The sequence below is a fragment of the Balaenoptera physalus genome (genome assembly GCF_965194825.1).
Source record: "Balaenoptera physalus genome assembly, chromosome: 2".
Lineage (NCBI taxonomy): Eukaryota > Metazoa > Chordata > Mammalia > Artiodactyla > Balaenopteridae > Balaenoptera > Balaenoptera physalus.
Window position 1 is genome coordinate 121,638,601 of NC_138883.1, and position 243,793 is coordinate 121,882,393.

General features: G+C 48.3%; 7 protein-coding genes, 6 long non-coding RNA genes and 1 pseudogene across 23 annotated transcripts; 7 read left to right on the forward strand and 7 right to left on the reverse strand.

Annotated features, from left to right (window-relative positions):
• Positions 1 to 7,665: 7,665 nt before the first annotated feature.
• Positions 7,666 to 14,446, reverse strand: CRABP1 (cellular retinoic acid binding protein 1). The gene is made up of 4 exons (XM_082450865.1): positions 14,267 to 14,446; positions 13,534 to 13,712; positions 11,395 to 11,508; positions 7,666 to 7,952 (listed from the first exon to the last, which is right to left on the reverse strand). The coding sequence occupies exons 1-4, from the start codon at positions 14,334 to 14,336 to the stop codon at positions 7,902 to 7,904; spliced, it is 414 nt and encodes a 137-aa protein (XP_082306991.1). The 5' UTR covers positions 14,337 to 14,446; the 3' UTR covers positions 7,666 to 7,901.
• Positions 14,447 to 47,643: 33,197 nt separating this feature from the next.
• SKIC8 (SKI8 subunit of superkiller complex) lies at positions 47,644 to 65,485 on the forward strand. Of its 2 annotated transcripts, none has more exons than XM_082452691.1 (11): positions 47,644 to 47,749; positions 51,483 to 51,533; positions 52,243 to 52,270; positions 54,059 to 54,164; positions 54,541 to 54,713; positions 59,031 to 59,179; positions 59,401 to 59,494; positions 60,337 to 60,430; positions 62,248 to 62,340; positions 63,070 to 63,148; positions 64,889 to 65,485. In XM_082452691.1, exons 2-11 carry the CDS (start codon positions 51,522 to 51,524, stop codon positions 64,976 to 64,978), a joined length of 918 nt encoding a protein of 305 aa, XP_082308817.1. In that variant the 5' UTR covers positions 47,644 to 47,749; positions 51,483 to 51,521; the 3' UTR covers positions 64,979 to 65,485. The 2 variants fall into 2 exon arrangements, with proteins under 2 accessions (XP_082308817.1, XP_082308818.1); XM_082452692.1 differs by lacking the exon at positions 47,644 to 47,749 and adding an exon at positions 47,795 to 47,948.
• A 667-nt stretch (positions 65,486 to 66,152) lies between these two features.
• DNAJA4 (DnaJ heat shock protein family (Hsp40) member A4) lies at positions 66,153 to 82,116 on the reverse strand (the record flags this gene model as incomplete). Of its 3 annotated transcripts, XM_082452669.1 has the most annotated exons (8): positions 66,153 to 68,122; positions 68,219 to 68,319; positions 71,625 to 71,855; positions 72,862 to 73,089; positions 73,992 to 74,096; positions 76,022 to 76,202; positions 81,252 to 81,390; positions 81,732 to 81,894. In XM_082452669.1, the coding sequence occupies 8 exons, from the start codon at positions 81,800 to 81,802 to the stop codon at positions 67,907 to 67,909; spliced, it is 1,272 nt and encodes a 423-aa protein (XP_082308795.1). In that variant the 3' UTR covers positions 66,153 to 67,906. The 3 variants fall into 3 exon arrangements, with proteins under 3 accessions (XP_082308795.1, XP_082308797.1, XP_082308796.1); XM_082452671.1 differs by lacking the exon at positions 71,625 to 71,855 and having other exon boundaries at positions 81,732 to 81,945; XM_082452670.1 differs by lacking the exons at positions 76,022 to 76,202; positions 81,252 to 81,390 and having other exon boundaries at positions 81,732 to 82,116.
• LOC309656365 lies at positions 82,036 to 84,623 on the forward strand. Its single transcript, XR_014261299.1, has 2 exons — positions 82,036 to 82,173; positions 83,753 to 84,623. It is a non-coding gene; the product is annotated as an uncharacterized lncRNA (long non-coding RNA).
• Positions 84,624 to 115,660: 31,037 nt separating this feature from the next.
• On the forward strand, positions 115,661 to 164,689 carry ACSBG1 (acyl-CoA synthetase bubblegum family member 1). Of its 3 annotated transcripts, XM_082452623.1 has the most exons (16): positions 133,121 to 133,209; positions 133,935 to 134,111; positions 137,109 to 137,207; positions 138,232 to 138,332; positions 150,536 to 150,756; positions 151,217 to 151,305; positions 151,605 to 151,725; positions 157,194 to 157,274; positions 157,366 to 157,515; positions 157,868 to 158,044; positions 158,824 to 159,005; positions 160,004 to 160,234; positions 160,926 to 161,143; positions 161,842 to 161,981; positions 162,558 to 162,804; positions 164,043 to 164,689. In XM_082452623.1, exons 2-16 carry the CDS (start codon positions 134,062 to 134,064, stop codon positions 164,126 to 164,128), a joined length of 2,193 nt encoding a protein of 730 aa, XP_082308749.1. In that variant the 5' UTR covers positions 133,121 to 133,209; positions 133,935 to 134,061; the 3' UTR covers positions 164,129 to 164,689. The 3 variants fall into 3 exon arrangements, with proteins under 3 accessions (XP_082308751.1, XP_082308750.1, XP_082308749.1); XM_082452625.1 differs by lacking the exons at positions 133,121 to 133,209; positions 133,935 to 134,111 and adding an exon at positions 115,661 to 115,863; XM_082452624.1 differs by lacking the exons at positions 133,121 to 133,209; positions 133,935 to 134,111; positions 137,109 to 137,207 and adding an exon at positions 115,679 to 115,863.
• Positions 127,559 to 132,993, reverse strand: LOC309656373. The gene is made up of 2 exons (XR_014261308.1): positions 132,234 to 132,993; positions 127,559 to 131,907 (listed from the first exon to the last, which is right to left on the reverse strand). It is a non-coding gene; the product is annotated as an uncharacterized lncRNA (long non-coding RNA).
• Positions 164,690 to 165,093: 404 nt separating the features above from the next.
• On the reverse strand, positions 165,094 to 183,613 carry IDH3A (isocitrate dehydrogenase (NAD(+)) 3 catalytic subunit alpha). Its single transcript, XM_082452684.1, has 11 exons — positions 183,499 to 183,613; positions 178,654 to 178,716; positions 176,455 to 176,538; positions 174,660 to 174,774; positions 172,143 to 172,330; positions 171,517 to 171,650; positions 170,545 to 170,647; positions 170,378 to 170,442; positions 169,303 to 169,387; positions 168,713 to 168,865; positions 165,094 to 166,656 (listed from the first exon to the last, which is right to left on the reverse strand). Exons 1-11 carry the CDS (start codon positions 183,523 to 183,525, stop codon positions 166,573 to 166,575), a joined length of 1,101 nt encoding a protein of 366 aa, XP_082308810.1. The 5' UTR covers positions 183,526 to 183,613; the 3' UTR covers positions 165,094 to 166,572.
• On the reverse strand, positions 172,622 to 174,653 carry LOC309656349 (annotated as a pseudogene). Its single transcript has one exon. The product of its transcript is annotated as an uncharacterized misc_RNA (transcript).
• Positions 183,614 to 183,656: 43 nt separating the features above from the next.
• Positions 183,657 to 187,182, forward strand: LOC309656374. Its single transcript, XR_014261309.1, has 2 exons — positions 183,657 to 183,770; positions 184,426 to 187,182. It is a non-coding gene; the product is annotated as an uncharacterized lncRNA (long non-coding RNA).
• A 3,835-nt stretch (positions 187,183 to 191,017) lies between these two features.
• LOC309655517 lies at positions 191,018 to 201,072 on the reverse strand. The gene is made up of 2 exons (XR_014260876.1): positions 200,904 to 201,072; positions 191,018 to 191,341 (listed from the first exon to the last, which is right to left on the reverse strand). It is a non-coding gene; the product is annotated as an uncharacterized lncRNA (long non-coding RNA).
• A 176-nt stretch (positions 201,073 to 201,248) lies between these two features.
• CIB2 (calcium and integrin binding family member 2) lies at positions 201,249 to 222,353 on the forward strand. Of its 5 annotated transcripts, XM_082450794.1 has the most exons (6): positions 201,258 to 201,466; positions 208,739 to 208,773; positions 216,676 to 216,787; positions 218,803 to 218,950; positions 221,075 to 221,270; positions 221,704 to 222,353. In XM_082450794.1, exons 1-6 carry the CDS (start codon positions 201,416 to 201,418, stop codon positions 221,723 to 221,725), a joined length of 564 nt encoding a protein of 187 aa, XP_082306920.1. In that variant the 5' UTR covers positions 201,258 to 201,415; the 3' UTR covers positions 221,726 to 222,353. The 5 variants fall into 5 exon arrangements, with proteins under 5 accessions (XP_082306919.1, XP_082306920.1, XP_082306922.1 ...); XM_082450793.1 differs by having other exon boundaries at positions 201,249 to 201,466; positions 221,075 to 222,353; XM_082450796.1 differs by lacking the exons at positions 201,258 to 201,466; positions 208,739 to 208,773 and adding an exon at positions 211,519 to 211,539.
• On the forward strand, positions 202,384 to 208,720 carry LOC309655520. The gene is made up of 3 exons (XR_014260879.1): positions 202,384 to 206,898; positions 207,560 to 207,954; positions 208,210 to 208,720. It is a non-coding gene; the product is annotated as an uncharacterized lncRNA (long non-coding RNA).
• A 705-nt stretch (positions 222,354 to 223,058) lies between the features above and the next one.
• On the reverse strand, positions 223,059 to 232,982 carry SH2D7 (SH2 domain containing 7). Its single transcript, XM_082450802.1, has 6 exons — positions 232,761 to 232,982; positions 231,310 to 231,399; positions 228,099 to 228,264; positions 227,597 to 227,809; positions 225,568 to 226,227; positions 223,059 to 224,108 (listed from the first exon to the last, which is right to left on the reverse strand). Exons 1-6 carry the CDS (start codon positions 232,934 to 232,936, stop codon positions 224,058 to 224,060), a joined length of 1,356 nt encoding a protein of 451 aa, XP_082306928.1. The 5' UTR covers positions 232,937 to 232,982; the 3' UTR covers positions 223,059 to 224,057.
• A 4,581-nt stretch (positions 232,983 to 237,563) lies between these two features.
• LOC309655518 lies at positions 237,564 to 238,185 on the forward strand. Its single transcript, XR_014260877.1, has 2 exons — positions 237,564 to 237,632; positions 237,937 to 238,185. It is a non-coding gene; the product is annotated as an uncharacterized lncRNA (long non-coding RNA).
• Positions 238,186 to 243,793: the final 5,608 nt, after the last annotated feature.

Here is a 243,793-nt window from a genome sequence, read left to right on the forward strand (position 1 = left end):
ATTTTCTGTTTGGATGATCTGTCCATTGGTGTAAGTGGGGTGTTTAAGTCCCCCACTACAATTGTGTTACTGTTGATTTCTCCTTTTAAGGCTGTTTGCATTTGCCTTATGTATTGAGGTGTTCCTATGTTGGGTGCATAGATATTTACAATTGTTATATTCTTGGATTAATCCTTTGATCATTATGTAGTGTCCTTCCTTGTCTCTTGTAATAGTCTTTATTTTAAAGTCTATCTTGTCTGATATGAGTATTGCTACTCCAGCTTTCTTTTGTAGAATCTCTTACTTTTTAAATGAAAATTTGTTTTAAATTACAAAAGTAATACATGCTCATTCTAAATGAGTTCCAGCAATACAGAAATAATAAGAGTAAAAATGGTCAATCCTCAGAGGTAACTGCTATCAACAGTTTGGTGTGTGTCCTTGAGGGTTTTGTGTTTTTCCTGGAAAGAGCTGACCTTTTTTTTTTTCACCACTAAACAAGGTCATCACTCATTTTTAAAAAAATGTAGTATAGCTTGGACATCTTTCCACAGCAGTACACATATGTCTGCCTCATTCTGCTTGACAGCTGTAGAGAATTCCATGATGTTGCTTATTGTGGTTGATTTAACCACTTCCTTGTTGGTAGACATTTTGGATTCTCCCTGGTGATTCATATGCAGCCAATCCAGCCTCTGTCCACATTTGGCAACCTTTGTTTTGCAGACATGGGGAGTCAGAGGCCCAGGGAGGGGATGCAAGCAGGCCAGTGTCACAGAGCAAGTTAGTGGCAGAGACAGGCTTACAATTCTGGTCTCCTGATGTGCTCTTTGCATTGAACTATATCATTACAATTATTTTTTTAATGGTCAAGGGAAATTAACTTTTTTCTGAACATACTCCTGATAGGAAGAGAAAAAACCTCAGCATTAATTTCATCTTGTGTATTTCTGAGAATTGGATTTTCCCCCAAACTTTCTCGGAGTTTTCATTTTTCATTATGTTCTTTGTAAGAGTTCATGATCCAATATTTTTTTCCTGCACATTGTTTCTGAAGCCAACGTTTTTAATGCTAGAATCCCCAAATCCCACTTCCCCTGAGTATGACTATTCTTGGAGACCCTGATCAAATTCCACTTTAGGGACCCAAACCCTTCCCCATCATTCACCATAACTGATGAGTTTTCCTCTCATGGAAACAAATGGAATTATAAAATTGTGACTGTGATCTATGTTCTTATTAAGTTAATTTCTCCAAGTCCTGTAGCTAACTTTCTGAGAAAGATAAATTACCCAATTGTAACAAGTATGACATGTAATGTTTGCAGAACCCTTGTGAGAATTTGCTCTTTGCCCAGAAATTATGCTTAGTTTTCCTACTAAAGGAAGGAACATTAAGCCCGCTTCCCATGGGGTAAGAGAAGTTTGATTGGAAGTGACCACTGCCCATCAAGTCACGTCCTCTTTAAAGCAGATGCCCTCAGAGCTTGGTGCTGAGTTGCAGACAAATGTTTCCAAGTCTACTGCCTCTACCACAAAGGGGTTGGTCAGAAACTGCTCAGATTTGTGAGTAAAAAGGAAGAGATTTGTGAGTAAAAAGGTCATTCTCAGAAAACTGACCACAGTGTTGGCAACATCTGAATGTTGTTTAGCATTGTCTTGGGCAAAAGATAAAGGGAACGCAGGACTACAGAGTAACTCTTTTGTCTGATACCTTCTTCTTGGGCCAGATAGAACTCTGGCTTCTATCTTAGAATCAGAAGTAGACCCCTCTCCTGGCTTCTAGATTGTGGCTTCTAAATATCATTGCCTCCTATAAGGACTGGACTCCTTGGAGAAATGGCTGATTCCAGGTCTGGAGCAGGAAATGTACAAAATGAACCTGGAGCATCTTGTCATACCAGATGGCAAGGAATTTAAAGATGACTAGGATCCTACTGAAAGACTCAAGAGGGAAATTGAAGGTGCTCCCACTGGCCAAAGACAGGACATTTTTAGCATCTATAAGGATAGCAACTGCAGTGAATTAAAACACATCAAATATGTTTCGATCCACAAATTCATAGTGACTTTCAAAAAGAAAACAAAAACAAAAATACAATGGTCATCTTTAAAGGATGCCAGGAGGACCAATTCAGTAGTTTGAAAACTAGTAAATACATGGAAAGACTCATTCATTCTGCTTTTCCTATATAAACTATACCTCATGATAACCACATAGTAGATGAGAGAAATTATTTTAAATGGAAATATTCCAGTTCATAAGTGAAGAAAGAGTGATAGAATTAGAATAGGTCCATGTTTCAACCTCTAGTGAAACCACGGATCTAGGCAATGATCACCAATGGCTGCTAAGATCACAGAAGGAGAGGCAAACAGACATCACGAGTCCTCTAAGAGAAGTACAGCAGACCCACCACTGCTGCAGTATTCTTGCCAGGAAAATCAAACCTGAATGTGAATGAGCTTTTAGATCAAACTACCAATTTGCAAGGAGACAGAAAACATATTAAACAACACCCTGGAAATGTAATCATCAAAATTCAGACTATGGGAAACTTTACAAGACAAACAAACTGTTCCTCCAACAAATATACTATAAAAAAATAAAATGAGGTAGTGGGGAACTTATAGATTCAAAGAGACTTAAGAGATGTATCAACCAGTCACAAAGTATGGATATTTCAATCCTGATTTGATCAAATAGGAAAAAAAAGTTATGAGACAGTCAGGAAAATTTGAACACTCACAGGATATTTGATGATATTAGGAATTATTTTTAAATTTCCTTGAAATTCTCTATAATAAAGAGTTAAAAAAAAAACCAAACAAAACAAACCTCAATCCAGAGAAGGAAGTCTCTCTGATCTTGATGAGCACCTAAAGTGATAACCCTGGGCAAATCATTTCCCCTCTCTGAGTTCCATCTCTTCACGGTTGAGAATGCTTACAAGTGATGGGGCTCTGATGGGCTGGGATAAGCACAACTGTCCATCCAATTTAAGGGTGTTCAGTCAGAGAAGATTTCAAATCTACTCTAACCTACATTTATCTGACCCTCGTGGAACTTTGTGAAGATTAATTTTTCACCCAGCGACATACTGCATTTCTTTTATCTTAGTGCAGAGTGTTTGCTGGACATTGGGGAGGGCAGATATAGAGGCAAGGGATATTTTTGACAAGATCCGAGGACTTTCCTGACACAAATGGGCAGTTACAGTAAAGGAGGGAAGAGCCCTGGAGTGTATTCCTAGAGGACAGATATCTCTGAAAGCGGTGGGTGGTGTTAGGTTGGTGGTGCGAAGGTTGCATCTGTAGGTTGGCTGCCCTACATTTTCTCTGATAACATCCGCTGTTTACTTGGAAATGTTGGCTGTCATGAGGAGGAGAAGGGGCTGAAGTAAAAGGGAATTGAGAAGGATGTTATAATATGCATGGGGTCTTAACTTCCATAGAATTTTTTTTTAATTTATTTATATTTTGGCTGCGTTGGGTCTTCGTTGCTGCGTGGGCTTTCTCTAGTTGCGGTGAGTGGGGGCCACTCTTTGTCGCGGTGCACGGGCTTCTCATTGTGGTGGCTTCTCTTGTTGCAGAGCACGGGCTCTAGGCGCTCGGGCTTCAGTAGTTGTAGCGCGCGGGCTCAGTAGTTGTGGCTCGTGGGCTCTAGAGTGCAAACTCAGTGGTTGTGGCGCACGGGCTTAGTTGCTCCGCGGCATGTGGGATCTTCCTGGACCAAGGCTCCAACCTGTGTCCTCTGCATTGGCAGGCGGATTCTTAACCACTGAGCCACCAGGGAAGCCCCCATAGAATATTTTGACATTATTTATTCCTTTGAGCAAGATGGCACATTGTCTAGTTCCACAGCACTGGTGGTCATCATCAAAACAAGGCTTCCTAGAAATCTGCAAGTCACACAGGCCCCTGTCCTTCTTTCCATGTATCAGTTAGCAATGCTTTTACTTGCAAGTATGGAAGCCACTGAATAACAGGCTTAAGCAAACAGGGGCTTTTTTCTTTTTTTTAATCACATAGCAATACATCCAAAGTAGGGGCTGTATTATCTCAGTGACTCTGAGCTGGCATCTCCTTTCCTCATGGTTATAAAGTAGTTGCACCAGCTCCAGGCATCACAATCTCACACCATATTAGAGGCAGTAAGGAGAAGTTACCTTCTCAGTCTCTCCTCTCTTATCAGGAAGAAAAAGTCTTTCCCAGAAGCCCCCTAGAAGACTTCCATTTATGTTTCATTGGCCAGAACTGGGTCACATACTCAACTCTAGTTACAATGCAAGCTGGGAGAATAAGCATTGACTTTCCCAGTCTATACTGTGGGAGGTGGGCAAGGGAGAGAGGGGTTTGGGACAGCTGTTGGGACAGGCAGTCAGTAAGTTTGCTTCTTCCAAGTTTTCCTGCTCCTGAGCAGGGTTTCCTGCACTATTCACCCTTTTCTTTTAAATGGGTCTTGCAATCTCTGCCCCCTTGCCTCTGAGATATAATATGGTATGTGTATTATACTATCTACATGAGGGGTTACTCTTGCTGTTGGATGGTGTTTGAGTTGAGCACTGCTGTTTACTCCCTACGTCTGCCTTTCCTTGTGAACATCCATTCAGGAAGGCTTGGATCTTGTAAAAAAAATGTTGGGCCTCCATCAGTCAGATAATCAGCACATGTTTACAGAATAATCTCCATTTGCCAAGCCCTGTGGTGGGCTGGGGTAGAGTCGGGGGTGGGGGTGGGGGAGCAGAGATGTTTAAGCAGCCATTCCTGGACTCCGGGACCACACAGGCTGGTTGGCGGAAAATGTCAGAAACCAAGGAGATGTGGAATGACAACACAGGACCACAATAGAAGCCCTGCCTGCACAAGGCAGTCTGTAATTGTGAGCCTAATGTAGGGGCAAGAGACAGGGAGAGAAGATGCCCTAAAGGAGGTGGGTGCTGGCCTTCAAAATAGAAAAGATTTGAGAGGCTCAGAGGAGTGGGATCAGGGTCTGGACCCATGTGGCTGGATGGCAAGGATTATGTAGGACTCTATAAAGCTCTTGGTACTTTACAAACCTTAACTCCTTTAATCTCCACACCAACCAGGCCAAGTGGGTTTTATTGTCTTCATTTTACAGTAGCAAGGGGCCAAGGCTTAAAGTGGATAAATAATTTACCCAAGGTTTGCTAGCCAGCATGGAGGATAGCTTAATCACCGTTCCTGCCTACCAGTTCATTTTCCCCTATTCTCCCTTTTCTAACAGTTTTGCCCACTAGCCCAGGAGAGGTCATATGACTCAGGCCTGGCCAATCATTGTACCCTATTCCCCTCAATTGTGATTGGTCCAGGGTTGGTCATGTGACCTGAACCAGTTCTGTACGGAAATCAAAATGGAGTAAGAGATGGAGGGAGAGGTATGGAAGGGGCTCTGCCTCAGATTCTAGGCTCTAAGGCCCAGCTCCTGCAGCTTTTGCTTGAGTCCTGAGAGCTTCCCTAGCATTCCTCACAACCAGGGAGGTCAGCACATTCCTTAAAAAAAAATAAAAAGCTTTATTAAGATATAATTCACATGACACATAATTCATCTATTTAAAATGTATAATTCAGTGGTTTTTAGTGTATTTGTACAGTTGTGCAACTATTACCACGTCATCAATTTTAGAACATTTTCATCACCCCCCAAAGAAACTCTTTACTCCCTTTTTCCCCCAACACCCCCAGCCTTAGGCAACCACCAATCTACTTTCTGTCTCTATGGATTTATCTGTTCTGGACATTTCATATAAATGGAATCATACACTATGTGGTCCTTTGTGACTGGCTTCTTACACTTAGCACAATATTTTCAAGGTTCGGCCGAGTTGTAGCAGCGTACAGTCCTCTTTGCTGGGGCTGGTTGGGGTTGGGTTTCTAGCACTTGCAAACTAAAGGTGTGGCCAGGAGTTGAAGCCAGGTCTGACAGACTCCAAAGCCCTCATTCTTTCTGTTTTACCTGGTGAGGCCAAGTACTGGAGGGCTTGAAGTCCAGGCCAGAGTTTGACCTTTCTGTTGCAGACCATGGGGATTACTGAGCAGGGGAGTGACATGTTTAGAGCAGCATTTTAGTGAGATTATTCTGATGATAGTGATATTTTGTGTAGGTGTTCATCCTACATGTATGTGTATATTATATATCATATGCAATGTGTGTACACACAAATATTTTAAGGTTGAAGGTTATAGCAGCGATTCCCATACTGGGTTCCATGGAACGTGAATGTCCCGTGAGCAGTGTTCCAAGAGGGAATGAGAAACACTGCCTTTTCCTCTGGAAAATGAAGAAGAAACAGGATTCAAGAGAAACAGGCTACGGACTATGTTCTGAGTCTAAGTGAACCAGTGGTGCTGCATAGCAGCCCAGGTCCTCCCCTTCCTTAGGGGTCCCACTCCAGTCCCTTTCCTCCAAGAAGCCATCAGACAACTCCTCTTTGATGTAAGTAATAGAGTCTTTGAGAGGAGGCTGAGGTCCCCCATGAGCAAAGTAGGGTTCTGGGCTGCAGAGGTGTGAGAAGTCAGGTAAAGGTGTCCTCATTTACACTCAGGTGGTGGCACCTGGGCCTTAGGTGTCTGCTCCATCAGCTTAGGTGTGAGCTCTTTAAGGGTCACTGTCTTCTGGCTTCATCCATGCCCAAACACTGTTGATCAGCCAACTCTGGCCTGGCTTTGCCAAGAACCCTTGTGCCTAGGATGGCGAGGAGAAATGCCCAAGAAGCCGGGCCTTGGGCATGGGGAGGCAGAGGGTGTAAGTTCCACGTAAAAAGGGGGAAGCTGCCAAGCCACCTGTGGCCCTATGAGAGGTGCCAGATTTTCCCAATTTTTCTCCTAAGGAAAGAGAAGTCCAGATTTTCATGTAAAATCTAATTTTCAAATGTTAAATTTGGCGACTGTGGATTATTGTCCTGTTGCATGTTGGGATCCATTCTTCTCCTGGCTATGTCCTGCGAGGGTGACTCTTGTGGGCAACACCCTCCCCCTCCCTCCTCCTCCCCACTCTCTTGCCCTCTAGATTCCAGATGGGTTTGGCCAGTGGGCAGAATAGATAGATCAGAGATTGAAAATTGGGAGGTCAGGATACTTAACGCCCTTGTTGCAAGCCAAAGAGACTCTCCCCCCACCCTCTGAACCTCCATCTACCCACATACTGGGGCCATTGTTTTGGCAGTGATCACATTCCTCTGCGTACTGCCACAGCTCCTACACGGTGGTGGCCTCTCTCCCAGGCTATAGCTCTTGTGGTCTGGTGACCCCTCTGTCCCTCTGTCTAGGGGAGTACTGGGTCCCTGCTGCTTGTCTCTGAGTATCTCACCATCCTTTGTTGGTTCTCTTCATCCCGTCCACGTAAATGCCTGTGTAAATAGTCCCTTCATTCTGAGCTCTCCTCAGTTAACCCTTTTGAATATGCCCTCCCTTTCCTGCTGGGAACCACCAATATATCAGCTAATTCAATTAAAAAACAACACTGTGAGGTCCAGACACACCTGGATCTGCAGTGTGAATCCTGTCAGAGGAAGCCCAGCTCACAACCCCTGCCGTATGCTCCAAGCACTGCACCTGGGCAGCAGGCAGAAGCAGAAATCACTACGCAGACCAATGCAGTGCTGTGGGTACACCATGACCTTGTGTGGAAACCGAAGAGTCAGTCCAAAGAAGGAGAAAGCCTTGAGGTGTGTACAACCAGTTTAATGACTGATGAAACCATAGAGACGCCAAACTATGGAGCACCAGGGACACAGAGGCACGAAGCCTTGGGGGGAAACACTACAGCATTATCGTGGGGAAAACGGGATCATCTAATGTTGATACTGGGGAAGAGGAGGTCCACTGGCAGCTCAGAACTATGACATTCCTCGGAGGAACATGAATCCACCCCCAAAGCAGGAGCAAGCCAGCCGCCTTCACTCCCGAACATAAATCCTGGTGCAGACCACATCATCGGCGCCGAAGGTCTGCAGAGAAGGAAAACCAATCAGTGCAGATGTCTGTACAAAAATGTTTAAAGCAGATCGCTAATAAGGCCACTTACTGCCCTGTTAAAAACTCTGTAGCAGACATTCAATTTCCTGTGCGGTGTGCTCATGCTCAGCCCTAAGGGTTTTTTTTTCCCCTTTCTTTCTTTTTTTTTTTTTTTTTCTCCCTTACACTCTGTATTGGCAGAGAGGCAACAGGGGTATAGAATTATGGTGTATGCAATTTTCCACTGCTTCTGGAACTTGGGAATGCTGACATAAAAAAAGTGCAAGTTTCCTGGCTTTGGTTTTTTAAATTAAACTGAAGTGGGTGGTGGGGAGTATGCCATATTGGACATTTCTGAAGTGGTTCTGTCTCTTTTCAAGTGACTTCAAGAGAGCAAGGGGCTTGGGCAGCTGGAGCCCTGGGGTTCAGCACTGACCAGCCAGGTGGGATAGCTTCAGAGAGGGTGTAGAAGTACCTTCCAGGAAGCAACTGTCCAGCCTGGGAGACACCTGAGATGTTGTATAAGTAATACTCAGGTTACCTGCAAGCTAGAAACATGGTCTCAACTGCAAAAGCACAGTGTCATCGGCATCCAGACCCCGCTCTGCAACTCACAGCTGGGTGAGCTGGGGCACTGCTCTGGTCTCTTGGACAGTTTGGGGGTGGAGGGGGGAGGGAGTTGAGGGGAGGGGTGCAATTGAACAAGATCCCACAGTTCTTTCCAGCTACTATTCTGTGACTGTTTGTTTGTGTGCTGTGGGGAGGACACAAATCATTCCACGAATGGAAGAGCACGGTTTTCTTCTGGCCTCTGAAATGATATCACTGTAAGTAAGCTGTCTCAACTCTTCCAAAAACTAGAAATTACTCATAGGCCTGCTCTCCTAGGTCTCTCACAGGCAATTGGAACAGAGAAAGCAATATGTATGTTAAAAAAACACAAAAATTTTAAAAAAACAATTTCCTCACTCTGTAGACTGACGTAGATATGTTTGTTTGCAGACGTACATTTTTCTGTGGGAGGGTCCCTATCTTTCAGATTGTCAAAGGGGCCTGAGGTTAAAAGCCCTGAACTAAGAGCTTGAATACACTTGGATCTTCCCCTGGGTCCCTCAGTTGACCATGAGATGCTCTCAGAGAACATGAGCTGGGACGTTATTGAAACATGTGTGTTTCAGGGAAATACTAGTCATTATTGATTATGAAGGAAGCAAATGCTCATCACCAGCCTCTTTTCTAAGTAGGGAACTTCTCATCATACCGGCACAGCTGTACCTGCTCTGGACACCTTCTCTGTCCTATTCCCTTTCCTCATTAGTGAGGAATGCAGACAATGCCGGGTGCTGGGGCAGGGTGAAGCGGGGGTTCCCATGGAAATTCACCTCTCAGATGTCCAGACCGCTCAGAACTTTGTCAGTTTTCCAAAACTCTTCCAGCTCTGTGGCCATGGAGTGTTACGTGGAAGGCCAGAGTTTGGGGATTGGACTCTATACCTGTGCTGGAATGACCGACACCTCCCCCAGGCCAACAAATGGCTTCACGAAACAAGAAGAAATCGCTACATTTCCAATCACATTTGAAATGTCCTTCTCAGCCTGCAAACTATGCTCAGAGGTTCCTGAAAGAAAATCTCTGTATAATGTGCCCGAGTGGTTTAAGGGACTACACTCAATTTTCAAAAGAAGGCAATTTACAGCCTGGGGGTGCTGGGAGAGCTTATTTAAGTTAACTAGAATAAATTTCCTCTTGTTATACAGAGACAGCATCTCATCTCCCTACATTTGGATTTATTAATGATAATAACCCTTGGAACAAAAGCCCACATTTTAGATCCCAAATGCCAAGAATTAGTCCTCCCTTTGAGGCTCGTATGTACGTCTGCCGAGCCAGGGAAGGATGCACGGGTGGAGCTGTAGTGGGCAATTTGGAAGTGGTGGAGTTCTCCTAGCAGAATTGGGCCCATGCGCTGGCTGCTCAGATACTACTGAGATTAATAAAATCACACTTTCTCACAGACCACACGGAGCCTACTTAACCCTTAGCTACACTCAAGAACTCTAAAATCATCTCCCTATTTTCTATCCCTGGTACCAATGAACAATACGTGCCTTTTCCTCCTAAATTTCCATGTCTCAGCCTCAAATTGCTCCCCCAACCCCATCAACTATTCCTGCCCTTGAAACAACATTAACCAGATTGCAAATGAAGCCAGTCCTTTCTCATGAAAGAAAGTATGTGAAATCATCTCAGGGAAGGACAAGAGGAGACAGCGAGTGAGATCAAGCAGCCTCCGTTAAAGTAATAGAGACAGCTCAATTTAGGGTCTTCTTGCAGAATAAACATGTAATTTCAGGGCTGAGAGAGACCTCAGGGATCAAACTTTAGCCCAACCCCTCATTTTACAGCTCGGGGAGGGAAGGGCCATGCCCAGGTCACACGGCGAGTCCTGTCCTAGCATTCCTTGCCACCTCCTTTCCCGACATTTCAGGGTGACACTTGCTAGGCTGGGGCAGGCAGGCAGTCTTTGAGTGGAAATGTTAACAGGCCTGATGGAGAACAAAGGATATCATTTCCTGGTTACCCACAACAGCGTTCCCCTTTTCTAGTGGGGGCGTTGTGGGGACGGGGAAGGGTATTACAAGGAAAGCTTGGTCTGTTCTGAAACACAAAGAGAGAGTGGCAGGGAGGTGTTCTTTCCTCTGTCTTCTTTGCCCCCGTACCTAAATAAAGGGGGAGGAGGTGTGTGATTAAACTACAGGGGTTTCTAACTTGGCCTCACCAGGTATATTTTGTGTGGCCAGGGATGTTTAAAATGTTTCAATCTGATTACCTTTAAGGTAGAGCCCACCCTCTTCAGTTCCAAAGGCCCCACCCTCCACATTGTGTTAACACTGTGACCGCCCCAAATTAGCATCACTGTACTTGTCTGGCTCCGGAAGGCCATTGGAGTTTATAGATCCAGGGGTAAAAATGTTCTTTAAGGCTCTCAGTGCAGGCATACTAAAATTTCTGAAATCTTTCCCAGGCAGCAAAATGGGGAATGAGGTGGGGCGGGGGGGGGTGGGGGGAATCCCTTCTGCAGAGTGAACCCTGGGACCTCCCAGAGCCCAAGCATTCTGAGCCCGGCTGGAGGGGAGGCCGGCTTAAGCAAGTCAGCAAGTCATCACAGGGATGCATGGGTTTGTATAGAGGCCGGCAAGGCAGCCCGTCTCTGGCCCCTGCTCTGCCCTCTGAGCCACTCCTCTCTCCTGCCAACCATCTAACAATGATTTCCTCTGACCTAAACTGTCATCTCAAGCTTTCTGCTCACATTTTAACCCAGGGCAAAGAGTGTCTCTCCCTGATTGGATGAGTGAAGGTGATGATCGTGGGGCCCGCCACAGGCAACATCTGGAGAACTGCAGGCTTGTTTCAGGGTCAAGGGGCCTCACTCACCAGGATGAGCTCGTCGTTGGCCAGCTCGCGGGTCCAGTAGGTTTTGGGGCCGTCCCCCTCAAGGAGAGTTTGTGTGCAGTGGATCTTGTTCTCATTCTCCCAAGTGGCTAAACTCTGCGGGCAGGAAGACCATTAGTGACATTAATTACACTCTTGGCAGCGGGAGCAGAGACAACAATGAGCATGGGAGAATAATTGCTGTGCAGAGAAGCAACACATGGTCCCTGTCAGCAGGGCACAGAACCTTCTGTGCTGTGCCGTATCAAGCCCAAATTCAGAGGGCTGACCGCGGATTTTATGGGGTATAAATATACCTTGTATTACACAAGTACACACACACACTCACTGAAGCAGCAAAGCCTCAGGCACACTTTACATCTCCAGGAATAAAATTGAGGGCACGCAATGATTCATTTATGTCAAAATGGACGACCCCTTCAAGCAATTTTGCTATTCAAGGCAAGAAGCTTCTCATATCAGAAGTATAAAATTTTAGAATGGTAAAGACACCGTATTTGTAACCACATCTGTAGTCAGCAGATCAGGAGCTCTGCTCCTTGCATGGATTTGGGGATAATGCCTTCCTTTCTGTTTGCACTCATCAGACGCAGCACACAGCCTGCTCTGATAAACCTGAGTGTCTCTGGCTCTGAGGATAAAAACACAGCCACTTTCCAGGTTACATGTCTCTAGAAAAAAATTTTTTTAAGTCTGAAGGGTCTCCATGCTGTTGTAGGTGGGAGGCAAAAGGAGGGATTCCCTGCAGTTTTCCCCAGCGTCTGCACAAAGCAAAATGCTGTACAGCTGGGTTCCAAGGCTGTACTGAATGTGCACATACTTGCTTTTTAACTAACACATGGGACACATTCACTAGGCAGGGCAGGGATAAAGCCCCACTCTCCAGGCTGTCGTGTGAACCTTTGATTTTTCTTTTTTAACCAGAATTACTGTCTCTGGCAGTAGTCACCATTGGATGTCCCCAAATTGAGTCCTGCCTATCGCCAGGGCTTCTACCTTAGACCCCCAGACCTTCCCTCTAAGCTGTCCTGCTCTTTTGTTTTTACAAACGGTGCAGTGGCTGGGGCTCCAATCCTGCCAGCTCCAAGCCCGGACATCATTTTCAGGCTGTGCTAACTCTGGGGGCTAAATATTGCTTTGTGGGACAGTGTGCTCCTGGGGGCCTGTGACTCTGTGTCCTCCCAAACCCCATGCCCAGAGAGTCCCACTCTAGATCAGACAGGCACAACTCAGGAAAGGTGAAAAACAATGTCTCACTCTCTCGAATGTTATTCGTTCTTTTTTTAAACCTTGGGGAGAGGAGGGAGACATTTTGTCACTTTTTAACTAAGTGGTAGCAGCAGCGAATTGTTTTTCCTTCTGTCCTCAAAATCCACGAGGAGCCAGCCCTCCATTCTAGTCCAGAGACCAACCAAATGCAATTTTTGCCCATCTAAAAAAGGAATTTACAACCCCTTGCTTCAGTCCACCCGTTCATCCACCCTGGGACCGATATACGAAGAAATACAGAATTCTTGCCCTTGAGGACTAAGAGAGAGACCTTAGTCCATTTTCCAGGCAGAATCTGCCTTGCTTTTGGAAAGATTCCGTCGTTTCCTTTAAGAAACCAAACTGAGGGCGGGCGGGAGAGGTCCCGGGGCCATCGAGACTGCTGAAACTGGATCCAGAGCATTCTCAGGGCGCCCAGAGACCCGGGAGGGCGGGACGCGAGAGCTACCGCTCCACCTGCGGCAGGAAACGTGGCAGCCTCGCGGCCAGGGAACCTAGCGGCCCTGAAACCTCCTCCTCCCCCGCCTCCTGCGCTCGCGCTGAGGATCGCAGCAAAACGCTGCGGAAGGCCCTGCAAGGAACGCGGTGCAACCCAGAGCCCGCGCTTTAGGCACGGCTGTTAGCACCTCGGGAGGCGACTTAGGGATGAGGTTGGGGAGGGGTTGGGGTAGGCCTTTCTCTTGAGCCCAGGGGAACGCGGCGCACAGATCCTCTCTTCAAACAGCCGGTGCACACGCCCCGCAAGGAAAGGGCGCCACAGGCTGCAAAAGGAGCCGGGGGTTCGTCTGGCTGCAGCGGTTCACGGGTAGGGAGCGGGGACGCGGGAACGCTGCCCAGACTCTGGGGCCTCACCCTGCACTTGCGTCCGTCCACTGTCTCCTCCTCAAAGCCTTCTCCGACCTTGAAGTTGATCTCAGTCGTGCGCACCGTGGTGGATGTCTTGATGTAGAACTGATCCCCGTCCTGGCGGATCTCCACGTGCGGCTTGGACGCAGCCGCCACGGCCACTTTCCTCAGCATGGCGTTCACACCTGCGCAGGGAAGAATGGGCGCGACTCACGGGGCCTCGCCACCCGCCAGTCGTCCCAGGACTGGCCGGGCAGTTCTCAAACCCTCTGACTATATATAGATGGGAGCCTTAAAACTGATTCATTCCTCCCCCTGCCCTCGCCCTGATTTTTTTTTTTTTTCCGAGTGAGCAACTGAGGCTCAGAGAGGGTAAGCGGCCTCCCCTGAGTAGCACAGTGTATTTCGTGGTAGGGCCTGGTCTCAAACTGAGTCCTCAATTTTAAAGTCCCTGACCCACCTAGGACTTCAGTAATAACCTCTCCTCGAGATTATCTAGCACGAGATAAAGGCCGAACCGTCGGGGAAAGCGCCAAGCATCCAGCAAACGCTCTCTGGATGCGCGGATCCCGGGCTCTACTCGCCACTTCTAGATGGGGTGCGCCTTGGAATTCGCCCCCATCTATCGCACCGGGGACTCCCTCTTGCCTGGTGTTGGTCCCTAAAGCCCACCCTCTGCGGGTCGGGGGCGCCGCCGGCTGCTGCTCCCCGTCGGGGCACGCCGTCCGCGCCAGCTTACCCAGCGCCTTGAGCAGCTCGTCGAAATTCTCGCTGCTGCGCATCTTCCAGGTGCCGGCGAAATTGGGCATCTTGGCAGTGGTGGCGGCGGCGGGAAGGTGGCGGCAGGCACGGACAGCTGCGGCGCAGCGGGCACACTCCAAGCTGCAAGGCGGAGACTGCGGCTCTGCGCCCAGCCCCACGCGCCTTGAGTCTCCGGGAGAGCGCCCCCAACCCCCGCGCTGCTCCAAGCACCGCCCCGCCAGCCCCGCCCCCGCCCCCCGCGGCCCCTACCCAGCGTGAGCCCAGCTCCCAGCCCTACCGTGACCCCACTCTGCCCCTTGGCGTTCCAGTCTCCAGTGGTGCAGGCTTGGCACCAGCTCTCCTACAACTCTGGGTGGGGGGCGCCTCTGCCACCCCCAGGCTACTCACATCCTTCTTTAAAGTGGGTGGTGGGAGAGGGTTAGCTGAAACAAGGTTGGCCAAGAGGGGGAAATTGTTGAAGCTAGGCGGTGGGGACTTGGGAAAATCATTATACCATTCTCTCTACTTTTGCATTTGTTTGAGAATATACATAATATAAAGTTAAAATAAGTGGGGAGTGGGTCCATCAGGGGATGAGAGCCTTTCCCCACTCCCAGTCGCCTCCACTCCCAGTCCGGGATCCTATTCCGCACCCCTCCCACCCCCCCAACCCCCCCAACCTCCATAACACCACCAACACCACCAACACCACAAACAGGACCATGGGAGCAAGTGGCGGAAAAACCTCAAACCACTCCAGCACCGTCTGGGCGCTGCCGCGCAGAACCCAGGATCGCGCGAGATTGTGGGTCCTCCACGTTGGTAGGGCGGGAGGGAGCCCAGGCTGCTGTACCCTTGTGGGTAGCTCAGACATACTGCGGTTCGAGACGGGTGGAGTGAGTAAGCTCCAGAACCCTGGGTAGGAGCGGCCTGTTTTGCAGAAAAGTGAGGCTTTGTACTCGCAGGCAGGCTGGGAGGGCCAAGTGGAGGAAGTCTTCTCTCTTCTCCCTTTGATCCCAAATATGCACCATACCTAAAGCCCCCTCAGTGTCTCCTCTACGGAAGTACAGGAGTACGGACACTTCACCGCAGCTCTTAGAGCTGTCCACAGCAGACCCTAAAATTCCCTTCCAGTCTCTTTCCACTATTCGGCCATCAGTACGCCTTGGCAAGCTACATAACTCAGGATTCTAGAAGCTGCCATGCATCTTCCCACCTCTAAGCCTTTGCCCCTGCTATGCCCTCTCCCTGGAATGCCCTTTTCCTCCTCGGGTTAATAAAATCTTGCCCATTCATCAAAGTCCATCTTTATGCTGTCTCTTTTGAAATTTCGTTTCCTAATCAAATATGATTATTTTTCTCTGAACCCACAGAATCCATGTTTGGTCCTGCTCTTTTTTCAGTTTTAATCCTGCTATAAACTGAACTCCTGGAGGGCAGGGATTGAGTGTTTATCAACTTGTCCTCTCTTCCACAGGCTTAGCCAGGTGGGGCTCAATCAATAAGCACTGATTTGAGAAGGGTGTATGTGTCCTGCAGCCCAGAGGTAGTGCAGGGGTGAAGATTTCCGGAGGGACTGTGGGAATCTGTACTGAGTGCCTGCTGAACAGGACTCTGGACCTTTGGAGGTGTCTGGGGCTGGGCTCCTGCCCTGAGGCCCCGAGGAGCTGTCCTAGAAAGCAGCTGAGGACAGGAGAAGGGAGAGGAGCCATCACCAGCTGGAAAGGGGTGTGGGCAGAGCCAGCTTTATGGATGTGAGACCTATGTAGTCACACGGGGCCATGCACTTGGCAGGGCCCAGTGGTTGGTTCAATGATCTGCTACTGCCATCTTGAAATTCTTAATCATTTTTGAGCAAGGGGTCCTGTATTTTCATTTTGCACCGGATCCACAGATTATGCACCTGATCCTGAGTGTGGGAGGCAGAGGATAGGGCTGCCACAGAATCAAACCCACTTTACAGAGGGTCTGGTATCTGAACAGTGAGGAGGAAAAACAGGGGTGCCATCTATCTAACACAAGCCTCTGCCCCCATCCAATTCTCCCCCGCAACATGGCCTCCACCATCTTCAGACCAGGCTGGGGAGGGGCTGGAGCAGGACAGTGGAGGGCAGCAAAGCTGGGAGTCAAGACCATAGGGAAAGCTGTAAAGGTGACTGGCAGGTCTTGCAGTGGGTGTGCAAAGGGGGAAAGAGGAAAAGAGGCAGGAGGGGGAAGTCATGGTAAAGGAATAGAGAGGATGGGGCCAGAGGGGTCAAATGAAGAGGCTCACGCCCAGGTTGGGGCTGGTATGATGGAGGACATTGGTGCATTGTCCAGGCACTGAGCAAGGGTGGGAGAAGGATCCAGGAAGGGGAGGGCACAGCCAGATCAGAGTGTGAGATCGTCCTGGGGTCCTGTGAACCCACTGTCCTTGTTAATGAAGTTCAGAGCTGGCCAGGGCAGACAGCCCTGGGGCTAAGACTTCTCAGATGCCCCAAACGTTATGAAGGGTCACATGGAGGTGGGGAGGGCAGCTCCCATCACCAGCCTGGCTACTGGGGAACCCCAGAGCCAAAGGGCAGCACAAACCCTACCACTGTGTTATTTCTGTGGACCCAGCCTGAGGATCCAGAGCAGGGCTCCTGCCGGGGGGAAGAGCTAACTCTTGGCCTAGGCCTCAGGACAGATCGGCAGAATCACCCCAACTCCTCCGCGCCTCCCTGCCCTCTCTCATTCCTTCTCTTGTTTCACCCTTCCATTCACTAATTTTGCCAGCCACCTCTCTGAGCTGGGAACTGGGTTGGGCTCTGGGAATAGTGACCAATCAAAATCCAGGTCCTGTCTTGAGGGTCCATCATTTAACTGGGGGAAAAAACCTAGAAAATCTGCAATCTCCATGTGGGCTAATAGTGCCTATGAGGCAGGCTTTTAGCCCAGCCTGTTCTGAGCCTTAAGAGTCTATCAAGGGAATTCCCTGGCCGTCCAGTGGTTAGGATTCCACGCTTCCACTGCAGGGGACCTGGGTTTGATCCCTGGTAGGGAAACTAAGATCCCACAAACTGCACATGCAGCTAAAAAAAAAAAAAAAGAAGATTCTATCCAGAGAGGTTAAGGGAGTGAGGGGGTATGTTCAGAAAGAACATGTGCAAAGCCAGGAGTTGTAGAACAGGGCTGCGTGTTTGGGGACCACGTGTCCTTTGGCGTGGCTGGAGTGCATTGTCTGAGGGGCGTGAGGCCGGAGGTGACACAGGAGGTGAGCAGAAGTCACTCCACTAAGTGCACACGGCCACGAAGCAGTGCTCCTGGGGGGCACATAGAAGGGTTTTAGCGGAGGTGAGCCATGATCCTATGGCATTTTGGGGAAGTAAATTTGCCACTGCCTCAGTGTGGAGGATGGATCAGATGGGGCAAACATTGCCGGAGGCCCAGGGAGGAAGCTGTGCCCTGCATGGGCAGGCAGAAGTGCTATTGGCGGTGGAGCCTGGAAGGGGACGGGTTAGAGAATGGTGGTTCCTGAACGCCAGTCTGTGACTTGAGGCAGGCATCCCAGCAACCTGGAGGTGCTTTCTAGGAATCAGATTCTCAGGCCTGGCCCTGGAGCTTTGGATTCAGTAAGTCAGGGAAGGGCCCAGGGAGCTCTGTTTGACAAGTCTTCCGGGTGATTCTCCTTGTACAGCCAGGTTGGCCTTACCATATTGTATGACCAGCTACGCCTGGCAGGGAAGGGGAAGTTGAAGGAAGGGACCAGGGTGACTCCCTGGTGTCTGGATTGTACACTTGGTGGTCTGATTTGCTGCTAAGGGAGCACACGGGCAGGAGATCAGTCCTGTTTGGGATGTGTTGGGTGTGAGTTGTCTGGGGCATCCAGAACCCAGCGGGCAGCGGGCAGTGTGGTCCTAGAGTTCTGGAGAGAGATCTGAGATGAGACAGTGGTGTGGGTGTTGCATGCGGGGGGCAGTTGAAGCCACGAGTGTGGGTGAGATGTCCAGGGACAGGGCACAGATAGGGAAGAGCAGATGGCTGAGGCGGAGCTTGGAAACTCTCAGCGTGTAGGGGGCAGGTGAGCAGGGGAGAGCCAAAGGAAGCAGGAGGAAAAGCAGAGGGTGATGTCTTACCAGCTAGGAGCACAGTGCTGTACAAAAGGAGGGAAGGGCCAACAGTACCAGCTGCTCCAGGGAGGTTCATGGAGGCAGGGGAGTGAACAGGTGACTCAGGTGACTCAGGTGACTGCAACCAGAGCAGTTTCAGAAGGTGGTGGAGTCTGAAAGTAGGCTGCAACGGGTTGAGTTTGGAATGGAAAGAGTGAAATGGAAGCAGAGAATGTAGACTCTTCTTTAGAAAAGCAAGGCTATATGGGGGAGAGGAGAGAGAGAGAGATTAGCAGTTATGAGAGGAGGTGGCATCTGCATTTTGGATGGAGGAGATCTGATATTTATAGGCTGAAGGCAGAAACTAAAGGAAAGGTAGAAGATGCAGGAGAAAGAAGATGGATACAGGTGGTAAAGAGGAGAGAAGATGAGACCCAGAGCGTAGGTGCAGGTGTGTACCTTCAGGGGGAGGCAGGAGGAAAGGGAGCTAGAAGTGAAAGGAGCTCCTCAGTTCTCTCCTTTCCCCATTAAGTAGGAGATGGGCTTCTGTAAAGAGTGAGAGGAAGGTTGCAAGGTTGGGCTCTTGGCCTTGGAAGAGACCCTTCTGGAAATGGGAGAGGTGAGTCAGGCTGCACAGAAGGGATGCTGGGCACCAGGCAGGCTCCCGTGAGGTCTGACAGGACTGGGGCGGGGAGAAAATGGAGGGGCTCGAGTTCTGGATGTCCCGTGAAGTTGAAGAACGTGTATCCTGGGGGCTGGAAGGAAGGTGGGCGTGGTTAGAGAGCAAGATGCTGGAGTTTAGGATGATGAAGCCATCTTTTTTTTTTTTTTTTTTTTTAAGTAATTATTTATTTATTTATTTATTTATTTTGGCTGTGTTGGGTCTTCGTTTCTGTGCGAGGGCTTTCTCCAGTTGCGGCAAGTGGAGGCCACTCTTTATCGCGGTGCGCGGGCCTCTCACTATCGCGGCCTCTCCTGTTGCGGAGCACAGGCTCCAGACGCGCAGGCTCAGTAGTCATGGCGCACGGGCTTAGTTGCTCTGCAGCATGTGGGATCCTCCCAGACCAGGGCTCGAACCCGTGTCCCCTGCATCGGCAGGCAGATTCCCAACCACTGCGCCACCAGGGAAGCCCCGAAGCCATCTTTAAGATGCTGATGTATGTTATGAATCTTAAAGAAAGGCATTTGGTATGCAGCATTTCCTGAATCTCATATCTGTGAAATATCCTGCAAGACTGGTGTGGCACCAAACCCACTTTGATCAATTCCACTAAAAGACAATGGGAGCCGTGGAAGATTTTTAAGGAGAAAAGTGACTTCGTCAGATTGCATTTTAAACAGATCCCTCTGGTGACCTGTATGGAGGATGAATTGAAGGAGATTGAGAGCTAATGCATGGAAACCAATGAGGAGTTTACTGCAACAGTCCAGGCAGGAGATAAAGAGGGCTCAAGACTGAGAAGGGAGCAGATTGAGAAATATTTAGAAAGTAAAATCAGTAGGGCAAGGGGGCTGAAGGAGAAAACTATATATGTGTGTGTTGGGGGGTCCTAGCTTAGAGGTGACATGGAAGGTGAGAGCCCCAACCCAGATAGATAATTTCATGAGAAGAATGTTGAGGTCCACCTTGGATGATATAATAGCTTTCAGGTTCATGGGGACATACAGATGGAACTATTAGGAGGTGAAATTCCATAAAACAACAGGAGGGAGCATTCGGGAAGGCCTCTGCGATGAGGAATTCAGTCTGCCATAGTGTGGGGCTCTGGGGGTAGAGAAACAGCCTGGTCTGGGATGAAGAAGGTCTGGGTTAATATGGATCACAACATTTGAATTTCAGGCTTCAGAGTGGGTCTCTGCTGGGACAGTGGGAGGCCGGGTGACAGGGGCTTATAGTTCCAAATGGAATTCTGGTGACAAACGGTCTGGGAGCTGGGCAGTGCCCTGCCTGGGCAGCCAAGAAAGGGTGTCAAACTCTGGCCCCTGACTCCTTAGTCGAAGGAGATTCAACTGGCACTGGCAGGTGGGCAAAGGTGACTTCTTGGCTGAGCACAGCTACACACTGTCAATCAATTCTACATCTACGGGATTCTAGCACATTCCCAGGGTGCCCTGTGTATTTGCTGCATGCTCACACACACACGTGCTTACTGTCAGGATCCGCTTTTTGTTTTGATCTTTGAATCTCTAGAGCAAAAAGACTCTTTTGGAACATAAAATGCATGGGTAGATTCATCCACTCAGCATTTGTGGAGGGGGTACTGTGGGCCAGACATGGGGTTAAGAGGTGAAGGGACATGGTTCCAGAACTCACAGCCTGGTGGGGAAGATAGATGCACCAAATAAAGTTTGAGACAATGTGGTGAGTGCTATGAAGGGGGAAGGGGAGGCACTTTGGGAGCCCAGGGGAGGGCGTCTCACTTCCAGGGCATCTGAACTTCCCGGAGAAGGTGACATTAAGCTTCAGCAGGGCTGTGAAGGGTGACTAGGATTTCAACAGGCAGACAAAGGGGAAAGGACAGAGGAAACAGCAGAGGCAAAGGGCTGGAGCCAAGCGGGGCTCTGAGGCCCCTTACAGCTCCAATAGGGAACAGGTCTCTCTCTCTCAGAATCAGATGGCCTCACTTTAGGGTCCAAGGATCCCAGAATCCAGGCCAAAAGTGGGTGTCATCAGCTGCCTGCAGTTGCCTATGGGATGTGGCCAATTCCTGGCATTTCCTCCCTGATGTAGATCTCTCAGGGGCCTGGGCCTTCTCTCCAAGACCCCTTTGTTCTCTGGCTGGCAGCCCTTGCCTACGCAGACCCCACGTTGCCAGCTCCTCCCAGGCCACTGACCTGCATCCCTGTCGGGGTATTTCTGCTGAGCTTTGCGACTTTTGCCTGGAGGCGCGCCAGGGCCTCAGCCTCCCAGGGGCCCTGCTGGCCTGGCCCCATGCCCTTAGGCAGGCCGAATTCATGCTGGAAGAATGGAGGTCAGAGTTCAGTCCGAAAGCTGGGGGCTATGAGAGTCCCAGTGGGGGTCTTCAGGACAGCTCTCCATAGTGGGGGCTGGGGACACTGAGCCGGGACAATCTGGAAGTCAGCAGAACAGGACAAAGAAGAACTGGATTCCCGGGGAAGGCTGGGGATGGGGCTGCACTTGCCCTGCTGGGTGGGTTTCTTCTAGGTTAGTGGAGTGGAAGGAGCCCTGGACTGGGAGTCAAGGAGAGGCAGCGCCAGCGCTGAAGGGGTCCTGGGGATCACGGAGACCCTCAATAGAATTAAGGCAAGTAGCTAACATTTATTGAGCTTTTACTTTGTGCCAGGCACTGTAGTAAGTGCTTCACGAGTATTCATTCATTTTTTACCACTGTCCTGTGAGTGGTCCTCATTTATAGATGAGGGAACTGAAGCACAGGAGATGAAGTACCAGTTCAATGTCACTCAGCTAGCTAAGACAGATCTGAGAGGTGAACCCAGGTGGGCTGGCCCCAGACTCATGCTCTTACCACCCCACTCCACTGGTTTATTGTACAGATGGGGACCTAGAAGCCCAGAGACGGGTGCCTGGCCCCAGGTCAAACAGTGGAGCAGGGTGGAGCCCTCATCCTTGCCCGCCAGCCCCAGCGATCTTGGGCTTGTGGAGGTGTCTGGGGCCTGGGATGTCTGATCACATGAATGCTAATGAGGACAACTCTGCCTAAAACCAGGACCAGGAGAAAGAGGTGTGGCAGGTCCATGTCTCTGTGGACCAGGACTTTAGTCCTGGATCGCCACTGAGTGAAGAGGTGTGGCAGGTCCATGTCTCTGTGGACAAGGACTTTAGTCCTGGATCGCCACTTAGTGAAGAGGTGTGGCAGGTCCATGTCTCTGTGGACCAGGACTTTAGTCCTGGATCGCCACTGAGTGGCCGTACAGCATGGAGCAACACAGCTGCTGTGAACCTCCTTCCTCCTCTGTAAGGTAAAAATGAGGATACCAACCATGCCTGCTCTAAAACGTAAAATGAATTAATACATGTGAAAACAAAGGATCGAACGGTTGTCAGCCATTAGAATCTGTACTCAACTCACTCCTAGCCTGTTCACCAACCCAACTGGGAGCTCTGGCTTCTCCTTTGAGTGATCGTTTCACTCATTCATCAGATATTTATTAAGCACCTATTATGTACCAGGCTCTGAAATTCTCAAAATAACTCTGTGGCTTTTGTTATACCCATTTTATAGATTTTAAAACTGAGGTGAGAGGTTGGGTGACTTGTTCAAGGTCACAGAAGTCAGACAGAGCAAGGAATTGAATCCGTGATTGTCCGAGCCTCCTAGGAGCTGATGAGTGAGGCTGGTTCCCAACTCCCATGGTGCCACAGAATAACGGGGAAGAGGGAAGACAGAGCAGCAAGCAAGCCTAATAACTGCCCTGTAGCAGGTACAATGACAGAAGGGGGTTTTAAGAGATTTAGGAGCAGGAAGAAAGGATGGTGCCAAGGGCAGTCCCGGAAGGCTTCAGAGAAACGACGACCCTTGAGCTGAAGCTTAAAACTTCGTGTGCCAGGTGAACCTTTCAGACAGAGGGAACAGCAAGAGCACAAATCTGGTGGCTTGAAAGGCAGGGAAACGAAGGTAAGGAAATGAAGGAAAGGAAGAGAGGAAGGTAAGCGGAGGAGGGAGGAGGGAATCTCGCAGGTGTGGTGGGGGAGCGGGTGGAGCTGAGAGCTGGGAGACAGACTGTGAGGGCAGCAGGGAGGTGCTGGGGGAGGCTGCCACACCTGCTGGAGGCTGCTGCAGCCTGTCCTGGGGCATTGCTGCTACGGGACAGGGAAGGTGAGCAGCCCAGGTAGAGGTTGCATGCAGATGTATAGCATGAGGTCCCCACAGTGTTACTCTAAAACGGAAGACATTGCCAACATTAAAAATCAGAAGATTTCACACGTAAATCCAGGTTTCTGGCTCCTCTTGAAAACTCAAATGATTGAGTAACTTGGGGCTGACTTCCTGTACAACAAGCTGTTATGGGTTACATTGTGTCCCCCCAAAATCATATGTTGAAGTCCAAAATGAGGTCATGAGGGTGGACCCTGATCCGATATGACTGGTGTTCTTATAAAAGGGGAAAATGTGGACACAGACACACATAGAGGGAAGATGATGTGAGGAGACACTGGGGGAGGACGGCCATCTACCAGCCAAGGAGAGAGGCCTGGAACAGATTCTCCCGCACAGCCCTCAGAGGGAACCAGCCCTGCCAACACCTGATTCTGGACCCCTGCAGAACCGTGGACAGCAAATTCCTGTTGTCGAACCCCGTCGGTTGTAGTACATTGTTACAGCAGCTGGAGAGTGAAGGCTAGCTGAGCCTCCCCTTGGCCCTGCCCCCATTCCCCGCCCCTGCCTGGTCTCTGCAGTGGTGAAGATGGAGACTCTGCCATTTCACCCCATGTATCTGCCCCACTGTGATGCAGCGGCTCTGAGGACACCCCAGCATAACCTGCTTCACTGAGGAGCAGCGGAAGGGACGGAAGAACTTGGTGGGCCTGGTCGGTGGGCTAGCAGCCCATCTTGTCTGTGAGGTTTGAACTCAAGAGAACCACAGTCAGTACTTGGAAGGAAGGGAACAATCTCTTTAGATCATCTGAGCTTGAAGGGACTTCCTGATTGACTGGCTCTGTGGTCAAGCATCAGAGTCACCTGGGAGCTTTTGGGAAATGCAGAATCCCAGGCCCCAGCATAACCCGCTGAATCAGATCCTGCATTTGAACAAGATCCCCAGGTATCATATTCAAATTTGACAAGCCCTAGTTCTTAAACTTGGCTGTGCATTGGAAACTGGGGACTCCAGGTGAACGCTAATGCCTGGGTACCTCCCCAAGAGATGCTGATATAATTGTTTTAGGATGTGGTTTGGACATCAGATTTTAATATTTTCATATATTTGTTTGTTTGTTTATTGCCTGCAAGTAAAGGCATGCAAATATTACTAGTGCATATAACAGAAGTTCTGAGAACTGAGTACAAATATTGAGTTCTCACTGTTAGCTCTTTATTCACCAAACTCACCGGCATCACAAATAAACTTCTTCCATCCTCATTATTGCCCAACATCCAGAGGATGCTCTTCCTAGTACGGATGCCTTCCCTTCCACTGTCATAGCTGTCCTGGGATTCTATTTAAGTGCTAACTTTAGTGCCCTCCTGGACATATTCTGGGGATATTTCATCATGTGTTTGTCTAGTGCCATTTTTAAAGTACTGTAAATAAACTAGCTCAGCTAGGGTAAAAAAGATTAAGTAACAATAGAAAATTGAAAGACAAGAAAAACACTATCGATCAGAGGGCCTCTCACATGCAAAACAAATTAAAAAGGACCTGTAAATATGAGAATGATTTCTACACCTATAATGGAAGAGAAATGGGGAAAGAATCAGTTGTACCACATACAGTTTGTAAGAATTAAATGAATATTTATTAAGTGAATGAATAAAACTTGGCTGCGTGTTGCAGTCACTGGGGTCTCCAAGTGACCACAGATGCCTGAGTGCCTCCCGCAGAGGCTCTGATGTAATCGTTCTAGGGTGTGGCTTGACATCAGATTTTTAATAGCTTCCCAGGTTATTATAATGTGCAGCCAAATTAGGGAACTGCTGGTCTATTGTAGGTATTTTTTAAAATATTTATTTTATTTATTTATTTTATTTATTTTTTTGGCTGCGTCGGATCTTAGTTGCGGCATGCGGGATCTTCGCTGAGGCATTTGGGATCTTTCATTGCGGCACAGGCTCTTCGTTGTGATGCGCTGGCTTCTCTCTAACTGTGGTGTGCGGATTTTCTTTCTCTCGTTGTGGCACGCGGGCTCCAGGGTGCATGGGCTCTGCAGTTTGCAGCACGTGGGCTCTTGTTGAGCCGCGTGAGCTCAGTAGTTGTGGCACGCGGGCTTAGTTGCCCTGTGGTATGTGGGATCTTAGTTCCCCAACCAGGGATCGAACCCGTGTCCCCTGCATTGGATGGTGGATTCTTTACCACTGGACCACCAGGGAAGTCCCTATTGTAGGTATTTACACCAACTCCCCTTCCCATCAAAAAACATTTATAGCAAGTAACAAAACTAGAGCTGGGAGGTCCGGCTAGAGAACCCCAAGATGACCCTGGCTGTCTGGGGAGGGGTCCCTGCAGATGACCACCGACCAGTGAAAGGCCTGGTCAGGGCACCGTTCGGGTGAGTTGAGAAGGCTCTAGTCCTTGGACTGTAGCGTTTAAGTCCTGGGAGGGACTTGGAAATATTGTCTAAAGCCCAAAGATGTTAAGTGATTTACCCAAGATCCCATGACTATTCTTGGTAGAGCTGGGACCTGCGGGTGGGTGTCTTGAGTCCCTGTTGGAAAACTTTGTTTCTCAAACTCAGTGGTATAGTCTCTCCCCTGGGGCCTGGAAACCACTGTCATGTGTGCTGTCATAAAACGGTCATGGCCTGAAGCACTGGGTCAACTCTGGGCCCCTGCTGTGAAATCCAAGATACGTCCAACTCTGATGAACTTCAGGAAAGGCAAACAGGCTGCAGCTGACTCCGAAGACCAGATGGTTCTAATGAAGGTAGAAGGGAAACCATTTCTTCTTGGAAACCATCTAGGGACCAGCAGAGGCAGTGGAGGCAGGACCCTGCTCCCAAATTTGCAGGGGGTCCCGGTCCACCCCCTGCACTGTGGACATTAGTCAGTGTGATAGGCAGCTGGGGCTTTCAGGGTGCGAATATTGGACTTGAGGTAGAAATTACTTTTCATTTGCTTCCATTGATGCCCATCAATGGTTTTCACTAAGTAGCTGAGACAGTTGGGGGTAAGGGAGTATAAGGGAAAGAACACGGGCTCTGGAGTCCTGAGGACCAAGGTTTGAGACCCGTGCCTCTTTAACTAGCTGTGTGAACTTGGGCCAGTCACTCAACTTCTCTGAGGTTGGTTCGTGTCTGTGAACTGCAGGTATAATAATGCTGATACTCGTAGACCTCCCCTGGTTCTGGGAGGATCACATGAGATAATGTATGTGAACATACACTGTTAAGGGCAATGCCTGTTAGACAGAAGCCTGTGCTTTGTACACTGCTAAGGGTTTTGACTATGTTAGGCAGTGCATGCATGCACACGTAATGACAAACCATCTGTCTGAATTCGAATGTGTACATATATGCACAGGTCCAAGATCCCTTATTTGAATCCCTTGGGAACGGATGGGTTTCAGATGCTGAACTATGCAGATTTTCAAAATTAATATGATTCCCCATAATCAAGCACCTTAAAATTACCACAGAGAAACATGCATAGTCACACGAAATTGGATAAAGAATAAATGACCTCATGTTAGTTTGGATCTGGTTATGCCTCCTAGTAAGTTAGGAAGAAATGTTCTGTTTTCAGAATGTTTGGGGTTTCAGAATTTTGAAAAAGGGATCGCAGACCTGTGTCACAACAGCTGTGATGTATTGAGCATAATGTCTTGTGTGCCTGGCACTATGCCTGGTGCTTCACACACTTTTGCTCACTTAATCCTGCCCATGTCCTGTGAGGATGGAAGGTGTTGTCAGCTTCATGGGGTGAGCTGTGTGCAGGACACTCCCCTATGGGCTTGGCCGTGAATGGCCTCATTGGCCAGCTGAGTCAGGTTGGAGAAGATGCCCTCGCTCGGAAGACATCCTGGCATGGGGCCCTGCCATGGTCCACTCACTCCTATTCCTCCGTTCCCTGAAGCATATCTTTAACACTAAAGCAAGGCCCATGTCCTATTAGCCCACTGATTCAATGGTTGCTTTTGTTCTTTCTTAAATTTGCTTGGCCTTTGCTTCAGTGGTTTAAGTTTTGGCATTTCATTTGTTCTGTAGGGGTGTGTGTGTGTGTGTGTGTGTGTGTGTGTGTGCGTGCACACATGCACCGGCCCTTGTGTGTTTGTATCTGGGTGTGTGTTTGTGTGCACTTGGTCTCTGGGGTGGGCTGGGGCGTGTCTGCCTGCCTTGTGTCTCTCTGCTCTGTGTGTGACTTGGTGTGCCTGCCCAGGTGTGTCTATGTTTCCGTGTGTGCAGACACCTGTGTGTCTTGCTTGTCTCCGTGTTAGGGTGACAAACTGTCCCGGTTTGCCTTGGACTGAGAGGGTTTCCAGGACATAGGACTTTGAGTGGTAAAATGGGAAAGTCTTGCACAAGCCGGGACGAGTTGGTCACCCTATTTCCAGCGGAGTGCTGACTATCTGGATATTCATGCTCCGTGATTGTGCTAATGTGTACGCTTCCTCTGCGAGTCTGCAGACTGTGTGTCTGCAAACAGATACATCTCTGTGTGTCCATTTCTGTGTGTTCAGTCTCTACACGTTTGTATCTGCATGCTCTGGGAGGTTCTCTCTGGGTGGGTTGTCTCTGTATATGTCTGTGAATCTCCCTGCCTGGGAGCCTGTGTCTGAGGGGCATGTGTTCTCAGGAGTGGAGACTGGGCCCTCTCTGGGGGGCCCTGTCCAGTCATGTGTGTCCCTGCTGTGGGATTGTTGCCAAGATGGCCCCTCCTGTGGCTAAGCTGCCCTCTCTTCTCATCCGCCCTCTCTTCTCATCCCCACTTCCCAATGATGCTCTCTTTCAGTCCAGCCCCTCTCCATCCTCAGGCCTGGGCCCAACCCAGAACCATCACAACAGACGATTCACTCTCCCGTTCCATCCTGCATGCTGCCGGTGCAAATCCGAGGTTCCGCTGTGACTCTGCCAGTCTCTCAGGCACCTCTCAGTCTTCTGCCTACTTCCCAGCTCTTCCCAGCACCCTCTGTCCTGCATGAGATCTTTCCTGGTATCCCTGTCTCTCCTTCATGCCCCATGTCCCTACACCTTCCACTTTCCCCTAATCCCTCTTCTTGAAGTCTTACCTCAATGTCCTCCTGCTCTGTGAATACTTCCCTGTCCATACCAGGCAGAGTCAAGCATTCCTTCCTCTGCCCTCCTACAGGCAGAGGAAGGAAGCTGGGTCAGTTTCCCACAGGTGGAGGGAGCAGAGGAGAAAGGAAGGGAACTCACCATTTATTGAGCACCCCCAGGTGCCAGGGACCAGGCTAGGCCCCTGCCACATTGTCATTTCATTCTTACAACCATCCTGTGAGGTAGGTGTCCTCATGGCTGCTTTTCATGTCAAACAACCAAAGCTCAGAGAGGCTGAGGTACTGGCCCAAAGCCACACAGCTAGGAGGTGGTGGAGCTGGTCCCAAAGTCCAGACTCCTTCCACCAGGCCACCTTGTCGATGACTTTTGTAAATGCACGTGTACATCTGCCTGCCCCATTGGCCCGTGGGCCTTTTGTAGGCTGAGACCAAGTCCAATTTGTCTCCATGGCCCCAGTGTGCAGTGCAGGCGCGGGCACTCAGCGGGCACTCCATAAGCGTTTACTGAATGAATGCCTGCTCTCGAAGATGACAACCTCAGTTTTCATTAGTCTGATTTATACAAGTGCTGGGATCCTCTGGGCTGCAAGGCTGGGGAAAAGTTGTCTACAATTTATCAGAAAACACAGCAACTGTCCCAGCTTCCCTTTCAGTGCAAAGAGAAGGTAAATTGATGGCTAACAGCCCTGCACCGGGAAGGGTCCCCATCCTGGCTAACAGTGCGCAGCAGGTGATCGAGCTGGTCCCCAACCATCCCCCACGTGGGCCCATCCACCTGCTGCCTGGAGGTAGCCACAGGGGGGTCAGCTGCCTCTCATCGATCGCCCTGCTCAGGATGCCAAATGGTGCCTTTGAAAGTCCATAAAGGGAGAGACACCCGTTCATCCCTGATCAATCACCGCTTGCCGCCCCTTGCGCGGCACGTGCAGGCGCAGCACAAAGCCTGCTCGTCACGGGTGCTCAATCACCGTGGCGGGATTAATGGTTTTTCAGATGAGAGCAACACCCACCTCCTTCTCCCTCATCCCCCAGCCAGGCGTCTCCAGGACAATGCCGCAGTGGCCGGAGCAGCCCCCAGCTCCCTGCGGCCCTCCTTGATTGAGATTGACGGACGTGGGGTGTGTGGGTCTATAGAAGCCCCCAGGCTCCTGCAGGAGCCTGAGTCAGCTCCTCCTGGGGACCGGGGTCGGTGCTGGGGGGGGGGGCGCAGGACAGCTGCCTCTGCCTTCCCAGATGTCCAGGAGAATCCATTCTCTTCTCCCCAACAATGAGGCAGCTGGGTGAGCCCTGGGAACCCCACCTGAGGGGCCTTGGGCCTCAGGCCTCCACTGGACCGAGGGATCAGACCACATGGCCCCTCTCAGGAAGGCCTTTGAGCCTGAGAGCTGGGGCACTGTCTTGCTTCTCTCTCTTCACCCGGGTGACAAGCTCAGTGCCCCCCGTCTGCCTCCCAAGTCTGCCCCAGCCTGGGCTTTGAGTGATGAAGAGGGTTTTCCTGGCATATGAGGGTGATTGCATTACTGCTGATAACTTGAAAATTAATCATCATAATAAGACCTGCTGGGCTGCTGAAGGAGACTGATGGCCGCCCGCATTCCGGCAGCACCGCACTTCCTGTCCTCATCCTCAGGGCTCCCCCAGGCCCTGCAGGATGTGAATATTTAATTAATGTCCCTCTCCTGCTCACTGGAGCGTTTGTAAATATGATTCATGGCCTCATTGTTACCTCAGCTGAATCCCCCCTCTGCCTGCAGCATTTCTCGGGCAAAGCCAGGCGCCTGGCAGCTTAACTTCTCCCATGTCCCCCCGGGGGCTGCCCACGCCCTGTGCCCCTGCAGGATTCAGCAGCACCTGGGGGCCCCAGGGCTGAATGCAGCCGGCCTTCCCTTCCACAGAACCCAGGGTGGAAATCAGAGGCCACGATTCACGTTGGGTTTGGACCACAGTTAGTTAATGGGTTTTTGAGGAGTGCCACCCGGGAACAGAGGCCTGACTCAGGCCAGTTATTCTAGGGAGCAGGGGATGACCCCAAGAGAAGGCATGCCTCCTCCCCAGCCCCACCCAGAAACAAACACACACAAGAAAACTGGACGACAGTTACCAAGCATCTTCCCACCAGTGTGAACAAGGCAGATGGCATTGCTTTGAGGGGAAGGCGTCAGATGGGGGAGCAGGAGACCAGGGTTCTTTTGTGGGCTCTGCCACCATGTGCTTCCTGACTTTGGGTAGGTCATCAGGCCTCAGTTTTAACATATACATTGTGCGTACATTAATACCTATTCTATTAAACTCACCGGATAATGGGATGCTGGGGAAACCGTAAAGTTCTATGTGCATTTGAGGAACGCAACACAGTCAGGGCTGGGAGAGCTCACTTTCTCACCATACAGATGAGGAAATTCAGGCCCCGAGAGGGAAAGGGACTTGCCTAGAACACAGTCAAAGCTGGGACTAACTGTGGATCTGCTGACTCTCAGCTAGACGGTTTTTTTGGAACAGAGTTTAGAAATGAACAATTTCATTCTTTCACCTCAGTTCCCAGATTTGCTCAGTAGTTATCACCCTAGGGGACCAAGGAAGGGCACTTCTCTTAAGACACAATGCAGGCCAGGAAACGTCACTGGGTTTGCCCGGGGTAGGGGTGGGGCGTTGCAGCCTGGGGGTTGGTGGTCACATGGTGGGGACCAAAGGCAGCTGGCTGTCTGGGCACATCCTCAGTTTTGGGGTCTATCGTGGAGGACTGTCTCAAGCTGCCCCTGCACCTCACTTAGAACCCAGACAGGGCTGACCTTGTGGGGTATCCATCCAACACATGGGAACATGCCCTGGGGACACTGCTGTGGACAGGCCTGCCCTGTCCTCACACCTCCCTGTGTGCCCTCAGCCGCTGCCCCTGCCGGGCCTGGTCCTCGTTCTCTAGGGGCAGTCTCCAGCATCTCCCAGTTTCAAGTCAGTCTTCACTCAGCAGCTCACAGATTTGACTGTGGCCTCCCCTGCCTGAAACCCTTCTGCAGTAGTCCCCAGCTTCCAAATCGAGTCCTCGGCCTGGCCTCAATGGCCTTTGTGATCCGGGTCCCCCCATCCCACTTTGCCTCATTTCCCCTGTGGCCTCCCCCTTTTCACTTCTTTTGCTTTGCACTGCTCTCCCTTCTATCTGCCTGGCAAGACTCCCTTCTCACAATTCAAAACGCAGCTCACATCTCCCCAACTCTGGAAGCTTCCCAGACCCTTGCCTCTGGAATCGGCAGCCCCCATCATACCACTCTCAGAGCACTGTCCTATATATTTATACATCTGTCTTCCCCCCAAGTCTGAGAGCAGCTCCGGTCCAGTGCCCAGCCCAGGGCACGGTACAGAGTGGACTTTGGTGATCCCAATGAGTAGATAAGATGATGATTGAAGGAGAGGATTTTTCTAGCTTGGTTCTCAGCTGACTCCACAAGTATACATGTCATGTGCATATAGCAGCTGTTCTGGGGGCTGCATACTTCCCTCCCTTCCCAGGCCTTTGTCTGCCCTGCTCCTCAGGGCCAGGAGCCAAGAGGCCCTGGAGAAGGGACTGGACAGGACAGAGGAGGAGAAGAGAGAGGGGGAGGCTGGAACCCCATGCATCTGGGGCCCGGTTCCAATCAATGCCACTTCTCGGGCATCCGGTGGGAGGCCCTGGGATCTGAAGAGCTTATCAGGCTCCTAATCTATGTCCCTCCCCTGGGAGGTGGGGCAGGTGGTAGTGGTGGTCAGGGGCTTTTGTCTGAGGCCTCTGATCAGTCTCTGTGTCCTACTTTCCCCATGGTAGAGAGAAGCAAAAATATTGATACGATCCCAGGAAGCAGGGCAGCACCTGGCTTTACGAGGTGAGTGAGACCCTTAGGCTGGAGCTCCTGCCTTCACCCAAACTGGATGTTCTTCTGGGCCCAGGTGACCTGGTACCTAGGCTGAGGAGGTCTTTACCTGCCTCCTGCCCTTCCCCCTCCTTGAAATGCTGCCATTGTTGATTCTGCTTTTGGCTTGTTCCTGACAAACCTCAGATACCTCTGTTCCTATTTGGCATGGATGCCTCAGAGATGGGGAGAGTGGATCTTACAAGAGGTGGGGGTTCCCTGCCACAGGCATTTTGGGGGGCACAGATGAAGGATAGCAGTGATTAGGCTACTGGTCTTCAGAGAGGCCAGGCCCAGCAGTCATTAGAGCCATCCGTCCAGTCCATGAAGGGAGTATCAGACTCACTAACTCATTAACAATGGCCCATACATCTTCTTTCTCTGCCCTGACACATCCATCGCCCCTGACAGCTGACACGGCTGTCCTGGAGGCATCACTCTCTGTGTGGGGATGGGGGGCGGGGTCGTTGAGTGGGAGAATAAAAAGTCTGCTTGGGAAATTTATTGTTTCAACCACTTCAAAACCATAGAATGCTGTGGGGTCAGCGGGAAGCCTGTGGGTGGACGCGTGCGGCAGACTCGGGTTTGATGTAGGCTGTATCCCTCTCCTGCCATGGGGTTTGGGGCAAGTCACTTCCCCTCTCAAGGGACCTCAGCATCCTCCTCTATACAATTTGGAGACCAACCCCTCCCTCGATGGGTTGTTTGTAAAGTTAGGTAAGACAATGGATGGGAACACTGCCCACTTTTTAGACACCTGGACTGTTAACCTGAAAATGACAACACCGTCCTGCTGTTCACATGCCGGGCTCACTTTGAAAAGCAGGTCAGGCTAGCCTGCTCTGACAGGTTCACATCCTGGGAAGCAAGTCCTTGTGCATAACTTATGAAGAGCCTTTGGAAACGACATCTAGGCATTGCCACCTTTTTGGAGGGCGACAGAAGAGATCAGTAATTGATGGGCTGTTTCATGTTGCCCAGTTGTCTTGTGGTTCAGTCACTGGGATGGGATTCTGCTGGCCCCTGTGTAGATGTGGCTTTGGGTTGTTGAGCTGTTTTCTGAGTTTACTTGCCCTGGACCTCTTCTCCCCAACCCACAGCAGCCCTTAGCACTGTTCACCAGAGACCCTCCAATGGGCAAGTCCACTCCCAGGTATTAAGTGGCGTGGGCACAGAGGGGCTTCGCAGCTCCATGTCTGGAGCCTCACAGATCCCCAGGCTGGACTAGGCCTCAGGCACCTAGGGCAGATCCTCCCCATCACATGTGCATTTTGCCTGCATCCCTTGGGGTGCCCCGCAAGGCAGCCCAAGCCACTGAGGGTCAATGGCACAGCCTGTGAGATGCCCTTGTTCATCCACCTTTCCCTGTTCAGCTGGCTCTGCCTTTGGTGGCCTTGGGCCTCAGCCCATGGCAGCAATGCAGAAATTTCAGCCAGAGGCTTTGACTGGACCATGCCATCTCCTCCCCAAGATTTCTGTCCCCAGCACCTGCAACATCTTCTGATGGGATGCATTTGAGTTCCTTCCTCATCCTGGTCTTCCTTTGGGGGATATGTTCTACTTTGTCAACATCCTTCTTTTTAAAAATATGTGCACATATTTTAAAAATTAAAATATTTTATAGAAAAATTAGAAAATGGAGAAAAGAACAAAATGCCTGCTGTTTGCATTTTTGTACTTCCTTCCAGTTTCCCCCTCACATCTGTTATGGTGTGATCACATAGTACATACAATTATGAACCATATTTGTTTTCTTACTTGTATAGCATAAACAGTTTCCATGTTGCAGTATGGTGTTTGCTTCACTTTGTTTTTAATTTTCAAAAATAATACAATGGGATGACTCAATATTGTAAAAATTTCTATCCCAAGATATTCTATAAATTCAAGTCTAATCAAAATACTAATAGGATTTTTTATATTTGGCAGGCTGGCTCTAAAATTTATGTGAAAGAATAAATATATGAGGATCACCAAAACAGCTTTGAAAAGGAAGAGCAAAGAGGAGGAACTTATCTCACCAGACATAAAATATTATCTTAAAGCTTTAGTATTTTAAAACCCTGGGAATTGGCATGGGAGTAAACAAACAGATCAGTAGAACAGAACTGATAATCCAGAAAAGTATCCTCCATGCATATGTAGAAAAGCAGTAGATTAAAAGGTGGCACTTCAAACATAATGCACTTCTACAATATTCAAATGTTCCAGAATTAAATACCTGTCTCCTCCTCCCTTTTCCTCCCAGCTTCAGAATCTCCAGTGTGGATAATTCCATCATATGAACTTAACGCTAATTTACTTAACAAACAAGTACCCTTCTATTGGACAATTAGGACTTGCCCATTTTTTAACACCATGAGGAGCACTGCCATGAGCATCTGTGTCCCTGAAGGTTTTTTCCCTTCTGTTTTCAGATTATTTCCTTAAGAAACTGTTCCAGGAGTGGGATTGCTGAGACAGAGGTAGGGCCATGCAAAGGCTCTTGGCAAGTATCCCTGAAATGCTTTTCCGAAGGGTTGGGCCTTTGGTCGCTTCATTCATTCCTCATTCATTGAGCTCCTACGCTGATGTTGGGACTGGGGACCCAGGCCAGGCACAGAACATATATAATTCAGTTGAAGGAGAGGCATGGAAACGATCTTCAAAACCAGGCAGTATGTCAGCGCTTGCAGCAGTGCACTGTGAGTCTAGAGGAAGGTTCTTCAGGGCCAGTGGCATTGAGACTGGATGCCTTCTTGAGATGGGCACAGGAGGTGGGCAGAGGTAGATCACAGAGGGCCTTCGGTGCCAGGCTAAGGAGTTAGGACTGTGCCCTGGGTCCACGGGGAGCCATGGGAGATGGATAAGTTGGAGCATGCTGACAGAGGCAGCCTGGAAGCAGCTCCCCCGGCTTCAGGTCCTCCATTCTCGTCTCTGCTGGGCTGCTGGCCCTGCCTAAACCTCTGAAACAAGACAGCCTCCTACATCCAGAGGCCAGCCCAGCCTCAGGCTCAACCCCTAAAAGCCCAAAAATGCACAAAAGCTCCATTCTGCCCTCTGTTGCCCTTGGGAACATGAACTTGTCTCAGGGTCATCAAGGGTGTGTTGAGCTGGATCTGTGCCGAATGGGGTGGGGGTATCTATGCAAGTTCATCACAGTAGTTCTTGTCTTGGCCCTGCTGCTGATTCCTGAAATGACCCTGGGCAAGTCCCTGGCTTTCTCAGGCCTCAGTTCCCCCACCATAGAGTGGGGAGTTCCAATCAGCTGGTCTGAGAACTTTGTCAGCCTGGACTTAACATGATGCCAATGGAACCCCAGCTCCATCAGCTCGAGCATCAGCTGTAATGGAGGAAGCACTGGCATAGGTCAAGCAGAAACCCCACCTGACTCGGATGGCTTTTCTGGGGCCCCTCTTCACTATTGCCTCCTTCCAGCTGTCTCTGTTCAAGCCTGAATGATCTTGTTCTGTCCGCGGAGGTGAGCACAGGCCACTTTCCCCTTAGTACCCAGCCCAAGGTCTGTCCCAGGTCCCTGATGTCCCCCAGGCAGCAGAGGCTTAGCGACAGGCCTCATTCATCTTCCCCACCACATCCAGAGACAAAGGGCCTAATGTGTGTGCAGATGGGCCTGCCCTCCATCATCCCTCACATCCAACGGCCGATAATGGGCCTCCAACGAGGCCCCTGTGGCCACCAGCTGACCAAAGTGTGGCTGGGCAATGATGCATGCAAATGCAGGGACTGGATGACAAAGCAAGCCTGTTGGGGGAGGGGATGCAGCGGGGAGGAGTGATCGTGGCCCCATGGTAAGTCCCATAGCTCATTTTGACACGGATACATTATGCCTCTCAAAGACCACTTGCTCCTGGACGGTGAGCTGCCAAATTAATTGACAAGGGGTCTGCGGAGGCAGCCACTGCAGAGCAGGAGCCCCATCCCCAGAGGCCTGGCCCAAGGAGCCATCGCTTTCTGTGAGGACAGAATTATCCCCTGCCAGGCCAGAGCTCAGTACCCTTCTGGGCTGACTAAGACCTTGGCCACTGCAGAGGGCCCACGTTTGTGTGACTAAGAAAACTGGATCTCAGGGAGAGCTGTGATGTGCTCCAAGCACACAGCAGGTGGGTGGCGGAGCTGAGGCCAGAACCCAGGTCTCCTGACGACCCTCCAAAGCCTTCCCCTCACTCCTTGGACAAGTCCCAGGGGAGGCTGTGTAGGGTTCTGGTGCACAGTTGGGCTTCCCCATCCTCTGAAGGGCAGGGCCAGCATCACCCCCCCACAGAGCCAGCAAAGGGCCCGGACCTTCCCTAAAGCCCAGGGCCTGGCCTCCCTCCTTGGTGAAGCCCCTGAAGGCCAGGCCCTTCTTAAAAGCAGATACAGAGCAGATGGGGAGGATGGGAGATGGGATGGAGCGAGTGCCAGCAACCTTGAAGTCATAGCTGGCCCCTCACTGAAAGCCAAAGGACCTGCCCTAGAGGGACAGAGGTCTGCTGACGGAGTAGGCATCAGGGGCTCAGCTCACATCCCGCTCTGTGGCCGGCCCGCCGTGGGGTCTCGGTCAGTCCTGCCCTCTCTTTAGACCTCAGTTTGCCTTTCAGCAAAATGAAAGATTATAACAAAAACTAATGACTCAACCACTAATAGCTCCTATGTATGGAGCACTTTCTGGGAACCAAGCACTGTGCTAAGTGTCGCACAGTTATCTCATTAACTGAATCTTCATAACAACCCCAAGAAGTTCTCATCTCTTTTACAGATGAGAAAACTGAGACGTAAATAGCTGAAGGCACTTCTCTCAGTAGTGGCCAAGCCCAGGTTAGAACCCAGCCTGACACCAAAGTGTGTGTCATGACATTTCATGACATCAGGCTGCCTGGGGGCACTCCTCTGGCTTAGGGACAGAGAGGGGCCAGGAAACAGGGAGGGATGGACTTCTAGAGGCCCAGCTCCAGCCAGCAGGGCAGGTCAGCGTGGGTTCCAGAGTGGGGAGGCCCTGGGCCCCGGAGAGAGGCACAGCGCAGAGGGGAACAGTGTGGCTTCGCCGTTCTGAGCTGCCCAGCCCATCTCCCAGCAGGACTTGCTGAAGCCCCTCCATTCCCCTCCTGAACCTCTGCCTCCAGCCCCCCTTTCCCACCGCAGGGATCCCTTACCCGTCCCCCTCCACAGGGTTCGCCACCCCCTGGTAGTCTCAGCCTGGTTGTCATGGAGACTTCAACAGCCCCAGGCCTGAGCCCTGCTCCCCACTCTACCTTTCTTGTTCCCTGTCCTGAGGCTAGGTCATGGAGCGAGGTCACCTCATGGGGCAGAGCTCCTCCAGCACCCAGAAACCCCACTGGTCCATCACCTGAGCACGTCAATCCTATTACTGCCCTCCCTCCACCTTCCCCTCAGAGTGGCTTTGTCTCTCTTCACTCCTTGGCCTGCAGGAAAAGGCACAAAAAGAGCCCCTGAGGGGGCCTCAGAGAAGGATTCCTGCATGGGCTGGGCAGGGCATTGAATGACCAGCTGGATTTGGAGACTGGGAGAGAAGGAGCCAGTGAGCGAAGAGAGAGGGGTCTGATTGTAAGGGGAGCCAGCACTGAGGCCAGAGAGGCAGGCCAAGGCCCAGACTGAGGGCCCCAAACACAGTGGGTGGGGACTTTGCCTGGATCTTACAAGTCTGCACAGCAAAAGGCCCCAAGATCTGGGTGCCGACTTGGCTGGGGTGCCCAGGGAGATCCTGGTGTGGATTTGGTGATCTACGGGGGATGGAGGAGTGCCAGGCTTAGAGCCTGTCCTGGTTCTAATGTTCTTTCAGCCTTTTGCGGCGCTGCTGTCAGCAGCTCAGACACGGGAGCAATTCCAAAGTGACTGGGGAGGAGGGGGCAGCACACACAGAGCAGGGAGAGCCTGGAGTCTACACTGTGATCCCGGGGTCTGCTCTGCCAGCCCTGCATTTGGCAGCTCGCTACTACGGCTTATACATCCCCCGGGACAGGAGGCTCACCCCTCCTAGGCAGTACCTGTCCTGCGGAAGGGTCGTGCTTGTGACAAAGGGCCTTCTGGCTGTGGGTCCAGACACGTCTTCGGGGCCCCACCTCGAGGTCAGAGCCTGCATTCACTCCTCTGACCAGCACTGCCCTGCAGAAGTCTGCGGAGGAGGCTCAGGCCCCCACCCCTCCCACCCCCACCCCGGGTCTCCGCAGGTCAAAGACGCTATTATCTTTTAGCTATTCCAGGGAATACAGCCTCCACACCCCACCTGAATACTGCCTCTCCCCTGGAGACCTCGGCTGGGCAGGACCTGCGCTCTCGTGACTGAGGGCTCACAGCTGATATGTACTGGCTGGGGGCCTCTTTTACCTGAGCCCCTTCCCCAGCCTTGCTCTCCCTGATTCTGGAATTGAGGTCCATGGAGGACCTGGGTCAGTTCCTCTCCATCTAGGCCTTTGTTCAGAGAAGAACTCAGCTCTGCAGGCACAGGACACCCCCAGGAGCAACTACCCGCCCCCCCGCGCCAGTGTGATGGGTTTTGGTCGACACCCCCACCTGCCAGCACAGGCTCCTCGCTTACCTCCCCCAGCTACAGACCTTCTCCTAACACCCCCTCCCTGGGGCGCAGCAAGCTTCCTCAGAGCTTCCCCCATTCCACAGGCCTTCTTCTTCTTCTTCTTTTCAAAAAAATATTTATTTTTATTTATTTGGTTGTGTCGGGTCTTAGTTGCGGCAGGCGGGCTCCTTAGTTGCGGCTTGCCAGCTCCTTAGTTGCATCACGTGGGCTCCTTAGTTGCAGTATGCATGTAGGATCTAGTTCCCTGACCAGGGATCGAAACTGGGCCCCTGCATTGGGAGCGCAGAGTCTTATCCACTGCGCCACCAGGGAAGTCCCTCCACAGGCCTTCTTACCCCTCCAGAAAGCATCTCTGAATGCAGGGGAGTGAGAACTTCACACGGAGTTACTCCGCTTTATCAAAACAGTAGATTATTCTCAGCCATGGGCCCTTGGAAACTCAGCCTGGATTCCCCCCAACAGCAGAGCCTGAGGCAGACTCCCAACTGGGGAGCTGATTTAGGAATGTGATCCCTGGGAGCAGGAGGGAGAGACAGGTGAAATGGGGAAGAAGAAAAAGCCAAATCGAGGGTGCATTATTTTATTTTATTTTTTTAATAAATTTATTTATTTATTTATATTTATTTTTTGGCTGTGTTGGGTCTTCGTTTCTGTGCGAGGGCTTTCTCTAGTTGCGGCGAGCAGGGGCCACTCTTCATCGCGGTGCGCGGGCCTCTCACTGTCGCGGCCTCTCTTGTTGCGGAGCAAAGGCTCCAGACGCACAGGCTCAGTGGTTGTGGCTCACGGGCTTAGTCGCTCCGCGGCATGTGGGATCCTCCCAGACCAGGGCTCGAACCCGTGTCCCCCGCATTGGCAGGCAGACTCCCAACCACTGCACCACCAGGGAAGCCCGAGGGTGCATTATTGAGTTGGCTCCCAGTGCGGCTGGCGTTTGACCCCTGGGGCCAACATGTAACAGGTGTCTCAGAACTTTCCCTCAGGGGACGATGGGAGAACATTTACCCCTCAGCTTTCACCCCCCATTGGTCAGGGCTGCCCCACCTACCATAATTCCCCCACCCTTCCTGGTGAATGTGGAGCAGATCCCCGGGCAGGAAGGTGGAGGTGGAGAGTCGGGGGGAGGGGAGGTACCATCAGCTTACACAGAGGCCGAGCTGGTTGAAACCTGGGGTTAATAGGACCTGGGGGGCTGTGCAGAAAGCAACTAGCACAGTAAAGAATACAGTTTAATTGTGTTCAACACAGGCAGCTTACAGCCAGCATGGCAAACCAATGGGCAGAACACCTCAATCAGGACAGCTGAGGTGGAACCAAATGTTAAGACTGGAAGGTGCCCCAGAACCGATGGTCTCCTTGGACAGACAGATGAGGAAACTGAGGCCTAGAGAGGGCTCTGGCAGAGGCCAGCCAGAAACTTTCCCTTCCAGACCCTCCAGTGGTTAAAGGAGACAATTTGGGTGAAATGCCAGCTTCATGCCTGTCACGCAGTAAGTGCTCAGAAATAGGAATTATAACAATAACAAGGGCAATAATAATAACAGCTCCTAATGTGAGGTTCCGTGTTCTGGCTGCCACGCCACACAGCCTCTTGGGGTACTTTTGACATAACCGCACAGCAAGTTCTCCACATGCTTTAAGACTTCTGCTCTTAATTTTAGTTCAGTGGCAGACAAGGAAAAATGTTGGTGCTTTCAGCTGGAAACGTACCATCACAGGAATGCACTTGAAACTCCTCTCAGGTGTGCGGCTTGGATCTTAGCTCCCTCTCTGAGTTAGGGCTCTAGGAGGGAGGAGCTTTGTGGTGAGGCTGTTCTAAAGTTCCCTTTGTTTGTTGTTTTTCAGTTCTCTTTGTCCTTCAGAAGTGCATTCAATACAGGATACCTGGTGCTTTCCCAAGCTTTCCGGCTTAGTGCTAGCACCTGTCTATCCTGGCAAGAGACTTTGGGCTTAAGCTGTGGAGGGGAAGGGATTCTCAAGTTCTACTGGCAGTGAGTTCTCTTCCCAGGGCTTGGTTTGCCCCCTTGGCTCCCAAGTCCAGGCCCCTCTGCTCAGCATTTCCTTGCAATCCTGCCTTTCCCACCCTGCTCTCAATCCTTATTCCCCCTAAATTTGCAAATAGAAGTCTCCATATTTTCAACTCTTTCACAGTCCCTTACTCCAACCCTGCTTTTCCCAGAGGATACTCCTTCCCAGCAGCCTCTGAAGTGGACACCATAAGGTATTCACACCCCTTGCACACCCTGGGTCACGAATCGCTAGGGGTGTGCTGGAGCCACGCATACCAGCTTACTGTAGCAGATTCTGTGCATTGGTCAGTGACATCAGGTCTGTAACTTGAAATCATCCGCAGGAGCTATATTTACACCACAGCAATTGGCCTATGCTATGAACCAGGTTTAGATTCCTTCCCTGAGGACCCTGCAGTTACACGTTTACCAGCACACCGCTGGAGCCCTGGCTCCTCCTCCTCCTGCTCCTGTGAAGCTCTCATCATCTAGGTAGACCCCGCTCCACCTTCCTCCTCACCCTCGCCTACCAACCTGTCCCATCTCATTCTCTGCAGGCTGTGGCTCACAGCTTCCCCACCCAATTCCCACCACCCTTTGGGGGCACGCAGCCTCCTCCTGGCAGGCCCACCACTCTGGCCTCCCTGGCTCACTTTCCAACACTCTCCATTTCTTCAGCAGCCTGTTTTTACAGCCTGACTTTGCTGCTTTCTATGTCAGTTGGTAAATGCCAACAATGCCAGGAAAGTCGCGGTGTGGGCCCCAGCTGCGGCAGAATTCTATGTCCTGCTGGGCTTGCCCAGCCCCTGCCCCTCCCCCAGCACAGCTGCACTCCCCGGGGTGTGTGACCCAGTCTCCCAGTCCAGGGTGAGTCCACTCCTGGCTTCTGCCCCTTCTTGAGGGGTGTGGGCACTGCAGGCGGTTAGAGGTGGGGCTCCAGCCCTCAAGGTCAGAGAGGCAGCCTGCACAGGGCCTCAGGGAGCCTGGGTTCTAGTTCCCATTTTGCCACGGCTTTTCAGGTGCTCTGGATTAACCTTGTTCTCTGTGCCAACTTTTCTCTTCTATAAAATGCGGATATGTAATTCCTAGACATCTGGTGTAGGGAGAAGCCGACGGGCTACGGCTTTTCTGATTCGAAGGCTGATCCCTGTTGAGGATGGTTCAGAGGCCTGGCAAGAATCACTGGGAGCTCCTTGGCAGCAGGAGCTCCATCTGATGCCTTTGTATGTTCCCAACCTGACCCCATACAAGCCAAGATGGTGACACTGGTATAGAAGCCCTGGGCAAGAAATGAGAGTCAAACCCTGGCCAGCAGCTGGTGAATCAAATAGAACAGAACCACCCTGATTAGTGCTTGGGCACAAGGCCATTCAGTTCCCAGGCTGTGCCCGCAGGCTGCAGCCCTTAGGTCAGGTGTGTGTGGAGGGTGAGAGGGCCTCAGCTGCCTCTCCCCAGGCTCTCTCTCCCCTGCTTCTACCATCTGCTCTCACTCCCTTGGGGGATCTCCCTAGCCAGCACCTGCAGGGATTACCAAGGGGAATCCCACAGCTCGGTCTCCAGGCCCCCAAAGGATATGGCGTTTCCATCCTCCTCACTCCAGGTTTTGTGGGAACCACTGCCCCATTCCAAGGAGCTTAACAATAATCCTTGGTACCCAGCTTCCTCTTCCATCTTCTCATTTGGTTGAGATCAGTGGTTCTCACATGTTAGCCTGCATCATAGTCACCTTGGAGGGCTTCTTTAAACAGATTGCGAGGCCCAGCTCCAGGTCTGGTCTGGAGCCTGAGAATTTTGCATTTTGAACAAGTTTCCAGGTGATGCTGATGCAACTGGTCCGGGAACCACACTTTGAAAACCACTAGCAGTTTAGGCCATGGTATTATGACTTCCATTATCTAGGTAAGGAATTTGAGGCCTAAGAGTCCCTTTGCTTGGGGTCCCATAGTGACCGAACAGTAGGCAGTTTCTGCCTCTGGGGTCTGGAGGAGCCCAAGAGAGCAGATATCAGCTGCTCCATCCCTGTCTGCAGAACCGGTCAAGTTACCATGGGCAGGCAGTGACTGCCACCCTGTGGCCAACATCGGTAATGCCCCGAGCTGGGGGCCTGCAGCTTTGGACTGTGTTCAGCAGACTGGGTGGGGCCTACCCAGGGACCCTGGCTGCAGAGTAGGAAGCCAGTTCCAGGAGGTTCCCTGGCTCAGCCTCCCCAGACCACCTGGAGAGGGAGCAATGGGTTCCCTATGGGTTTGGATATGAACCGAGACTCCTGCCTCTGGCCAGATAAGAACTCTGTCCCCACCCTCTCAGCCACCCCTGTCCTTCTTGTGACCTCCTGTTCCCCACCTTTCCCTCTCCTAAAACTGTGGAATTGGGAATAAAAAAAGAAATAACCATCTCCCAATTCGACCTGGGTTTCAACCTTACTCTGCAATTTGCCAGCTGAGTGAGCCTGGAGAAGTCACTTTACCTTTCTTAGGGTCAGTTTCCTTCTCTGTATAATCCCTATGCAGCATGATCACAAGTATTCTGTGCAGTTGTGTTTCTCAGTGCGTGGCTCCATCCATACATTCACCAGTGCAGCTCTCCAAATGTTTGAAACCAAAACAAAAATTTGGAGATGTTAGGATCTCCAAAGTGGGACTTGTGTACCCCAGATAGTGAGCAAGACCATCCACTGGGATATGGGAAGAAAATATTAGACCTTCTGACTATATTTTTTTTCACCTTTTAAAAATTCTATTTTTGTATTTGATCTATAAGATATGCAAATGTATTAGCAGCGTAGTACATACACATCATTTATAAATAATATATACATATGGGGGGGTGCATGGTAAAAGTTTTTAAATGGTGGGTATGTGAGGACACTGCTTTAGAGGAGGAAAGGTTCCCATAGCTTTCTAGAAGTTTCCTTGTGAGGAAATGCACAGAGTAGATCATTTCTGGGTGATGTCTAGGGGTTGCCCTGGCTATTAGCTTCAGAGATGCAAATGCCCTTAGTTGTGCAGGGAGCCAGTGAAGGAAGGAGACTTTGGGACTTTCAGGGCCTTCCTAAAGGTGAACTGTGTGTTTATGACTTTCCAGAAAATAATTGTAAGAGTAATAATAACGGACATTTATTGAGTGTTTACTATGTGCCAGGCACTGTTCTAAGCACTTTACATATGTTAACTCTTTTAATCATCATATCAACCTAAAAGGAAGGTACCATGATTATCCCCAATTTAGAGAGAAAGGAATGAAGCCCACTGAGGTTACATAATTTACCCAGAGCTGCAGAGTGGAGCAGCCAAGATTGAACCCAGGCATTCTGACCCTAGAGCCCGAGTTGTTTAACCCCTATGTGCCCAACCTGAAAACAAGAAGGGCCTGGGAGACTGTTGGTGGGAGCAAGGAAGACAGAAGGAGGTGCAAGTTGATCCGAGAGTGGCAGAGTCTTTGGGGGTGGAGTGAGGGGAGCGGCCATAGAAGGAGAGGGCACCATGTGACGAGCTGCAGCCTGCAGAACGCGCGGGAGAAGGGAGAACAGCAAGGGGGAGAGTTGGGGTCAGCTGTGGGAGCCAGTGGGGAGCCTGGAATGAACAGCAGAAAGGTGGGGTGGGGTTCCTGACATCAGGCTTTGCCAGATGGGGTTCAGAGGAGGACCGCAGGGAGCCCATGTGGAGTTCCTTGAGAGCCCCACACAGGGCAGACACAGCCCGCAGACGCCTAACCCTCTGCCTGTGCTGAGCAGAAAGCAGGACCTACACCTGCGCCCCACTCCACACCCACTGACTCTGGTGTTTTCTAGGAAGTCAACAAAGGCTTCCTGGAACTGGAGCAGAAGTAGCCCTTCCTCTCAAGGAGGTGGTGAGCTCCCTGTCTTTGGAAGTGTGCAACCAGAGACCGAATGACTCCATGATGGGTTGTCTAGAGGAAGATAGGTGTGGGGTAGACCCTAAAGGCTCCTTGCCTTCTGAAATGCTCGGACCTGTGACTCTGAGTGAAGGCAAGAGATCTAGAGTGGAGAGGAGAGGAGTCGAGGGTAAGTCCTCGGACACTGTGACCTTGTATCACTCTACTTATCTCAGCCTCTCTCTGGGTCTGACTGGCTGGAAAAACAGTGAGCCACTCTCTGGGAACAGCTCTATCCCTGCAGGGCTGCTGCCCTTCAGGGTGGGCCTCCTTGTGCTCTGCAGAGCTTTTCGGGGCAGGCTATACACCTGAGTTATTTCACAGTGAGCTTGGATTTTTCACTTGATTTTATTCTAAAATTCTTTCCACCCCTCCTGATCTGCAGGATCACAACTTACAGATATTTAAATGGCATGCAGTTGCATTGGCAATTCTCTCTAGATTTGCTTTGCAACAGGCCTTTGAGGGGTCTGTGATTTTTGGTAGAAAATAATTATGTCTTTATTTTCTTTAACCTCTAACTAGAATTTAATATTTCCTTTAATAATGAACGTAGGCAATAAACCCTGAAAGTATTAGCAGTACCAGTGGCTTTGTCACCAAGACAAATCACAGATATTTTCTTATCACATTACAGCTGTTGCAGATCATTTGAAATATTGTTTATGCGTATTGCCACTTTGAAATTACAGAAGTTATTAGACCTGCTGCATTCATAAAGAAGCACATATACTATTTCACAAATATTTTGATAACTATTTTGATATAATTGGTTTCCTCTGTAATCCTATGTGTTTTGTTTTGACGCATTTAAAAACATTATGCTGAGACTTCATGAGATGCCAAAGATGTTCGTGGCACAAAAAAGGCCAGTTATCCTTGCTTCGCAGTCCTGATACTAAGGCCAATGACCTCATGTGCCTGGCGCTCTAGGGGTGCTCTAGAAGTGAAAGCAGGTGCACAATACATCCTTTTTGAATGAATGATTTGGAGTTCCTATCACAATTATAGAACTATAGAGCTGGAAAGTCTTTAGAAAGCCTTTATTGCAATGATTTTCAAACTTCTTGGTCACAACCCACAGCAGGAAATACATTTTCCTTTGTGATCCATTACCTGCCTATGTGAAACAAGTTTTTAAATAAAATATGACGTATCTTTAAGTGCATGATACACTCTTACAACTTCTATTTTTTCTTAAACTATTATATTTCTTTTTTGAGAGATGATTAATTGAATTTTCTTTCAGAACAACTATAGTGGCTGACAAAAATTAAATTAATACCCAAAACAATTTGCTTCAATTGGAAATTAATAGTAGCAGATTTGGAAGCAAGCAAACAGAAGGCAGAAAGCCTTAGTATTCTGACAACAGATAAAAGGCATAAAAGTGATCAGTGTGCTCTTAGACTAATTTAGAGGTGGAATATTTACAGTTAATGGGCAGGGAAAAAAATAACCCACAGAAGCCCAAATCACACAAATTAAAATTCATTTAACTATATAGTTGTAAGCATATTTTTTAGACAAAATTTCACCATTCTTAAAGTAGGAGTATTCAAAAATACTTCTTTATATAAGCTAAGAGTAAGTAAAGATGGCCCAATTATCCTGGTTAGGGAGAGATCACATAATAATCAGTCTATATTCAAAATCCAGAGAAACCCACAAGCTCTGCCAATAAAAGTAAAGGGGCAAAAACTAAGATTGGCCAAAACTGGCAATCAGTTGCACAGGGAGGCAGTGGATCACTCCTCACTTCACTGCTAAAAGCCACTGCACTGGGGACCGATGTTAAGTCCTTTCCACACTTCAGGAACCTGGATGCCAGCCATTACAGGGCCCGATTTCTGTGTACTAGGTTCTGTGGAATTTGTTTGAACACTGGGGTCCACTCAGCACTTAGGTCAATGTGATAGGAATTACCTCCAGTTTCAAGACAGGCTTCCTGGCCTGAGCATATAATTTGTACATTCTTCCTTAGCTTCAGAGGCAAATGCCCTGTGGTCAAATAGATCCAGAATGGTTACAGGGATAACTTGACTTTTACCAGATGCCACCTAAGACTTTTGACAATTCAAGGTAAGTCTTGAAGCCTGCTCACTTTGAACCAAATTTTCTAAACCCATGACATGCAGGGGATCCACTGGGGCTGGATGAAGTTTCCATGGACAGAGGTGTCACTGAAGGGATGACTGAGGACCAGAGAATGGGCCCTGGGAGACTTGTGAGTGTATTCAGCAAATTTCTGGGCCACACAGCCTCCTCAGAAAGACCTCAAAGATGAACTTTATCCAGTTGTATGGACATCAGATATACGGTTTAACAGTTTCCTGAAGTCATCATAGAACTCAAGATGGTCCTAATAAACTAGATACTGGGAAACTGTAACTTGGGGTGGGGGTGGAGATAGGGTAAGAGTACGTGGATACTTCAGAGGGTTGCATTCACTGTGACTATACTTTACTATCATCACCTCCTACTAGAATCTTTTTGGACTTCTAAACCAGTTTTAATCAGGAGAGACTGTACTCTCTCCCACGACTAGCTGAAAGAAGGCTTAACCCTTCAGGGGCCGCCCCCAGACATTCCGCTCCCCCAAACATCTGTTCCCTACTGCCCAGAGAGCCTTGGGCAGTGACCAGCAGCCAGGAGCAGCCGGGCAGCTTTGCGAGGATGGGGTGCGTGCCTCCACCCTTCCATCGCCTTGTTTTAAAATGCTGGTCACGACCTACTAAACTGATATCCGTCACAGTAACAGGTTGTGACTTGCAGTTTGAAAAACAAAGCTGTATTTCACTGAAAAATTTTTGAAGCAACAGAACTCTTGCAGTCATCATGTGTAGTTGAATCTCAAACTACAAATGAAGAGATTGGAAACCAAACGGCCAAGAGCTCAGTTGCTGAAACCTAAAACTGCGCTTCCAGAAGCAGGTTTCCAGTGGTCCCGCCCCCCGGGGGAAACCAGCGTGACCAGGGCGTGGCCTCTTTCCCCCTCTCCCCTCCTCCCCTCCTCCCCTCCTCCCCTCCTCCCCTCCTCCCGTCCTCCCCTCCTCCCCGTCCGCCCCGTGCGCGGCGTAGCGACGGCAGGGGGCGCTGCGGCATGCACCGGCGCCCTGGGGACCAGCGAGATGCCCCGCCCCTTCGTGAGCCCATCGCCGCGCGTCGCGGTCGCGCGGAGACTGGCGTCAGACGAACCGCAGGGCAGTGCAGCCGGGCAGTGAGGCGGTGAGTTGTTCCGCACAGCCATTGGGGATGGCAGCCGCTAACGGCCCGGGCTGGAGGGCGGGTGAGCGAGGGTGGGCCCGAGGCTGCTTCTAAGAGGGTTTGCTCAGGAATGCTCCAGGCTGCGGGGCCCGAGGGTGGTGGCTTCCGTGACTCCATTTACTCTGGCTGCCTCTCGACGTGCGGGGCCTAAGGGGAGAGGGTAGGTTGCCTCATCTTGCATCCTGAGGGTGTTCTGTGCAGCCTCGAGATTAGGGCTGGTTTCTCTGCAGTAAAGGTCTCAGTGTCCATAGACGGAACGACTGTCTTAACCGAAGTTTTCCAGTGGTGGGCCACGCTGTCTTCTTAGGTAGCGAGCTGGACAGGTACAGGCACAGGCTGAGTTATCTTTACTTCAAGTACCATGTAGTGTTATGGGTTACTGACCTGCCTGAGTGCTTTAATAGGGACATGTGTAAAGTTCTTTAGAAACACTGAGGAGGGAGCAATGAATTCTGCCTAGGAAGTGGGAGGAAAGTTCTCTAAAGAGAGAAGGTAGCAAGAGAGGGCTTTGGGGTCCTCTTAGCTCTTAAATTTTTAGAGGATAAGAAACTGATTTAAGAGATAGTGTAGCTTGGTAGCCTATACTATAGCTTGTATCCACCTTCTACTGTCAGACTAACCTTAGGAAGCTTCCTTAACCTCTTTTGAGTCTCACTTTCCTTATCAGGAAGGTAGAGGTGATAATAAGAATATCTACTAATTGGGTGAGAGGGTTCAGTGAGCTAACCTGTGTGTAGAATGTAAAACAGGGCCTGACTCATGGTACACCCTCAAACGTGCTTCCATTGATAGAAGCACACCTCTGTCTTGAGAAGGCTGGCTTCTTGGCGTTGGCTTCCTGCAAACCTTCCTACTCTTTTGTTTCTCTCTGTTGCAGGGATTTGTTTCTGTTGCAGGGATGTGAGGCAGGATTTGGAAGGGGAGAGGGCAGGCCTCTGCTTCACTGGGCAGAGGGCTGGTGCCCAAGCAGAGTTGTAATACCGTTCATTTCAGCAAAACTGGCTTGAGCTCCTGCCTGTCTTTCCTACCCTGGCCAAGACCCTGTTCTTGGGTCACAAATTAAGCACTACCAACTTGATTGAGATCTTCACAGGCAAAGATTATTTACAAATCGTTTGTTTGTTTTTTCTCTTATCCTTGGAAAACCTTCACGGTAGCCTTTTTGGGTTTGCAAATTTAAAGCAAGTAACCTGAACCTGGATGCCTTAGCTGTATGGTCTCCTCTGTCGATGGATAGAATTGAGGGGGCCATGAACTTGGATGAGAAGAAAAATTGCATCCTTATGTTCTCTAACCTCTAACTGAAATTTAGTGTTTCTTTCAATTATGAATGTTGTCAACAAACCACAGTATTGGCAGGTTGACTTTGTCACCAATAGAAATTACAGATACTTTCATATCTTAGCATACTGCGTAAGCTCATGACAACTTTGAAATTATGGTAGTTATTAGACTTGCTGCTAGATCTTGTTATGTAATGTGTAAATTAAGAATCACATATGTTATGCTGTCACAAATTTAATTTTTGTATTTGGTAAAATTTTATTTCGATATACAGTTGATCTTTATTCTCAGGTTCTGTATTTGCAAATTCATCTACATGCTAAAATTTATTTGTAGGCCCCAAATCAGTACTTGCAGTGCTTTTGTGGTCTTTCTTGGACATGTGTGAGGTGGTGAAAATTTTGAGTCAACTGACACACATTCTCAGCTGCAGTTGAACAAGGAAACATTCTGCCTTCTTGTTTCAGTTCTCATGCTGTAAACAAGTGTCTTTTTTTCAGTCTGTTAGTGCCATGATTTTTGTATTTTTGTGCTTTTATTGGTGATTTCAGTGTTTAAAATGGCCCCCCCCAAGCACAGTGCTAAAGTACTCTCTTAGTGTTCCTAAGTGCAGGAAGACTGTGATGTGCCTTATGGAGAAAACACATGTGTAGATAAACTTCATATAGGCAAGCATTATGGTGCTGTTAGCCATAAGTTCAATATTAATGAATTACCAATGTAAAATAAGGTGTCTTTATTTTTTTTAATAGACCTGTATTGGAGTATAATTGCTTCACAATATTGTGTTAGTTTCTGTTGTACACCAAAGTGAATCAGCCGTATGCATACATATATCCCCATATCCCCTCCCTCTTGAGCCTCCCTCCCATCCTCCCTATCCCACCGCTCTAGGTCATCGCAAAGCACCAAGCTGATCTCCCTGTGCTATGCTGCTGCTTCCCACTAGCTATTTTACATTCAGTAGTGTATATATTTCGATGCTACTCTCACTTTGCCCCAGCTTCCCCCTCCCACCCCGTGTCCTCAAGTCCATTCTCTATGTCTACATCTTTATTCCTGCCCTGTAACTAGGTTCATCAGTACCTTTTTTTTTTTAGATTCCATATATGTGCATTAGAGTACGGTATTTGTTTTTCTCTTTCTGACTTACTTCATTCTGTATGACAGACTCTAGGTCCATCCACCTCAATACAAATAACTCAGTTTCATTTCTTTTTATGGCTGAGTAATATTCCATTGTATATATGTGCCACATCTTCTTTATCCATTCATCTGTCGATGGACACTTAGGTTGCTTCCATGTCCTGGCTATTGTAAATAGTGCTGCAGTGAACATTGTGGTACAAGTCTCTTTTTGAATTATGGTTTTCTCAGGGTATATGCCCAGTAGTGGGATTGCTGGGTCATATGGTAGTTCTATTTTTAGTTTTTTAAGGAATCTCCATTCTGTTTTCCATAATGGTGGTGTCAATTTACATTCCCACCAACAGTGCAGGAGGGTTCCCTTTTCACCACACCCTTTCCAGCAGTTATTGTTTCTAGATGTTTTGATGATGGCCATTCTGACAGGTGTGAGGTGATACCTCATTGTAGTTTTGAGAAACATGCATAAAACAAAGTTGCCAAAAATGTTACCAGAGTCTTGCAGGAACCTAATGCAGTGTCTCCCCTAGGGGCAGTGGATCAGCGTTCACTAGTTCCGTGTTCAGTGATGTTATAGAACATAACTGCCTGGAATAACAAGAATGGACCATACTTGGTTTCGTTTCTAATCCTATGTATTTTATTTTATTTATTTAAAAACATCCTGAGAAGGCGTTTATAGGCTTTACAAGGCTGCTAGAGGGGTCTATAGCATACACAAAAAAGATTGAGAACCCTTATTGTAGCCTGAGAAATTAAATCTATTCCTATGGTTAAGTTTGTGTTTAGCTGAGCTAAGTCCTTAAAGACTTCAGCACCTTTTGGGAGACATATGTCTCCCTCTAGCTCATGTCCTCATTTACATGCTTGCTGGCTCTTACAGGCATTTTTGGCTGAGATCCCCACATGGACTCTAAGAACTTTGCTCCCCCATATTTGCTTGTTGAGTTTTGAATAAATAATATTTTAAATTAAAAGGTCCTGTGGTTTTATCTCTCTGAAGAGCAGCAAAGGAGGGAGACTGGTCCCTCTCTGTAGTCAACTTGAGGAGAAGAAAACATGGGAGGTGATAGGTATTAGCTGAGAAAGAAGTCCGTGCCACCTGTTAGGGCTTGTGAAGGGGGCCCCTGGGACTGATCCACAGAAAAGTGTCCGGGCAACTCTGCCAAAGAGTTGCCTTATTTTCTTGATCAAGGGGAACCTTCTGTAGCCCCCTCTGTCCTGATGACACCCCCTTACTGAAACCCTGGTATTGTTTCCACAGAGCTGTCTGGCCTTTAGCCCTTCATCCTTGGTTAAGGAAATGACCAACCAGGTAAGGCCTATGGAGAGAAAGAATATCAGTTGGTCTCTTTGGCAGGTTCGAGCCCAGTACGTTGTCTGGGTGTGTAGTCAGAAAACTAGCATCTGATTCCTGCTCTTCTCCTGAAGAGTAGGGTGACCCTGGGCACCTAGTCACCAGAGGGGTAGGTGGCACTAGTAAAATGCACAACACTAAGAGGAGGATTATTTTATCTAAGTCTATACCACAGTTTACAAAGGGATTGAGGAAGCTTAAAAGAATTTGTACACAAAAACGAGAAAGAAACAAAGATCAGAAAAGGAAACATATTTTTGTAATAAAATTAGGGACAGAGTTAACGGGTTATGCAGACTGTGTGGTTTTATACAGCTGCAAAAATTCAGCTGCAAACTGGACTCTGAGCTTCCTGGTGATCAGAGCAGGAAAAAACACGTAATTTATTTCTCTCCTTTTTGGGTGGGTAATAGTGGTTAGGGAGAAGAGACTATAGTTTGTCTAAAATTAAAGAACTAATTTTTTTCTGGTATGACTCTACAAACCTTGCATGAGCAGGAATCAAGGAGCTCCGAAGAGGTCAGGCAGGGGAAGTAGCTAACACTGTGGTGACTATATCTACTGAGGGGCAGGGCGGTGAGTTGGGTGCCAGGGGATGTTTTAGGGAAGGGATGGGACACATCTGAAATCTGACCATTGGTTTAATGTGTCTTCTGTTCTTTTTTAGTACAGTATTCTCTTCAAACAAGAGCAAGGTAAGCAGCTTGCCTGTTCAAGCAAATTTGCCTATGAAAAACTGTTGTCCCTGCCTTAAGGTTTTTGTCATGCTGACCAGACATGCAGTTTCCAACTGTACTCTGCAGAAACATTGGCAGAAGCAGCTGAAAACAAATACACTTAAAAACAAACAACAACAAAAACCAAGCCACTAACTTAAAAGAAAAAGCAGGAGTCAAATGACAGACCGGAGAACTCCAGGCTGAGGAAAGCTTTCCCACCTGAGGAACTCTGAGCTTCCCAGCTATCAAAGTGAAAGAAGGAAACGCTTTGAGTCTCAGAAATCTGTTAATGCCAGCTCATCTGGGGAGGTAAACTTGAGCCTGGCCCTGAACTCAGAAGTTCTCTTGGGAGTTGTTATTCAGGCTCCTTCATTTACAACAAGTGCAGGGACTCTCACAGAGGACCTTTGACCCTCAATGAAAGTGAAGGATATAGTAACAGCGAGGTGAATTTCTGTCAAGACTACTGAGTGTGGGGGGTGGGCTGGGGGCTGTGCGGCGGAGGCAGTGGTGGGAATGGGAGCAGGAGGCAGGTCAGAGCTCAGTCTGGAAAGGTAACTGGCCAGTGATACTGGACTTCATACCTGAAAAGGAGTATGTGCGTGGACTATTCACATGTATCTCATTTCTCCACCACAGCCTGGATGAGTTAGGTAAAGCCTGGAGGAATTTGTGGGATGCCTAATAAAAGCTCTTCCACTTTAAGTAGGTGACATTTAGGTAGTCTAAAGTTTAAGCCAAATGCATTCTTTCAGGTTAGCTAGCATAGGTAACTAGTAGCTAGTCAGGCATGCCAGTCAGCTACCTTGTATGCAGCTACCTTGTATGCAGCTATCTGGCTGGCAAGCTAGCAGGCTTGGGTCAGGTGGGGATTGTAATGGAAGCCATGTATGTAACTCACAGCTGTTTAAGTTGAATGCCCTTGTATTCATATCTTGGAAAGGTGTTCCTGGAGAAATGCTGCCAGGTATGAAGAAAGCCTCCTTGTGCACTTGTCACATTTATATTCCTGCACCAGGTCTGCAGACCCACCAGCATGGCCTGCCAGATATGCAACTTGCAGACTTAGAATTTAAAGTGGATGTTAGTTAATAGAGAGGTTGGGTTTGAATCCCACTTCTGCCTCTTCTTAGCTTTTGACTTTGGGTGAGTTACTAGGCTTCTCTAAGCCTCTGATTCCTTATCTGTAAAATGAAGATACTATTCACAGTACCTATTTCATAGGGTTGTTGTGGCTGAGGTAATACTTATAAAAGGATTAAAGTAATAACTGGCCCATTAAGCATAATAGACATTGTGGCAAAAGGCAACTCATGTGTGGAGGCTGTTTTAGTTATTTATTTTCAGACCTGTACTGTTTACAGTTGACCTGCCTACTGGTTTCCAATGATCTCTAAGAAATAACGCTTAGCAACTTTAGATCTCTTTTTGGGGTGGGTTTCACTTTAGCTAAGTGAGAGCCATTCCAAACTAATGCATGTTGGACAGCATGCTAAAGTAGAAAGGACATTGGATTACTCTGGTACTACTGCCCCACCTGGTAAACCTGTGATTTGGGGCAAGTGGCTTCTTCAGAACCTCCAGTTTTCATATCTGCCTCCACAGGTATAATAAAAGCTGTATGGGAAAGCAGTTTGCAAAACAGTAAAATGATACAGGTGGATATTACCTCAGAATTGTTGTAACAGTATTTCAGCTTCATCTTAGCACATTCAGTTTAGAAGTTGCATGAAGACTTTTAAAATGAAGCGCTTTCCATTCTAGCCCATGATGATGCCATTTGGTCAGTTGCCTGGGGAACAAACAAGAAAGAAAGCTCTGAGACGGTGGTCACAGGATCCCTGGATGACTTGGTGAAGGTCTGGAAATGGTGAGTGCCCTCTCCTCTAACATGCAGCCTTGGAAATTGGGGTTTTTACTTCTGGGCTCCCAAATTGCAATCAGAGAAGTATTAACTGTTTTCTAAGCAAGAAAGCAATAGTAGTATGGTGGTATACAAAGGCAGATTATTTTTCTCTCACTTGTTTTCCTGTTATTCGCTGTTCAGGCCCTATAGTTTAAGAAAAAAAAAAAAAGTCTCATGGTTAAAAGTTGGCTGCATTTGGTGTTCTGTGGCTCTTGATTTCCTCTCTGATTCTGCTTTTCACAGACCATTGGTAATGCATACTTACAGGGGCCCAGAATTTCAGATGCCAGGTACAATGTGTTGTGTGTGAAGAAATCCATTTCTCTGTCCCCCATTGAAGGCGTGATGAGAAGCTGGACCTACAGTGGAGTCTGGAGGGCCATCAGCTGGGTGTGGTGTCTGTGGACATCAGCCACACCCTGCCCATTGCTGCGTCCAGTTCTCTTGATGCTCATATTCGTCTCTGGGACTTGGAAAACGGCAAACAGATAAAGTCTATAGATGCAGGACCTGGTAAGAGTTTTACTCTTAGAGAAGATACTAGAGGTTTACAATCCCTTTTTGAAACCTTTAAGGATAGATGTATTTTACAGTTCAGAATTTTTTGGATTTGAGACTGGTAATATGGGTGCATGAACTGTATGTCATGTAATACCTTCAGTGGGGCTGGGGGCAGCACTCTAATCAAATACTAATATCTCAGCAACTAAACATGAGTATTTACACTAAGAGAGGTATATACAGGCTATCAATAGCCTTACATCAGTTCAGGTCAGGTTTTATTACCAAATGAATTTTGGTACTAAAATTATTTTTTAAAACTTACGGTTTTCATCGCCTTTGGGTTTCAGAATTGCTGATTTGGGATTGTGGACTTGTGTTTGAATGGTCCAGAGGTCCTCTGTTTGCCATATTCTGAATTGATACATTCACTGCCTTATAGAGGTCTAGAACATAAAGCACTGTGTCCTCATAGATCTGTATCATGGTAATCTCTACTAATTATGATTAAAGTGCCTGTTTCTAGTATATGATAGATACATGAAACTTCTAAAGAAACAAATCCATTGTTTTTTTTTTTTAAAGTTCTATAGGACAGCATAATCTTGTCCATTATTAGCCTTGATAAATATCTGAGGTAATGGAAGTTAATGATTTCAGTAGGTTGGATTAATGTGGAACAAGCAACATGACATTTCAGGATTCCTTGTAGCCTTATATTTACTTGTAAATGACTGCATAGCATTCAGGAGCAGAGCCTGTTCTACCATAATAGGTGATGACCAGTAGAGAGTGCAGAGAGCCTGGTCTCTCTCTGGCACACCCCTCTGTGGGTTGATTACCGAAGAGCTGCTCAGGGATTTCCTTAACTTAATTCCCTTGATTGGAGGCCCAGGTGGATTTGTCTCCCACTGGTTATGTTCAGTAGACCCTATAGGCTGTACTTATTCTGGAAAGAATGATGGTCCCAGGGTTTTAAGGACTCTGGGTTGTCTGGAAACTGAGTTCATTTCCCCTCAGTGGCAATGTTCCATGTCTCTGATTCTTAACTATTGCAGCTTTTTAAAGAATACATATGTCCAATCCCTATTTTGGATCCACTGAATCACAGTTATTGGGGTGTGTGGGCTGGGATATGTATTTGAAAAAAGCTACCCAGACCCTCTGACTCCCCAGATGATTGTTTTTGCATGTGTCCTTGCCCTGTTGACATCTCTTACAGAGGACTTGGGTCCCCAAACTAGCCCACAAAGTCTGCTAAGACTCTGCTTTATAGCTGAGAGGAGGAAGAGGCAGATCTGTTGCTGCCTTTTCATCTTGGGCACCTAAGCCCTCCCATGACGCCAAGGTTACTGCGTGGTTTTGTGGCCCCCCCCCCGGGCACACCACAGCTGAAGAAATGATTACTGGATTGGTTCCAAGGAAAAGGATGGTGTCTGTATCCAACTTGCCTTCCCTGACAAATAGTACCTTAAGCTACATACTGGTTCCATGTGTGGCAAATGATCATTGAAAGATTACTGTTAGGAAAGAAAAAAGATACTGAGACGAGTAGAGGGTTGGGTTTATTTTCTTTTTGGATAGGAATATTCCTAAAACTATACCAGACCATTAAACAACAGTTATTTGGGTGAGTAATAAAAGCAAGCATTGCTATTGACAACTAAGGAGCAGCTGAATTGAATTCATCTGAAGGTAAAACTAATAAGTCTAGGTCTAATGAATGTAGGGAAATGGACATTTACATTATACCTGTCTTGAAAATATGCCTGGAGAATGTGAAACAAGGAACAGAAGAAGGAGAAAAAGACAAGAAAGAAAATCTCAGATCCTGAAGAAGAAAGTGAGGAAGTAGAAGAAAGGGAAGATGAGGGGAAGATCCTCCATTGGGCACCTCACCCATCCTGTAGCTCCAGCAAACTGACATTGAAGAAGAACAAACGCGGAAGCATAGGGGCCTCTCAACATCAGATGGTTCAAGATGTCCCAATGTAAAGAAAAGCTACTCTTTTGCTGATGAGGTGGAACTTAGTGATTAAAATAAATATTTATTATGCAAATGTTAAAATAAATTTTAGAGTGCACATTTTAATTGAGGAATAAAAATTCCTTCAATTTCGAGTATAAGGATATTTGCCACTAAAAGTTCTATATTATCAAACAGTTAATAGGCAAATGTAAAAATAATTCAAAAGTGTGATTTTATTAAACTTCAAGGAATAAAAATCAGATTTTCTAGTAACTATTATTCCTGTAAACAGCTAATTATAATAAGAATAAGAAAACAATCCTGTTAGAATAATGCTTTAGTTATTCAGGAGTAAAGATAGATATTAAAAAGCAGTTATTTGAGAGATTGATTATAAAAGCTTTTTCAGATCTTCTTGGTTAATTGAGCACTTTTGAAGTTAATTTCCTTTTTAAAACAAATATTTCATAAGAAAAGTGATAGAGCTAAATTATTTATTATTACTTTGAATATGTGTGTTAAAATTTGTGAGAGATTTTTATTTTAAAACTCACCCTGGAATATGGTGCTGACCCGTCTGTGCTAGGAGCCCCTGTCTACCATGAGTTAAGCTCAGAGAGGCCTTCACTCTCCCCTGGGCTGAGAAGGGCATGACCTCTTTGAGCCCTGCCCCAGGAATAAGGAGAGTGACATGGGAAGGAGCCTTTCTCTCCTCTCCCTTTGAGCTAACAAGCACTGTTTCTGGGCAGGTGCAGGAGGGGCAGGACTTAGGGTACATTCTCATATAAGAGTGGGTATGGGCGGGGACTTCCCTGGTGGCGCAGTGGTTAAGAATTCGCCTGCCAATGCTGGGGATACGGGTTCGAGCCCTGGTCCGGGAAGATCCCACATGCCGCGGAGCAACTAAGCCCGTGCGCCACAACTACTGAGCCCATGCGCTACAACTACTGAAGCCCGCACACCTAGAGCCCGTGCTTTGCAATGAGAGAAGCCACCGCAATGAGAAGCCTGTGCATCGCAACGAAGATTAGCCCCCACTCGCCACAACTAGAGAAAGCCCGCACGCAGCAACGAAAACCCAACACTGCCAAAAATAAATAAATAATAAAATAAATACATTAAAAAAAAAAAAAAAAGAGTGGGTATGGGCAAAGGGACCTAGACTAGCACTGGACAACTAGATTATTCCTTGGCCTCTAGGCTCTGACCCCAAAAGCTCCCAAAGCTCTTTGGGGTTGCCTATGAAGAGGTTCCCATGTAGCTGAGAAAAGAAACGCTAAAATATTATCAGTGGTCCAGATGGAAATATAAAGCACATGTGCTTACCCAGGCTGCCCATGAGTCTGGAGACTTTTACGCAGAAGCACTGTGATACACAAATAACATTTGAATAGAACGCTTGAAATTAGGCTGTGTGGTATAACTTAAAAACTAGTTGATTTTTTTTTTTAAACAAACAGTGCCTCTTTCCAGTCCTTATTCTCTGTTAATTTGTGGTAAATACTTTGTCATATTACAGTTTTATATAAGAGTATTTCTGGTACCTTTTCATTTATTTACAGTTTTATTGAGGTAGACTTTCACCTCTATAATTGCACTCTGAAATTAACCCATTGTAAGTATACAGTTTAACAAGTTTTAGTAAATTTCCACAGTTGTGCAGCCACCACTCCAGTTCGGTTTTAGAACACTTCCGTGCCCCACAAAAGTTCCCTCATGCCCATTTATAGTTAATCTGTGCTCCCACCCTCAGCCTCAGGCAACCACTGACCTGCTTTCTGTCTCTATAGTTTTGCCTTTTTGAAAAATTTCACATAAGTGAAATCGTATCGTCTTATACACCTTCATTCTTTCTTTAGCATAATGTTTTTGAGGTTCATCCGTGTTGTAGCATGTATCAGTAGTTTGTTCCTTTTTATTGCTAAGCAGTGAGTATTCCATTATGGGATATTCCACGTTTTGTTCATCCATTTACCAGTTGATGGACATTTCGATTCTCTCCAGTTTTTGAATATTCTGAGTAATGCTGCTATGAGCATTCAGGTACAAGTCTGTGCGTGGACATGCGTTTTCATTTCTGAGTGGAATTGCTGGTTATTATGGTAAGTGTTTTTACTTAAACTGTCACAAACTGTTTTTCAAAGTAGCTGTACCATTTTATTTTCCCACCAGTGTATGAGGATTTTGGTTTCTCCACATCCTTGCTAACACTTGGTATTGTCCTGTCTATCTACATTTTTAGTAAAAATTTAAGATGCCCTTAAACTAAATTGATACATAATTAATATCTTCACAACGTTTTTAAAATTAAAGTCACGTCTTTTCTCACTATAGTTTTTTTCCTTCTTTTTTCTGTTCAGTGGATGCCTGGACTTTGGCCTTTTCTCCTGATTCCCAGTATCTGGCCACAGGAACTCATGTGGGGAAAGTGAACATTTTTGGTGTGGAAAGTGGGAAAAAGGAATATTCTTTGGACACAAGAGGAAAATTCATTCTTAGTATTGCATATGTAAGGAAACGTTGCTCTTTTTTTCTCTCTCTGATTCTTTCAGTTTACTCTTCTAGCCTGTTGTATTCCTTGGTAAACGTTCTGCATTGGTCTTGTCAGGCAGCTACTGGCATGGTTTGCCAGTCAGCCTGTTAGACCTGCAGCCAGCAGATTGCTTGTGTTTGGTGGGGATGGTTTAACAATATGGAGTTTCAAATGATCTCCATATGTTCTCTGCGCAGAGTCCTGATGGGAAGTATCTGGCCAGTGGAGCCATAGACGGAATCATCAATATTTTTGATATTGCAACCGGGAAACTTCTGCACACGCTGGAAGGTGTGGTTCATCGTTTTATTTTGTGCAAACTGGGTTATCAGATCACAAAGGAAGACGTATTCTTTCATTAAAATGCTGCTAAATGGCAAATGAGCATTAGATTTGCAAAACATCAATCTCAGTTGGAGATCTCAAATGCCTCTAAGGTTCAGTTTTGTCACTAGTTATAACCTAGACATATTAGTTCTTGTACCAGTGTTAAATGCTTTTTTTGGTGAACAGGCCTTTTTATTTATGTGTTAATATATCCTAGCTATATGAGTGTCTTATTTCTGTCATGTTTGGTTCTAAAGAACTTTGTGATTAGAAAATAACTCCTTTTTGTCAGTAATTTGAAGGTAGATGAAAGTGCTGTGCCTACCCTTTGCACTGATGACCTCTGGGCAGGAGAACTGGGTACTAGAACAGGGGAAGGGTTGGAGGGAGACTTCTACTCTGTATTCTCTTGTACTATTTTGAATTCTAACCAAGAGAATATATTACCTCTTCAGTGTATCCTTTACCCTACAACAAAGGTTTTGGTAGGGAAATAGCATCCTATTTGTTCAACCTTGCAAATCAGAAACGATGCATATTTCCATGTTTGGCCATATCTGTGGCAGAGGAGTTTCTTCTAAGCAATGTGTGCTGAGGTCCAGTTGGTCAAGGAAGGGATCTGAGGAGAAATGGCTCCAGCAGGAGAGGCCTGGGTTATGTGCATGTTTCTAGAGCATTAGAAGGAAGGGTCCAGTCAGTACCCTCTCTGACTGAAGCACCTGGGCAGTGCAACTCAGTGACTTACAGTCATTAAAAGTGACATAGTGGAAACTGTATTAGTTAACAAGCGTCTTTGTGAATTTCAGGCCATGCTATGCCTATTCGCTCCTTGACTTTCTCCCCGGATTCGCAGCTCCTTGTCACTGCTTCAGATGATGGCTACATCAAGATCTATGATGTGTAAGTTACCTGTTGAGATTCAAGGCTTCTCACTTAATACCAGTGCCTGTTTTGTCTCTTATCATTAGGAGGAGCCCTAGCAAGTGTGCTGCTCCCTCTCTGGGTCTAGGAAAGACTTCTGTTCAGGTCCTGCCAGACACTCAGTCTCCCCAGTCATTCCTCCCCTGTCAGCATCCCTGCTTTGAGCTTAGAATGTTATGGAGGAAGACGTGCATGGGTTACCTACTAGGATCACATACCTGCTACTTTTTTTCAGGCATCCTGTCTGTTGTGATTTTAAATTCTTTTGGGTAGGTAAGTAGTGTACAGTTGAGGAGATGGAGCCATGGGCTGTAGCTGGCTTGGAGTGATGGTAAAAAATTAGAACATCCATTTTCTAGGGGTGTTCTAGAAGGTACTTCTCTGCCCTAGTTAGGGAGCTGTCAGTTCATAAGCCAGCTTGCAGCAGGTCTAGATGAGGGAGCTTTTTTGTTGTTGGTATTTGACCACAGGTATAGAAGTGAGTTAATCTTCAGTTCACGGCTCTGTTTCATTGGAAGCCTGTGCAAGGGCCCTTTCTCTTGTTGTTTCCCCCTATCTTTCTCAGTCCTCACTCCTTTTCACCCCTGAGGTCTCCCCTATAAGGTGTTTGACGTGTGTGTGATACTTTGACTCAGTACTTCAGTGTGCCTCTGGTTCCTGGCTTCCAAAGGTAGCATTCTAATCCACTGGGTGCATACGTTACACTTCTTCCCAACGATGGGTGCCACAACCATGATCATCCACGTGCATGTCCTTTTTTGGGCCTGTGAGAGTTTTTCGGGAGTTTAAACTTGGGGGCTTTTGGAGGACGAAAAGTTGTTGTCAAAGAGACATGGAATTAGAACTGCAGCTTCTGGAATTAGAGCTGAATGAGGGTTTTAGGGTCTGGGGGGAAGATGCCTCTCTCAAACTGTGCTTGACTGTCAGTAGCAGAGCCAATATAAATAGTAGCAATTCCTTAAGTATCCAGTTTTCTTTAATAAGGCTTTCAGTGCTACAATTTCATCATCCTCTCAACAACCGGTGAGGTAGCGCGGATTAGTGTCCCCATAATGCAGGCGAGGAGCCCAAGCTGAGGTGGTGGTTTGGCTAAGGTGCTGTTACTGAATGAACACCTAGGACTTTTACCTTCTTGTGATCCCACTGCTTTCCACTGAGGCCACCTCTCCTCGTACCTAACTGAGGTTTGCTCTACTCTTCTGGGTTCAGAGGTGAAACTGCTGGCCTCAGTCGGGTCTTAGGATTGTTTTCCAGCCATAAGTGATTTCATTTCACTTTTTCAAAAAGTGAAAATGACTGTAGTAATTAGACCTGTCTTGTTCTTGGTTAGCTTAAAAATGGTCTATCCAAGCCACATCTGTTGTAAAGAGTACATCTTGATACATTCCTTAGACACAAGGCACTGGCCCTATATGGAAAGGGTACTGGGTGGGCAGGGGTCAGAACCTGCAACTGCCCTGGGATGGCCTACTTGCCCCTGCTGGTTCTGTTTCCTCATCTTAGGAGTTGGCTTGCTGAGCCTTCTTTATTTTGAGCTTTTTAAGCTCTGCTTGTTCAGGATCTTATTTTTGGCTCTTGGTGGCATTGACGTATTTGGGGTTAATGCTGTTGAAAATTTTGTTTCTGCAGTGTGTGATGCTACTTCATTGAAAAGGGAATTTTTAAACTAATACTGTGGTGATTATAAGGATAGCAGATTTGGTCCAATTAAACGGGCAATTAAGAGTATACCTTCCATTTCAGTGATTGTATTCCAAAAGTTAACCTCTCCATTTTATTTGAAACTCCCATTTCAGACAACACGCCAACTTGGCTGGCACATTGAGTGGCCACGCATCCTGGGTGCTGAACGTTGCATTTTGTCCTGATGACACACACTTTGTTTCCAGGTACTTATGATTCTTATGATTCTTCAGTTTCTAAAATGTTAGGAAGATGAAGATGGTCATCTTGTATGAATTGCCTTAAAATTTGAAGACCCTTTTTTAATTCAGATAGCCTTTGTTTTCTGCAGTGTTTTTTAAATTTGAAGTTAATTGTCCTTAGCTGGAACAAAAGTGGATTCTTTTGAACAGTTCAACTCTTAGTTCTTCCTTATAAATCTAGGCTTCTACCTACAGTTACTTAAGGGGTACCTGTGTTACAATAGTAACTTCAGATATGAAAATCTGTTCGTAAAATGTTGTGCTTTGAGACCCCAATGTTGTTTAGGCCCAGGATGGCCAAGACAGTTGAAAAACAGGAGATGGATGGCTTAATAGCATTGCACAGAGGTTTACAGAAGCCTCTGAGAACCTTTATTTTGAAGCTTTAACAGGCCTCCCTCCCATCCGGATATAGGACTCTCATCTGAGACTCCTGATGAGAACATTTAATATGAGGGCCAGGCAGATCAGAAGTTCAGGGAAATAGCTGCTCTGTGAGAGGGGAAAGCCAACCAGTGATGCCAACATCCTTGGCCACCTTTTGGGGCCCTGGATGGCCACTTGTGCACCCAGGCACCAAGGGGACCTCTAGGTAGGCTGAGTGAAGGAGTGTGGGATTTTTGATCAGGTTCTTTCCAACTTCAAACCAGTCTGAGAACTTTTCTGATACTAATGTTCCCTTTTGTAAAATAGCTCATCTGACAAAAGTGTAAAAGTTTGGGATGTTGGAACGAGGACTTGTGTTCACACCTTCTTTGATCACCAGGATCAGGTATGGCATAATTAACATCCAGATTCCTTTGGATTGCTAGCATTGTCTGACCACTGTGCCAAAGCTCATTCCTTTTCCTAACCTTGCTGCTTGGGTTGTCAAGACCAGTCGACCCTTGGGGCTGAGCGACTCTGATTGCTCGGATGTCCATCCAGCCCGTGTTCCTGTGCGCACCCTGGGCTGCAGAGGCTCAGGACGTGCTGTCAGCCTAGCAACCCACAAGGCATGATATGTCCCTGTGTAGGCCAGAAAACAGGTACTAGCCACACAGCCTTTAAATGCCTTCTTTGAAACATGCTGCAGCTGGTGCCTGGGGCGTGCCCGGGCCCTTTTCTGGGTACAGCTGGGCCATGGCTGGCTCAAGAAGAACCTGCTTCCTCAGAAGCTTCCATTCCATTCCACAGGCATCACTTTTCTCTTTTGGAGCGGCCCAAAGAAGTGAAGTGATTTTTTTTTTTTCTTTGAATATACTTGAAGCCAGAAATTCTTACAGGTTGTTTGAAGTTAGTGATATTACTAACTTTTGTTTCAGTCTTTAAATTAGGGAAAAGAGGCTTTGTTTTCACAGGAGTCTTATCTTTCCAAGATGAATGTGAAACGATAAAGGCATTCTAGTGCAGGGCTTCTCAGTCTTTAATGTGCACGAGAATCCCCTGGGGATCTGGTAACAGTGCAGATGCTGATTCAGTGGGTCTGGCCTGGGCCTGAGTTTTTGTGTTTGTCACAAGCTCCAGGTGAGGCTAGCATTGCTGGTTCCAACCACTTTGAATAGCAAGGGTCTTGGAGAAGTAGTAAAAAAATAAAATACCCATGGCAGTATAAAGTTGTCTTTTAATATTTTAAATGTTCTTATGGTGATCTCATAGAATCTCTTTGGAGTGCAGCTTAAAGTTAACAGTTGTTCATGCTTTTTTACATTTAATCTTAAATTGTTGCCAACAAAGTTGAGGGGGTTTAATTTTGACATTTCACTACTGGATTTAAACATTTTACTCACGGAGTAAGTCCTAGCTGGCTGTGTTGCTTTGCACGTGAAGGTCAGTGTGTGGTGCTGTCCTCAGAGGAAGACGTTTGGAGTGGAAATGAGGCCATCACCTGGCCCAATCACAACACTGAAATCAGGGCTAGAACACCCAACTCAGGGGTAGGGTGACAGGCTAACCTGATGAAACTCCTGCCACATCAGTTCTGTCTGGGAAGGAGGTGTGAATCTGTTAATTCAGTACATAGCAAATGAAAGCGATGACGTGTGACACCAAGTTGTCTAGCTCCTAGGGACAGGCAGGTTTCATAGGCCTCTAATAAGAGAGTGAGAAGTACTGACCGTGGGGGGAGGTGAGCACGAGGAGGTAGGTGAGGAGCACAGTTTGCAATGATCCCCGTAGGCAGTGACCTCAGGGTAGTTGGGCCTTTTCCTTCCTGGAAACATAAATGAGACCACATGCTGGTCCCTTGTGGGTTCCATCTTCACAACATTAGGTCACTTCCTAGATTGTGAGTCTTTGAAAGGTTTGTAGATATCTTGATTTGTGTTGAGAAATGAAATTTTCTTGAGTTGGGAGGTGAGTGGAATGATAATCAAGCAGTAGTAACAAGATCCCTGGTTAGAGGAAGGCAGAAGGCACGGGAACATCCTCACCTCAGTGTTTTCCTAGATTCAGTATAATGGGAATAGAGTACGGATGTTCGTTCATAAAGAATAAAGGTGTTAGTGGAATTGTTTTTTCTTTTTATTTACAGGTCTGGGGAGTAAAATACAATGGAAATGGCTCAAAAATTGTGTCTGTCGGAGATGATCAGGAAATTCACATCTACGATTGTCCGATTTAAACATCAGTCTTCCAGGCTAATGCTACAGAAAGAATGTATAGATTGATCATGACATTCCTTACCTTTCTGGCTTGTTTAAAAGAAATATAGCATTTATTGTAGCAAACACTTAAATTTTGTAGATACAGTATAAATCTTTTCATGTTTTATTGGAAATGCCATTCATACTGTAACATAAAGTGTTCTTAATGCAAACACCCATGTTCTTGAACATGCTTCTTTTTCATTTGCCCTGTTACTGGTAGAACAGTGAGAGGAATCAGCATCATTATGTGAAACCGAGTATCTGCCTCAGAAATGAAGACATCCAGGCACTTACTGAACTTTCCAGTACAGAAATTCAGGCTCACTCTTTCAAGGAATGAGTCATGCAGAAGCTGTAAGAGGAAAGCTAATCGATTTCAGAATGGGATCCTGAAGGAAACAGGATATGTGACTGGGTGGGAACATTCTGTAGTCCTATCTGGGCATTCTTCTATTTGATAGATTAAAAAATGTCCCCTGTCACACTCTTTTTCACCCTATTAATTTTAGAGAAGCTGTAACTGCTGGGTGGGTATTACTGCCTTAACAGTGTCTACAGGCTCAAACCTGTACTTACTCTGGTTGACCTCTTGCCTGGAGGTACGTGTACCTCAGTTTTCTCCTCAGCGGCCCACTTGAGACATGGTCTGCGTGTAATGGGAAAGGTGTAAGTAGCTAACCCTTGAAAGTTTGTTGCTTTTTACTGATCATAACTTCATATGATTCATGTCAGGTCCTGTGCTTTTCTTCCAAACTCCCCATAACCCTTAGAATCAAGCCCATGCTCTTTAGGTAGCCCCTCGCTTCTCTCTCCTGCCTCTTTGCCTTGTTCACCCTCCTGTAACCACATAGCCCTGGCCATTTCCTCTGCCTAGAATGTTTCTTCCTCAGACCTTTAGAGGTCTCACTGCTTTCAGGTAGCTGCTCAGGGGTCAGCTCCCAGTAGAGGCCTTCTCCTGGTCCCTTTCCCATTACTCTTTCTTCACTGCAGTCATCATTGCGTGATGTTTGTATTTATCCCCACCCCCAAAATATAAGCTCCGTGAGAGTGGAAACTTCATTATGTTATATCAACCAACATGAGGCAAACTGGCACTTAGCACTGGTCATTGGAGCTCAAGAAAATTTAAAAAAAAACAAACCATCTGTCTCTCATACCAGCTCAATTTTAATTTTAAAGTGACAAATATACAGGTGGAATAAATTTTAAGCAACACCCTCCAAATTCTTTACATGACAAGGAGCTGAATGTAATTTTGCCTCATCATCAACTAGACAGTTTTCTAGCAATAATTTATTAGGGAGTCACAGCACAGAAACAGAACACCCTGGAGTTGTGGTCCATTTGTCAATTGATTTTCATATAGGCTTAGTTGGAAGAATAGGTTTTATGTCTTTCCTGACTGATGGTCAAAGTGGGACAGGTGGGCTCTTTCTATACCTATTTTGAGCAAATTATGCCCACCCACTAGCCAGCTGGAGCCTGGTCCATCCGCTGGACCTACCTGCCATGGGTCTCATCTACCCTTTGACCCTCCTGGGGAGGTCCCTGGTCTGAGTCAAACTCTCAGATACTGTATACCCAATAAGGGTGGATCTGAAAAGTGGCCTCTGCTTTAACCCAGCAGCTTAGAAGGCAGGAGTTTTTCTTCATGACTGTTGTGGGAAGGAAAGGAGCAGTAATGGCTAAAGGTTGAGGTAACCCTAAATTTAAATTGTAGTCTACCTGCCAGGAGTTAATGTATAATATCCCTCCCAAGTTATCATTTACAGTGGTAGTCCAGACAGACTGCGGTCCAGAGTAAAACTTCAGTTCTCACTAAAACATTATCCCTTGAGCAGGAAGCCCTTTGTGATATGGCTGTGCAAGGAGAGGAACCATCCTTTGGAAGGGAGTTCAATCTGGGAGAATGAGGTGGAAAACACTGAGATGTCCTCTGCCTTTCCAGACCCTCAAGTCATCCAGGATCACTGGTCAGACAGGGAAGCTGGCTGTGCCATGGGGCTGAACCACCAGCATCTCCCGTGGATTCCGTTGCACTGAGGCTGCTGCGGACATGGATGGTTTCGTTATCTTTACAAGTAAGCACTTTGGTGGGAGAGCACTGCAAAGGCTGTCAACAGAAAATCAAACAACAAAAAACAAAGTGCGGGGGCGCAAACAGTTTTATCAGCGTTTCATTTAAAACCCTGGTTTGTCCTCACCGCAAGGCCTGGAAGGTTCAGGAAGCTTCCAAGAGAGATGATCAGACACACTCACACCCCATTCCAAGCATTCAAGGGCACAGGACACAGGTAGGAACCAAGTTGGCCCTGCAGCCCACTCAGCGTGAACCAGGCACTGCAGCCAAGCCCAACCCACAGATGTGCTTTTATTCTTGAGGAGAAGCATCTAGAATCTAGATTCAGAAATGTCACATGAGCAGCCCTGAGATCATGCCCTCAGTAACTTTGCCATTATGAGGGAGGTGGGGAGGGAAAGAAACCGCAGAGCTAGACTTGGGCCAGGTCGCCCACTTCATGCCTGGAGGTTTGCTAGGGGGCTGAGTGCTGTTGTCTGGGCTGTGCTTTATTGGTGGAACTGAATTATGGCAAAGCCTCTAGAAGCACAAAGTGTCAGTGCAGTCACTGGCATCTCAAAAATATCCTGAAAATGTAAATAAACAGATTCCATATGCAGACTAGAGTGATTTACACTTAAAACATTTAAATATAAACCGATAACTTACGTTACAACCAAAAGAAAAACAAAAGAAAAACCAAAAAGACACTCAGCAGTTGAGAATGCTGAACACATACACAGGACATCCCAAACACGAGGCCATTAAAGCGATGCCATTTTCATTGTGCCAACTTTACATTCATCATGTGCTGTCCGGCCGGGCCACGCTGCGCCGGGCCGCATCATGCCGTCTGGCACTGCACTCCGGCCCGGGGCCCGTCGTCATCCTCCTCGTAGGCCTCCCTGTGCTGGCGCCAGTTCTGCTCATTGGGATTGAACTCCTTCAGCTCCACCTGATCCATGTCATCTGTAATCCTGACTTTCTGTCGAGGAGGGAGCAGAGCTTCCAGCTGGGGAAGCTTGTCTTGAGACAGCCAGTGTTTTTCAGGAAAAGTAACCTGTAAAGGGTGAGGTGGGAAAGAGCAGTTGTTTCTTCCCTCCCCAATTAAGGCATTTAATTATATGTCCCATGAGAATAAAACACATGCACTTACTAAAAACTGTATGATCAGTGTCCCTTTCTCCAGGGGTGCTTTGTAGATTGGCATTCCTTCGTTGGGCACACATTTCAGGTCCCCGTGCTTTACCACCTCACCTGCCGCAGAGAAGGTTTACTTATGAAACAGGAAGATGGAGGGCAGCCGGGAGAGGTCAGTCCCCCTGTGGGGAGAGCCTGGGGCAGACACTATCACCCCCACAACAGCAGGCAAAGGCAGGGGTCATGGGGCATCTGACTAAAAAGCTGGTCCCGACCAGAATGATGCCTGTCAGAGGAACCGGCTGGGTGAGGGGGATGAGAGGGAGGGGGGCGGGAGTGGAACCCTCTGTGACCCACGCACTGGGCTCCTGCAGTGTATCGAAGGAGGAGTGGGCTGAAGCCTCCATCATAAGGTTGGTTTAAAAAAGTGAACTGGGAATCAACACTCAGTCTGGGTAAACAGGGCTGATAGCTGTCAGCCTGCCTCTTGTGTCAGGCTGTCACTGCAACCTTCCCATGAGTGGGAGGGTAGTCTGCTCCTCACAGACTCCAGCAGAGCTTGGAGCAGGAATGGCCTCAAGAGTCCAGCCAGATCCCGCCTGGCAGGAGAGCCAGCCTTCTGGGTGGGGGGCTCACAAGGTGGCTCCGGCCACAGGCAGTCTCCATGAGCTGGTGGGCTGGAGCTGGTCTGGCTTGCACTTGCTGGATCTTACATTCTACACTTTTTCAAAAGGCATCATGGGAGTTTAGTCCCCCCAGAGCTCTTGGTTCGCCCCCAAATCTAAAAATATCATTTCCTTCCAAACATGAAAAGAAAAGGGATAAAAGGGTCTCTTTAAAAAGTATGCTCTTCAGCTCAGTAATGAAAATGGACAAAGAAAGAAATGTTCAGAAAAAATGGTTGGGGGGAGCCCAAACATTTATTCAGCGTCCCACTCCCCTGGATGAACTCTCTCAAGAGGAAATCTTTTAAAGTATCTCATGGGAGCTTTTAAAATAAAGGGTGTGGAGGACTCTCTCCTTGGGGGTCACTCAGTGCAGGGCTGTGACTCACATGTGGCCCTCAGAGCTGCTGACTGCAGGAGGACCCCATTAGCTAAAGGGCCCCAGGCTGCTGGGCTTGTTATGGCCTTTGTTTTTAATAGCTTTTCTGTCTCTTTGTTCCTGTCAGGTGTCACACTTCTTGTTGCTCTCAGCACAACTCGGACTTCTGCTTCTAACTCACTGGGGGGCAGGGAAACCGTGGGACCAAGCGTGGACAACCACGTGTAAGAGAAGGAAAGAGATGGTGAGTCAGCTCTTCCGTGAGGTACATATCTGCCTTCAGTCAGGGGGATCACACCCTGGTGAAACACTTTTTTCTTTAATCTCCTGATTCTCAGCCGTGCTCAAGACAGCCTAAAGGCCTCTGGCGAGGAAGGCACTTCAGTAGCAGAAGAGAGAAGAAGAAATGAAGGAAAGAGAAATAAGCCAAAACAAGAAAAGAAGAGGTGAAAGAAAAGGACTCAAAAAAAGATAAATGAGCAAAAAGAAAAAGCACAAGAGAAATCTCCAGCAGAAGGTTTTCTGGACACCCTGCCCTTCCTTATAACTAAGCAAGGAAATGGGTTTCTCGGGGTTTACAACTTCCTTCCCTCTGGGGCTCACTTCCTGTCTTGCGTCCTTGGCTCCCAGTTTCCCTGTGGCTGGGATCAGCTGGGAGGCAGCAAGGAACACTGGGCTCCAATCCCATGGCAGGGGCCCCTGCTCCAGGGAGCTCGGCCAAAGACGAGCTTTCGCAAAGAAGTTACACAGCACCCCAAAGATGCTGCCCAGCTCATGCTCCCCGAAGGGCTGGAATCAGGTCTGAGACAATGTTAGGGGGTCTTGGACATGATACCAGGGGTCTTGGGCACACACCCACTCACAGCCTGTGGCCTAGGGCTTTGTGTGAACTATGATCCCCAAACTTTCCTACAGAAGTGAGGGGAGGAATTGGGTACCTTGGGAGGCTTACAGAATGGAATCTAAAGGAAGGTGCTGTATTTAAAATTTTCATGCATATTTTCATTATACTGCAGTGCTTTTCCCCAATCCTTAAGTATATCTATACACAAACACAGAAATGAAAAATCAAACAGAGTAAAATTTTAACAATAGGCAAATCATATATGCGTGGTCTTCATACTGTTTTTATTTTTACAACTTTTTGTTAGTTTGAAATTGTTTCCAAATAAAAAGTAAAAAACAAAAGCAAAAAAACCCAAAACAAACCTCTGATCAAGACTTGGATATATAATTCCATTTCACTTATACCCAGAAAAGAGGAAACAGAAAAAGCCAAAGAGGAAAGTGGCAGAGAAAGAGAACAGGCCAGAAAGGGGAAGAGAGAAATGGACACAGAGGCAGGAAAGCCCTGGATGGAGGCTGGGGAGGCAAGGTGGCTCACTCCACTGGACTTCAGGGTCTTAATTACACTGCCCTCGGACAGCGTTATTGGCTGGTTACCTCCCACCCCAGCTCTGAGCCTACCCCTCTAGCCTAAACCTCAGATACCCACAGGAGAAGTCACTCCCTAACCCTGTGGCCAGCAAGGGGACCAGAGCGGCACTGCTCACGGCCAGTGATGGGGTCACGGATGTCTGGGTGGCTCAGCCACCACTGCACCTGTCCAGACATTCTTTGACATGGACAACTGACCTGAAGTGCTATTCGGAGGCAGCTTCAAGTTGAGGGCCCCAGCCTGGCCTCTCTCCCTTCTCCAATTTGCTGGGCCTCCTCACAGCCCCTTCCAGGCAGGTGCTCTGGGGCCCACATGGACTCAGCTGCAGTGAACACTAGCCCTCCTGGGAGCTGGGAGCCTGGCATCTACACACGTGCTGGCAGGCTGAGCTCTCAGGCCTTTGAGAACCCTTTGGGTCCAGAGGCAGCTCCCTCAAGCTCCTGTGCCTGTGTGCAGATGGGCAGTTCTCTAGAAGCCGCCAAGGATAAGCTGGCAGACGATGTCTTTTTTTTTCAGGAAAATTCTATTTTAAAATGTCTCTCACGTAATCGACAACACAGAGGCTAGAGAAACATGGATGAATCAGCACAGATCACCATTTTATAGAAAAACACCATCTATTATCAGCTGTGTTTTATTATACAAAAGTTAATTTTTAAAAAAATGTAAGTTAAATTGGCAGGTTCCAGGTAGAAATTTAGATCCCCAAGATTCCTGTTTTGAGGCTCTTTCCCCAAAACTGAATTTTTTTCGTGGAAACTATAAAAGAAATTCATAAAATTCTCAAAAGTCCCTAGTGATGACTTTAAATTTAGAGAAAATCAAGTCACACTAACTTGTGCAACAGAAGTCAGCCTTGAATGTGAAACCAGGCTAAGCTGCCAGCATCATTATGCCAAACATACAGAAGAACTACAACGAAACACATTTGAAACATTACCTGATTTGGATGTAATAATAAGGACTCGATCATCCAGTGTTTTTATCATCTTCTTGAAGCCACAAAGGGCTTCAGAAAGCTGAATTTTCATTTTCATGATCAAGTCATGGCCTCGTCTCTGAAAGACACTATGATCCTTCTGATCAAGCACAATTATGACATCACCAGGCTCCAGCTCAGGCTCCTGATCTCCTTCTCCATGAAACAGTATCTTTTGCCCATCTTTCATACCTATGAAACATCATCCCTTTCTGATTAGCCATTTCTCTTAAAAACCGTACTTCCGACAAAGCTTTTGAAGAAGGCTCACAGAGAGCCCTTTGGGGGTTCTTTATTCATCTAACCTCCCAACCTCGTGCAGGCCTGGGGCTGGGATTACCACTGACCAAGAGGCCTCACTCCCCTCGGCATAACGAGGGTCCTCAGCCAAGCGTGCAGCAGGGAGGGTGGGAAACGAGGCCGCCACATCGCAAGTTCACCACGCAGCCCCCGCCCTCCTGGCCGTGCGATGCCACAGCTGACAGTGCACCGTGAGCAGGTCACCGCCTGCTTCTTGACGCACAAACAGCACTGGGCTCTGGGGGCCTTCTGATAAGTCTCTGTGCACACAGGCACAGTGTCAAGTCCCTCAACATGTGTGCTGGTTGGGTGTTGATTTGTGTACTCTGGTCTCTCACCTAAATACATTTGCTGGGTTAGGAAGCCACAGGATGATCAGGGGGAACAACTAAGAGGGAAAAAGACCCTAAAATGATGGCCCAGGCAAAATGAACAGCAGGAGGAAGGTGCTGGATTTGGGAGAATCTGCTGCAACAGAGGGGAAATGTGTGGAGAAAAGGGACATCCAGCTACGAAGACTTAGATAAGCTTTTACGGCCAATGAGCAACAAAAGCCATTAGGAATAACACTCCCAGTGACTCTAAAGTAATGGTTTGAGAAGGGCAAGAGAGGGCAATTAACCAAAATCAAGGTTAAGTGACTTCCAGGGCATTGGAAAACCTTACAAAGAGGTTTTGTAAGCAAGAAAACTTTGGCAGGTGACACGGATGGAAATAAAGCCAGGGAGGGTCCATGGAAGATGCCCTGGGAATTGGAAGAACTGACGGCACATTCTAACGGCATTTAAATACCAGTTGTGCTGTGTCTCACTTCCCCGATACCTAACGCTTGTGCCCCACAATCAGCACCTGAGATGCATGTCCACCAGCGTGGGGCGCCAGTGCTGCGCAGCCTCACCTTTCTCCACGTGCACCTCGATACTCTTCTTCTCTCGGATGACCTTGGCACCACTGCAGCTTTCACAGCGGTCCTTGGGGTTGATGCGCTCGCCCTGGCCCTTGCACTCGATGCACATGGTCTGGATCTGCTGCACCATGCCCGGCCCGATCTGCTGGATGTGAATCTGCATCCCTCGCCCCTTGCACACTGGGCACTTCTCCACAGATCCCTTCTTCCCACCAACGCCTGTGGGGAGACAGGAACAAGGCTGTGCTCGTCCCTTAGAAGCATCTCTGCTGGGTGCCACCACAGAAGGATAATGAGCCACAAAATTGGACACTGGGGTTTGAATTCTGACTATTTACAATCATGAAAAGCCACGTGGAAGAGTCTGGATGATTCCAGCCAAGCAGACAATATCCAGATGTTAACATGTCAGCACAAACATCTGTGGTTTTGGCTATACCAAGACAAATTCATTGCTTTAACTTCACCAAGTGTGTTTTTGTCCACCCCAGGGTGGAAGAACGCCCACGCCTACGTGTGACCAGTGGAGACTGGAGAAAACAGCCCTGTCCACAGGGGTGGCTATCCAGCCCAGCCACTCCTCTGTGGGACAGTGTGTGACCAAGTCACCAGATCTGACTTTTCTTGAAAAATCAGATTTTAAAAAATTACGTTAATTACATTTACATTTAACTCAAGGACAGCAAACTATGGCCAGCTGCCTGGTTTTGTAAATAAAGCTTTATTGGAAGACAGCTATGTCATCTGCTTGTTTACTGTCTATGGCTCCTTTTGCAATAAGAGTTGAATAGTTACGGCAGGGACTGCATGGCTCACGAAGCCCAGAAGTACCTATCATCTGGCCCTTTCCAGCAAAAGTCTGCTGACCCCTAGGTTGAGTGAACCATTCTTGATTTTTATATTTTTAAAATAATTGTCAACATACTAAATAAATGTGCAGTCCAAATAAAAAATGTACAGGGCCAAATGAAATGGATTTGGCCCTCAGGCTACCTGTTTGCAATCTCTGACCTTCACATTTAAAAAGATAAATTATTTTTCTCTGAATTGTAAAACAGTAAGAATTGTTTCCAGATCTAAGGGACCAGAACTATGAGACTCATTCAGAAATTAATTCTTACCTTCACATTTCTCACAAATTACATTTTTCTCGAGAGCCAATTTCTTTGTGACTCCATTATATAAATCTTCAAGAGTTACAGACAACTGATGTACAACATTCTTGCCTTACCGAGGGAAAAACAAAGACCAATTAGTAATACTGTATTAAATATACCACTGTATTAAATACTACCCATATGACCTTTAGTTGTATGAAGTCTCAAAGTATGCCTGTGTCATTCATTCCCTTCCCTGTGGGAAGCAATGCTTGCTTCTGTTACATCTGGCCCATCCTTCTGGCCCTTTGCCAGTATGAGAACTAATACCCTTTCTAGCTATGAGCTAATTATTCAATCATTTATAGGTGTCAACAAAGACTTTCATCTTTATTTTCTAAAACAAATCTGAGAATGAGAGATCAGTGAGGAAACCCAAGGCAATGTTAACCAATGAGATTGGTTAACTAGGTTCTCCCCATGAAAGGAGCCCTTTCCTTATAGATGATGCACGAAGTCAGTCTCTGGACCTTTAACTGAAACTCTTCCTTGAACATAACGTCCTTTACTTTTTGAGCCCTTCTATGTCTTGTGGCCAAGTGGGAACTCTTTCATCTGTGGAAATCTTGTCTGTGCATCCAGGACAGTGGGCCTTTCATCTTCAGGGTGGGAGTCTGTCTGCTCTGGCACCATGCCAGCCTGTCAGGACCCACAGCATCAGGTCCCTCTCTGCTGCCCATAGGGCTCTCGAGGTCACTGAGATGCTGTCCTTGTTTATTGGCTGTCAACTTTGAGAGATGACTTAATTAAGGGCGTGAAGTTGTTCATCTCAAGACAGTGAGAGAGCTAGGCAAGAAGATACCCAAGGTTTTAATCACATCCACACTGTCAATTATATGAGCAGGCAACATACCCAGAAAACAGGGTAAGGATTTTTCCCTAATAAACACTTTGTGATTTTCAGCACACTGTATTCACAGAATTGACAGCCAAGCTTTTCAAAGCTCGAAGTCAATTATAATGTGGGAACAAGTACAGCCTTATTTATCCAGGGGCCTCTTGTTGACCTCAAACCACCCTTCTTAAACCTCAATGCAGAACTTATTTTGATTTCACCCAGGATTTGAATAAGCTTGGTTATCTATCTGGTTTTGAGGTCCAAAGCAGAGTATCAACCGTAAGCAGGACAGGGGAAGGGGGCTATTAGAGACACCTCCAGAGACTGGAGGTGACAGTCCAGAGCCTGGCAGGAGGTAAGAGGTAGAAAAATTAGGAAGAACAAACCCAGAACTCAAAAACAGGGGCCTGGGGCCATTTCACCAAGAGCTAAGTCCCTCAATTCACCTCTGGGGACGAAGCTGCTAGTCCTAATGCATTCTGAAGAGAGAGGCAAAGTAGCTTCTTTTACAAAGATGTTCAAACATCAAGGGGTAAATTTTGTTACCTAGAAAATCTCCTGAGCAGGCTGAGAAAATGAGGCCACACTGCACATGGCAGAGCACCAGCCAGAAATAGAGCCCGCGGGCCCTGGCCCAAGTCAGGAGGCATGGGAGGAAGCGTGCAGGAGGGAGAAGAGCACTCTCGGCAGAGGTATCACTAATAACCACAGGAGGTGCCGTTTATGTCCCTTAGGAACATAAATGGAACCTGACCCCAACAAAAGAGAAAAAGAGGGCAAGATGAACTTGAACTTCCTCCTTTCTCCTCACCGCCATTTGCTCTTTTTGGGGGGTGGGGGGGCGCACCATTTGCAGGATCTTAGTTCCCTGACCAGGGACTGAACACAGGCCCCAGCAGTGAAAGCACCGAGTCCTAACCCCTGGATCACCAGGGAATTCCCCATTTGATCCTTTATATGTGGTGTTGGGAAGGTGTCAGGCAATTAATTGCTAAATGCACTAAGAGATTCCAGGTAGACTAAACAAGCGATGAACTAAAGCTAATGATCCCCAAACATGACAACTACACCCTTTTAAGGCATGATCCGTCCTGATTCCAGCAACACGTACAATTTGGAAACTATAAAACTGCTTAACGTCTTTCAAAGCAGTTACCTCTTCTCTCTCTAGCCATCCGTCCTCCGCCACCAAAGAACATGTCAAAGATGTCCATGGGGGAAGAGAAGCTGGGGCTGCCTGCGCCTCCTTCCTTAATTGCCTGTTCGCCGCCCTCGTCATAAATGTCCCTTTTCTTTGGATCTGAAAGCACTTCATATGCCTGGGATATGAGCTTAAACTTCAAAAGAAAAAAAGAGAGATTAAAAAGAGAAGGTTTGAGTTGTTCATGATGCAAACCCACCACATAAATGCAATGACAGAGGGATTCTACACCCAACCCCCCAAACTAGCAGATCTATATGTTATCTGAAACCTGACTTTTCCATTTAATCCCTTTGTAGAGTGGGATACATAGGGCAAACATTACTAAGGGATGAGAGGCAGGGCCACTGCAGAGAATAAGGATGCAGAGCAGTAAGAAAGAGTTTCTTCCTCCTCAGGCTGCACCAGACAGGAAGAAGTAGAGTGGAGCTAAGATGTAGTGAGACCAGGCCAGGGCTTAACCTACAACTGCATAAAGCCCATGAGGGCTGCTTTCCAGCTCAGGAGGGCTGCTTTCCTAGGTTACTAGCATAAAATTCAACTACAGACATCCTGTGAGCATCCATCCGCATGCAGGCTGCAGACACTGTGCACGAATCTGTCCTGATCTCCCCCCCAAAGTCCTGCCCCTCCCATAGTCTCCCCCACAGCTCACTTATTAGCAATTCCAAAACCTCATTTCCTCTCCCTCACATCTCATCTCTCAACAAATCCTTCTGGTGCTACCTTCAAATGTCTATCTCCAGTACCCTAAGTCAGAACATCCCATGTGTCACATGCCTGCCAAAAATGTATCCTGGAATCCAACTGTAAGAAAAGAATCAGAAAACCCAAATAGAAGTATATTCTGCAAAACTAAAAGACAGGAAAACTAAATGCAGTGTGTGACCCTGGACTGGATCCTGGACTGGATCTTGCACTGGGGAAAAAATTGCTACAAAGGACATTGGAACAACTGGAAAAATGGGAATTTTTTTCTCAATGTTAAACTTCTTAAATTTGATAAATGTAGTGTGGTTATGTACAAGGATGTTGTTTTCCCAAGGATAAACATTTAGGGCTGAAAGGTTATGATGTATACAACTTACTCTCAAAAGCTTTAGCAAATAATAATAATATAGGGAAAGCAAATGTGGTGACCTATTTATAATCAGTGAAGGTAGGTGAAAGAAAGGCAGGTGTTCGTTGTACCACTCTCACCTTTTCTGCAGATATATGGAAGTTTTTAACATAAAATCAAAACACTATATAAAATATCCAAACGCCATCCCTTCTCACCACTACCACCACCACGCCCGCCCTGGCAGAGGACACACTCTTTGGCCTGGATAGCCCAGTAACCTCCTCACTGGACTCCCATCCTCCGCCTTCACCTCAGCTTTCAGTCTGTTCTCCGCACAGCAGCCAGAACTTGCCAGCTAATCACGTCAGTCCTCTGTCCCAAGCCCTCCAAGGGGCCCGGCTCACTTGGAGTAAAAGCCAGTTCTTATTCTGGTCTACAAGCCCAAAATGACACCTTTGCCTCCAGCTCCCCGCAATTCTGCTCCTGCGCTGTTGGCCTCCTTGCTGTTCCCCAAAACCAGGGCACTTACTGCTGGGATGGTGTCCCCACTGCAGTGTCAGCTCCATGAGGACAGGTAGTTAGGTCAGCTTTGTCCACTGCCATATCCCCAAACCTAGAACACTGTCTGGCATGTAGAAGGTACCTAGTAAATACTTGTTATATGAATGGCTCAATTCCCAGAATTGAGAAATGAATAAGTGAGATAGGGTTTTCACCCTCCAGGGGAATGGTTTAGGAAGAAAAAAAAAAAATACAGAACATACAGAAAAAAAAAGTGCTTTGAATATACAAATATGGAAACTGACAGACACTAGGTTTTCTCTTGTACTACAGATCCCTGATAGAGATCTAATAAGTAGCTAATAAATAATAAATGATAGCTAATAAATAATAGCTAACAACTGGGTAATTTAAAAAACTGTCTTAGAGACATCAGAATCATACTCAAGGTAGTTAGGTTTTTTGGTACGTTAATTCTCCCACCATTTCTGTAAAGAAGTAGGTATCGTTCACCACTACTCCTTTCCACAGAAGGAAAATAAGGTGTAGGGATTAGGTGCCCGGTAGGGAAGATCCGAAAGCAACCAGGCCAGGCTGCCCCCAGGGAGTCTCTGGGCCCGTCTGTACTAGGTAAACATGCTTCAAGAGAATGTCCACTAGAAACACTCTGGATAGTTGAAAGACTCTTGCACTTAACAGAATGGATGATTAATCTAAAAAGGAAAAGGAATGCCCTGTCACTTGGGGCATTCAACCAGAGGCCACACCTCACAAAGGGGTGGGGCTCCCACTACCCTGGGGGTAGGGGTGGGTCTCAGCACTCCAGAGTCTAATTCAGTCCCTGCCTGACCCCCACCCATCTCACAGTTGGAGACTAGTACTCTGACCAGCTCACCTTTCAGACTGTAATAATTTGCCACAGTTCCTTTAATAAGATTATTACGCATCTGGAAAAGTGGCTTTGGAGACTATGTAGCAACTGGGAAAAGTATTTAAAGTATTCAGTGGTGAGGAAAAAAAACCCTATGTGCCAGGATGACCATGTACAATCACCCTGGAAAAAGCCTGGAAAGAAACACAGGGACAGCAGTTAGGGTGATGTGTACTTGGTGGGTTTTCCTCAATATTCTGAAATTTTCTGCACTGTTATGCTCTCTTTTATGATTTTTTAACTTAAAAGTCTATTATTCAAACTAAAAGTTACAGTAAAATTGGCCAAAAGACCAAACTCATCTCAAAAGCTGGCTGGGGTTAATAGCCAAGAATATACCCCCATCACGGCCCCTGAAAGGGACTCACTTACTGACCCGCTGCCGGTGTGTCTTTCAGAAAACCAGCTGCAGAAAAGTAGAGACTCTATACAGAACACCTGACAACAAACACCAGCCACCCAATGCTTAGCAACACAGGACAACAAGCCACAAAACAAAGACCAACACCCCAATAGCCTTTTCAGTTGCCCTGGAGCAAGGGAGAACGGACTGGCTCAGTCTGTTTTTGAATAGACATTAATACAGTGACAAACTTGGGGGGAAAAAATAAAAAGGTTCCACCTATGAACAGATACAGTGGATAAGAACTACACACAAACTTGCACAAAAAAGAAAAGGCCTACACAGTGCGCCCAGCACACAGCAGGACCAAACAGCAGGTATCCGGTGAGTGAATGAATGCGTGAGTCCTCTCTAGGGAACTTTACAGCAGTTTCTATAAACTCTGTCCCCAGTCTCCTCAAACCGTTTCGTTTCTAGGGAATACAGGTAGCAAACAAGGAATCATAATTAAATTAGGATGAGGACTAGGCCAGTGGTTCAGCCTATGGTCAGAGGCTGGAAGAAGTTTTAGCTGAGAACTAAATTAAAGGGTTTTATCCCCTTCATGGAAGGTGGGAAGGGAAAAGTATTCCTGGAACATCACAGAACCCCCCACCTCTAGGCTGAAAGGGACCCGCCAGACACTTCAAGTGACACTAATTAAGTATCTGGCTATAAATAAATATTAGTTTAAAACAAATCAACCACCTCTGCTCAGGCAGGTATATGCAGGGCAACACCATTGGACCATTAAGTCCAATTTAAAAAAAGCTTCAGAACACCAAGGGCAGACTCACTCCAATGGCACACAGCCATGACTTACTCTTGGAGAGTGCCATGAGATCTGACCTGAACCAGGGTCAGAAGGCTTTCCCACGTGCCGCCTCTGAAACGTGAAATTGGAAGCCTGGGTGCGCTCTCCTTAAAGGCTGCTCTCAGAAACAGCCTACAATGAATTTAGGGAGCACATCTATGAATCACCAACACTACGTAGAAAGCCAGTGACTTTAAAAGCTACAGTAAGCCACCTAAATATAGATGAGAAAGAACACGAGTAACAGACAAATGGTCTTCCAGAAAAGCATTTTAAACTTGTGACAGCGACACTCGGCACCTGTGGCTAAATATAAATATCCTATCACTGTTGCCACCCAGCCAACCTTCTTTAGGCAGGTTTCTACAGCTTGGAAAAGCTAACACAGACAGGTATTTTGATACTATAGTCGTTTCCACGAGTCTAAATGCTAGACAGGTAATCTATGGCTTCAAAAGTGGCCCAGGTGTCATTGCTATCAGCTACCACAAAAGCCCCACCTCCCAAAAGCCATCTAGGATATCCCAAGTTTTATAAGAAAATGGCAAGTCAAAGGAGGAGTGGGAAGGCCAACAAGCTTTCCCAAGGATCAATGCCTGATCTTTCTAATCACCTATTCTGGTGGGTAATGAGCTTCCTTGGGCATAAAAAGCTGGTTGACTCTTTTCTTGTGAACAGGATCAAAAAGTTTAATTTAGGCCTCTAAGATGCAGAGCATTTTTCAGCCTATTATTATTGGTACTTAGGATCCACTGCAGGTCATTTGTCACAGAAAACCTGTAATGTGCATATAAAATGATGTGTCGGGTTAAAGATCTCCATGTCCCTGTTTAATAAAGAAAAGGTGATTATTCAATGTCTGACAACCTTGATCAGGCAGGAGACAGGCACACTGAAGAAATCCAGTCGGCCATTCTCAAGAAGGACACCGGGTTTGTCCAAGGTACTAACTCAGATTAAAGAAACTCACCTCTAGGGCTTATGCATCAACAGGGAATATGAGCACAAAAATAATTCAACCCCGGTCGTCCCCAGCAAGTACACAACTTCTTCTGGTCGCGTGTGCCTCAGTTTCCCGGCTTGCTGACTGCCTTTCCGACAGGAATGCCCGCAAACCCTAGGAGAACTGGGCCCCCACGTTTCAGTCCCGGCCCTCCCCGGCGTTCGGAGGAGCCCTTGTGGAGCGAAGGGAGGAATGAATGGGCTGCGCAGGGGCTCACGAGGGGTCCCGGCGCCTCGGGCCCCGGCACCAGCCCCGATGCCCAGCCCGGCGAGGCTGGGGCTCGGCGAAGCGCCCTCCAACTGACCGCGCCGCGCCCCCTCCGCCTCGGACCACCCCCGGCCCCGGCCCGGCCCCGCGGCGTGGTGCGCGGCACCTGACGACCGCCTCTCCAACAAACGCGGCTCGCGTTCCCCGCCGCCTTCAATAATTCACAGCCCCCGAGCTCCGGGCTGAATAATTGACGGCTGGCCCCGCGGGAGCCCGGCCCGCACCTTCTCGCCCTCATCCGGGTTCTTGTCCGGGTGGTACTTGAGCGCCAGCTTCCGATAGGCCTTCTTGATCTCCTCCGGGGAGGCGCTGGGCTTCACCCCCAGGATGTCATAGTACTGGGTCTCCTTCACCATCTTTTCTCTGCGGAGCGGGGCGGGCAGGACGGTCAGCGCGCCCCCGCCGCCCGCCCGCGCGTCACGGTCACGGCCGCCGCCGCCGCCGGCCGCCGCCCCCGGGGGCTCTCTCCCGCCTGCGCCCGACTACCCTCTTCTCCCGGCACCGCCGCACTCGAGCCGCCGGCTCCTCCGCGGCGGGTTTTATTCAGCGCCGGCGGAAGGTTCCACAAGGAGACAGTGACGCCACAAAAGCCCAGAACCTTCGCGGAGGTTCCGGCGGCGCCTGGAGCTGACGGGCTGGGGCGCTGCGGCGGGTTAGCGGCCCGGACCCCCGACGCCCCGGCCCAGCGCCACCCCCCGGCTCACCCGGTCGCCTGTTCCTCCGGCCTGCCGTCTGAGTCCCCGGAACTCCAGTTCTGACTGCCGCCCCGGGCCATGTTGCGGGGCTTGGAAGACGGCTTCGGAGTGGAGGGCGCCTTCCGACGGCCGCCCCGCCGCCCCGGGGCCGGCCCTTTTCCCTTGCGTGGGTCCGTGGGTCCGGCTGGCTCGAAGATGGGGTGGCCTGGAGGGCAGCGTCGGCGGGAACCCTACTGGGAGGGCTGCTCCCCGCCGTCCCCACCCGGCCTCTCCCTGGGGGTGTGGCCGCCCTCTGTTTGGTCATGTCCGGATGCGCCCGGAGGCATGCCTCGGATTGTTGCGTTTTTGAGGGGTTTGGAGTGGGTAGGGGCCCTCTACCGTGCTGGGGTCGCATTTCCCGAGGCCATTTCCTGAAGCTGCTGGCGCCCCCCGGGGCATCTTCAAGGCTGAGGTGAACCTAAGCCCTTCCAGATACGTACAGTGGTGCTTTGCTGGCCTCAGCTGTGGACGGTGGTCTCTCAACTGCCCACAACTGGGAACCCTTGACGTCCCCCAGATGTGGGAAGTGACGCCCGTTAGATGTGAGCAGCGACGTCCCCCAGGTCTCCCAAAGGTGGGCAGTGCCCCCTCCCCTCCGAACCACCAAAGTTGGACCAGGCTCGTGGTGCAATGGGCGTGGGGGTGGGGTGGGAGAGCGGTTCTGGAGACTGCAGCAGGACCCTCACTGCCTGGTGCAGTAACAGGTCCCTGACTTCCTTCGGCTGTGCCCAGCTCCCAGTAAGTAGGTGCCCGGTAGCAAGGATCACCACCCACTGCAGGAACGTGGGCGTGGAAAGCAGCGCTATCAGAGAACTGCAGGCCTTCTTGCTCCGGGCCAGCCTTGACTTCTGCCGATGGTACACTGTCAGGGAGGGTTGGCCACTGCTCACCTGTCTGGGATCCCTTGGCCTCATTTTGAGTCCTGTGGCTGAGGCAAGTACTATCCCCTCCTCCACGTGTTCAGCGGGGGTGAGAAATGACTTTTAACTTGCAAGAGAAATTAAGCTGCTCATTTCTGTTCTTGGAGACATTGCTTTTTCCCTCTCAATTAGACCTCTGAAGAGCAGTAACCTTTGGCAGAGAACTCAGAGCTGGAGGTCCACAAACTTGATTCCATCCCCAGATGTTATTAACTATATGAGCCTTAGCCTCTCTGAGCTTGTTTCCTCATCAGCAGGACATGGTCATTGCCGCCTACCTGCCTGCCTGCCTGCCTTCCTCACAGGGCTCTTGCAAGGATCACATGGGATGATCACTGTGAAGGCTTCTAGCACACAGTGATCATCCAAATCTCAAACCTGGCTGTTCATAGGGATCACCTGGGAGCTTCTAAAAATCCCAGTGTCCAGGCTGCACCCCAGACCAAGTGCATCAGAACTTCTGGGGGTGGAACCCAAGCATCAGTACTTTTAAAGCTCCCCAGGTGATTCCACTGAGCAGCCAGAGCTGAGAACCACTGCCCTGCACCACACATTTATCCAGACTCAATAGTCTGGACCAGTGACACTGGCAGGAAGGGCATTGGTGGGTGGTCAGAGCCTATAGGCATAGAATGGGCCTATGAACTCTGGAACCAGTGAGACCTAGGTTCCAGTTGCTACCTCTGGCTGCCTGACCTTGGGCAAGTGATTTAACCTTTCTGAGCCTTAGATTCCTCAACCTTTTTATGGGGATAATATTAAGAGTATCCACCTCATAAGCTCCTGAAGCACCTGGCACATAGTCTCATCACACGATGATGCATTATGTTCTTTTCACTTTTATCTAAGCTGAAGAAGCTGACAAAGATTCTCTCCTTTATGAAACTCTAGCCAGGCTCCTCTGAGCCCTCTTCTCAACTAGGCCTCAACCTTGGCCTGTAAAGACTTGAACAACCACTAGCATAGTTTCTAATAGCTCAAGGTTGCCTCCCTAAGATGACTCTAACACTGCCCCCCTTTAAAGTGCCTGCCTGAGAAAAGGCTGCCAAAAATTTTTACTGTTTGTTCCAGCCAACACCTGAGGACACCTGAGGACACCTGAGGAAGAGCCTCTGTCTCCCAGTCTCTGTGAGAAAGTAGAATTCTAACTTCAATAATACCAGCTAGCAGACACCCCTGGCCTAGTTGCATTTACACTTGACCTTTGGTAAGTTTTCATTTCTCTCACTCTACTGAGCCCCCAGATGCCTCCCTCCCTTCTTCATTTTCACTTTAAAATACCCAGCTATTTCTGTTCAAATTAAAGTTGAGTTCAGTTCATGCTGGTGTCTCTTCCCTATTGCAATAGTTACTACTGATTAAAATCTCTCTTTACCACTTCAGCCAGCATCCAGATTTGTTTACGTTTGACAAAGCCTCTGATGTTCTAGGACATTGTTTCCTCGAATTATGCATGGGAAGATTTGAGGCTGTGCACAGACATTTCTTACTTTATCAGTTATGTGTTTATTTTCATGGTTCACTTTTTCTTTATTGCAGCCTTTATTGCAAGTGACATTGGTTTTCGAGTCACAGAAGGCAAGGTAAAGTTTCCTTTTTATTTAGGTTAAAAAAAGTAGATGGGGGGCTTCCCTGGTGGCGCAGTGGTTGAGAATCTGCCTGCCAATGCAGGGGACACGGGTTCGAGCCCTAGTCTGGGAGGATCCCACATGCCGCGGAGCGACTAGGCCCGTGAGCCACAATTGCTGAGCCTGCGCGTCTGGAGCCTGTGCTCCGCAACAAGAGAGGCCGCTACAGTGAGAGGCCTGCTCACCGCGATGAAGCGTGGCCCCCACTTGCCGCAACTAGAGAAAGCCCTCGCACAGAAACGAAGACCCAACACAACCATAAATGAATGAATAAATAAATAAATGAATAAATTTTTTAAAAAAAATTTAAAAAAGTAGATGGGGACTTTCCTGGATCCAGTGGTTAAGACTTCACCTTCATTGGAAGGCAGGGGGTGCGGATTCGATCCCTGGTCGGGGAGCTAAGATCCACATGCCTCGCAGCCAAAAAACCAAAACTAAAACAGAAGCAAAAAACTAAAAATAGAATTACCATATGACCCAGCAATCCCACTAGTGGGCATATACCCAGAGAAAACCATAATTCAAAAAGACACATGCGGGGCTTCCCTGGTTGTGCAGTGGTTAAGAATCTGCCTGCCAATGCAGGGGACACGGGTTCAAGCCCTGGTCTGGGAAGATCCCACATGCCGTCGAGCAACTAAGCCTGTGCACTGCAACTACTGAGCCTGTGCTCTAGAGCCCGCGAGCCATAACTACTGGGCCCATGTGCCACAACTACTGAAGCCTGTGCGCCTAGAGCCCGTGCTCTGCAACAAGACAAGCCACAGCAATGAGAAGCCTGCACACCGCAACGAAGAGTAGCCCCTGCTCACCACAACTAGAGAAAGCCCGTGTGCAGCAACGAAGACCCAACGCAGCCCCCAAAAAAAAAAAAAAGACACATGCACCCCAATGTGCATTGCAGCACTATTTACAATAGCCAGGTCATGGAAACAACCTAAATGCCCATCAACAGATGAATGGATAAAGAAGATGTGGTACACATATACAATGGAGTATTACTCAGCCATAAAAAGGAACGAAATTGGGTCATTTGTAGAGACGTGGATGGATCTAGAGACTGTCATACAGAGTGAAGTAAGTTAGAAAGAGAAAAATATCGTTTATTAATGTATATGTTTGGAATCTAGAAAAATGGTACAGATGAACTGGTTTGCAAGGCAGAATAGCGACACAGATGTAGAGAACAAACATATGGACGCCAAGGGGGGAAAGTTGGGGGGTGGGGGTGGGATGAACTGGGAGATTGGGGTTGACATATATACACTAATACGTATAAAATAGATAACTAGTAAGAACCTGCTGTATAAAAAATAAAAACAAACGAACAAAAGGTATGTGTATAGGAACTTACCTGGTGGCGCAGTGGTTAAGAATCCGCCTGCCAACCAGGCCGCAGCACAGCCGGGGCTGCTGCTCGCAGTAATCACTATTGATTGAAAGCTTTATTTAGCTTTCATCTGCACCCTCCTAGTGGATAAGGTTTTGCCACATTTTACTAGTGAGGTTGAGAGTTGTATCATTTGTTTGTTGTTCTGTCCCCTCCCCCAGTATTAAACTGTGAAATTTGTGATTTGTTTAAACTCTGGGTGAATCATAGCTTAGTTTGTATGTCCAGCTAATTTGTTTCTATACATTTGTTTGATTCTCTTTCTCCTTCTCTCAGGGCTTTTACAAATATATATATATGGATCTTCTGAAAAGTTTTTTGAGGTGCACGTTTCTCTCTTTTGTTTTTCTCTTTGATTTATGGACACGATGCTGAGATTCAATCGCTACATGAAACTCCTGGCTGTGAAAACAAAACAAAAAACCCAAAGGGCTGTTTTTTCCACCAGCCCTGGGGAAGCTATGTGACGGTCGGATGCCAGTTTCAGAAAGTTTCACCATTCTTTCCACCCTATGTTCCTCTCTTTCCTCCAGAAGGAAGTTGATCCTAGTGATTTCAGCCCATGCATTAAACAGGAAACAATAATAAATGTGTAGAATTCATATTTTTCTAAAGGGAACTTAAAAACTGCTGCTACTTTATGTACAAAACTGGTTTATACCACATGAACACAGAATCACAAGTTCGGTTTTGGTACTTTTCGTTCCGCTTTGTGTTCAGCTGTATAGTACTTCCAAGTTCAAAATGAGAAGAAAAGCTGTTCTGTATCAAACCATCTAAGCAATAAATGTTATATTCTAAAGATGGAAGAAAAAAAAAATCCGCCTGCCAATGCAGGGGACGCAGGTTCGAGCCCTGGTCTGGGAAGATTCCACATGCCGCGGAGCAGCTAAGCCCACGTACCACAACTACTGAGCCTGTGCTCTAGAGCCCGCGAACCACAACTACTGAGCCCATGTGCCACAACTACTGAAGCCCGTGCGCCTAGAACCTGTGCTCTGCAACAAGAGAAGCCACTGCAATGAGAAGCCCACGCGCCGCAACGAAGAGTAGCCCCCGCTCGCCGCAACTAGAGAAAAGCCCGCGCGCAGCAACGAAGACACAATGCAGCCAAAAATAAAATAAAATAAATAAATTAAAAAAAATAAGTAGATACATATGTAAGGTAAGCAATATAAGTATATGATAGTACAGGTGACACAGGATAAAGCAAAAATGACGGTACTTGGGAATTAGGGAAATGCTGATCCAATTCCACACCCCCTTACTTTACAGCTGAGGAGACTTCTACACAAAGAGGCAAAACTAAATCACAGATCAGGCATTTTCCCTGACTCCCAGCACCAAACTCCCCGTGTGACCCTGGGTGGAAGGAGAGTCAAAGTAAGCACAGAAATAGCTCTTGCAAAGGCAGCCTGGGACAGGTTCTCCATGGAGTCTACTGAAGAGGGAGAGCCGCCTGTGACTGGGGAAGGGGTCTGGAAGGACTTCCAGGGGGAGAGTATGTGCCATAAACCAGGCAGTGAGAGCTACCTGGGGCAGAGGTGGGAGGGAGGGGGGTCCTGCTTGAAGGGACAGCAGAATAAAGGCAGAGAGCACAGTGCTGGCATGGATGAAGGCTCTGAATTGGGAGAGAAGTGGAGATAGGTACAGGAGAGCCCGGAATGCCTCAGGGAGGAGTTTGATCCTCCTCTCATGGCCCCTGGGAGCCACTGAAGGTCTCAGAGCAGGAGCAGCCTTCTGGGAGGAATAACCAGTAGCTGTCACCAGGGGCTGGGAGAGGTCTGAGCTGGACGTGCAGATGTGAGAGCCCCCTCCAAAGAGGGGCCAAGGAGTTGACAGGCTGGCCTAGAGGGAGAGTGTAGAGAGAGGAAGAAGGTAGCAAGGAGAAGCTATGGGGAACACCTGCCTTTAGGAAGTGGGAGGAGGTAGAACAGCCAACCGAGAGGCAAGAGAAGCAGGAATGTGGAGAGGAGCCCAAACCCTGAGAGGCTAGGGTGGTGAAAGGAGCAGAGGGCCAGTGCCCAGGCGGCACCCAGGCCGGGAACGGTGGAGCTGGTGCTTGCAGGCTGCAGGGGGGTGTCACAGGGTTTCTCCAATGGGAGGATGTTAATTTGTTGGCCCCTAAAATAACAGTTGTCACTCCAGGCCACTGTTTGACTATCCCTAAGGACTTCTGCTTGGAGAGGCCCTGCCTCTCACTGGCTGTGCGACTTTGGGCAAATTACCTCTCCCTGAACCTCAATTCCCACCTCTGTAAAATGGGGATAAGAGCACAGACTTTGTGGGCGTATTGTAAAGATTAATGGGGACAGTATTAACCTGTGCCTGGCAGAGAGCCAGGGCTCTCAAGACGGAATTTCTTGGTTGCACCACCGCAGATGGTCGGTGTGCACGTGCTGTGTGCTGGCTCTGTGCTGGGCACTGGCAGTACAGTGCTGCATGCAGGCCGAGTCTGCCCTGGAGGAGCGCACAGTCTGGCCAGGCTTGAGCACCTGAATCTCGGCACTCTGGGGAACCCCCAGCGTGGGCCCATTTTGCCAGCACTCCAGCCCCTGGAGTTTTTCCAAGAACTTGTATTGAAATAGTTATCCACAGCCACCTTGCTTTGACAAAACCCAAAGTTCTGTGATGTTTCTGTGGGTGAGGGCATGGTCTCTGAGAGCCCACTTCCCCCCCTGGAACTCAGCCCTCACCCAGAGCGGCTGCCCCCAGAGGTCGGGGGTGCCTCTCATTGGGGGAGAAAGAACTAAGAAAGTGAGGGGGTGGTCATCCTGCAGCATATTTGTACTTTACAGACAACGTTCCCATCAGGGCACCCCTCTCGTGAGGTCACAGAGTCCAGAGACAGGACATGCATCCATCCTTTCAGCATGTCAGGAAAGCACCTTCTGCATCCCAGCACGGTGGGAGGCTTGGGAGCACATCTGGGAACAGACAGAGCCTACGCGGGCCAGCGGGGAAATAAACCTCTAACTCCGCATTTTGATGAGAGCCACGAAGGAAGAGTATTCATTCTCTTGAGTTCTGGGTGGTCAGGGAGGTCGTGTGTGTGTGTGTGTGTGTGTGTGTGTGTGGTGTGATGTTCACGTTGAGACCTAGAGGTTGAGAAGGAGGCTTCTCTGCAGGGCCTGCAGTGGAGTTCCAGGCACAGGCAACAGCACAGGTGAAGGCCCCGATACGTGTAAGACCTTGACCTCTTCAAAGAACCAGTGTTTCTGGAACAGAGATGGAGTGGGGTGTGGACCACTGGGCAGAGTTGGATTCTAAGAGTTGAAGCCCCCAAAGGGCTTTAAGTGGTGCACTTTAAGAAATTGTTGGATATTTATTCAATAATATTTATTGTTTTCCTTTATTTCAGCAAAATCGCTACATTGTTATAAACAGCCTCATTGCATACTTTGTGTTCTGTTTTCAGTAATGCCAGATGACAAAACATTTCTTGAGTCATTGTGGCTCTTAGTTTTAATTTGGAGACACTTTGCTCTTCTGAGGCAGAGCAAAATTCTCAAAGCAACACTTAGATTCAGAAGTGAATCATGAATTTTATGCATCATGCTCAAACATTGCAATGGGGTCACATAAGATAAGAGTTCCTGTAGAAATATTACAAATATTTTAATTTCATCATATAATTGTTATCAGTTCTTTAAAACAGCTTTTTTGAGGTATGATTGACATACAATGACTTGCACATAACGAAGTGTACCATTTGATACAGTTTGATATATGTATATACCTGTGAAACTATCACCTTAAGGTCGCAAACATCCATCACTCCTCACCCTCATGAGAGAGTGTACATTTAAAAGATGACCTGCCCCACCTTGCCCTGGTCAGCTGCTGAGCTGGTCCCAGAAGCCTATTCTGCTGTCTCCTAATTTGGTTCTTTCCAGGAAATAAACCCATCAGCACCCTTGGGTGTGATGCTGGCTCTGCCACTCCCTAGCTGTGTGACCTTGGCCAAGGGTTACTTAACTTGGCTGCCTCAGTTTGTCATCTATGAAAGAGTACCTACCTCATAGGGCTGTGAGGCATATATAAGATTATATATATGATTATACACACAAACACGTATATATAAATTACCCAGTAAAAAGCTCTTAGGACAGTACTCGGCACAACATGCAATAAATGTTGGCTGTTGTTATTTGATGCAAAGAGCTCTGTAAATGCATTTGCCTAGAAGTGTCACATTGGGAAATACAAAAAGCCCAGTGGGATGGAAGGCTGAAATCTCTCTCCCTTCTCCAGGAGAACTGAGCTGAGACACTCATCTTAATGACGCCACTGTTATAGGATGCCCTGTGTGTCTAGTTAATGCCATACTTATTTAATAGTTTCTTCGGATCTGTCCATGTCCTTGACTGGTCCTGTCTCATATTAAGTATGGTTCTTAGCAAATTACAGACTATCCCAGTCCAGGAGGGAGGAGTTGGCGTCCCCCTTAGACACTCAGGCTGCCATCAATTCCTCTCTCTCTCCTTCCCCGTCACCGGAGGCTCTGGCTACTCCTCAGGAAAGTCTCCCAGATCTGCCCTCTGCCTTAAGACAAGCCCTCATCCTCCTTGCCTAGCCCCCTCTAATCACCCTCCTTCAATGCCAGCTACTTATGCAGCAGCCAGATGGTGAAATTTCCAGAAGCCCAGTTCTGTTCCAGTCACAATCCAGCTCTAAAGCCTTTGATGGATCCCTGAACGGAATAATCAAATCCAAATTCTTTCCCTTGGCATTGAAGTTTCTCCATGGTCTGAACCCGGCTCACCCTTCTTGGCTCCAAGTCCCACTCAGGACCCTTATTTGCACTGTCAGCATAGCTCAGTGCTGTTCACCAGCTCAGGACTTAGGAGAACAAGCCTGGAATCTGTTCAGAAGCAGAGACACCGCAATTCTATTGTGATGACAGGAAGTACCATTTAAAGAAACACGGACATCTAAGTAGCTGGCTTTGCGTTCTCAGAACAGAAACCATCTTTGGAAAAAATGTTAGTAAGCACATTAGAGAGGAGTTTGAGATTCTCTGGGCAGAGCCTTAAAAGATGATGGCAAATTGCCTGGCATGACACAGAGGAGGAATTTATGTCCTGGGGAAGGAATGTGGAGGCAAATGAGAAGAGAGGAGGGAGGGGAACTGGCAAGATGAAGAGCATCTTGGATGAAGGGGGCTGTCAGCTCCTACTCTGTCTCCTCACCTCCATCCCACCCCATCTTTAGTCTGCTAAACTCACAAACATTTGGTGGGGGGGTGTGAGTGACTGTACATGCACACGTGCATGTGTGTGAAGGGCTGTGTGTGTGAGTGTTTGTAGGGTAGAGTAGATCTAGAAGGAGGGGTTGAGCATATTTTACAGAGAAGGCCGCAGGACCCTCAGCCTCTGGGAAGGCATCGAAATTGTGGGGAGAGCTCTGGAATGCTACCGGCTGTCGAGTTTGGGGGATTTGAAACTATTTTACCTACTTTAATGATCATCTGGTTCCATTTATAATTATTACTATTGTCATTACAAAAAAAAAAAAAAAACCTCTTAAAAGATACTCCCTCCTGGGAGAAACACAGAAGAAAGAACAGAATTTTGCTGCAAAAAAGAGATCCTTTAGAAATGCTTGCTTGTCAGAAATATATCTTTCCTTTCTGGTTAGTGGATGAGTGGTTTGTGGAAGAGGGCCCTGGAAAACATCAGGCTCTGAACAAAAAAACTGAAAATGGCCAGTAACCATATTTTAAAAGTTCAACCTCACTGCTCATCAAAGGACTGCAAATTAAAACAGCAGCGAGGCATACTGTTTGCCAGTGAGGACCAAGAGGCTCTAGGTCTTTACAGAAACCTCTGGTCGCTGTGCAGTGGGGAGAGAGAGCACCACGTCCCCCTGCTTCAGGCCTCCCAGAGAGCAGGCGACAAGTGTCCCAAACTTGGGTCCAAGTCCCACTCCCAGCAGCCACAGAGAGCACATCCCCCTACACACCCAGAGGCAGGGGGCAGAATTCAGAAAATCCCAGCGTGAAACTGAGAGGGACCATTGTAACCCCAAAAGAGGCCAACCTTTATCATTTTTAGGTTTTCATAGTACTTTATTAAAGTATAAATTACACATAGTAAAATACACAGAACTCCAGTGGACCAATCAGTGACTTTACACATGTGTATACCCATGTGACCACCACCCAGATCAAGGGATGGAGAGTATTTCCATCACCCCAGAAAGTTTCCTCATTACAGTAGTCCCCCCTTATCGATGGTTTCGATTTCCATGGTTTCAGTTACCTGTGGTCAACTGAAGTCCAAAAATATTAAATAGAAAATTCCAGAAATAACTCATAAATTTTAAATTGCGTGCCATTCTGAGTAGCATGATGAAATCTCGCTCCATCCTGCGTATCCCACCTGCTAGTCACTTAGTGGCCGTCTCCATTATCAGATCGACTGTCACATTATCTCAGTGCTTGTGTTCAGGTAACCCTTATTTTATTCAATAATGGCCCCAAAGTGCAAGAGTAGTGATGCTGGCAATTCAGATATGCCAAAGAGAAGCCGTAAAGTGCCTCCTTTAAGTGAAAAGGTGGAAGTTCTTGACTTAATAAGGAAAGAAAAATTGTATGCTGAGGTTGCTAAGATCTTTGGTAAGAACGAATCTTCTATCTGTGAAATTGTGAAGAAGGAAAAAGAAATTCGAGCAAGTTTTGCTGTCACACCTCAAACTGAAAGAGTTATGGCCACAGTGCCTGATAAGTGCTTAGTGAAGGTGGAAAAGGCATGAAGTTTGTACAATAAGAAATTTTGAGAGACAGAGGCCACACTCACAAAACTTTTATTACAGTATATTGGTATAATTGTTCTATTTTATTATTTGTTATTGTTATTAATCTCTTACTGTGCCTAGTTTATAAATTAAACATTACCACATGTATGTATGCATAAGAAAAAACATAGTATATATAGGGCTCAGTACTATCTGTGGTTTCAGGCATTCACTGGGGGTCTTGGAACCTATCCCCTGTGGATAAGAGGTGACCACTGGATCCTGAGCTGTCACCACAGATTGAGTCTGCCTGCTGTTGAACTCCACATCCATGGGACCATATGGTGTGTATATTTTTTGGTCTGGTTGTTTTTGCTCATTATATATTCTTTTGAGATTTATCCATGGCTGTATATGTATCAATAGTTCATTTGCATTGATGAGAAGAATTCTGTTGTATGGATAGACCACAGTTTGTTTATCCATTATCCTGATAATGGACTTCTTTTCCTTTTCTTTTTTTATTTTATTGGAGTATAATTGCTTTACAATGTTCTGTTAGTTTCTGCTGTACAACGAAGTGAATCAGCTATATGTATACGTATATCCCCTCCCAAGCTGAACTCCCTGTGCTATACAGCAGGTTCCCACTAGCTATCTATTTTACACATGGCAGTATTATGTCAATCCTAATCTCCCAATTCATCCCACCCTCCCCTTCCCCAACCCCAGTATCCACCCTTCCGTTCTCTATGTCTGTGTCTGTATTCCTGCCCTGCAAAAAGGTTCATGTGTACCATTTTTATAGATTCCACATGTATGCGTTAATATACGATATTTGTTTTTCTCTTTCTGACTGACTTCACTCAGTATGACAGACTCTAGGTCCATCCACATCTCTACAAATGACCCAGTTTTGTTCCTTTTTATGGCTGAGTAATATTCCATTGTATATATGTACCACATCTTCTTTATCCATTTATCTGTCGATTGACATTTAGGTTGTTTCCATGTCCTGGCTATTATAAATAGTGCTGCAATGAACATTGGGGTACATGTGACTTTTTGAATTATGGTTTTCTCAGAGTATATGCCCAGTAGTGGGATTGCTGGGTCATATGGTAGTTCTATTTTTAGTTTTTTAAGGAACCTCCGTACTCTTCTCCATAGTGGCTGTATCAATTTACATTCCCACCAGCAGTACAAGAGGGTTCCCTTTCTCCACACCCTCTCCAGCATTTACTGTTTGTAGATTTTTGATGATGGCCATTCTGACAGGTGTGATGTGATACCTCATTGTAGTTTTGATTTGCATTTCTCTAATTAGTGATGTTGAGCATCTTTTCATGTGCCTCTTGGCCATCTGTATGTTTTTTCTGGAGAAATGTCTATTTAGGTCTTCTGCCCATTTTTTGATTGGGTTGTTTTTTTGATATTGAGCTGCCTGAGCTGTTTGTATACTTTGGAGATTAGTCCTATGTCAGTTGCTTCATTTGCAAATATTTTCTCCCATTCTGAGGGTTGTCTTTTCATCTTGTTTATGGTTTCCTTAGCTCTGCAAAAGTTTTTAAGTTTAATTAGGTCCCATTTGCTTATTTTTGTTTTTATTTTCATTACTCTAAGAGGTGGGTCAAAAAAGATCTTGCTGTGATTTATGTCAAAGGGAGTTTTTCCTATGTTTTCCTCTAAGAGTTTTATAGTGTTCGGTCTTACATTTAGGTCTTTAATCAGTTCTGAGTTTATTTTTGTGTATGGTGTTAGGGAGTGTTCTAATTTCATTCTTTTACATGTAGCTGTCCAGTTTTCCCAGCACCACTCATTGAATAGACTGTCTTTTCTCCATTGTATATTCTTGCCTCCTCTGTCATAGATTAGGTGACCATAGGTGTGTGGGTTTATCTCTGGGTTTTCTATCCTATACCATTGATCTGTATTTTTGTTTTTGTGCCAGTACCATATTGTCTTGATTACTGTAGCTTTGTAGTATAGTCTGAAGTTGGGGAGCCTGATTCCATCAGCTCCATCTTTCTTTCTCAAGATTTCTTTGGCTGTTTGAGGTCTTTTGTGTTTCCATACAAATTGTAAAATTTTTAGTTCTAATTCTGTGAAAAATGCCATTGGTAATTTGATAGGGATTGCATTGAATCTGTAGATTGCTTTGGGTAGTATAGTCATTTTCAAAATATTGATCCTTCCAATCCAAGAACATGGTATATCTCTCCATCTGTTGGTATCATCTTTAATTTCTTTCATCAGTGTCTTATAGTTTTCTGCATACAGGTCTTTTGTCTCCCTAGGTAGGTTTATTCCTAGGTATTTTATTCTTTTTGTTGCAATGGTAAATGGGAGTGTTTCCTTAATTTCTCTTTCCGATTTTTCATCATTAGTGTATAGGAATGCAAGAGATTTATGTGTATTAATTTTGTAACCTGCAACTTTACCAAATTCATTGATTAGCTCTAGTAGCTTTCTGGTGGCATCTTTAGGATTTTCTGTGTGTAGTATCATGTCATCTGCAAATGGTGACAGTGTTACTTCTTCTTTTCCAATTTGTATTCCTTTTATTTCTTTTTCTTCTCTGATTGCCGTGGCTAGGACATCCAAAACTATGTTGAATAATAGTGGTGAGAGTGGACATCCTTATCCTGTTCCTGATTTTAGAGGAAATGCTTTCAGTTTTTCACCATGGAGAATGATGTTTGCTCTGGGTTTGTCATATATGGCCTTTATTATGTTGAGGTAGTTTCCCTCTATGCCCACTTTCTGGAGAGTTTTTATTATAAATGGGTGTTGAATTTTTTCAAAAGTTTTTTCTGCATCTATTGAGATGATCATATGGTTTTTATTCTTTAACTTGTTAATATGGTGTATCACATTGATTGATTTGCATATACTGAAGAATCCCTATATCCCTGGGATAAATCCCACTTGATCATGGTGTATGATCCTTTAATGTGTTGTTGGATTCTGTTAGCTAGTATTTTGTTGAGGATTTCTGTGTCTATGTTCATCAGTGATACTGTTCTGTAATTTTCTTTTTTTGTGATATCTTTGTCTGGTTTCGGTATCAGGGTGATGGTGGCCTTGTTGAACGAGTTTGGGAGTTTTCCTGCCTCTGCTATATTTTGGAAGAGTTTGAGAAGGATGGGTGTTAGCATTTCTCTAAATATTTGATAGAATTTGCCTGTGAAGCCTTCTGGTCCTGGACTTATGTTTGTTGGAAGATTTTTAATTACATTTAACATCATTACTGTGATTGGTCTGTTTATATTTTCTATTTCTCCCTGGTTCAGTCTTGGAAACTTATACCTTTCTAAGAATTTGTCCATTTCTTCCAGGTTGTCCATTTTATTGGCATATAGTTGCTCGTAGTAGTCTCTTATGAGCCTTTGTATTTCTGTGGTGTCAGTTGTAATTTCTCCTTTTCCATTTCTAATTTTATTGATTTAAATCCTCTCCCTTTTTTTCTTGATGAGACTGGCTAAAGGTTTATCAATTTTTTTTTAATCTTCTCAAAGAACCAACTTTTAGTTTTATTGATCTTTTCTATTGTTTTCTTTGTTTCTATTTCATTTATTTCTGCTCTGATCTTTATGATTTCTTTCCTTCTACTAACTTTGGGTTTTTTTTGTTCTTCTTTCTGTAGTTCCTTTAGGTGCAAGGTTAGATTGTTTATTTGAGATTTTACTTGTTTCTTGAGGTGAGATTGAATTGCTATAAACTTCCCTCTTAGAACTGCTTTTACTGCATCCCATAGGTTTTGGGTCATCATGTTTTCATTGTCATTTGTTTCTATGTATTTTTTTTATTTCCTCTTTGATTTCTTCAGTGATCTCTTGGTTATTTAGTAGTGAATTGTTTAACCTCCATGTGTTTGTGCTTTTTACAGTTTTATTTTCCTGTAATTGAGTTCCAAGCTCACAGTGTTGTGGTCAGAAAAGATGCTTGGTACGATTTCAATTTTCTTAAATTTAATTTGATTTGCGACCCAAGGTGTGATCTATCCTGCAGAATGTTCTGTGTGCACTTGAGAAGAAAGTGTATTCTGCTGCTTTTGGGTGGAATGTCTTATAAATATGAATTAAGTCTATCTAGTCTACTGTGTCATTTAAAGTTTGTGTTTCCTTATTTATATTGTCTGGATGATCTGTCCATTGGTGTAAGTGAGGTGTTAAAGTCCCCCACTATTACTGTGTTACTGTTGATTTTCCCTTTTATGGTTGTTAGTATTTGCCTTATGTATAGAGGTGCTCCTATATTGGGTGCATAAATATTTATAATTGTTATATCTTCTTCTTGGATTGATCCCTTAATCATTATGCAGTGTCCTTCCTTGTCTCTTGTAATTGTCTTTATTTGAAAGTCTATTCTATCTGATATGAGTATTGCTACTCCGACTTTATTTTGATTTCCATTTGCACGGAATACCTTCTTCCATCCCCTCACTTTCAGTCTGTATGTGTCCCTAGGTCTGAAGTGGGTATCTTGCAGGCAGCATATATATGGGTCTTGTTTTTGTATCCATTCAGCCAGTCTGTGTCTTTTCGTTGAAGCATTTAATCCATCTACATTCAAGGTAACTATCAATATGTATGTTCCTATTACCATTTTCTTAATTGTTTTTATAGGTCTTTTTCTTCTCTTGTGTTTCCTGCCTAGAGAAATTCCTTTAGCATTTGTTGTAAAGCTGGTTTGGTGGTGCTGAATTCTCTTAGCTTTTGCTTGTCTATAAAGCTTTTGATTTCTCCATCGAATCTGAATGAGATCCTTGCTGGGTAGAGTAATCTTGGTTGTAGGTTTTTCCCTTTCATCACTTTAAATATATCCTGCCACTCCTTTCTGGCTTGCAGAGTTTCTGCTGAAAGATCAGCTGTTAACCTTATGGGGATTCCCTTGTATGTTATTTGTTGCTTTTCCCTTGATGCTTTTAATATATTTTCTTTGAATTTAATTTTTTTTTTATACAACTAACTCCTTATTTATTTATTTATTTATTTATTTATTTATTTACTTATGGCTGTGTTGGGTCTTCATTTCTGTGCGAGGGTTTTCTCCAGTTGTGGCAAGCGGGGGCCCCTCTTCATCGCGCTGCGCGGGCCTCTCACTATCGTGGCCTCTCTTGTTGCGGAGCACAGGCTCCAGACGCGCAGGCTCAGTAGTTGTGGCTCACGGGCCCAGTTGCTCCGCAGCATGTGGGATCTTCCCAGACCAGGACTCGAACCCGTGTCCCCTGCATTGGCAGGCAGACTCTCAACCACTGCGCCACCAGGGAAGCCCCTGAATTTAATTTTTGTTTGTTTGATTAATATGTGCCTTGGCATGTTTCTCCTTGGGTTTGTCCTGTGTGGGACTCTCTGTGCTTTCTGGACTTAGGTGGCTATTTCCTTTCCCATGTTAGGGAAATTTTCAACTATCTCTTCAAATATTTTTTCAGACACTTTCTCTTTCTCTTCTTCTTCTGGGACCCTTATAATTCAAATGTTTGTGTGTTTAATGTTGTCCCAGAGGTCTCTGAGACTGTCCTCATTTCTTTTCATTCTTTTTTCTTTATTCTGCTCCTCAGCAGTTATTTCCACCATTCTATCTTCCAGCTTACTTATTCGTTCTTTGCTTCAGTTATTCTGCTGTTGATTCCTTCTAGTTTATTTTTTCATTTCAGTTATTGTGTTGTTCATCACTGTTTGGTTTTTCTTTAGTTCTTCTAGGTCCTTGTTAAACATTTCTTATATTTTCTCAATCTATTGCCTCCATTCTATTTCCAAGATTTTGGATCATCTTTACTATCATTACTCTGAATTCTTTTTCAGGTAGGTTGCCTATTTCCTCTTCATTTATTTGATCTTATAGGTTTTTACCTTGTTCCTTCATCTGTAACATATTTTTTTTTTTGTCGTCTCATTTTTTTTGATGGGTCGGGCTGTGTTCCTGTCTTGCTGGTTGTTTGGCCTGAGGCATCCAGCACTGGAGTTTGCAGGCAGTTGGGTGGAGCCGGCTCTTGGTGCCGAGATGAGGACCTCCAGGAGAGCTCACACTGATTAATATTCCCTGGGGTCTGAAGTTCTCTGTTAGTCCAGTGGTTGGGACTCAGCACTTCTACCACAGGAGCTCAGGCCCGACCCCTGGCCTGGGAACCAAGACCCCACAAGCCTCGTGGCATGGCAAAAAAAAAAAAAAAAAAAAGGCAACAAACAAAAAGGAGCAGAACAATAACAAAGAATAAAAAATAAAATAAAATTAGAAAAATAAAAAATATAAAATAAAAATGAAACAGCAAAGCAAAACAGAACCACAACAGCAAAAAAAAAGGCCCGGGGGGTGGAGGGCAGAGTGTGGGGCTTAGGCTCAGGACCTGTGTGGCTGGAGGAGGCCCTGGAGGGTGAAGGTTCAGGCCTGGGACACCAGCAGGCTCGCTGGTGCCCAAGCGAGCAGGGGAGATGCTGGCCGCATTCCCCTCCAATCCCCTGATCCCCTGAAGGTCTCTCCCTGTCCCTGCTAATCCCCTCACCGTGAGTGGACCCCTCTGAGTGTGGGAACCCCTCTTATCCCCCAGCTACTCCTCAGGGGCACCGGTCCCATCCCACCTCCTCTTTTCCTCCCCCCCTCCTTCTCCACCACTTCCTACCTGGCTGCGTGGGGATTCCTCCCATCCCCTTAGGTGTCCAAGGTTGCCCACCAGTGCCTGGTAGGTGCCCTAGTTGTGAGGAGTACAAACTCCACATCCTCCTACTCTGCCATCTTGACTCCACCTCCCCAATGATGGACTTTTACATTGTTTCCTATTTTAGTCTATCATGAATAAAGCTGCTGTACGAATCTTTATGTAAACATATGGCTTCATTTCTCATCAGTAAATACCCAGGTGTGGGCTTACTCAGTCATAGAATAGGTGTATGTTTAACTGCTAAACAATTTTCTCTAGTTACTCCCATTGTATACACCAGCAATGTGTATGAGTTCCAGTTGCCCTATATCTTTGTCAACTCTAGGTTTTGTCAGTGTTTTTTATTTTAATCCTTTCTGGTGAATGAGTAGTCATACCTCATGGTTTTAATTTGCATTTTGCTGAGAACCAACAATGCTGAGCATCTTTTTATGTACTTACTGTTTCAAAACTTATTGGGGTAGGTCAAGGACCCAGGAAATCATGGAGTGAGATCCCCTGAGGACAAAACACCTCCAAATTGGGGAGTGGGAGGTAAAATTTACATTTGTAGGCTTTTTCTTTCCTATCCTTCTTGCTTTTATGGGCTCACCCCAGGAGTTGAGGAGGAATTGGAGGCAATTCTTGGCAGCCCTGGTAGAGGCAGCAGTGGCCAGCCTGCCTGGCTATGAGGTGGTCGCCATGTTTATTGCTTCCTGTTTCTTTGCTCCCTGAAGCATCTTGAAACACCTCTCAGTCTCAAGGCGGGGGGCCCAGCATCCTGTCAATTCCACAAGTCCTCCTACAGCCTTCCCATTAGGTGGGGCCACATGACTGAATCTTGGCTAATGGAATGTAAAGGGAAAGTATGGACACCACTTCAGACCCACAAAATCCTCCTGCATAAACCTCCACTCTGTCTTCCTCTGTCCGCTGGCTGCGTATTGACTGCTGACCTTGGAAGCCATGTATTGAATGATGGAGCCAGCTTCAGCCTGGGTATCTGTACATCTGTGTGAAGCAGAGCTTCCCCCCCACATGCCCACACCCCTCAGGAATAGCTGTTTGGGGCTTTATGTGAGCAAGAAGTAAATCTATGCTGTGTAAAACTATTGTAATTTGAGGAGTTTTCCTAATACAGCAGCTAATTATACTTTATCTAATAGCGATCGCCAGAGCCAGTTTCTGTTGCCTGCCACCAAAAACTCTGACTGATAAAATATATCTGGTGATTATTATCTAAATCTGAAGGATATACACAGAAATCAGCTATCTCTGATGATGAAATCATGCGTGATTTTTATTTTCTTATTTTGCTTTCCTATGTGTTTCCATTTTTTTGCATGAACATATATTGTGTGTGTGTTTATGTGTATGTGTATAATTAGAAAATAAGTCATAAAAAAATAAAACTCTTTCAGAGATTTGGATTCTCTGAGAGAGTTGGGGTTGGGGAATTACTAGCCTCCACACAGGATGCCAGGAAATTCAGAGAGCCCATTGGATTAGCAAAAGCATGACCCTAGGCCCTCTAGAGTCTTCCCTGAGCTACACTGTCCCCACCCCAGCAGTTTCTCCACCTGTCCCTCGTGTGTCAAGATCCTTCCCATTCCCCAGGACCCTTCCTTGGAGTCCTGTTTGTCAACAGCCCCTCATAGAGGGGCCCAGAGTTGAGCACATTATGAAAGGTTGGACCTCCGAGCACGTGCTGTTAGCACATCCGCAAGGCACTGGGAAGGCCACACAAGGAGTGAAGACAGGCCCCAAACACTAGCCTGTACCCCTCCCTCTACTCTGATCCCTCTCCAAGCCCCAGCTTCCCAAGGCCTCACGGGCAGGTGCCTGGGTAGGGGGGCCCCCATGACACAGTCCCTGTCCCACATGTAAAGGAGGGCTCTGCTCCCCAAGGGCTCCCCAGCCATCTCTACTTGCTTTGTTTAGTTTGGATCAGCAAAGTGTCAGAATGGTCAGATAGATGTCTTCTTTGACCTGGTCCCAGCAGGACATCTACCTAACTTTGGGACTTCATGGAATATAGGGAAAGCAGCTACACCTACCAAGGGCTGGGCACTTATTTTTTTGGCTGCACCGCGAGGCAATGCAGGATCTTAGTTCCCCGACCAGAGATCAAACCCGTGCCCCCTGCAGTGGAAGTGTGGGGTCCTAACCACTGACCACCAGGGAAGTCCCTGGGCACTTTTTACTTAACCTTCACACCTGCCCAGCAGAGAGGGCACACTCACCCTCATTTTACCAGTGAGGAAACGGAGACTCAGAGGTTAAGTAGCTTGCCCAAGTTCACACACAACTAAGACAGGGACCCTGCCAGAACTGTAACCCAGACTGAATTATCCCAAAGCCCACCGTGTTCTTTCCAGGCCACCTCACACCTGCTTCTGTGGCCAAGGTCAGATAGCTGGGCCATTAGTAATGGAGCCAAATCTTCACATGACCACTTTAACAAGGAAACAGGAAAATAGCTCCAGCTCTGACCAAGTCTTAGGTTCTTTTTTCTTTTTTTTAATAAGGAGTCAGGTTAGCCACAGTTTAAGCATTGTGCTGAGTTTCTGAAAAAATCATATAATTCACATACACACCCTTCTAATTTTTGCATGAGGAAACTGAGACCCAAAAAGGGGCCACAGGGTCACATGGCATCTTCGTCCAGGCAGGTAAAGTCTAGAACCTGTGCCTTGTAACTTCCAACCAATGTCCTCCTCATCACACAGCCACCAAAATACACCGATCACTGTACTATGCTCATTGATAATTTTAAAAATAAACTTCTCATTGCAATATAATACTCCCAAAGAAAATACAAAAATCACAAGTGTACAGTCCGATGCATTATCACAAAGTGAACACTCCTGTTTTACCCCTGTCCAGAATTAGAACATTGCCAGCACTCCAGAAGCCCCCTGTGCTGCCTCCCAATCACTGTGAGCTCCCACCCTCCCCCCCAACCCCAGGGGAACCCCTGATCTGACTTCTAAAAGAGATCCATTTTTGCCTCTCTGTGAATGTTTTATTAACGGAGTCACGTAATAGATATTCTTTTGTGTTCGGCTTCTTTTGCTCAATATTAAGTTGGTGAGAATTATCAGTGTTGCTGGGTTTAACAATAGTTCATTCATTCTCATTGCTGTGTAGTGTTCCAGTGTGTGACTAAAGCCCACTTTAGCCATCCATTCTACTATTGATGGACATTTAGGTTGTTGCCAGGGGCCATTGTAGTGCTGCCATGAGCATTCTGGTGTATGTGTTTTGGTGCATGTATGTTCACACTTGTGTTGGGTACACCCCTAGGAGTGAAATTGCTGATGAGCTGGGGGTGGCTGGCCCCTCTTGCCTTCCCCCAGCACACTTCCCCTACCATAGAGACTCCTACTTGGTGCTTTGAGAATTCCCCTGTGGGAACCTCCTACACACACACCCCGCATTGCCCATGAGACTCTCTGGCTGCACTGTGGAGACAGGGTGGCGGGCAGCAGTGGGCACAAACTTGCTGTACCAAGTGGCCGCCCTGGCTGGCTCTGGCACATCTGCTGAGAAGTGCTTCTCCTTAGAGCTCTTCAGATGACTCCCTTCAAACAAAGGCCCTGCAACTGCCAGCTGGGAACTGGTTCAGCCTGCAATTTAGTGATAATCTGCTCATCTTGCACCAGCCTCTACCCTGATGCGGGGGCTAGAGCAACTCCAGATGAAACTGTAGCTCCACCCAGGGCAGGGCCAGCTCCTTTTGCCATTATCTCCCCATGGCTAAGCGCAGTGCCTCTACGTGGGAGGTGCTCGGTTAATATTTGTGGGGTTGAGTCCAGCTTTCTAAAATGGCAATGGGACAATGTTGCTGAAAGCCCCAGTACCCCACGCAGTGCTCAGCCTACAGCTCTGTATTCATTTCCTGCTGCGGCTGTAACAAATTGTCACAAACTGAGTGGCTTAAAACAATACATGTTTATTCTTTTCCAGTGTTGGAGGTCAGAAATCCAAACTGGGTTTCACTGGGATAAATCACCATATGGGCAGGGCTGCATCCTCCTAGAGGCTCTAGGGAAAGGATCCATTTCTTCGTCTTTTCCAGTTTCTAGAAGCTGCCTGCGTTCCTTGGCTCTTGGCCCCTCCCTCCATCTTCAAAGCCAGCGGCACAGCATCTTCAAATCTCTCTCTCTGATTTTTCGTCCATCGTCACATCTCCTCCTCTTACTCTGACCCTCCTGCCTCCCTCTTTGAGGACCCTTGTGATTACAGTGGGCTTACCTGCATAATCCAGGATAATCTTCCTATCTCAAAACCCTTCACTTAATCACATCTGCAAAGTGCCTTTTGACATGTAACATATTTGTAGGTTTTGGGTGTTAGGACATGCACGTCTTCAGGGGCCATCTTGCTGCCAGCCACAAGCCCCAAACCCTTAACCTGACAGTCAGGGCCTCAAACCTATGAACTTGCGTTTCCTTCCGGTCCGTCCACACCCACACCCTCCTCTCCTGGCCCACGTGCTCCTCCTCGGTCACCCTACACGTCTGCCACTTTTCTGCCACCTTTGTTCCTAGAATGTTCACACCCCAAAACCCAGTACCTCTAATCTAGTCTCTCCTTCAAGGCCCCACTGAAAAGTCAGCTTCACAGAAAGCCATTGCTGACCCCCGGATGAGCGTGGCCTCCTCTCCTGAGTTACACACACGAAGACACACCTGACAGGTGACACTGCATGGCCTCAAAGCCTGGCTCTGTCATTCTCTGCCTGTGTGACCTTAGGCAAGTTAACGTCTGTGTGTCTTAGTGTCCACATCTATCAAATAATAACTTTAAAAAGTTTTTAGAATAATAATGGTGGTTTTATAAGATTGTATGAGGATTAAATGAGACAACGTACATAAAATGTTTTTAGCACAGAGCCTGGTATGCAATAAAAGCTTGATTTTAAAAATGGTCCTGTTTCCATTGTTACTGATGTGCAAGGCTCCCTTCCTAGCTGGGCTGTAACTCATAAGTAAATCCGTGTTACTCAACCCTGTGCCCCCAAGGGGTCCACCTGGCACAATCACAGATGCTTGTTGATCTGCATTGGAGGGATGGAGGGACGGACGCGTGGCCACATTTATTTGCAATCATCTAGCTGAGCGAGTTATCAGACCCTTGGAGCCAGCAGGAAAAGCAGGCTCCCATGGCTCCAGGCCGAGCAGAAGTGGCAGTTAGCTGTCAGTGGGGGGGGGGGGGGGGGGGGGAACGTCTCCATGGAACATACCAAAGAAAGTTGGAGAAGGTAGGGGAATCTGGAAGGCTTCCCAGGAAAGGTGAGTGTGGGAAGCCTGGAGTGCGGAGAGGCATGGGGACGGCCAGCCCCTCTACCTGGGCCCACCCCCACTCCTCTGCCTCTTTACATCACCTTCTTCAGCCTCCCAGGCCCCGCAGCGTGAATGTTCTTTCAAACGGTGGCAAAACCCAAGAGAAATCAGTTATAGGTGCTGAGAAGTTTCCTGGGGTTGAGATGGCTCTTCTGTGACCAGGGCTCCACAAAAGGGCTGATCAAGGCTGACTCACCTGTTCCCACTCAGCCAGGGTGGGGGGCTCTTTCCCGCAGGGCTTCTTGGGGGTGGGTGGGTCAAGGTCTGTCTCGGTCCTGCCTTAGGAACACCTCCATAATGAATGGAGCTCCAGGAATTCCCTGGTGGTCCAGTGGTTAGGACTCTGTGCTCTTACTGCTGAGGGCGTGGGTTCAATCCCTGGTCGGGGGACTAGGATCCTGCAAGCTGCACTGCACAGCCAAAAAAAAGAAAAACAACAGAACTCCTAAAGTCCTACCGGTCAAGAGTGGTCTATTGCGGTGATCAGATCCCTATTTGGGAAAAGAAAAAAATCATTTTTTAGACACTTGGGCAACATTACAGAAAAGAGTTCCAGCTTATTCAGCTGTAACTGTGCCCTGCACTGTGAGTTCCACTGGGCTTCTGGAGAACAAGCAGGGAAGACCCCATTCCCCGGGTCACTGCACCCCCTCATCATCCTGTGGTTGCAAAGGCTTCATCTGAGCTCCCACCCACAGCCTGGCCGGCCCTTGGTGCTGGAGACCGAGCCCTGGGTCAGAGGTCAGACTATCTGGGTACTGGCCCCACGTCCGTGATGGCTAGCTGTGGGACCTCGGCATGTCCCACCCCTCAGAGTGTCCCTACCTGTAGGATGGGGGTTATAATAATGCCTCCTGGCAGGGCTGTCATGAGGCACACATGAACCTTGGCTCTGGATGCCTGGCACGGCTCTGGGCACTTGTGGCACCAGTGTAACCTCCCTCCCGCCCTTGTTTTGGAAGGCCAGGCTCCCAGCACCATTACGAAGCCACCACTCACACCTGAGTATGAACATCTCTGGGCACAACTCATGCCCTCTGGACATCGAGGAGCAGGGTCTGGGAGAGAAAAGGGTCAGCTTGAACCTGAGAGGGCCCCAGCCTGACTCAGCTAAAGATGCTCCCTCTTTACCCCCCACTACCTGGCCTTGGAGGTTTGTCATTAAGCTGGACACTGGGTCTGAGCGGAGAGCAGATTCTCCACGCTTGGGTGTTCAGCCCCCATGGGGAGCAGCGCCGACCTGCCCCAGCCTGCCTGGGCCTGGCTCCGGCTGCTGGGCCACTCGCCAGGACACTGAGGCCTTGACTGATTGTCTCTGCTCCCCATTCCTGGCCATCCCCCGGGGAGGTCACAGATGCAACCAGCCCAGGCAGATGCTGGAGAGGTCCCCAGAGTCAGAAGAGACCCCACCCCCCACTCCCTGATGTTGGGGTCTGTACCAGAGGAAGGTATTCCCAGGCCAGCCCCTAGGCTCAGAGAGGGGGACTTGTGTGCCCCTCCCCCCAGGGCACCCATCTGTCCCTGTCCAATGCCATAGGCCCTCTCCCTCACATCAACCAGCTTATTTCCTCTCTCTGGGCCTCAGTTACCTCATCTGTAAAATGGAGGCAGAGGGCTGAAGGATGTGGGCTCCAGGCCTTTCGGGTCTGAGATTCACGGACCGCACCTGAGGGAGCATTCACTGGGTTTTTGAATACCTAAATTTTTGGAGCACCCTTGGCCCCTGCCCAGGTGAGGGCCCTCAGAGACAGGTGTGTGAGTCAGTGTCACTTTCGGGTGAGGAAATGGAGGCTCTGAGACGTGAAGGCCACGTCCAGAGTCATGAAGGCTGAAACCAGGTCGTGCTAGCTCTCAGTCCAGTGCCCCTTCCCCACCCCAGCCCACTCCCCCAACTTCAGGGGCAGCCAGCCCGGGGAGGTGCAACCCGGGCAGCAACAAGCACCCTCAGCCCTGAGGTTCTGTCGCTGATGAGAGCCCTGGAGGTCCAAACCTCTGTTCTTCTCACGATGACCTGCCCCTGTCCCAATTTAGAGAGCTTTGCCAGGCTTCAGGGTAACAAAAATAATAAACACTGGCTCTTATTGAAAGCTTCCACTCTGCTCTAAGTGCTTTCTGTGTATTAACTCACTATAACCCTATGAGTTAGTAAATTATTATGACTCCATTTTACAGATGAGAACATTGAAGCACAGAGAGGTTAAGCAATGTGCCCAAGGTCACACAGCTTGTAAGCAACTATCTCATCCCAGGTTACCAAGAGCTTATGCTCTAAGGCTTTGCTGGGAGTGCATCCTAGAGCACAAAAGTGAGGGGGTGGGGAGGAAGGAAGGCAGAAAAGGGAGGAAAGCAAGTACAAGGTAGTGTGAGCATTTCTGAGCTGGCCAGCATCCCACAGGAAAACATAGCTCTTTGCTACATCATGGAGGACATCTGGACAGGCCCTGTGCTCTGCACTTTGGACCATTTCATTGAGGGGAGGAAGGGAAGGAACTTACTGCATTCCCCTGTCCTGTGTGTCCACAAGAGGGAGCCCATGCAGAGTGAGGAGTGCGGTAAGCAGGAAGGAGAGAGGACCAGAGAGGTGAGGACCGCCCAGGCGGCAGACCAGATCCAGGTCCCAGCCCGCCACCCTCACCCTCCCATATTTAGTTGTTAACCTCGTCTTGGATTGTATGAGTCACTTTTGTTGTCCTTTTTGCCTAAGCTGGTCTCAGTTAGGGTTTCTGCCCCTTGCAACCAAGAGTCCCTGTTTTACAGATGAGGAAACTGAGTCTTAGAGAGATAAGATGACTTGGCCGGGGTCACACAGCTAATCCAAGAACCAGTGTGCTTAACCTCGGCCTGTCCCACGCAGATCCTGAGCATGCAGGTCACACGGCCCTCTATCCAGGCCTCTCCAGGTGAGGGAAGATCCCCGTGAGGGAAGAAGGTGTCTCCTCTGCAGACATGGGGCAGGCATCTGGGTTTGCTCCCTTCCTTCTCCTCTGCCCGAACTTGCTCCACCAAACGACTTGGTCCTAGGTGGCACCGTTGCCCCCTTTCAGTCCTCCCCCACTTGTTAGAATCCTCTATGCACCCACATTCCTCTACCCCTGCTCTCAGGAAAGTTCTACCCTGGTGGCCTGAGTCTCAGAATCTGAGTCCCTGGAGAGGAGGTTGAGCCTCAGAAATTCCTGGCTTCTGTCTACAGCTGGAGGAAACTCAGCTCTGATCCTGGGACCTGAACTCCCCCCATTCATCATAGAAAGGGACCTGAGAGGACACGGCTGCAGCGCAGGGCCACGGCACCCTCAGGTGCACGGGGGTCTTGCAGCTGGGCCTTGGGACCCAATGTCCAGGGCACACTGTGGTGGCTGACGCAGGCATCCTGTGGGGGATGGAGAAAGGCGTTTTCTGTGGGTAGTGGCGGTGATGGCAAGATCCATGGTTCTTGGGAAAGGAGAAGGCGGGAGGCGGTGTGGCCAGCAGGGGCCAGCGGAGGCCCAAAGTTCTCCTGCTCTTCTGAGGGCTGGGCCCATGAAGCCTCAAGCCAGAGCCCCAGGATGCAGCATTTCGAAATTTAAAATAAAATTACATCCTAGTAATAGATACACATGGTAACAAAAAGGTAGCCCAGAGGAGCTGATACTGAAAATATACAGCAATGCTCCCCCTGCCCAAGCCCCAGAGGCACAGGGTGTGGGCAGGGCAGGGGTGTTTGCTTTGTATTGTATTTATTTATATTGAAGTTGATTTACCATATCGTGTTAGTACTGTATGATATCACTCATATGTGGAGTCGAAAAAATAATACAAATGAATGTATACACAAAATAGAAACAGACTCACAAACATAGAAAACAAAGTTGTGGTTACCAAAGGGGAGAGGGGCGGGTGGAGAAGAACAAATTAGGGGCATGGGATTAACAGATACAAACCACCTGGTTTTTTTTAACTGTTTCTATTCTTTTTTTAGCTTTTTTAAAAATTGAATTATAGTTGATTTACAATGTTGTGTTAGTTTCAGGCATACAGCATAATGATTCAGTTATACATATATGTATTCTTTTTCAGATTCTTTTTTTTTTTTTTTTAAATTTTTATTTATTTATTTTTGGCTGCGCTGGGTCTTCGTTTCTGTGCGAGGGCTTTCTCCAGTTGCGGAGAGCGGGGGCCACTCTTCATCGCGGTGCGCGGGCCTCTCACTATCGCGGCCTCTCCGGTTGTGGAGCACAGGCTCCAGACGCGCAGGCTCAGTAGTTGTGGCTCAGGGGCTTGGTTGCTCCGTGGCATGTGGGATCTTCCCAGACCAGGGCTCGAACCCGTGTCCCCTGCATTGGCAGGCAGATTCTCAACCACTGCGCCACCAGGGAAGCCCCCAGATTCTTTTTAATACAAGATATTAAATATAGTTCCCTGTGCTATACAGTAAATCCTTGTTGTTTATCTATAACCATTTCTGTGTTTATCTATAACCTGTCTCTTGAGAGGGTTCCACAGGTTTAAAGCATGTGCTTATCTCTCTAGATCTTGATTTATCACCACAAGCGACACCACTTAGCTCCCCTCCCCGCCTTCTTCCAATGCTTGAACATTTACTCCAATTTTTGGTTCTACTGTTTGTTTCTGTACCTTTAAACAGCATCTTATCCCTCTACTTCTTGTTCCATCCACTTTTCACAGTGTCTCAAAGCCCTCAGTGTAAGATGAGGGTCTGAGGGACCCCTACTCCTGTTTACCCTGCGTCTTCTGTCAGCCGGCACTTAACTCTGGCGTTGTTCAGATGAACAACATTTACATTCTTTAATGAAACAAACTTGAAACTTCCCAGCCTTTTCTATAGCAGATTCCAAAAATGTCCTATGATCAAATATTATAGGTGGTACATGGACAAGCATTTTACAAAATAGTTTTATAATTATTTTAATATGCATTGGGAAATATATATGTATGCATGTATATAATGAGTCCTTCAATGTGTGATTTCACAAATCTAATTGCTTAGGATGAAGCTAGAGTCAACTCCTAAAAGTTAAAACTGAGTAAAGGTGAAGAAAAATATTAAATGATGTCCAATACCCGAGGCATGCAGATATGGAAAAAATCATGAAGGGAGCTAAGAGATTGATTGGAAAACTGGTTTTGATTCTCAAAGTCGACAACCAGCAAGCACAGCAATTGCTTTGCTATGAGAGTACTCATCCTCCACTGCTGAGCCCGGCAGCAAAGCTGAGATGATGTTTCCTTCCGTAGGCCGGTGCCCCAGAGCCTGGGCTACACAAGAAGCAACGTGCCGACCTTGAGGACATTGTACGGTCAGGCCATTCAAGATGGCTGTTCTGTTGCTCTCTGTACATCACCTTCTAGACCAGTCCCTGCTTCATTCACATGACTATCCAATCCTCTTAATTATAGGGATTAATTAGTCCCTGGTAACTGATGAGCCCACCTGAGTCAAATCTCCCCTATAAATGGTAGCCTGTTTCTCCCCTGAGTAGTGAAGATGGTTGTCATGTCCTGCTTGCCAGCTGCCATGCACGGAGGGGTGTCGCCCCAGGACCCTTTGTTTCAGACACGTAAGATCCCTTGTTCAATAGATCATCGTTGTCTCTGTTGCTATCTTTGGGCTCTTTCTTCGGTCTCAAGGCTGGGCAACTACCAGGCTTGCAGGCCTGCGGGGTGCAGCCCAACCCACATGTAGACTCTGTATTCTTCCAGTTAATTGTTTACAATCGTTCCACGTTCATCGTTGTACCATGATTTATTTTTGCAAGTTGTTTATCTTGGTATTCCTAATCATCCTTTTTTTTTTCCCTCATTAACCAAATAGTATATCTTTAGGTTGAATCATCGTCTCAGTCATCCCACCTGTTGCATGGAGGGCCCCTTTTTGCCTGGAGACACCCAGGAACTGTTGATTATGTTGCGGTGATTGGGGTCCACAGCTGTTCCACATCTACACTGACAGGTCAGAATTCCTTCATTTGATCAGTATTGAGAACCTACTGTCTTCCAGGCACTGTTTTGTTTTGTTTTTTTAATGCAAAGGGTTACATTTTGTTTTCCAAAATGACCCCATAGGCCTTCTTTTTAGGAACTCACTTTTGAGCAGTTGTATTATTTTTTTATTGGAGTGTAGTTGATTTACAATGTTGTGTTTCTGCTGTACAGCAAATCGAATCATTTATACATATATCCACTCTTTTTTATATCCTATTCCCATATAAATCATTACAGAGTATTGAGTAGAGTTCCCTGTACTATACAATAGGTTCTTATTAGTTATCTGTCTTATATACAATAATGCCAGGCACTGTTTTTGAGGAAGGAACTAAAGAAACAGAATCCCTGCCTTCTAGGAGCCTGCATCTTAATGGACAGATAGATGATAACACAGAGTATCCTGGAATTAGCTGATGGTGAGAGCGTGGGGACAATAAACAGAAAGAGGGTGGGGAGTGCTGGGTGGGTGTGTGGTTTTAGCTGCAGTGGTTGGGGAAGGCCTTACTGAGAAGGTGATGTCTGAGTAAAGACGGAGGGAGTGAAGAGAGAGTCGGCGGATGTGTGGGGACAGTGTGTCCCAGGCAGAGGGAACAGCCATACAGAGGCAGTGGGGCAGGAGGAAGAGCACGGAGGCCGATGTGGCTCGCTGGGGCCCAGGACCGGGAAGGCCAGTCATCCACGTCTGATGGGGGCGGGGGCTCCCCCCTCAGCACATGCTGTCCTGAGTCCCTCCAGCCTCCTCCCTTCCCACGTCCTCACTCTCCCCCTCCCCACGTGCCCTTCACTGTCCCTTTCAACTCTCACTTCACCTCTCTCTCCTTTCCATGCCCCGTTTTATCTAATCTCAGGGGGAGGAAAAATTGACTCTGTGCGTGTGTTTGCATCATCACGTTCTAGGTCAGATGTTTCTGGGAACCTTTGTTTCTGCCTTAGTGTGGCCCAGCGGAGGGAACGTGGTCCCCACAGGGCAGAGAGAAGGAGGCAGAGAGGTACACAGAAAACCAGGTTATTACCAGAGATACAGCAGTGCCACAAGGAAGCCCCGACTGGCCCCTTCTCCCCAATCTTCTAGTTCATTCCATAGCCTACAACTCCAAGAAGCAGTGATTACTAGCCCCCCTCACTATGACAAAGCTCAGACTCAGAGGGATGGGGCCCTTTGCCCAAGGTCACTCAGCTCACAAGCAGAAGAAGCAGGATTTGAACCCAGGTCTGTGTCAATCCAAAGCTTGGGGTTTCCCACTTCCTCTGGCTCCTCACTGTTAGATACAGAGCTCAAGGATCTACAAAGAGTTGGAGCCCTCTCCTAGGAAAATGCAAACAAATGGACACACACACACACACACACACACACACACACACACAACGTTGCCTGTGACTTCAGGGAGTTCCCCGAGTCCAGGTAAGAACACCTATACCAGCCAGTCCGCGGCCTGTTAGGAACCGGGCCACGCAGCAGGAAGTGAGCGGCGGGCAAGCAAATGAAGCTTCATCTGCCACTCCCCCAGCGCTTGCATTACTGCCTGAAACGCGCCCCCGCCGCCCCCATCCATGGAAATATCATCTTCCACGAAACCGGTCCCTGGCACCAAAAATGTTGGGGACCGCTGACCTATACCATCTGTGGCTGTCTCTCTGGAGGGCCCTGCGTGGCTGGGCCCTCCTTGCCGCAATGCACTATGTCCCCGAGCATCCTAGAGAGGCCTTTTCCCAGCCAGCAACCCCTCCCCACTCTACCCACAGCAGCCGGAGCAAGAGGAGAGCCCTCCGGCTGGTGCAGAAAACATTTTGGCCTCACACACACTGCAGGAACAGATCTTCCCAGTCAACAAACTCACGTGGGCAAAACTGCAACTTTATTTTTCTGTAACTCCATGAATTTTTAAAATCTCTCCCCCCTTCCTCCTATGGTAGAATAGTTTCTGTGAAATGGACACATTAATTATCATTTTCAAGTTTAAATTAAGTCCCAGCAGTTCCACTTCTAGGAATTTATCCTAGAGCTAGACCAACTCGAGTGCATATGGTGCAGGAAGAAGGCTGTTTGTTTCAGCAAAAAACTGAACACAACCTTGATGTTCGTTGTACAGGATGGTTTAAGTGCATCCTGGCCAGCCCTTCCGTGGAATGCTGTGCACCCCGAAAAGAGGACTAGGAAGCTCTCAGCACAACAATAGGAAAAGCTCTCCAGCCAACACTGTCAAGTATGAGAAACAGGTATAAAATTGTGTATACCGTGTTACCATTTGTATATATCCAGAATATTTCTAGAATGATGCAAAAGCAACTTTTAACAGTGCTGGCTCTGGGAGAAGAAATGGGTGAGGGAAGGAGAGAGAAGAGGGGGAGAAAAATTTACTTTTCACTGAAGTTCTCTGTACAGTTTTTAAGAAAAAAATTTTATTGAGGTGAAATTCACATAACATTACAATTTTAAAGTGCACAATTCAGTGGCATTTAGTACATCCACAATCTTGTGCATCCACCAACTCTATCTACTTCCAAAACATTCCATCACCCCAAAGAGGGAAACCCTGTACCCTTTAAACAATCATACCCCTTCATACACTTTACATGTTCCTGCTATTTCAGCAAGGGTCCCGAAAGAGATGGCCCAATCAGAGGGACAGTTAGAGAGGGGAGGGCAGGGTTAAGGGAGCCACAAAGGATGGCGAAGCAACAGCAGGGAGCTGGACCACTCCTGTGGCCCCAAGCCGTCTGGACGGGATGTCGGATAGGACCTTCAGCTGTCAGGACAAGGATGAAGCTGCTGCCCCAAGGGCAGCCATCAGGGAGGGAGGGAGAGGAATCAAGCTCCCAGCCTCTTTCTGTCTGTCCTCTGTTCTCCAGCTGCCATCTGTATTGGCCTAACTCAGCCAGAGGCCAGGGGCCCTGGTGATACCCACACAGGTGAGCTTTGGGGGACCAAGCCAGTGGAGAGGGAATCTGGGGGGCAAAGGCAGAATAACCAGCACATGGTTATAGACACTTTTCCAAATCAAGTTAGTTAAGTATTTTTAAAGCTCAGCTAAATCAGACTCAGTGGTTCCCTGTCCTTCCCCTCAGCACCATGTCCCAGGATCAACCCTATGTATGAGACATACTTGTGGTCCTGGTCCTCAGGTGGGGTCAACCCTGCACGCAAGGACCACTGAATACCCATGCTCCCATCAGCCTCTGTTGCCAGCCTGCCAACCCTGCCCTCTCCTCACATGGACCCTTGGTCCACTGCCTGCACTGAGGAGTGGGACTGTCCAGGCCCTCTTGGCCCTGGTGCCTTGGAACCATCTCCTTCTCTGTGGCCTGCACTGCATACTGTAGGGCCTTGTTACTTTCTTGGGAAGCCTCAGGCCCCACTACCCTCTTCCCTCCTTATGGCTCAGGAGCCCCTCTCCAAGCCACCCCCCAACCCCCCGCCAGGTCCTGGCCTCCTTTTTGAACTCTCTTCCTTTTCCAGCTCTCAGGATCCCTAAGAATCTGAGGGATGGGGTTGGGAGAGGGGAAACTTGCTCTGCCTCATTATACATCTTTCCAAACCTTTCCAGGCTTTCATCTTAACCAAAGCTTTTGAACTTAAAAGTTAAGAATTTGATGTCATTTTTTTCTCTGATTCCGTTTCCCCTTGGGTGGGGCCTCACCACTTATCACTCACAATGATGTCCCACTGGGCACATTCAATCAGCCCATGAGCACGGCTCTCCCCATCACCTTCTCATGTCCAGCTGGAGCTGGCAGCCACCGTGGCCAGACTCCAAGCCAACACCCTCATGATCCAAACAGTTAAATTAAGGCCCAGAGAGGGGCGGAGACCTGCCCAAGGTCATGGGGAGAAGGGGTCAGTGGAAGATTCGGGCGTCAAAGCCAGACTCCAGGCCTCCTGTCTAATGTGCCTTCAATGTATTGGGAGGCAACATCCTAGGGTCCATGCTCTGAATTATCATGGATTCAGGCAAGCTCTTTCTCAGCCACCTGCCTCCACCTGTTAAGACCTGTGACCCAGCTGAACCTGCTGACCCCTTTTGGGGACATCTCGTAGAATCTCCACCAATGCCTCCTGTATTCAGGCTGTACTCAGTTGGATCATGTGCCCCCACAAGTCATGCACACCCAGAGCCTTGGAGCGTGACCTTGTTTGAAAATAGGCTCTTTACAGATATAATTAGTTAAGATGATATCATACTGGATTAGGGTAGGCCCTAGTCCAATGACTGTTGTCCTTAAGAGAAAATAGGGACATTGACACAGAGGGCAGACAGCCATGTGGAGACAGACGCAGAGATTGGAGGGACACATCTACCAGCCAAGGAACCTAAGGATTGCTGGGAACCACCAGAAGCTAGAAGAGGCAAAGAAGGATTCTTCCCTAGAGCCTTTAGAGAGAGCATGGCCCTAGTGACCCCTTGATTTCAGACTTCTGGCCTCTAGAACTGTGAGAGAATACATTTCTGTTTTAAGCCACCCAGTTCGTGGTACTTTGTTCCTGCAGGGAACTAATACACAGTCTAAGGGGGAGATTTCTGGTACTCAGAGAAAGCCCCCCACCACCCGCCCTGCCCTACGTGAATTTTCCACATCTGTTTACAGATGCCTGCAAACCCACCATCAATACTCTTCTTTCCTTTCGCTGATGGAACAGATCCATGCTTTTATTTTGGTGCCCCTGGGTGGTCACGTTCCTAGGTCCTCTATCACGTCTGCTTCAGTGCAAATGCTTCTGTCAACTATATCATAGTCCTCAGTGTTGGAAATGTCTTTCCTTCCCCTGGACTGGGGTTCCTTGAGGGCAGGAGCCACAAGTCCTCCTCGGATCTCCAGCCTCCAGTGCAGGGCCTGGGGGAGGTGGGTTGTGCGGGTGAAACCCCTCCCTGGGGCTGCGTCCAGCCGACGGTGAGGCAAGGTTGCAGGGTGTGGGCAGTCGAGGTTAGCAGCCACTGCAGGATCTGAATCCAGATTGGTGCTGAGAACCCTTTGGGCTCCGACGTGGCCTTTTAAAGCCAGTGAGGAGGTTTTCTGGGGGCCCAGAAGCCCTGAGCCCATTGGCCAGACTTCCTGGGAGAACCAGAGTGGATTTGCATGAAAAAGAACACTGGCTTCATTGAAATTCTCCTCGTCTTGAGTGAAACAAAATCACAAAGAAAAGGAAAGTTTTAATCCTGAGCAACTTCACCGCTGAGGGGTGTTTTGAGCTTCTAAAAATAGAGAGGAAATGGGTCTCTTTGGGCCACTCCAGTCACCGCCTCCCCAGCCAACCCCCCCACCCAGTCAAGGCCAACCTCTCGTGCAGTGGGAGACGGCTCTCTCTCCGGCAGATGCCCGCGGTGGGTGCCGTGCACTTCTGGAGCCGGACGCAGCTGTCCCCCCCAGGACCCCAGCATGCCAGACAGCAGAGTGGCCCCGCAGAAGAGCCGGCTGGATGCGAGCCTGGGAACCACCCAAGAACACTTGGGAACCAGGTAAGTCGGAGATCGGTCTCTGTCCACGGAGCCTCTGGCCGAGCTCTGGACTTGACTCTGCTGTGTGAACCTGGGCAAGCTGCCTCACTCTCTGAGCCTCAGTCTCTTCATCTGGGAAATGAAGGGAAGGGTCTGGATGGTCTCTAAATGGAAGAAGCCCTGGACTGGGACATGTGTCACTTGGAACTGTCTACTCCCCTGTGTGTCCAAGAGGGGCTCAACCGAGGAATGAGGGCATGAGTAGGGGGCAGCAGGTGGATGGAGGAAGTTTTCAGTCAATAGGAATATTCCCCTGTCTCCTCAAGGGGGCCTTTGGCATGTGGGGTCAATGACAGACAAGGACAGGGGAGAGCCAGAGGATCCGGCTCCAGCTTGCTGTGTGACCTTGGTGGGTCCCTGCCCCTCTCTGGGCTGCAGCTTCCCTGTCTGTACATGAATGCAGTGGTTGAATTTTCCCCAAAGCCCTCCTGCTGTATGCGTTCTGCTAATCTGCGATTCAGAGGAAGCGGGTTCCATTTGTCAGCCATTCACTAGTGGCACTCTGGCCCAGGCCCTGTCCATCCAGGGAGTGGGAGCATCCTGAGAAGTTGGGACCCAGTCCTGGCCCAAGGAGCCCCCAACCAGGAGGCAGGGAGAAGGCAGACACATGGAACCCCAGGGTCCAGATGCCTGTGGTTTGTGCCCAGGAGGAACACAGACCAAGAGGAGGAGGGAAGCTTCTAACGGGAGAGTCTTGAGACAGGCCTTGGATGGTCAGGAGGGCACTAACAGTTGGAGAGGAAGGGCCATGCAGGAGGAGGGACCAGCGTTGCCATGGGGAGAATATGAGAAGGAAGCCGGGGAACTCAGGGAAGGGAGAGGCCTGGGTGGCTGGAGTGCGGAAGGAGAGAAGGACAAGGGAGTAATGCCAGGGGCTGAACCCTATGGGGAGAAGTTGCCAGGGTTTGAGCTACAGAGTGAATGGCCATTGTTCTCAATGAGGGGTTACGAGGAAGGAAAGATGGAGCAAATGGAATAAATGTGAAAGTGCCTCACAGGCAGAGGCCCCTCCCAGGGCTGGAAGCCTGGGCCCTGCCCTGGGTCTGCAGAGAACGGAGAACGGACTCCTGTCCTTCCAGAAGCAGGGGCTCCTTACCTGCAAGACCTCCAAGAGCATGAGGTCCAGCCCCCTCCCTGGACATAGGCCACACGCAGAGGGTCAGTGGGGCCCTCAAGGTGGGCTGGCTGGAATTCCCTCACCCTGGGGAATGGGCTCACAGAGGCCTGGACCTGCTTTGCAGACTCCATAAAAGGGAAGCAGCAGAGAGCCCCAGGCTGGGGCAGGGCCGGGAAGGGTAGGTAGGTGAGGAGCCCTGTGGGGGAAGAGAGGGCTGAAAACTCAGGGTCAGTCCCCCTGCTTTCTTGCTTAGCGACTTCGGGTAAGTTGTTGAGCTTCTCTGAGCCTTAGTATCACCGTCTGTACAAATGAAGACAAAACGCCTGACCACTATTAACCCTGCAGAAAATCTGGACAGATTGTATCAGCTGGTGTGTATGAAATGCTGTCAAAGGCACAAGGGCCACCCCTCACAGGCATAGTGAACCTCCTAGCAATGCCTGGGAGTTCTCTTAGCAGGCTGCGGGTGCTCATGCCTTGGGTTCCCATCCAGCTCTGCTCCGGACCTACTCTGATTCTGGGCAAGTCACCCTCTCTGAGCCTCAGTTTCTCCATCTGCCAAATGGGGATGAGAATGCCTGCTCTGTCGGCCTTGCAGAGCAGTCGTGAGGAGAGAACTCTGAACCCTTGTTTAACATTGTTCTCAAGTCAGAGGCCATTACAGCTGCTGTGTTGCCCCTCCAGGCCGGCCCCAGCAGCGAAGGGCTCTGTCTCGGGCTTGCCTATCTGTCCTGGCCTTGTGGCCACGGGCTGGCTGCTGCTCCTGGGGGACGGTGGGCCTACATTCCTCCAGTAGCCTGAGAGGGGCCTTATCTTACCCCCTTCCCCTTCCCAGGGTTGCAGAGGGGAGGCCGGAGGTCAAGGAGGTGGAGACTGGGCAGAGGAGGGTTTGCACACCAGGCTGACCCACATGAATTCCCTTTTGTGCCACACCGCTTGCAGGGTTTGAGGGAAGGAGCCGGGCCAGGGCCAAGAGAGGCTGGGTCTGCTGGGCTGGAGCCAAGACGGGTCAGGTGCTGATCTGGCAGCGTGTGCTCTGTGTCCTTTGAGGCTGCGGCTGTGGACCATGCCATCCATCAGGAGTACCCATTGGAGTAGCCCTGTTAAACTCTCGGTGCAGGAGGGACACCAGCCTCCCTGAGTCTGAAGAAGCCCAGGTTGGAGGAAGGGCTTCAGAAGAACCAGAGAAGGGGACAGTTCATCCTGGGTTTGAAGGGTCGTGGATGCCCTAGTGGCAGGCAGGGGCATCCTGTGGACTGAAGGTGTGGTTGTGGAAGAGTTACAGGTGGCCGTCAGACCAGTCCGGTTAACTCCTAGGCTAACTCCTAGGTCTGGATAGGCTGGTGTGGCCAGACTAGGGGCAGCCAGGCATGAGGGCTGCCAGAGCCAGAGGAAGAGGCAGAGAGGAGCCCTGGCAGGCGTGGAAGCAGCAGAAGCAGAAGGAGAGCCTAGTTTGGGGAGGTGACTCTGGCAGCAGTGAATACAGGCTGGAGTTGGGAGGCAGACGCCAGGAGAAGGGAGCCTGCAGAGTCAAGCCTGGCCCAGGGAAGGATGGTGAACTCTGAACTGACCATATTCCCACTGGGCTCCCAGCTGCCTCTCCCAGCCCTGCCTGCTCAAAGACTGGGTGCCGAGAGGCGTTCCCTCAGAGCCAGGACTGTGGGGCAGGCACAGGAGGCTGCCGCAAGCCCAGTGAAGAAGGCTGTTCTCACGGATAAAGCTTTCCAAGGATGATAGGGAGTGAGCTCCCCATCTCTGGGGTGTGCAAGCCTGGGAGGAACAAACCTAATGCAAATGCTATGGAAATGATACAGGCATCCTTAAGAATATGGAATATCCAGGGCCTTCTAGTTTTCCCAACTTCCTCCCCCTCACTTCCCCATAATATGAGAAATGGTTATCGTAGAGTTGCCTTTTCCCTCTTATTTTGGTATCTTTATTATCTATCTGTTTTCATAAGTATACATTCATCTATTCAAAATTATTTATTGTTGAATATGTCAGGTACTATGCTAAGAGAATATCATAGAAAACAAAACAAGCCCCTAACTTGAGGAATTAACATACTTGCAGCAGAAGACAGACATGAACAAATAATTATATAATTACCTTTTTTTTTTTTTTTTGTAAATTTATTTATTTTTGGCTGCTTTGATTCTTCATTGCTGCGTGCAGGCTTTCTCTAGTTGCATCGAGCGGGGGCTACTCTTCGTTGTGGTGCGCGGGCTTCTCATTGAGGTGGCTTCTCTTGTTGCAGAGCATGGGCTCTAGGCGTGTGGGCTTCAGTAGTTGTGGCACGCAGGCTCAGTAGTTGTGGCTTGCAGGCTCTAGAGCGCAGGCTCAGTAGTTGTGGTACATGGGCTTAGTTGGTCTGCGGCATGTGGGATCTTCCCAGACCAGGGCTTGTACCCGTGTCCCCTGCATTGGCAGGCAGATTCTTAACCACTGCACCACCAGGGACGTCCCAATAATTATACAATTACTTATTAAACTATAAGTGCAAAAGGTGCAATGAAAGAATTAAGGGGAAAAAGGAGGGAATGTGGTCATTGCCACTGAATTGCATACTTAAAAATTATTAAAATGGAAAATATTTAATTTCTTAAGGTCTGACTCGGAGGTTGGTGAAGTTTTCCTTGGGAAAAGTAACTTTTAAGCTGAGACCTGAAAGAGGAGTAGGAGTTGGTAGGGAAAGATCTTTCTAAGAAAAGGGCATAGCATGTGCAAAGGCCCTGAGGTGGGAAGGAGCTTGTAGCATTTGAGAAACTAAAAGACCAGTCGGCACAGGACAGAGGACGTGGGAGTATATTATAAGTACCACAGGAAGGCAAGGTCAAGAGTCCCAGGATAAAGGGCAGGGCACATCCCAGAAGTCAGAATCCCTGGGGCAAAGTAACCCTGGGCGTAGACCTCTTTTTTTTTTTTTTTAAACTATTATTTATTTATTTTATTTTATTTATTTGGCTGCATTGGGTCTTAGCTGCGGCATGCGGGATCTTCTCTGTGGCACGTGGGATCTTTTGTAGCGACTCTGTGTTGCAGTGCGTGGGCTTCTCTCTAGTTGTAGTGCTGAGCGTGCGAGCTCAGTAGTTGTGGTGCGCGTGCTCTCTAGCTGTGGTTGGCTGGCTCCGGAGTGCGTGGCCGGGCTTCTCTCTAGTTGTGGCACGCGGGCTCCAGAGCATGTGGGCTCAGTAGTTGCGGCGCCTGGGCTTAGTTGCCCTGTGGCATGTGGGAACTTAGTTCCCCAACCAGGAATAGAACCCATGTCCCCTGCATTGGAAGGTGGATTCTTAACCACTGGACCACCAGGGAAGTCCCGGTCCTAGACATCTGAATACAGGTCTGGATGCCTTCAGGATGCAGGTGAGCCCAGGCCAGCACTGAGTTCCTGCAGGGGCTGTAGAGTCACTGGCTGGGGTCAGTAGAGCCCAAGCTGGCCTGGAATCAGAACGCTGGGCCGGAAGCTGACTCACTCTGTCCCTAGGCAAGTCCCTGAATGGTAGACTCTCAGGCCAGTGGGGTTTTTTTTAGGTCACTGAGTCTAATACACTCTGTCACAACATTCACATATTGTCAACCTACCCTGACTTGAATACCTCCAGGGATGAGGAACTCACTACTTATCTCTTTGTCCTGCAAAAGACCTGGGCAGTGGTAGTGGGAGAAAGTCCTATATCACCCTGGGTTCTATGAGTGCCCCCTGGGTCCTGGCTCTAGCCCTCCTCCCCAGGCAGCCCTGGCTCCTTGCAAAGGAGCCTGTGAGGAACATTTAAAGTCAGGGCTGGAAAGGTGCTTTGGAAACTGCAGAGGTTGCAACCATGTGAAGGACATCTAGGACCTAGCTTGGACTCTAGCCCCAAGCAGCTGTAAAATAAGAATTTACATCTGCAAAATATAGTAGGTTGTGTGTAAGCAAAATTTTCATATAGTGAAATGTACAGATATGAGTATAATTTGATGACTTTTGACAAAAAGTATATACCCCTGTAATCAACAACTCAGTAGAAATATAGAACATTTTTATCAGCCCAGAATGTCCTCTCTGCTCCCTTCTAGTCAACTCTCACCGCCATTGTCCTTAAGCAAACCAGTTTTGAACAGCCACTGTTCTCTGGCTGTTCTTGAACATCGTATAAATGGAATCACACAGTATGTACTTTTCTGTGTCTGGCTCCTTTCACTCATCATGATGTTTGCACGATTCCTCCATGTTGTGAAGTGTTTTAGTAGTTCATTCTTTTGTACTGTTGAGTAGAATGCCACCGTGTGGCTAGACAACGATTTGTTTGTCCATTCTCCTGTTGAGGGCATTTGAGTTGTTTCCAGTTTGGGGATTTTATTAATAAAGCTGCTACAAACTTTCTTGTATAAGGTTTTTTGTGGACATATATATTCATTTCCTTGGAGAAGACCCTAGAAATACAACTGTTGTATCAAAAGATAGGTATATGTTTAAAGAAGCCACCAGAAGTTTTCCAAAGTGGTCATGCCATCACCGAGAGCAGTTTCTGTTGCTCCAAATCTTTGTCAACACTAAATATTGTTAGTCTTTTTAATTTTAGCTATTCTGGCGGGCGAATAGTGGTATCTCATTGTGGTTTTAATTTCCCTGATAATGATGTTGAGCTTATTTTCATGTGCTTACTGGCCATTTCTATATCTTCTTTTGTGAAGTGTCTATCCAGATCTTTAGACCATTTTATAATTGTGTTCTTAATCCTTTTATTATTGATTTGCAGAGATTTCTCTGTATATTCTGGATATCAGTCCCTAACTAGATACTTGTATGGAAAATATTATCTCCCAGTTTGTGGCTTATCTTCATTTCCTTAATGGTGTCTTTTGATGAGCAAACATCATTTTATTTGATAAATCTAATTTATCTAAGTATTTCTTTTATGGTTAGTGCTTTTGCATCCTCTCTAAGAAATCTTGGCCTGTACTAAGGTCATAAAGATACTTTTTTCTATGTGTTCTACTAGAAGCTTTAGCCTTTACATTTAGGCCTATGATCCATTTCAAATTAATATTTTCTTTTTTCCCACATTTTTATCCAGTTATTCAAGTGCCATTTATTGAAAATGATTTTTTTTTTAGTATTAAATTGCTGTGGCTCCTTTGTTTAAAAAAAAGAAAGTCAACTGTCCATATGTATGGGCCTAATTCTGGATTTCCTTCCATTGAACTATTTTTCTATACTTATGTCAACACACACTGTCTTCATTACTATATCTTTATATTAAGTCTTGAATCAGGTAGTGTTGGTCCTCCAACTTTGTTCTTTTTTTTTTTCAAGATTGTTTTGGCTATCCTGGGTGCAATAGGCAGCCTCTAAGATGCTCCTCAATGATTCTTACCTTCTGGATTCTTGTGTAATCCCTTACCCTTGAATGTGGGCCAACCAAGTAACTCATTTCTAAGAAGTAGAATATGGCAAAAGTGATGGAATTTCACTTCAGAGATTTGGTTACAAAAAGACCATGACTTCATTTTTACTGCTCTCCCTCATTTTCTTCCTTGCTTGTTCTGAGGGAGAGGCCCAGGTGGCAAGGGCCTGAGGGAACCCTCTGGTCAACAACCAGTAAGGATTTGAGACCCTCAGCCCAACAAACTGCAAGGAACTTAATTCTGCCAACAACCCCAGGAGTGAGCTTGGAAGCAGATCCTCTCCCAGTTGAACCTTCAGATGAGAACACAGCCCTGGCTGACAGTTTGATGACAACATCACAAGAGATTTTGAGCCAGAGGCACTCAGTTAAGCCACACCTAGATGTCTAACCCACAGAAACTGTAAGATAATAAATGTTTGTTTTTTAAGCCACTACGTTTTGGGATACTTGTTATGGAAAACAGGTTACTAACACAATAGTTCCTTTTTATTTCCATGCAAAATTTAGAATTATCTTGTCAGTCACAGCAAAAAGACTGCTGGAATTCTGACTGAGAATGAACTGAATCTATATTTCAAGTTGGGGAGAATATCCTGATCAATGAACATGGTATGTATTTCCATTTACTTAGGTCTTTGATTTCTCTCAACTATGATTTGTAGTTTTCAGTTGTAGGTGTCTTACACATGTTTTCCTATATTCCTAAGGATTGTATGGGTTTTGATACTATGTAAATTGTATTTTAAAGTTAATTTTCTAATCATTTGTTATTTATATAAAAATACAATTGATTTTAAAAAAATTGACCTTGTATCCTGTGATATTACTAAATTAATTTATTAGTTCTAGTGCTTCTTTTTATAGATCCCCTAGGATTTTTTATATATATAATTTTGTTATCTATTTTAAAAGATAGTTTTACTTCTTTTACTTCCAATCATTTTGCCTTTTAATTTTTTTTTTTTTTTGCCTTATGGCACAGGCTAGGACCTCCAACATAATGCTGAATAGAGGTAGTAAGAGTGGGCATCCTTGTCTTGTTTCTAATATATTTAGCATTTCCACTGATCTTCATTCCTTCTTGTAGATCCATGTTTTCATCTGGTGTAATTCCTATCAGCCTGAATAAATCCCTATAGCATTTCCTGTAGTGAAAGTGTCCTAGTTAATCTCTTGCTGCTTAACAAATCACTCAAAACTGTGGTGCCTCAAACCAACAACAATCATTTATTATCTCTCATGGTTTCTATGGGTCAGTAATTCAGGAGCAACTTAGTTAAGTGGTTCCGGCTCAGGGTCTCTCATGAGGTTACAGCCAAGATGTCAGCCAGGGTAATACTCATCTGGAATTGGAAGACCCTCTTTCAAGCTCACTTATAAGGTCGTTGGTAGACCTCTGTTCCTCATTGGCTGTGTTAGTTTCCTGTTGCCACTTTAACAAGTTACCACAAGCTTGGTGGTTTAAGACAGAAATTTATTCTTTCTCAGTTCTGGAGGCCAGAAGTCTGAAATCAGTTTCACAGGGCTAAAATCAAGGTGTCAGCAGGGCTGTGCTCCCTCCAGAGGCTCTAGGAGAGAATCCGTTCTTGGCCTCTTCCATCTCCTGGAGGCTACCCACATCCACCCTTGGCTTGTGGTCGCACCACTCCAATCTCTGCCTCTGTGGTCACATTGCCTTCTCTTCTGTGTGTGTGTCAAATCTCCTTCTGCCTCCCTCATGTAAGGATACAAGTGAGTGCATTTAATGCCCACCTGGATAATCCAGGATAATGTCCCTGTCTCAAGATCCTTAATTTAATCACATCTGCAAAATCCTTTTTTAGGGGGCGGGGAGGGGAAGCATGTAAAGGCATGTAAGTTAATATTCAGTTTCCAGAGATTAGGAGATGAATATTTGCAGGGGTGGGTGGGGCATTTTTCAACTTACTACATTGGTGTTGCCCAGAGAATTTAGTTTTGCCAGTGGACCTCTCTATAGGCTGCTTAAGGGTCTTCTTGACATGACAGCTGGTGGCTGGGCCCAGGGCCGTCTCAAAGTCTTCTTTACTCATATGTCTGATGCCTGAGGTGGTAAGACTCAATAAGTTGGGATTGGGAACAGCTGGGGAGCCTCAGTATCTCTCTCTCTCTCTATTTTTATGTGGCTTCTTCACATGGTCTCCTTCATGGTGGCTTCAGGGTATCCAGATTTCTGACATGGTGGGTCAGGGATCCAAAAAGCGTGTATCCTGAGAGAGTCAGCTGAAAACCGTATCACCTTTTATGATCTAGCCTTGGAAATTACATAGTGTCACTTCTACTACATTGTATTTGTTAGAAGCTGGTCATTAAGGCCATCCCATATTCAAGGAGAAGAGAATAAAACTCAGCCTATTGATGGGAAGAGTGTAAAGAATTTGCAGACATGATTTCAAACCATCACAGAAGTGCGCTGGTGAAAAATCCTCCCATCCTTCATTTAAATGAAATGTCATTATTTCACTTTGTTTTTAATTGAAATATAGTTAATTTACAATGTTGTGTTAGTTTCAGGTGTCCAGCAAAGTGATTCAGTCATATATATATAAAAGAATATATATATAGATAGATAGATTATTTTAGATTCTTTTCCATTATAGTTTATTGTAAGATATTGAGTATAGTTTCATTTTGAAAGATGTTTTTTGAAAGATATTTGATGTTGTCTCACAGGTAACTGAGGATCTGTTCATTTTTTTTAATATAACAGCTTTATTGAGATATAAATTACATGCCATAAAATTTACCCATTTAAAGTATAAAATCCAGTGGTTTTTAGTATATTCCCAGAGTTGTGCAAACATCACCACAGTCCATTTTATTTTATTATTATTTTTTGTGGCTGTGCTGTGCGGCATGTGGGATCTTAGTTCCCTGACCAGGGATGAACCCGTGTCCCTTGCAGTGGAAGCACGGAGTCTTAATCACTGGACCTCCAGGGAATTCCCCACAGTCCATGTTAAAATATTTTCATTACCCCAAAAGAAACCCTAGACCCATTAGCAGTCACTCTCCATTTCCCCTCAAGCCTCCAGCCCTAGGCAACCACTAATCTGCTTTTTGTCTCTATAGATTTGCTTATTCTAGACCTCTCACTTAAATGAACTGATATAATATATCGTCTATTGTGAATGGCTTCTTTCACTTAGCATGATATTTTCATGATTCATCCGTGTCATATCATGTATCAGTACTTCATTCCTTTTATGGCCAAATAATGTTCCAGTGTATGGACATGCCACATTTTGTTTACCCAGTCATCAGTTAATGGACATTTGAGTTTTCATTTTCTGGCTATTATGAATAATGCTCCAGTGAACATTTATATACAAGTTTTTGTATGGACATATGTTTTAATTTCTTTTGGGTATAAAGCTAGAAGTGGAATTGTTTGGTCATATAATAACTCTATGTATAACCTTTTGAGGAACTAGCAGACTGTTTTCCAAAGCAGCTGCATTACCACCAGCAGTGTACAAGAGTTCCAATTTCTCCACATCCTCACCAACACTGTTAGTATCTGTATTTTATAAACAGCCAGTCCAGTGGGTATGAAGTGTTATCTCATTCTGGTTTTGATTTGCACTTCCTGGTAGCTGATGATGTTGAACATCCTTTAATGTGCTTGTTGTCCATTTGTATATCTTCTTTGGGGAAATGTCTATTCAAATCCTTGCCCAGTTTTAATTGGGTTATTTTTCTTCTTTCTTTCCTTTCTTGTTGTTGTTGAATTGTTAGAGTTCTTTATATATTCTATACAATTCTCTTATCAGATAAATGATTTGCAAATATTTCCTTCCATTCTGTGGGTTATCTTTTCACCTTCTTGATGGTGTCCTTTGAAGCACAAAGAGGTTTAATCTTGATGTAGTCCAATTTACCTGTTTTTGTTTTGTTGCTTGTACTTTTGGTGTCATAGCTAAGAAGGCTTTACCTAACTGAAGTCCACCTCCGTGCTTTCACTACCCAGGGTGTGGGTTCCATACCTGGTCAGGCAACTAAGATCCCACAAGCCATGTGGCGTGGCCAGAAAAAACCCAAAAAACAAAAAAATAACAACTTAAGTCCACATAGATTTTCTTCTAATATTTTTACAGTTTAAGCTCTTACATTTTGGTCTTTGATACATTTTGAATTAATTTTTTGTGTATGGTATGAGGAAAGGGTCCAACTTTATTCTTCTGCATGTGGATACTGAGTTGTCCCAGCACCATTTGTTGATTTGTACCATTTGTTGAAAAGTATACTTTCTGCATTGAATTGTCATGGCACCCTTGTTGAAAATCAATTGACTATAAATGTGAAGGTGGATTTCTGAATTCTATATTCTATTCCATTCATCTATATGTCTATCCTATGCCAGTATCACTTTGTCCTGATTACTGTAGTGTAGGTTTATAGTATGTTTTGAAATCAAGAAGTGTGATCCTCCAACTTTGGTCTTTTTCAAGATTGTTTTGTCTATCCTGGGTCTTTTGAAGTTTCATAGTAATTTTAGACCAGTTAATTTCTGCCAAAATGCCAGGTAGGATTTTGATAGAGATTATGTTGACCTGTAGATCAATTTGGCTATCTTTTTTTTTTAAGTTTTTTTAAAAATTTATTTATTTTATTTATTTATCCCTGGCTGTGTTGGGTCTTCGTTGCTGTGCGTGGGCCTTCTCCAGTTGCGGTGAGCGGGGGCTACTCTTCATTGCAGTGCATGAGCCTCTCATTGCAGTGTCTTCTCTTGTTGCAAAGCACGGTCTCTAGGCACGTGGGCTTCAGTAGTTGTGGTGTGTGGGCTCAGTAGTTGTGGTTCGCGGGCTTTAGAGCACAGACTCAGTAGTTGTGGCGCATGGGTTTAGCTGCTCCGCGGCATGTGGGATCCTCCCGGACCAGAGCTCAAACCCGCATCCCCTGCATTGGCAGGCAGATTCCCAACGACTGCACCACCAGGGAATACCCAATTTGGCTATCTTAACAATATTATTATTGCCATTTTCACAATATTAAGTCTCTTGATCTTGAGATGCCTTTGCATTTGCTTAGCTCTTTGTTAATTTCTTTTAACAATGTTTCATTCTGCTCAATTAAAAAATCTTTTTTCTCTCTAGTATTTGGATTAAATAATTCTATTATTCTGTCTTCATGTGTATGAACTTTTTTTGGGGGGGGGGGTAGTTTCCCATCTGCTGTTAAGCTCATCTGGTGAATTTTTCATTTCAGAGATTGTACTTTTCTTATACTATTTTTATGTTGCGATTCTGCATCTGTTCATCAGTTATCATTTTTTCTTTAAATTATCAAACGTGTTAGTAGCTGTTTTAAAGTCTTTGTATATTTATTCTAACATCTGTGTCATACCTGAGTATGTTTCTATTGGCTGTTTTTTTCCCCTTGATTTTGGCTCACATTTCCTGCTTTTTCAGATGTCTGATCATTTTTTGTTATATGTTGGATACTATGATGATATGTCAGGAGTATGCTGATTTGAAGAATTTAAAAATACATGTGCATTAAACTAATGTCTCAGCCACAATGCTCTGCCTTTCTGAGTCAGTTGCTCCTAAGAAAACCCACGTTGCTGAAGTGTGTGGAGAGGGATAAGGAGCTTCAGAGAGCCTCACCCAATTTTAGGCAGAGCATACGGTGGTTCAGAACATGAAATCTGGAATCAGATTGCCTGGATTTGAATCCCAACTATTCCAATTACAAGCTGTATAACCTTCAGCAAGTTACTTCATCTCTTTGTCCTTCCATTTCCAATTAAATGGGGGATTCTAATTTATTACCTACTTTATAAGATTGTTGAGATAAGTAAATGACTTAACACGTGTAACGCAATTGGAACAGCACCTGGCCCATACTAATTGCTCAGTAAACGTTAGTTCTCACTTTTAAAAACGTGAAACCATGTTCCCCTAAAAGACCAGGCTCCCACAGCTCTGTGCCTCCACCTCATGACCCCCTTGCCTGCCATGCTCACAGATACCTCTCCTGTATACAGGCCATGTACGTGCCTCTCTCCTTCACCCTCCTCTTTAGACTGTGGGCTCCTGTAGGCCAGGGACCAAGTCTGGGAGCCAACATTCATACGCTGCAGGGACACGACACCCCTGTTGGTAGAAGTCTAACTCCCAGCTTTGCCCCCAACCTGACACCATGAAGTTCCTCTGGCCAAGGAATGGGCAGTATTCTTCCTTCCTCTCATCTCCTTAGTAGAAGCATGGAAAACCACCTATCATCAGAGCTGGGACTTAGAGATTATCCCTTCCACCCCTTCATTTTATAGCTGGAGTAACTGAAGTCCTAACAGGAGAAGTGTGCCCAAAGTCAAACTCGTGGTACTTCAAATAAAAATGGCAAGTGATGGGAGATGGCAATTTTCTAGGAGTCTTTGCTTTGTGTTGGAATTATGTCAACTCCAAGCTTCATACTGCTCTCCCAATGATGATTCAAAACACCAATTGACAGTTATCTGTGTCTGTCATCAATACAACATAAGAAAATGGTTTGATGGTTTAAACCTTGCCTATATACAAAATTTTTCAAAATTTTGGAGGAAGGGTATAAAGAAGGGTCTAATGATGAATGATTGGAAGCAGGAGTTTAGAGGACCATGGGATGCCCACCTTTCTATACCTCCCGCCCTTTTGCCCCTGCCCCACCCACTCGAATAACCCAGTAGACCTGAGACTATTGAGGTATAGCCTGTTGGTTAAGAGCATAAACACTGAAGCCCACCTGCCCAAATTTGCATCCTACTCTGCTAACTGAAAGACCTTGAGCAAGATACATAATCTCCTTGTACTTCAGTTTCCTCATCTGTAAAGTGGGGATAGTGATAGGAATTACCTTACAGGGCTGTTGTGAGGATTAAATGTGTTAATATATGTGTAAGGTGCACAGAACATTGCCTGGCACACAGTTAGTGCTGCATACCTGTTAGCTATTAGCCATTACTATCATTATTCTTGCCTTGTTTTACCCCGGCTCCTCAGGCCTGGGAGCCTAGTAACACCCGACCTCGTAGCCTTGTCTCTGCCTGGTGCAGCAGAATTCCAGCTCAGGCCCCCAAATCACCAGTCATAGACAGAAAACTGGAAGGCCCTCTGTCTGTGACTTATCTGAGGAAACTGAGTCCCAGAGAGGACCAGGGACTTGCCCAAGTTTACCCAACTAAGGTAGAACCTGGGCTAGAATCCAGATGTCCCAGTGCCCAGGGACCTGTCTTGGGCATGACCAGACTCCTTCCAGGCTTTGCAGGGGAGCTCAGTGTGACTGTGCAGACTGTGTAATTAGCTAGACAGGGTTAAACACTGAGCCACTGCCAAATGGGTTAGAAGTCAGCTGTCTGGCGGGACGGCCCCACCCCCATGGATGGTGGGAGCCAAGGTGAAGCTGGGACTCGCCTTTGGCCTCTCAGAAAACACTCTGCTGTTGGGCCCTTAGACTGTGGGCTCAGTCACAGTCAAGGGCCCCTGAGTGCCTGCCCCAAATATGTTCCTTCCGGTGGATCTGGGGGGATATGTCTTAGACCACCCTTGCCCTGTCCTCACCCTTTCCAAGAGACCATGGATCCCCAAAAGATCTCTGCATTGGCCAAGGTCCCCCTGTGAGCTGGGGGACGAAGGCCAGGGACGGTCCACAGCCTGAGTCTATGACCAGGGCCCTGTATCCTTTTCTGTCTGCACCAGCCTCCCCTGCGGCACCATTGCCTGTGACGCTTGCCCTCTGCCTCTCATAAAATAAACCTTCACCCCTATCCAACTTTCTCCCTTTAATTTCACTGTACCCCCTACCCCAGCCTGGGTCTGGTGACCCCACAGTGACCTTGAATGCATCTTTGTTTATTGACCGTCAGTCCCATCATCTCTAAGCCTTCGAGGCAGGTACCAGGCTCACTGGGCTCACCTCTGCCCCCAGGCCCCCTGCAATGTCTGTAGAGGAGGCACTCAGTCAATAATCATAGTAGGAAGGAGGACCCTCCGGGAGCCGTCAGTCATGGGGCAGGAAGAGATCATTTCCAGCTCTGAGAATATGGGCTTAAGATTTTTATCTCATGGTAGACAATTATGTTTTAAAAAGTAACACCCAGACTCTAAATGTTAAGTGCTCTGGGATGGGCTCAGCCAGGGCAGCTCCAGGAAGAAACATGAGAGCTGGGGGTCCCTCCCAGAGGGCTTCCGGAAGGAGGAAGGGTCTGAAGAACAGTTGGAAGCTTCTGCCAGGGGGAGGCAACCTTGTGGCTTTTGAGAGGGGATAGAAAGGGAAGGTGACACATTTCCCAAGCCCTCCTGCCTAGAATAAACCCATTTGCCCAGCCTCCTCATCAGTTTGGAAACTCTACATCCAGAGTGGTTGTCGAGCTGCCCGGGAGGGGCTGAGGGATCTGGGCATATGTTCCTGCTAGCCGAAGTGAGGACATTTCTCCCGCCATCGCCACCCACATCAACCCCCAGTGCCAACTCCAATCATCAACAACAATGCTCTGTCCTCACTAGGAAAGCGGGAGGAGGAGGAGAAGAGGGGCAGCCCGTATTCTCTTCAGGAAAGAGGAAGAGTCCACATTCCCTTCTGGGGTTCACTGGGTTGGTTGTTAATATAGCATGGGCTTCCAAAGCCCCCTGGGTGCCCTGAAACTGCAAGAGAGCATCTGGAAGCATTGATGGCGGGGCAAGGGGAGGGCTTCTAGCAGGTTCTCAAAGGGCTCATGACTCATGGGAGGCTCAGGACCAACACCCCGGACCCAAATTGTCAGGGTGCCCTGAGGTGGCAGTGGGCAAGGATCACTGGGAAAAAGGCCATTAAGAAACTGGAATTTGGGGCTTCCCTGGTGGCGCAGTGGTTAAGAATGTGCCTGCCAATACAGGGGACACGGGTTCGAGCTCTGGTCTGGAAAGATCCCACATGCCGCGGAGCAACTAAGCCTGTGCACCACAACTACTGAGCCTGCGCTCTAGAGCCCGCGAGCCACAGCTACTGAGCCCATGGGCTACAACTACTGAAGCCCGTGTGCCTAGAGCCCGTGAACCACAACGAAGAGTAGCTCCTGCTCCCGCAACTAGAGAAAGCCCATGTGCCCCAAGGAAGACCTAACGCAGCCAAAAATAAATAAATAAAATAAATACATTTATAAAAAATAAAATAAAATAAAATAAACTGGAATTTGGGACTTCCCTGGTGGTCCAGTGGTTAAGACTCCACCTTTCCAATGCAAGGGGCACAGGTTCAATCCCTGGTTGCGGAACTAAGATCTCACATGCCACACAGCCCAGCCAAAAAACAAACAAAGAAACTGGAATTTGAAAGGGCAGAATTCTCTTGAAGTTGGTGTGCTGGTAGTGACATGCCAGCTTAGTGTAGCAATCTGGAAGTCATCTGCCATCTGACTGGGTGGAGGGCCTTGGAATAACTCCTGCCCCATCCTGCTGCTATGCCCTGACCCTTAGCCTTCAAATTAGGACTTAAGTTCCCCCTAACACCCAGTGGGACTGCCTCCATTTTTTTTTTTTTTTATTTATTCATTTATTTATTCATTTATTATTTATTTATTTCTGGCTGTGTTGGGTCTTCGTTTCTGTGCGAGGGCTTTCTCTAGTTGTGGCAAGCGGGGGCCACTCTTCATCACCGTGCGCGGGCCTCTCACTATCGCGGCCTCTCTTGCTGCGGAGCACAGGCTCCAGACGTGCAGGCTCAGTAGTTGTGGCTCACGGGCCTAGTTGCTCTGCGGCATGTGGGATCTTCCCAGACCAGGGCTCGAACCCGTGTCCCCTGCATTGGCAGGCAGATTCTCAACCACTGCGCCACCAGGGAAGCCCAGCCTCCATTTTTTTACTTCATCCAATCCCCACTCACCCCAAGGCAGTTGGCAGGTGAAAACTAAGGTGGGGAGGTAACTCTGGGGTGATGAGAGTAGGAGGTGAAACAGCACAGTGATTGGGAGGGAGGTTTCTAGAGAGCATGGCCCAGGTTTTAGAAGATGCAGGTTTACTGCCACAAACCTGAGAGTTTCTGGAATGAGGTGGCAGTGGAGGGGCGTTTGAGGACAGAGGGCAACGTGCAGAGATATTGTTACCATGGAAGAGGGGCTTGCCAGAGGCAATGTGAGATGGAGCTGTTGGCTGAATTTCATGATGCAAATAATGATTAGATCTAGCTTATGTGGTGTCCTGGTTTCAGGGCCAGTTATGGAGACCTGGATTTCAAATGCCATCTCTGCCTCTTGCTGGGTGTGTGACACTGAACAAGTCTAAAACTCTCTGGGCCTCTGTCACCTCACCTGCAAAATGGGACTATTACTACATTCCACATTAGGTTGTTGGGAGAATGCAAAGAGCTAACACACATAAAGCACTTGGCACAATACGTGCATTCAGTAAAGAAAAGTTAAAAAAAAAAACAAACGTCAAACCTCCTGCCCAGCCCCTGGGGCCCAGGGCTGGCTCCAGGTGGAGGGCCCAGTGGCAGGAACAGTGTCGTCATGTGGCTCTACCAAGGATGACAGCCAGCACACCCACCTGCACTGGCATCTAGACCCCTCCCCTGCCTCCTGCCCCCTTTATGTAAGCCTCACAGGTGAGCAGCTAGGACCTGCGCCAGATGGGTCAGAGGTATCTGGGGCCACACCTCACCCGTAGCCCAAGGCAGGATGGGGCGGGTCCCCACTGACGCCCAGCCCCACTGCATCATCACCTGGAACCAGGGGACCCGGCAGCGCTGGCTCCCACACCCATGATGCTTTAGCTGAAGGAGCACAGGGGATGTTGAGCTCTGTGCCTGCCAGCCCCAAGGAGGAAGGTGAGCGCCCTGCAGCAGCCAGCCCCTCTCAGCATGCAGTCCTCTCTAAGTCCTCAGTGGGCTTCTTCCGGCTGGGAGTCAGGAATCACAAGAGAGATTTCAGGGGGACTGATCTTTGAGGTGAGACAGGCAGGTCGTGCAGACTAAAGAGCGGTGGGGGGCGTGGGGTCCACTGTGCAGGGGAAAGGGGAAGCCAGTGGGAAGCAGCACTGCAGACTAGGTCACTGCTTTGAGAGCTCCAGCCTGTGCAGAGGGACCAGCCTGTGTGGCCAGGATGGCGGGATTTGGAGGAGGCACTGCTCCTCTCCCTACCTGGGGTTTTCAGGATTTGGGAAAGTATTTGGGCAACGCCCGCCATTGAAAACATCCTGTGGCGTATAGGAGCAGAGAGAGGTGAGAACCAGAACAAGAAACAGGAGTGTGGGGCGGGGCGGTTGCCAATAGTGGGCAGGAGTCTTTGCAAAGCAGGAGGCCAGAGAATTTGATGTATTTGCTCATCCTGGTGACCGATTGGCCCTGGGGACTAGAGAGCCCGGAGCCCGAAGGCAGCCGCCTCCTGCAATGCTGTGTTGTTCCTGATGCGATCAGAGCATGTGGGCTTAGGAGGCGGTAAATTGCAGTCAGGTAACGAGGCCGGGAGCCAGGGAGTCATGTCCAGGAAGGAGGGCAGGTGCCCCCTAGCCCAGCCAGGCCACGAGGTGACTCACGCTGTGTCTCTATTGCAGGGTGGTTTTGTGGTGCTGGACCTCTCTGGGGCTGATGCGACTCTCCCAGGGAACGCTGGGACAAGCTCTCTGAGGTTCTCGCTCTCTCCCCGGTGAGCTCGCAGGGTGTGGCCACCCCTCGGGGACCATGCCAGAGGCACTCCTGCTCAGGTCTGCCAGCTCCACCCTGAGGACCATGTAAGGAACAAGGATCCCACCCTCTTCCCACCTCCCGGCCCCCACGCTGCCTCCCAGGGAGAGTACCCAGGCTTGGCAGGGTGCCTGGACCCCCAGACTTGGATTGGGAATTTTCACCCTACTTAGTCACCATCCTAATCTCACCAAAGAATTTCCTCCTACTTATTCCCCAAAAGATCCATGAGAGTTCACCAGTAAGGGTGAGAGCTGTGGATGTACTAAGCACTTTACATGTATCCTCTTATCCTCACAACAGCCATAGGATTTAGGCAGAAAACCTAGGCTCAGAGAGGTACAGTGACTTGTCCAAGGTCGTACGGCAAGGAAAGTGACTTGAACAGGCCGACTCTGGTAAATCTCAACGCTCTATTGTTTCAAGAAAGCATTTATTGAACACCTACTGCACACAGAGCAGAGGGTTGATTGGGAAGAAAGAGCCACAGAAATAAAGAGGAGATGGATCCCCATCCATGAGGGGTTCACATGGAAAACGAAGGCTCCCCTCGACTTACGTGTCACACACATAGTGACAACTTGGGAACAATTAGATCCAACCAACATTTACTGAGCTCCAACTGCATGCCAGAGAGAACTTAGGGACAGAGGTCAGGGTTGAATCAGACATGACCCCTACTCTCAAGGAGCTTCCCAAGCCACGTGTGGCCTTCAAAGCCCAAACCTGAGTGTTTGAGGGCTACAAGGGTGAGAGGTGTTGGGGATAATCCAGGAGGACTTCCTGGAGGAGCTGAAGGAAGCTTTTGGCAGGCTGTGTCTTTAAATGGTTCCCATCAGCTCTTCTGCCAAGATTGGAGGAGAAAGGAGAGTGCAGGCTCTCCCAGACTGCTCTGCCTGCCCCACACACCTCACAATATGTCTGCTCATACATGCCCTTCAAGTGTTTTCTTGCTCCCTGTGCTACTGGGCAGGTGCTGAAGAAGTTTTTGCTTCTGTGAAAGTGAGTAAGGCAAGATGCTCATAGTGTTTGTGTGTGTGTGTGTGTGTGTGTGTGTGTGTGTGTGTGTGTGGAGTGTGAGCTGGGGTTGAGAGCAATTCCTGTCCTCACCAGGGATACTTTTTGGATCTTCTTCTTCCTCGTAGGAATGAGAAAAGCAGAGGCAAGTCAGCCTCCTTGGGCCGTTCTCCCACCATTACTGTCATTCTGCTGCTTAGGAACTTCCGCCTCTGGGACTGAGCCAAGGTCTGGAGCGCTGTATTCCAGGAGGAGTCTAAGATTCCAGAATGACAGGGATACTGTGTTAATCACCTTTGACAGGCTCACCATGTTGACTATAATAGTCGTACCTCACTTACTGGGGTCATTTACCAGCCACTTGTACCTTCTGGAAGAGCAGCAAGAATTAGAAGGGGCCCAAAATGCTTTTGAGGAGTCAAAACTGAAGGGATTGCTCCCCAAATCTCTTTTCTTTGAGGAAAACATTATAAATTCCACTTTGGAAGCCATCTCCTCTGAGTTAACTGACAATTCTAACAAGCTTGGATATTTTATTTCCTAGTCTGCTACCAAAAAACCCTGTAAAGTAGGAGGGAGGTGAGCTGCTAGAGGCCAGCACAGTGACAGTGGCAAGAAGTGACCACTAGTAATGCAGGTGAGGATGAAAAACTAAAGACAACCACGGCCAACAAAGACGTGTGAGGCAGCAGCCACCTTGGGAAGGGGCAGATGGCCCTCGACGCGATGCAGTTTCGCTCATTTTTGTGTTACAAGCCAGACCTGTAGAGTTTGTTACTAGTATGACCTTGAGTGAAGTGAGCAGGAAAAAGTTATAGGGAGGTCCAGCAAATTCTGTTTCAGATGATGGACAAGGATACCCTCCCCCTAAGGGGACTAAATCTTGAAGGTTCAAACCAAGAGGAAGAGCATACTTTACTCATTTGGATAATTAGGGGGATTTTTTTTTAATTTATTTATTTTATTTTTGGCTGCATTGGGTCTTTGTTGCTGCGCGGGCTTTCTCTAGTTGTGGCGAGCAGGGGCTACTCTTTCTTGCGGTGTGCGGGCTTCTCATTGCGGTGGCTTCTCTTGTTGCAGAGCACGGGCTCTAGGCATGCGCGCTTCAGTAGTTGTGGCACGTGGGCTCAGTAGTTGTGGCTCGCGGCTCTAGAGCGCAGGCTCAGTAGTTGTGGCGCACGGGCTTAGTTGCTCCGCAGCATGTGGGATCTTCCTGGATCAGGGCTCGAACCCGCGTCCCCTGCATTGGCAGGCAGATTCTTAACCACTGCGCCACCAGGGAAACCCGTTTAGCTATTTTAAAACCAGAACCAGTTTATGCAAATTTTATTAGGTGGCAGAAATGCTGCCTGTACCTTTTGATGGTGAGGATTTAAAAACAGGCTTGTTTGTGAGGAAGCAGTTAAGACGGTGGGAGATTACAGCCAGTGGTCGCCTCGGCTGATTTGGGGGTGGCTGCCCACAGCTGGTGTTTTCAAAAGCTGATTGGCTTTAAGCACTGGGTTTACCCTGTGGGCAGCCCTATCTTTTGAGGACAGGGGCCGAGATAGAGCATGGATGTTACACCAAGTTCACGGTCCTCCCCCGGACTCTCAGTGTGGGACCCTCAGCCTAGTTATGCGCGTGTCCCCCCATTTGCCCTGTAATTGTCTGAGCCCAGAGCTCAGGAGCCATTTGATAACATTATAGTCTTCTTTGTCCCAAGGTGGAGGCAGCTTTTACTCCACAATCCAAGAGAGTAATGGCAGTAACCGATGATCCAAAGTCAGCAGGACAAGTCCCACGGTGTTCAGAACCCTCTGTTTCCCTCTGCCTGGCACAGCAGGCCTCACCCCAGAAGCATGCTTTGTCATCTTTTCAGTCCTTCCGGCAGCCTCCCTGGAGCAGGTCTGCTTCAGCCCCGTGGCCCAGCCTTGTTCACAAAGTTCCCAAGAAGGGGACCAGCTTGGCACCCCACTCATCCCCCTCCTCCTCACTGCCCTCCCTTCATAACCTCATGATGTCTTTTGCTTTAAAACCTATCTCAGGTTCTTAAACAGACTGCCACCAGGTGGGCCTGAATGTGTTTGCAAACTTAATTTGAACCTGCGGTACCAGCAAGGAGTAAGGACGAATGTGAGAAGCAGGTAACTGAGCAAGCTGCCTGGGGACTAGGTAGGGATGGGACTACCCCACCCCGACAGACAGGTGGGATTCCCTGGAGCCAGTGTCCTGCCTTCAGGGATGCCAAGACCAGCTGCACAGGTTGCACACTGCACAACTCCAGTAGGCTCTGTTTACATACCCGATGACTGTGAAAGGTGTCCCTGGAGTTGAGTAATCCTGCTTGACCCTGAGGTGTATACTGAACCCCATCTGCTCCTCCACCCAGGAGATTGAGGTCTGGCCAGTTGAACCCTGAGGAGGAATCATGTCAAGGAGCAGTGAGGCTGAGTTGATAATGGAGGCCCAGTAACCCCGTGGGCTGTGTTGACCAGAAGAGGAGATTCATTGTCCAGAGCCGCCAAGCCTGGGAGGCAAGGGGGATCGGGGCCAGAAGTGAAGACAGATGGCAAGAGCCCCAGATTTCCCTGGTCCCATGCCTGTTCTGTCCATCAGGGAATGGACATAGGGCACACTCACAGACACCGTTGCGGGGGAGAGGGCCTCACTTGGGGGCTTGCTTAGGACTCGTGAGAGCTGTAGGAGTGTCCTCAGCTCCACTCTGAGTTTCTAAGCATGGCTATTCCCAAAGCCTGAGGGCTGGTGGGTGTGGAGAGAAAGGGGGTGGAGGCACCTCCCAACCCTCAAAGTTTTCATGCCACTGGAATAGTGCTCAGAATCCTCCAGTGCCAGACCCCAAGCCTTTCTCTGTCCAGATGGGGACGCTTGAGCCCAGAGAGAGGCATGCATTTGCCCAGAGTCTCACAGCAAATCAGAGCAGAGCAGGACTTGATTTTTCTTTCTACTGAGTCCTTAGAACCTGAAGGGAGAGGGTGGCGTGGGGGTGAGGTTAGCTCCTGCAACTACTAAGGTCTTGTCCCCTGACTACCCCGGGAGGCAGAGATGCCAGCGTCACCCCTGGGGCTGCTGAGACGTGTTCTGGGCCAGCATCGGGAGCCCAGGCCAGTCTGCCATCTTCTAACAATTGTTTTCCCCCTCCCCTGCCAGCTCCCTGACTGACGGGCACACACTCTCCAAAGAGCCCCTAAGCCATGCTCTCAAGCTCTCGTCCCCAGCGAAGGTGAAAGATGCCCAGTTGAATTCTCCAGGTGAGCCAGGTGGGAGGCTGCTGGGCAGAGTAGGGTGGTCCAGGGCAGGGATGGAGCTGTGCTGGGTGTGCTGGAGGGGGTTGATGGGACACTAACAAAGCAAGCCAGGGGACCCACACAGGACAGAACTTTGGGGGACGGGGCAGGCGGAAATCCTGCTGATCTCCATGCCCCAGGGACCCCACCACACCCCTTCCCTCTTTGCCGCCATCAGGGCCAAGCTTGATGGAAGGAAGTGGGAGGAAGTTTTTTTCTTCAAGAAGTTTGGCAAGGAAAGAGGTCAGAGGTAGAAAGACAGCTGGGGCCTCATCCAGGGCAAGACATCGATACCTGGGATCTCGGCTCGGGGTTGCTGAAGGATGGGAGGAGGCCCAGATAAGCAAGGCCTTGGAGGGTCCAAGCTGGTTGACTGGGCCCAGGGGCAGGCTGGCCGGCCCGAGCTGGCAGAGTTGTTTTTGGAAGCTTGGGAGGCCACATGTTCTTTTAAGGACGTTCACTTCCAGATAATTGCACCTTGTGAGAGGCAGAGTTATCATTTACCCTGGCGAGTCATCAAAATGATAATAACACAGCTTTTGTTCATTTTTATTGGCTGTACAACAATATTGTAGCAACAACAGACGTTTAAAAAAAAACGCAAGCAATCGGTGCCTGGCACAGAGGGTCACTGCCTCCCAGGTTCAGTGCCGTCCTTGGGATGGTACATTGTTGCCGTCTTGTCGCTGGTCTGTGTCGCCTCTCAGGTGCTGGTTTTCCCAGTTGTGATTTGCCCAGCTTCAGGCTCCTCAGAGAAGCCAGCTGGTGATCCGGAGGCCACTCTCGCTCCCTTGGGCGTTTGGGTGGGAGCTGGTCGGGGGAGATGACAAGCTGACTGTTGAACTGCTTGTGTATTTTGTAGAATGTTCTTCGATGTGGGTACATCTGGGGTCTTCCTCGTGGCTAGACAGGGATTGTGGATTTAGGGGAGTGGGTGGTAGCATTCGAAGTGGGACTAGCTGGGGAGGCCAGTTCCAAGGGTCCCCAAATGGGGCAATACAGAGGCCAGAACCAGGGGCAGGAGGAAGGGGGAGAGGACTGGGGCCTTTGTTCCGAAGACTCTTCCCTCAGAGTTTCTTCTGACTTGGCTTTCACGGTCAGAGGACAGGCCTGATGTGAGGGCAGGAACAGAGTCGGGACCTCTCTGCTCTGTCACAAGCACTGTCGTGGGCTGGAGGGCAGAAAGCTGGGCCAAGGTCACCATGCCCATGGTCTGTGAGGAAGCTGAGACGTAAAAGGTGTAACAAGGGGAGACACCAGACCAGGGCTTCGGATACCCTGCTCCCCAGGCTGCCTGGTCCCTTGGAGACCAAACGCCAATCCCCTCACCGTGGCGGGGCTCACTGCTGCCATCAGACAAGCTGCCCCTCTCCCAGGCTGGGTGTCTTGGGGTGGCCTTGGCAGGGATCTGGCCTGAGGTGTGCGCTTTCCTGCAGTGGACTCTGCCTCTCTGCTCTTCCTTAGAGATGAAGAGGGACCTGGACCAAGGAAAGGATTGACCGATTTCTGAGGGGAAGGGTTTGAAAGGCACCGAGAGAGCCCAGGAGAGGGGCCAGCTGGGCCCAGGCAACTGCCACACTCTCTTCCCGAGAGCCAGGGCAGCTCACTGACTTGCTGTGTTGCTGCGTCACCTCTGGCAGGTCCCATCAGTTTGCTCAGGCTTTCTTTCCTTGGACTGGATAATTCCTTCTCTGCAGCGCTCAAAGAGCAGCTGTCAGCACCCGGGGACTTCACACAGCAAAGCCCTAGAGCTCAGAAGTCCTGACTGTGAGTGATGGCATTGGTGTTTTGCAACTCAAGGGGCAGGAAGGGAGCCAATGTGAGGCAAGTTCAGTGTCCCGTGGAGCATTCCTTGTCGGGAGTGTTTCCAAGGAGGAACAAGTAATCCGAGCCCCTTGGGCCTCAGTTGCTTAATCTTAATTAGCATCTGGCAGCCCTGCAGCAATGGGGCACAGAGAATAGACAGGTTTCAAACAAGCGGGTAGGGAATCCCAGAGAGGGACCCATCAGAGAGGACTGGCAGCCAGGGGCCAGGCAAGGGCCGAGGGTGGGGAAGGGGGCACCAACTTTAAAGGAGGGGTGGGGAAGGAGTAGGCAACTGTAGGGGAGGCAGCGGGGCCATTCTGGTTTATCAGGACTTCGGGAACCTGGTAGGGACAGCCAGGCTGGGGGCGAACCTGGACTCTCCATCCTCTGCGCAGGGCTAGGCTGCTGGAGATATTGAGATGGACGGTATCCTGGCCTCAGAGAACTCCTAGTCTGAGGGCAGACAGGCTCTGGGCGAAGGGCACACGGAGGCTGAGGCAGGAAGGCCTGCTCCCCGGGAACTGGGCGATCAGGGTGCTTCCTAGATGAGGAGGACCTCTAGCTGGCCTCAGTCGTTCAAGCTCCCTCTGGGCCTAGGCCTGAGCTGAGTGGTCTGCCCTTGGGAGTTTAGCATCTAGGGCTGGTGATAAGAAGAAGGGGACAATCTGGGAGGGGCTGAGGAGGCTTCTCAGCACCACTTCTCAGACCTCATTGGCTCCCACAAGCCTGCCCTGTGGGTCACACTCCTCCCAACCCCAACTCGTGTAGCCTCCAGGGTTTTGAAGGGTGGAGCGGGAGGCTCTGGAACGCAGCTGCAGTGAGATCCAGATTCACCATGGCTTGAGTGCCCACTGTGTGCTGGCCTGGCCCTGGGGCTTATTTCCACGATTCCCCAGCAGCTCCAAGAGTCCCGGCTCCACACTCTGTATGGGAGAGGATATTGGAGCAGCCACATGTGGGGAGGGGCCTCGAAGCTGCCATTTCCATAAAATTGAGAAAAGGCAACTATCTGTACCAAAGACTGTTTGCGGAGGGGGGCTTCGGCGGATTACAAGAGGAGTTAAATCGTTCTTCCCCACACATCTGCCCCCTTAATAAGAGCAACTTTTACTGAACATTTACCGTGTGCTAGGCTCTGTGCTCAGGGATTAACTTTCATCTGTCATCTTCTCTTCATGGCAGCAGTGGGGTAGGCACTTTTATCATTCTCATGTGAGAGGGCAAACCGAGCTCAGAGAGGTTAAGTGAGTTCCTCAGAATGACACAGCTAGTAAGATGTGGAAGTCTTAACTGGCACACTGCCTCTTTGGGACCGTTTAGGTGTGGTCCCCTCCCCTCCTGCATGCCCTGGCCAGCCCCTGCCTCCTAACTGCCAACCTGTAGTCCCTCTGGAGAGCTCTTGGAGGCTTGCCTGCAGGACTCAGAGTTCCCCCGGGTCTCCTTGAGCTCCCAAGAAGCTGGAGGGTCCTCAAGCTCTGGTCCCCAGGCTGGGCTCTGAGCTGCCCAGATGGCTGTTCTCCCGGGGACAGCTCCACTGAGTTGGGCCACAGAGCAGCTGGGATCTGACCTCCACACAAAGGCAGCCTTGTGCTGGGCCTAGACATACATTTTTTTCTAGCCCTTTCTGGGTGAAACATGAACCCCAGCTGGATCAAGGCAACGTCAAGACCACAGGGAAGAGGAGGGGATCCAAGAGAAGCAGCTGCCGGGTATGGGGCTGGTGGAGGTGCTGGCCAGGCCTGTTCCCTACACTCACTCTCCCTAGGAAAGTCTCACACCCACTGGGGAGTTTTGAGCTGGAGGTCAGGAGGCTGGGAGCTCAGCCCAGCTTGATCACCAGGCCTCCCTCTGTCCCACGCTCCTACCCTTCCCAAATGTTTCATGGGCATGCGTGGTGTTTCGACTGGAAGGAGACAGGTACTACCCTTGTCCTCAGGGAGCTCAGAGCCTGCAGCTGGGGGGCAGGGAGGGGCCCTTGGGACAGTGTGAGGCAGAGGATCCGCTGTCATTTCAGCTTCTGGTGGGAGTGGGGGTAGGGAAGGTAGGAAGGACTTCCCAGAGGTCAGAGGAAATGGGAACAGGTGGTAATCTCAGCCCCGCCAGCTGAAAAAAGCAGAGCCTCTGGGGATCCTCGTAAAAACTCTTCCCTAATCAGAACGTCCAGTTCTGTCAAGCCACAGGTGTGCCAAGGGCTGGACAAACTGTTCTGGCCCAGGCAGGCCTTCACCCTAATCTCTCATCATGTCCTGAAGCCACCGTGGCCTCCTCCCCTCATATATCCCCAGAGTGCCTGGCATGGGGCCAAGCAGGTTCCAAAGACCCTTAGCAAAGGGGCCCTGAATGAAGAGGGACCCTCCTGGTGCTTGTCCCAGACAGGCCTTTGCAGCAGGGGCTGCAGGATGCCGTGCCCTGAAGAAAGAGCTCTGTCCCGGCCCTAGAACCACATTTACCCAGGATCAGTGTCTCCCTCCTTCTGCTTAATCAGCTTCATTCCGAGGCCGTTCCCACAGGCTGCAGAAAACACCCCGGGCTTCTCCTCTCTGCTCTAGTGTTTCTCCCTTTCCCAGCTAATTGAGAGTGACTTCCTCCGCTGTTCAGGAGCCTTTATTCCAGAGCCCCAGAGAACACAGCTCCCTGCCTGCCTCACCACCCCCAGCATAATGGGCGATTGTAAGACACAGGCCGGGGTCAGGCCAAGACGAGGTGGGGCAACATGAGAGAGAGTGGGAGAGGAGAGAGAGGCAGGACAAAGTGCAAGCGGGGCCTTGGGAAAGCCCACCCCCAGCACTCAGCGGACATTCTCTGGGTGTGTGCTTGGGGCTGTTGGCTGCAGGCTGCCTGCTAGCTGGGTTCTCTGTAGATCTACCCATAGATCTAACCATTGGATGCCTTTCGGAATCAGGTCTGGTTTGGATCTTGGGTGCCTTGCTGGGTGATAGGGACCTTGATTGGGTCCTGGGCATGTTTTGGCTGTTATTGCAGCAGTGAGATGGCTGGGCATGGGATAGACCTATGCCCCTGTTGAGTTTCAAGGTGAGGGGATGGGGACAAATTTAAGGGTCTGGCAACCCATCCTGATTTCTTACATTTCTGCTATCCTCCAAGGAATCACCTGCAGGTACGCAGGCTGGGAGGTACCACGGCAGCCCTGGACCCACTCGTGATGCCTCCCTCCTGCTCAGTTCTGAGCAGCCTACTTTGTGGCAGAGGGTCAGGGGACTCAGGTACCACTCTCCTCTTCCGCCAACACCATCCCCAAAGGAATAGACCATGGACCCCCGGGCCTAAACCTCATTCACTGACCAGCCGCCTAGCCACTGGATGCAAGGCAGCTGACAGTCAGAGGTCTTGTCCCGGTCAGTCCCAGCTCTGTCCCTAACTTGCTGTGACCTTGGCCATTCCTTCCCCCTCTGAGACTCAGTTTCTTCTCCCTCTGATGGTATTATGTGTAGGAATGCCCTGCCTCCACTTCTCAAGGATGCCCTACCCCCCACCGCTCCCCCACCACTGAGGTCTCAGTCTATGTCCCTGATGGGCATCACATGTTTAGTTTTATTTATTCTTTTGGCAAACATTTATTGCAAGTCCAATGCTTGCATCAGAAGTTCAGAGTCTAGTCAGAAAGGATGGAGAGAGATTTCTTGAGCACCCACCATGTGCTAAGCTTTTTAACAATATTACTTTGATGCAGATCTTTTTAGTTTTGTCTATGCATTTTTATATGCACTTTTGTTTGTTCCCTTTTTTTCTATTGAGGGTATACTCTGGACATCTCCTTGTGTCATTAAATATTTTTTAAGTACTATTTTGATGACTGCCTATGAATCCATGATATGGCTGTACTCTAATGAATTTGTCATGTCCCCCTATTGGACACTGGATTTTTTCCAATGATTTTGTTAATAGAAACAGAGCTGCTAAGATATCCATCTCCCTGTTCTCGCTCTATGTGTCTCTGATTGTTTCCCATGGGTACTTTCTAGAAGTGTGATTGCTGCGTCAGAAGTTACTACTTTTTTAAGCCCTTTGATATTTATTGCTAAATTGCTCCCAGGAAAGTCATACCAATTCACACTTCCAAATGGCACAGCACCCTTGCCAACAGTGGGTGTTGTCTGTTTGTCTAATGACATCTTTGCTACTTCATGTTCTTTGATTTTAGGAGAAACCCAGGTAGGTAGGTAGGTAGGAAGGTAGGTAGGTAGGTAGGTAGGTAGGTGAGTTCAGATGGCTTTAGTTGATGGAGGTTATCATGAGGACAGGCAGGGAAGAAACGAAGCTTAGAAAGTGTTCAGTGGGGATGGGAAGAAATAGGCCTCCGTGGTTCCCCACTCTGGTGACAACCACTGTTGCTCAAACCCAGCCCCTCTCTGCCCCGCTGCCGCTGCCTGCTTCTCTCTGCTCCCCACACTGTGCTAGGACTCCTACCATCCCCTGATCTCAGTGGATCTGTCATGATCTCTGCAAGTCACAGGCCAACTCTGCAAGAGAGAGGCTCTGAGTGGATCAGTCGCCGCCCACAAGGAGTGCTCCTTCGGGGCAAGGCCCAGCACGGTGACCTCATGGCCCCTGTGCAGGGCATGGGGTTCTGGTCTCATTGCTGTGGCCAGGAGAGCAGGGCCAATATCCAGTGCTCTGTGGGCAAAGGACCCCTTCTGACTGCTCTGCCCACCTTGCTGATAGCTAAGACCTGGTCTTCTACCTCGCTGTCCAGAGATTTCTCTTCCGACAGAGATGAGATTGGGAGAGAGAATGGTGTGAGCAAAGGCCCAGAGGTGGGGCTACATGGACATGAGAAGCGGGAGAGGACGAGGCACTGCGGGCAGGGAGGCTCATCTATCTTCGCTTCCATCAGTTCCTAAGCCTGAGGCCACTGAGCTGTGGTGGACTCAGGTCAGGAGGACACTGAGTGGGGCTGGGTCTTGCCAGGCCCTACCTGGAGTCTCTCAAGCGTGCAGGACGGAGGTTCAGCCTGCCGTGGCCCACTTGGGCAGGCATCTGCTCTGGGGGCCCGCCTCTCTCTGTACTTGGGCAGCAATGTGTCCTGCACCACCCTCACGCCATCCTGGGGGGAAGGGAGGAGGGGAGAGAGGGAAAGGCCCAGGTCCCCTGGACACACAGCCATTCAGTCCAGCCTCTGGGACTGGGATGGGACAGAGGCTGACTTGTGCTTCCGCTAAGGCCCCCTGCCCTCTTCTCGGGTCAAGGCTTCTGTGCTCAGGACCCAGGGAGGAATCAGACCTGCCTTTGAGAGCCTCCAGCCTGGTGGGAGAGGCAGACCCAACCAGGACTCAGCCCGCAGTGAGGCTCAGGCACTAAAGTCCCCAGTTGGGGGGGTGGCACTTGGGGCTTGAAACGTGGGAGAGGTGGATGTGATGGGGGAAGGGTGTTTTAGGCAGAGTCACAGCATGGGCAAAGGCCCGGGGGTGGGTGGGAATGAAGGGAACCGGGAGCAGCTCAGGTTGGCTGTGCTGAGGTGGGCAGAGACTGGCGAGCCCCTGTGGGGAGGGCCTTCCTTAGAGGCCACAGGGAGGGCATCACCCTGTGGTCAAGGGGAGATGTGGGAGGCTTTCCAACAGGTCAGATTTGGGTTCAGAAAGGTCACTCTGGGAGCCTCTGGAATGTAGGAAGAGGCAGTGGCCGGAGGTCCTGGCTGCCCAAGGTCACCGAGCCACAGCCCCAGCGCAGGACTTGGGCAGGAGGCATGACGGTCCTTTCCCAGGGGAGATGTGGGTTCTGGGGTCGGCCTAGAACCCCACCGTGACCCCAGCATGGCCAACTGGAACCGTGTGGGTTTGGGAGTCAGACTGTGGGTTGGGATCCCAGCTCTGCCAGCGGTGACTTAGCCTCTGTGAGTCTCACAGGATGGAGGGCTGTTCAACACGAGGTCATAGAACAAGATGGCACGCAGCCCTCCTGGCACAAGTAAGGTGCTCAGTAAATGGGAGCTGTGCCCATTCTAATTCCTTCAAGGGAAGGAGAATGATTGGGCCTCTGGGAGGCCAAGGGCAGGGGCAGGCCCCTTCCCACCAAAGTCTTCCCTTCTGGCTAGTCTGGGGTTCAGACAGCTGAGCCTGTGCAGTAAATGTAGAGAGAAAGCTACACTGCCTGGTCACCCTTCCCGAAGGGCGTGGGTCCACCAGGGGCTGGGCCTCTCATCCCTGTCACAAAGCAGCTGGGCTAAGAGGAGACCGATCTCACAGACCAACTGCCTTTCCTTCCCTTGTCCATTCCTTCTTTCCTCCTTCTGAGAAGGATGTGAGATGACTTAACCCCAAAGCGTAGGCACCATGAGATAAAAAACTAACACAGGGGAAAGGCAGAACCGTGTAGCTAGTGGGAGAGAAGAAATCAGGTGAAGGAACTCTGTCCAAAACGTCCATCAAAATTTTAAGTGCTTTTTTCTTCAGATGCAGTAAACCTACTTCTAGAAATCTATCCTTTGGAAAGCCTAAGGGCTAAAAGCTGGAAATCGTCTGAGTGTCTTTCAATGGGGAAGTGGTTGTGATATGTACATTATGATATGAAATTATGATACGGCCAACGGAGCCATATCAACACAGCCACACACACACACACACAATGAGAGAGATACATTAATGTCACGGAAGTTAAAAATGGATGATTTGGCTAATGGCTGTTTGAATGTAGGAGCCAACATTTAAAAATCAGATGATTACACATAAACACCCAGATTTCCGGTAGCCCTCGGTTTCCTTTCCTCCTGGGCACCAAATCCTAGAGCCAAGGAGCAGCCACTCCTGTAGATGAAGTGTGTGCTCCCCCCACCCCACAGTCCCCACCGCTCCATATTGCCTCCCTGACAGTGAGGCTGGGGTCGGGGCAGTGATCACTGCCCTTGTGTTGCAGCTTTCCTTAGTAAAACGTTGCACTATTCTCTGTCTTTTATCAAAAAACAGAGAAACAAAAGGTGGACTATGAGGGCCACGTGTCTCAAGGAAGATGAGAGGGAGCCTATTTCTTTGTGAAAATGAAGACTGTGCCTCTGTGTTTCACATGCAGATTCTGGGGCTCTTCATTCATTTATTGTTTACTCTTATTTATTATGAAGCTGGTACATTACCTACCTATCCCCTATGGCCATTTTGGGTTTGCTACCCTTGATTAATACAATAGTAACATGATTCTTTTTTTTTTTTTCCCTTTGGATAAAAAAACAACAGCAACAAAATTAAAACGAATTCCTTGTACGTATATCTGTATAAGCGTGACATACACCAAATGTGAAGAGTGGTTACCTAGACAGGTAGCATTAAGAAAGCCCTATCCCATTTTATATCATGTACTTCTAAATTGTTTCCTATTTCTTAGAACAAATATGTATTGTTTTGTGATTTTTTAAAAAAGGTTATAACTTAAAAGATGATGAGTTAAAGTTAAAACTTTTGGCTGAGGGAAGCTTTCACAGCAGATCGGAAGCCTTAGCTGTGATGATCTTGGCACGTCTGGGGGAACAGGTAAATGCAGTGGAGCGTGAGCATCTAGCAGGGCCCACAGGAGAAATTTGCCTTTTCTGGTCTAAGCACCAAGAGGAATCTGTACCAGGGAAGGGAAGAGAACTACCAGCTACTGGGAGGTGACTCTGCCAGGCTCTGGGCACGCAGGCCGGGCTACCTCACAGAATTCTTGTCCCAATTTGGGTGAGGAGGTTGTGTGTCAGCGTTCCATTCTTCCTCCCCTTGTTTTTTTTTTTTTTTTTGGCTGTGCCCCGCACCTTGTGGGATCTTAATTCCCCGAACAGGGACCGAACCCAGGCCCTCAGCAGTGAAAGTGCAGAGTCCTAACCACTGCACCACCAGGGAATTCCCCTTCCTCCCATTTCTAAAAGCAGTTTTATTGAAATGTACTTTATATGCCATCGAATTTGCCCATTTTAAGTGTAATGATTTTTCACTTTTTCTATGATTTTTAACAAATTTTCAGTTGTACAAACATTACAGCAATCCAATTTTAGAACTTTTCCATCACCCCAAAAAGATCCTTGGACTACAAACGTGTGGGTAGTCACTCCCCATTCCCACCCCAAGCCTCAGGCAACCACTAACCTGCTTTCTATCATTTTTGCCTTTTCTGGACATTCCATGTAAATAGAATCAGACAATACATGGTCCTTTGCTTTTGGCTTCTTTCACCGAACATGTTTTTGAGTTTCATCCATGGTGTTGCCTGTATCAGTACTTTGTTCCTTTTTAGTGCCAAATAGTATTCCGTTGTGTGGAGAGGCCACATTTAGTTTTCACTTACCAGTTGATGGACATTTGGCTGTTCCCTCTTTTTGACTACTATAAATAATGCTGCTATGAACATTCATGTTCAAGTCTTTGTGGGGATGTGTGTTTTTGTTTCTCTTGGGTAGATACCTAAGAGTGGAATTGCTGGGTTGTATAGTAGATTCATGTTCAATTTTTTAAGAAACTGCCAAACTGGCTTCCAATATGGCTGCACCATTTTACATTCCCGTCACCTGTATGAGGGCTAGTCTCTCCATAACCTCGCCAACCCCTTGCGCTTGAGGATGATTAAAATGGAGCTAGGATGAGAAAGGCTTGCCAAGGTCACACAGCAGGGAGTGGCAGAACGGAATTGGAACCCAGGCTGACCTGACTCCACAGCCTGTGTCTTTGCCCTGGTCTGCTCACGTGGATGGACTTTCACCTTTGTGCAGGGGCTGGAGACCCTAAAGAGGTTGGTCACTGGGATCTGCCAGGCTGGGGTCCCAGGATGTGGGAAAGGGGCTTGGAGATGTCTGAGGAGGAATTGGAGGGCGGTCCTCAGCGGCCCTGGCTCACACCTCCACCTGGGGATGTGGGTCTCAGTCTGGGGAGGTGGTGGACGCCAGCCAGTATGGTTCTGACTTCTGTCAGTACACGAGGCCTGGCACTGGGTGACCTTCTCTCTGCCCCGGCCCACCTTCCCAGGCTGCCATTCCCCTGCCTCAGACATTCCCTTCTTCTGCTCGGGCCAGAATACGTCCCCTTGTCCCCCATCCTTGGCCTCCATGGGAGGAAGGATGGGCTCTCCTGTCCCAGCCCCAGGACCTTTACCTCTTTCTGCCAACTTTAGGGTCCACATGAAACCTTAGAGTGTTGAACAGGAGGGACAAGGTCATCAGTCCATCTGCTGCCTTGGGGAAGGGCTGGTCACAGGACCCCTGTTGGTCCCGCCTCGAGATGGACATCCAAGGAGGTGGGACCTCTCCATCTCAGCATGGGTCTGGCTAGCAGGTGGCAGCGTAGCCCCTGTGGTCCTAGTCAGCCCTCACTCCCCCACCCTTGGGTCACCCTTTTAGAATGACCACCATGGCCCCAAAAAGTGGCCTCATGGACAAAAGGATCTAGACCACTCATCCAAGCCTCCTTTGCAAATGATCTGGAGAACTTGGAAAAAGGAGGAACAAAAGCATGCATTTATTGAGCCCCAACTATATGCCAAGGCTTTTTCATTTTTTTGACCCGCATATCATCCATGAGAGCTAAACCCTCACCTTTCCCCTGAGAAAACAGACTCAGAGGTTCAACAGCTCACCTCACATCTCGCATGCTAAATGTTAAAGCTCTGTTCCTACCTACCGCACACAGTAAAAAAGGCTAGGTTGTGCCCGGGACACTGTCCCAAGTGTAAGCATTGGCATCAGGCATACCTTTCCCACTGTGTGACCTTGGGGAAATGACTGAACCTCTCTGAGCTGCAGCTGCCACGTCTGTAAAATGGGGCTACCAGACCCATGTTGTGCAGACTAGATGAGATCCCCATGTGAGGGATTCGCATGGGGCCTGGCACTAGGCAAGAGTGAGCAGAGATGGTTAGATTATTTCCTGGCACTGGGAAATTTTCCAGGCTAGTGATCAGAGCCTGCTGGTTTTCAGTCTCCTCTAGCCCCTTGGAAGCGTTGCTATTTTTGATGCTTTGACCTTCTGTCAATTGGGTCTGTCCCCAACCCATTCTCAGGAGGCAGAGGAAGGGTAGAAACCCCAAAGGATCTGACAGTCCCACTCTTCTGGGGCAGCCACAATCCCACTGCAGACTGCTCACCCTCAGGGGGCAAATCCCAGCTGGCATGAAAGCAGGAAAATGTCTAGGGTCCCCAAGGCCTCCTCCTCCCCTCCAGCTATTCTCTCTCCTCTTCCTTGCTGCATCCCTAAAGGTTTGCCCATCCTTCAAGGCTGTCAGACCTCCCCCTCCAGGCAGCCTCCTGGTGTGTCTGCCAGCCCCCTTGGCCCAGTGCCCAAGGCGTTGTTGGGACCAGAGGCCTGGGAGCTCTGCTTAAGGTAGGACCGAGGGTCCCCTGGGGACAACCCTGGGCTGGCACGATCCAAGCTGTGGTCTCCTGGACCCTGCAGAGGAGGCACTGTGGACAACTCGGGCCGATGGGCGCGTCCACCTGCGCATAGACCCCAGCTGCCCACAGACTCCCTACACTGTGCATCGGATGTTCTACGAGGCTCTGGACAAGTACGGGGACCTCAGCGCTCTGGGCTTCAAGCGACAGGGCATGTGGGAGCACATCTCCTACAACCAATACTACCTGCTGGCCCGCAAAGCCGCCAAGGGCTTCCTAAAGGTGAGGGAGCCCCTCAAGGCACAGCCTCTCCCCTCCCCAGCCCTGCCTTCCAGCTCTGGCCCTCACAGGCCTCCTTCCGACGCCCCACTGGGCAAGCCCTTAGAAAGGATAACAGTAAAAACCAGCCCATTTATTGAGCTAATTGTCCGCTCTGGCCTGGTGCTGAGGGTTTACGTTCACGGGGCCCTTGCCATGTGCCAGGACGTGACACGAGCTTCTCGTTTTTTGTCCCATTCAAGGGACCTGGGAAGCCTGGTGCACTGGGCTGAGGGATGGGCTCCCCGGGAAGGCCCTGGGAGGGGCAGCAAGGGCTGTTGAGTGACTGGTCCCCCAGGGCACTCTCTAATGAGGGAGCCTGGGAGGGTGGTCCCTGAGGTGGGCAGCAGGGTCCCCTGCAGTTTGGAAAGGGGGCTTGGTGAGAATGAGAGGCTGACCCGGCCTGTCTGCCTTTGGCCTGGAGCTCGGCCTGGAGCGGGCCCACAGCGTGGCCATCCTCGGCTTCAACTCCCCGGAGTGGTTCTTCTCGGCAGTGGGCACAGTATTCGCAGGGTGAGTGGCTGAGGGAGGGGCAGGGTCTCCAGTGGGTTGGAGGTGGGCAGAGAGCGGAGAGAGGGTTGTTTTCTCTTTCTAGGGACCCCCAACCCCGTCCCCAACATCCCATCTCTTCCCTGGGGCCCTCTCCAGCACCACCTTTGTCCCCGCTCTGCCTGGGGCGACTGCTGAGCCGCCTGTCTGGGCCACGGGAGCTCTCTGGGCCTGGGGGCTGTGGGTGTGTCGGGCAGGGGGCTGGGCCAAGGGGGTGGCCTGCTGCACCTGCCCAGACACGCATCCTCCTGGGTCTCCTGCAGTGGCATCGTCACTGGCATCTACACAACCAGCTCCCCTGAAGCCTGCCAGTACATCGCCCATGACTGCCGTGCCAACATCATCGTGGTCGACACACAGAAGCAGCTGGAAAAGATCCTGAAGGTTTGGGGGAAAGGGACCAGGGCCACGGGGGTCAGGCTGGGCGTCCTCACAGACCTCCAGCTTACAAAGGGCTTTTCCACCCTCCCTGCCAGAATCCTCCATCATTCTCAACAGCAACCCGCCCCACCACACGCACACAGAGCAAAGCAGGGCAATGGCCGCCGACCCATTTGCCAGGTCTGAAAATTGAGGCCAAGAATGTCCAAGGGACATACCCCACATCCCCCAGCCAGCCTGCTGTTCCCCATGGCTTTCCCTTCAGGGAAGGGTTGTGTGCCCTGAGGGTGGCTCATGGCTCTGACATGTGAGCACCCGAGTCTGAGTCTCGATGGGGCGTGGGGGTGTGGGCTGCCACAGGGTGGGGCTTGGGCTAAGCCACAGCAAGTGCCGCAGGGTCTTCTGAAGACAGCAGGGCACCGGAGCAGCTCAACAGTGCCTCTTGGGGCAGCTGGGTCTTTTCTGGAGCATTGATGCCTCCTGATTCATTTAACGTCCCTTCCTGATTGGCTCTGTCCCCATGGGCACCATGCTGGCATGCAGTGGCCTGAGGGCACCTCTGTGCCCCAGCTACACCCAGTAGCCTGCAAGATCCTCCAAGGTTCCCTGCATCTCAAAGGAGGCTTCCGGGTTGACTTGTTGGCTTGGCCCTAGTTCTGGAGATATCACCTGGACCTCAGCTCCCCACCTGTACCTGAGGGCGGGAGAAGTGGTCTCCAACCTCCTAGGACCGTGGGATCTGGATCCCAGGATGGGCCTTCCCTCAGCTTGAGTGGAGAAGTCCTTTTCTGTCTCCACTCCTTTTGAACCCCGTTGTCAGGGTTCCCTCATTCTGAGGGCCTCCATCCTGTCTGACTTGGATAAATGCTTGAGATTGGGGGAGGAGATGTGGGTGCAGATAAGGTGGCCCAAAGTGAACAGCTCTGAGAGACTGAGGTGAACCCGAGCTGTCCTCAGCACCCCGTTGCTTGTCCTCCCCCTCCCCAAGCACTCGGGCCCTTCACGTCATAGAAAGGGGACAAATATTTAGAGAACAGTGCACCGCAGGGGTGTCCCAGGCCCCCTAGGACTCAGTGGGGCCCTGATTTCCTCAGGTTTGGAGGCTTCATAGATGCCAGAGGCCTCTGTCCCAGGTGCCCCCAGGCCAGCTTTGCTTGAAGCCCCACTGGTTTGAGATTCCTTGAGAGCCTCAGCTACCAAGTAGCAATGGTGTTAGCGCTCGTCCTCAGCCTCACCCGAGGGAGTCAAACACTCGTCAGCCTGGGCGCTCGTGTCAGAACCCTAGGGTGGGGAGGGCAGTGGAGCTTTAAAAAGCCCCCGAATAGTTTTGCCCCATCCCTCAGGGAGACAGCCCCCCTGCATAGATGGTTGATCTGATCCCAATGCCCTCCCCCTGCCCCATTTTGCCACTGAAGAAACCGAGGCCCAGACCTACTGAATCAGAAATGTCCACCCTAGGTAATTACTTAAAATTCGTATTATGAAACTTTCCAGACAAACAAAAATAGAGAGAAGAGTGTAGTGAACCCTCATAGAGTGATCATCCAGATTTAATCATCATCACTGTTTTTTTTGTCACACTCATTTCGTCAATTTACCTATTTTGCTGAAGTATTTGAAGGCAAATCTCTGACATCACAGCATTTCACCCCCCAAATATTTCAATACCTCTAAAATATATGACATTTTTCTTAATCACAGTAACTTTATCACCTTTATTTACACAAGTCAAAGAATTCTTTCATATCACCTAATACCAACATTGTCTTTTTACAGTTCGTTCGTTTGAATCAAGATCTAAACCAGACCCATGTGTTGCATTTGGTGGTGTCTCTTAAGAGTCTTTTAATTCAAAACAAAGGCCCCACCTTTTGTTTCTCGTACCATACACCAGTGTGGTCCAGGACCGACAGCATCACCCGGGAACTTAGTTTCAGAACCCCCCCAGACCTACTGATTCCAAAACTCAGGGTATGGGGCCCACGCCTCCTGGTGATTCTGACACAGACTTAAGTGTGAGAACCTCTGTCATTGACATGCTGCAGAAGCTAGGTTAGCCGTCCTGAGCTGTCGTTCAGCTTGTCCCTCTAACCTCTGCACTTCCTGTTAGATGGCAAGCGTTGATGCATTTCAGATTAGACAGTGATCGGCAGGAACAACCCATAGGTGGCGCTGTGTACTTCCCATTGCACAACCTCGAGAGGCACGTGATGTCAGGTGGTACCTCGTGGTGAACTCTGAGCTTCATCCCTGGATTCCTGTGGTGGCCACCTGCTCATCCACTGTGACATTCCCCATCAGCCTTTCTCCACTGATGATCTTTGCCTGAATTAATTATTTCATGAGCCATGGGAAAATGTTTGTTTTCTAATTGATCAGCTGGGATTCTTCTCCAAGGGAAGAACTTTCTCTCATCACCTGGGACTCTTTGCTACCTGAAGCACCCCATTTGTACAGAGCAGGTGTGGTAGACAGAATAATGGTCTATGTTGGTGACTGTTCCACGCATATTTGAAAGAATGTGCATTCTGCAGTTGTTGGGTAGAATGTTCTAGAAATGTTAATAATGTCAACTTGATTGATAGTGTTCTAATGGTGTTTAAGTCAGCTATATCCCTGTTGATTTTCTGTCTACTTGTTCTAACAAATACTGAGAAAGGGAATGTTGAAATCTCCAGTTATTATTGTGGATTATCTATTTATCCTTTCAGTTCTGTTTTTGCTTCGTGTATTTTGAAGCTCTGTTATGTATACACATATTTAGGTTGTTATGTCCTCTGGATGAATTAATCCCCTTATCATTAAGAAATGTCCCTCTTTATCTCTGGCAACTGTTCTTCCAAAGTTACTTTGTCTTAAATTAATATAGCCACTCCAGATTTCTTATGATCAATGTTTGCATGGTATATATGTTTGCATTGTTTCACTTTTAACCTACCTGTGTCCTTATTTTTAAAGCAAGACTCTTATAGATAGCGTATAGTTGGGTCATGCCTTTTAATCCAGTCTGACAAAATTGTCTATAAAACTACCAGTTGGCTGTTTCCCATTTGTCCCACCCATTCTTTGATCCTTTTCTCCCCTTTCATGACTTCTTTTGGATGGAGTTTTCTGTTTTTATTTTGGTTTGTTTTTGAGTATTCCATTCTATCCATTGGTTTACTGGCTCTCCCTCTAGTGTTTGCTCTAGGGCTTACAATATGCAACTTTAACTCATCACAGTCTACTTTCAAATAATATTATAATATAATATTGTACTACTTTACATATAATGTAGGAATCTTACAGCAGTGTACTTCCTTCTCTCTCCCATACTTTGTGCTATTGTCATTTATACTTAACTTCTATGTGAGTTATAACCCCTGCAATGCAGTATTTTAAACCATCAAGTATAATTCAAAGAAATTTTAAAGGAAGGAAGAAATGTCTTTTTATTTACCCACGTATTTGCCATTTCTGGCACTCTTCATCCCTTTATGTCGACCCCAAGTTTTCATCAGGTTCATCTTCCTTCCTCCTTAAGAATTTTCTTTCTTTTTTTTAATTTTATTTTTTTTATTGGGTATAGTTGTTGTACAATGTTATGTTAGTTTCTACTGTACAGCAAAGTGGATTTCCCTGTGCTATACAGCATGTTCTTATTAGTTATCTATTTTATACACATTAGCATATATATGTCAATCTTCAACATTTCTTGCAATACAAGTCTGAAGGCAATGCATTCTGTCAGCTTCTCTTTGTCTGAAAACTTGTTCATTTTTGCTTTCATTTTCTGAAAGATATTTTCATTTAGTTTATAGTTCTAGGTTGACAGGGTTTCTTTTTTTTTCTTTCAACACTTTAAAGACTTCATCCCAATGTTTTCTACTTTGCATAGCTTCTGATAAGAAGTCTATAATTTCTTATCTTTGTTCCTTTCCACATGGTGTATCTTGTTTTTCCGGCCGCTTTTAAGATTTTTTCCTTTGTCACTGGTTTTCAACAGTTGGATTATGTTGTGTCTTGGTGTGGTTTTTCTTTGTGATTATCCTGCTTGGGGTTCACTGGGAGTCTTGAATTGATGGATTTATAGTTTTAATCAAATTTGGAAATTTCTCAGACTTTTTTCAATTTAAAAAAAAAATTTCCTGGGACTCCAATTACACACATGTTAGGCTTCTTAGTTTTCTCCTGCAGGTTAATTTTTTCCATTTTTTTTTTCTCTCTTTAAATTTCATTTTAAGACTTGAGTTTAATTAAGCCTTTCAGAGCAGGTTTAGATAGCCTTTCCTCTAAGGCTAATTTAGCCCCAGACCTAAGACCTGACCCTTCTGGGGTCTCTATTTCCAGAGGTCCCTCCACTCTGGCTGATGGAGACACAAACTGTTCTGGCCCCGTACATGCTCTTGTTTGTCTTCTAGCCCCAGTCATTGATCTTCCTCCAGCATTTATTCTTCATCTAGTTTCATGGAGTTTCACCTATGCCTGTGCAGGTTGATAATCCGCCAAAGAATCAAGAGGACCCCTAAAGAAATTTCTAGAACTCTTTCTCTGCATAGTTCTCTCCTGTCTGGTATTCTGTCCCACAAATTCTAGGCACTCTGGCTTTCCTGAACTCTGACCTCTGACACCTCAGCTCAGTGAGATAACTGAGCTCTGATTTCCCTCTACCCTTTCCTCTCTTCTCTCTTCTGCAGTCACACAGTCCCCTGTTGCACTCAGCAACGCCCCAGGTTGTCTGGTTTTCCTTCAATAGAAGTCATTCCTTGCCCCCTGCTTATCCCACCTTTGCTGCTCCAAAGTTCTCATGATGGGGAACCATGCACGAAGGGTGGCAAGTGTCCTGCTGAGTGAAAGGTCAGAGCTGGGGACCACCAACCTTTGCCACAAGGTGCCTGCCAGGCTAACACCTGGAGATGGGGCTCTTCTCAAGAGGTGACTTTCTTTTTTTTTTTCAGACCATAGCAATGCTTTAATAAATTACCACAAATTTGGTGGCTTAAAACCACAGAAGTTTATTCTTTCACAGTTCTGGAGGCCAGAGTCTAAAATCAGTTTCACTGGGTTGAAATCAAGGTGTCAGTAGGGCCTCACTCCCTCTGGGAGAATCTATTCCCTGCCACTTCCGGGTTCTAGTGGCTGCTAGAATTCTGTGGTTGTAGCTGCATCACCCCAATCTCTGCCTCTGTGGTCTCATTGCCTTCTCTTCTTCTGTCTGTGTGTTTAATCTCCTTCTATATCCCTCTTATAAGGATATACAGGATTGCATTTAGACTTTACCTTGATAATGCAGAATAACCTCCTGTAGTGTAAGGCCTAGAATTTCATGTGCTCCCTCAATATCTTTGAGACTCACAGGGCCTCAAAGTCCTAACTACTTTCTCTCATCCAGCAGGAAAGAATTCCAACTGGTTAGTCCCCCTATCAGCTGGATCAGCTGAAGGAGGTGACTTTTTTAAATGAAACCACATTTATTTTTCCTGTTGATACAGATCTGGAAAAACCTGCCACATCTGAAGGCAGTAGTGATATTTCAAGAGCCTCCTCCGACAAAGATGGCCAACGTGTACACGGTATGGGTAGAGGGCTCGTGTGGGGCAGGTGGGGTCTGTGTGAGCCTGCCCAGCTCACCTGGGCTGCCTGCACTCTCCCACCTGGCCGCAGATGGAGGAGTTCATGGATCTGGGGAATGAGGTGACTGAGGAGGCCCTGGACACCATCATCAATGCCCAGCAGCCTAACCAGTGCTGTGTGTTGGTCTACACGTCAGGCACCACTGGGAACCCCAAGGGCGTGATGCTGAGTCAAGACAATGTAGGACAGATGCCCAGATGGGTGGGGGTGGGCTATTGGTGGACCTGGGCAATGGCCCTGCCCTAACAACTCCCAGGGAGTTTCCTTCAGCCCCTCAGCTCAGGGAGCTGGGATAAGTAGGACAACCCTTAAGTCTGTGGTCCAGACTGAGCCCAGCAAAATGGTGGGGGATGGGAGGGGGAGGCCTGTCCCAGGGTGTTTCCTGCAGAGATGCCCAGGAGGGTGAACAACCTCTAGGGTGTTCAAAGAACACTCCAAAGAAATAGCCCAAGCCCACAGGGTGGCCACGGATGTGAACACTTCCAGGACTGGCTTTGTAGACACTGCCAGGACCCATCTGCCTGTCCGCCAGATCACATGGACAGCACATTATGGCAGCCAGGCCGGTGACATCCAACCCGCAGAAGTCCAACAGGAGGTGGTGGTCAGCTACCTGCCCCTCAGCCACATTGCTGCCCAGATCTATGACCTGTGGACAGGCATCCAGTGGGGGGCCCAGGTCTGCTTTGCTGAGACTGATGCCCTGAAGGTCAGTCTGCCTCTCTGCCTAAGTGGGTGTCCAGGTGTGTGTGCAAGGGCCTGCCCAAGTGTGTGCTTGTGTCTGTGGGCCCTGTGTGTGCATTCATGAGCATGCCGGTTCCCCGTGTGTTTATCAGTCAGAATTCTTTCAACTGCAATTAGCACAGCCTGACTCAGATGACCAAACAAGAAGGGAAACTGATGATATTACATAAAGGAAAGTTGAGTCAGAGTGGTTTGTGGGTCCACAGTGCCATCAAGGATGGGCCACCCTCAGAGTAAGATCACAGGATGGTCACAGATGGCCACGGCCCTGCCCTGCGTCCCAGCCTCATAAACTACACCTGTGCTTGGGATCCTTCTTTTAACCATGAGGAGAACGTCCCCAGAGCCCCCTAGCGGATTCCCCTACATTGGCCCAAATGTTGTCCCATGTCCATTCATCAACCAGTCACTGCTTAAGGGAATGGGATTACCATGTTTGAGTTAGACTAATAAAAAGTCACTGCCCCCAGGACTGGGAAGGGACTGAGGTACTTCTGAAGCATCTGGCCACTCTGGTACCTGAGCAACATCAAGGTTCTTTCAGCAAAGTAGAGCAGTGAGTAGGTGGCTGTTGAGTCGTAGCCGACAGTATGTGACGTGAGTTGCATGCGGTGTGTGCGTACACCTGTGCGAGCTACTGTATACAGGATGCCTGCGTGTGTGCCCGCTGACTCTGGTGACAGGGCCCTCCTGGCTCCCGGCCGGCTCTGAACCACAGCCCTGTCTCTCGCTGGCTGCGAACAGGGAAGCCTGGTGAACACGCTGAGGGAAGTGGAGCCCACGTCCCACATGGGGGTGCCGCGGGTGTGGGAGAAGATCATGGAGCGGATCCAGGAGGTGGCGGCTCAGTCTGGCTTCATCCGGCGCAAGATGCTGCTGTGGGCCATGTCGGTGACCTTGGAGCAGAACCTCACCTGCCCGAGCAGGTAGAGAGGGCCAGGGGGCAGGAGGCCTGGGGAGGCAGCAGGGCTGGGTCATAACCCCAGGACACAACCTAGGATCTGATAGGCCAGGTTTGTCCAGGCCCCATTGGCCAGGCTTGTCCAGACCCCTGCACAGAAGCCCCATCCGTGGCTGGGCTTGAGCCCCTGTTCTCTTGCCAGATCCCACAGGAGACCATCACCCCATCTTTGGGTCTGACTGCAAGGACTGACTTGCTCCCTCTGGGGTGGCATTTACCTCCCTGGGAGCAGCTCCTGGCAGTCTCCTGAGGGGTCTCCTGACTTCAGTAGGTGGCTACAGAGAAGGGGCCACAGTGATGGGGGTTTTCCAGCCTTCCCATAATCCAAAGTGACCATTCATCTCTTGCCCACAGCCTTTCGATTGCTTTAAAATTCCCAACCAGTGTTGTGGGAGGATCAATGGCATTAATCTGGCCTGTTCCAATTTAGAAATATTTTCCATTACTAGTGTGTCTGTGAAACGGTATCATGTCTCATGAGACATGTACATGTGTCTGTGCACTTAGGGCTTCATTTGCACAGACATGAAAAGGGAATATGCATGAATGACCCATTCAAGAGCTTCAAATGGGATCAGACACATGTTTGTGTCTGTGCATATATACTTCAAGTCTCTGCAAGTGTGTATTACTGTGTGTGCGAACTTGCGTGCATCTGTGTTGTCTGTGCACACATACACAGCTGAATCTGGTTTTCTAACTTCCCGGCTCAAGACGTGTTTGCACATAACTACATGTACACACCTAGGTGTGCATGCATGTTCACAGGCAGGGCCAATATTAAAAATATTTAGCAGTGGATTCAGCATCGCCACTAACCAATCAGAATAGATCATTGGAACGGCCATTCTGGGTCCCCACTGAACACCCACCCTTTTAACGCAAGTGTGTATGCGTGTGTGTGTGTGTGTGTGTGTGTGTGTGTGTGTTGTCTTCTGTGAGCCATTCTCCCTCTCCCACCAGTGATCTGAAGCCCTTCACAACCCGACTGGCAGATTACCTGGTGCTAGCCAAGGTCCGCCAGGCACTGGGCTTTGCCAAGTGTCAGAAAAACTTCTACGGAGGAGCCCCCATGACCGCGGAGACACAGCACTTCTTCCTGGGCCTCAACATCCGCTTGTATGCAGGCTACGGCCTCAGCGAGACCTCGGGCCCTCACTTCATGTCCAGCCCCTACAACTACCGGCTCTACAGGTGTGACCCAGGTTTCAGCACATATGCCGGCCCGCACGTCCTGGCTGACACCCTTCAGTGCCCCCCTGCTGATTAGGTCCCTGAGCCCAGGCCACTGGACTATGGGTCCCTGAGTGCCAACCGCTCTATCTTGGGCCAAGTCCCTTGGCCAGGCCCGAGTCTCGTGGGGATGGTCTCTGCGACAGTGTCACTTGGGTCTATGGTTGCAAACAACCTTGCAGCCCAGGGGCTCCCTGAGCAGGCCTCTGATGGAGGAATTTTCCTTCGGCCCCTCCCTCCAGTAGGGTGGGGTGTGTTAGAGGGTATCCCAGCATTGCTGATAGCCCCGGTTCCATCTGGGATGGGAGCTGGGGTGACTGGGCTGGTCCTCTGGTGTGGGGTAGGGGGCAATCAGTTCTAGGGAGTGAGTTGAAGGATTCTCTGTTGTGCATAAATACCTCCCCTCCCTGCTTGCCCATCACAGTGCTTAAAGTTGTCCCATTACGATTTCCCCCACTGATTCATTCATTCACCTAAAAACCTTTAACTGGCCCTACCTCTCAGCTCTGAGAACCCTATTAAATTACAAAAATCCTGGGAAAAGACATTCTAGCCATCGGAGAAGACTAGATGGATCAGACTAGGGGCTGATCCAGGGCTTGGAGGAAACTGCTCCCTCTGACCGTGCCTCCCGGCCCCTCCATCCCCCCAGCTCCGGCAAGGTGGTGCCGGGCTGCCGGGTGAAGCTGGTGAATGAGGATGCAGAGGGCATCGGAGAGATCTGCCTGTGGGGCCGCACGATCTTCATGGGCTACTTGAACATGGAGGACAAGACGTGTGAGGCCATTGATGCCGACGGCTGGCTGCACACGGGCGACTCAGGCCACCTGGATGCCGACGGCTTCCTCTACATCACTGGGCGTCTCAAAGGTGAGCGCCTCTGGCTGGTTTCGAGGCTGTGCTGGGACGTCGGAGGAATTATACTGCCACCACAGTTTATACCCACTACAAGTGTTGAGCCCTTATTAAGTGCCACGCACCTTGAATAACATCATTTTACTTACTATTGTCTCCCATGGGAAAGATGCTATCATTACCTCGACTTATTAATGAGGACAACCAGAGAGGTTAAGTAACTTGCCCAAGGTCACCCAGCTAGTAAATGACAGAGCTGGGATTCAAACTCCCTAGATAAACAAGGCAGGTCTTTCCAGAAAATTTGAGGACATAAATATGTATTTTTATATGCAAACATGGATATGAGGCAGAGTAGAACACAAATTGGACATAAAATTTAAAATAGAGCATGAGATTTCAAAGAAATTTCCCATGAACAACTTGGCTCTCCCAGGGAAGTTGGGGACACCTCCATGGAAGAGGTGCTTTGCTTACTTTGCCCAAGTGGATACAGTGCCCTCAGCATCCCTGTGGGAATCCCATGCCCCAATTTCCCAGGGGAAACTGAAGCTCGGTGAGTGGGTAAACACCTTTCTGGAAATCACGCAGGCAGATGTGTGATCGAGCCTGGGTCCAGCTTAGAGGGTCGGCTCTCCAGGCAGAGTCTGGGTGCACTTGGCCTGAGCACCTGGACTACAGCCTGTGCCGGGGGCCTGGCCTTGCCTCCCCAGAATTAATCATCACGGCTGGCGGGGAGAATGTGCCCCCTGTGCCCATTGAGGAGGCCGTGAAGACAGAGCTACCCATCATCAGCAATGCCGTGCTGATCGGGGACCAGAGGAAGTTCCTGTCCATGCTGCTCACCTTGAAGGTGTGTCGGGGCGGGGAGGGGTCTGGCTCTGGAGGAGCAGCCGGTGGGTGGTCTGTGGGTCTGGCCCCAGCAGAAGCCATGTTCAGCCAGGACATGTCTGGATCTCATGACTGTATTCTGGAATAACTAGTCAGTGCTGCCTGCACTAAGGGGGCAGCCGTAGCGCATGGAAATCCCTTCTGCCCTGGTAATACAGTTAATAGTATGCTGCCCTGATGATCTTCTGTGTGTTCCAGTACAGTCCAGTTTACACAGTGCTGCTGCCCTCAGTCCCCTCAGCAGATAACCAATCTGGTATCTGATACCAGGGTAGTAGACGGGGCCAGAATTATGGTCCCTGTTTTAAAAGATGATCTCACTGGCTGAGGTCATCTCAATCTCAGGCCTCCCTTCCTTCCACCCCACCACGGGGCTCAATGCCGTCCGAGTAGCATCCCACTCATTCTAGAACCGTCTCTTTGAAACAGAGCTTACAGTGATCCACATCCTTGACGATCAGCAGTGCGACCTCCTCCAAGACCAGGGCACACATCTTGTGGAGTGAGGCTTGGTTTTGATCTATCTCTGGCTTTTCAGTGCACTCTGGACCCTGATACCTCTGACCCAACTGATAATCTGACGGAGCAAGCTGTGGAGTTCTGCCAGAGGGTGGGTAGCAAAGCCACCACAGTATCGGAGGTCGTGGGCAAGAAGGATGAGGCCGTGTATCAGGCCATTGAAGAGGGGATCCAGAGAGTCAACATGAATGCAGCTGCCCGACCCTACCACATCCAGAAGTGGGCCGTTCTTGAGAGGGACTTCTCCATTTTGGGTGGAGAGTTGGGTAGGTGTTTTCTTAACACTATTGCAGGGGCTGTGCAGGAGGGCAGAGGCCATGGCAGAGCCTGGGAGGTGCCCACTAGGAAGCAGCCATGGCACACAGAAGGTCCCTGATGGCACTTTGGATGACACCCACCTCCTTCCTGTGGGAGGACACTGATTGCTCAGTGCCTGGGCTTGTGGTTAGGTAGGGCCTGTTCAGTGTATAAGATATGTGCTGGAATTCGTTAATTTGAACCTATAACGTTTAACTTTGTTTTGACTAAGGAACCACTTTCCCCTGAAATCACAATGGGACCACCAGGCAGACACAAAGTTCCTGTTAGTGTTTGTTTGGGCTGGAGTCATCTGGCTCTAGGGAGTGAGACCACCATAATCTTTTGTAAAGTCAGCTCATGCAACAGGTAAAGGGTGGAAGCCCTTCTGGACCATGGTCCACAGAACCAGAAAAGGCCTCTGGTGTGGCCTCAGTTGGATGGATGAAGTCGCTCTTGGCTGTAGCATCTTGGGGTGTTCATGGCATGGCGGGGTGGGTATGCAAATGGCTCCTTCAATGAGATTCCCTCCAACCCATCAAGGCTGAACCCAGAAGCAACTATCCACAGTAATGCTGAGCTGCTGTCAGAGACCCTGAGCTTATCTGGCTGTCTGGTGCCAGCAAACTGAATGCAAGGTCAACCAGATAGTTGTCCTCTCTAAGCAGTTTATACAAATGGCTTTGATTTTGAAGTCTCCAGTTACACAGCCAAGTATGAGTTAGCACAAAATGGAGTTGAAGCTACACAAATCAGAGCCCTTTTAACCTTGCATTAGAGGAGAGAACCAAGGCCAAGAAAAGTGATATGAGGAAGACCTCTCATAAAGACCATGCCAGAGGCCCTCCCTGGCCAGGGCTTTCCCCTACCCTATCACAAGCAATCAAAGCATTACATCCAACATCATATGAATTTCCACTGAAATGCAGAGATGATTTGCCTATCAGTTATTGTCATGTAAATTACCCCCACTTCCTCTGTATTCTACCGGCCACTTAGACCAACCCTGGTACAGTGTGGGAAGGAGCCACACAGGGGTGTGACCACCAGGAGCAGGGATCGCCATGGGCCATCTTGGAGGATGGCTACTTGTTGGTCTGGCTTAATTCCAGAGTTCTGGGACGCACTGAGTCTAGATGTTTACCACACACCTTCTCAGACATCTCAGAGCCCAGGCCTCACTCATTTCTTCCAATTTCTCTTTTAGGTCCCACAATGAAGCTGAAACGGCTCACAGTCCTAGAGAAGTACAAGGATATCATCGATTGCTTTTACCAAGAGCAAAAAAAGTAATCAGGGGTCGTCCTTCCCGGGTTTCTCCTGAAGATGGCAGGCTGAGTATTTTCCTGACCCCCAGGTCCTCTTCAGTCTGGGCACATGGACTTCTGGCAAGTCTGTTAGGTTCTCTGGGTCAGGTACAGTCCTGGCATCTACATTTGCCAGGTCTTATGCCGAGAAGCTTCACGTGTGGGTAGTTTTAAATGTATTGCTTTTTATTTGGGTGACAAGTGAGATCAACTCTCTTTCCAGAACTAAAGGGCTGACAGGTTTTGGCCTTAGTTCCAGGTAGATTTAACAGGCTGCTAGCTCACTTAACAGGAGGCTGGGTGTTGGGGGAGGGAGGAGGGGGAAGATGGCTCGGCTAACCAGTGTGCCACAGGGAAAGCGCTCAGTTGTAACTCACCTAACAAACACCCGACTTACTCTGGAATCTTGTTGGACATTGCCAACCCCGTCATCCCATTACCAGGCACTCCACCATACACACACCCACTGACTTTGATGCGTAATAAAACTGCTGCTGCCTATTTGATTGTATTTAATGTGTAATTTGAAATTAAACTTTTTAACAGAGCTGTCAACAAGTACCTGATTTTTTTGTCAATAGAGCAGTAGATCAGTCCAGAGTAGTGGTTATTTAACCCACAGGACACTGTGCAATAGGTATACCAATGACCTCTAGTGCCCTGGAATAAGCAAAGGTGTGGGAGGAGGTCAAGTGGAGCATTCTAGTGAAAGCAGTCAATTGGGTGCTAGTCTGTCACCACCATGCCACCCTGCCCACTCTGTTTTTTGTTTGTTTGTTTTGGCTGAGCCATACAGCTTGTGGAATCTTAGTTCCCCAACCAGAGATCGAACCCGTGTCCCCTCACCCTGCCCACTCTAAATACTTGAAGCAGCCATTCTTAGTAGCAAACTGAGCCAAAATGACCTAAGGCATCTAAATGGGAAATCGGTAGAGAAAGCATACACCTCAATTCGTTTGGGAATTCTTTATTAGTGTAAACCCAAGGATCACGGATAATTAGCACAATTCAATAAAACAGAAGCAGCAGTTTAAACAAAGTAAAATACATATAAGGTTGTAAGTCTGGTTACCAGCCTAAAAAAGGACCCAGACAGGGGTATTTGTTGTTGTTAAGAAATCCCCTTGTGACCAGGGTACACAATGCAAAGCCACAGGTTTGCAATGTTACACAAGGGCCAAGAAGGACATGAGTTGCCTCTGTCTGGTGTGGGACCAAAGGGTTCATGAAAATAGTGACTTAGTGTCTGAAGATTAAAGAAAAGTCATGCTACGGATGGGGAATGGAGGAGGGATGGGGACGTGCCTGAAGGTCAAAAGCTAAGGCAAGCCCCAGGGTGGCACGATTTTGTGACTCATCTCAGGCTGAGTCTGCAACTCATCTTTTATTGGTGCTGCTGAGGCACAGGGTGGTAATTTGGTGTTTTGGGGAAGGGGTAGCCACTGAAATATAAAGTTAATAGCCAGCACCCCAGGGTCCTCAACTGCAGTCAAATTTTATATGGTCAGGCCTTTTAGCAGTATCAGTGGGAGTGTGGTCCACTTCCAGACAGAGACAGACATGCTGGGGAAGAGTGATCGCACACAATGGTCGGCTCCCATGTCTGACTCAGGGTCTGCACAGGGGATCAAGGGCTGCGTTACACACGATGCTTGATGTATGTCCAATGAAAAGGAAGGACCACTCCTTCATTAAAAGCTCTCGCCAGGAATAGTCAATCATGTCAAGATAAAAACAATTGAACACACAATGCATTTGTGTCTTTGTACCCGATATATTACCCATATCTTATTAACAAAAACTACATCTCTCATTATATATTTCTCGGATCTGAAGTCTTTATTCATACTCAGTAATTCATGTAAAGCACAAATCGGTCTTTACTTTCCATATCACTACGAAATATACCATATTCACTGTTTTTGATGTAAACTTTCCCAGGAAATTTCTCTTGTGCCCGTTTAGTTTTATAAGAATATTATCTTGTGCTAATACATCAACATTCTATTTTATTTCCATTATATTTTTCATAAACCTAGGAAATCATTGTTTTTCTTGAAAAAGTTGTATGTTTTCTCGTATTAATTCTGTATCATGATATTTACAGTTAAAGAAAAACTGTTGTAACTGAAGCGTAAAATGGTTAACAATGGCAAATGATATGGTCTACTTAGAGTTTTCAAAAAATGTGTACCAGATAGACATTTAATAAATAAAACAAGCACTTGAATAAAGTCCTTTGAAAGCAGGCCCAGGGACATCACCTGCATCCTCTGCACAGATTTTGTTAAGAAAAGGCCAGGTCTAAAAATGTACTCTGTCAAGAAACAAGCAACAAATGCATAAATGCATACATAATGGGAGGTATTCTAATACAGGCTGACATGGAGTCCGTTAGGAGTGACTGAGGCAAAACCATTTGTAGAAGCCTTAATCTAAATCTTTTACTCGGCGACAGATTTCTTCCGTGAAGTCTGAGCATTTTGCATTGCCTCCCAAATCTTTTGTTAAGCTCTGAGAAAAGGAAAAAGCAAAGATAAAAAATGTATCCACACATTAAACCAAAGCAAGGATGTTTTTATTTAAAGCTCTCGGTGAGATACCAGCTGAGTGAGTTACCTGACTACGCTTTCATTTAGTTCCTCATTTCAAAGTGAGACCCGCTCCACCACCATCCACCTACCCCAGGAGGACCTGGAAAAGCTAATTCGATAGTGTACACAGAAACACTCTGGAAGAACAAGATGCTCTCACTACAAAGGGAAGCAGGCAGGCTTTCCAAAAATTTTCCCTTTGTCCATACAACAGACCCTAAGGAAGCATTTGATTACGGACACTTAAATGACAGCAAATCTAAACAAGAGGTTGCATAAATTCCTTGGGGATTTTTAAATTTTTTTTTTTCTTTAAAGACACATTTTGACCTATTTTTTGGAGGCTAAGAAACAAATACTAAGGAAATATTTAAATCACTTAACTCTTAAATTCCCTTCTTTAAGAAAGAAATCCTCCCATATTCTCTGTTTTCTACCAGCTTATGCTCTCTTTACTCCCAAACGGAACTCAGTATATTTAATTCTCTTGTCCCATCTCATCCTAAACAATTTAAAGGGCCTACTGTGTAATTTAGGCATCTCTCTGCTGGGCTCTATGAGTAGCTTCTCAAATACAGCGTCAGAATAAAAAATATATATAATCACATGCCCTTCAATATGACTATATCAGTCATATTGTTAAAAACAAGCTTGGGTTTCTTATATTTTGGCCATAAGAATTTCAAATTATAGAATTTTTTAAAAAGAAGAAGCAAACCTTGAAGACATTATGCTAAGTGAAATAAGCTGGTCACAATGTTACGAATAGTATATGATTCCACTTACATGAGGCACCTAGAGTAGTCAAATTCATAGAGACAGAAAGTAGATGGTGGTTGCCAGGGGCTGGGGGAATGGCAGAAAACAGGTAAATTATTGTTTAATTGGGACGGTTTCAGTTTAGGAAAATGAAGTCTGGAGATGGATGGTGGTGAAGGTCGCACAACAATATGAAAAGTTTTAATATTTAATACCAATAGACTGTGTGCCTCAAAAATTATTAAAATGGTCGATTTCATACTATGTATATTTTATCCTTTTTTAAAATGTTAGTTTTTTAAAAAAAGGAAGAGACCTCAGACTAGGGATTAGTCTTTCAGGCCCAGCCTTGTAAAGCCATGACCTCCTCTGTTCTCCTCCCACTTTCAGAATAATTGGTCACAACCCTCCTATGAGTCACAACTGCTTATGGAAACAGTGAAGCTTGTTGGGTAAGAGCCAGACTGGGTGTGAACCCCAACTTTGCCAGTTAGGAGCTGTGAGACCTTGGACAAACTTACTTAATCTCTCTGTGCCTCAGTTTCCTCATCTATAAAATGGGCTTAATTACAGTATCTATGTCACATAGGAGTAGAGATTTGCTGAGATATATATAATGAATATAAAATCACGAAAGTATTCAATTAATATCAGCCATTATTACTTCTATAAAACCTCTACATTACTTTTATATCACAGATGCACATAGTATAATATATAGCTCCACTGTATTATAGACACATCTGCATCTTTACTACTGCTAGATTCCAAGCTCCTTGAGGCCTGAGACCATACCTTATTCCTCATTTTATTATATTCTCCATACCTTATAATGTATGCAATAGATGTTTGCTGGGAAGAGGAAAAAGCTGCCAAGAAAAATTAATGGACTTGGCCAAGATCTCACAGGTAACAACAGGGTAACTGGGCCTGCACTGCTCTGACGCCCACACCACTGCTCTTTCCATTGCACCCTGGTGCCCCTACCACAGTGCTTCTCGGCCCTTCCCTGATGAAATACGTTAATCCTCTCTTCAGAAAATGCACACACGTGTGCAGACCCCCCGAGTTCACTCAGGGAGCCCACATTAAGAATGCCTGTTCGACATCCAATCCTTTGGCCCTCTTGAGAAGAACCATCATCGGTCCTTCACACACATAAAACCCAAGGAGGAAATGCATTTTACCCAGCAGAAGTGTGGCAAGATTACCAATACCTTCCCATCCTTAATTGTAGCAAAGCATGCCGTCTCAATCTTTGCAGCGTGGTCGAAAAGCCCCATGTGGCGCAGCATCATCACAGCACTGAGCAGGAGGGCCGTGGGGTTGGCCATGTCCTTGCCCGCGATGTCTGGGGCGGTCCCGTGAACCTGCCCAGGTAGCGGGGGAAAGGGTGCAGTCAGGAGGGAGACAGGAGCAAAATAGCCCTCTTCCAGGGAAGCTGGGCTCTTAATCAGCTTTCTCACTGATGAAAAATAGCTACCAAATAGCTGCTCAGACACATGTCTTAGAAATAAAACCTCAGAAAAATAAAGAGCTAAAGTAATTCTTTTTTAAGTGCAAAAATATGGACTAACAATCTTATCCAGTCCAACTTCCAGTAAAATATTTTAACTGAGGAAGGATACATAATAAATAATAAGGATAAAAAAGAAATAAGAGGGAAACAAATGAATAAACTAAGCTTCATTTTCTTCTGACAATTGGAAAAACTCAAGAGTTAAAATATATTTATGCAGATAAGCCCTCCTGGGTTCTCATGTCATTCTGACTTGAATTCTGCTTCAGGTGTCACCAGGGTCCTTACCGACTCGAAGATTGCAACTCCATTGGCTCCAATGTTGCCACTTGGTGTCACACCAAGACCTCCAATCAGTCCTGCACACAGGTCACTGGGGGCAGAAAAGCATTTCAAAGGATATTTTGAAAAATAAAACGTCTCACCTAGCACCCAGACTTTCATCTTTAAATACCATTCTCCACTAAAAGGAACCTGGGCTCCTTAGAGAAATGGCTGATTCCAGGACTACAGTTAGGAAAATATAGGATGAGCCTGAAGCACCTTATTGTGCCAGAAAGCAAATGATGGGCTGTGTCAAAAGGACACAGAGACAGTTCGAAGGGACTCCCACTGGCCAAGTCTGCACAACATATGCATCAATATAAAAGATGATAGTGATGGATATAACCACTAAATAAAATAGAAACCAGGAGTCCAAATTGATATAGGTAAATAAGTAAACAAATAAATAAAAGAGAAGGAAAAGCTTATCCTTACAGTAGAATGCCAACTAATACATGTAGAAGGAATGATGGACTTACAAAAGCACCATTTAACCACCATCATGTGTCCGTGTGTAGAGACAAAAAGAGAAAAAAGAAGAAGGAGGAGGAGGATGAAGGGAGGGAAAAGGAGAGAAGAAGAGAGAGAGAGGGAGTAATAAAGTAAGTCTGGTAAAATGTTAACATTTGGTGAATGTGGGTGCTGAGTACACAGGAATTCTTTGTACCATTCTTGCAACTTTTCTGTAAGTCTGAAATTATGCCAAAATTTACAAAAAATTTATAAAAATGAACACGCACCTACCTAGCTACACATGATAAAACACTGAAATCAATCAATCAACCAACCAATAAAATATCTGTAAAATGGGAAGAGGGAACTAATGGTCAGGGAGCAAGAGCCCAGAGCTGATTTGGCAAATGAATGAATAACCCATCCAGCATATCACCATTGATATCACCACTTGAATTGTCAGAATTCAACTCGTGGCTTGTAACAAATGCTGTATTTTATAGTATTTGATTAAAATTTGTAAGCCACAATTTATTTTATGACATTTATAAATAAACTGTAGGCTAAAAGGTATAGCCAGACTCACCTAAGGATGTCTCCATACAAATTTGGCATAACAAGGACATCAAACTGGGACGGATCCTGGACCATCTACAAAAAATGCATTTGTGCGTTTAGCAATCAAAAACTGTGCACCACATGGACACACTATATACCACAAAAAGTAGCAGGTAAGTGTGAATATATACTTACATTCAAACATACTGTGTCAAGGTACATCTCATTAAATTTAATATCTTTATAGTTTTCTGCAACTTCCCTGCATTTTTGCAGAAAAAGCCCATCTGACATTCGCCTGTATTTAATCAAATAAAAATTGCTGAAAGCAAGGACTTGCAGAGAGAAAAAGATCAAATCAGAGAAGTAAAGTAAGTTCAAGAAATTTAAGTTCCAGATATCTGATTTCAATTACAGTAAAATTATTTTTTTTGGCAATCAGTAAAATGCAAATTTAAATGTTTTAGGATACTTCTGGAAACACAAAAGGGTAAAAAATGTAATATAGTTTGATCATAAGAGACTATATTTTTATAGTGTTATCCAGCAAGAATTATGAAATATCTATTAATAAGAAAACATTAAAATTGCCTTAAAAGGTTAACTTATTCAATTATTTAAATGGTTTTACTATTTTACATGCTCAACACTTTTCTTAGGTTAGGAAACCTGCTTCCTAATACACTGAGTTAGCCTTTAATACACTAGGGCTGAGAAGAATTCAAACTGCTAGAATAATACATCAGATAGTATTAGCACTATGAGCAATATTTTAAGCCCCTGAGCAGATGGCCATCTCAGAAACATTCCTGCTATTCCCTCCTAACACAGAAACGACTGCCCTTTTACAGACGTGGCCTTAGCTAACTGCCCACTGCACCTGGGGATCCAGACTCTCCAGCTTCCTTCCCCGATGGTTCTCAGGCCCTCCTTAAACTTCCAGGACCTGAATTCTTGCTCCCTCCAAACCTGCTCCAGTCATCCACTCAGTGAAGCACATTAAATAGGATATTCTGACACAAGAGAAATACCTGACCCTCTGACTGGCTACAAGGCCATTTTCCAGAGCTATCAGGAGTCAATGAGCAAGCTGGAGAGAGGAAAGGAAAGCCCTGTCACTGCCCCTCGCCCACAAAGCCGGAGGGGGCGCCGCCCACAGGGACTCACATGATGTTGGCTTTGTGCACGGCCGTGACGTTGCTCCGGAGATTGTTCCGCGCATACTCAAAGGCAAACTCCGCGATGCGCTTGCTCGCCCCCTCAGTAATGAGCTTGATACTCTGCACAACTCCATCCACAATCTGAAACAGAGGAAGTCCTGCCTCGCTGAAAGGGTATGGCAACAACCCGGTCCTGGACTGCCAGCAGTGTGCAGACAACACCATCCGTGGCAGGCTCGCATGGTACCAGCTGCCAAGGCAAGCATCATGCATACGGTATGTCAGTGAGGTTAATCACGTTCACTCCAGTCCTAGGAGCCAGGTATTATAAGCCTCACCGCACAGATGAGGAAAACCAAGGTGCAGAGATGGTTACGTATGAAGTTGAGGATTCAAAATTCACACAGAGGACAAGTTCCCAAGCCCACACCCTGAAGCACCACACCCCCTCGCCCAGGCATCCACTTGAGTACTGTCAGCCAGAGACCCAGGACAAGACAAACACCCACAACTCCTCACAGAATGCGAGAGAACTGTCTTTGGGAAATATTTTCAACTGGGAATTTGAACAAAGGTCCCAAGTGCACAGAAAGCAACCCAGCTAAGAATGAAAAAGTATCCAAATGAACATACCACATGCTCAATTCCACTGTATTCTCCTTCCGTGTTCTCTCGAATGGTGACAATATTTACATCACTGTAAGGGGTTTTATAGCCTTCGATTGAGACACATGGTCGGACATTTGCATAAAGGTCAAATGTTTTACGCAGCAATAAATTCATGGATGGGTGACCCGCGGCTATTGGGGTTTTTAAAGGGCCTGTAATAAAGAAGAATACCCAGATGACAAGAGGATACAGTCTGGTCTTTTCTTTTCCTTTATAAACACAAGTACATAGTGTTGACACTTGTCCCTCAGCATGGGGGTTTGGGGGGAGGGATTGATCCAGGACCCAGCAGATACCAAAATCCATGGATGTTCAAGCCCCTTATTATAAAATGACATAGTATTTGCATATAGCCTACACACATCCTCCTGTAAACTAAATAATCTCTAGACTACTTATGATACCTAATATAATGTAAACACTATGTAAATAGTTGCCGGTGAAAAAATTCAAGTTTTGCTTTTTGGAACTTTGTGGATTTTTTTTTTTTTTTTTTTCTGGTAACACCAGTTTTATTCGTTGGGGTGGCAACTATAGCCTGGCTGGGGGCAGAGCCAGTCCTCACAGGTTGTTGAGCTCCAGCAGGCTCTGGTCGAGGGTCTGGTGCATCTCCACATTCTCCTCCTTGGCACTGGCCAAGGTCTCTTCCAGGTCGTCAATGGTTTTCTCCAACTTTGCCACCGACCTTTTGGCAGACTCTGCTCAGGTCTCAGCCTCCTTTAGCTTCTCCTCCAGCAGTTTGATCTCCTCTTCATATCTATCTTCTTTGGTGGAATACTCCTCCCCTGAGGCCATCAGGGACTTGAGGGCCTGGTCCGTGGTTCCAAGATCCTCCTCCCGGCTCTCAGCCACCTCAGCTGTCTCTTCTCAGGGCTCCAGCTCTCCTTCCAGGATCACTAGCTTCCTGGCCACCTCCTCATACTTGCGGTCTGAATCCTCAGCAATGTGCTTGGCCTCCTTCAGCTGCATCTCCATCTTTTCCTCATCCTTCATAGCTCGGTTTTCCATGACCTTCATCCCTCTCTCACTCTCATCAGCTGCCTTGTCAGCCTCCTCCAGCTTTTGCTGGGCTGTAGCCAGGTGCCCCTGCACCTGGTCCACCTCCTCCTCTACCAGCTGAGTGCAGCAGTTCAGGGAGGCCACATCTGCCCTGGCATCGGTGGCTCTCTTAGCCTGCTCCAGTTTCTCCTGGGCATCCTTCACTGATTGAGCATACTCTTCCACCTCGCCCTCCGTCCCTTTCAGCTTCTTCTGGAGGGCCTGCTGCTCCTCCTCCAGCCGCTTGCTGCGGTCTTCAGCTTGCTTCTTGTCGGCCTTGGCCTGCTCAGTGCCGTCGACGGCATTCTCCTTGTCCAGCTTTAGCATCTGCAACTTCTCGATGGCATCCATGGTTGCGGTGGGAGACCAGCTGGCCGGGGGGCAGTGCAGACCGGGCTAACTGGGCTGGCTGCGTGGACTGGTCGCACCGGTGGTGGGCGAGAGGACCAGCCGGGACTGGGATGTCCCAGCCCAGAATTTGTTTTTTTAATCTTTTCCATACATGATTGTGAATCCACGGATGCACATGTGGATATGGAGAGCCAACTGTATTTGAAATACCAATTTTTATTTTTTCCAGTATTCCATCAGAGATGTATTTAGGATCCTTTCTTTGGACATGAAGTAGCTTTGTGACACATCTAACATGCACACTTCATGAATCAAGGGACACTTTTACAACAGAGCAAGCGTCATTCAAAAGGGCAGACAGGTACTCTGTTTCTGAGTCTGATGTTCTCTTCATCGTAAGTGAGTCCATCCGTGGCTGGTCACTCTCAGGCAACATTCAGCGCCTACTCCCTGTGTCACCTACAGTCCCACCTGGGCTACCTTGTAAAATATGTTCTGCCTCTAACTTTACCCTCTCCCTCAGATTCAGATGAAGGAAGAAATTTCCTCAATGAAGCTTTCTGGAATATCAACTGCATTGAGCATCTACTGACTGAGGACCAAGCACGGTATCAGGTCCTTGACATTAGCTAATCCTATGACACAACCTCCCTATGAGGTATCAACTCTATTGCTGTCATTTTTTTTTTTTTTTTTTTTGGCTGCACTGTGCCGGTCTTCGGGATCTTAGTTCCCTGATCAGGGATCGAGTCTGGGCCCTAGGCAGTGAAAGCACTGAGTCCTAACCACCGGACTGCCAGGGAATTCCCTATTGCTGTCATTTAAAGGTAAAGGGGAAAAAAAAGAGTAATAAATTTGCCCAAGCCTCCCAGCCAGTAAGCAGCAGGGATGAGATTCATAGTGGATCTGTCTGGATTTAAAGCCTATGCTGAATTCCAATCTGTCACATGCTAATATTTTGAATCATGACCTTAAGCATGTATGAATTAAAATAAAAATGTAAAAATTATACAAAAGATAAATCTAGGTAAAGATAAATGTAACACCTGTAGCAGAAATCAATAACAAGCATCATATTCACTTCAGTGCTACCTTTCAAGCCCATCTTGTTCTTATCCATGGACTCTTTGGCTTCTGGAGGGATCATCCACTTTCCTCCCGGTCCTTGAATGGCGGTGACATTCCGCTCCTCCCACTGAATAGGTGCCTAGATGCCACACCACAGAGCACAATGAACTGGAAAGACCTACATGTGACTGACATTCACACTACAGTTATAAACAAACTTCCTCACTTTGGATGCAACTGGTGAAAACACATACAATAAAGGCCCGGAAAGTTCCTGGCATGCAAGAAGAGATGTCATTCTCTAGCATGTCCAGATGGATTCTCCACATTACCCTTGTCCAGTCATCACTCCTAGCTGCCACCTGCCTACTTCTTTTTTTCACAATCACTGTTAACGTGGCTATAATTATAATATCATAAGGAGCAGAGAAATATGATACACAGAAATATCACACAGTACTGATACATGGATGAATCTTGAAAATATTATGCTAAGAAAAGAGCCAATCACAAAAACCATGTAATTTTTTCTTTAAGTTTTGAATTTTATTTTATTTATTTTTTATACAGCAGGTTCTTATTAGTTATCTATTTTATACATATTAGTATATATATGTCAATCCCAATCTCCCAATTCATCACACAAAAACCATGTAATTTTAAGACTATTTATATGAAATGTCCAGAACAGGCAAATCTACAGAGAGAGAAAGTAGATTAGTGGTCGCCTAGGGCTGGAGATGGGAGGGGGTAGGGTGGGAGAGAGAAAGGTGATGGGGAGTGACTGCTGATGAGTATGGGGTTTCTTTCTGGGTGACGAAAATGTTCTAAAATTAGACTATGGTGATGGTTGCACAACTCCATGAATGAAATGTACACTTTACATGATGAACTGAACAATATATGAATTAAATCTCAATAAAGCTGTTAAGAAAAAAAAAGACATATTATATAACCTATGAAAGAAGTTTTAAGGAATAAACCAGCGTTATCCTTTCTTTTCACCCACACCCTTCAATGTGTACACACACATCTGACAGCCAACTGGGCACGCACTAGGAATAGGAACACAGAGCAAGACTTGTGCTCCTTGTTCACAAGGAGCTTACAGCTGACAGCGATCATATTTCAGTTCCCTTGGGGAATGCTATTGTATAAGCATCATTTCCTCTGTAGGAGTTTTAATTAAAAACTCATATAGAAAAACAATGTATGTTTAGTATAAATAAATTGAATTCCTTGACTTATAGCTATTGGTATCATAACAACCCTGATTTAATCTTACACATTATTTCGCCTAGCAGCTATAAATAGCAAGAATAAAGCATCAGGTCAAACAAAGTCCAAGTTTCCTAAATTCTGTAGATTTTTAAGTATCTACCTGCATTGAAAATAATACCTCATACTTGATACTTCCACACCAGGAAAAAAAAAAAAAAAAAAAAGAATCTTTCAAAATGCCCTATATAGTTTTTTGAAATATCAATTCTATTCTCTTTTTTTGGCAGGAAGGAAAAATGAGATAGATAGGTGACTTGGCGGGGCTTAAAGACTTTAAACCCAGGCAGTGTTCAAAAGTCCACAAAAATGACAGTACTACTTGGATTACTTTATATATAACTGATGCCAATACAGTAGCTTAAACTATTGACAATTACGGCAGCAAACAACACTCTTTCACTCAGAATCTGTGAAATTTAACAGACCTCACCAACTTCATACAAACGTGAACAATTCATCCTAAGAGTTCACGGTCTCCAACTGGCTAAGAAAACTTTTCTACAAATTATTAGCAAAAGTATTTTTTAAGCTCACTTACTTTGGCAGCATCAAAAATCTTCATAACTGTGGCTGAAATTTCCGGGCCAATTCCATCTCCTGGAATTAAAGTTACCGTCTTAACCTGAATATAAGAAATCATCAAAGAAGACAGTCAGAATTGATTTTTGAAGGTTTAAAAAGGAACATCATTGACAAAGAAATCCAGTTTATGGGTTTTCTTAACTCATAAGAAATGCCTTTAAGAAAACAGACCTACCTTCCAACGGCTTATCAAAGTGGAGCCAAGAATCAAGAGACTCCACAACTCTACTCCCTAGCTGAGCCCAGAGGTTTTAAAAAGAACTTAAGTGATGCTCTCCAGATAAAACAAAAATAAACTACCAGGTAAACTTCCCAATTGCTGTTTCGTTTCAGACAAACTACAAAGAGACCAATTAATTCAAGTCTGTAAAACCAAGGAGAGCAAAACATTTCAACAATGTTCTCTCACTAAAATTTAGAGGGTTTCCCAGGAAGGCAAGCGCTTTCCTCTCCACTGGGAGCCTAGAAAGTTCGGTTTCTCATGCAACTCGTTCAGTCTTACAAAACACTCTCAGACACTTCCAGAGTACCGCTGAGGTCTGTTTTGGCACTCAGAAAATCAGACTTCACATCAAGACAGGGTCTCCATTTTCCTGATTTCCTTTATAAAATTGGCTCCTAATGACAAAAGTAATCCAAATAAGCTCAGCAGAGTTTATTTGGAACCAACAAGAATAGGGTATGTGATCATACCTGCAGTGTCTGAATTACACTTAGAATGACAAGTGTATTTATAATGTAACATCAACGATTTAGTTCAAAGGCTTCAAACAAAATACAGCCAGCATTTCAAACACAGAAAAAAATGTGTAAAGGGAAATGATGAGAGGATTTAAATGAGGATTACCATTTGGAAACTATATATGTCATTATTTGGGTATTTCCCCTACCTAGAAGTTTGGTTCAGACAACGGTCCCTGGCCTTTTTCAGTGCCAGTTGCCTGGGCTCCTTTTTTAAAAAATCACTGATTTACATTTCCCTGGTCTTCTACCTTCCAGTGATGCTCCCAAAGCAGGTGGACTAATTATTTCTGAATTTTTCTGTACAACTGAAGAAATCTTTTTTAAAAATTAGTTTCTCTTATTTCTTTCAAATATAACCCCCTCCCCACCAGGTCAATATATATTTTTTAATGGACAGCCTGAAAATTAAATAATAGCAGAGAGCAATGATCATCTCATTAGCTTTCAGAATGCGTTTGAAATGCTAGCTTAACTATCCTTAAAGCGCAAGCCTCATTCTGCATCTTTTGCAGCAAAAGCAGAGCCAAAAGAACCCCTTTGGTTTCTTCTTCCTGTTCTCCCAACATGTAATAACAAACGTCATCAGGCCACCAGAAAAAACTACTTTACTTCCACAGTTCAGAAAGTAAATGAAAAAAGATATACTATGGTCTTATAAATCCCTCACAGGGTAAGATGTTATACGGGAGTATAGGAATTATGAAATCCAAATCAGATTCTGTAAGAAGGAGGTAAAATAAAAACATACAGGAAGTCACTGACCCACAGTCTTAGAATGCTCTAAAAATGTGGTATCAGCTTTTAAAGCACAGAACTCTAACGCTGGGAATTCTAAAAGCAGCAGATTTAATGAGAAATAGATGATCCGCTAACACAAGAGTCTATGAAGACTACGTAAGCAAAGTATTGATACATATAAGCCTACAGGGCTTATAGATGTTTGAGGCATTCCTAATTGGCGATCAATCTACTGTTTTCAGGGAAGCTCACAAAATAAAAATGCAAAGCAGGTTTTGAAGCTTCTCAACAATTTTGTCTCAACTTGTACTAGTTTGGAAAAAAACTGTCTTATCCAAATGAGATTGTGAAATAAAGTAACAGGCTCAAGGGTAGTAGCTACCTTTAGATAGTATCTGTTTTTTTATATTCTATTTTATAACTATTTTTAACAAGCCTCCTTCAAGATATGAATGTGATAGGCTTACAGCACCAGCTATAATACAATTTTTTTTTTAATGTGCAAGTGACCTAATAGATGTATGCATGTTCACCAATAATTTAAATGTACAGTATAAGTATGGCCAATTTTCCTAATTTCAAATAAGTGAAGATTAAATGCTATATAATGTGTCTAAGCATCTTTCTTGAGAAACTTCTAAAAGGAAAAAATAAAAGACGTAATTATACTCACACCACCAGCAAAACCTCTGGTCACCTGTTTTTGGTTGTGGAATGCCCCCAGCAGCCGAGAGACCTACATTTAATATCAACAAAGAAATGTTACATACAGAATTAAACCACATATAGTTAAAAGGTAGAGATGGAACCATCTCTGACAGCTGATAATGCTGCAACTTTGCAGATATATTCAGGAATTTCCGAGGATTATTTTTCTCACGTATTAGCTCAATGGAGCAAGCTCTTTCGGATTTGAAAACTGAAATATTCAGTTTACCTTTGCTTTGAGAATGTAAGTACGATTTATGTACTTTTAAAGTCAATTTTATGAAAAGTTGTCAAAAGATGTTGAAGCTAGGATGAAACTCTACTTTTTTAGCTCAAACACTGGATTTTTCTCAGATGATCTGGATGGTTTAATGTCAACATTCTTGACCACTGGGTCAGTTTGGGGGTAACACACACTCTAAGAAAACTATCACTAATTTTAAGAGCCAGCAGGGTCCTTATTAATCCCAGAGCCCAACTCACTCATTATACAGTGGAGACAGTGGGTCCAAAGAGTAGGGATTTGCCTAAGGTCACAGAGTGACCACAAAGAGACCACAATCTGGGTCTCCCGACTCTTAGTTCAGGGCTTCTCCAATTATACATTATGCCTATTCTTCTCCCATGAATATTAAGAAATTACACTTTATAATAAAAATCTAACAAAGTTTATTTAATACTATTTTGACACCTGTGTCATACAGAATGAAGATTTTAAATAAATTATCTACTTCTTCTGATAATATAAGTGACATGGTCATTATTGTTAATCGCTGGGACAGGGGAAAGATACAAAAAAAGAAAAGAAATGTGACCTACTAATCCCACTACCCCAAGATGTTACCACCGGTACATTTTTTTTCCACTTAACACTATGACACACCAGAAATATAAATTTTGAAAGGTTATTTTGAACTTTAATAATTCAGTCCTTGAAAACTGGTACAAAGTCATATTACATTATAATAAACAATATAATCAAAGAAATTGGGTACATAAACCAAAGGTATTAAAATTCATTAAAAGTTTTAGTGACTTCCCTGGTGGTGCAGTGGATAAGAATCCACCTGCCAATGCAGGGGACACCGGTTCGATACCTGGTCCGGAAAGATCCCACATGCTGCGGAGCAACTAAGCCCGTGCGCCACAACTACTGAGCCTGCGCTCTAGAGCCTGCGTGCCACAACTACTGAAGCCCGCACGCCTAGAGCCCGTGCTCCGCAACAAGAGAAGCCCACCGTAATGAGAAGCCCGCGCACCGCAACTAAGAGTAGCCCCCGCTCACTGCAACTAGAGAAAGCCCGCACGCAGCAATGAAGACCCAACACCACCAAAAATAAATAAAATTATTTAATAAATAAATAATAATTCATTAAAAGTTTTAAATGTTAACTTTTTTTCATGCTAGATACATGAGCAAAGATACATTTGCTATATCCTTAGTCTTCATTTTGGGGGACAGTTCTTGTAAGTCCTGAACCTTCGCTGTAATGTCAGCATCCACTAAAGAGACACCAACCAACAGCCAAGGAGCTGTGAACGAATTGTATCCTCTAACCTGGCATCTACAGTCATCTCTCTGGACCGACAATAAAAGACAGGGTGAGACCCAAAAGAATATGCTATGCCAAAACCACTGGCCAAAAACTTAATCCTAGGACATGATTCATCCACCAGCAAATGGGCTATTGGAAGGGAGACCATTTAACGGCTACGTTATAAAATTTGCATGAGTCCTTCTCCCCACACCCCAGAAAGAGAGAAAAAACATTCACTCAAAACAAGCCCATGTCAGGACTTCCTTGGTGGTCCAGTGAGTAAGACTCCACGCTCCCAATGCAGGGGGCCTGGGTTCGATCCCTGGTCAGGAACTAGATCCCGCATGCTGCAACTAAGAGTCTGCATGCCACAACTAAGAAGTCCGCGTGCCCCAACGAAGATCCCGCATGCTGCAATTAAGACCTGGTGCAACCAAACTAAATTAATTAATTAAAAAAAACAAACAGGCCCATGTCGAGATTGGGACTGACATATATACACTACTATATATAAAATAGATAACTAATAAGAACCTGCTGTATAGCACAGGGAACCCTACTCAGTACTCTGTAATGGCCTACATGGGAAAAGAATCTAAAAAAAAAAAGGGGGGGCTATATGTATATGTATAACTGATTCACTTTGCTGTACACCTGAAACTAACACAACACTGTAAATCAACTACATTCCAATAAAAATTAAAAAAAAAAAAAACAGCCCATGTCTTTGTGATAAAAGACGCAACCAAAATAACTGATTTAAAATGTAAATCCATGAGGCAAAGATTTTCATGTTTTGTTCACTGTTCTATCTCCAGTACCTAGAACAGTGCCTAGCTCACAGTAGGTGCTCAGAATACTTTTGGAAAAACTGAGGCCAGCCTCAAGCATCTCTCTATCTGATGAGTTCCCACTCCAGCAAATAGCTTTAATACTTGCAATGATTTTCTCTAACAACCAGTCTTCTTCATCTTTGTCATCTCTTCTTCGTGATCTTAGAATAAGGTAGTATTGCATCTAAGTCATTAGAATGACCCGGAACTTTTAAGACAAGATTTATTAAAGCACAGGCTGACTTCTACTTTATAGTATACTTGTACATATGTTACATCATTTTATTTTAATAAAACCTGGAGAGATTGTATTAGTAGCCCTTTTCAGATAAGGAGACTAAGGCCAGGCTCACAGAATATGGACTGAACTTCTGACTTCCTGGGCCATCTTCATCCATAGCACCTCATTTCCTTTTTTACCTTCATCCTCCAACTTAAAAACATATAAATACAGTGTAGAATGTATGGCAGGTACTCACTCAATAAAAGCTTCCTGATGGGGGAAGTGCCTCGTTATAATTATAGTATTTTAGAGACAGAAAGGTCTTTAGAAACTCACTATTTTTCTAAATAAAGCTTTTTTAGAAAAAAATAAATTTAAGCTGCAGATCTCTTTTTTTGAAATAAAACCTTAAATGGAACGCTAATAGAGGACTTGTTCTGATTGAAACTCACATCCAGCTCAGCTGTCTCATAATTCTGGGACATCAGCTTCCAAGGCACTGTCTACCCCAGTCCCTAAAGGGAGAAACTGGTCCACAGAGGTCAAATGACTGCCAAAGGTCACACAGGGAGTCCATTCCATGTCAGAGGAGAACCTCATCTTCTGACACTTTCTGAATTCCTACTATGTGGCTTTTTTCTTGTAGACCACGCTAAAGGCAAAACAAATTTACTAGCTGTTTTATTTAGTCCCTCATTCTGAAGCTTAATGTACCTACCAAAGATGATTGGATGTTAAGTGTAAGCTCAGTGATTAAAGGACTGACTTCTGTTTAGACAATGACACAGAAGTTGCTTTACCTTCAGGAGCCAATGTGAAATAAATTACCATTATACACAAATCCAGGTCTGAAGAGGGTAACAAAGCAGAACCCAGTTACTAAATAAAACCTAGCTACTGATGCCCAATTGTCTGCTTGAAGACTGTAAGATAAGTATATTGACAGCTAGGAAAGCTTCAGGTTTTTGTGTTCCTTCTGCATGTATTAGGTGCTCTCACATTATTTTTTTCAATCCTCAAACAACTCTGTGAAGCAAGTATAGATATTTTACAGATGGCTTATCAAGGCTCAGAGATGTTAAGTAATTTGCTCAGGGTCACGCAGCCAACCAATGGTACGGCCAATATTTAAACCTAAGACTCCTAAACTCCAGTGTAGACTGCTTTTCACTAAGTAACAGTGCATGTGGACCTCGCTTTAAACTTAAAACAAAGGAGAAATACAGTATCAAATTTTATAGAAAAAAATTAAATTGCTTATGGTAGGTTTCTAGGGGATCATTCTTTAAGAGCAACAGGAGAACTGAGGGCCCATTTTTCCCTCTGCCTATAATTCGTTGTGTGACCTTGGCCACAGAGTAGGCAGAATGGGACTTGGAACTGGGAATCCCGAGACATCTGGGTTCCTCTTCCAGTTCTGACACGGACTTTCTGTGTTATCTTGAGCAATTACGTTTTCAGGCACAGTTAGTTCCACTGAGGAACCAAAGAATTGCAGAAATGGTCAGAAACCCTATCCAGCTGCGGCAGGCATCCGAGCTGTCAAGGTGAGAACGCAGGATTCTCACCAATAAAAGGTGAAAGAAAGGCGATGCTGGTCTCCCTCTCCCAGTCTCCCAGTGTTCAGATAGCAATTCCAAGGTGCAAGGTACCCTGTGTCCTTTGAAGGGGAAATAGCTACACGATCAGACTGGGAAGAGCTCTAAGGGAGAAAAAGTCTGGCAGGAAAATGACTTCGGGATTCCCTCACCTGGGAGGTTACCCGGCCCGGGCCGGAGCAGACACCGGGGGGAGGCCTGGGCCGTGCTGGAGGGGACTCTCCGCGCGATCAGCAGGCTGCAGGGCCGCAGCCTCGGAAGCCGCCGGGATGGCGGAGCCGGGGCGGCGGCTCCGGTGACCTTCCCGGGCTCCGCGCGCGGCCTGGGCTTCGGCCGGCGCAGATGCCGGCGGTGGAACCGGGATGCTGCCCGGAGCAGGACCTGCGCCCCCCGCCTTGACCCTGATGCCGTCCCCGCCCCAGGCGCTACCTTCGGAGAGCGGGGCTGCCTACACACCGCACGCGGGCCACGGAGCGAGGCGCACAGGCGGCCAGGACAGGCTCCCTAACTGTCCCCAGCCGGCCGCGCGCCGCCGCCTCCCCGTCGGGGGCCGCGCGCCTGCCCCCGCCCAGCACGCTGCCCGCCCGCCAGTCACACGCCGGCCTGCCAGGCACTCACCTTGGATATCCACGCGGGCCCAGCCATCGTGTCCACTTCTCTCACCACAGCGACAGCGGCGGCAGTACTGCGCAGCCGCGCAGCCCGCGCCGGGAGCCCGCCCCTGGAAGCCCCGCCCCCTGGAAGCCCCGCCCCACGGACCCGCCTAGGGGATTCTCCGAGCACGCTCTCGGTCCCGGTCCTGGACACCCCGCCTCCGCTGGCCAATCTCCGGGCTAGTCTCGCGGCGTCTTGCGGAGCAGCGACCCGGAAGCTGCAGTCCGGAATCTCCGGTAGGAGTCCTTCCTCTCCTCATTCATTCATAGAGTCACTGTTCAGATGGGATGTTTGTCCCGCGCCTGGTAGATGCCAGTCACTCTTCTAGATTTGGGGGATTTAGCTTCTCTTAAGGAGTTTACAGCCTCAGGGAGGGAGATAGATCATTTACTCGTTCCACAAATATTTATTTTTATTTTTTAACAGCTTTATTGAGGTGTAATTTATATACCTTAAAATTCACTCACTGTAATTTCGCGATGATTTTCATTAAAGGTAAACAGTTGCACAGCCATCACCACAATCCAGTTTTCGAATCTATGGAAATATTCCTTGTGCCCATTTGCAGTCATTCCCAGCTCCAATCCTAGGTCCCAGCAACTACTGATCTGCTTTCTGTCTTTAAAGCTCTACAAATATTTCTGAGTGCCAACTAGATACCAGACACTGTTCTAAGTGCTGGGTTTTACAATCCAGTAGAAAAGACAGGCACCAATCAAGTATCACACAAATATGTAAGTTAAAACTGTGATAAGTGTCAGGAAGGGAAAGTGCAAGGAACAATGAGAAGGTAAAATCAGGGGACCTGATTCAAATCTAACAGAGAGGCCAGAGAAGGCCTTTCTGAGGAAATAACACCCATAATCCCCTTCCTCCTCATCCTCTCCTCAGCAACCAGAGTCCTGAAGCTCTACTGATCACGGGTCCCCTAGTTGGGTGCTGGGGTGATTTAGACTAAGTCTCCCCCCACCCCACCCTGGAAAAGGTTGTTTCCAGAGAAGAGCTACCCATCTACCCAGAAAGGTGGTGAATTAGGTGCAGAAGTGATGCCAGTGACTTTCATGAGATAATAAAGTACAGCTAAGTCTGTGGCCTCATCAGGATACAGGGGTCTCATCAATCTCTTCTCCTTGGCCTTTCCTCTCATCAGGCCCTGGCAGTCCCACCCAGGGGTGTTCTCCCCAGTCCCCCTCCACTCCATCCCCACTGCCACGCCTGCCCTCCTGCAGGACTGACCATCTGATGCCCAGACAACCCAGTTCTTTCTCCACACAGTCCTCTCCTTCACTCACAGCTCTGACCAGGGCCCATCCGGGCCCTAAAACCTCCTGGCTCTCTCTTGCATTCATCTCTCACCACTGTCTTTTTCAGCCATATTTCCTGTCACTCCTTCCAGCCCCAAAGTCCTGGAGTGCCAGCCAAGTAGGGCTCCTGGCCAGCCCCCAAATGCGTCCCATATTTTACCCACCCTATGCTCATGCCATTCCCTCTGCCAGAATGCCCTTTTGCACCATTTCCACCTGTTGAAATTCCAGCCACTTGTCAAGACTCAGCTCAGATGTTGGTTCCTTTGGGAAGCCCCCCAGACTCAACCACGTGTTCCTTCCCCCTACTCAGAGCCCCCTAGCACTTGGTTCCCACCTCTCCCAGGAACCTTATCACATTCTACCCTGCTGTGTACCAATGAGATCCTCCTCAAGCCCAGAGACCATCTCTTATGTCTTTGTGTCTGGAATATAGACTCTGAGAGTACTTGCTGCTCAGTGATTACAAAACAAATGCGAAATGACTTTCTCCAAGGTCCATTTAATTCACAACAGCTCCATGGGGAAACTGAGATACAGCTAGTAAGTGATGATGCCGACATTGTACTAGGATGCCTCCTAATTACTATGGCAGTTCTCCTAACTGCTAAGCTTCCCCTGGGGAGGGGGGTCATTCAACTCAACAAAACCTTCCTAAGCGGAGTCCCTCTCAGGTGCACTGTGAGGGCAAGGAAATGAATAAGCCCCAGCCCTGCCCTCGGAGTCTAGTGAGGGAGAAACACAGAAGAAATTCAGCCAATGACAGGTGCTCTAACAGTTTGGGGGTGGGGGTGGGGGCTGGGCAGGAGAGGGGTGTTGATTAGGGAAGATTCCACTATGGAGATGGCATTTGAATCAGTCCTTGAAGAAGTCAAAGAGGTCAGCAGCCTAAGATGGGGCGATGAGGAGGGACCGAGGCCAGCAAAGACTTTGAGGCAGAAAAGTGTCAAATTCTCAGAAGCTCGGGTTCTCAGGACTGAAAGGACCTCAGAGGTTTCCCAGTCTAACTCGCATAACAAGGTGCTTCCTGACTCTGGAGCAGCTGGAGGGACGCCGGGAAGACAGAAGCTACCTCCCCCTCAGCTGGCACCCGTTCCCTGAGTCCAGAACTGCCAGCCGCTACTCCTCATACATGTTCCAGAGTTCCTGCAACATGCAAGTCACTCTCCTGTGGACAAGCCCCTTTGTCCTGTCCCTTGCACTTTGTAGTGCCAGAGAGCCCATCAGCGAGGTATGTTTGAACTAGACAGTGGGAAAACTTTGCCACTCAGGAGAAGGATCTAGAAGGTGTGCCCTTATTTGTGACTACAGCACTACGTAATCCAGGTGTGCTTCACTCTAAGAAATTTTTTTGTAATCAACATGGCAATTTTTAAATCAATCAGCCAGCAAAATAGGAATATAATTATTCACATACCAAAGGCTTTTAAAAAATTTTTACAAAAGGAACACAAATTTATTTCCACAGAATTTCCCTAGTTTATTTTCCTAACTATTAAGACTTCAGTAAATAAACGGGCAAAGGACCTGAATAATCAGTTCACAGTCAAAGAAACACAAATAAACTTTTTAAATGTCCAACCTTAACCGTAATCAAGTACATGCAAAAATATTTTAAATTTGAAGCTTTTACCCTGTCGGGAACCAGCTGCAAGCTGACACCGTTCTTGCAGCTTAAAGCATGGCAAAGTCCTGCTTAATTCTTGACAGGACCCGAAAGAGTTATTAGAGAAGATATGAGTCTTGGCCCGTGAGGTTGCTTGCAGTTTCTCTAACTATAGTTTGTCCTTGGCATGTTTCGGTAATCACAGTCTGTTCTCACTCATGTTTATATTCTGGTTCGCAGAATGTTTTGTACTATAACTTCAACACTAAGGAAATACTGTCTGATGATTCTGTCTTGTGATTTTAACAAAAACATGTATTGCCTACTGCAATCTATAAAAAGAGTTTTGATGGGAAATAAAGTGTGTGTGTGCTTGTACACCACCCTCCTGACCCCATCTCTTCTTAATCCCCTCACCTGCTCTCAGGACTTGTTCCTCAGTCTAACAGCGACTGACATTACCCCTTTTATTAGAAAGTGTAAATAAAATGCTAATGTCCTCTACTATCTAATTTATGGTGAAACTGCCATACTCTAAGTTTTGGCTGGCCTTATAAACTGCCACAGTCTTTGTGGAAAACAGTTTAGCAATGTGTCTCAAGAGCTATTAAGTGTTTTTACTCTTTCACTTAGTAAATCCATTCCTGAGACTCAATCCCTTGAGAAATCTCCTAAGAAATCCACAAAGACAAAGCCATCAGCACAAAGATATTCATTATAGGATTATCTATATTTTTTTTTTAAATGTGTCTCCTTTTTTTTTTTTTAATTTTTATTTATTTATTTACTTTTATTTTTGGCTGTGTTGGGTCTTCGTTTCTGTGCGAGGGCTTTCTCTAGTTGCGGCAAGTGGGGTCCACTCTTCATTGCGGTGCGCGGGCCTCTCATTATCGCGGCCTCTCTTGTTGCGGAGCACAGGCTCCAGACGCGCAGGCTCAGTAATTGTGGCTCACGGGCCTAGTTGCTCCGCGGCATGTGGGATCCTCCCAGACCAGGGCTCGAACCTGTGTCCCCTGCATTGGCAGGCAGATTCTCAACCACTGTGCCACCAGGGAAGCCCTATAATTTTTAAAATTAAAACAGAAACAGTCTAGATAATTACAAGGAAATGGTTATGTAATTTAGGGTAAATGAATTGAATGGAACACCACACAGCCCTCAAAAGTGATCATTATGAACACTCTTTAGCGTCTCGGTGTTTATGGTTTAGTGTTCAGGAAAAAAATATCAAATTTAAAACGTTTTCTCTGCTATAACTTCTTGCTATACGTGAGCAGAGACTAGCAGGGAAATTACTTCCTCCCACAGTCTTCCCTCGCTCGATAAAATCCAGCTGCAATCTCCCAGTTGCTCAGACCGCAAGACTTGAAGGTGAGCTCTATTTTCCAGATAGATCCAGAATTGGACACTTCTTCCCACCTCCACTGCTCCCATCCTGGTCCAAGCCAAAGTCATCTCTTGCCTGAATCAATGCAGTAGCCTCCAAACCCATCTCCCTGCTTCCACCCTTGCCTTTTTACAGTCCATCTCCTGCCTTAGGGATTCTGTTAAAACATAAGACAAATACATCCTCCACTGCTCAAAATAGCCAGTGTTATCTCGTCTCCCTCCAAGTAAAAGCCGACACTCTGACAGTGGCCCATAAGGCCCTGCACAGTCTGGTCTTACTACTGATGCCAACAGCTCAGCCTCTGTTCACTGGTGCCAAATCGAATCTCAGAGACAGAGTTTTGGGTGAAGTAGAAAAGAATGTCTTTATTGCTTTGCCAGGCAAAGGGCAACACAGCAGGCTCCTGCCCTTGAAAACTGTGTGTCCCAACCTGGGAAGATTTGGTGAGGCGTTTTATAGCAATGGTTCAAGAGTGGGGTTGCTGATAAGATTAGGGTGTGTGCAGGGCCTGCATTCCTTTAATCTGGTCTCAGGTAATTTTTTTTTTTTTTTTTTTTGGTCATGCAGCATGCGGGATCTTAGTTCCCCAACCAGGGATCAAACTCACGCCCCCTGCAGTGGAAGCCTGGAGTCTTAATCACTGGACCACCAGAGAAGTCCCTCAGGTAATCTTTTGATGAGTTTCTCTGGTTCCTTTACTCTGGACTCAGGTGGTCTTCTCTGGTATGAAGAATGCTGACATCTTCCATTTGTTGTGTTTTAGTTCTATAAAGAGCTTAAAGATATTGTTATGTGTATCCCTTGAGGCAGAACCAGGATGCTGCCCCAAGGCTGCACTATTGTTTCTTGGCTCCTCCTCCCTTGTCTCTGGGTCCCCTTCCTTCCCTGATTAGCAACTGTTTGAATCTGCCCTTTGCAACTCAGGGAAGGTCATGGAGGCTGGAGTCTGTTCCCTACAAACAAGCAACGGCGGACACAGAAAGTCTTCCGTGCCCAGGAGCCCCACACGGTCCTGCTCAGTTTCACTACCCCCTCTCTTTTCTCATCTCCCACCACTTTCCCCTTCATCACTCTCTTTTAGATACACGTACCTCCTTGCTGTTCTTTGATCAGACCACACTTTGTCCCACCTCAGGGCCTTTGCACTTGCTGTTCCCAGTGCCTGGAATGCTCTTCCCCATGGCTTGCTCCCTTGGCTACTCCTCATCCCCCTACCACCCCAGACCCTGGCAACCACCAATCTACTTTATGTCTCTATGTCTTTGCCTATACTGGTCATTTCATATAAATGGAATCATACAATTTGTGCTCTCTTGTGATTGGCTTCTTTCACTTAGAAATTAAATGTTTTCAAGATTTATCCTTGTGTATTGGAAAAACTTTGGTTCTTTTCCTCCTGTGTCTTTCCTAACTCTTACACTACTGCCACACTCACAACACTTCTGACACTTCCAGTCACCAAATGTGTGTGGGGGGCTGTTCCCCACCAAGCAATTCTTTGTGACACCAGCTGGGTGTCCTACAATTTAACTCAATTCTGACACTATATACCTTGAGGCAGTGTCAGATCCCACAAGTTAAGGGCTCAGTCCTACAAGATTGCTCCCACCCCACTTCAGATGACAGTTGCAAGTCCAGGTTGTCACCTGTGCTTCCGACCCATGGGCTTTAAATCTGAAATTCCTATGACCTTCTCCTCAGTTTTGATTAATTTGCTGGAGTGGCTTCACAGAACTCTGGAATGTATTTACATGCATTTACTAGTTTATTAAAGGATATGATAAAGGATACAGATGAACAGCCAGATGAAGAGACACATAGGGTAAGGTCTGGGAGGGTCCCGAGCACAGGAGCTTCTGTCCCCGTGGATTTGGGGTGCATCATCCTCCCAGTACACAGACGTGTTCACCAACCTGGAAACTCTGTGAACCCCACACTTCAGGATTTGTATGGAGGCGTCAGCACATAGGCATGATGGATCCTTTATTCCATTTCCAGCCCTTCTCTCTTCCCAAGAGAATGGGGAGCAGGGCTGAAAATTCCAAGCTCTAATCATGGTGCTCAAATACAAAATTCAGCTGAGGAAATTTGAAAATCTAATTGACTCTATTCAGTGATTCATGAATCAGGCAGCATCCCATCTAGGAAATCCCATCTAGGAAATAGAAAGTACAGGTGTGTGTCTCCTCTTGTGGAGAGGAGGAGACACACACCTGTACTGTGAGCCTCTCAGCCCCTGCTGATCTGTCCATCCCACACAGAGCCACTCGCAATGTTTACTGACCAAACAGATGAACTGACTGACACTCTGACTGTACTTCCCACTCTTCAGTGGCATTTGGAGAGCAATCCTGCACAGCCACTGCCCCTCGAAGTTCCAGGGCTCGCCAAGCTTCTACACTGAAAACTGAACTCATCACTCTCCCCACTAAACTGCCCTCCCTCCTCTGTTCCCCATCTCAACCAAGGGGTCACCCTCAACCCCTTCATCATTCAGAAAAGATTCTCTGTGCAGCTACTGTATTCCAGGCCTGTGCTAGGCACAAGGGAGGAAGTGGTGACACAGGGGAGGTGAAGTTCCTGCCCTCTAAGGCTTTAGCGTGGTTCTCAACACTGTCAGCTAGGATCCCCCCACGCCCTTTAATAAATATTTTGAATATCTTCCGCTTTAAATTTTTTTTTTTTTTTTTTTAATTTATGGCTGCATTGGGTCTTCGTTTCTGTGCGAGGGCTTTCTCCAGTTGCGGCAAGCGGGGGCCACTCCTCATCGCGGTGCATGGGCCTCTCACCATCGCGGCCTCTCTTGTTGCGGAGCACAGGCTCCAGACGCGCAGGCTCAGTAATTGTGGCTCACGGGCCTAGTTGCTCCGTGTCATGTGGGATCTTCCCAGACTAGGGCTCGAACCCGTGTCCTCTGCATTGGCAGGCAGATTCTCAACCACTGCGCCACCAGGGAAGCCCTATCCTCCGCTTTAAATTCATGGATAATATAACCTACTTATACATGTAATGAAAAGACAAAATCAATATAATATAACGAATATAAAAGGGAAATAAAAGGAGCATTAGAATAAAATGTGTTTCAATCTGTAAATGCTTAGGCCTAATACACCAGAGATGTAATAAAGCAGTCACGTGCTTGCACCTACTTAGGACAAAGAAATCTGGATTTAAGGGAGGTAAGACGATATTCAGGCAATACTTTATTTTTGGCATTTGAAAGTAAGAGCTTAAAAAGTAGAGTTTTATATACCATGAAACACGGCGACCGCAACATCAACAAATGCAGATGGATCCAGGCGTGTCGTATGGGGACTCATCCCATGGTCAAGCAAACTCCTCAAACAATTAGATTTGCCAGCAGGTATCTGGGTGAATTTCTTCTTTCTCTATCATGAGTCATGTTGCCATCACAGGTGTGATTTTCCAAAATGGTGATAAGTCCTTGCTAAAGCTCTGAGCAAAGCGAAACTTGGTCTTCCCTTGATTTACACAGTAGTTGCGTTCCTGGAAAAGTCAGCATATGTTAAAACCATGCCAAAAAAAAAATTGAGTTTATTTGTAAAATTACTAGTTTCCAAGCTTGCTTAATTACAGGGTGTGTTACCTACAGGAGCATCTGGTTGGACTTCTTAAAGTCCTGTGGGACAAGAAACATTCTCCGCTGGGCAGGACTGTCGCTACATTGCAGGACAGCCAGCATTCCCAGCCCCCGGTCCACCACATGGAAATAGCACCCTCCTGTCACTGCATCCACTGAAATATCCCATACAGTTCAAAGCATTCCTTGGGAAGCATTATCCCTTCATGAAGAACATTGGTCCAGAGGGTCAATATTCAGACAGTTGATCCCAACCCAGTGTAACATGTGCGGCAATACAGATTCCAGGGTCTGTGGGTGCTCCAAACCTGGGGTATCTCAGGAACTGGGGGTTCAAAGTGGACAGATTGCTATAAGCAGCCAAGACCTAAGGGAGGCCAATTTTGCAGACAGAAAGAAGGGAAGGCAAAGGGGTGCCAGGCAGAAGGGACAGCATAAGCCAAGGCCTGGAGATGAATGACAATCCATGAGGTATGTGGGAAATGCAAGGTTTAGAGCCCAAAGGGCCAGGTGGTGGGAGGCTGGAGGAAGAGGCAGGGTCCAGACCCTCCCACGCCTATCACAGGAAGCAGCATGGACTCTGTCCTGGGAGGTAATGGGGAGCCATCTCACATACGATGCATTTACTCGTAAGTGCATTATTGTTTTAAGGGACTCTGCTCAAAAGATTTGTCCTCCTGAGGCCTGTTTTGGGAGTAGTATCTTACTTCTCCAGAAGTAAAGCCTGGAAATGCAAACCAGGGATGTTGATCAAATCAAATTGACCTGATCTATTCCTATTTGCTTACACTGTGGGGCCTGGCTTTGCTCGATCTGCCCGAGTCTATAGGTTAAGTTCAGAGAAGCTACATAAACAGTGACGCCTTCCCTGAAAGCAGATCGTGACTCCCAGCACAGCCCTCCCCCTAGAGAAATCCAACCTGTGGGCTGCGTGGTTAATGGCATGGGCTCTTGAAAGCCAATTCCCACAGTCCCCACAGTGGACAGAGGAGCTGAAAGGAACGATCCCCAGGAAAACCTGGTCCCCAGTCTCACCCCACAGAGGGTTCTGAAGATTTTATGATGAATATGACACCTTATAACATCTTAAAAGATGCTTGAGCAAGCAGAAGCTAACATATTGGCAAAACACCTGTTGAATCCCCCATTCTTCTGGATTAATCAAACAGATGCAGGGAAATGAACTAAATCAGAATCCTCCCTACACAGACTTCCAAACAATCCTCCAAACACAGAAATGAATATTCAATAATTCAGGGCCTGCCTTTGAGGAATGCACACGCAGCTGGGGAGCTATACAGATAGTTCTAGGAGACAGTTTGTGTTAGGATGCTGGGGCTTGGCGGGGGGTGAGGTGTTCCCAGACAGATTCCTTTGTTCTTTTTGTGTAAATCATGATCCCAGGGCCTCTTTACGGTCACAAAAACCCCCAGCTCACCAGGGCTCTCCAAGAGGTCTTCCAGAACCATCTTTCTGTGTGATTTAGCCCTCCTCCCAGTGATGGTGAAAGCCACCTGACTTCAAAAAGTATGGAATCTAAGGCATTTGAGCACAATTTTTACCCCACAGGCAACACCCTCGCCTCCCTCTCTGATGCTGAAAGCTTGGAAGGGACCATAAAGTTTATTTCACAGCTGAAGAAATTGATGCTCGGAGAGGGACAATGACTTGCCCAAGGTCACAGTGAGCAAGCAGGGATTGGAAGCCCAAGCCCAGGCTTACCACTTACATGCAAGACCTCACGTAAATATGTTTATGAAAGTCCTCCTCCCCAGGGCAGTGACTAATCAAACCGTCTCTAAGAGGGAGTTGTTCATACACTCACAAAATGAATGTTCTAGGCCCACGTTCAGTGCTGAAGCCACTGACCATGTGTGGCTATTAAGCACTTGAAATGTGGCAAGTTCACACTGAGAAGGCTGTTAAGTGTGAAATGCACACCTGATTCCAAAGGCTTAGACTGAACAAAAGAATGTAAAATATCTCCTTAGTAATTTGTTATATTGATTACTTGTTGAAATGACAATGTTTTAGATATGTCTGGTTAAATAAAAATATTATTAAAATGAACTTCATCTGTTTCCTCCTTTTTTCACTTTTTTTGGCTACTAGAAAGTTTAACATTACATACATACATGGATCGCACTCTATTTCCATTGGACAGAGCTTCTACAGGCATTGAGGACATAGCAGAGCACAGAACAGACACAAATCATGCCCTCCTGGAGTTTATCCCCTGAGGGAGGAGAGAGACAACAAATAAACAAATAAGTGAAATAAGTGCTATAGAAAAATAAAGCAGGGAAGCGGGGGGTGGGGGGGGGGGTAGAGAAGGGAGGAGGGGTTGACATCTAAAATAGGATGATCAAGAAAGGCTTTATTTACATTAGCCTTCAGGAAAATGCAAATCAAAACCAGGAGATACCACTTCATCACTCCCCTCTAGGATGTCTGTAATCACAAAGACAGGTAATAACAAGTGTTGGAGAAGATGTGGGAAATTGGAACCCCGATAACACTGCTGGTGGGAATGTAAAATGGTGCAGCCACTTTGGAAAACAGTCTGGCATTTTCTCAAAAGGTTAAACAGAGTTACCATATGACCCAGCAATTCCCTCCTAGGTATCTACCCAAGAGAAATGAAAACATATGTCCACACAAAAACTTGTACATGCATGTTCATAGGAGCATTATTCCTAATAGCCAAAAAGTGAAACAACCCAAATGTCCATTAATTGATGAGTGGATAAATAAATTGTAGTATCGCCGTACAATGGGATATTATTCGACCCTAAAAAGGAATGAGGTACTGAACCATGCTACAACATGGATGAATCTTGAAAACATTAAGCTTAGTGAAAGAATTCAGTCACAATAGAGCATATATTGTCTGATTCCATTTAATGGAATTCTAATTCCTTGAAATGTCCAGAATAAGCAAATACATGGAGACAGAAAGTAGTTTGGTGGGAGGGTTGAGCAAACTGGGGAGAAATGGGGAGTGCCTGCTAATAGGTCTGGGGTTTCTTCTTGGAGTGATGAAAAATGTTCTGTAACTGATCATGGTGAAGGTTGCACAACTCTGTAAATATGCTAAAACCCACCGAATTGTATACTGAATTGTAATGGGTGAATTGCATGGCATATGAATTATATTAATAAAACTGTTCTTAAAAAAAGAAAACAAAGACTTCACTGAGAAGTGATATTTGAGCAGACATTTGAGTGAATTAATTGGCTATTTGGGGGAAGGACATTCCAGGCAGAGGAAACAGCAAGTGCAAAGGCCCTGAGGAAAGAGCAGGCTTTTTCAAGGAACAGGCTAGAGCAGAATGAGAGGGGGAGCAGAAGGCGTTGAGTCAGAGGGATGGGGCAGCAGATCATGTAGGGTCTTCCAAGCCATGGGAAGGACTTTGGCTTCTCTGCTGAATGAGATAAGTCACTGGTGGCTTTAGAGCAAAGAGGGATCAGTGTGGCTGCTGTGTTGAGAATAGCCTTCGGGGGTCATGTGCAGAAACAGTGAGAAAGCTGTTATATTGTCTGAACATTTCAGTTGAACTAACATGATGTATATGTGTGTGTTATTGGTTTGAACCCCCTAGAACAGGAAGGGATTGGCAAATTGCAACCCGGGGGTCAAATCTGGCCCACCATCTATTTTTGGACAGCCTGTGAACTAAGAATTGCTTTTACATTTTTAAAAAATCAGAAGAATAATACTTTGTGAGATATGAAATTCAAATTTCAGTGTCCATAAGTAAAGTTTTCCTGGAACACTTCCAGGCCCATTTGTGTGTATGGATGCTTTCACAGCAGAGGTGAGTAGATGCAACAGGAACAAGAGACTGCGTGGCCCTCAAAGCCTAAAATACTTCCCATTTGGTTCTCAACAGAATAAGTTTGCTGAACCATAGAACAATTCCCAAACATTTTGGTCTCAGGACTATTTTTCATCTTAAAAACTGAGGATCCCATATTTTGTTAATAGAGGTTATTAATATTCACCATTTAGAAATTAAAAGTGCATGTGACCCTGTGAAAGTATTTTTAAAATATGTATTAAATAATTAAAAAATAATAATAAATCCACTACGTATGTTAGCTTGGTTAACAGTTTTATGAAAAATGATATATATTTAAAAAATAAATTTATTTATTTATTTATTATTTATTTTTGGCTGCATTGGGTCTTTGTTGCTGCACACGGGCTTTCTCTAGTTGCGGTGAGCGGGGGATACTCTTCGTTGCGGTGCATGGGTTTCTCATTGCGGTGGCTTCTTTTGTTGCGGAGCACGGGCTCTAGACACACGGGCTTCAGTAGTTGAAGCATGCGGACTCAGTAGTTGTGGCTCACGGGCTCTAGAGCACAGGCTCAGTAGTTGTGGCACATGGGCTTAGTTGCTCCAGGGCATGTGGGATCTTCCCGGACCAGGGATCGAACCCGTGTCCCCTGCATTGGCAGGTGGATTCTTAACCACTGCGCCACCAGGGAAGTCCTGAAAAATGATATTTTTGAAAACAAAAAATATTTAGTGAGAAGAGTGGCATTGTTTTACAGTCAGCCCTCCTCTGCGGAACCGGTGGATATAGAGGGCCGACTATGGGACTCAGATTTTGGTATGAAGGCAGGTCCTGGAAGCAATCTTCCGCAGATCCTGAGAAACCACTGTACATGTTTGTAAATATCTTTAAAGTCTGGCTTGGACTTCCCTGGTGGTACAGTGGTTAAGAATCCGCCTGCCAATGCAGGGGACATGGGTTTGAGCCCTGCTCCGGGAAGACCCCACGTGCCGCAGAGCAACTAAGCCTATGTGCCACAACTACTGAGCCTGTGCTCTAGAGCCCGTGAGCCACAACTACTGAGCCCATGTGCCACAACTACTGAAGCCCGTGCGCCTAAAGCCCGTGCTCCTCAACAAGAGAAGCCGCCTCAATGAGAAGCCTGTGCACTGCAACAAAGAGTAGCCCCCGCTCCCTGCAACTGGAGAGAGCCCGTGCGCAGCAACAAAGACCCAATGCAGCCAAAAAAAAAATTAATTAATTAAAAAAAAAGAAAAGTTACTTATAAGTATAAAAAAAAAAAAGTCTGGCTTAATAGAAGACAGCTGCATTCTCATATCTGATTCTTCCTTCAACCTGTGGCAATACTACACATGTAACTTCTGGAAAACTCCCCTCTATGCTTGGGAGAAAATGAGAGTGAAAAACGCAAATAATGTCCTAGTATTATTATGAAAATAATAATAGTACTGACCTCACAGACCCTCTGAAAAGGTCCCAGGGACCACACTTTGAGAGCTGCTCCCGTGGAGGCAGCAGGGACTTTACCCAGAAGCCACACTCCAGAGGCACTTCCGCAAGTGCTTCAATTGTCTTAATGCCATTTCAGCAGAGGGTCTGTTCATTAGCAAACTGATGGCCAAAATAATTGTCCATCAGTCAAACAGGCAGTGTTCCAGATGTGCAATGTGCTGTCCATGTGCCTCTGCTCTTGCACCACACGGCATAAGAATCTAGTGAGCTCCAATGGGCTCTAGGTCTTAGGAATCCGTCTGGTCTGGGGTTCAAGCCGCTGAGTGAGGATGCCATCGCCTGACCTTGAATTGAAGCTTGTTCCTCAAATATTGTTGCTTCTGCCTTGGACTTAATCTTTTCAAGAAGGAAGCTTTTTGGAACACCCAGGACATATATCTGGGCCTTCATTGAGCTCACAGAGGAGGTTATATAACTCGAGGACCTGCTTGCTAATCAGTGATGGTCCGTGGCACACAATTCAGGCTAAAACTGGCTTGCGTTACCTCAGCGCCCCCTGCTAGTAGCAAGGTACGCTCATCTACCACTCATTACTGGAGATTACTGAGATCTACAGCAACACTGAACCCAGTTGCGATGAACTGGCTTAGTCGTGTCATGATGTAATCTACCACAGTAATCCAGGAGAGAGGTGAGGGGGACTTGGACCACAAGATAGTGATAGAGTGCTACAGAGTGGTTGGATTCTAGACATAACAGACTGTGCTAATGAACCAAGTGTGGAGTGTGAGGAAAAGAGAGGAATCGGGGTTGCCTCCAAGGATTTTAAAGGCACTTGAAAGGATGGATGGGGCAGCCTGCAGGAGAAACAGGTTTGTGGGGGAGACTGACCCCTCCCCCCTCAACAGGACAGTCACCATCAGGTTGGGGTCTCATTCTAGGCCATCCGGGAACTTCCCACATCCAGAGTAGCTTCTGGGGAAGGGTCTAGAACAGGTCAAAAGAGGTGGTTCCTGAAGGGAGAAGGTGGGTTCATTCTGTTTGCTCTGTATGAAAGGGCTTGGTCAGAAATTCCCTGGTGGTCCAGTGGTTAGGACTCTGTGCTTCCACTGCAGGGGGGAACAGTTTCGATCCCTGGTCCAGGAACTAAGATCCCGCATGCCATGCAATGTGGCCACAAAAAAAAAAAAAGGAAAGGGCTTGGTCACTCAGTCCTCCAGGAGGAAAATCTATTCCAAGTCAGAACATTCAGGGAGCTACTTGAATCAATGTGTAAACAGGTCCAGAAAATGTATTCTTTTAAAGAATGTTGATTCAATATTTACTAAGACCTTGTCCTAGAGCCTGGGGATAAAACCAAATAAAACATGGTGCCAGCCCTCCTGAATCTTAGTATTCGAAAGGAAATAATTTCCCTCCTTCAAAAAAGATAGCCCCAGGCTATGTATTCATTCATCCACCAAATATTCATGAAGAATTTACTATATGTAAAGTGCTGGAGATACAGGAAAGTTACAAGACAAGCTGTTCAGTGCTAGAATATAGGCCAGATTTAAAAAGGGGTTGTGAGGCGTCTTGTGTGTATGAGATGAGGTTGGCCAAGGAACAGCTCACAGAATATAAACAGCAGCTATGTCAGGGGAGCGGCCAAGATAAGTGCTCTCTAAGCAAAGATAAGACTTCAGGAGGAATGAGGTTTAAATTGCCCCTAAGATAGAGAAGACTCAGATGAGCCAAGATAGCTAGCAGGTCCTACTAGGAAGTGGTGTGAAACTGATATAAAGTTAGAGGTAGGTTAGCAAAAGATTTGAGTGTAGGACAAGAGAGTGACTCACTGGGCACATGGGGCTGCTAGAGGGAAGATATACTGTAGATGTTCCCACCCAGGCCTTGGGCCCAAAGCACCTTATCTCTGCCATCAAGATCCACTTAGATTCTAAGTCCTAGACTAACAACTTGCAGATCAATGACATTTCAACACAAAGAATAGCTAGTCAATGAGGAAGCACCTTGAAAAGAAGGAAAGAAATCAATGTTTTATTATATTTACTGACCCTTTAACTCCTATCAAGTTTACTCCTTGGGCATTTTGTAGTATTTATCCCTCCTGTTTTTCTTCCAAATTTTGCAAAGTGCCAGGAATCCCCAAACTACCCCTTGTTGCTACCTTCTGATGTTACATCATTTACAAAGACTGCAACTGCCTAGCAGTTGGCCCCCTTTAAACAGCAGTAACCATATGTCCCCCTGCCCCTAGACAGTGTGATCAAGACAGCCAGGACCCAGATTTAAATCACCAGCTGCATGCCCTTGGGCAAGTCACCTTTTCTGAGATTATTTCTTCATCTGTGAAATGGGATAATAACGCCAAACTCTACAGACTTAAGGGGTGTTCATGGAATAATCATATTCAGTAAATGTAAAGCATCCAACACAATCCTGGGCGCAGAGTAGGTAATCAATGCTTCTTTCTTCTCCCTCTGTCCACTCTCCCCTCAACAAACACACACACTCTCTTTTTCACACCCAACAGCTGGAAGCAGCAGAAGCACGATTTGGAATCAGAGAAGGAGGTGAGAGTCACACTTTGCCCCTTCCCAGCTGGGTGGCATTGGGCAGGTCACTTTGCCTCTCTGAGCTGGGGGTTTCTCATCTGTAACTTGTAAATTGTATGCCATGCCCCTCCTCACAGCATTGTTGTAATAGCTCAAGAGAGAGAGGGCCTCACTTAGGGCAATGGCAATAGCGATCACAAAGGATTTGTTAAGGGAACACTCTAGCCAGGTTGGTTGCTTCTATTTATCACCTGTGAGAGGAGGGACTCCCAGAACTGAAAATACAGTCCTCTTTGTAGAAGTTCTGGCTTTTCTGCCAGGAGTACCTGGCATGCAAATGAGTAGCATGTTAGCAACTGTAAAGGAATGTAACAGAGCAGGATATGAGCACACAGAATTCTGGCCAATTCATGGGCAATGGGGAATCTAAGATGTTTGTTAATAGTGATTGTGTGGTTTGGAGAAGGTTTCAGTTTCCCCAACTCTAATAGTGGGAGAAAGACGAATTGCAGATGGAAAGAATCTTATAAAGGCCTGTCTCTGCTCTAAAATTCCACATTCTCTGAATCTGCCTTCTTTCCCACAGTTGTCTGCTATAAATGTCCAATATAAATGAAGGATAGTGAGGCGGTCTCTGAAGGCTGGTCAGCAATCCCCTGGGCTTCTGAATTGTTTCCTGCCCGTCTGATAGCAATTGATTATGCCTCTGATGACTCTTGCAATATCATCAGGGAGGCTTGTCTGTTTAGCTGAGGGCTGCTATTCTCACCAGAGGGTGGCAGGCAAAATAATGTCGGAAAACCCCAACCAGGAACCTCAGGTATAAAAGGGAGATGTAAAAACGCCAGGCATCATCTGCCAAACTTGGACCCCTGCTCCTCTTGGAACCCCCAACCTTCAGCCGAAGCAACGATTCTCAAAGCGTGGTCCTGGGGCCAGCAGCATCAGCAGCACCTGGGAACCTGTTGGCCCCCCACATTCTTGGCCACCCAGACTTAAACCGGAAACTCTGGGGGTGGAGCCTACCAAGTGATTCTGATGCACTGCTCTCAGTGGTTAAAGAAACAAACCACCTATTTTAAAGCATAAAGTCTTGGTCTCCTCATCCAGGTGTGAGCTGAGCCAGTGCTGGAGTCCAGCTCAGGTTCTGCTACCTCCCAGCTGTGGAACCCTGGGCAAGTTACTAAACCACTCTCAGCCTCAGTTTCTTCACCTGTAAAATGGAGATAATACCTACAGAATCAGCGGTCCTGGGGTGAGAAATAACAAATGTGTGAGCTGGACCCTTAAAAGGTAGTTAGCGATGGCTCCATTTGCTGCAATGGATGGCATCTGTTTAAAAGCCCCGCGAAACATCCTGGCATTTGTCACAGTAAGTCTCTGGACACAGTAAGTCTTTTAAATCCTCTCAAGTCTCACGTATCCAAGGGCTCAAAGAAAGGCAAGCAAGTCCCGTCCTCCTCCCTAAGGGACCCAGAGGGTCTGAGATACTCTGACCAGGCCGTGGTCAAAGACCAGATCAGCCTCCTCGGGCCTGGCCCGGGAGGGGCCTTAGAGGTCATCTCGATTGACCCCCTGCTGTTCCGCGGAGGAACGGGGCCCAAGGGCGCGCGGTGAGACGCTGGCGGAGCTGGGCCCCAGCCTGGATCCCCGCACTCACAGTTCAGGGCTCTCCCCCTGCTCCTCACTGACGCCCCGCGCCCCAGCTCAAGGGGATCCAAGATCACCCAGTCGCCCCCACTGCACCCCTTGAATGGATCTGCCCAGGCCCCGCACCCTCAGCCCCGCGCCATCTGGGCTCCCGGCGGCCGGAAGTTCCTGGGTCCGCCCAGCCGACGCGGGCGCGGGCGCCAGACGGGCCAGGCAGCGCCTCCCGCGGCCAGGCCGCCCCCTGGCGGGCCCGGGGCGCTCGGCAGCTGGGAGCCGGGTGCCCGCCCTCTCCCCGCCGCGGGGCGGAGTCGCCGCGCTTGGGGTCCGCTCCCCTCCTCCCAGGCTCCCGCCCCGCCCCCGCCGGGTGGGCTGCGGGGCGCGGCGCCTTGAGGCCGGGCGGCGGGTCCGGCGGCCGTCGGAAGCTGCCCGCCGAGGGGCTGACGAGGGCCGCGGGCGCGGGGCTCCGGCGGCCGCTGATGGGAGGCGGTCCCCGGGAGAGCAAGCGACGGCGCCGCAGCCACCATGGGGAACAAGCAGACCATCTTCACCGAAGAGCAGCTGGACAACTACCAGGTGAGCCCGCCGCCCGGCCCCCGAAGCGTCGCCCCTCGGCTCCTCCCTTCTTTTTCCCGTCTCTTGCCGAGGCCTCCCGACAGCCGGTTCACCGGGTTCAAACCTTGCTTCTGCCTTCAGCTCGACGCTTGACCTTGGGCCGGTGACTTCTCCGAGCCTCAGTTTACCTACCCGAGGAATGAGAGTGCTTTCCACTCAAAAGATTCTCGCAGGCGTCCCTCGCTCCAGCTTCCCCCCTCCTCTCTCTCTCATTCAGACTTCTTGCTCTTGGCCCCAGGCTGGACCCGAACCCTTCCCCGACTACTCCTCCCATCGCCCACCTTGACGCAGAGATGGAGTCCTTAAACGTAGGCTGGAGGGAGGACCCTCCCACCCCCACCACACCCCCCACCCCCCCACCCCCCTACCTCCCTACCCCCCTAAAACCCGGGAAGCAGCCCAGGAGAGTGAGTCTTTGTAAAGTAGAAATTAGCTGGGTAGGGAGTGAAGTGCATCAGCACCCAAATGCCATTCTAGGTTGGGGTCTCTCCGTATGGCCCCAGTATGGAAATAATTGGAGCAAGAAGGCAAGCCAGGTACCAGTCTTACGTGGTCATCTCTCCAAACTCCCTCAGGCCCCCAGCAGCCACCCCCTTAGACCCTCCTGAGTCCCTCCACCTCCAGAGCCAGGGAGCTGTCCAGATCAGATCCCAATGCCCTCCCACGCATGTACAAACTTTTCTGTGGTTGCAGGATGGAGCCCAGCCTCCTGGCTTGCCCAGAGCCCTGGCCAGCCTGCCCAGGCCCCTTCCCTGCCCTGCGCACTGCAGCTGCCCCGGAACTATCCGCATTCCCTTGACACGCCGGGCTCTTTCCTCCCTCTCTTTGCCCGTGCTCGGGGATGCCGCTCCCCGGTCTCCAAATGATTTCACTTACCCTCCCAGGCCCAACTCTGATGCTTCTTTCCTGACTGTGCCAGGCAGAGGGGGCTGGACTGTGTTGTGGCCTGTGTGGAGTGCTTGGGGGAGATGAACACCAGCAGGGTCTCCACAGCTGCCTGTTGCCTTCGTGAATATTTATTTTGGAATCGAGCTTGAAGTGTGGGTCCTCTGATGTGGGCACAAGTAAAATAAAGGCCCTTTTCCTCCTGGAAGTGCTGGTTGTCAATAACACTGCTTTCTCAGGGCCTCACGTGGAGGCGCCTTCTGTGTACGCAGCGCTCTAATGGAGGCTCTCTATGCATCAACGCATTTGATCATCACAGGGAGGTGGATTATTTAGCCCCATTTTACAGTAGCGTAAACAAAGGCTGAGGAGCCATTCGGTACCCTGCACAGTGAAGGTTCACACAAGAATTTGAATTGTGAATCCAAGGCTCACTCCTTTTGTTGGGGCTGGGGGCTGTGTGTGCTCTATGTCCTTAAGGCCCTCACTGTCTGCAGACACAGCCCCTCGCCTCCAGTGAGAGGCAGGTGGTGAGTGTGCTCTAGGGGAGGGCACTAGGGGGCAGTGGGAGACCTGGAGGAAAGGGGGGGCTTTGCTTCGACTGGTAGGTTCAGAAATAATGCAGCGCTTGCAGACCCTTGAAAGATCAGTAGGATTTTGCCCATCAGGGCCCCAAAGGAGGCATTCCAGGCAGAGGGGACAGCTTGGGTAAAGACTTGGAGCTGGGCCCAGGCAAGCAGGTAGACCATGCTCAAAAGAGTAGCCTCGTGGGCATGGGGACCTGGGTTCCCACTCAGTCTGGCCTGGCATTGAGTTACTGTTCGGAGTCAGGCCCATTGCTGGGTTCTGATCCTTTGCCAGAGGCTGGGCCTGGTGGGAGAAACGAGAGCTGTGAAACCTGAGAGCCCCACGTCTCCCTCCCTGAGACTGTCCAGCTGGCCAGGCCAGCGAAGGCCAGCTGGGGGTGACCCCGGGTAACAGCCACCCCTCCCCCAACTGATCTCCAGGGTTTCCTGCCCTCTTCCTCAGTCCCCAGGTGCCAGTGATTCCCAAAGTTCAGATTTCTTCCCAGACCACTTCTCTGCCTTCCAGGTCCAGCCCCTAGACCCCTCAAACAACCAAGAGCTCACCGCCTTCCCCAGGAGCCTCCACTGCTGTTTGCTCTACTATGGCCTATGTTTTCAATCAAGAACGAGTCCTGTAACTCTTATCCTCTTTGGGGGCTCACCTGGGGATCCCATCCTCGATCTCCATAGCCAGGGACCTGGGTGAGGCCTCTCAGTGTCGTGTAACTGAAAACGTAACTGCTGCTTCCCCACCCCACCCTGTTCTGCACCCTCCAGCCACCCGCGTGCTGCTACCGCAATCTCTCAGTTTCTCACTCCATCCGCTTCTCACTCCTTCCCATTTTCTTTCAACAGACACAATGTGCATCACCAATGTAAAACAATTTTTTCTTTAAAAAGAATCTGTGGACCAAGAGTTGCATCCTATGTGTATTAACTAATCCCCCACTGTGGTGGGAGACCCTAGGGAGTTGTCCACATATAGGTCATGAATGCCTGGAGCAGAAGTACAGGGTCAGAGATGTGAAGGATCTTTCTAAAACATGGGTGTGACCCTCTCCTCTCCCTGGAATTCCACAGTGTCTTAGGATAATAGCCTGAGCGGAGTACAGAGCAGACCTCACCCTGGCCTGATCTGGGCTCAGCCAGCCTCCAGCCTCATTTTTAGTCCCTCCCCTGGCACCCTAAGTTTCAGGCACACTGAAGGGCTTCTAGCCAAGCATGGCCTCACCTCTGGCCTTGTTCTCCTGGCGCCCTCCCCTCACTTCTTCATCAGCGCCATCTGGCCTATCTTTCTGTCCATGCCAGGCCTCACCTCTTTTGGACAGGCTCCCTGATGCCCTCCCCCAATCCTTCTTGTGGCCACAGAATGGTTTATACCCAGTCATCACTGTCTGTTTCCCCTCCATCTCACTTCCTGTGTGTCCCCTGCTCAGGCACAGAAGAGGCAGTGGAGAATGTTGTCTGAATGAATGAATACTTGTTAAAGCACGGCTCTAAGGAGTGGAAAGAACTCCAGGGATTCTGAAGTCCTGGGTTCAAGTCATGGCTGGGCCATAGATGCTGTAGGCCTTAGTAAGCCATTGTCCTCTTCTGGGTCTCAGTGTCCCCACCTCTAAAATGGGAATGATTACTAGCCCTGCTGTGCTCATGTCACAGGGCTCTTGCAGGGGTCAGCTGAGCTGTGTGATGGTCAGCTGGGCGGTGCTGAGGCTTGAGCTGGCAGAGCTGGATGGAGAGTCCACTCCAGCTGGGACTGGCTATGGCTCGGCTCAGGACCACTGGCACAGGCAGACCAGGCATGTGGGAGATGGGAGGCAGGGAGGCTACCTGGATAAAGTACCCTTGAGTTGAGCTTTGGAGCATGGAAAGGATTTGAACAAGCTGGACAAGGTGGGGAAGGCACTCCAGGTGGGAGAACAGGATGAATATAAGCTTAGAGGAGGAACTGTAGCCTTAACTGGCATAACATCTGAGCTTCTACTATAAAAGCCCAGCCTGCCCTGTCTTCTGCTGCCAGAGTCCTGAGAGCCCATCTCTCCTGGGCTAGGCCCCCTCCCTCCCTCCCACCCCTCATGACCCTAACTTGAGCTGGGACTCTTCCCTGAAGACCTATCCCTGTGAACTCTCAGGGGCCAAGCAGTGACCAGACATTTGTTCTCAGTGGAGTGTAGGAAAGAGTTCCTGCAGACCTATGGCTGTAGCTCCCTGGGCAGCTGAGTAGATGGAGGGGGGCAGGGTTTTTGTTTGGTGTCTTCAGGGTGGGAACAGACACAGAGCTGTGGGCTCTGAAGGGATGCCTTTGGGACATGGGGTACTGGGTGGAGCTGTTGCACAAAATGGGGTAAGCTGTGGCCTAAAGGCTTCCTGCATCTTATCTCATTTGCTCCTCTCACTGCCCCTTTCCAAGACGCAGTATCCCCATCTTACAGATGCGGAAACTGAGGTTCCAACAGGAGACTGAACTTGCCTAAGGGTCCAAAGCAAGATGAGAATTTGAATCTGACTACTAAACCTTTTCCTCTGCCATGCTGCCAGGCTACTCATAGCCCTGAGAAGCTTTTAAGGTACCTGCCATGTTCCTCCCCTATGAGCTGCCTCCCTGGGATGAGTTCCAGGGAAGTAAGTCAGCAGAAGAAAAAGCAAAACATCAGTCGACGAACAGGTTCATGGCAGCTTTATTGGTAATGTTGAAAACCTAGAAATGGCTGTGGCTAAATGTTCAGAAAGATGAGAAAGTTTAGGTTAAGCAGGGCCAATGCCTTCAGTGAGATATTCCCCAGCCAGTGAAATGATAATGTTAACTGCTGTGGAAGGTTTATATGGAAAAGTCTAGCCATTCATTCCACCAGTCTCTATTGAGCATGCACCATGTACCAGATATGGGAATACACAGTGGAAGCAGGACGTGGAGTGGTTGGTGTATGACGGTGCTGGGTGGACCGTGGCTCTGTTTCCACTCAGTGGGCAGTGGTCAAGAAGCACATAGGGGGCTTCCCTGGTGGCGCAGTGGTTAGGAATCCGCCTGCCAATGCAGGGGGCACGGGCTCAAGCCCTGGCCCGGGAAGATCCCACATGCTGTGGAGCAACGAAGCCCGTGCACCACAACTACTGAGCCTGCGCTCTAGAGCTCGTGTGCCACAACTACTGAGTCCACGTGCCACAACTACTGAAGCCCACGCACCTAGAGCCCATGCTTCGCAACAAGAGAAGCCACTGCAGTGAGAAGGCCGCGCACCACAACAAAGAGTAGCCCCCACTTGCCGCAACCAGAGAAAGCCCGTGCGCAGCAACGAAGACCCAATGCAGCCAAAAATAAAAATTAATTAATTAATTAATTAAAAAAAAAAAGAAGTACATAGGCCTGAGTTCCAGCCCAGCCCAGGTCTGCGTGTGCAATTTAGGGCAAGCTGTTCAACTTCGTTGAACCTCAGTTTTCCCATCTATAAAATGGGAAGGTAATGCCTGCCCCCCCCCCCCACCCCCGCCCATAGGCTAGTGATGAGGATTAAACAAAATTGGATATTCAGAGCCCCCACGGGCCAGCCCATGGTAATTATGGACTGGTTGTGGTGTGGTTCTCAGGCTGGGCTGCACGTTGCAATCACCTGATGGCTCTGAAAACTGCTGATGCCTGGATCCACCCTCACGGATTCTGATGTAATTGATCTGGGGTCCATTGGTGGTGATGGGAGGGGACACAGGGAGTTTAAACAGCTCCCCAGGTGATTCTGCTCTAGAGCAGAGGCCCTCACAACTTTAGCAAGCATCAGCATCTCTAGAAGGACTTTTAAAAATGCAGATTGCTGGGCCTCATCCCCAGAGTTTCTGATTGTAGTTCTGGAGAGAAGCCTGAGAATCTAAAGTTCCACTAAGTCCCCAGGTGATGGCGATGCTGCTGGTCCAGGAACCACACCTTGAGGACCATTGATGTGGACAGATGTAAGTAGTTGTGGTAAGGGACTGGAGTCGTGTGAGAAGCTTTCACATTTATTGCCAATAAAACCCTCAGGTCAGGACCCAGATACTTCCTTTCCAACCCAGGGGATAGGAGAGAGGAGAGAAGAGAGGGGAGGGGGAAGAGGATAGGCCAGGGGGAAAGAGAGCAGAAACCAGGACCTCTCCCCATCCCCAGTTATGCCGACACCCCCACCATGCTGGTTGGAAGCGCTCTGGCCCTTCTCGCTGGCAGCTTCAGGACGTAGAACCAGCTGTGGGGCTGAGAGAGGTCTGTGCCTGGAAGGCCCAGCTGGGCGGCCTTTGCTTCCTGCTCCAGGTTTCTGGGATCTGCTGAGAAATCAGTCCACACGGTCTTCAGCCCGTCTGAGTCTTAGGCCTGTGGGGCACAGAGTTCTTTGCCCATTCCGGGTGGGGAGGGGGCACTGCTTCCCCAGCCTGAGCCTCTCCTGGCCCCTACAGGGGAGCTATCACCGAAAGCAAAGCCTAGCCCCCCAGGAGAAGCCCCTATGTTTCCGAGAAGGGCCAGACTATGGGGGTCCTTAGTCTAACTCCCACCGAGCAGCAGGTGGCTCAGGACAGACTTGTGGGGCTAACTGGGGCCTGGAAGTTGCCACCAACTCTCCCCTCTTGGGCTCTCCTTCAGGTGCCCACTGGAAACCCTAGCTATGCATCCTGGGGCCTGCTGTCTTGGGTCCTCCTCAGTGTGCAGTGCAGTTGCCCCGGGGCCCGGGGCTCCAGCTCTCATCCACGGGCTGTCTGCAAGCCTGTACCGTGGCCATTAGCCCCTCGTCGGAGCCAGCTCTGGTCAGCATACCGCCCCAGGAGGCCCCACCAGCTCTGGGCTCTGGGCTCCCTCATGCTTCAACGACAGGCCGAGGTGGAGGAGCCAAAGGGCAGGGGAGGAGCACGAAAGCCCTTCATGGTTGGGCGTTTTACGAAGTGCTGGGTCCTTTTCACCCCCACACTTCCCACAAGGCCTGGCATAGTAGCCTCATCACCAGGCAGGCGGAGCTGTGGACAGAGGCGTGACTGTAGGAGGTGGGTTATCCAGACAAAGGCAGGATCCCCAAGATGAGTTTATAATCTGGGTGAACTCAGGATCCGAGTGCTGCCCCAGCCCTGAGTCATGCCTACCTGGGGGTCCCCAGCAGCCTCCACCCTGGCCTCTGTCCAGATGCTGCCAGTTCCTCCCTGCCCGCCTTCCTCCTCCCCCTCTCCTCCTCGGCCCCTTCTTTCCCCACACCCCAGCCTCTTCACTGCCTTCTCTAACCTCATCTCTTCCTGTGGCTTCAGATAACAGTTAGATGCTGGTGCTTCCCCAGTCTGTGTGCCTGGAACTCTCAGCCTCTGACCACGGGGCTGCTGCCTGTGACCACTCAGGACACACACCACCCACGACGAGGCACCATTCTTAGGGGCTGCAGCATGGACCGTGCCCCCTGCCGCTGGGCAATGCGGTGACCCTGTCAGTCCTCACTCCTGTTTTGTCTCCCGAGTTGTCTCCCAGCCACTTCCCCCGGGTGTCCCACACGGTATCTCCTGGCCCCTCAAATCAATGGCATCCACCTCTGAACTCTCCATCTGCCTCCCAAATGCCCTCCCCTACGCCTGCCTCCCAGCCCCCCACGCCATGCACTCGCTTCCCTGGCTCAGGTCAAAAGCTTCGGAAGGCAGCTTCTGGACCCACTAGACTGCTCCCCGCAATGGGCTGGGGCAGGGAGGGCTGGTAGTGACTCTGCTGCCCCCAGTCCAGGGCTGGCTGTTCCTGTGTGGCTCTGAGGGAGGAAGGAAAACCAACTAAATGTGCGTTTTCCTTCCACAGGACTGCACCTTCTTCAATAAGAAGGACATCCTCAAGTAAGTGTGGCTCTTGTTCACCCCTCTGGAGCTGGGGTGGGGGCAGGGGTGGGGCCGGGGACCCTGGGGGCAGAGGCAGGTGGGTGGGGGGGTTGCTGCACCGGCTGAGGACTAGCTTTTCCACCCCCATCAGCAGCCGTGCGCAGGCTGCTGTGGGAACTCGAGACGTCCCACCCCTGGCCCACATCCTTCTGCCAAGAATCGAACGTCTGCTTGCTGCATGCCAGGCTCCGTGGTGGGCGGTTTCAGGAACATTCTCATTTAATCCTCACTGTGCCCTTGTAACAGGAGAATCCTTTTATCCTCACTTTACAGGTGGGGCTTAGCAACTTGGCCAAAGTCGCCCAGCCAGGGACTGAAGACCTGGCCTCTGACTCCAGGGTCCTCGTTATTTCCTTGCACCCTGGGACCTGTCAGACTAAGGGGGGACCCTGTCTGTTAGACTAGAGATCCCTAAGAGCCCTCTGGCTCTGATGTCCTGCCACTCCTGGGAGGTCCTAAAGGCAGGGGCATGGCAGGCAATGCCACCACCGCCCCTGAGCTGTCCACCAGGGGTCTCTTCCCTTTCTTTGGGGGTGGGGTGGGCCTAGACAGGAGAAATGAAGGGGGTTGGCAGCCTCAGAGCCCCAGGACCAGATGGTGGGCAGGACTCACAGAATGCCAGGAAACCTGGCCCCACAGGCCTTGCCAGGCCCCCCTCCCTGGGCTATCAGGTGGCACTAAAAGCCAGCAAGGTCTCAGGATCACTTTCCCTGGAGGTCGATGGGCAGGCTGGGGCGAGAGCCTGTTACACTTCCCAAGGGAGCTGTGGTCTGTCACTGCCATGACCACTCTGCTCAGACGGTGTCCCTTGGTCCTTCCTTTCTGCCCAGGCTGCTTTTCCAGCCTGTACCCTGGTGGGCAGGGATGCCCACTCCTACCACCTTGGAGAAGCAGGGTCAGGGGCAAAGCCCCCAGGCCTTGGCATCAGCAGACCTGGGCTCTACTTCCCAGCTCTGACAAGCTTTGAGCCTCGCTGAGCCTCTGTTTCTTCTATAAAACGGGGATAATGCTACCTCCCCTGTTGCTGAGAGGCAGGAAAGCCAAGGTGTGGTGTTTGATAAATGGAATTTGGTCTGTAGCTTGAGTGAGGTGTGGGGTGCGCTTCCCATTTGGACAGATGGTCCTCAGAACTGTAACAACACAGCGGTCACCCTGGCATTCCCGTGGCACCTCTTACCTTTCAGAGTTCTTGGCCCAAATCCTCGTTTAAGCCTCACCACATTTGTCCTCCGTAACAGGGAGCTCCCGCCATCCTGACTTCCCACCTTTGTAGACGCCGGGCCCAGACTGCTTGTCCTGGGAGGCCCACCATCATTTCTGTTCTGGCAGCAAAAGCTTGTCCCCAGGCCTTGGCACTGGTTGCCCCGCTGCCTTTCTCATCTTCCCACTGCATTCCTGCATGTCCTTCAAGACCCACTCCAGAGTCATCTACTCTGTGAGCCCCCAACTCCCTGTCCCCCAGCTCTCACACAGCTGCTTTTGCAGCCTTTTTGGGGGCTCTGTGGGCTCATGGCTCAGGTGCCCAGCTTCCCCCAGACTTGCAGTCAGGCAGGACACAGGCTCCCCATGCCTGGCACTGGGCACGGCACCAGTAAGCGCTTGAAGAGTGTGTGAGTGAAGGATGGGTAGGGTTGGCCAAGGGGAGAACATTCCAGGCTAGGAACAGCGGGGTCAAGGGCACAGACCTGCTTCACCCTGCCCCATCCCCAGTGATCTTACTGAGAGCAGCAAGGTTGCCCTTGGGGGAGGAGAGTGGTTCAAAGGCCAGGCCAGGAATTGGATTCAACCTGAGGGGCCTTTGGGGGTGACCATCGTCTCTTGGCAAATGATCAGCCCCAGGCAGATGGGTGGTCTGAGCAGGGGTAGGAGGTCTCCTGGCTCCCCATAGCCCTGGCCTGCCCAGCTCTGCATCCTTCAGTGCCAGCCTCTGTAGTTCAGCCCAGGCCTGGAGTCCACAAAGGGGGGAAAGGACCCCTTCTGGCAGCTGGACACGCTTTCTGAGTCCCCCACTGCCTGCTCTGTCACTGGTTCCTTCAGGCCCCACCTCTGTGTTAGCACTCATTGGGGACCAGACCCGTTGCTTTTTCTGCAGAGTGGTCATGTGGGGAGGGGGAGGGGGTAAAGCCCCACTGGGAGCAGGAGCTCTGGGATCTGGTCCCCACTGTGTAGCACCTGCCATGTCTCAGTTGCCACCTCTGCAGCATGGGGATGACAGTGCCCCCTGGGGCTGTTTTTCCACAGACTCCAGTGGCTGGGAGGGCAGGGGTGACAGTGTTGTTCAGCACAACACAGGCTGCTTGGAGTTTTGTTGCCCACCCGTCCACCCTCAGGAAGGGTCGTGAGGCCAGGCAGCGTGTGGGATTACCTGTCCCTGGGGGACCAGGCATGGCCTCGATGGCTCGATTCCAGTTGCAGCCCCCTCGATTTTCTCTAACCTTCTCTCTGGGCCCCAGCAAGAGCCAGTGTGACTGATCACCCCTGCCAGGCGAGCCCTCTCCACGCTGTTCACATCTCAGGTCCAGGCGGGACGACCGAGGCCCTGAGCCCAGAGAGGTCCAGGAGCGAGGACCCGGCCGGCAACACAGAACAGGTCAATGGCAGAGCCAGGCCCGAGGCCCAGGGCCCTCCTCCCAGGGGCCTTCCAGCGCTGTTACCCCACCCCCACCCGGATGGTTTTCTGGGTGGGCTGCACCCTGAGGACTGACCAGATGGCGAGGAGGAAACGTGAGCAGCAGGTTCTTCTTTGCAGCTTGGGGCCCAGCTCTCTGGTAGCCTTGGGTCAGTGATACTGAGTCACAGATACCCATCTGGGCAGTTTTCCCCTCCCCTCCCCCGCTCCCCTCCTTCCTCTGTACTCACATACACACACACAAACCCGGGTGGATCCAGTTGCTCCCCACGGCACAGCTCTTCTACCCCGATGCTGAGCCTGAGTGGGCAGCCCCCTATTCAGCCACCTTCTTTGCTATAGGTAACTCCCCTGCCCCCAGTTAGCCTCTGCTCCTAAGCACAGAGAGGCCCAGCTAGCACCCCGGGGTGTTTGCCTATTTGTTGCTTTATCATCTATTTTATTTTCTCAACCATTTAAAAACTCTGTATAATCTATTTTAATTACTTTTAATTTTTTATTTCACCTGTGATACATGATGACTGTAGAAAAATTAGAAAATAAAGCCAGTCAAAAGAGACCAAAAATTATCTGTAATCCTGCCACCCAGAAATAACAGCTATTTTTAACCTCTGGGTAAATAATGTTTAAATGTTTTCCCTTTGTGTGTGTTTATCGGAAATTTGGATCAGGTTGTTCTGTAATTTGCTTTAAATTGCTTTTCCTTAGGCAACTTGTAAAACTAGGTAAGATAAAAAAATGATCTCGCCACCTCTTCATTTGGTTGGACATTTAGATTTTCAGCTTTTCACCATTATAATTAGCACTGCAGTGCACATCCTTGGGACACCATGACATATAGCCCACGCGTCTGGGATTGTTTCCTTAGAATACATTTCTAACAGATTTCTGGATCAAAAGGTGTGGACATTTTTAAGGCTTTTGATTTTTATTGCTAAATTGCCCTCCAGCAGCCATGCATGAGTCTCCATTTCCCTACTTCCTCAATCACACTGGCTGTTACATCTCTTTTGTCTTCTGTCCCCAAATCGTTTATTGACTATCCCAAGGGTCTCAAACTCAGCTGTCTGTGGGGGCCAACATGCACTGCAAATAAATGAAGCCGTGTAATCCGACGGGAATGTTTTAGGACCAGGATCTGCAGAAATTGCTGTTCCTGAGCCCCAGCTGGTTGTGGCCTTGGGGAAATCCAGGTTTTTCATGTAAAATTGTTTAATTTGTAAATGTTGGCAGCTAAGTTTTAAAGCATTATTTTACATGAAAGCTAGACATGAATGTGGACCACCAACCAGTCTGTGACTTCCAGAAGAATCCATCTTCTCCCCACTGATTTCAAATGCTGTTTGTCTTGGACTAATTCTCATTTATATTTGGGTCTGCCTCTTCTATGCCAATGTCTATTCCACATGGTTTTACTTATAATAGCTTTAAACTATGTTTTAACATCTGATGGGACAAACGTCTCCCCAGTTACTCTTTTTTCAGGGTTTTTCCCCCACTCTCCTATGTTTATTCTTCCAAACAAACTTTTGAATCAGGTTGGCAAGATCTCAAATAAATCGTTTGCAGATTTCAATTAAGAGTGTATTCATTTTACAGGAAAATGAAGAGAAGATTGCCATCATTACAGCAGTAAGCCTTTCCAATCAGGAAAGTTATCTAACTCCCTAAATATTTTACATCCTTTGGTAAAGCTTCATGGTTTTCTTTGTACACATTTCATATTTATTTTATACTTAGTTGTTCGGGGGTTTTTGGAGGGGGATTTTGTATTGTGAATTAGATCTTCTGTTATATAATATTTTTGAATAGGTGAATGCTGGTAGAAAAACTATTGTGTAGAAGAGCTACTGAGCTCTTTCTCATTCAAATAGTTTTTTTTTTTACTAACTTTTTTTTTTTTGGCTGTGCTGCACAGCACGTGGTATCCTAGTTCCCCAACCAGGGATCGAACCTGTGCCCCCTGCAGTGGAAGCATGGAGTCCAAACCCCTGGACTGCCAGGGAAGTCCTCATTCAAATAGTTTTTAAACTGATTATTTTTGGTTTTCCAGCAAATAATAATTTTCATCCTCCTTTCCAATATTTAGATATACTATTTTATTTTTCTAATTACATTGACTAGCACTCACGGGGGACATGTTATATAATGATGGTGACGGTAGGAATCCCACTTTTATGGGAATGTCTGTAGTACTTTTATCATTTAAGTATAATGTTAGGTGTTGATTTGAGGTAGAGAGTATCCTTTTGCTTATGTTTGACTAAGGATTTTAAGTTTTTTATTGAAAAAATTAATATATACCTTAAGAATACTTTTTATTTTTATTAATAAATACTCTAAAAACTCAGTTCAGAAGTAGGTAAAGTAAAAGTGAAAGTTGGCCTTCTCTTATCACTCCTCTCCACTCCTGCCTTACAGGGACCATCAGTGTAAACATGTGGTGTACACTTTTCAGATATTTTTCTGTGTACCTACAACCATCTAGTCATAAGTGCAGCTATCAAGTTGATCAAAATATTTTTTGCTGCCTATTAATGTGATTTATAGTCACAGATTTCCAAACATTGATCCATCCATGCATTCCTGGAATAAATCCTACTTGGTCCCAATGATTTACCCTTTCAAATGCTGTTGGACCTGATTTATTAATATGTTATTTTATAAGATTTTTGCATCTGTATGTGTAAGTGCCATTGGTCCATTTTGGATGCTACCTACTAGGTTCTGGTAGCAGGGTTCTTATTAACTTCCTAAAATAAACTGGGAGGCTTTCACTTTTTTGCCCCATGCTCTGGAACAGTTCAAGTAGCATAGGTATTGTTTCTGCCCCTGGAGCTTATGATAGGACTAATATGTACATCTTCTTGAATTCAGTAGTGCCCTTTATTGGGAGGAGGGGTACAGGAATTCAGTTCTGTGACAGTTTTTGGAGTTTTTCCCAAAGCGATTCATCTTTCCAAATTCTCCTTGAGTTTTCCTTAAAAAATGAATTCCAATATCACTATAGGCATAGAGTCAGAACACATCTCTGTCCCAGGGCAGAAGCTGGCCTTTGTACCCCAGAAGACACCTCCTCAACTCCACTAATACCCACAGGCCTTCTCCCAAATCCTCGCCCCTTGCAGGGAGCCCCTGACATGGCAGGCAAAACGCTAATAGCTACCAGTTGAGGCCAGGTGGTTTTAAATACTAACGCCATCCTTTTTAATCCTCACAAGTGTGAGGAGGGTAGGACAATCCGCATTTAACTGATAGGGAAATCAGTTCTCCAGTGGGTTAACCTACTCGCCCAAGGCCACGCAGATAGTGAGAGGTGTAGGCAGGGCTCCACCTCAGTCTGACTCACGTCCCTGCTGCAGCCACCCCACAAAACTTTGAAGGTGTAAGCCAACCCTCAAACACCCCAACATCACATCCCAAATGTCAAGGTCAAGTGGGAAATGTAACCATTGCAAATACTATGGTCCTGTCAAAAGCACATGAAACCAGATGCATAAAGTGTGATATATAGTCCAGGTTCCATGTTTGGGGACAGTATAAAAAAAGGGCAAATTTTTCCTCAATGCCGAAAGTAAGAGCAAAGAAAGTCCTCGAATGCCCCTTCGTGGAGGGTCCCAGCTTGATCCTGTCACTCTGTTATCCGCTGCCCCCCTTTGACCCAAAGGACAGCGTTTGGGTTTTCCCCTCCAGGTCTGTGTTTCCAAGCCTTGGAACTTCCTTGTGATTTCAGGCCCTTTTATAGGAGCATGTGACTGGCCAAGTGGGCTCATGGCATTTACTTTGCGTTTGCTGTACAGGTGCTCTGAACCAGGTGCTGATGTGCTGGCCTGGGGCAGACGCTTAACCCCTTAGCCTCAGCTTCCTCACTGGAAAAACAGGGGTGGGGGTACTAATAGCTACCTCTCGGGGTGGTTAGGGATTAAACTGAGTAAAGCAGTGCACACGGGGTTAACCCAAAACCCAGCACAGAGTGAGCATTTGCTAAACAGTGGCTGGCATTTTGTGTGTGAGCTGGGCAAGCAGTGACCTGCTCTACGGGAGAGGGCTGGGCGGCAGGGTGACAAGAGTTGGGTGGACCCTGATGGGGGATTGGGTGGCTATGCTGAAGGGCCTGCTAAGGATGGGCCTAGGAGCATGTCACTGGGCCAGGCCACTTAGAAGAAGACCAGGGTTGATCCGGCTTTGGGGGTAGCAGGGAAGGTGGGCCCCGGAGATATGGGGTCACCCCTCCATCCAGGCCCCAGCAGCCCTGGGCCTCACCACAGCCCCCCGTCAATACCCCTGACACCTGTCCCCCTGTCTGGCAGCACTTCCTGGACACAATTTCATGTGAACCTCAATTGTACCTGCCTGGGGATGTCAGGGACCTGGACAACAGGACACAGGGCCGCAGAGGAATAATGGAGGAGGGGCTTCCAACTGAGACAGGGTCAGGATGTCTCACACCCTTGAGGGTCCACGCAGCATGTAGGTGGGCTTGTGTCCCAGGGACCCCCGAGCAAGGTGGGAGGGTGAGAGGGAGCTGGGGACCTGACGCGTCAGCGAGGAGGGCCAGGCCCAGGGCAGTGGGCTCCATCCCGACAGCCCCCAGCTGGAGAGAGGTTGTGGATGGCCGTTCTCAGGGCGCTTCTGGAAGCTCTTCCAGAGACCCAACGCTCAGGGCCTAGCCTGGGGGCAGGGGTAGCAAACTGGGCCAGGACTTCAGCAAGGTCAGGAGTTGGGAGCGGCAGGGGCGGCATGGGGAGGAGGGGTTAAGAGCCTCTGCTCTGGATTTCCGGTCCCGGGTTCCAGCCGTGGTCCCTGAGACTTCCTAGTTGTGTGGTGTTAGACAAATCACTCTTTTGACCTCGTCAGGCCTCAGTTTGCTGAGCTGTAAGAGGTGACATGCCTGGCACATAGAAGACTCTTAAGAGAGTCCAAAGAGGAAAAAAATAAGATCAGATGGCAAGCCCTTGCGGGTGGGGGGATGGGCAGAGGCAGCAGTGGCCATGGTGTTGGTGGTCATGGGAACGGCCAGGACGCAATCTAGTCATCAGCATAGGGGTCTGGGCAGAACTTGCCTCCCTTACAAATCCCCCATCCTGTGGGCAGAGCAGGTGGTGTCCCCAGGCCCCTGGCCAAAGTGGGTCTCCAGCGTGAGGGGCCAGGGTGCAGGCAGGGTGGCGCCGGGCCTCTGAGGGCCCGGGGACTGCATCCCCTCCAGCACTTTTTCTCTGCTTCCCTCGCAGGCTCCACGCGCGCTTCTATGAGCTGGCCCCCAACCTGGTCCCGATGGACTACAGGAAGAGCCCCATCGTCCACGTGCCCATGAGCCTCATCATCCAGATGCCGGAGCTCCGGGTACGTGAGAGGCTGCTGCTCGGCGGAGCCGGGGGATCAGCTAGAGAAGGCCGGGCAGGGGGGCCGGGAGTTTGGGGAATATGCCCCTCTGCATGGGCAGGGCAGCAGGGGCACCCAGATCTGAGTTGAACCCCAGCTGTGCCTCAGTTTCCTCATCTGCACCCTGTGAATAAATGAGCTACGTGTGTAAGTAAATGAGCTTACTCGGTAAGGGTGCCGTGATTGGTGCTGCCCTGTAGTCTGCAGGGCTGTCGGCCTGTGCTCACCTGCTTGCCCCTGTGTTAAGTGGCCCGTCTGCTGTCCTTGGCAGATCTTGCTTGTGTCTGCTTTTTAAGGTGATCTTTTTAGCCTCGTCCTCGCATGGCTGTTGTCTCCCACAGCACGGTCACCCATAGCATCTCCTCTCAGACTTTAACGTGCGCAGGAATCACCTAGGGATCTTGTCAAAATGCCGATTCAGGTTCAGTAGGTCTGGGGGTGGGGTCCAAGATTCCGTTTTTCTAACAGGCTCCCAGGTGAGGCTTGACATAAGAGTTTCATTTCCCGAGTTCCTTACACATAAAATACACTCCAACGGTAAGAAAGCATTTGGGGTTTTAGGGCACATTGCTGTGGGTCTTTGCAAAGAGCCCCTTGCCAGACCTCAGGTGTGTGACTCTGGTGTCAGGGTGTCCTCGTGGGGTCCACATGGCATCCACTTGGGGCCTGTATCCTGGTTATGACCTCAGTCCTGGAGGACAGTGAGCCAGAGGCTCAGCCCTGACAAGCGTCCAGCCTGGCCTAGAGAGGGGCTTGATTCCAGGCTCAGAGGTTCACTAGAGGGTATGAAGCACTTCGGCAGGAACCCTGGGATTGTCTCTCAGCCCCCCGTGCTGGCCTGGGCTGGGCACAGAGTGGAGTGGCCCAGTGCTGGCCCAGCTGGGGTAGAGGACTCCAGGAGAGGTGGGCCCTGAGTGAGTTGGGATCAGAGGAAGGAGTCATTGGTATAATTCCCCACCTACCTGTGGGCTGGTCTAGGAAAATTTACAGGAGCTGGGTGACTGCTGGCCTCGGATCTGACTGGCTCTCTGCCTCCTGCTGCTGGTCCCGGCCCAGTTCTCCCACCTCTGGGGCCCCACTTCTGCCCCCTGTGATCTTGGTCTGAGCTGAGAGCTGCCCAGGCCCTGGGCTCTTGTTGTAATAGGGAAGAACCTTTTGTATTCTATTCCAAGTTAATCACTAAAGGGATGTTTCCTCTAAGCTTAAATTATACATAATGGCCCATCTCTGGGAACCCTGCCTCCCAGGTAATGAGCGTTAAGCTAAAATACCTCTGTTTAGCTCACAGAAAACATCCTGACCAGGCCCACCTGTGAGTGACTACAGGTAGGAAGAAATTAACACCTCCCCTCCGGAGGCTGATGGGAAATAGGAAGTGTTTGACTTTACTCCCTCCCCTTTTAGTATAAAAGAAGCCTGAATTCTAACTCAGGCAAGATGGTTCTTTGGGGCAGGAGCCCACCATCTTCTTGGTTAGCTGGCTTTCCAAATAACATCACTATAAATTGCCCAAACAACTCGTTTCTCGATGCGTTGGCCTCTCGTGTGGTGAGCAGTACGAACGTGGACTCAGTAACGTTGTCTTCCCTTGCATGTCAAGGCAGGAGCCTCCATGTACTCCCTGGGCAATGGGACTAATCCCTGCTCCTGCCTCAGAAGAGGTGATGCCTCCAGTGGGCACACCTTGGTTCTGCTGAGCCCTCCGTGCTCATCTGAACAATATAACAAGACATGATGCTTGCAGAGCTCTCACTGGTGCCAGGCTTCGTACCAACACCTTACATACTTTAACTTATTCAACCATCTCACAACCCAGTTAAGTAGGTGCAATTATTATCCCCATTTTACAGATGGGGAAACTGAGGCCCAGGGGGATTAGGTCACTCGTTCAAGGTCACATAGGCCGTAGCTGTCGGGCTCTGGGTTCCTCCCAGTGAACCTTCACCTATGGTGACTGCTGTGGTTGTTTTCTTCAGGAGAATCCCTTCAAGGAAAGGATTGTGGAGGCTTTTTCTGAGGATGGCGAGGGGAACCTCACCTTCAACGACTTTGTCGACATGTTTTCTGTGCTCTGTGAGTCGGCTCCCCGCGACCTCAAGGCAAACTACGCCTTCAAGATCTATGGTAACGAGGGCCTGGAGGAGGGGCTGTGATGCTGCGTGTGGGTGGTGGCATTCCATAGGCCACTAGTTACTGCTGGTTCCCACCCTGGGGACGCTGGGGACACCAAGAACACTCTGAAGAGTGCCTGTCCAGCACAGTGGCCAGTGGGGACAGCTAGTGCATAAGAGACATCTGCAGGGTCCTGAGAGCAGAGGAGGGAGGGACCCACTCCACCTAGGGCGGGTGGTTAGCGTGAGGGGAATTCACATGTGGTGACATTTCAGCATGGCCTCGGAGGACAGGAGGAGATTTGTCAACAGGAGAATGGGGGTGGGCATACCTGGTAGAGGGAGCACCACAAAGCACAGGGCGTGGGTGAGAAGATGGGGAGACGAATGTGGTGGGATGAGGGCGGTGTGAATCTGGAGAGGTCACTGGGGCTGGGCTGTGAGGAGCCAGCCAAGGAGTTTGGGGGCCACTGCAGGGTTTCAGGTGGGGCCAGGAAGCCCTGTGTTCTAGAAAGATCACTCGGCATCCTGGAGGAGCTAGACTGGCAGAGGCCAGGGTTCTGGAGAGGAGGTCTCTGCCAGGTGGTGAGGCTGGGCTGAGAGGTAGGCTTCTAGGTCCCCCCTCCCACTTCTGCAATTGCTGCCAGAGGTAGGGTGGCCTCATTTCACCCCAGCCCAGCCCAGGACCCACTGTCCCACTGGCCACCAGAGGGCGCCGAGCAACTGCAAAGCTTTTGGTTTCTCCTGTGGCGTTAGGAGAGAATCTCACGCTGCAGAGCTCGTATGCTGTGAGCCTGACAGCGGCTGGGACTGGTGTCAAACCCTCAGACAGTGCTCAGATGGGAACTTTGAGGTCCAGGGAGGGTCCGTCCTGGACCAGAGGAGCCACAGACAAACCTCCTGTGCCCAGCATCTTTCATCAGCCAGGGGATCCCAAGGCAATGGGGCCCATTGGGCTGTTTTTTCATTTTGTAGTTGTCACGTTTATTTCAGGGGACTTTGGTCTACATATATCTCTGCACCCACATTGTGTTTGCACGTCAGAGGCATGGTACCCACCTTGTCTACCCTTAACAAACTACGCCCACAAGGTTCAAGTAAAAAGCTTCTCGGATTCCAACCATCATCCCCCTAATGTTGGACCCCATGGCATTGCTTCTGGGAAGGCTGTAGTCTGCCAGAGAGGGGAAGTGCAGGGCACACAGCCAAGCAGGTGTGGGGACAAGTGAAGGGAGAACCAGGGCTCCCCTACCACCCTGGACTGGCGGGTGGAATGGAGAAAGGCAACTGGGACCTGGGGTTTGGTGCTGGGGGGAACTGGGGCCTGACCTCTAGCAAGGATCACCCACTTCCTTGACCTTAGTTTCCCTGAAGAATGAATGGAGTCTGCTGGACAGATAAATGGGAAGGGCGCTCCAGACAGAAGAAATAGCACATGCAAAGATCTGATAGTTGGGTTGAAAGGCAGTCGGAAGGGTGTGCGAGTTCCCTGTGATGAGGCTGTGTGTGGCTCGGCCCTCTGAACATCTTGCTGAGCTGTGGACAGTGCTAGTGCCTTTTGCCGAGTAGAATCAAACCATGTTCCCTGCTCTTTGTGCACAAAAGCCAACCACGGGGCCTCTCTCTGCGGGGGCTTCTGTATCTTCTGACATCCATGTCTGGCTTGGGACTAGAGGCAACGTGGTGCAGTTTAGAAAATACGGTTCTTAGCATTGAACAGGCCCCGGTCAGCATCCCAGCTTCCCCTCCAAGCAGCCATCTGACCTTGATTCAGTCACTCGGCCTTGCCAGGTCTTGGTTTCCTTAGCTTTAGAGGGAACACAGGGTCCGCCATGGGGCAAGGCCAGCAGAGCCATTTAGCCTGGGCCCAAAGTTCCCAGGAGGCCTCAGATTTGGACATTCGAAGTGTCTCAGGCCGAGGCTGGGCTTGCCGTCATGGTAGGGGTTTGTGCAGATTGTGAATGCAGATTTGTTGAATGTGGTGTTAAGAGGTGCCTCGTGAGTGAGACCCCCTGGTCCCTGTTGGCTGAGGACAAGGATCCAGTGTCCCCAGAGTGTGCACAGAGGGGCCAGGGAGGTATCTGGTGTGACCAGCTCAGAGGAGAGTGGCCTGAGCGTCCCTGACCCCACCCCACAGACTTCAACACCGACAACTTCATCTGCAAGGAGGACCTGGAGATGACGCTGGCCCGGCTCACCAAATCGGAGCTGGACGAGGACGAGGTGGTGCTCGTGTGTGACAAGGTCATTGAGGAGGCCGATCTGGACGGCGACGGCAAGCTGGGCTTCGCCGACTTCGAGGACATGATCGCCAAGGCCCCCGACTTCCTCAGGTGCCTTCCCAAGGGGCTGGCATGGGCAGGGCAGGCCTGAATGGGGGCCGCAGCCAGGAGACCCCGCGGGGCTGAGGCGCTGTCACTGCTCCCGAGAGCAGTGGTCCCGGCAGGCCCCGTGTGGGCCGGGAGGCAGGTCACGTTCCAGGCCCAGCTGCCCTCAGTGCGTGACTGGGAAGTCCTCTGCCCCCAGCAGGGCCAGTCTCTGGTGAAGGATAGAGACTGGGGGCCCTTTGGTTATGTCGTGGGTTGGATGCCCTGGGCACAGCTGGTCCTCCAGGCCTTCCTTCCCTCATGCAGATTGTTTGCATCCTCTGCACCCTCCTGGAGGAAATGTCCAGGGTTGGGTGCGGGGCCTGGTTAGCTTTCTGCTGAGGACCTTTACCAACCCAGTCCAGAGCCTCTCAGCCCTTCTTGCACTTTCTCTTTCCAGCACTTTCCACATCCGGATCTGAGGACAGTGCCGAGGTTGCAGGGGCCAGAAACTGACCATCCAGCTCTGCTGCCTACACGAGTGTGACCTCCAAGCTCCCCAGGAGAGAAGCTGTGGCCTCTGGGGTTTACACCCACGAACATTTCCTTGGCCCTTTCAGCAAAAAATCCTTAACCAGGGAAGGGGGGATGTGAGGAGCAGGGCCTTTCCCAGTCCCCCTGTGGTCCCTCCACAGGCCTTCCCTCTATCCCCCCAACCTTCCCCACACCCTGGTCCTCTCCCCATCAGAAATGGCCCTACTGTGAGGGGAAGACAGAACCCCTAACAGGGCAGGGGTGCTGACTTGTCCAAGTGCTGGGCAGGCACCCTGGTTGCCCAGGGCAAAGTGAAAAAAAAAAGGACAAGGTTTAACGAGCTATGCAATCTTTCTCCAGATCCACAGCTGGGCTACACCCAACCCCGCCTGTTCCTTCTCCCCTGACCCTTCCCAATGTGAAGGTGTGTGAACAGTGGGTCCAAGGGCTCTGTCCCTGTCTCTGTCTAGGACCTGAGCACCACCCCATCTGCCCTCCCCAATGACGTGGAATCCTCACTGGTGTGTGCTGTCCACAGATTTGTGAACTCCTGGTACAGTAAAACACTTTCATGTCCTCGTGTTCTCTGGGTCTGCCAAGGTTAGGAAATGTTCACTGGTCCCTTTTCTCCTTGAAATTCCACCATTAGCAATTCATGTCTCTAAGCATTGCCTTCCCACTTTAGGCACCAACTTTTATTTCAGTGCTCATGTCCTTGAGGGGAAGACACATCTGTGCCCCAAATCTCCGAGTGAGCACCACGAAGAGATGTTGGGTGAAAACCGTTTCCATTTGCCTCATAGTGATAGTCATTCCGGTGAAGATTTATGGAGTACGAACCATGTATCAGGTACAGGGTGACCAGATCACATAGGGATGGCCAGCAAGCGCCCACTGGCTGGCTCCAAAAACTGCCCAGCAGCGCCCAGGCTGACCCAGGCGGCCAGCCAGGCTTGGGCCTGCCTTAGGAGGGGTGACCAACTGTACAGTCTTGAGCAGGCTGCTGATTTACTCTCAGTCCCTACAACCCCCCTGGGAGGTAGGGACTCTTAGAGCCCCATTTCTCAGAGGGAGACACTGCATAGCCAAGAGGCCGCTGTGGGTAGGTTTTCCCCACAAATGTGAACTTGAGCCACCTCTGCCCAGGGAGGGGGCCCGAGGGGGGCTATGGTGTTCTCTCTGGGGAGGGTTAGTTGCCTGGGGGCAGTGGGCAGGGGCAGCAGCCCAATTGCTCGCCCTTATGGAGGTGGGGACACATGGGTACGAGGGGGAGTGGGATCCCAAGGGAAGGGGACTCAGGAGGAGCCAGGCTGACCTGAGGGAATGGCTGTAGTGAGAGGCCTGAGGGCCCCGTGTGTAGAGCTGATGCCTGGGCAAGGCCTAAGGGCCCCCAGGTGGGTCTGGGTCTCATGGGAGGGGTCTGAGAGCCACCCCTAAAGGCCAAGGCTGGCTGGAGGCAGAGGGCAGATGAGGGTGACCTGATCAGATAGGGATGCCAGCAAGTACCCACTGGCTGGCTCCAGAAACGGACCAGCAGTGCCCAGGCTGACTGGCTGGCAGGTGGCTGCTCCTGTCTGGGTCTCCGTCTCCCCGATCTGCAGCAAAAAGGGTCAGACTGGGGTCTGCCCAGCTTGCATTATGAGGCTGGGCTGAAGGTGGGGGCAGAGAGGGGCTGAGGGGATGGTCCCTGGGAGCCTAGGTGCACCAGGGTCAGAACCATCACCTCCGAGGCTGGGGCTTTGCTGCTACTTCCCTGGTTTCTTGCCCCAACCCCCCTGGGGCAGGAGCAGGGATGTGGCCCTGGGCCCTCCCTCCTTTCTGCTGATGGCGCCACAAGGAGGGGGACTGGTTTTGGTTTCAAGAGCAACTGAATGACATCACTCAGCCAGTTAGGAAAATGCCAGCGCTGCCACAGGGCCTGCCCCACGCTCAGTAAGTGTTCAGTGGTGGGAGGTCAGCACGGTCAATCCGTCCGGGCCCGGCCTGCTCATCTTGGAAATGCGGGTGGCCTTTGGCCAGTCCCCACTCCTCTCGGGCCTTGATTTCCTCTGGATGGGTGGGAGGCACTGGGGAAGCAGGACACAGCCCTGAGCTGCAGGCAGCTGGAAGGTCCCCTCCCATCCTGTCCCCTAGGCTGTCTCGGAGCCTTGTTCCAGAGCAGGCTGGTTCGATCTGAGAGTCCAAGGGGTGCCTTCAAGCAAGCTGAGAGCTTCCCAGTAAGCCCTGGCATAACCCAGATACCGGGAAACCCGCTGGTGAGCTTCAGAAAGCCAGGCCTCCTCAGGATCTGTGCTTCTTGTCTGTGAAGAAGAGCCTCCGGAGCTTGTCAGGCTGCAAGGAGAGAGAAGATGCTAGAGCCTGGGTCCCTGGACAGGGAGGGGAGAGCCAGGCTCAGGGCATCCCTCGGCAGCGACTGGGGGCTTGGGCTCAAGGCCAGAGAAAGGCCAGGTTGGAATAGTGATAGTTGCTCCACCGCCCCTCGCAGTGCCAGAAATTCCACTCCAGCCCTCTGGTTTGGATGAAGGATTCGCCCTCTCTGGCTAAGGAGGCTAGGGGAAAGTGGAGAAGAAAGGCCAAGTCCCCCCTTCCCTCACTGGGTCCCCTGGGGTCCCCAACCCCAGCGCTGTCTGCCCCAGCCATGCCCTAGGTAGAATGGGGGTGGGGTTGTACATGGTGCCACCAGGGACCGGAAGGACTTTGCAGCTAGAGGAAGAGCAGTCATGGGATGTGGCTTCTGTGGTTCTTAGAAAGGCTGTCTGCAGGCAGGATCTGTGGTCCCGGGCGTCAGGACCTCAGAGGCAGCCTTGCACCAGGCGAGCTCCCTGTCCTGTGGTGTGTGGGCACAGCCCTGCCCTGGGGGAGGAGATGGCAGAGCTTCTGGTGAAGGCCTTTCAGCTGGGAGCTCGGGGTTTTGCTGTTCAAGCAGAAGAGGAGGTCTGCACGTGCCCAAGGTCTGAGGCTGTGCCCTTGGGGAGTGGGCTCTCCCAGCTCATTGGCTCCAGGCGTAGGCAAATACGCTGGGGCTGAGGGCTCAGGAGGGTTCCTCTGCCTCCCTGGGAATCCTGACCACCTCCCTCTGCCCTCCTGATCCCTGCTTCCCCTTTTCTCCTTTCTTATCAGAAATCCCCAGGAATAACAGCTGCTCACTGACAGCCATCTCTGGGCGGTGTCCTGAGCACATAAGGATGTCTAGCTTCACCTCCTGGGCAGCCGCCCCTGGACACAGCCATAGGACCAGCCCATTTTACAGATGAGGAAATGGAGATCCTGGGTAAATGCTAAATAAGAATACAGGATGCCCGGTTAAATTTGAACTTCAGATAAATGAGGAATAATTGCACTATTGGGGACATAGTTATGCTTAAAAAAATTACTCATTGTTTATCTGAAGTTCAAATGAACTGGGCGTCTTGTATTTTATCTTGCTAAATCTGGCAATCTTAGTTGTGGGAGAAACTATCTTGCCCAAAGCCACGTGGCTAGGGAGTGGCTGAGCCATGAAAAGGGCCAAGGCAAGTCAGACCTGGAGCCAGGGCCCTTGTCCACCTCTCTGAGGCTCTGAGACGCTTGCAGTGGCCAAGAGGGAGGGACAGGAGTCCTAGTCTGCCACAGAGAAAGACATCAGAAGGGCCTGGAAGCCTCCATCTTACATCCAAACCTAACATCTGCCTCTCCCACCATCTCTAAGCAGAAAAGTTAGGGCTGGAAAGTTCTGGGCAGTGGCAGTGACCTGACCTGCCCATGCCTGAGGGCCACAGGTCCCTCCTACCACCCCACCCATGGAGCCCACCTTATGTGTCCGTCCAGTCTCCTTGCTCCTGGCTGCCGGGATTTGTTCATAGGTGTTCCTGGGCTCTGGGAGCTCCGGGGCCCCCAATATCCTCTCATAGCCACAGTCTGTGGATCCTGAAAGCTTGCTATATGTGGGACTTGCTCCAGGATAGGGGGGCCTGGCTGGGCCACCCCAGCAGACTGTGATCTGCTCGTAGGTACTGCTGCCTTCTTGGTCTGGCACATCCCTGGCCTCTGGGAGGCCTTCTGCCCGGATGAGCTCATAGATGTCTGCAGAACGGCTCAGTTTTGGAGACCCCTGACTCCAGGTAACAGCTGAGGATCCTAGGGCCTCAGAACTGGGGGACAGGAGAAGGCCCCAAGAAGTGGGAGACACTCTAAGGCCCTGGTCTGGGCTCACCCCAGAGAGGGCAGGTCCCAGGCCATCAGGCTTGTTCTGGCTTCCATCTGAGAGTCTCCTCAGGGCCTCCTTGCCTGCGGAGCAGGCCTGGCTGCTGGCTGGAACAGGCCCCTGCCTGCCAGACACATCTGTGCCCCGGCCTAGCCGTGCCTGGTTCATCTTTCTCAGGTCTGCATAGATGATGTTGTTGGGGCCTCCAAAAGACTCGTCCAGAAGGGAAGCACTCCTCTCCGGGAGGGGAGGCACCTTGACGGGGGCCTGGGGAGAGAGCGACAGAACCTCTTAGAGGTTACCCTGTCTCTAAGTTGCCTTCTGGTAAACTGCAGGTCTCTCAGACAAGCTGAGGCCCCTTGTCTTGGGCTCAGTTTACCTGACTGTTACGTGCAGGGGTTGGTTGACATTCGGGGCCCCTGCCAGCTTCACACTCTAGGACTCTGAGTATGGTCCTTATGTTGGCATTCAAGGCCAGGGGTCACGAAATCTACCTCCCACCCAAGATCATCCTGCCCTGCTCCTCTCCCCTCCAGAGTGGTGGTCCCTCAGAGCCCCCTGAGCCCACCCACTCACTGCTCCCTTCCCCTTCAGAATAGTCCACCCCCAAGTCCATCAATTGTGTATTTATTCAACAGATATTTAGTAAGCACTGTGTAGACGCCGTCCTAGGTGCCAAGGGCTCAACGATGAGCAAGCCCACCTCTTGGGAGTTTACATTCTAACCTGGAGATGGGCAACATACTGCTCTGTTGTATAGTTTAATGTGGTTGATGTAATATATGATACAATAATATATCACAAGATAATATACTGTCGGCTCATGATCAGTACTATGAAGAAGAACAAAGCAGAGTAATGGGATAGGGAGAATGGCTGGTAGGAGAGGGGATATTGTCTATAGTTTAGGTGGGCCTCCCTGAGGAAATGACATTTAAGCAGAGAATGGAATGCAGTGAGAGTAGAAGCCATGCAGATGTCTGGTGGGAAGAGCATTCCAGGCAGTGGGTACAGCAAGAGCAAGGGCCCTGAGGTGGGAACGAGGTTGATGTGTTCAAGGGAGAGCCAAAGGCCAATGAGGTTAGAGAAAAGTGAAGAAAGGGGACAGGTAGCAGGGCAATTGGTGAGGCTCTTGTGGACCCTGGTGAAGATTTCAGATTTTATTTTAAACATGAGGAGAATCCCTCGCTGTGATCTGATATATATTAAGAAAAATCTCCGTGAGTCCCTTCTGTGAGTTGCTGTGGAGGAAAATAAAGTACTGACTCACAGGCATCCCACTCTACAGTTTACAAAGGGATTTTTCTGACATTTCATATCCATTCCCTCATTCAAGCCTCACCTGAACCTCAAGATTGGTAAACTGAGGCTCAGAGAGGTTATGTGACTTGTCCAAAGTCACTCAGCTAGAAAGACCAAGCCAAGGTTTGAACCAAATCCACCGGCCAGAGGCAGGCCACAGCATGGGTGAACCACTGGGTAATTCCAAGCTGGGCCGCTCCTCTCTGGGCCTGGCACTCACCCTCCGCAGCCTGAGGGGCTGGCCAGCGTGGCCCCTCCGGGCCTGACGGTGGACGTGGCACCCACATTCCTGGTCTAGCAACCCTGACTCTGGGTAGCCCAGAATCCTCCTCACCTCCATGCTTTCTTCCTTGGAGAGGTTCCAGGGACTTGCATCCAGGCTCTTCTTTTTGTAGAGGAAGGAGACCTGGGGCTTTGGAGAGGGGCAGGGGCTGGCAGCCTTGTCTGGGACCACCGTGGGGGATACTGCAGCAGGCGGGTTTTCCAGGCCCAGATTGGTCTGATGGAGGCCCAGGGTGATGGCGTCATATAGATCACTGTCCTCTAGCTGGAGGCGGTGGGGACACAGCAGGTGTGTGGTCATACACCCCTGGCCAGCCTCTGGCCTCCTGCCAGAGACTGCTGGCCAGAGACTGAAACATTCCCACCAGGTCCCTGACCTCAGGTAGAACGCTTCCTCCATCTCCCCTTCTCAAATAGGGACCATGACCCTGCACTGAGTGCCCCTGGGTGGCAGGAAATAGGGACGGCGAGGAAAGGCATGTGGTCGAGTGGGGGACACCCCTGGCCTGGGCACCCTGCCCCACCCCCCACCCCCCGGGAAGAGAGGTACCTACCCGGGGGCAGGCAGCAGCCAGGGTCTCCCCGAAGGGCTCAAACTGCACATCCTGGTAATGGCGCACGAGCTCGGCCAGGGTGCCGTGGCTCTGGGTGTCCCCTGAGACGAGGTAGCGCCGGTTTCGGAGCTGGTTGATGACAAAATGCCGGCAGCGGTCACTGCCCCTGCAACACAAGCACTTGTGGCCTGGGGCTGCTGACAACCGGCAGCCCTGCCTTGGCCCAGGGCTGGAGCTGACCCGGGGTCATGCTGCCCACTTGGGCCTTGACGTGTTCCTCTGTAAAGTGGAACTTGACATCCAGCAAACCCAGCCTTGCAGGTGATAGGGAGCGGTTTTTCAATGCCCCCCGCCCCCGCACGTCAGTCAGGGAGGAAAGGGCCAGGGCCGGGGTAAGGGGGAGTGAGGCACTCAGCTTGGAGTGTGAATGCAAATTTAAAGGGATGCCACAAAACTCAGTAATCAAGATAACTAATAATGCAATATTTTAGAAAGTCAAAGTTAATACCAAAATATCCATGATGAGCAAAGTATCTAAGGCTTAAAGATGAGGACCGAGCCCACACTTGCACAACTCAGCCTTACTCATCTCACCCAAATCCCAGCCAGGCCGAAAAGATGGAGTTCCAGGTCCCATCTCCACTCCAGCCTGTAAAGTCCCACCCTCTTCATTTTCCTTTTTTATGGAAGAGTAACGTAAACACAGTGAAGTGCACACGTCCTAAGTGTGCAGCTCGATGAATTTCCACATATGAACATTCCCATGTAACCACCACCTAGAGCAGAACAAAACATTTTCCGACTCCCCAGAAGACTCCCTTGTGGCCCCTTCCAGTCAAACGTAGCCACCACTCTGACCCCCATCACCATAGATCAGTTTTGCTTGTTATGGAGTTTCACCTAAATGGAATCATACAGTATTTCTTTTTTGTGTCTGGCTTCTTTCACGCAACGTTATATCTTTGAGATTGATTGATGTCCATGTAGAATTAGCTTCTTTTTTCCCCCCATTGATAGGTAGTATTCCATTTAATTAAAAAAATCCACAATTTATCCATTCTGCTGATGGACATTTAGATTATTTCCACATCTGGGCAATTATAAATAAAGCTGCTCTGAACATTCTTGTACATGGCTTTTGCTGAATATATGTATTCATTGCTATTGAGAATATCCCAGGAAGGAGAATTGGGTGAGGGATGCACGTATGTTTAGCTTTAGTAGATTATGCCGAATTGTTTTCTAAAATCATTGCCAAGTATGAGAGTTACAGTTGCTCTGCATCTTCACCAACTATTAGGTAGCCTCTGTCTTTCCACTGTAGCCAGTCATTGTGGTTTTAGTTTCTATTTCCCTGATTGCTAAAGCTGCTGAACACCAGTACGCTCACTGCCCTTTTGGACCCTCTTTTAGGAAGTGCCTTTATTTTGCCTGTGTCATCTTTGTCTCATTGATTTGCAGGAGTTCTTCATATAATCTGGATATGAGTCTTTTATTAGGTGTATGTATTACAATACAAAACCTCTCCAGCACTGTGGCTTGTCCTTTTATTCACTGAATGGTATCTTCTGATTAACAAAAGTTCTTAATTTTAAAGAAATCCAATTTGTTAACCTTCTCTTTTATGGTCAGTACTCTTGTGTCTCGTTTAAGAAATCTTTGCCTGTCTCAAAGTCATGAAAAATATTTCCTATGTTTTCTTTTCCTATGTTTTCTTTTGCTTTTCTCACTTGGGTCTGTGAACCATCTAGAATTAATTTCTCTGTATGGTGTGAGGTGGGGGTCATTTTTTTCCATTTGGATATCCAATTGCTCCTGTACCACTTACTGAAAAAACCAGCCTCCCCATACTCCTCCCCCCTGGCCCCCCCCCCCGCCCTCCCCCCTGCTGAATTGCAGTGGCGCCTCTGTTGCAAATCAGGTAACCAAATGTGGGGGACTGTTTCTGGATTCCACTGGGCTATTTGTATATCTTTGTGCAGCCCCACTTTGATCTCTTTAATAAGCTGGCACTCCACCTAAGATCATGTTTGAAAAAAAAAAGCCCTGATGCTGAAAAGACATTTGAAAACTGCTGAGTTTGTATATTTCAAAGTGCTGAGGACCATACCTGGCACATAGAGTAACAATAACTATTTTAATAATGACTAACATTTATTTATTTACTATGTTCCAGACACTGTACCAAGCACTTTTAAAGGTATAAACTCATCAAACCCATTCAACAATCCTTTGCAATATTCCCATTTTACAGATGAGGACATGTAGGTGCGGAGAGGCAAAGTGACTTGCTCAAGATCAGGATTTGAACTGGGGCAATCTGAACAGATGATAATTTTGAATCTGAATCTGAGGACTTTGAGATTTGCCCTAGAGCCCCAGCCTCCCTCCCTACCTAACTAGGGGTGGGGGAGGGAACTTCTTCCTTTTTCTGCCTTTCCACACCCAACCTACCCTTGGGACGGACTCTGACATCACCACCTCTGACTTCATCCTGGCCATCTTATCTCCTCTTCTCCATACCCACTGCCTTACCCTAGCCCAAGCTTCCTCATCTAGCCCAGACCTCACCCCTCAGTGGTCCCCACTGCCCCCATTACCTCCAGCACCTGTCTTGAGTCCTCCTTCCATAGGCTGCCTGAAGTATCCTCACAAAACCTAAGTCTGACCAGGTGACCCTTCATTGTCTACAGACATAGCCAGGCATCCAAGGCCGTCCTGAGCTGCCCTCAGCCTTCCTCTCCAGGCATTGTTCCACTGGAACCATGTGTCCTTCTGCCTGCGGCAACTTGTGGCTTCCAACACCTTATTCTGCCCTGTCTCTGTTCTTTTGCATATGCAGTTCAATCTATTGGAAATGCCTTCCTAAACCCCAATCACACCTCCTTTTCTGCCCATCAAGTTGCTGTTCTTCCTTCTATCCTGTGCTCAAAATCCACCTCTGTGAAGCCTTCCCCAGCTTCCCATCAGGAGGAGGTTCTCCCCTGCCCCCCACCAACTCACCCCCTTGAAGGTGGGTGCTTCATCCTAGTATATGGCCGGTGCTGCTCAGAAAATGTCTGATGGACATGGACGGATGACTGAGGGAGTGAAGGAGTCAGGGCCCAGGGAAAGCCCAGCAGTGTGGGCTGGTGGAGATTCCAAGCTTATCTGCAAGACTGGCTTGTGGAGCCAGAGCCTGCCTGCCTTTGCAGAGGGCTTCCTTTCTTACCTGTAGGACAAGATGTAGCCAGTGGCCTGGTCGCTGAGGCGGATGAGGAAGGAGCCAAGAGCTTTGTCCCTGAGCAGCTGCTCTGTCTGCCTGGGCAGAGGACATGCCGTTAGCTGGGGCTGGGTCCCCACAGCAGCAGGAGCAGCCTGACTTAGACCAGCCTCAGAGTCCCTGATAGCCCCAGACCCAGTGCACAGATCTCCAACCCTTTATAGAGAACTCACTCAGACTTTCGGCTGGTTCTGTGGTCGGTCTGGGTTCAGTCAAGCAAACTCAAGACTCAGTCTGGGGCTGGCTGGGTTGGAATCCTGAGGTCACATACACACACACCCCGCCCCCACTACTGCCTCACCAGCAGGCACAATAGCCACTGCCCCTCTCCACCTGAATGTCCCTGCAGGAAGAAGGAATCCATATAGCTGGAGATTTTTAGGTTTGTGGGATCCTTGCCTCAGGACTGCTGTGTACAGTTGTGCAGGATGTGTACCACACAGTAGTTTCTGCAGGGAGAAGGCGTTGGTATGTCTGGAGCCTGACCACGACGGCAACTCATAGGTTCTCATCCCCCTCACTTGCATGTCCCCTTCAGCCTCAGGCAGCTACGAATAGCTCTAAACGATGCCAAGGATTTTGGAGGCATGGTGGAAATTCCAGCTGTCTTCTGGTTTGGCAGTACATAGACCAGATATTTCCTCACCCACTTATTCACCATATACTAGCTGAATGCCTGCTCTATGCGGGACCAGCTACAAACTTTGCAGGGCTCAGTACTAAATGAAAACCTGGAGCCCCTTACTCAAAAAGTAAGAATTTCAACATGGTGACGGCCGCATGTTCAGCCAAGACTGGGGCCCTTCTGAGCAGAGGGCCCTGTGTTACAGCACACGTCAATGCCCGTGAAGCTGTGCCTGCTTCAATGCCAGGTGCTGGGCCAGGAGGACCTAATGAGTGGTTGCATTTGTCATTCCTTCAGCTAGTGCTTTGGCAGCTTGGAGATCCAGCCCAATCAGAAAGCCAGCCTCCACATCTTGGCCCTTATTCCTAGAGTAACTGTATATCCAGGTTCGCCTGGGAGAGTCCCCACTTAAAATAGTTCTCCTAGTAAGTCCTCTTACTAACAGTGCTCTGGTTTGGATGATGAATGAAACAGTCCCCCTAGTAATTCATCAGGTTATCCGGAGCTGTTCTGAACGCATCCTGCTCTAGCCTGCCCCTCTCTGTTTCTCTGGCAGCCTGACAGCCCCAGCCATCCCAGCCCTACACTCAGAGCCGGGGCCAGTGCCTTCACCCACCTTGCCCACAGAAGTGGCTGTCAGAGAACTCGGCATTCCTCAGTCTGTTCCCCCACCCACTGCTTCCTGGGGTCCCTGCCTAGCCCAGGGAAAGGGGCTAGCCCCTCGGCCCTGGGGGTCTAGGGGCCACGCTGGGCACGTGGACAGGGGCAGCCTTACTTGCGGGTGATGAATCCGTGAAACCAGGGGGGCAGGGCTCCATTCTGCAGAATGAGGGGGGCCTGCGTCTCCGTGAACCACCTCAGGGCCAGCTCCTGCAGCTCAGCCAGGGCCTGGCTGTCCCCGGCCCCCTCGGGCCCCCTGACCAGGCTGAGCTGCCTCAGGTGGTCCTCCATTCTGGCGAGCACTGATGTGGAAGCAGAGCCCAGACCGCCCGTACGCCTCTATATCTGTGTGCACCCCGGCTCATTTGCCTGAGTCCATGCCCTCCCCAACCACCCGCGGCACCCAGGAGCCCTATTGTCACCTCTGACCATATGCGGCTGGTTCTCCTCTCTGATGCTCTGAGGCGGGGCACCTTGGCTGTCTGGAGACATTGGGGGAGGGTCACATTAGCAGTCAGAGAGGGGCAGGAGAGGGATCCCTGACTTCCTGGCTAGCAGATGAGCTGCCCCACTGCGTTTGGCCCCTTCGCCCAACCTCCGGTCTTTGTCTCAGCTAAAGACCAGACTCTGGCTAAAGTCCAGGCACTGCCACTGTTAGCAAAGTGGTGAATTTAAATTCTACTTATCCTTCCTTCATGGCGGCCACTTGTATCTTGGTGAAGTTCTGGGCTGATTAATTCCTCTTTCCACTCAAGATTTATTGTCTACTGTGTGCCACGTACATCTGGGCCCTGGGAATAAAGCAGCAACCAAAACAGCATTTTGCCTCATGGCACATATGTTCTAGTGGAAGGAGACAGATAATAAACAAATACATATATAGAATATGGGGTCAAGTGTAATAAGCACTCCAAGAAAAAGGGAGAGGAAGAAGAGGGCATGGATTTTGTTATTTAGATAGGGGGTCAGGTAGGGAGTCAGGGTTGGGGGAAGCCTTGCCCAGGAGGTGCTACTGGAACAGTGAAAGAGAGTGCCAGGCAGGTACCTGGGGGAAGAGATGCTGCTCCCAGCAGAGGGAAGAGCAAGTACAAAGACTATGAGGTGGGACTCTGCTGGAGGTCCTGAAAAACAACCCAGAAGCTCATGTGGCTGGAGGAAGAGCCCTTTGGAGTAGCTGGGACCCCTAGAAGGGCTGCCATAAGGCTTTTGAGAGGAAGCATTGCACCAGTTAAGGCCCAGGATATTTGTTCACGCAAACATCCCTGAATCTCTAGTGTGTTTCCGAGTTTCACAGCAGAAATCCAGGCTCGGTTGACAGTGAGGCAGGGAGTGTTGCAAACAGTCAACCCCAAGGATCTGGGTTAGAATCCCGCTTCCATCACACTGGCACAGGCCTCAAGGCAGTTTCTAAGTGGTTGCAGATAGCTCAATTTCTTCATCTGTAGAATGGGAATAATTTTTAAAAAGCTACTTTCTAGACTCTAGGGTCATTATGACAAGTAAACGAGATAGCGTAATAGTTAAGAATGAGGGAACATATATATAAATTCCAAAACAGGCAGAACTGACCGATGCCAATAGGAGTTAGGATAGTGTTTACCTTGGGGAGTGTATGACCAGGAAGGGCTGAGGAGCTGCTAGGGGCTGATCACGTTCTATTTCCTGATCTGGGTGGCGTGTTAGGTGAGTGTATTGACTTTGTGAAAATTCATTGAGCTCTGCACTCATGAGCTATGCAGTTTTCTATGTATATATTCTACTTCAACAAAACAGCTCATTTGTAAAAAATGAGGATGCTACAGCCATATTTCTTTGGTTCCAGTTCCAGCTGACCAGCTATGGGACATTGAGCAAATGACTTAATTTTTCTGGTCTTCAGTGTCATCATCTTTGAAACAGGGAGGAAGAACATGACCTGTTGTTTGGAAGGTAAAATGCGTTAAGTCTTCAGAACAGAGTTTGGAACGTAAGCTATCAGCATTAGCTATTACTCTGATGATGATGATGATGATGATGTAATGACTCTGAAATACAGTGGGTTCTCCCCTATTGGTAACTATTTTCGTTATTACTATTATTATCATTATTATTTCATCATGGTCATTCTCAAATCAAAATAAAAATACCAATGGCAAGTGTGTGATACATATGATTTAGAGAAAAGGTCAGGGCATGAGGCATACCTGCAACCTCAACCTGGACAGCTCATTCCCTGTCTTTGAGACTCATTTTCCACCTCTGTAAAAAGGGTTGCAGGGCATCCACTTGTCTCACCTGTCGATGGAGTGAAATACTGCAGGTCATGCTCTTCACACAGGGACAGGCCCACGGGCACATAGCAAGTGTTCCCGAGGGTCAGCTACCGGGAACATCACTTTTATAAACAATTTCCAGCCTTGACAGAGAGGAATCAACTCCAGCCAGGGGACACCGAGAGGGATTCACATACTTGTGAAATGGTCTTCCTGTCACAGATATAAGCCAGGGATATACTGGGGTCATAATGGAAATCCCAGGGCCAAACTAGCAAGGACTGGAATTTCCTAATGTGGGGTGGGGGAGGAGTAGCAGTGGATTACATCTTTATCTTCCCCAATCTCTAACTGAAATTCAGCATTTCCTTCCATGGTGAGTGCAGAGAACAAATCTTATTAGTGTTCGTAGCACCTGTGACTTTGTCACCAAAGGAAATCACAGATATTTTCATATCACATTACAGCTGCTGCAGACATCTTGAGATATTGATTTTGCTCATTACCCCAAGATTATAATAATTAGACCCAAAGCTGGATCTTGATATTTAACATGCTAATAAAGAAGCACATCGTATTACTACATCACAGATATTTAGATAACCTTATTTCAAGATGATTGATTTCCACTGTAATTCTATGTATTTTATTTTGTGCATTTAAAAATATTATTCTGAGAAAAAGTTCATGAGCTTTACCAGATACCAAAGAGGTCCATGGCCCAAAAAAGGCCAAGGAAGCTGGGGTCTGACCCAGAGTTGGTTTGCTGCCAACATGAGGTCCTGGAGGTATTCAAATACAAAGAAATGTGTTTCTATAATTTTCCATGAGGTGTTCTCTCTCCACCTTCGTTTTAGGTGGGGCACTTTTATGAGCAGAACCTGGCCATTTGCATAAGAAGACAAAGGGTTTGTGTACTGGAAGGGGGAGCCCAGGATGGCTGCAGGACAGATGTGAAGATTCCAAGGTCAGGCAAATAAAGGAGAGTCTATTTTTATACTCAGAGGAAATGGGGGTGAGGAGGGGTTGAAGCCAGGTTTGCAGGCGTCAAGAGAGCTCTGTGAAAGATTGGGGATGGGTTTTCTCTGACAGCGCTCCACATCCCACTGTTCAGTTCATCACCTGTGCTCACCTACTAAGGGCTGGGTCCTGGGACAGAGAGAGGACCCTGGAGCAGCCCCTCCCTCCTTCTCCAACCCTGGGTGCCCAGAGGTGTCCAGAGAGGAACTAAGAGGATTCAGGCTCTGCAGTCAGACTAAGCGACTTAAGAATCCTGGTTCCCCCTTTGCCGGCTTTGTGAGTCTGGAGGAGGTACTTCACTTTGCTGTGTCTCAGTTTCTCATCTGTAAAAATGAAAGGGAGAAAAAGTATGCACCTGGTAGGGTTTGGGGATCCAGTGAGCTGATCCGATGCAAGGGAGTGGTGGGGAGGCATGGTGCACATGCAATAAGCATCAGCCCCAGCTCCAAGTCATCCCCCTGCTGGGAAGTCCCCAGAATTCTAAGTCTCTGTCTGTCTCATCGAAACTTCCTTGTCCTAGGTTCTCCATCAAGGTCATGCTTCTCCTGTAGGACCAATAGATGGTAATGGATTATCCATTAAATTACTCTCTCCCGAGGATGCTCAGTCTGGCATGCCTTCTCAGGAGGAAAGCGCTCAGATTTCTCCAGAAAGATGCTCAGGGTCAGTGTCTTTCCAGCTGTTTTGATGAAAGCCCACTGAGTATGGCCAGAACCCCAGCACTAACGCTGCCACTCCTTCTTTCTTGAGCCTGTGCAGTGGGAACATAGTACATGGCCAAGTGCTGCTGGCAGCCAGCCTCCTGGGTAGAATGCCAAAGTGGGCTTTTCAGTAAATTCTAGTCATATGTTCATTTTAGTTTATGAACACTGCATTTTTGTGCCCCTTAGTTAGTTATTCCATTAGAATTTGTTCCACAATAGTAGTGAGTGGAGAATGAATGATCCTATTTCTTTTTTCTCAGATTGTCTGCCTTATTCTCCACTGTATGCTGTGCCTAGAATAGTGCTTGGCACTGTTAGATGCTCAATAGGTATATTTTATTTTATTTTATTTTTTGGATGTGGACCATTTTTTGTTAGTCTTTATTGAATTTGTTACAATATTGCTTCTGTTTTATGTTTTGGTTTTTTGGTCGTGAGGCACGTGGGATCTCAGCTCCCCGACCAGGGATCGAACCGGTACCCCCTGCACTGGAAGGTGAAGTCCTAACCACTGGACCACCAGGGAGGTCCTGGTATATTTTAAATTATCATCCAAATTCGTGATACAGCCACACGGTTTTTAAAAATAAAAAGTGTAAAAAAGGTATCAGTAAAAATGTTCTCCTTCTAGGCATTAACCCCCATCTACCCAGTTCCATTTCATTCCCACAAGGAACCACTGTTATTCATTTCTTGAATGTTCTTCCTGGGTTTCTTTATGCTTATTCAAGTAAATATGTATATTCTGATTTTCCTCCCTTTGTTATATAAGGGGAGAATCCTATGCAGTGTTCTGCACCTTGCTTTGTAAAACTATTTAGTAATATATCTTAGAGTTCCTTTCATAAGAGTACATAGAGGGATGTCATTCTTTTTGTTGCAGCTGCGTGGCTGCACCATCATTTTTGTAACTGGTCCCCTACTAACGATCATTTGGGTTGTTTCCAGTGTTTTTATATTTCCAACAATGCAGCAGTGGATGACGTTATACAGATTTGATTAAACATAAGAGTGAGTACATCCATGGAACACATTCCCAGAAGAGAGATTGCTCAGTCAAAAGGGTATTTGCATTTGTCATTTTGATAGATGTTGCCAAATTGCCTCCTTTAGGGGTTGTAGTCATTTACGCTCAGGAAATATTGAATGAACGAATAGACGAATAAATAATATATCCAAGCTCAGACACTTGGGGGCCCCCAGCTTGCAAGAAAAACTGGGAGGGGGCCGATGCTGACTCAGAGAGGTCACCAATTTTACCGTGACTCTTTCGGCACCTTGATGTCACTGAGCAAGCTCATCTTTTCACCTGTAGATCATGGCTGTTGGGGTCGGAGGGCAGTACCCAGAGATGCTCCCTACAGACGTCTTTCCACCAAACAGGAGTCCTGTTTCATTCACAGGACAACGGCCAGGTACTGAGAACTTTACAAGGGCTGATTAAAATGTCTGAGACCTGAAAAACAACAACAACAACAAAACAACTCTACCACTATTGGCTCCAAAATCCAAAAGGAGAAAACTGCAAAATCACAACAAATGAATAATAAATATCTATACAATATATTGTTGCATCAGCTTCATTTAGTGTTCATAAAAGTTTCATCATATCTGAAAATGGTTTGGAGGTCAGATTGTCTTACCTCACAAGAATCCCCAAGTGTTCAGGAAAACTGCCAACAGACTGTTACCAATTGTCAATTAAATGAATTCTCAAAGCCAAATCATTCCAAAGGAAAATTATAAAAGTAATCATTTCTAAAAAGTTCAAAGTAAAGAAAAATTATATACAGTATTATACATAAGATATATAGAATATTATGTCATATATAATATACACATGTAATGTTAATACTATAGTTATATATAATATAAAATATTAATTAATATTATATTGTATATAATTTTAAAATTTCAAATGTGGCTGTGTCATTAAATTTATTCATTTATTTATTTGCTACATAGTGAGAGGCAGACTCCAAAAGCAAGAGTGCCTCGGGCCTACCAAGGTGTGAAGAATACTGCCAGCCCCACCTACTCCACAGAGTACCCCTGCTCTGGGACTGTGGGCTCCTGACAACCCCGGAGGAAAGGGAACCCACCCCTCAGATCAGAGGCGCTCCCCCGTCGGGTGTACCTCTCAGTTTTAGCAGCAAGAACAAGACGTAAATTTATTTCTCTATAGATTATCTGGCCTCACCAGTGAGTAGTTCTGAGTCCCACGCAAAAATGAAAATCTACAGAATTGCATGCTGTCTGCTCATGAGAACTAAAGAAGGGACGGGTATGTAGGGATCAGTTTAGGGCCCGTTGGGAAGATCAGGGGCCAAGGACCATATGTTGGAACTCTTGTTCTATAGTTTCTTGGAGGCCAGATGGCCGCCACGGGTCCTGGCACACCTGACAGCTTGGACAGCTGCAGCTGCCCCTCCCTTAGTCCTGTCCCCGTCTCCCTCCCCTCACTTCACAGCCGGGAAATGGAGGCCCACAGTAGATCTATAACGATGTTGAGCCCCTATCATGTGCTAAACACTTCAAATACATACATATGATTGCCTTTCCTCTTTATAACAGGTAGACGAGGTAGCATTACTGTCTCCATTTGTCCTCATTGTAAAGATGGGAAACTGAGACTCAGGACTGGAAATGGCCTGCTTGAGACAAAGAGTAAGTCAGTGGCAGGGCTCGGACCAGAACCTGGGTGTCCCAGCCCAGTTCCTAATAAATATGCTGCATCTGCCTTCCATGTCTTTGCTCTTGACATCTCCCCTACCTGGGGCTCCTTTCCTTGCTACTCAAATTCTATAAGTACCTACAAAATGCCCTGAATCAAAATTAATAAATATTTTGTCAATATATTCAAACTTCAAAATACAAAACAAATCTTAAAACGTTCTCCTCTTCACTCCAAGATCGGCTCTTTCTGGGTCTCCTCACTGCCCATTTTCACATCCTGACTGCCTTCTGGGACCTTCCCTCCAAGGTCTTGTCTCCTTATTGCTTTGCTTGCACAAGCACCTTTTAAACTCCTTTGGAAACCCCTTTACCCAACCAGGATGATGTCTAAACCTCTATCATTAGAACAGCATCTCTTCAAGACTTCAATGAAAATGCCCCCACCTCCCAGGCTGGGCCTCACAGTGGAGGCTGCAGTCCTAGCGCTTGTGTGAGCAGGGAGGAAGAATCTGAGCTCAAGTTTGGCTGAGGGAAGGGGATCCTGGGAAGGGGACGGCAAGAGGGCCCCTGGGAAAGGTGAGTGGGGAAGGCAGAAGGGCTTACAGTATCCTGAGCACAGTGCCAGGCCCAGAAACAGGACAGTGACCTGAAAGGACAGGGCCTCTGCAGCTACAGCCCCATTGCCTCCCCTGGGGTCCAGTTCTCACCTGCTCCCTGGGCAATGTGGCTTTCCCTAACTCCTATGCGGGCCTCTCACGCAGCCCCTGCAAGCCTTCCACCCCCCATCAGCTCCCAGGGGCACCCAAGCCTCTACCTATCTGAGCCCTGGCTACCTGGTCCTCGGGGCTGGGAGCTTGCCCAGCACCCCAGATGCCTTCCCTTCAGGAAAGAGAACCACAGGTGTGTAGATTTGCCTGCCAATTTGGTAGGGAAATGAGGCATCCTGGAAGCTGGAGACGGCAAATCTAGGCCGAGAGGGTCCCATTTGGGAGCTCCCCTGTCTGAAGCTCCCCCACCTGCCTAGACCAAGAGCTTCCTGCAGCAGGGGCCAGGCCCACTCCTTTTCAGAGTTTCAGCATCACTCAACACCAGGCGGAGGCAAAGAGCAGAGGCTGGCGATGTTTACTGAATGAATCAGCTACCATTCTGAGGCCTTAACACCCATCAGGGACTGTGTCAAATGCTTTGCATTTGTTATCTCGTTTAAGCCTCACAACAGCTCTAGAAGGTAAATGCTATTATTATGCCCCATTCTATAGATGAGGAAACTGAGGCAACGGGAGGCTGGGTGATCCACCTAATGTCACACAGCCCCTCCTTTATTTGGGAAACCGTCCCCCCCAACTGCCAGAGGGCAGGCAGCGTGGTGCAGGGCTGTGTGGAAGCACGTGGACAGCCCTCTCCCTGGTGGTGGTGGGGTCTCCCTGTGGGAGCTGTTCACCCTGGTCAGTGCAGCCTCTGCTCTGAAGACGGTCTTGCTCTCCCTGTTCCCTCTCCCACCCTCCAGTGCTCCGCCCATTCACAGCTCCGGTACACCAGCCTTGCCCCATGAACTCTAGTCCCCTCTCCATCCAGGCCAACTTCCTCCAGATGTGCTCCGGGTTGAGCAAGGCCCCACCAAGGTTGCACTGTGTCCCGCCCCCACCCCTCACCGAAAATGGAGCCAGCTCTGCCAGTACTCTCTGCCTCAGGCACAGAAGGCCTCCATTGGTGCCATCTGTGTGTGGCAGGGTGGTTAGGGCAGCTTCTCCAGCAGGGCTGGGGAAGATGCAAAGTGGTCATGCTTGCACTGACCAGAGTGGGCTGCCAGGCCTGCAGGATGAGATAGCACCCTGAAGGGAAGGGTTAGGTAGGTTGTAATGGCTGGAAGAATCAAGAGACCTTTGAGCATGGAGGCTCAAAAAAACAGAGCCTCTGCTGGCCTGGGGAGCTATAGGGAGAATGACCACAGGCCCTCACAGCTGTGCCTCATGCCACTGATACATTTCAGAGCAGGTGGGGCAGGGCTCTTGGAGATCACCTTGCCATCCATTCCCTCGTGGAATAGGTGGGAAACTGCAGCCCAGAGAGGGCACAGACACACCGAAGGACACACAGCATATCAGGTGGTAAGGTCTATGTTCCTCTCTGGGCTCCCCACGGGATTGTGGGCTCCTCCTGTGGCAGGTCGGTGTCTTAGTCAGCTCTGTCCCCTGGGGTCTGAGAGATGCAAAGGCAATGTGGCTGGGTGCTTCCTCAGAGGCCTCTCACCCTGTCCTTCTCTGGGGAAACTGGACTAGGATGAGTCACTGGCTCTGTGTTCCCCGGGGTTCGCCCAGAGGCTGGCCATGTGGGACCAAGTTCACTGCTCAAATTTCCTCTTTTTAGTAAACAGCAGCCACTCCCTCCTGGGTTGGCCATTTCCTCCTGGTCGCTGGTTCCTGAGAGGCTCGAGGGGGCAGGGGCTCACATGGGCAGGCAGGGCAGACCCTCTGGCACCAAACTCACCCGTACTGGACATGGGGGAAGCATGCAGGCTGTGTAAAGCTGGCGTCTGACCACAGGACATTGACCTTTAATCTAAGAGACTTTGGAAACTGCAAAATGTCAATAAGCCATCAAAGAAGGGTGCCAAGGAATTAGGAACCACCAGGGGCAGGCCCAGAAGGTCCATGTAGGAGGGCCTGGAGGGGGGTGATCTGGTTAGAAAAGGGTGGAAACTGAAGCTGCATTTGTTTAGCATTTTACACAAAATATAAAAATTTGTCCAAAATAAAGTTGGAGAGAGGTGTTAAGAGAGACGAGATGAAGATTCACTGTCCAGCCCCCTTCAGCTTGTAGCTTTAGGAATGGTGGGTGAGACAATGCAGGATTTGCTCACGAAATAACCAGCATCCCAGGGTGGCCCGGAGAGAACTGGCAGGGCGGGGGTCCTGGGAGAAGTCTGGAGGATCCAGAGGGTGTTGGGGTCTGTCCTGGAGCCTTGGGCCTCTTCTGCTTGCCTCTGCAGAAACGTGGGGCCCTCCAGAGGCCTCTGCTGAGATGTTGCCACTGGCTTTGAGGCCTCCACACTTTGCCTTTCTCATTGGGGTCTCTGGGCTTGTGGCTGAGCAGCCTCCTCAGAGGGCCACATTCTGGGCCTGGCCAGAGCCTGGCAAAGGGCCAGGAGAGTTTAGATATAGTCTTTATCAATAGATAGTGTAGGTGCAGCACCTGGGTCTGCCAGCTTTCAAGGGGCCTAGGAAATGTTTGTAGCCTAAGAAAAAGATAATGGCTGCAAAACCCAAGAAAAAGGGGAAAATCAAAATTAATAAGTATTTCATTAAATGTCTACAAAGTGTAACATTATGTCAACTTCATAGTTATCATAAAAATGTCACTCCCGTTGAAAACAATTTATAGGTTGGGTTTTTTCTCACTCAGCCAGGATTCCCAATAGACATGATGACTGCCAAGATATGGTAGCCAAACGTAAATTAAAATGAATTCCTCGTAGTCAGATACTATCCAGAGCATAATTCTAGAAATTCCTTCAAACATTTTTAGAGCAAAAATTATGTTTATTATGGGATGTGGAGCATTTTAATATGTTTGATATGATATGGGGTGTGGCCTCCATAAGGAAGAGGGGAGGGCCTGCGAGCATGTTAAAATGACAGGGAGAGAGTGGAAGTTCAAGTGCAGGAGGGTCAGGCTTGAGGCCAGCTTGCCCACTGAGAAGCACAGACACCAGCTCTGGGAGGGACGGCAAAGGTCTCTTGTCTAGTACCATTTGCCCAGCCCCGGCCAGCCAGGCCAAACTCTTGCCCAGGGTGGGGGGCTCACTCCTGCCACCCGTGAAGGATGCCTTCCTCCTGCCTAGCAGGTATCTGCCTCCACCAGATACCCCACAGGGCTTAGTTCTATCCTCTCAGTCGACAGTCTCCGGTCACCCCTACTTTTGCACAACTCACTGACAGAGCTGAGGGCGGAGGTGGGCTGTACCCCACTCCTGCCCTGCGGCCTCCCGTATACCTCCTGTGTGTAGCTGTGTACTGCAGTCTCAGTTCTCCCAGATCTTCCCCTTTCCATAGCATTTCCCGGTCACATCCCACCCTGGCTGCCTTCCCCACAAGCCAATTAATCACAGCCCCTCTTGCCCATGGCAAGACCCAAATTAAACATGGTTCCCTCACTCCTGAGGGTGGCCCATCCCATCCCGGCAGTGCATTCTCTGGCCTCCCATGTGTTGGGGCTGCTAGAGCCCCCTCTCTGAACCTGTTGATTTCAAAGGACATCAATGCTAACTGTATAATAATAATAATAATAATAATTGATATACTGAGTGCTTACTATGTAAGCACTTTTACATGATCTTGTAATCCTTACAAGAACAATGGTATGAAGTAGCTACCTATACTGTCCCCATTTTATAGATGAAGAGACTGAGGCTCAGAGAGGTAAAATAACTTGCCCAAAGTCACACCTCTGATCAGTGGCAGAGCTAGGAGACAAATTCCATCAGTCTGCACTCAAAG

Coding starts and splice junctions, on each gene's coding strand:
- CRABP1 (XM_082450865.1), bottom strand. CDS start 14,336: ATGCCCAATTTCGCCGGCACCTGGAAGATGCGCAGCAGCGAGAATTTC. Junction 11,509..13,533: donor TGGACGGACGCAAGTGCAGG/GTGAGGCCCCAG, acceptor TCCTGCCCGCAG/AGTTTAGCCACTTGGGAGAA. Junction 7,953..11,394: donor CCAACGACGAGCTCATCCTG/GTGAGTGAGGCC, acceptor CCTTCTCTGCAG/ACCTTCGGCGCCGATGATGT.
- SKIC8 (XM_082452691.1), top strand. Junction 59,495..60,336: donor ACTTCTGCACACGCTGGAAG/GTGTGGTTCATC, acceptor TGTGAATTTCAG/GCCATGCTATGCCTATTCGC. Junction 63,149..64,888: donor TCTTTGATCACCAGGATCAG/GTATGGCATAAT, acceptor TTTTATTTACAG/GTCTGGGGAGTAAAATACAA.
- ACSBG1 (XM_082452625.1), top strand. CDS start 115,784: ATGCCAGACAGCAGAGTGGCCCCGCAGAAGAGCCGGCTGGATGCGAGC. Junction 158,045..158,823: donor CTGAGACTGATGCCCTGAAG/GTCAGTCTGCCT, acceptor GGCTGCGAACAG/GGAAGCCTGGTGAACACGCT. Junction 161,982..162,557: donor CCATGCTGCTCACCTTGAAG/GTGTGTCGGGGC, acceptor CTGGCTTTTCAG/TGCACTCTGGACCCTGATAC.
- IDH3A (XM_082452684.1), bottom strand. CDS start 183,525: ATGGCTGGGCCCGCGTGGATATCCAAG. Junction 171,651..172,142: donor ACAGTGGAATTGAGCATGTG/GTATGTTCATTT, acceptor CCTCTGTTTCAG/ATTGTGGATGGAGTTGTGCA. Junction 166,657..168,712: donor CTACAATTAAGGATGGGAAG/GTATTGGTAATC, acceptor TCCTTTTCTCAG/AGCTTAACAAAAGATTTGGG.
- CIB2 (XM_082450793.1), top strand. CDS start 201,416: ATGGGGAACAAGCAGACCATCTTCACCGAAGAGCAGCTGGACAACTAC. Junction 201,467..208,738: donor AGCAGCTGGACAACTACCAG/GTGAGCCCGCCG, acceptor TTCCTTCCACAG/GACTGCACCTTCTTCAATAA. Junction 216,788..218,802: donor TCCAGATGCCGGAGCTCCGG/GTACGTGAGAGG, acceptor TGTTTTCTTCAG/GAGAATCCCTTCAAGGAAAG.
- SH2D7 (XM_082450802.1), bottom strand. CDS start 232,936: ATGGAGGACCACCTGAGGCAGCTCAGCCTGGTCAGGGGGCCCGAGGGG. Junction 226,228..227,596: donor CCAAGGAAGAAAGCATGGAG/GTGAGGAGGATT, acceptor CTCTCTCCCCAG/GCCCCCGTCAAGGTGCCTCC. Junction 224,109..225,567: donor AGACTGGACGGACACATAAG/GTGGGCTCCATG, acceptor CTCTCCTTGCAG/CCTGACAAGCTCCGGAGGCT.